This window comes from Lycorma delicatula, chromosome 1 (genome assembly GCF_047948215.1).
Source record: "Lycorma delicatula isolate Av1 chromosome 1, ASM4794821v1, whole genome shotgun sequence".
In the NCBI taxonomy this organism is placed as follows: Eukaryota; Metazoa; Arthropoda; class Insecta; order Hemiptera; family Fulgoridae; genus Lycorma; species Lycorma delicatula.
The window spans coordinates 57,689,450-57,910,232 of record NC_134455.1 but is presented as its reverse complement, the minus strand read 5'-3'; the positions used below and the strand labels follow the sequence as shown (position 1 = coordinate 57,910,232).

Genomic DNA, 220,783 nt, shown 5'->3' with positions numbered 1-220,783 from the left:
ATGGATTGTTCCTTTAGCAAAAACCAAAAGAAGACAATATTAAAGGCTGAATGGAATGAATTTATAGCTGGGAAAGAAATTCAATTTGAAATAAATAAGACTAAAATAAAGATCATCAAGTATGACAGAAAGACAACTAACTAACTGTCACCCCGTATCCACTGAAATCCAGTTGATATTAGACTCTACAAATACTACCACTATGTTCACCGAGGGACTGATTGAAAAGGACCATAAAACTTAACTAAACTGTAAAACTACAAAAACATATTTGGACTACTTTTTTACTAAAGTAAAACAATAGTTTTTATTACAGTGCTTACCTAAAGAAAGAAAACCCTAAAAAAAAGAAAGATTGAATAGATACTATAAATTAATTTGCTCCTTTATAAATTATGTAAAATTTGTATGTTAAAAAATAGATAATGTAAGTAAATAAATAATATATATAAAAATTAAAAAGTAATAATGTAAAGTGATCCAGAAATTTATAGAGGAATGAAAAAAAGGATATTAAAGAATTACATATTAAGACATGGGAATAAAATATACTAGAAATGGGGGAATTCTATTACTTAGGTAAAAAAATCACAAATGATGAGTGAAATAAGGTAAATCAAAAGGAGATTAGATCAAGCAGAGAGTTGCCACAATAGGGACTCTTAACCCTTTGTGCTCGGATGGCCATTCTATGTAATTTTTTTGATTTCACATAAATAATAGTATTCTCTCTGCTTGGTGGCAAAACTTTGTAGGGAAATGTTGAACTTTTTTTTCTTTGTTTAACCTCCAGGACCAGTTAGGTACTGCTTCAAAAGATGAGATGAACGTTTTATAGCATGTGTGAAAATGCAATGCCTGACCAGGATTTGAACCCAGGACCTCCGGATGAAATGCTACCACTCGCACCACGAAGGCCAGCAAGGGAAATGTTGAACTAACTGAAGTTTATGTTTTACAGGTTGGCAATGCTTAGTAATTAACAGTTTGACCCCTAATGACCATTATTCCCCTTGCTATGCTAGGCTAGCTGTCTACTATTGTGTCATTTGTGTGGATGTATGCATCAATATGAGTGGTACATTCAGTTTTCTTGTAAAATCAGATGATATAAGAGATGAACTAGAAAATGTACAAGTTGATTATTCTTGTGATTCAGCTCATGAGAGTGATGTTGACTCTAGTGTAGGTGAATAATTTGAATGTGACGTACAAGTTGAATTTCGTGATGATAATTTATCAATAGACCGACATGATGAAAATATTTAGTTATGATGAGAACAATGATGGAGGAGAAGGTAATGAAGTGGAGGATGAAGAAGACAGCTAGAGGGAATGGACTGAGGATGATGTAAGTTTCAATAAATTTATTTATGTACATAATAGTGACTTTCAACCACCTTGAGGCCCAAGTCACAGTCAGGTTTTGAGTATTTTCAAATGTTTTTTACAGACAATTTAATTAAAGAGATAGAAAATGAAAGCAATAGGTTTGCTAAGAAAAAAAAAAAAAATACTCCATTTCGGAAATCGATCTGGTGGTCATGGCAAGACATAACTCTTGCCAAAATGAAGGCTTTCATTGGAGTGTTAATAAACATGGAAATGATTCCTACACTACTGGAATTAGACGATTACTTCTCAATAGATTATGTTGATTATTATTCTTTTTTTAAAGAAACTTTTTCTTAAGAAAGGTTGGTCACAATGGTCCTGTGGGAGGAACAATGTCACATTCTGGAAAAGTGCAGTGAGTTGTCCTTTATTTGGACAAGAAATGTAGACAGCACTATGTTCCTAAACACAAAGATAGTATTGATGAGAGTACTATGGGGTTTAAGGGCAAACTACTTTTTAAGGTCTATAACAAAGACAAGTGGGAGATTAAAATTTTTGTAAAATCAGAATCAAGCAGTAGATATAATTGTAGCCTAGAGTCTTACTTAGGTAATCAACCACAGACCAAATGGACAGATAAGATTTGGGAGTAACGAGCAGAGTAATGTGCATGGTGCAAAAATTTGAACAAGATTATGGGTCTGTTGAATGGCTTCAGGTAATTTACAGACCGCTGCTATACAAACATGGATTTAGCATCAGCACTTAATAACAAGAAAGTTCACATTACAGGGACTATTGTGCAAAGTAGAAAAGGATTACCCCATCAAGTAAGACCAAGAAGGAAGGGAAAAGCTGCACAAAAAAACAAAAATAGAAGATCAAAAAAAGAAGTCTCAACAATTAAGTTGAAGAAAGGTGAAATTAAGGCTTTTCAAAAAAATGACAAGTTATCCTTAGTACTTTGGAGAGATATAAATGATGCCATTATGCTTACACAACTCTGTATGATGCCACAACTCAGACTGAGACGTCTAAAGAAAATAGAAATTTTAGAGAATGTAGTAAGGCCAAATGTGGTATGCAAATACAATAGAACAATGGTGGACTATATACAGCAGACCATTATATATCATCTTATGCATTCATTAAAAAATCTATAAAATGGTGGAGGAAGGTGTTTTTTGGTTGTTAGCATGTGCAATTGTTAATTCATTTTTACTGTTTAACAAGGAAAAACCAAAAAAATCAAAGATAGACAGAGTTTTACTAAAAAAATTAGTAGAAGTACGAAATGTCAATAAAAGGCGCAGACCGTCTGATGTTGTAGAAGGAGAATGTTTAAATGGCAAACTGCATTATCATGTACCCCCCTTGAAGATAGGAAAACCAAAGACTGTGCTGTGTGTAGTAACTGAAGTAGAACAGGAGCCCCCAAAAAAAGAAGCAATTCTATTGCAAAACCTGTGAATCCAAACCGAGCCTTAGTGCGGGACTATGCTTTGAAAAATACCACACTACAAAAGATTTTAAAAACTATTATTATTATACAATTAAAAAGTAAAAATACACAGTGTGATCCTTCCTTTTTCAAAGTTATAAAAAGTTACAACAGTAACATTTAAATATAATTTTGACTTTTAATTTTTAAAAACAAAGTTCTAATCAAACTTTTAGCTGATAAACAGAAAAACAGAGGCCAAGCTATGGGAAATGAAGAGTGAAAAATGGCAGTCGAGCTGATGGAGAGACAGTCATGGCCAGCAGTGCTGGCCATCCGACCTGAGAATACAATTCTTAAATTACCCTTATGAGCCCCTAAGGGTTAAAATAGTTAAGTCGTTCACCTTTATGAAGGCCAAATGCTTTCAAAAGAATCAGTCATAGTGAAAATAAACACAGTTTATAATTATTGGCCACTGATTAATATAATTAATGGTCACTTATGTGGTCATCTGAAAGTTCATTCAGATCCTCCACTCAGTGTTACTGAAATATTAACAACTATTTTGTTGATAGTTAACCATTTTGTTCTTAATAGAATTGTAGTAAAAGCACAAGTTTTATTTTTCCCAACTCCTTGGGAGTAAAATCCACCTCAATAAAAATAAGGGTATTTGCCACAAGACAATGAATGAAAGTGAACTAAAAAAAATAAAATTACTTTGACAACAAACATTCAACCCGAGATCTTACTTGAAATCTCAGTGTCTATCAAAATGCAAATGTTATATTTAAGTAACCCTTTAGCACATTTCGTCAATGCCTCATTTTTATATTGGATACCTTTCCTGCTAATTTGAAAATTTCCAATATAAAATGTCCATTTAAGAAAGGATAATGTATGTGAAATATTAAGTTGTAGACATCTGTCACTGCTTGCTTCCTGTTTTTCAAAAATTTATAAACTGTATACAATCAGCTGAAAATATCCCTTAAAAGTAGCAATTTAACTGATGAAGAACTAAATGGTTTTCTACAGGAAAATCAATCATAAAAATTTAAATAATAAAAAAAATTTATTCTGCAATTTATATGTTTATTTTTTTATTTTTGATTTTATTCTGCAATAAATTCCATCAAGTCAACTACTGAATCGATTGATAAGGGAAAAAAAAAGATACTAATTTTATAGGTATTAGTAAGAAAATTGAGAGCATTTTTCTTTGAAAGAAAGAAAAAAAAGGCTCTATTTTAACAATAAGAAGCAATTTTTAAGATAGCACTACTACTATTACTATATCAGATAAAATATTAAGTGCAGTTGAGTATGACAACAAATATCTTGGAAATGAACTGTCAAAATATAATAAACAGTCAATATATAACTTATACAAACTTTATGAAAATATTTTCATAAAATACATATACATATTTGGTCTATTAAGGTGAGCCTTTGTTGACCATCTTCAAAACATTTTCATACTTTAATTGTAAGATTATTTAATTAAGTCTGAAAAAGAAACCCACTTTTTAATTCTGAATATCTTATCTTACTTTGGCAAATTATGCACCTCATGAAATTAACAACCAGATTGTTTCAAATTTTGAAGAACTGTTCACCATAGTGTCTTAAAAGGATTTGCTCAATCTCAAATCACTAACTTACACTTCACATGTACTTTCCTGTATTTCTATGCTACAATGTGTTTTCTTCATTATTCATTAGATGATCATTTTATTTTATCATCAATCATTTTGCAAATTTATTTTCAAACTGTAGACAACACAGAAAGGGAATCAATGGTGTCAGATTCCTTTAAGATAAAAAAGTAACTACTGTAATAAAAATAAGATACTTTGCAGAAACAAGAGCTGGCTACTCAAAAAAAAAAATATCGTAAAGTTGAGCTCATTCCTGCCATGTTTACAACATATTTTTTTTAAATTTTCATATTATTACTTTCATTTATTTTATTAATTGAATTTACAGTTTATATCTCTCTTTATGAAGATATCTTGTCTTCATAAAAATGACAATGTTAATGTTAAAGCATCTACAACACTTTCTGTTTATGGTTGAAAAGTAATCAGATTTTGAATTTCTTGAACTAAAATTGGCTGAAGTAAGCCCTCAAAAAAAAGAGCTCTAAAAATATTTTTTCAAGTTTCACTTTTGTAAATGAAAGTATATTGAAAAATAAAGGCAATCAAGAAACATAAACTTTACAATTTAAATATTTATTTACACAGAATGAAAAAATTATAGATAACAGGACTGAAATCTGCTAGTATGCTGATGACAAATTTAAAAATATCTGGGTATATTATACTTTTAAATTAAAAAAAACCGTTATTTTTATCAATCTTGCCAGTTCTTTAACCCTTAACTGCTAACATGGAGTTTGTGCAACTCAGCACCATTTTTTTTTTGTCCTCCCCATTATAGGTGGTTATTTATCCCCCATCTTTTTCATGTTCCTCATGTCCACTATGCTACTGTATGTGAGAATTCTAACTTTTATATCATTCTATTATTTAATTTTTCCCATCACTTCTTATAACATTAGAAAACTCAAATTTCAGTCATTTAAGCAAGTACTGATTTAATGAGGTAAACAGTTATCTAAGTCATGAAGATGAGACTACAGATGAATATTCTGGATTTAAATATGATAAATAAAGTTGATACTGACAACACTAATAATCATAATAGAACATATGTACTGAATATACAGAATAAAAAATAGAGACTAATAGTCAGTCACAGCAACAGTAATTTCAATCAGAACTATAATAATTGAAGAAAAAATAAAATAAAAATATTATTATAGTAAAAACAGATTTCAAGGAGTACAAAAAGACCATATACAAAACATTCATTTCTGTAAATAATATTTTCCACGTACCAGCAGTAAAAAAAATATTGACAGGAAAAATGAACCTTTCAGATAATTAGAAATAAAGTTTTTCCAGTAGAATTAAAAAGCTCACCATTTCAAAGGTAATCAAGCTCAATAATGAGGTTGAAAACATACCTGGTTGTCAGACATTATCAATACAGAATTTCAGGCTTCCTTGATTTATTATTATATATGTCCTCTGTTTTTCTTAAGAAATATTGTTTTCATATTTTGGATCGTGTGTTTTACTAAAAATTCTTTATTCTATTTTGCTGATCTCTTTTTCTGAAATTTGTGTTAACTCTTACCCATACAGATCTTCTAGAATTATGATTGTCTTGTAATGTCTCAATTTTATATTTTTGGAAAGTATTTCTTGTTATATCTATTCTTTGTTAAATGATATGTTATTTACATCTTCTGTACTCGGTCTTCAGCCCTGTTTTTTCTAAGACGTTGTAATTTGGTCAAGATATTTAAATTTTTTGAATCTTTTAACTGTTTTTTCTTTTTAGATTTTGAATTAATTTTTTGCCACTTTATAATAATTTTGTTTTTTTATAAGAAATTTGAAAAAAAAAAAACAGAATTTCTAATACTACACATTAATATAATTAATTAGTTACGCTAGAATTATCACTCAACCAGATCACCTAAGAAATTCTTGAAATTTTATAATTTTACTAACTTCACAGATAATCTATGACTAAAAGTACTAAACAGTGAATTTATTTTTCATCCGTGTTTTGTTTCAAGTAAACAGCTGTCTTTCGCTGTTACAGTTATCATTGTTATTAAACCCATGACTCGAATGAATGCAATACATTAATTATTGTTTCTGTATAGTGTAACACTTCAGTAAAATAAATTTGTTATTTACGGTATGAATATGATATGTTCTCCATTTATGTAAAGTTCTTTTTTTTTTGAGACTAGTAAATATACAATACTTCTATTGAAAAAAAATTATAATTATAAAAATTATTCAGATATTAGTAGAGGGAATAAGAAAATAAATATTTACCGTAATTTTTATTCTTTCTGTACAGTAAGAAGAATATGAACAAACATAGAAAAATTTCTTAGGCATACCACAGATAAACAATAATTACAAAAACATTTTCACACCAGTTTACAACTACCTAGATAAAGCAGTTTTTCAGTGGTTTAAGCAGCAACAAAATTCATACTTTTTGGTTAATGGCCAATTTTAAGAATTAAAATGGAATTCTTCACTAAAAAGCTGCATATAGAAACTTACACACTCCAATAGCTTGCTGTAGAAATTTAAATTATATTTCAACCTCATTTTTGCATCAACCCGCACCAACCACCCAAAATAAAATTTACTGGTAAGATTTATTTATTTTTTATCAAAGAATCTTACTACATTTATGAAGCTGAAAACAGAAGCTGTTTTATTTTTATGATAATTCATGTTTTTTTTTTGTTTTTTTTTGAGTGGACATTTCACATAGGCTCATCAGCCAGTTTTGCACTTCTTTGAGGTTTGCAGAAATTTCAATACCTTCCTCAAAGATATAAAATTCAAACAAAAAACTCATTTATCTGCATAAAACATGCAACATTTTATGTTCAGAGCATATAATGGCCTATACTAAAGGAAATAACCCTAAAAAACTAAATTATAAAAATACAAAATTTCAACTTTGGAATTAAGAATTTTTGGCAAAAAAATAGAAATTTACCTTTAAGTAGGTCTTTTATCTCTTTACACAGAAGGTTTTTTTGGATAGAAAATATGTATGAGACTAGTTAAAAATTGTCTGAGACCTGAGAATCATGTGCTTACTTTTTTAGAATCCTCCAATTACAATATTTAGTCAGTTTTATGCAACGTACAAAGTTTACATAAAACTGACCACATTCAAACTGAATGACTCAAAAGAGACACAACGCAAAATCTCCTTAACATAAGTCACTTGATTACTGAAATTTAGCAAATTTAGCTATATAAGAGCAGTAGAAGCACAAATTATTATGACCTTTTACTTAAAGATAAGTTTCTACTTTTCTTGCCAAACATACTTAATTCCGAAGTTGAAACTTTATATTTTTACAATTTAGTATTTTTCAGCTACTTCCTTTAGTATATGTAAAAATATGCTCTGAACACAAAATGCAGTGTTTTATGCAGATAAATGCATTTTCTGTTTGAAATTTACATCTTTAAAAAGTGAGAAAGGTATTGGAAGTTTCTGCAAACCTCAAAGTATAAATTTTTGTAAAAATGTTATTATTAAACCAAATCAAGTAATTTAAAATCACACAATTAAGATCAACTCGTTGCAGATGTGAAAATGTAGTTCCTGATGTAAAGATGATAATTTTATTTCAGCAATGGTCAAAGGAGCCACAAGAATAAAAGGTAGTTTGCATTATTTATCACCTCTACAATGAACTTGATTGTGAAGCTGAGTGTGGGTACTAGTTAGCATGTATTAAGAAAATTAGTGTCATTCAAATTCACTACTTTTACCACTCACAACTGCAAGATCAGTACCAAATTCTGTACAAAAATAAGTCATTTACTTCAGTCTCTTCTTAAATAGCCAGAAGTAAAGATTAATCATAATGGTTTTAATTTTGAAATAATTCAGTTTATATTAAAAAACATTCAAGGATTTTGAAGCCAGTCCGGCCTTGACTATGCCATAAATGTCACACACTGAATTTCCTTAAATATCCTGGATACCACACCTATGCTCTACGACACAGACTCCATTCATCAGGAATCATAGTCGCTGTGAAGCAGTCACTTAAAGTTTATTTTAGTATAAATAAAGTTATGATGGAAGTGAATAAGGTGGAGGTTGCAGAGTTAGAAATAAGGAAGAATAAAAAGCACTGGCGCCTCTTTTTTGTATATAATCCACCTAGAAACAAGCCCAAACTTGACTGGCTAGAAGCAACTTTTGGATTCAAGTTGTGTTCTTTGTGGCAACCTAAACGCTTTCTCAACATGATGGGGTTATGCCTCCACAGATTCAGTTGGAAGAGTAGTGGAAGAGTTCATTAACTTAAACCCAATTGCCCACATTGAAAATAATGATTCCGCCCCCACTTTTCTAGCTTACTCTGGAAATAGTTCTCATCCCAACATAGTCCTTGCAAATGTCTTTAAAATCCACTTTAAAAAATGAACTTTCATCTGTACCAGGAGGATTTGAACAAAATATCCTGGCGATAGAATTTACTGAAAAGGCTAAAGATAAAAATAAAGGCAACAAATTTAAGTGTAACCTGAAGAAAGCAAACTGGGGCACTACGCCAAATTAACCTATGAATTGCTCTCTCAAGGACTTATCAAGAAAAACCCTGACTCCTCCCTTAACAAGATTATGAAGGTATTCTTCAAGTGTGCAGGTAAAGCATAAATAACGGTGAAGAGGTACGTCCCATTTTGGAATGAAAAACTGGACGTGCTAAAGGCCAAACATGATAGAGCAAAATTAAAGGCACAAAGTGGGGCAGCTCAGGATATTGCAGCGCTAAAGCACAAGACTGCATTATTGAAATGAAATATACTAGAAGCTAAAAGAAGTTCATACAAGTCATTCCTCCAAAATCTAACTACAGAAGAGGTGGGACAGCTATGCATAAACTTTTGTCTAGATTAAATAATGAAAAAAGCACATTCAATAGCCCTATGAAACATGGAAATAAGCTCCTCACTACTGACCAGCAAATACCCCCCAGACCATTTTAATAAACATTACACAGAGATTAGCAATTTTACACCTAATTGTAATAATAAAATCCTAGCCATTCAAATCCCACAAACATGCTTAAATAAAGAAGGATCAGCTCTATTAAACAATGAATATAGTATGGCTGAAATGGAGGCAGCTAAAAGTAATAAAACATGGAATGAGCTCTGGACCAGATAATGTATGCCTGAATTTCTCACCCACCAAGGCAATTCAGTTCCTCAACAAGGTATAGTCCTCTTCTGTGCCATGAGAATAGAGAAAAGCCAACTCATCCCTATTCTGAAGAAAGGGAAACCTGCTAATTGCATGGAAAACTTCTGGACCTATAGCACTTACCAGGGCCTTTAGCAAGTTGCTTGAACGGATGGCGCTGAGGAAATTACAAACTTATCTGGAAAAGCATAGGCCTATCTTACAAACAAGCAGGATTTAGACGATATTGAAGTTCCATAGAACAAATAATACAACTTACACAAGACATTAAAGATGGATATCATCGCAAACAAAGTTCACTTGCTGTTTTTGTGTTCTTCAAAACTGTCTTTGATAGGATTTCAAGGAAGAGACTTCTTGAAAAGCTATTAAAAAAGGGTGGGCAGGGCAAATTGTTTCAATATATTTCGTCTTACTCAGACCAAAGACTTATTCGTGTCAGCTATAGATAAGGAACATCCAATTTCAGGCAGATAAAACTAGGTCTTCCACAAGGTTCGGCCCTCAGCCATACTCTATTCTGTATAATGATAGATGATCTTAAACAGATTCTTGAGTCCATACCAAGAATTAAAGTGCTTCTGCATGCTAACAACCTTGTTATCTAGGCTACAAGCAGTGATATATATGGGCCTTAGAAGCTTATCTGAATAAAGCGCTAGAGAAGCTCCAGCAATGGGCTGAGATGAACGAGATGTGTGTCAATGCCTTGAAAACCAAATTTCAGCTCTTCTCACTCTCAACCAAGTAATATAACTCTGACCTATGCTCAAGAGAAACTAAAACAAACAAATTCAGAAATGTAACTTGGGATGAACCTACACAACAGATTGAGATGGGCAAAGCATACATACTATCTGGTAGAAAAAGGTGAAAAGCATCTTGGCCAGATTAAGAAAATCACTGGTACAAAGTGGGGAGCAAACCAAGGCGTATTGAAGTTATGCGAGACTCATTCTCAAGTTCAGAAGTGAACTACTCATTACAGCACTGGAGTCTGCTATCCAAAAAATTTTAAAAGTACAAAATAAGGTCCTCACAGTTACTACAGGAGCCCAAACTCCAATTATGGCTATGCATTTGCAAATATGTATAGAACACATCAAAACAAGAAATGAGATTGCAGCACCTACAATGAGCAAGAGACTGCAGTGTTTAGATACTGATTACTGGAAGAGCTGTAAACCTGCCACCACAAGACTTAAAACCCAAGTCACATTCATGAATAAAATGGACTCAATTAGAGATGATAAAGGACTTGCCATTGGTATTAGAGAAAATTTTGTTGATTCTACCAAGGATCCCTACAAGATCAGCAGAAGCCAACTTACAAGTCCTACAGCCGATAAACAAACAAAGCTGCTCAAGGACAGAGCTAAAGAATTTTGCGCTCAAAACTATAAGAGAGCAGTACCTTAAACCCGTATGGTTACACATTCTGCAAATAAATAATGGTTTACAGACAGTTCTGCAAATAGTGCAAGAAAGGATGGAGGGGCTGGAGTTTATGCAAAAGCTTTCCAGTTATCGCAGCCTGAGGGGAAGCTAGCCATTAACTTTGATGGCAAGGTCATAGCAGTTTTTCTCATCTTGGAATCCATAAAAATGATCAAACCATAGAAAGGCGTTATCCTCATTGATTCGTAAGCTACCATAATTACTGTTTCTGATACTTCCTGCTCTTCTACAAATCAAAGTTAATATGTGTCAGGAATTGATTTTAGAAGGCATACAAGTCGTTTTATAGCAGATAACAGCACACTGTGGGTTATTGTGCAATGAAAAAACTAATAAATTAGCTAAAGAAGGTGCCAGAAAGGAACACCCCGATAAGCCAATACCTTTTGTTAACAGCAAAAAATTAATCAAATCATCAATCATGGGAGAGTTGGAGCAGAAATGGTGGCTACAGTTAAAAGAGAGCAATGGGTATCGTTACTTGAAGAATGCCAGTAGATCTTCCAAGGGATGAGGCCATTGCACAGTTTCAAATAGGGCATGACTATCTCCACAGTCACCCCCATTGCGGAGTTGCCGAATCAGCAACATGTCCACTGTGTCAACAAGGGTCTACATCAGCCTTGCATCTATTGACTTATCCTGAATTACAGGACGTTAGAACCACAGCAGAGTGAGGATGAAGTATATTGGGCTGCTAGACATTGCATGGCTGAAATGGCCCAAAACAATCAAGGCATAGGGTAGAAAAATTTTTTTTAAATATATATATGCGACTGTTGTTTGTGTGATTTTAACTCAATTGATTTGATTTAATAATCAAATTATGTTTCAATGTAAATATGATTACAACAAATTTCATAAGCTGCTTTTATAAAACCAAGCATCAATGATCAAATTTTAATATCTTTACCTACAGATATAAAGTTGGTTTTGAGAAAATTTTAGATTTTTGTGATGCCTCCTTTTTGAGTTACTTCAGTTTGAATACAGCAGATTTTACAATACTTATATGCTTCTAAAAAAATAAGGATATGACTCCCAGGTCTCAACCTCCCAAAAAAAACTTGAAGGTGGATTTCTATTTTCAATTTTTAGCTTATACTGGAACTAGTGATCCACTTCAAGATGTGTTTGGTGAAATGGGCATAAAGAAGATTTGCATTAGACTTGGTGCACATCTCAATAAATGTGCAACAGACACTAAATAACTTTTTAGAGAGAAATCAGTTGGCTGAATCAAAGAATTTTAGAGGGATATACAATTCAAGGCCAAGTAAATAGCATCTGTAATAATAACCATGGTCAAGGAAACCCTCAACCAGTAAACTCAAATTTCAAATCAGCCTGTCTGTAAATAACCAGTTTAAACTTTGTAAGAAAGAACTGCTTATAAGTTCCTGTGGGAGCCACTTAAATGTCAAATGATTCTGACAGAAGAATTTGGATGTTCTCTGCTTTAAAAATAAACTGTCTTCAACCACTTTTTGACTGATCAATGTTAACTCATCAACATCTCTAAAGACTTTATATCAGCTTGCCTCTAAGGATGAAAACATTTCAACCAGTGCTGGATCTACAATAAAACCCTGAGAGAAAATGATCTTCCATCGAAAAAGTCCAGCCTCATCAAATCGTTAATTTTTACTTTTACTGCACTGTTAGGCAAAAACTGCACAAAGCGAATGTCATACTGTCTTTTCTACCGTTTCATTTCACAATGTAAAACCAGTTTACACCTGGATTGGGCAGCATTCTTTATGTTCATAAAAATGAAAAGCCAAGTAAATAGACATACTTTTGATCTTACTGAGGATTTTTAAATAGTATTCCAGCAGTAGTGTTATCATTCAATACAGTTATGCGAATGTTCAATTATAGCATCAGTCAATTATTTTAGATACAACATATGATCTGTTGAACAAAGCTTCTGAAGATTTAAAATTACATTTAGAAATGGTTTACTAATTACTCGGATAAAATAAATAATTGAACAAAAAAATATTTCTTTTACATCACTATGAAACCCATAACTGAAGTGTTGTACTATTTTAGAGAGGAACATTTTTTTTTAACTCCTTGATAATTTTTTTAATATATCAGATGTATATAATTCCCCTTTTGAAACAACTAAACTTTTCATAAAAATTACATGCATTAAGAGCTTCAATGCTTTTAGATAAAGAGCTACTATCACTAGTGAGCATTTAAAAAAAAAAGTAAATAATTTACAAATATAACCGTATAATAAATAGTTAAATAATAGTAGTTTACAAAGTATTTCATTAACACACAATAACTTGGATTATTAAATAATTAGTCGTACAAAAGATTTTTTTTTTTGGTGAATGAATGATACCTGCATTAGAAAAAACACATTACATACTATGAAGCTAACAATTAAAATAATTATTAAAAATATAATAAAATAAATAAAATTTTAAGCATGCAATATTGCACAAAATTAGACAAATGTAGGCGCAGTCTTTGTGTGTGTATATATATATATGTATTTACATTCATAAAGGTATATAACTGAATAAATTTAACAAATTAAACGGTTTGTTGCTGATCCAAAACAATAAGATGCTAATTTATCTTGAAGACAATGTAGAGTTGCTGGTTCAAGTTGAAGTGTAACTACATCTTGCTTTTCATTTACTAAAGATTTAGGCACTGTTAATTCACCGACAATAACTTCTTTTGACTCTTGCAGTACCTGGAGTAATAGTTATAAAAAGTTACACTCAAATAGTATTATGTGTAATAAAATAACCAAATTTTTCTAAGCTTAAACCAAATGTCAATACTTTATACCCTAAACAGTAAAATACACTAGACAAACTTTTAAAATCCATTAGAAATCTTTTATAACTGTAAAAACACCTGAAAAATTTTATGACTTTCTTTTCTGCAATGTTACAGTATCATGAAAAACAATTTTGTATCTGTAAGACACTTTAATATACTGACTGAGTTACAGACAACTGGTACTTAGTATGTACATGTATTCAAGTCTTTTTAATGTAATTAAAAAAACTTATTGTTTTTTAATCATACATGTATCAAAACAATTTAATAATAAATAAAAAATTACATCAATTTTTGTGTTATTACTATAAAGCAAAAATTCTGATTTATGTTAATCTGTGTACTGTTAATTATAGTAATATTATTGTTATTTTATATACTGTACTATTTACTGTTTTAACCAATATATTTTTAATGAATTTATGTTTTATTCAAATTTATTTATTTATGTTTTATTAGATTTTAAAGTTATGTTTCATTTTTTAATGAAGTGAAATGTATATTACGGGGCACCTTTCTTTATGGACAAATTAAAACAAACAGTTTTAGAACCAGCAGTCTCTTAAAATAAATGATTTTTAATAACATACTCAAAACAACAAGCCCTCTGACAAGTACATTTTTATGTCGGCAGCGGCTAGTACTGGACCCTAAGCCAGGGAGGGATCGACATCTGGCAATGATTGATACAATATCTAAGGTATTCAAACACATGCTGCAACAGAGGTTGTCCAGAGCTATAGAGGATGCAGGAGGGCTTTCAAACAAGCAATTTGAATTTCATAGAGGGAGGTCAGGTTTAGATGCGGTGGCAGAGGTTGTGGGGATGGCAAGAAGAATAATTCGTGAGAGCGTAGCATTGGATGTCCTCTACACTTTTAATTGTGTGATCAACAGTGCCATCAGGACCACGCTGGTGAACAGGAGAGTTCCCCCATACCTTCAAAGGATAATCCTTTCTTGTCTCAATGGCCGCAAACTCATCTGTGTGAGGTGATGGATGGACCGGTTGAACAGCGTATAGATAGGAGAATAACACAAGGGTCGGTCCTTGGACCGATCCTTTGAAATATTGTCTACTATAGTGTACTCTGGGTTCCATTACCACCAGGAGTCATGGTTGTAAGGTATGCAGACGTTTTGATGAATGTGGTTATTGTTAAGTTATTGTTATGGATGTGTAGTGACATGTATAGTGTGTAGTTGCTGTTATGCTGTGTTGCATGTGTGGTGCACTTTTGCCTTATGTGATCTTGTTTGTGTGTGTGTCTTTCTGCATGGTGCTTGATTGTGTATGTGTTTCCCTCTTCCTGATGAAATGCACACCAGCTGTACCAAGAAGGGGGTAGCCAGGGGTGGAGGTTTAGTCGGTAGTGCGCAGGAATACATACACACCTAATATTATCTTGCAAAACCTGTTAGCAAATCTGACACTGCTTCAGAGTCTGTAAATGGGATTCCTCCATCTCTTTAAAAAAAGTACATTTTTATGTACAAATATGTACATAAAAATAATTTGCTTTAATTTTTTTGTAATAGAATACTTTATATTAAACCAAAGGATGAGCACAGAATAGTATAAAATTTCAAAAGATGATGAAGGCAGGAAACCAAATAGATTCTTTACAAATAAAATTAAAAGAACAAGAAAAACAGCACAGGAAAATTGACTGATCAAAAAATATACTGAGTAGAGGAAAAAATGATTTCTCAGAAGGAAGATAGTGTACAGTAAAAAAAAAAAAACTTGGGAGAAATAAAGCCAAAATGTATTATTTATAGAGCTGCAGATAGAGAACCATTATTAAGGAGAAAAAATGGTAATTGGCAACAGGATATAATAGGCAATAGATAGAATGTCTACAGAGAACAATTAAATTAGGAATATAAAACAAAGATAATGAATTTATCAGAGGTTACAGAATTCTGGTAAATAAGGAGTAAAATAATAAAGGTTGGATAAAGCAAGGCAAGTATCAAAATCAGAAACGCACAAGAAAGAAGATCTTTTATACAGAAGTTTGCTGTAATCTAACATAGATCAAAGAATTAAAAAGTTTTTGTAAGATAACTGTCTGGAATAACACATTATATCCACATTAGATAATATTGACAGCACAAAAAGCCAAAAAAAAGAATCAGATTTTTTCTACATAGAAAGGACGTTTTTATTTTAAGGCCACTGCCTCTAAAAATATGTTACAGGAGGACATTACCAATTAAAAATGAAGACCTAAGTTAAGTAGGAAAGGAAAGAAGTTTATACTAGAATCATTAAAGAGGCAAACTAAGTTAAAGACATTCAAGTTTAGTTAATTTTATAATGGAGGGTAACTGTACTAGTACAGGCAATTTGTCATCAAAATAGGCTGTATTTGAAAATCCTTACCTACTGATTGATCTTTTGTCCATGCGTTAGGGGTGATGAGGGAAGCTTAACTCCAGATTTTTAACATCCCCCCTCCCATAGAATTTTGAAAAACTCAAAAAGTTTTTGAAATGCGTTTTTCTCTGAATCTATGCATTTTAGAGAAATGTTTTACAAACAAAAGATGTAAAGGACATTCTCCTCCACAATTAATGTCTTTGAAGTTATGCTGTATAATTTGAAATTGAAATACTAGGTGGCGCTAAAGTTGTAAAAAACATGTTTTTTCGGTTTTTCACCGGAAAAAATTGTTTTTCGTCTGTATTGCATTTGGAAAAGTTGTTAATCTCAAAAAAACAGACAATTTTTATTCAAACAATTTTCTTGTACGACTTAGCATTCCAGAGTTATAAGGGTACAATGGCAACGCAGCGGTCCTATTGTTACTGTAGCCGGGGAGATCAGCATTGTTCAGCGACTAGACCGGTTTCGAACATGTGCCCAATTCACAACATTTTCACAAGCTACAGCTCTAAAACGTTTAAGTTTTATTTTTTATCAGCAATTTAACAAAGTACATCAGAGCTAATAAAGTTGCTTTTTGATTGATTTTTTTGGGTCTTAATATTATCATTAAAATTACTTGAGATACCATTCTGGAACCTACTTTTATCATTTTTCAAACAAGATTGTATGTAGAGCCACTAATTTTGCTCAATATTTGAAACCAGAACCTGCTGAGTTTTAACTACAGCATTATTTGATTTTTAGAGCAAAAATCTTGGTGAAATCTTTCACTGCCATAACCCGAAAACAAAGCATTTCCAGATTTACAACTGTAAGAACATTTTTGAGAGAAATCCACCAATAGAATATGGCAGAGAACACTCAGTGTATATATTCAATAATTATGTTTTAAACAGTTAGTATATAAAATAACTTAAATGAATAAAAATATTTTTTTTTCTAATGATACCAAAACAAAAAAAAACTTTAATTTATTAGGCATTTCTCACCAACTCGATGTAGGATAATACCCTAAAAATGTCAAAACACTTTCCAAACTAAATTTTAGTTTAAATTAAAAGTTTAGTTGTAAATTAGCAGTTTAAATTCTAGACTTCACAAATACTAATGAAAAACTTAACTCATTTACTTAACCTTTCGACACATGGACAGCAATATGCAAATAATAGTATCAATTTATTCAAAAATTCATCCTATCAATAGTGAAATTAATATATCACAAAGTAGCAAAGAAATAAATTAATTTCCTGTTGCTAGGTAGTATTAAAAATATACTTACTCTGGCCATTTCAGGAGTAGGAAATGTTGTAAGATCGGCATCAATTCTGCTTCCTTTATTTCGCCTCAGAACTTCATTATTCACTTCATTCTGTAAAATAAAAAAGGGAGGACCAATGCACAATACATAACATGAAGTTGAAAACATTATATTTTAGAATATTTTAAAGCGTCTACTCTAATTTAAAATTCTTAAATTACCTAAGCAGCACATATCATTACCCTTTAATAAAATATCATAATTACACTTTAGGTACAGCAGTCACCATGCTTGCTTCTATTCAGTTATCATCAGATTTAATTTCCAACAAGAATCCAAGTTTTTTTTTTACCTACAACTTAATTAACTTCATTTTCAACATTACGACAAATGGTCTTAAATGTAAATAACTCCTGGTCATTGTTCCTAATGCTAAAAAAAGGTATAAAACTGATGCTCATATTATCTCCACTTTATCATTAAGGGTACATAAAAGAGGAACAGCTGCTCCAAGTTTCATCAATTCCTTCATTGTCCATACTTCCATCACAATAGTAAAACAAACCGTGGAGAATCAAACAAAAGTAAAATGGTCTATGTTCCTGCTTTAGAATTTTCTCAAATAGTAGGAACCTTATACATACTGGCTGTACAAATAGAATTATCAAACAAATATCTATAAGAGTAATCAATGGGTGTAATGTTTAGGATTGGACTTTTAAGTTTTCTCTAAAATAACAATTTTAACAAAAAGTCGGATCAAACCTCCATGAGGTTTGCCTTGATATATCTGAACAAATAGGAGAATTTGTCTAGTGAACTGAACTTTTTTTTTTACATCAGAAGTGGGAAAATTTGCTTCAACCAAACACCCAGTAGCCCATACATACTGGGTATGTGGGGTTCACCGCATGCACGGTGGGACCCAATGAAAAACCCACTCCCTGCCAATGATGTGGTGATGGAATCACCTAATAAGGTTTTTATCGCAATCACACGTGTCCGTGAGCACACCTCTATTGAAGGGTCCATGGCCTGATAACCATTGGACCGTCCAAAAGTTTGTCTCCCCATGCTTCCTATCACACCATGTTCTAATACATGGGATTAACTTATACGTCCAGCAACCATAATAAGCATCATCTTGATCTTCCAGAATTGCAAATATAATCTAAAATTTTCAATAATCTTAGACAAAGAGGATTAGTAAAGGCCGTTATAACCAGGATTGGCACATTTATTCACAAATATGATCCTTCACAAGGTGGTATTCCCAACTTACAAATTTAAATAAGGAATCTTCTTGAATTGAAAAGCAAATATGACACACCATTCAATCAGAAACTAAATTGCAATATTTTGATGATGTTTTAGCTTAGGATCGTATATAAATCAAAGAAGACTTGTGTATTATAGAGTCCAATTTGCAACATTTAATAAATAATAGTAAAAAATCATCTAATCAAGAATTTAGTTGAAATACAACATTTAAATAAACACAACTACAACCCATTGATATACCTTTATTTAGAGGTAATATGTTACAGTGGCAGCACTATTTTAATATATTTATTGATTTAGTACATAATAGAAACGATTTATCTAATATTTAACAATTACACTATTTACATTCCTCTTTGAAGGATAAAGCCTTAGCCATCATTAAAAATCTGCCAATAACAAAATGAAAATTATATTTATTAAAAACACAATTTGATAGCAAATATATAATTGAATTTCACAATGCTAAGCGCATTTTAAAATCAGATTCTATAAAAAGAGAATCCGTAGATACTTTATCCAAATTTATTAATGAAATTTCCTCATATATGAATTTGCTTGAAACAATGCAACTTCCCTGTAAACACATATGAATTTATTGTTGTCCAATCTCTAACATGAAAACTAAACTACAATACCTCAAGATTATGGAAGGAAAAGTTGTCAAATCAAAGGTTTCCCACCTTTCAAGATTTTGTCAAATTTCATAATTCCAGACAACTTCTAGAAAATATTAATGCATTTATTTCAAACATGCAAATGAAAACAGAAAACGAAACAAAAGGACGGTGTAATAATAAGCAATTTAAAGGAAATAATGTCAGTTTTTATTCAAAATTTAAGTATAAGCAATGTTTATTTTGTAATTCAAACCATCATTTACAACAATGTAAAGAACTTTTAAATTTGTCCATCAATGAATGCAGAAACTTTTTGAGGCATAATAATTATTTTATCTCTTTAAATAAAGGCCATTCTATTAATGAGTGTTACTCAAAAAATGTATGTATGATTTGTACTAAAAAATATAATACACTCGTTCATACAGACAAAATTAATCACTCTAATTTAGATGGCAATAAGCCTGAAGGTAATACCTACTGTTCACTTAATCAGTCAAACAAAAATATACTTTTATCAACAGCCATACGTAATAGCAATGATATAATGGTAATAACTATTCATGCAGAATCTTATTAGATTCTGGTAACCAGGCAAATTTTTGCACATATACTTGTAAATTTGCCCTAAATGGGGAGATCATTAAAAATTATCTTCCATTTCAGGCATTAATAACTCATTATCTCAATCCAAATACAGTGTTACACTTACATTACACTCTCAATATAAGAACTTTTCATTTAAAGTGGAATGTTCTGTTTTATCTGATATATCCTTCCAACAACAACATTTGACATTTCTAATCTTAATCTTCCTTGTAATATATTTCTAGCACATCCCAAGTTCAACATAGCAAATAACATTGACCATAATGATTGGAGTTCAGTTCTGTGAGTTTTATCTTGCCTGGGATATTCATTAGAAATTCCAGATATCGTATTATTCAGGAAACTATATTAGGAAATATACTTAGTGGTTGCCTTTCTAGTAACGTTAAGGGCAACAATACTGTTGCATCTTTTCTTGTTCGTAACTCTCATAAAAATCTCCCTATTACACTCAAGAATTTCTGGAAAACTGAAAAAATTAATACTAATGCTTCAGTTAATAAAATCTCTACATATGAAAAACATTTTCTATCCAACACTACTCTAAATAATCAAGGCAAATTTGTTGTGTCGTTACCATGCAAATATAATAACATTCAACTATGATGTTTCATTAGTTAATTCTAAAAATAGATTCTTATATTTAGAAAGAAAACTAATCCACAATGCCAACCTTAAAAAGGCCTACTCCGATTTCAGTCATGAATATTTAGATTTAGGTCAGATGTCATTACTCAATTCCGATGATTTGTTAATTAACAAATTCAATGTGTACTACTTACCCCATCATCCAGTATTCAAGCCTACTAGTCTAATTACTAAAATTCAAATGGTTTCAGCTAAAACCACTAATGGCCTATCCCTTAATGATACTTTATTAGCTGGACCTGTAGTCCAACAAGATCTATTTTCTATACTGCTTAGATTCAGAATCCATAATTACATCTGACAAAGCTAAAATGTATCATCAGGTATTAGTTAAACCTAGTGATTACAATTTACAATGTATTCTTTGGCATGATTCCCCAGATCAAGAAATAAACCACTTTGCATTATGAACCTTAATGTATGGTACCACTTGTACACCATATTTAGCCACTAGATGTCTAACTCAAATAGCTAATAAAAATGAGAATTATTTTCCACAAGCCTATAAGGCCATTCCAAATGATTTTTATGTGCAGGTTCAGATAACTTAAATGAAGTTATTCAATTGAAAACTGATATTTATAAATTATTACAACAATATGGTTTTCCACTCCGTAAATGGTTTTCCAATAATAGTGCCATTTCTTCTTCTGAACACAATCTTCCATTCCTTCAAATCAAGAACATAATTTACTTACTTTAAGAGTCTTTGGAATAATTCTTCAGACACGCTGCTTTTCCAAATTACTTATTCTAATGATTCTAAAAAAATACTAAAAGAAATATTCTGCCAATTGTAGGAGGTATATTTGATCCATTAGAACTTACTGCTCCTATTGTTTTCTCACATAAACATTTTATGCAATTGTTGTGGTAACTTAAAATTAATTGGGACAAAATGTTACCCAACATGTTACTAACACAATAGCTCAATTTATACAACCAGTAGCATTTGATTGAATCAATTAAAATAAATCATTCTACCAAACCTAATACTGATAACAGAATCAATTCTATTCAAATACATGGATTCTCCAGTGCCTCTACAAAAGGCTATGGCTGTTACATTTACATACGAATTGTATACGCCAACCATACAACTTCTAATTTACTTTGTTCTAAATCAAAATTAGCACCCTTAAAACAAATTACACTGACCAAGACTTCAACTTTGTGGTTGTTTACTATTTAGTCATTTATTATTAAAGGTAGTTACTGCCTTAAACATACATTTTGATGAGATATATTTTTACATAGATTCTGCAATAGTACTACACTGGATTCATGGCAACCATCTAATTAGAAAGTATTTGTCAGCAATAGAATTTCTGAAATTCAGAAAAATACTTCAAATGTTAATTAGCATTATGTCAAATCCTCTGATAGTCCAGCAAACATATTGTCTAGAGGATGTACACCAAGTAAATTACTTGTCATGTTACTTTGGTGGCATGGTCCTCAATAGCTTTCACAATCTTCTTTCCATTGGACAAAAGATAATAATATAACTTTCAATAACTGTAATATGAATTCTGAAAGTTTAATAGAAAAACGCAAAAATATAGTAACATCATTTGCACCTACTGTTATGTTCTATTACACATAACGATTTTCATCACTACATTCTTTAATTCACACATTTAGTTTCTGTTTTGAATTTTTTCATTACACTAAATCAATTATAATGGAAAGAATCATTGGTTTCTTAACTACAAAGGAATTAAATCATACTCTTAACTTTTTTATTTAACAATCATAACACATGTAACACATGCATTTTAGTAAAAAATAAATAATCTTGAAAACAATCAAACTTTTTCTAATCATAGCAAACGTATATCACTGGACGCATTTCTGGATAATTTAGGCTTACTTTGTGTAAGAGGAAATTACAACACTACATTACATTACCATGTTAAACATCCTCTTATTTTACATCCAAATGCAAATATTACAAAACTGATTATTAATGCTGAACATTTACATCTTTTGCATTCGGATGTTCAATTAACACATCATTCTTTATGACAGAAATATTGGATTATAAATGGTAACAGAATTATTTCTTCTATCATTTGTAAATATATGATATGGTATCGATAAAATGGAAAAAGCCCGGTACAACAGCTTAAACAGTTACAATCTTCCAGATTTATTCCTTCCTGACCATTCTGCACATGTACAGTAGACTACGACAATCCAATTATGATTCGTCATGGCAGGCAGAGGTCTAAGACCTTAAGTAACTTACATAACACTTTTCATATGTCTCACTACTAAAGCTATTCATTTAGAATTAGTTTCTAATCTGACTTCACAGTCATTTACTGCAGCATTTAAAAGATTTAAATAATGAGACTAGTTTTTTTTTGCAGCCAAAGAGGCAACACTGTAAAGTTACTAGTAAACATACAGTTATATAAACAACTGATTTATATTAGGTATTAATATTTTTAGTTTATTGTAACCACGTGAGACATAAACAAACTTTTCATGAAACGAGTTTTTGTTGTGCATTACAAAAACGAGTGATACTAATTACGAGCAACAATGTGCAATCAAGTTTTGTGTTAAATTTGATAAGAATAATACTGACACTTTTTCAAAATTGAAAATGACAAATGAAGATGACGCTCTGTTAAGAGCCCAAGTTTTTAGATGATTTAAAGCATTCTCAGATGGCCGGGAATCAGTTGTGGACGATCCAGGCTCTGGAAGACCGTTAATGTCAAAAAAGTGACTACAATGTTGAGCGAATCAGATTTGATATGGTACGACTGGTGATTAACTATCAGAATGATTGTAGAACAATTGAATTTTAACCATACCACAGTCCATCAAATTTTGACAAACGAATTGAACATAACAAAAGTTTGTATAAAATTGGTCCCAAAAAACCTCACTGTTGAACAGAAAAATAACAGGGTGGAAGTGTGCTGCGATCTTCTGGGGCAAATTGAAACTGATCCAGATTTTCTAAAAAATGTTATTACTGATGATGAGTGTTGGACATTTCACAATGTCCAACACTCATCATCAGTAATAACATTTTCTGGCTAGTACTCACTAGCCAGAAGTAAAATGCCAGGAGTGGCAAGCAAGGAGTGGCACACTTCAAACTCATACGTCCCAAAAAAGCAAAAATGAGTAAATCAAAAATCAAAACCAAGCTAATTTGTTTCTTCGATAGTAATGGCATTGTCCATAAGGAGTTTTTGCCTGCAGGACAGATTGTAAATCAATATGTTTACTTAGAAATTCTTGAAAGACTGCGAAAAAGAGTTGCCTGCGTGAGACCAGCCATCAAAGAAAACTGGATGCTGCATTAAGACAATGCACCTTGTCATACTGCACTTTCAATTAATGCATTTTAGGCAATGAAAAACATTCTGTAGTTTCACAATCACCCTATTCAACTGACTTGAGTCACTGCGACTTATTCCTGTTCCCGAGTTTAAAAAACACCTCAAAGGACACCATTTTGGAACAGTAGAAAACATTTAAAAAAATATAACTGATCTCTGAAGGATATTCCGGTTTCTGAGTTCCAACACTGCAATGTAGAGTGGGAAAACTGTTTGAAGCATTGCATGGATTCCCAAGGGAGCTATTTTGAAGGTGTAGAATCCATGCATAACTGGATTGTAAATAAAAAGTTTTACTGAACCAGTCTCATTACTTTATTTACAGACATTGTATATCACATAGGGGTATTCCCACTCAAGTCTTTTCTGATAATGGTTCCAATTTCCGTTGCACGAAAAATATTCTTTATAATTTGTATCAATTTTTAAATTCAGAAAACCTAAAATCAGATATTCAAGCATTCACAACTACACAAGATATAACCTGGTCATTTATTCCTCCCTCTTAACCCCATTTTGGGTGGTTTATGAGAATGTGTAATCAAAACCGTTAAATTTCATATGCATTGTGTAACTGGACAAATGATCCTTACTTTTGAGGAATTATATACAATTATAACACAAATTGAAGCCTGTGTCAGTTCCCATCCTATCTTTGCTATTTCAACAGATCATAGAGATCCAGAACCTCTATCTCCAGGAAACTTTCTTATAAGATGTCCACTCACTTCCTTGCCTGAACTTTAATTACCAAAAAATTAAAATTAATCGCTTAGACCATTGGCAATTACTCCAAAAATTTATACAATCTATTTGGAGGCAATGGTCTAAGGACTACTTACATTATTTACAGCAATGCAATAAATGGTGTTTTCCAGCCCATAATCTTTGTGTTGGAGATTTAGTATTAGTTACCTACAAAAATTCTTCACCCATGCATTGGAGACAAGGAATTATCACCCAGGTTTACCCAGGCTCTGACAACCTAGTAAGGGTTGTTGATTTAGATACAGTTATGGTACACTAAGAAAACCTGTGTATAAATTATGTCTATTACCAATCTCAAATGATTGATTTAAATAATATTTTTAAGTAATATTTTTTATTGATTAATTATTTTCATACTATTGTTCTCGTAATTTCATTTGATTTATATTCTTATAATATGACTATTTACATGCTCATAAATACTGTATTAATATTTATAATCTAATTTTCATATTTTTATTAATTTAATTATGATTTCACAACTATATGATTACGTATTGATTTATACATATATGAAATAAGACAACAGTAATAATTTATTGATCTTGAGGATTAGGGTTCCCTAAATTTATTTATTATTTAAGATTAATGTGAATGTAATTTCAAACTATTACAGGTTAAAATATTCAATTTTATTATTATTTATTTAAGCAATATGCTAATTATTATCATTACTCAAAATACCATTATGAGCTTTTTAATTAATTTATTAAATATTTATATGATACTATTAATATTATATTAAAAATGAATGTAAATAATTAATAATTTATGTTGTAATTTCAACTAAACATAAATATTTAATTATATTATTGTTCTTTAATCATATTTAAGCGTGTTTGTTATTTTGTTGAAATGCAACATTATGGATTGTATCATGTATGTAACTTACTGTAATTGCAAAAATCATGTGATTCATGTTATTGTTTGTAACTTTCATTTACAATGTTAAACTAAAAAAAAAAAAGCATGATTTTTGGCAGGCAATTATGTTGACTCAGGTTTCATTTCCTCCTTTTTTATTTGTAAAAATGAAAATTTTCTCTTATTTTTTTTACAAATTTTCACTCTTTCTTTTACTCTTCAAAAATCCTCACTTTTTTTATTACTCTCATTAAATCAATTTTTCTAATGCTCTATTGTTAGTCAGTCTTGTTCCATCCTTCAAAGACTCAACATGTGTTTATAACGAATGTATAATTAATAATGTTATATATAACAATAATGTTATATATGTGAATTCTAAGTTCAAAGATCATAATAAAATTAATTTATATTATAAACAAAATAAAGACTTTTATTTATTTAAATGAACCAGCGAATAATATAAATTTAGAATAATTAAACCTAACCAAGGTGGCATATTATTGCTAGTCCCACCACAGGTGACCCCTTGACAGTCAACCATGAAAGGTCTTTTAAGGAATACTCCACCAGTTGAACTAAACAATACCAGAGTTCAGAGAAGCCAGCATTCGGATAAGATAGTACCACTAAAGAAGATAACATGCAATCGGAATCATTGGAATCCCCTAACACCACCCACATGAACAAGAACAATACAAAATCCAAAATCAAACCAAATAAATTATCTACATTTACACACACACTATGTAAACTCACTCATGCGGACTGGTAAACTAAAAATAATAACCGACTTATGGGCCAACTCAAAATTCTCAAATGACTGCAGGAAATAAGAAAACACCGACCAGGATGCCATGGAATCTCAAGGATATAGGCCTACAAATATATACACAGGTAAAGAGTGATGAAAAGTGTTCCACAGTTTGGAACAGGCTTTGTTGTCAGCCTCAAAATAATAAACTCTGTACAATAATTCAAGCCACAATCCACGTGAATTTCAACACTTACCCTAAAAGCACCTAATAAATTCTACACTATAATAAATGCCCAAGCCCCCAGTAATAATAAAAACAAATCTCCAAAAGACTATAAAGAAACAGAAAAGTTCTGGAACTTACTCAACCAAACTAAAATACAACCCCAAAAATCATGTTAAACAACTAATTGGAAATTTTAATGCTCAACTAGGAAGAAAAAGAAGATACAGAGACATCATTGGAAATGGCTCACCTAAAAGAGAACCAATAAAAACGAACAGAGACTTGCCAATATCTGCAGAAACCCACCCTAATCTTGAAAACACATATTTCAAGAGGAAACCTCAAAACCTGGAATGACCTTGACTACAATAAAGTAGAATGGCAGCTAAATCATGTATTCATGAACAAACACCAATGGAAAGAATCTACAACATAAAAGTCCTCCGAGGAGTAGACACACTGCTCAGATCATTAACACATTCACTACCAAACACGCCGATCGACGTTTCATTTTTTCTGGGTCACCAACGCCAAACACGTCGTTAGACATTTTAGGACACTGCCTCATATAAACGTTTTTGCTTACTACTGTTGGCAGTCAACATACGTGAAGCTTTGGCTATCGATACATAAAGGTTTAACTTATCGATTGCGATTTTTTTCAATATTAATTTTAATTTTTTCTTGATATTTTAATCGAACTTCTATCTGTTATTTACAAGCTATGAAAATGGCGTCCTTTGCGAAGTATAATCGTAGTAAAGGTTTAGATTCACAGCAAATTCAGCAAGTTTTAGACGAGATATTTGCAGACGACGATTCTGGTGATGAAGATATAATGATGAATGAAAAAAGTGATAATGAATCAGATAATGATGATGATGTAGTAACGGAAAATAACGTGAGTAATTTTGCTCCTTCAGTTCAACAAGATAATTCAGGTAGGTCTTCAAATAATCAAAATATTCCCGAAATTGACTCTGATGAATGGAGCGATACTGATATACCCGGAAATGAACCAATATACAGTAGACAGTCAGGCATAACAAACATTCCAGCAAATCCTAGAGACTGTTTTCAGTATTTTACTATGTTTTTCACGCCAGCCTTCTTGTCATTTCTTGTAACTGAAACCAATCGGTATGCCGAACAATTTTTGTCATCTGTGCCTAGACCTTTCACCCAACACTGCAGGTTTGATGCCTGGAAACCCGTGACAAATGAAGAGGTGAGGAAATTTTCAGGCCTTTGGATGCTTACAGGCATTATAAAGAAACCTACTCTCGAAATGTACTGGAGTTCCTCAGATATTTTTGCCACTCCTATCTACAATAATACAATGTTGTCCCGTAACAGATTTAGCCTAATTCAAAAATTTTTTCATTTCAATAATAATGAAAATAGGGTGTCAATGATAGGGTAAGGCCCATACTGGATTTTTCTCCACCTGTTTCAAGTCAGCTTACGTACCAAGTCAGAGGATTGCTTTAGATAAAGGTATGCTCGCGTGGAGAGGTAGACTCAGTTTTAGAATTTACAATCCAGGCAAAATAATAAAATACAGGATCATGTTGAGAATGGTATGTGACAGTATAACTGGATACATTTGTAATTTAGAAGTGTATTATGGACAGAGTGGACGACTTGTAGATACTGTTATGAACCTGCTGGCACCATTCCCAGGCTTAGGTCATATTGTCTACATGGACAATTTTTATAACGCGTCAAACTAACTCAAATGCTGGAAAGGAGGGGTTTTGGTGTTGTGGGGACCATGAGGAAAAATCGTGGCATCACTAAAAAAATGCTCTCTGTTGCTGGCACTCTAAAGAAAGGTGAAATGAACTTCAAGCGTAAAGATAAAATCCTTCGGCAGTCTTGGCAAGAGAAACGTGTAGTAAATATGGTGTCCAACATTCATTCAGCACAGATGGTAGAAGTTCAAAGCAAAAGAGATCCCAGGAAAAAGATCTTCAAACCAGAATGTGTGGCTGATTATAATAAGTTCATGCATGGAGTAGATACTGCTGATCAGCGCCTTTCGTACTACCCCTTCATGAGAAAAACTGATAAATGGACGAAGAAAGTATTCATGTATTTCCTCTTGGCTGCTGTTTGCAATTCACATGCTCTGTATAAGCTTCAGAACCCCAATTCAAAACTTCTGAATTACATGTAACAAATTATAAAAGGAAATGCTTGAAACTCAAACACCTACAGAAGATAATGCTACAGATCCAAGTTCTCCTGGACCTAGTCATAATCCCAGCTTGCCAGTAAGAGCCCCCAAGATTGATCCTGTACACAGACTAGATGAACACATGAAAAAACATAAACTTATCCATATCCCAGCTACAAAGAAGAAGGAAAGACCCTCTAGACTGCAAGGTCTGCAACTCAACTAAGTTTCTCTGCATTTCTTGCAATATCCCTCTACACCCAGCAGATTGTTTTACCAGATATCACACCCTAAAGCATTATTAACGGTAACTAGAAAATTTCATTCAATTCTGTTCAGTACTTTTAGAGATATTTAGAATTTAAGATATTGTTGTAAAAATACATTAAACTGGCAAAAATGGCTGGCACAGGGAAATGAGATGCCCAACAATGTGCATGGCAGTGAATGTGTTAAGTATTCAAAATTAAAATTAAATTCACTCTCCAAAGGAAGCAACAAAACCAAGCCCCTAAAACTAAATGAAGAATAGACCCTTACCCAATTATTCAAGAATGAAAATACCAAAAAGTCATGGATAATCTCCTAGACGTAGACAACAACCTTAAATAAATCACAGAAGAATTGACCCCAATAAAAGCCAGTAAAAAGAATCAATGGCAGAACAATGTACATGATGTAACAGTGGAAAAGAGAACTAGTATAGCTATTACACCAATCCCAAAAATTAGAAACATCCATCCAAAATCTAGTAAAACAAAAAAAAAACCACCTGAACCCTAATGAAAATAAAACTACACCACCATAAAGACATACTGAAATCAATAGAAAATTTAACAAAATGTAGTCAACAGGCTATCAAAATACCTTTCAATAAACAACTCTAAAAAAATTAACCCCATCCAGCACACCTAATGTAGGAAGAAATCATAATCTAGCCCATAACAATGAAGACAATGTAGAAATCCTAGCTAAAGATTTCAACAAACTCCTAAATTGTGAAGAATGGAGGTAACTCTTAAACCTCAACATCACCCCAACAACACCACCAGAAAACATCAACCCTCCCACAATAAAAAAACTCTACCAAGCACTGGATAAGATGAAGAATCACAAAGTGGGGGTAGAAAACCATTGTAGAGACCTGGAAACATGCAGGAAAACCAGCAAAAGTCACCCTTCATCAGTAGCTTGTCAACATCTCAATCAAAGAACTATCAGAATACTGGACGATAGCCCTCATCCACCCACTAAACAAAAAAGCAGACAAAACAGACCATAACAACTACAGGAGAATCTTAGTCCTACGCACAACTTAGAAAATTCTTTCAAGAATCAACCTCAACAGGATCGGTAAACAACTCAAGAAAGAACTAGTAGAATACCACAGAGGTTTCAACCCTGGAGGAACTGTCCAGACCAGATCATGAGTCTCAAGCTAATAATGGATTATAACAGAAAAAGAAACAGAGACATGGTGATAACATTTGTAGAATTCAAGATACATATGCAAGCATACAATTTACATGTACAGAGAATCACTACTAAAAATTCTAAGATACCTCAAACTACATTCCAAATTAATAAACATGATAAAACTGACCCTTACAAACACTAGGTCAAAAGTAAAATTCAGAGGCAAACTCTGGAAACCATTTGAGATCAAAATAAAACTGCACCAAGGCGAAGGACTCTCACCGCTACTAATCAAGGCACTCTGAAAATGGTAATGAGGGAATGGCTCAGAAAATGCCCCCAAAAATAAAAATAGGCCAAAAACTCAAATTAAACTGTCTTGGTTTCGCAAACAGCTTGCCATTGCTAGCAAACGACACTGACGAAGCTAAAACACAGATATTAGAACTTCAAAATATTGCAAATAAAACTGGCCTCAAAATATCATTCGAAAAGACAGAAATTATGTCCTAAAAACCAACACCATTAAAAGAAGTAAACATAAATGGTAATAAAGTCAAAATAATAACCCAGTTTAAATACCTCGGAGAAATAATATCAAACAGCCTAAACGAACTTCAATCCAAACAAAAACAAACAAACATACTAAAACTCAAAAATTAACCTGGTACACCTACAGTAAAAAAAGTCTATTCATAAATACAAAAATAAGACATTATAAAATATTTATAAAATCGGAAGCCACATATGCAGCAAAAACACTCTTTCACCTGAACGAACAATCAAAGACCGACAGACTCCAGAAAATCAAAAGAAATGGAAGAACCTGTACCAAGAAAAGTACCAGAAATATGGGTGGATTGTATCCAACAGTCATGTACAAAGAATTAGAATCCACCACCGATGCCATGTGTAAGAGAAGACTAGAATTCTCATGAGACTAGACACATCATGAGGATGCAAGAGTCAAGATTTCTGCAACAGCTAGTATAGTACAATCTCAACTCGAAAAATAACAAGACTTGATTTAGATGGATCAGAAACATATGAGAGAATCTGAAGGAAATTGGCCTTACATTGGAAGTCACCACAGATAAGAAGAAATTAAAAACATCAAGTACAAAAACACTCTCTTCACAGTCACAAAACCATTTTCAACACTAGAAAGGGCAAAAAGATTGGAACATATGAAAAAGTACTGGTTGGACGAACAGTCTCTTTGAATAGACTTTGACAATGGATTAACTAAAGTGATCCTATGTGGTCATAAAAGATGAAAAAAAAAAAATAGTTATAATTTCTTTCTATTCAAGCTGTTCCAGAATGATTTTTTTCTACTGATTATACTGGGCACAGGATTTTCTTCTTCTTTTTTAAATTAAGATATTTACATGTAAACAATAAGAAAAGAATACATTATTCACACTGATTGACATGTAACTTAGCATCTTTTTCCATAAGAAAAAAAATCTTAAATTAAAAAAAGATCTTAGGCATTTGTTTCATAATATGATTTCATATGAAAATTATAAAAACAGGATCACAAAAATGCTTCCTCTTCTTCTACAGGAGGTAAAAATATATCCTGGAAATGTCATATTTTTCAGAGTGTGATTTTTTAATAATTATGGGACATACAGCCTGGTTCAGAATATAGAACCAAATATTTATATTAATGTATACATTTTCTTTGGCATTTTAAGTATGAAATGCTGTATAACACCTACAAAAAACAAAAGAAACAAGTTTAAATATTTCCTAACACACTGAGTTAATATTTGGTTTTATCAAAAGTTATTCCAACCTCTGTAAATTATTGTTATAACAAACTTTCATTTTATTTAATTTTTTACTGGTTTAAAGAATTACCAGCATCAAAAAATTAGAAAACATTATAATTATAATCCACAAATATTGTAAGTCAAGTTTAACAAGGACAACAAAATTACCTGTAGATTTTCAATCTTCTCTCTAATCTCATGGACTCTGCAAAGGCTCTGAACAATATGATAATTAGGTGATAATTTTTCAATACATGGTCTAACACCTGGATGCTGTTTAGTTATGTCAATAACTTTTGGCAATGCCATTGAGTCATGCACCTCCTGTAAGATAAATATCACATAATTATACAAAATAGTTTGTACAAAAAGAACTTAAATAAATTATTCTTCAGAAAAACTGGATCAAAACTATATCCAAAATAAAAACTTCCATAATCATCCAATTATGTAATCATAAAAATAGAGTTACTGAAATGAAAATAATTACTCAGAAATAACAGTAATACATAATGAAATTATTACATAAAATTAAAGTACATCAATAAACTAGGAAGTAATTGTGATGATGTAACATTCCATTATTATTCCGCACATCAACATTTAGAATACACTACAAAACAACCACACTTTTTATTAAACACATTATTTTATTATAAGAATTCTAAAAAAAAAAATGTCAGCTATCTCTTTTGTAAATCCTTACCTAAAATGGTAACATTTTATAATCCAGAAATATCAGTTATATTCAATATTCCAAATTTTTAGTACTAAAATTAAAAATTCCAAGTTTCCCTAGAATAGTTCTGAAGGATTATTACTATTTTATGCTCACTATCTACTGTTTGATGCTAACTTTCCACAGAATAAGAGGGTACCATTATGTATAAAATACGTTGTGTAATACAAATATTGCCTATGTTTTACAAAGACACGCACATATATATATATATATATATATATATATATATATATATATTTTTTTTTTTTGTCTTCAGTCATTTGACTGGTTTGATGCAGCTCTCCAAGATTCCATATCTAGTGCTAGTCGTTTCATTTCAGTATACCCCCTACATCCTACATCCCCAACAATTTGTTTTACATATTCCAAACGTGGCCTGCCTACACAATTTTTTCCTTCTACCTGTCCTTCCAATATTAAAGCGACTATTCCAGGATGCCTTAGTATGTGGCCTATAAGTCTGTCTCTTCTTTTAACTATATTTTTCCAAATGCTTCTTTCTTCATCTATTTGCCGCAATACCTCTTCATTTGTCACTTTATCCATCCATCTGATTTTTAACATTCTCCTACAGCACCACATTTCAAAAGCTTTTCTGACTGAAGGCTCGTTTCGCTTGTGCTATTCGGCATTTTATATCGCTCCTGCTTCGTCCATCTTTAGTAATTCTACTTCCCAAATAACAAAATTCTTCTACCTCCATAATCTTTTCTCCTCCTATTTTCACATTCATTGGTCCATCTTTGTTATTTCTAATACATTTCATTACTTTTGTTTTGTATTTGTTTATTTTCATGCGATAGTCCTTGCGTAGGACTTCATCTATGTCATTCATTGTTTCTTCTAAATCGTTTTTGCTCTCGGCTAGAATTACTATATCATCAGCAAATTGTAGCATCTTTATCTTTTCACCTTGTACTGTTACTCTGAATCTAAATTGTTCTTAACATCATTAACTGCTAGTTCCATGTAAAGATTAAAAAGTAACGGGGATAGGGAACATCCTTGTCGGACTCCCTTTCTTATTACGGCTTCTTTCTTATGTTCTTCGATTATTACTGTTGCTGTTTGGTTCCTGTACATGTTAGCAATTGTTCTTCTATCTCTGTATTTGAACCCTAATTTTTTTAAAATGCTGAACATTTTATTCCAGTCTACGTTATCGAATGCCTTTTCTAGGTCTATAAACGGTTTGTTTTTCTTTAATCTTTCTTCTACTATTAATCTGAGGCCTAAAATTGCTTCCCTTGTCCCTATACTTTTCCTGAAACCAAATTGGTCTTATCCTAATACTTCTTCCACTCTCCTCTCAATTCTTCTGTATAGAATTCTAGTTAAGATTTTTGATGCATGACTAGTTAAACTAATTGTTCTGTATTCTTCACATTTATCTGCCCCTGCTTTCTTTGGTATCATGACTATAACACTTTTTTTTAGTCTGACGGAAATTCTACAGGTATTCTGTCTATTCCAGGAGCCTTTCTACCATTTAAATCTTTTAATGCTCTCTTAAATTCAGATCTCAGTATTGTTTCTCCCATTTCATCCTCCTCAACTTCCTCTTCTTCCTCTATAACACCATTTTCTAATTCATTTCCTCCGTATAACTCTTCAATATATTCCACCCATCTATCGACTTTACCTTTCGTATTACATATTGGTGTACCATCTTTGTTTAACACATTATTAGATTTTAATTTATGTACCCCAAAATTTTCCTTAACTTTCCTGTATGCTTCGTCTATTTTTCCAATGTTCATTTCTCTTTCCACTTCTGAACACTTTTCTTTAATCCACTCTTCTTTCGCTAGTTTGCACTTCCTGTTTATAGCATTTCTTAATTGTCGGTAGTTTCTTTTACTTTCTTCTTCACTAGCTTTCTTATATTTTCTACATTCATCCATCAGCTGCAATATATCGTCTGAAACCCAAGGTTTCCTACCAGTTCTCTTTGTTCCGCCTAAGTTCGCTTCTGCTGATTTAATAATTTCCTTTTTAACATTCTCCCATTCTTCTTCTACATTTTCTACCTTATCTTTTTTACTCAGACCTCTTGCGATGTCCTCCTCAAAAATCTTTTTTACCTCCTCTTCCTCAAGCTTCTCTAAATTCCACCGATTCATCTGACACCTTTTCTTCAGGTTTTTAAATCCCAATTTACATTTCATTATCACCAAATTATGGTCGCTATCAATGTCTGCTCCAGGGTAAGTTTTGCAGTCAACGAGTTGATTCCTAAATCTTTGCTTAACCATGATATAATCTATCTGATACCTTGCAGTATCGCCTGGCTTTTTCCAAGTGTATATTCTTCTATTATGATTTTTAAATTGGGTGTTGGCAATTACTAAATTATACTTTGTGCAAAACTCTATAAGTCTGTCCCCTCTTTCATTCCTTTTGCCCACCCCGTATTCACCTACTATATTTCCTTCCTTGCCCTTTCCAATGCTTGCATTCCAATCTCCAACTATTATTAAATTTTCATCTCCTTTTACGTGTTTAATTGCTTCATCAATCTCATCGTATATACACACTATCTCATCATCATCATGGGCGCTTGTAGGCATATAGACGTTAACAATCGTTGTCGGTTTAGGTTTTGATTTTATCCTTATTACAATGATTCTACGGCTATGTGTTTTGAAATATTCTACTCTCTTCCCTATCTTCTTGTTCATTATGAAACCTACTCCTGCCTGCCCATTATTTGAAGCTGAGTTTATTATTCTAAAATCACCTGACCAAAAGTCGCCTTCCTCTTCCCACCGAACCTCACTAATTCCTACTACATCCACATTTATTCTATCCATTTCTCTTTTTAAATTTTCCAGCCTACCAACCATTTTTAAACTTCTACCATTCCACACTCCGACTCGTAGAATGTTATTTTTTAATTTTCTGGTGACCCCCTCCTCAGTAGTCCCCACCCGGAGATCCGAACGGGGGACTAGTTTACCTCTGGAATATTTTACCAAGGAAGGCGCCTCCATCACTGCTATATGAAAATGCAGAGAGCCACATTTTCTTGGAAAAAAAAGCAGCTGTAGTTTTCCATTGCTTTCAGCTGCGCAGTACTCAGAGGACTGAGTGATGTTGATATGGCCGTTTAAGTCGTCCTGACTCACGCCCCTAACAACTACTGAAAGAGCTGCTGCCCTCTTTCAGGAATCATTCCTTAGTCTGGCTCTCAACAGATACCTCTCCGATATATATATATATATATATATATATATATATACACATTATTAATCTGTTGACAAATTCAAAATTCACAAATTATAAAAACAATTTGTTTTAAGGTAATTATAGAATTAAATACCAACTGAAGATGCAGGATCTCGTGAAAATCAATTCTTGGAATTAATATGCTAAGTTTAACTTAACTATTTATAGAGTTTCGATGGTTTAAATTTCATTTAATATTAAATTTTATTAAAATAGTGGTCAGTATATTAATGAATTATTTGAATTTTCAAAAAAAAAAGAAAATATATATATATTATAAGCTAAACTTACCAAATTTATTCCAAGAACTAATTTTACAGGATTCCGCATCTTCAGTTATTAAAATTTATTAATTTCTATATGAAGTGTGGCTAAAAAGAACCGACGGATCAATCTACACACATAAAGGTCAAACAGCACATGGCTGAATCATATGACATCCCCTCTCTCCATTCCTGCTGCCGAATCAACTGCAGACCCCTTAGATAGGCTGTGGCCTTCAATGGTAGATGACCTTGCATTTGCAGCCCATCAGAAAAATATTAAGTGTTTTAAAAGATTAATGCATTAATTGAAATTTCTTGTTGATAAACATTCATCACTCAGAACGTTTTTCATGCACTCAGGTTTCTGAGTGGTTTAAAGAGGGACAAGGAAAGACTGAAGATATCTCATAGACAATCATGATCCAGGACGAACATGCTTTTTAACATCCATGGGATTGTGTTCATAACCTGGGTACCAGAAGATCAAACTGTGAATCAGCAATAATACCTTGAGGTCCTATCTACTCTTCATGAATGAGAAAAAAGAAAGCGACCTGAATTGTGGAAAAACAAGTCATGGATTCTCCATCAGGATAGTGCTCCAGCCCATACTGCATTGTCTGTCAAGATGTTTTTGCCCAAACACAGAATCCCTATGTTGGAACATCCACTCTATTTACCGGACCTTGCACTGGGTGAATTTTCTCTATTCCCCAACGTGAAATCAACAGTTAAAGGAATGAGATTGAGAAAGATGAAGCTGTGAAAGACAAAGAGATGATGAGCATGCTTTCTGAAAATGACTTCCAACACTGCTTTGAGCAATGGAAAATTCACATGGAGCTGTATAAGGATCATGAAGGCAACATTATTCACGAAGGGAATAATGTTAAAATTGTGAAGAATAAAAAAATAAGGGTTTTTATAGCATTAATCCGATATTTTTTAGCCACACCTCATAATTATATTAAAACATATTTATTTATAATTTGCTGAAATCGTTTTCTTTTTTGAAAATTTTGTAATTTATTATGGACAGATACACAAAATTCTGCTGGCCAATACTGGAATGATGTATTATTTATATGTGATGATGAATATATATATATATATATATATATACACACACACACACATATTAACTTACCAAAAACAATTCTTTTGTTATTGTATTTGTCCATATTCCCCTCTGTACTAATATCTCAAAGACAAGTATAAAAACTGTTTATCACAAAGAGTACAAAATTTGATAATGGTTCTTACCTTATGCTTATTATTTTTTTCTAATAGCGCTTTCGAGGTTTTCCCTCATTATCAGTTAAAAATTTTCTTCCAAATCACACATTAAATTCAAACCACAAAAATTTTAACACATAAAAATATGACGTCATAAATATTAAAAATTGTAAAATTAAAAAATTAAAAATTGTTTTATTATGTGGCTACCACACATACAGTACTGTACTCTGAGACAACTGGTACTAGTACTTTGTACTGTCAGTACAAAGTACTGTAGTATTGGCTGGCCATATACATGCAGTATGTTTTTATTTTATTTTACTTTATTTTTTTATAAAAAAAAAAATCTACGACTGAAGATGTGGGTTACCGCGAAAATACTTTTGTAGGAATCATATGAAAAAATAAGGTGAGTGTCATTTTAATTTATTTTCTGTACTTGGGTGGATCACGTTAAATCATACATATCTGAATTATTAGTACAGAGGTGATATGGGTCTTGAAAGAATTTCGAGAAAAGATTTTGGAAAAATTATATATATATATATATATATGTTTAAATTCTGTTAAATAAACCATCTATATTACAGAATAATGAGATAAGTCTTAATTTTTTTGTAAAAGTAATTTCATGGAATCCTGCATCCTCAGTCATGATTGAAATATTGCATAATAAAAATTTAAAAATAAAAATACTAAAATAATGAGAATTGTGTATTAATTTAAACAAGTATATTGCAGTTTTTATAAGATTGTCTCCCTCAAACACTGTCTGATGGTTTATGAAATTGAAATTCTGTTTCTAATATATTTAATTTTTATGTCCTCTTTTTTTTAATTTCTAATAATTCTAAATTTGTGTTAAAATCAGAAACAGAATGTTTATTAGATGGTCTGCCATACTAGATAAACCTAATTTATTATTTTTGTAATTTCTATAACATTCACGAAATCTAGTTTTAAAGGATCTCTTTGTTTTTCCTATTATAAAAACCATCAAATCATTACATTTAATTTTATAAATTTAACAGAGATTGTTTATTTTATTATTATTATTAGTTTTGTTTTTTAAATATATTATTATGTGGTTATAAGGTTTAAACATTTTTTTTATTGTAATTTTTAGTAATGTTTTCAATGATATTAGTGTATAAATAAATAATTTATGTTAATTTTTTCATTCTTTGTATTGGCTATAAGGTTATTACTGGTTGTAAGTTAGTTTGTTTTTGGGTTTTGAGAGCTGTTTTTTTTATAAATATTATTAATTAAAATAATATCAAATCCATTTTCAACCGCTATATGTTTTATGATGTTTATCTCATTACTTAAATTTTCTTTGTTACTATTGTGTATTTGATTGTTCTATTAATCATATTTGTAAATGAGTTAATTTTATGAGAGCAAGGTTGATTCGATTTTTTTATGAATTGTTACATTATTATTAGATGTATGTTCTCTATATACTGATGTTTCGGTTTGTTTGTCCTTGTTTATTACAATACTGATATCTAAATATATTATCTATTTCAAGTGTGAGTTTTAAATTTTCATTATAAAAATTTAATTGGTTTAATATCATTAGATGTTCTTTCTTTATTACCAGGTTATATATACTGAGAATATCGTCAACATTTCATGTTCACGTTCATATAAAAACTCTATGTATATGAGTGATGTCACGTACTAGTTTACTCTCAAAATCCTGCAAATATATTTCTGACATAATTGCTGGTAATGAAAATCCCATTAGTAAGGTATTTTTTGTGTGTAATATTTGTTATTAAATTCCAAATAATTTTGTTGACATACATTTCTTATAATAGTGATGACACCTTTAATAAATTTTGGATCTTTTTGGTTACGTTTTAATCTATTTATTATTATTATCTTTACAGTAGGGTCTATAGTTATGCTACGATACATTTTAGTTATGCCATAACTAACCATTCTAGTTTCTTTATTTACATTTCAGCTATTTAATTTATTTACTGATTATTAACCATTTTTTATATTAACTGTATCAGGCAAATTTATTTTATTCCAAAGAATTTTATCTATTAATTTGGATATAACAGGGAGCAGATTTAGAATTGATTAAAGGTTACTTTGGGATATTTCATTTATGAATTTTTGGTAGTCAAGTTAATTTAGGGCCAATTGGTTCAAAAGGATATAATCTAGAATGGTTTTTAAATTATTATAATTAGAAATTGATCTAAATTTTTTTACCCACAATGGAACAGAAACAGTATATGTGTTTGGGGTAAGAGATTGTGTGTATGTTTGTTAACATTTTCCCCAAAAACTACTGGACCGATTTCAACGAATTTCATTTGTATTAGATAGGTATCACCTCAGGGCAGGTTCTTAGAACAGTTTTACAGTTGTAGCCCACCTGGGAGCACTGCAGTAGTGTGTGTTGGACCGATGCAGTTTTTTGTATTACATAAGTATCACTTCACAGCAGGTTCTTAGATCAGTATTATGGCTGTAGGGGAGCACTGCCGTAAATATGTTTCTTCAAAATGGCTTCTTGGGATTTAAAATTTTTAATTTTATCACTCGTATTAAACTTTTCGTTCATTTTAGAAATTTAACACTTGGGTCATTAATCATCTCAAATATATTATCAACAATGTATTGTTTCATTGAGTTATTATATTTTTTAACTGTCATGATAACTTATATATTTGCTTTATCTGTTTTTATTATTAAAAGGTTATTTGTTTGTATTTAATTATTCTCTTAATTGGTAAATTGTTTGTTTATTTATAAATGATTTATTGGTAAATTTTGTATTTTTAATTTTTTTTTATATTGTAGCTGATAAACATTAAGTAATTGTTACCTATCTGTATATAGTATTCATTCTGATGGAATTTATTTAATAATCTACAACAACGTTTGTAACAATGTTAATTTTATTATCAATTTAGTTAAATTTAAATCCATTAGTGATGACTAATTTTTCATTAACATTAAAATAGATATTAGTTAAGATTAAAAATTTATTACTTATGTTATCCAATTTTCTTGAAAATGAATAAAATTAGGTTTAAATTTATTTGAAATATTAATATTAACATATTGTTTCTGATTAAAAAATTATTCATCATAATTATTTGTAATTTTATTTTTAATTTTGATTAAATTACAAATATTGGTTTCATGAGTCTTTTTTAGGTGACATTTGTTTTTCTACATTAATTTCAATTATATTTCTTATATAATAAAAAATGAGTGTCCTAAGATTTTTGAAATTTTAAATCTGTATTATGTAATTCAATGTTTATATAATTTTTCTTATAGTACCAATGTTTAATCTATTGTTTTTATTTAAAAATAAAAAATACCTAACCTATAGGCTTTCCAGTATCAACAATTATGTCAGAAATATATTTACTGGATTTTGAGAGTAATCTAGTACATGGCATCACTCATATACATAGAGTTTTTAAATGGATGCGATATGTTGACAATATTCTCATTATATATAACTCAATAATAAACACTGAACATCTAATAAAATTAAACAAATTAAATTTTTATAATGAATATTTGAAATAGATAATAGAACGTTAAATTATTTAGATGTCAATTTCAAAATAAACAAGAACATAGAAAATCTACATCTGGTAATGTAACAATTCATAAAAAATCAAATCACCCTTAGTCTCATAAAATTAATGCATATACAAATATGATTAATAAAGCAATCAAATACACACATAACAAAGAAAAGTTAAATAGTGAAACAAATATCATAAAATATATAGCAGTTGAAAATAAAAATAATTACAATTAATAAATTTACAAAAACAAATATCAAAACACAATTACAAAATCACTTACAATCCGTACATAATAAAATACCAAAAAAGTGAAAAATATACATAAAATATTTTTACATTAATAATATTACTGAAAACATTATTAAAACTTCCAATAAAAAAAAATTTAAATAAATATTTAATAAATATACAAAAAATATTTAACAAACAAAAAATAATAACAATAATAAAATAAACAATCGGAGTGGAATTTATAAAATTAAATATAATGATTGTAATTTATTTATATAGGAAAAACAAATAAATCCTCTAAAACTAGATTTCTTAAACATTACAGAAATTACAAAACTAATAAATTATAAATTAGGTTTATCTTATATGGCAGACTATCTAATAAATAATAAACATTCTGCTTCTTATATTAACACAAATTTAGAAATATTAGAAATTAATAAAGATGAAATAAAATTAAAAATATTAGAAACAGAGTTTCAATTTGATAGAAATATTAATTTCAGTAAAATAATTAATTAAATATATAAACAGGTGTTCCATAAAGGAATCGAGAAACTTTCAGGACATGTTTTACTGGTGAAAATAATAAAAAAATTTCATATAAACAATGGTCTGGAAGTGCTTTGTTTTAGAGTTATGGCTAGCAAAGGATTTCAGATTTCAGCTCTTCTAATAAAAAGAAGTCCTACTGTAATTTTTGGGATACAAATTAAAGAGTCAAGTTGATGGTTTCTTATATAATTTTGGCTGGGAAACAGGAGAAAACAAGTTCCAGAACTGTAACTCCAGCAGTTTTTAAGATATCCAACATAAAACATAAAATTTGGTGTTGAAAAAAAAGTTTTTTTAGGTTTGTAATACTAGTAGTAGTTATTTATAAACTAAAAAATTAAACACAACCACTAAATAAAGAATTTCATTCCTAAGAAAATTGATGAAGCTACTCGATCCACCCAAGTACAGAATTAAATTTAATTCTGAACTAATTGAACTAGTAGAGGTGATATGGATCTTGAAAAGATTGATTTCAAAAAAAAAAATTTATATATACATATACATACATACATACATACATACATACATACATACATACATACATACATACAGGGACTAGTTATGGAGTGAAAATTAATAAGTAATACTTGTAACAAATATAAAATTTGGGGCAGAAATATTAAAGCAACTAATTTATGTACCCCTTTCTGCAACAAAACAATGCTTTTAATAAATTTGTTTCTTACTGGCGTAAAATTCAAATCAAAATATGTGTTATATCAACTTACTTTTTGTAATGATTTAATTTTTTGCACTAAAGTGTTAATACGATCCTGGGATGAACCTGTTTTCTTTACTGGTACCTGGAAAATGGGATTGCAAATGAAAAAAATTTAGTTTTTAACAAAAAATATAAAATTACAAGCAATTTCTTAAATTCTTTAAGGCTACAAAAGATATTACAGTAAAATTATTCTTTTATGAGTTATGTTAAAATACATTATTAACAAAATATGATTCTCTATTATTGGAGAACCTTTTTGTGTTTTTTACTACAGCCTCTCCCATTCTGAGTGAAGTTCTTAAAGAAAATAAAATTGACTCAAACTAACTAACTGAATGAACTGGACTACCTAAATGGAAACAATTGGGTTACTTTAAATTATTATGTTAATGAGCATCATGCAGCACAGGAATAGTTTAATTTTTAATTTTAATTACTTATTTGTATTAGGGTTAGACTGTATTATAATGAAACTGCTTCAGAGAAATAATAAAGTTTGTATAATACTATGTTGTCTTATTTTTCTCCTGAAGGTATATGGTCAGCAAAGAATCTTCAGGATTTTATTTGTTTGCATTAGACAACAATAATTAACAATCTGTGTAATAGAAATACTTCTGGTATTACCACAAACAAATTTATTTCAGAATTCTTTTTGTACCTATAATGGTTACTGTTTTATTTCAGACTTCTATCTGCTTTAAATATTATTTTTTACTACATACATATATTTACCGCCATGTGAATATATGTTTCAGTTAATAATTATCAGAAAATTACCAAATGGTCAATTTTATCTATAATTATTTTGCTTCTGATTATTACTTTTGACTTTTTTTTGTATCTGTGTATTTTTTGGAATAAGGACTTTATTTATAATTATAAACATTATCATTACACTGTACAAAACGTTTTCAGTATTAAGTGCACATACTTAACTAATTTTAATCACTGATTGCAATTTACAATTCATTTCACTTTAATTTATACTTTTAACACAAAATACTCACAAAAATAGGCTTTAACTGTGCCAGTTGCTGAGAATACTGGCTATATTGCAACTTAATTCGTTCATTGCGTTCATGTTTCAGAGCTATTTTTAATGAATTAATTTCATTAAGCAGTATTGGTGATTCTATCACTTTAACCCCCTGGCCTCCAGGAGATGTATGCACAGGACTTGCTGTAAATAATGAAACCAAACGTTTATTACCAATATAATACCATACCAACTGTATTATTAAACTTACATAGTGATTCTGTTTCATTTCACTTAATTGAACAAGAATACCCCATAATATCTACAGAAGACATAAAATGCATTACACAAACTATAATTTATTAAAAAAGAATAATAATAATAAGTTTATATCTTATGTACCTTCCTAGTTTTTTCCTACAGGCAGTTGCTTTCATGAAGCACATGTATTGTAAACATTAATCGACGAGGTATAATATTTGTAAATACAAAGAAAGCATACTGTGCATGCAAAGTAGCAGAATAATCTGTTATCTAGTTTATTTTATGTTCAATAAAATTATTACAGTAAAATATGTCAAAAATAAGTCACACAAAGTTCACAAGGGGAGACAATTTTTTTTGTTGTAACAGTATTCTAGTGAATCCCATAATTAAAAATTAAAAAAAAAAAAGTTTTAACTATTCTACTGTGAGTAAATAGTCTTCCTGCAATAAAGTATACTGTAATGTAAAGAATCTCAGGAAGCCTCCTCATAGAATCATGAAACAAAAGTTTAACTTAACAAAAAAAAAAACATATGACTATACTGTATTGTACTAATAATTTTCCTCATTAAAATTGTAATTTTAACTAAATCATTTTCACCCTTCTAAACCAGCCTAGCCCAGCGCTGCACCAAAGATTATATTCTTCACTTGAATAATAATTCTTTTCATCTCACACCACATAACTCAAATAATTACAACTGACACTGAATTTCAAGAAAAATTTAACAAAAACAGCTGCTAAACTTAGAACCAATAAAAATATTACCCACAACAAACTGTCATGCTACATGAAGGTCATTCACTCTGCACATTTCTGATTTGAGTTTGGTCTATCTGACAGCAGTATACTGCTGTCAAGAATGTAGATTTATATACTTACCACAAAAAGATTGGTATAGAATTGAATCATATGGTGTGAATAAAAAACCTGTTTATTTCTTGCCAACATACAGCAAAGATTTTCCACATTTATGCAGATAACACAACTTGCTATGGAATACGAGAGTACAAAGTAAGTCAGAGAAAGAACTAATTGGAATTAGTTCTTTCTCAGATTATTCAAACATATACAGACCTGGCACTATGATTCCACCAGTGGTAACAAAAATAAAGCTGCAAAACTACCACTTGAAGTACAAGTCATCTGTGTAGGAGAAAAATTGAGGAAATCTCACAAAGACATTCCCAAGTTCACTTCTGAGAGACCATTTAGATGTAAGTTAAGTATTACTTAAAACTTACCTGATCAATAACATTTTTATTACTGATATATATTACTATAACTGTTTAATTCAGTTTCATTTAAAGTAAAACATTATTATTTAGCTTGTACCAAAAGATTCACTTTAACAACCTTATTTTTCATACAAAATCATAAAAAATGGCTTTACAAATAACATTAAGCAATCTGAATTATTTTTTTCTGATGAACATTGCTTAGGTCTAATACATTAGAAAATGTTTAATACAGAATTGGTTTTCAGATCATTTTCTATCAGTGCCAATATGATGTCAAGTACAATTCAATTGCCATTCATAGAATAAAAAATAATTTTCTGAAGTTAATGTTACAAAGTCAAACTGTTAAAACAACAATAAATGTTGTCGAATTTAATATTTTTATCTTAACATTCTACACCCAACAACCTAATTTTTATTTTGCCAAATACACTTTAAGCTTGTGCATGGGATATGGAAACTGAATTTTGTACGGTATGAAAAATTCATGCCTGACCGAGGTTTGAACCCTGGACTACAACCATTAATGTTAATAAATACTATAGAAAATCACATCATAAAAAAATATATAATTATAATTTTTTTAAAGAACTAATTTTAAGGAACATATTACTTATTCTTTACTTCTTTTGTAACATTTAATTTTTTTCATAAACATTTCTGCTTCATCAGAATAAATAAAATTTTACTATGATTTTTGTTTTTGAAGGTGTGTTTTTAATCTAACATGTATCTCTTCTGTTGAAACAGGGATTTCTGCAAAAGCACTAAAAGTGAGATGATAAAGAGAAAAGAATGAGCAATAAATATACGAAAATTAGTTTTTATGGGAGATTATTTATTGATAAGTAAATTGTTAAAAATCCAGTACCAGTTATACAAGTGAAATGTATGAAAGAATATTTATACAAGCAAAACAGAGCCAATTAAATACTGGCATTACTTCATTTACTATAAAATTACTTCACTACTTCATTTATGATATAAAATTTAAATTGTATATTAAATCTTAAATGATTATTGAAATTCATGAGACTAGGAAGATGTTCCACAAAAGACAGTGTAACACCCATTCTCACATGGCAGGCAGCTACCAACAACTTACCTTTAACAACATAAATTAAAAACTATCAGTTCTCAGTATGATAAAAAAATGTTCAGGAGGCACAGGATGCCATGTGAAAACATATGAAGTTTTTCCCAAAATGTCAATGCAGTGAAAGAAAATTACACCCCATCCAATAGTAAAGAAAATCTTTTATCTCCTGTTGGTACTCTTACGTCTGTCTAGCAAAAAGACTTTACTGAAATGGAAAGATTCAGAAATCAGCAGTAAGTAAGCACATCCATAAAAATGTCAATGCAGTGAGAGAAAATTACACCCCATCCAATAGTAAAGAAAATCTTTTATCTCCTGTTGGTACTCTTACGTCTGTCTAGCAAAAAGACTTTACTGAAATGGAAAGATTCAGAAATCAGCAGTAAGTAAACACATCCATAAAACTATAGACTTATGTATGATAAATACCACTTACTGTCCAGAAGAATGGCTAATCAGCTACACTGACTGCAAACAACAATTACGCTAATGCTGAGGGGTTTCAGTGAAGTTTTCTGCTTCTATAAATCTCTAAAAAGGTTAAATTTCCATTTTGATGATGCAAATAAATCTAGCTCTAAAACTATAAAGCTCTAAAGCTATATATTAAGTTGCTTGTTTGTGGTGATTTACTATAGCATAAAAGTTTGATATTTTCTGAAAAAATAGATACAATTGAAGTTTGAGCTGTTAGAAAGTGATATTTTAAAAGATTTAACCCCAACAGACAAAAAGAATTAAAGGAGTTTTTCCTTTGTTTTCAAACAGGATACAGTGACTGCTGAATTTAAATATGGTTGTACATCCATTCAAGATGAAGAATGCTAAGGATGTCCAAAAACTGTTAAGAGCAAAGAAATCATCATAAAGATCCACAATAATGTATTAACTGAATCCTATCTGAAAGTACATGAGCTTGCTGACATTGGAAATACCTCAATAGATTGTGTTCACTACATTTTACATGCTGTTTTGAGTATGAAAAAGCTTTTTGCTTGATGGATACTACCAAATATGTATGTAACATTTGACCAAATATGCATTTAACTGAATATTTCTCAAGAATGTTTAGATTTATTTAAACATGATTCCACTGGATTCTAATGGTGTGGTGCTCAGACTAATGGGAAAATGCCAGGATCATCACCAGGGAGTATTGCTTCACACTGGACCAATATTATTTAGGTTAAATGTCCACATCTGGTTGAAAAGAAAATGGTCTTTCACCTCAATAATGTGCCTGTATATATGTCTCAAGTTGTTGCTCCAAAACTCCTATGACCTATGCTTGGAAGTGCTTCCACAAGTACCATATTCACCAATTTGGCTTGGAACAATTACTTCCTCTTCCCAAACTTAAAGAAATGGCTTGTTGGATAAAGATTCAATTCAAATGAATAAGGTCAAAGCTGGGGCAACTGCTTATTTTGCAGAGTTGGACAAATTGCATTTCTCTGACAGTATTAAAAAGATGGAGTCCTTGGTCCAAATCAGCGATTCGCAACCTCTTTGGCTCCACAACCTCCAAAAAGGAAAAAAATATAAAATGAATATATTGTGACCCTCATCTCTGACCCAATGAAACCTAGTTAAAACTATTTAGCTGTGTCGATGGTGATGGGTATGAACATGCAAGTAAGAAGTGTACATACATGAGCAATTTACAGGATCCAACCTGATACATTTGACATGTTGTGCTTTCAATAGTATAAAAGAGGAGTAAGGAATTGCAGAACATCATTTTAGATTCAAATGCAAAATGTGTGTCAGGTTTCTTTAAGTTTTTAAAAGCATAGTTTCATTGAAAACAATAACTGAGGTTTCAGATTTTTATTATGCGGACAAACAGTGTAACTGTTGTTTTTTAATTGGATACTTATGCAAAATGGCCCCCTCTATGAATCATGAGACCTTGCCAAGGGTGATGGAGTTTGAGTGCTAAGTGATACAGAGTAGCTGGACCGAAGGTGCAACCAAATCGAAGTGGTATCTGTTGAAAGCCAGACTAAGGAATGATTGCTGAAAGAGGGCAGCACTTCTTTCAGTAGCTGTTAAGGGCATAGGTTGGAAAAAATTAAACGGCCATGTCAACATCACTCAATCTTTTGAGTACTGCGCAACTGAAAGCAGTGGAAAACTATAGCTCTTTTTTTTCAAGAAAATGTAGCTCTGCATTTTCATGTAGCAAAGATGGAGGCACCTACCTTGGTAAAATATTCTCGAGGTAAACTAGTCCCCTGGTCGGATCTCCAGGTGGGGACTGCTAAGGAAGGGTCAGTGGAATCGTGTTTAAATAAATCTAAGCCAAAAAATAACATTCTACAAGTCAGGGTGTGGAATGTTAGAAGTCTAAAAATGTTGGTAGGCTAAATGTAGATGTTGAAGGAATTTGCGAGGTTTGGTGGGAAAACAGCTTTTGGTCAGGTGATTTTAGAATAATTAACTCAGTGTCACATAAAGGGCAGGCAGGATTAGGTTTCATAATGAACAAGAAGGTAGGGAAGAGAGTAGAGTATTTCAAAAGGCATAGCAATAGAATCAAAACCTAAGCCGACAACGATTGTTCACATCTGTATGCCTACAAGTGCCCAAGATGATAATGAGAAAGATTGTGTATACGAAGAAATTGATGAAGCAATTAAACAGAAAAATGAGGATGAAAATTTAATAATTGGAGAATGGAATGCAAGCATCAGAAAAGGCAAACAAGTAAATATTGTGAATGAATACAGGCTAGGCAAAAGAAATGAAAAAGGGGGCCGACTTACTGAGTTTTGCACGAAGTATAATTTAGTAATTGCCCAACACCCAGTTTAAAAATCATAATAGGAGAATATACACATAGAAAAAGCCAGATGATACTGCAAGCTATCAGATAGATTATATCACGGTTAAGCAAAAATTTAGAAATCAACTTGTCAACTGCAAAACATATCCAGTAGCAAACACTGATAGTGACCATAATTTAGTGATAAAGAAATTTGATTGGGATTCAAAAACCTGAAGAAATGGTGCCAGATGAATCAGTGGAATGTATTGAAGCTTGATGAAGAGAAGGTAAAAAAGATTTTTGAAAAGGACATCACAAGAGGTCTCAGCAAAAAACATGGTAGAAAATATAGAAGAAGAATGGGAGAATGTTAAGGAAATTCTTAAATCATCAGAATCGAACTTAGGTGGAACAAAGAGAACAGGTAGAAAATCTTGGATATCAGAGAATATATTGCAGCTGAGGATGAGCGCAGAAAGTATAAGATGTTAGTGATGAAGACGGTAAAAGGAACTATCAACCAAGAAGTGCAAATTGGTAAAAGAAGAGTGGATTAAAGAAAAGTGTTCAGAAGTGGAAAGAGAAATGATTATTGGTAAAATAGACGAAGCACACAGGAAAGTTAAGGAGAATTTTGTAGTACATAAGTTAAAATCTAATGTGTTAAATAAAGATGATACACCAATTTATAATATGAAAAAAAAGTTGATAGCTGAGCAGAATATATTGAAGAGTTATACGGACAATATGAATTAGAAACTGGTAGCATAGAGGAAAAAGAGGAAGTCAAAGAATATGAAAAGGGAGATACAATACTGAGATTTGAATTTAATGGAACATTAAAAAATTTGAATGGGAGAAAGGCTCCTGGGATACATGGGATACCTGCAGAATTACTGTGCAGTGATGGTAATGAAGCAACAGATAAATTACACAAACTAGTGTGTAATATTTACAAAAAGAAGTCTGATGGAACTTCCATCAGACTTCAAAAAGAGTGTTATTGTATTGTCATGATACCCCAGACGCAGGAGCAGGTAAATGTTAAGAATACAAAATAATTAGCTTAACTACTAATGCATCAAAAATTGTAACTAGAATTCTGTACAGAAGAATTAAGATGAGAGTGGAAGAAATGTTAAGAGAAGAACAATTTGGTTTCAAAAGTATAGGGACAAGGGAAGCAATTTTAGTGCTCAGATTAATAGTAAACGCAAGATTAAAGAAAAACAAACCAACATATATGGAATTTATAGACTTAGAAAAGGCACTTGGTAACATAGACTGGAATAAAATGTTCAGCATTTTAAAAAAATTAGGGTTCAAGTATTGAAACAGAAGAACAATTGCTAACATCTACAGGAATCAAACTGCAACAGTAATAATCAAAGACCATAAGAAAAAAGCAATAATAAAAAAGGGAGTTAGACAAGGATGTTCCTTATCCCTGTTACTTTGTAATCTTTACATAGAATTAGCAGTTAATGATGTTAAAGAACAGTTTAGATCCGGTTAATAGTGCAAGGTGAAAAGATAAAGATGCTATGATTTGCTGATGGCAATAATTCTAGCCAACAGTAAAAAAGATTTAAAAGAAACAATGAATGGCATGGATGAAGTCCTATCAAGAACTACCACATGAAAATAAACAAGAACAAAACGAAAGTAATGAAATGTAGAAATAAAGTAGATGGACCATTTAATATAAAAATAGGACAAGAAAAGACTATGGAGGTAGAAGAATTTTATAATTTGGGAAGTAGAATTACTGAAGATGGACGAAGTAGGAACGATGTAAAATACTGAATAGCACAAGCGAAACAAGCTTTCAGCCAGAAATATAATTTGCTTACATCAAAAATTAATTTAATCATCAGAAAAACATTTTTGAAAGTATATGTTTGGAGCATAGTATGCAAATGAAACTTGGATGATCAGAGTTCCTGAGAAGATATGATTAGAAGCTTTTGAAATGTGGTGCTATAGGCTATAGGTTAAAAATCAGATGGGTGGATAAAGTGACAAACAAAGAGGTGTGGCAAATTTATGAAGAAAGAAGCATTTGGAAAAATATAGCTAAAAGATGAGACACTTATAAGCCACATCATAAGACATCCTGAAATAGTCATTTTGATATTGGAGGGACAGGGAGACTGGAAAAATTGTGCAGATAGAGAACATCTGGAATGTGTAAAACAAATTGTTAGGGATGTAGGATGTAGGGGTATACCGAAATGAAACGACTGGCACTAGATAGGGAATCTTGGAAAGCTGCATCAAACCAGTCAAATGACTGAAGATAAAAAAAATGCAAAATGAATAAGTTTGTGAAAAAACAAAGTGAGCCATCTGCATCCAGTGAACTGATTGGTAAAAAGACAAGCTTGTACTATGACAGTTATTTAAATTATGGTTTTACCTCATTGAATGGAAAGCCACAGTGTGTTTGTTTACTTTAAAGTTCTCTCCGATGAAAGCATAAAGCCATCAAAATTAATTTGACACTTGGAAACTAAACATTTGTATCAAAAAAGCAAGCCTTTTGAATGTTTTGTAAATCAAGCCAAATTGATAAAAATACACTTGAAGCATCTCATCTCATAGCATTAAGAGTAGCTAAGACTCTTAATGATGATATTATTATTTAACTCTGAGATTGTCCCATACAATCACAGAAAACCTCATACTGCCTGCTGCAATTGATAAGGTCAGTGTTTATAGACATGGACGAAACAAAAAAAAAATGAAAAAAATTCTGCTTTCTAATGACACAGTATCAAGGTGAATTGATAACATAGCTGCCAATCAATGTTCACAAACAGATAATTCAGCAAGTGAGTTGAAGAGAATTTTTATAGAATTCAATTTGATGAATCAACATATGTGGCAAACATTTTTCAGTTCTTATGGTGAGATATGAATACGATAGAGACAGATCACTCAAAGAAAATATGTTGTTTTGCAAATCAATCAATACCTGATCAAGCAAGAGGGCAATGTCTTTTGAAGCTACAACATATATTGGAATTTACTGCAACATGTAATGATGGTGCACAGGCAATAACAGGAAAGAACAGTGTATTTCTGAAAAAATTGAAAGATTGTCTTATATCAAGGGCGGAATGGATGCATTGCTTTCTTTACAGACATACATGCTCTTGCCACAAAAAAATTGCCAGAAAATCTCAAACAAATTCTTTGTAAAGCTGTAAAAATGGTTAATTTTATTAAACGCTGACTATTACAAAATAGGCTGTATGCTAAACTATGTGATGAAAGGGGTGAAAAGAAAAAAATCTCTTCTTTTCCATACACAAGTCAAATGGTTATCACAGGGAAAAGTGTTAACCCGATTATTGAAATTGCAAGATAAATTAATATTTTTCCAGGATAAACAAACATCATTCTCAATGTTTTACAAAATAATGATTATATGTTGATTTAGGCTTACTTAGCTGATATATTTTCATATTTAAATGACTTGAATGTGAATTTACAAGGAAGTGATAAAAATATTCTATTAATAACAAAATTCATATTTTCATTAACAAGCTTGATAATCTGGATTTTTCACTTTCAAAGCAAAAATTTTGATGTTTCCACTCATTTCTGACTACATTGAGAAAAATTTGGATGAAGACAGTATTATTCACCAAAGTCTGGATAGCATGAAGATGCATTTGTGCGAGATAAAAATTCAGTTCGCAGAGTATTTCCTGGAAGATAAAAATGATTTCTCGAAGAGTTGGGTACTGAATCCATTCAGTTAAAATATTGTTGTAGTTATTAAGTTGTCTTATAACCAGCTTATCGAAATGTATGTTGTTAAAACATTACAACTATAATTCACACTTGAAGTAGATATTTACTGGCTTGCTTGTAGTAGTAAATGTGGAAATTTAGTCACACAAACATTTAAAATATTAATCCTTTGCGCCACACCTATACTCGCAAAGAACGTTTCCTGGTCTACTATTACACTAAAAACTAAATATAAGAATTGTCTTTTATCACTGGAAAACAATTTGATTTTGTGTGTTACTAATGTAGATCCACATATGGTGAATCGTTTAAATGAAAAACAAACATAATTTCATTAATTTATTTTCTTTACAAGTGTACGTATAAATGTAGGTTTACAGCACCCTAGAAAATCAACCGTCCCACAATAAAAGAAGTCTACCAACCACTGGATAAGATGAAGGATCACAAAGTGGGGAGAGATCAGACCTTTGTACAGATCTGGAAACATGCAGGAAAACCAGCAAAAGTCACCCTTCATCAATAGCTTGTCAACATCTCAATCAAAGAACTATCAGAATACTGGACGATAGCCCTCATCCACCCACTAAACAAAAAGCAGACCATAACAACTACAGGAGAATCTTAGTCCTACGCACAACTTAGAAAATTCTTTCAAGAATCATCCTCAACAGGATCGGTTTACAACTCAAGAAAGAACTAGTAGAATACCACAGAGGTTTCAACCCTGGAGGAACTGTCCAGACCAGATCATGAGTCTCAAGCTAATAATGGATTATAACAGAAAAAGAAACAGAGACATGGTGATAACATTTGTAGAATTCAAGATACATATGCAAGCATACAATTTACATGTACAGAGAATCACTACTAAAAATTCTAAGATACCTCAAACTACATTCCAAATTAATAAACATGATAAAACTGGCCCTTACAAACACTAGGTCAAAAGTAAAATTCAGAGGCAAACTCTGGAAACCATTTGAGATCAAAATAAAACTGCACCAAGGCGAAGGACTCTCACCGCTACTAATCAAGGCACTCTGAAAATGGTAATGAGGGAATGGCTCAGAAAATGCCCCCAAAAATAAAAATAGGCCAAAAAATCAAATTAAACTGTCTTGGTTTCGCAAACAGCTTGCCATTGCTAGCAAACGACACTGACGAAGCTAAAACACAGATATTAGAACTTCAAAATATTGCAAATAAAACTGGCCTCAAAATATCATTCGAAAAGACAGAAATTATGTCCCAAAAACCAACACCATTAAAAGAAGTAAACATAAATGGTAATAAAGTCAAAATAATAACCCAGTTTAAATACCTCGGAGAAATAATATCAAACAGCCTAAACGAACTTCAATCCAAACAAAAACAAACAAACATACTAAAACTCAAAAATTAACCTGGTACACCTACAGTAAAAAAAGTCTATTCATAAACACAAAAATAAGACATTATAAAATATTTATAAAATCGGAAGCCACATATGCAGCAAAAACACTCTTTCACCTGAACGAACAATCAAAATATGGGTGGATTGTATCCAACAGTCATGTACAAAGAATTAGAATCCACCACCGATGCCATGTGTAAGAGAAGACTAGAATTCTCATGAGACTAGACACATCATGAGGATGCAAGAGTCAAGATTTCTGCAACAGCTAGTATAGTACAATCTCAACTCGAAAAATAACAAGACATGATTTAGATGGATCAGAAACATATGAGAGAATCTGAAGGAAATTGGCCTTACACTGGAAGTCACCACAGATAAGAAGAAATTAAAAACATCAAGGACAAAAACATTCTCTTCACAGTCACAAGAAAAAACTCACATGAACATTTTCAACACTAGAAAGGGCACAAAGATTGGAACATATGAAAAAGTTCTGCGAGGACCGCAAGGCCCAATCAGTCCCATCGAAGAGACCTGGATAATGGACTGACTAATGTGATCTTATGCGGTCATAAGAGATAATAATAATAATAAATGTAATATAATAAATGACTTTTTTTTCATAAAATGATTTAATTATTGTGTATATGTAAAGTTGTAGACTGATTTCACAGCCCCTTTCATATCACCATGACCTCTGTGGGGTATCACAACCCCCAAGCTGAGAAATACTAGTCTAAATATATTGAATTGCAAGGTGTCTACACAGAAAAATAGTTTTAAAATTTCTGAAAATACTTGTGTTTCTTTGTTCGGCTTTTGTCAACCTGAAAAAGACGCTTGTATGTATCAAATGTCTGACCATTGAAATGTCTGAGAATAAATAAGTACATATTCATTACTGTTACTAAATGTTAGCAGATCAATTAGTCCAAAATAATTCCACTGAGTCTCGCATGTCTTTAAATAAATGCTTAAACTACAATAATAAAACAACATGAAAATAGTACTTCAGATGCAATCTTGCTCAGACAAATTCACTATGTAAATTGGTAGGTAAATATGATGAATAGGAAACTCCAATATGATCAAAAAACATTCCAAATCAAATTACTTTCATATTTTGTGTTATAAAAGACAAACAAAAAGTAAAGCAATTTAACTCTTTGTTTCTCTTCTTTGTTGTTTAATTCAATAATCTTTATACTTTCAAACTTAAATCTTAATATCTTTATATTTCAAACCTACAGAAATTTCCTGGTTATTAGATTTTTCTTCAGTAACAGAAAAATTTACATTATCACAATACAATTAAAATAAAAATACATTATCACAATTTAATAACTTTTCTCTATTGTAATTTATCATCTAATCTTACTACAATAAAAATAAATGTACTATTACAGCTATTTTTTAAATCTATAGAATTCTTAAAACAAGCGTTGTGAAATTTCAAATGAGAAATTATAAATACACTTAATCATGTATATCACAATATTTTTAAATGATACTATAACAGAAATTGGTAGTAAAGAACAAGTGACACAATTAGCAGTACTAAAATAGTTTAGTCAGAATACTTACCAACTGATGACTTGATTCCTTCATAAAATACTTTCTTTGAAAGTGTCTTTACTTTATCTTTCAACTCTCCTCGTTCATTTTCTAGGGAATCTATGTCAGCCTGAAGATGATCCATAGTTTCTTCAAATTCCTTTTCTTTCCTTTTCAATTGCTGCTGAGATTCCTCCAATTTTCTCTGAATAAAAATACGTTTTATGTAGTAGAACAAAGAAACAAACAAAACAAGTAAGAAAAAATAAAACCCTAATCTAAGCTGTAATTTAAGAACTTAATATTTTAGCTCAAATTTCTGTCTTGAAATCTCCTTCTTTAAAGTCATAAAGTTATATCAAACAATAACACTGATCAATAATGATTTTGTTGAGAACTCAATTTTTTCAGAAGCTTTTGTACTTCAGTGCTGCTTTTGAATATCAAGTCATAATTTCTTTACTGGTCTCAGTTTTTTGTAACTGTCTTTATTTTTCAAGTACAATGCATAAACACCACGTTTAGAATTTAGTGAAGAATCAGTAAATTCATATCATTTACACACTAATTAAAATAACAGAAATCAACTCCTTAATTATTTCCTTTCTTCTGAAAAACTTTCAATAGTGTATAAAGTATTTGGCATCATTGGTATTAATAAAATTGTATAAATTAAATTTTCACTTACCAACAATTTGTAAGATGTTTGCGACTATTATGAGATAAATTTAATATCAAATGAAATGTTACCAACCTATTAATAATTAATTATTATATAATTTGTTTATATCATTATCAATAATGATATCCTTCCTTTATAAACATCTTACAAACATGACATTACTATCTTATTGACATATGAATTGAGTTTATTCTTGAAGACCAACTATTATGCGCATAACAGTTTAATTTAAAAACGATTATTGATTTCAATTTAATTTAAAATCTTTTAGAAAATCCAGGAAGATGGAGTAACAGCTGCGAAAGTATTACGATTTACTCTTTTTAAATTGTTGGTAAGTGGAAATTTGATTTATACAACTTTCAATAATCACTGTTTATCCTTTTATAACTATAAGTAGGTATCTCAGATGAAATAAATTAATTAAATGATAAACAATCATACATCCAAGGTTAGTTTTTAATGCAGTTCTAGAAACAGTGTTCTCATCCAATGTTTTTGACAGGAAAGGGCATAAATACTTTTTGATTACGCTTCTTTTTTATACATGTAATGTATGTTAAGCACCTGACATACAAGTCACACCCCAGTCAACAGTTGTTTACCATAAAAGTAATGATATTACTTGTAGTAATTACAAGTACTTTTAAGAAACAATTGTTGAAGTGTTACTTAAAAGGCTAAATGTCTATTCCAATTTCATAAAATAGAGATGCAGTATAAATTGCAGATGTGCAACAGTATATATTCAACTGAAAACAGTTAAATATATTCTCAGCTCAGTGAAGAAGATAATGTGAAGTCATTACATGTATCCCAATACAAGGTTGCTAAAACATTCATCATCTTCAAAAGTTAACTGCATCTTGTTTGATCAGCTGTGACCATTATATAATAGTACTTAAAAATTAAATAAAGCTTTATACACTAAACAAAGCAAAACATTCAAAAGTTTTGTCTAAATATGTTTAATTTAACCTAAACTTAATTTGAAAAGTACAATAAACTTTAATCCTATTTTCAAGTAAAATATATTAGTATACAATTTGACAGTAATTGTCAATTTTTGTCATCTTCCACTTGCTTCTTAGTTATAACATAGTTAAACATTTTACCGATGTTAATTTTTATTTTGATTATTTAACTTAAATTTTCTTTCATAGTTTTTAACTCTGAAAACTTTTGGACAATCCCAAAAGTTGGTAACATATAATAATAAAAAAACTGATGATCTCCCAGCTACTTATGCAAAAGATTTTACCAAACCACTCTGAGAAGGAATTCTTTAAATTAAAAAAATAAACTAAAGATATTACAGTTGATATGGTTGTCAGGGAAGTAATTAATTTGTCTGCATTAATGAAGTCATTTCTATATAATCACACACTACTCAATCATGAAGGCCATAATATAAAATAACAAGGTATTACAAAGGGAAAGGAAATAAAATTTAGTACAAACCCTGAAAATGTAACACTACTGAATATTGAACTGTAGCATGCACTCCTATACTATCCAATATTGGCTTCCCCTTGTTCATAAAGTAAGAATAAAAAAGAAACAAAGTTCGAAAGGGTAAAAAACTTTACTTTTCCATTAAAAATTCATTTTTATTTTTTAGATACATTACCAGATTTCATTAATAAGAATACAGCACATTCAAAGCAATCAAAATAATATTACCTGTAATTTTTCCATGTGTAGTTCATTATCACGAGTAGCATTAGCTAACCGCTTTTCAATTAGTTCACGTCGCACAGTCATTTCACCCAATTCTTCTTGTTTTGCTCGCAGTGCTAACTTTAATTCACGGATATCGGACTCCCTAGCTTCCAACCTACTGCGTAATGCTTTTGTTTCTTCTAATTCACTTTTTACTTGTTTAGCTCTCATAACTATAGGTGCTACAACTTGCTGTTGCTGAAATTAAAAAAAAAGCCAATGGTATGTGTCTAGTAAAACATTTTATTCATATTCAAATTTATCAGAATTAAATTCTCTACAAGTTTTTACTAAATCTTCCACATTTATTAGTCATTTAACAAAGCTATTGTGCTACAAACCTAAAAAAAAACTTATTTTACGACATAAAATTTTGTGTTTTATGTCAGATATCTTAAAAACTACTGGCATTACAGTTCTGGGACCTGTTTTATCCTTTTCCCAGGCTCATATTACATAAGAAACCAGCAATTTTACTTCTTCATCTGGATCCCAAAACTTACAGTAGGGCTTCTTTTTATTAGAAGAGCTGAAATCTGGGAGAAATCTTTTGCTAGCTGTAACTCAAAAACAAAGCGTTTCCAGATATGAACTTTTTCATTATTTTCATCAGTAGAACATATCCTGAAAGTTTCTCCATTTCTTTGTAGGTCATCCTGTATAACATTAATTGTATATCTGACTTTCCCACAGCCCTTGTCCTCAAATGAGAGGAAGAAATTTTGTTAAATTTTGAAGTTTTTTTTAAATTAGTTGAAGCTTAAACCAAGGTCAAAAGTAGACTATTATAATAATAACTGAGTATGCTGTTTGCACAAGTCAGTGAGAGAAAGAAGAGTGAGTGATAAGACAATTGACCAGGCTAATTGTCCTTCATCCTTAAATCAGGCTATACTTATTTGTAAGAGACTGTATCAGTGATCTCCTACCAATGTCTTAATCTGATAAAAATATTTTTTTACCTGGCTACATTAATTTGGTAGTTTGTTTTGAAAATATTTGCTATGTATCTCTGCAAACTGTAATTTAAAATTACTTAATAAAATAGGTATTAAACTTTCATTTGGAGAATGAAATTAAGAGCTTATAAAAGGGATTTCAAAATTATACACAATGACGATGTAACAATATTATGCATGTGGAAGAGAAATGAAATAAAAAAAATATAATAATAAATGAGCAAAATCATTAAAATAAATCAATATAAAATAAATATCTAATGCCACATGCACGGTGCTAAATGCCCATTACATAACACTGAACATCAAACATGTAACACCAAATGCAAAAATGTGGTTGCTGGTATCTCAATTTTTTCTATTCGTACAGACTTGTTATGCACAAGTCAAAATATTTTCACATAAACGATTATTAAAGTTTTACACACGAATAATTCATGTTCTCCAGTGTAAATGTATGTGTCCAAAGTATAAAATAGTATGCGGTAAAAAAATTTACTCATTCGTACATTTAACTAAAAATGAACTAAGCAATAAAACTTACATAATCTTAATAAAAACATATTACCACATCATATAAAGCAGATACATGAAACAGCAAAAGCATACATTGAAGTAAGAAAATCTTTTTCAGTTTTAATGGCTGGCTATAATGATTACCTTCAAAGGTAATTATAACAATTACCATTGACACAACAGTTTTTGGTTATTAGGAAGATAAGCCACAAATTTCATACTGTTATTGTTTTATACCAAAAAAAAAAAAAAAATAATAATGTAAATATGCTTGTTTTTGCTTATATGAATCAAAATAAAACTTTCAGGAGATAACTAGTTTATTGTTACTATATTTGTTGTCAATGTGTTAAAAAAAAAATTGTTAATATTAATATATAATTAAATCCAAACCTAAATAAATGCCTGTTAGTGTTTGTTTTCTAAATCTGTAAGATGTTTGTCTAAAATACAAGAATCAGTATGCTAATTTGACTGATTCTACCAAACTGTATACTGAAATTCTCTGAATTTATGTAACTGTTAAATTATCAAGAATTCTGTAATAGTTAATGCACAGAAAATCTCAAACTTATGGGATTATTATTTCACAATGTCATTTGTCATATAGCAATTTTTTGAGACACTAAATAAGCCAAGCTCAGTCAGAGATAACAACCTGTTATTGTTATTAAGGCTTTACCATAAAGGCTGAACTTAATTAATTATCCAGTATATTAATTTTTTCCAATGTACTTTACTTCTGATGAAGCAGCTATTAAAGAAAGTTTTTCTGTACCTCTATTTTCAAAATATCATCAAGTGATGAATATTTTTTTTTTTTTACTAAGAAATATTTATACCTACTCTATTATTACTTACTACTAACGTTGTTTTTTTTTTGTTTAATAAGAAATATTTAAACCTACTCTACTACAATTACTACTGACAGCAACTGATATGATTTGGTTTTACATACATGTTATTTGTTGGTTTAAAAAAAAAACAATTTAAACCTCTAAATTAGGTTTATTTAAATTTGTCTGGTAATCTTGATTTTTCCATTAGTGTTTGTTCTGTACAATCCAAAAGCAACAAAAGAATTCATTAAGCATGAATTTATTTAAATTAGATGAAATTAGTTACACAAATGAAATGTTAGCAAAACTTGTAAAATTTTGTAGCAAAACATTAACATTTTTATGTTACTAAAAAGAAAGATATAATAAAATACTGGGCTATAATTTGCGAATGTTTTCACCCATGTGGATAAAAAATGTATTCATATGTCCTCTAACCTTTTGATTTCAGTATTTTGATTTTTAATGTTTTTAAATTGGAAAACACTTTTTCAGGAAACATTTTGATATTAAGTACAATTCAATGGACATTAATCACCAGACTTGAGTTCAAGATAAATAAAATTAGCTCAAAGAATAATAAATCAATAACAAAATAATTCTTATTTGGTCATAAATTATTGCACAAAGCAAGTTTAATTTTCTGCCATTTCATCTAAAAGAGTAATTAGGTTGTTGGTTTTCTTTTCCGATATGTTTTTTAAGTAATGGAACTACTGGTGTTTTAAAACTTAAAACTATTCTTACTGTGATAAAAAAATGCTTTATTATCACATTATTTAAAAAATTAGTAGTTACATATTCTCATTTCTGAATGATTACCTTTCTCTTATCAGACTTTACAGATGAAGGTGGATTAGACTCAGCCTCTTGAAGGGCTTGAGCAATTTGTGCTATGTCAGCTGCTATTAAAGCAGCAGATTGTTTTACAGATGCTATAGGACCAGATGACTCTTCTCCATCATATACACGTTCCCATGAAGATGTCAATGTTTCTACAAGTTTACTGTTATCTATACCGGCTTCAGATTCTACATTGAAATTCATGACACAATTGATAATCAGTGTAGTAGTACAAACAGTAATGTTTACAAATTATAAAACATAAGTTATGAAATAAAACACTGGGTATAAAACCTAATCACAGCAACAATATAAACTGTGTAAAAAAGACTAAAAAGTTACACCAGCCATCATGAAGAAAATTATCAGTTAGCTTTAATAAAATTGTATAAATGAGAGAATATGTAAGCATAATAATAAAAAGTCAAAAGATGAAAGACATAGAAAGTTAGACACAGAAAGTTACAAGATGTATTATATAAACAGTCTGGAAACAGTTGTCAGTAATAAATGATAAAATACTCACACACATCACACAAAAAATAAGAAACTAAAATATTCTGAGACCAATTTTCAAATTTCTTGATTGTACCCTTAATTAATTTTCTTCCAAACAAAGGTAAAATTAATTATAATAAATAAGTTGTAATTACACCCACTTTAAAGCTGATGCACAACAATCCTTCTTAATAAAGAGGAAACCAAGTAAGAAGTAACCTCTCAGTAAGAAGATTTTTGAAACTACGTTAAATTATTTCATTAAGAAATATGTTATCCAATCTGTATAAAAATCAAGTGGCAATGATAAGAGTACAAGATAGAAAAAGCGGAAGCTGAAGTACATAATATAAAGCACATTACATAAATCATGTAATTATAAGATAAGATGAAATAAAATTATAAATAAGATGAAATAAATATAAAAACATAAAAAATTATAAGATAAAAAAATAGATGTGATTCAAGTCCATATTAATCATTTAAAATATAGACATAAGAAATAATTTTAAGGTAAATGCATTAATTTTAAAGATTACTACAAAATAATTCAAAATTCAGAAGCATACTAAAAAAAATATGTTTAGCACATATTTATATATATGTTAAATCTAGATGCAGAAAATTCAGGATTTTTTTAAATTGTTTAATTAATATTATTCAAAAACTTTTCAACAGAGTAACATTGTTTCTGAAAAATAAAATCTTTCAAATGCATTTTAAATAAAATTGGTATGAAGATTTTTTTAAATGGTTTGACAATTTATTAAAAATGATAATGGAAATGTGTAAAAAGGCTGAAATATCGTACTGAGTATATGAAAACAGTTATGTTGTCTCTGGTTTGGTAGAGGTGGATTTATTTATTTATTTTTTTAAATAAGTAATAATTCTTCTAAGCAAAGATTGCACATTCATAAATATTAACACAAGGATATGATATAATAAATTTTCTAAATATAGGTCAACGTAATTCATACTTACAGCAACATACAATGATCTGACAGCCCATTTTTGTATCATAAAAATTCATTCTGACTTTTTCAGCAAGCTCAAAGAGAAGACTATGTAAAGTATAATTACTTTACATAGGAATAATCAATATTTATTAATGATTAAAACTTAGCATTTTATTCATACAGTACAATTTGATTTTATTACAAACAGAATAAACTTAATCATCTCAAGAAAACTTGTCATCTAATAAAACACTCACAAATATTTATCTATGGGCAATAAAATATCATTATCATTAATGGGAATTATATTCACATGATCAGCAATGTTACACCTATCTGAGTTACTGAAGAGTACATCTGAATAAATTGTATGTCCTGTTTGTACACGCATATTGGCACAATGGCTAAATATAGTTATAACTACATATTAAAACATTAAATTATCTATATCTGAATATATGGTATATTCCAAACTAAAATCTTTCAAATTTTGGGTTTTTTATATCACAAACTTGCTGAAAAACATTTTCTTTGATTTTGTTCCTTTCCATACAATGGGCCATAAATCTTTATTTAAACAACTAAAATCAACAGTTATTCATGCAATGAAATTATTGTTACTTATGAGTCACTTAGAGAGCTAGTATTAAAACTACAACAACAAAATAATATTATTACCTCCAGTCACAGAAATCTGAGACAGAGCAGCTTTAGCAAGATCTCGCATAATCTTTGTTATTTTAGTAGCAGCAACACAACATTGAGAAAAATCTATAGTAGGTAAAGGTAAGACTGGAGAAAAATCAACACTTCTACGGCGAATCTGTTTTAAGTGCTGTTGTATCACTTCACAAACTGTTGATAAATGTTGACACAACAATATCAAGTCACTTGGATCTGTACCAGTCTGAAAAAATAAAATCAAAGCACATGGAATTAATTAGTGATCTTAATATAGGTCAAAACACTTGTGGTACTGATAGTATCTGATGTTAAACAACATTGATGGACTTATGTAAAACAACATGTTACAACAAAGCCATGATGACACTCAGATTACCCAGACACCTATGTACCATGAAACTCAATATTGTGTGTAGAATAATTTATTTCAGTAATCACAATCATAATATTCATATTCATTATATAAGACACGTTAATATTTAAATGAATAGCAAATGTTCAAAAATAAAGAATTAGATATAACATTAATTCTTGCTTTCTTATCACTCTCAAGAATCTGTTTCATGTAACTATGGCTGTCATTTGTAAATAAGGAACCCAGACTCTCAAGTCTTCTGATACAGTCATTCCATTCCAAGCAACTATTTTGTACATTATAGAAATCTATGTTTGCTATCACTACACAGTTTATGAACATACACCATTCTTATAATTTTTTTTTTTGTCTTCAGTCATTTGACTGGTTTGATGCAGCGCTCCAAGATTCCCTATCTAGTGCTAGTCGTTTCATTTCAGTATACCCCCTACATCCTACATCCCTAACAATTTGTTTTACATATTCCAAATGTGGCCTGCCTACACAATTTTTCCCTTCTACCTGTCCTTCCAATATTAAAGCGTATTCCAGGATGCCTTAGTATGTGGCCTATAAGTCTGTCTCTTCTTTTAACTATATTTTTCCAAATGCTTCTCTCTTCATCTATTTGCCGCAATACCTCTTCATTTGTCACTTTATCCACCCATCTGATTTTTAACATTCTCCTATAGCACCACATTTCAAAAGCTTCTAATCTTTTCTTCTCAGATACTCCGATTGTCCAAGTTTCACTTCCATATAAAGCGACACTCCAAACATATACTTTCAAAAATCTTTTCCTGACATTTAAATTAATTTTTTAAGACTTTTCTTTAATCCACTCTTCTTTCCCCAGTTTGCACTTCCTGTTTATAGCATTTCTTAATTGCCGATAGTTCCTTTTACTTTCTTTATCACTAGCATTCTTATATTTTCTACGTTCATCCATCAGCTGCAATATATCGTCTGAAACCCAAGGTTTTCTACCAGTTCTCTTTATTCCGCCTAAGTTTGCTCCTGCTGATTTAAGAATTTCCTTTTTAACATTCTCCCATTCTTCTTCTACATTTTCTACCTTATCTTTTTTACTCAAGACCTCTTGCGATGTCCTCCTCAAAAATCTTCTTTACCTCCTCTTCCTCAAGGTTCTCTAAATTCCACCGATTCATCTGACACCTTTTCTTCAGGTTTTTAAACCCCAATCTACATTTCATTATCACCAAATTTTGGTCGCTATCAATGTCTTCTCCAGAGTAAGTTTTGCAGTCAACGAGTTGATTTCTAATTCTTTGCTTAACCATGATATAATCTATTTGATACCTTGCAGTATCGCCTGGCTTTTTCCAAGTGTATATTCTTCTATTATGATTTTTAAATTGGGTGTTGGCAATTACTAAAATTATACTTCGAGCAAAACTCTATAAGTCAGTCCCCTCCTTCATTCCTTTTGCCCAGCCTGTATTCACCAATGCCTTCCTTGCCTTTTCCAATGCTTGCATTCCAGTCTCCAACTATTATTAAATTTTCATCTCCTTTTACGTGTTTAATTGCTTCATCAATCTCTTCGTATACACACTACCTCATCATCATCATGGGCGCTTGTAGACATATAGACGTTAACAATCGTTGTCGGTTTAGGTTTTGATTTTATCCTTATTACAATGATTCTATCGCTATGCGTTTTGAAATATTCTACTCTCTTCCCTATCTTCTTGTTCATTACGAAACCTACTCCTGCCTGCCCATTATTTGAAGCTGAGTTAATTCTTATAATGTGAAATATATTTTATTTAGTAATCAATGCATATTAGTAAATGTTAAGTTTTATGCTTGACAGTACATAAAATATTTATAGAGGCACCATTCTAATTAGAAATTAGCATTTATTATACTTTATCTGATCTATATGTAAAACTGGCAAATAGTCATATTGACTCACATGTAAATATTTCCACTTTTATGAATAAACAATCATAATTGTGATATGTGTTAGGAAGCACATTTTTACAAAATTAAAATATTATTTAAAGTATTTTTTCTTTTTTCTTCACTAGGGGAAGTAATATTCTTATTTCCCCTCCAGAAATAGACAATATTGAAGACATAAAACCCCAGCCAATATATTTTCTTTAATATTACCATCATCAATATTTTATCCCAATTAAAACTTATGTCCAAATTTACTATACATAGTTATACTACCAATACACTGGTTGCCTAATGCCACGAGTGAATCATTTTATTTATGAATCTAACAACTTATAAACATTACCAATCTTGTTAATGGTAAACAAGACATTTTTAGTTTTAGGTCAATTTTATTTTTAATTCTGTTAAATAATTTATTCATAAAACTATTGCCAAATCATCAACAATTTCTATGTTTATCAAATTCTTTAAAAATGTCAATTTTTTGGTTTGATTTAAACACCACTACATTATATATATATATATATACATATATATATATATATATGTGTGTGTGTGTGTGTGTGGCTATCTCTCTCTGTGTATCTCTCTCTCTCTCTCTCTCTGTGTGTGTGTGTGTGTGTGTGTGTGTGTGTGTGTGTGTGTGTGTGTATGTCTATCTCTCTCTCTCTATATATATATATATATCTCTCTCTATCTCTCTCTCTCTCTTTCTCACTCTCTCTCTCTCTCTCTCTCTCTCTCTCTCTCTCTCTCTCTCTCTCTCTATCTCTCTCTCTCTCTTCCTCACTCTCACTCTCTCTCTCTCTCTCTATATATCTCTCTCTATCTCTCTCTCTCTCTCTCTGTGTGTGTGTGTGTGTGTTCAAAAGGTAATGAGAATTTTTATTTTTTGGAAAGATTTTTATTTATTTGTCTACATTAATGTTATCCCCTTCAAAATAGTCCCCATTAGAAATTACACACTTACGCCAGCACTTTTTCCAATCCCTGAAACACTTCTGGAACATCATCTTTGAAATAGTGTTTAGCTCTTTCAGCAATTCACTTTTAATCTCATCTTTACTTTTAAAACGAAAGCCCTTTAAGGTTCTCTTTATTTTTGTAAATAGAAAAAAGTCACATGTGGGCTATGTCTGGCGAATATGGCAGCTAGGGTATCATTACTGTGTTGTTTTTGGTTAAAAATTGACGAACAAGTAATGAAGTGTGAGCAGCTGCATTAATATGGTGTAAATCCGTGCATTTTTTCAGACTGCTTCATGCAAACGGCGTTGAACTTGTAGGTAATACTCCTTATTGATCGTTTGACCTTGTGGCAAGAACTCATGATGCACTATGTCGTTAAAATCGAAGAACACGGTGAGCATAACCTTCACATTCAATCGTACTTGTCGAGCTTTTTTCGGTCTTGGTGATCTGGAATGCCTCCCACTGGGTCATCTGAGCCTTAGTTTTGACATCATTTCCATAAACCCATGTTTCATCACCTGTTATGACAAGCTTCAGTAGTTCTGCATAGTTGTTGACTTCATTTAGCGACTCCTGAGCAATTTCCATTCAGCACTGTTTTGTTCGAAATTCAACACTTTTGGAACAAATTTTGCTGTCACACGTTTCATACCCAAAACATCCGAAAAAATTTCATGGCATGAGCCAAATGATATCCCAACATCATCAGCGGCTTCCCTGATTGTGTTTTTTTAATCATTCATAATCATTTCTTTCACTTTTTCCATGTTTTCATCGGTTGTTGATGTGCTGGGGCATCTGGGGTGCTCATCTTCGTCTTCCCAACCTTCTTAGAAACACTTATTCCACTCATAAACCATACTATACTTTACTCATAGCAGACTCACCAAAAGCAATATTTAACATTTTTAAAACATTGCTATACTTTATTCCATTCTTATAACAAAATTTAATGCAAATTCTCTGATCCATTATTTATACAAATAAAAAATCACCAATTGTACCAAAACACGTGTTATCCTTTTGACAGCTGACAACAGACTAAAAATTCAATATGGATAAATATGTACAGATACTTTTCATACATGTTCACCAATACAATAACGAAAAAATCCTGAAAATCGGACTACAACAACCCGCAAAATTTCAAACTTTGAACACACCTTGTATATATTGCTTTACTGTATATATGCTTTACTGAAATGTAAAGCAAATGATATATATATATATTGTCGCATGTACACGGCTAGATCAGGATATTGAGAGACTGACAACTGAAAATGTTTATATAATTACAATTTATTAGTTATAAATAAAATGAGAAAAATCAATAATAACAATGACAATAAGAATAATAAACAACTGAAAATAATAATCATATCAATAATAATGACAACAGCAAACAATAATAATAGTAATCATCACAACAACAACAATAATAATAATAGTAAAACAGTGATTACATATAAAACAAAATTTAAAGTAATCGTCAGGATTTATTTACAGGTAGTTAAATATTGAAAAGCAGAAGTCAGTCCCATTGACAAAAGATATTAATTGGACATTAATGACCGCTAATCTTAACAATTAATTAACAATTAGTTAAGTCTTGTATTAACAATAATAGTGCAATAGATAAGACACGTATAAGTTCTTCCACTGCAAATACCTTTGCTGTTCACAAATAAAACTACCCAACACCTTATGAATAAAATTTAGTGATTCATCTCTTTCACTTATAGTCTAACAGTAACTCACCAAACTATTTCTTGTTTTTCGTGTATTAGAGTTACTTGTGATATCACCTTAATTGCATCAAACTTAATTATTAGGAATTTGCTCCTTCACTGACCTCCTTGCGGAATGCTCTCTCACAAAATGACATCCCACAGACTCTCATCATACATGCTGACATCATAACATCTCACTTAGACTGATGTCAACCGGTCTTCCCCAAAGTATTTATACTCCTAACCTCTTTACCTGCAGAACCAGACCCCAGTTGAGCATGAGAATGATCAATCGAGTCCTTTCATTACCATGTATTCCTAACCTGGGTTCTGTAACTCTTCTCATAGAACATCTGTTTAGTTGTGTCAGTGGGCAGTATTACAAAGGACAACTTTTAAATGTACCTGTTATCTTTACTAAGAGGGTTTCTTTTAGCCCTCTTCAGGATTCCTCTATTATATTTTCTACTACTTTCCTCTTAATTGACACGAATCTGTTACTCAGGTCCATTATACCAGTCTTGTTACAATATAATTTTCTTTACATTTAGGTCACCACTTGTACATTATATTTTTTAAGCATTACATTCATAGAAAAAATAACTCTTTTTATAACAAAACTATTGAAATAAATTACAAAGCACTACTGATTACACAAGAAGCAAAATCTAAGTTTTTGTTAATAACAATTATAGTTATACCTGTGCAAGAACTTGTACAATGGAACAGTCAGTTCGGATACTATCTGTAGCAGCTGATAATGTTTTACTGATATCTGTAATTAGGTAGCTATGATGAATATAAGTCTCTCCACTGGCCAGCAGGAAAAGAGGATGGGTGGTAGTAAAATATGTCACACAGCGTTCTAGGGCTTCTGAATTAACATTCTCATCTAACTGTAACACAAAGAAAAAAACTATAATTAATTTTTTTCTACAATAAAGTACACATTTAACTTCTAAATATTCAGTTATGTACTTCCATTATATGGTTCACAAACCAGAATTCAGTCAAAGAAAAGAGAGTGGTGAGTTTACTTCTAAATGGGACTATTATATATCCCACACACACAACCTGTACTAAAATGCAGATAAAATAGACAGTTTTCCATAAAAAAAAAAAAAGGTTTGCAAGGTTTTAAAAGTAGAACAAGGTTCCTAGTCCTACTACCCAGTAAGATAAATGTAACTCTGACAATCATAAGAATAGCAATCCCCTTTTTAAAAATATTTTAAGAAAAAAAAATCCATTTTTTTTTTTAGAAAATTTACACAAACTTTTTCATTCTTAAAAACTTATTTTTACTAAATATTCTTCGACTAGATAAATAACAAATAGACATGTACAAATTCAAATTTACTTATGATACTACCTGGACAATATTATATACATAAAGTACAGAGATAAAGAGCCCCAAAAAAAAACCAAAATAATAAATCTTTCTTATTTTCTATTTTTATAAAATTCCTTAATTTTCTGTGAAGACAGAAAATTTATTACTTTAATTTTTTACTTGCATTTATTACTTGTAAGCAAGTTTTACTGAATCTACATATATGTTTTTAGACGTTTTTACTTTCCCATCTATTGCTACAGCAGAGCTATAGCTCTAGACGGGAAGGTATTGTAATCAGTCCAATTTGGGCATATACGGTTTTCATCAGATCTTGACATTTTAACACCTAAGAATAAAAACCAAATAAAACTGAATAAAAACCAAATGGAAATTTTCCAGATGTTTGTATGTACATGTGTGTGTTCAGTGTCACACCTTATACCTCCAGAACTACAGGATCGATTTTGACCAAATTTGATCAGATTACTTTTGTATATGGAGCACTGATGCCATTAAATTTTCAATTTAAAAGATCACGGGGATGAGGCTGTAGAGCAAGATCACCTTCAGTATCTTGAGATTTCACCTAATTAAGCAAATTTCTTAGGCACATTTATTAAAAATTAAAAAATAATATTTGCAAAAAAAAATTTTTTTTTAAATCGTACCCCAACCCAAAAAACGCTCTAAAGTAGCGGCTAAGTGAGTATGCTTTGTCAATAGTAACCCCTGTCACCACAAGGAATGCTAGTGTAGCATTGACGTACAGCTGTACAAAAAATATTAAATTTAACTATAATTATAAATATTTTTAATTAAGTCATGTCTAAGCCAAATATCAGAAAAAGCCATGACAGAAAAGTCCTACAACTATGTTGTCAGCTTTTCTATTTTATATTTAACTTGAATAACTATGAACAATTACATCTTACAATGCCTGGAAATAACATATACACATATTAACATTATATGAAATATAAACCACCAAAACATACTAGATAAGAAAAACTTACCATATAAATTCCAGTAACCGGTTTTCACAGTATCCTTCAGTTGGTATTAATTAAATTCTATATTTATTACATTAAAATATATTCTTTAGTGATGTCATCTTTTTTCTGAAATTATGTTTACTATTGTGAAATTTTGAATGATAAGTATACATGTATGTAATTTTGCTATCCAGTATTGGAATATTAATCTTTAAAAGATAATTTTTTCCTTTACTCTATTATCGTTACTGAAAACTGTTAGATTTGTATTATAATTATGTTTTTAATTAAATCATCATACTCAAACATGATCTGAGGGTTCATCATTTTATATTTTTGTTTACATTTACAAATGCAATATTTCTTGAGAATATTTTTTTTATCATTATCACAATTATTCAAAATCTCTAAATTGTTTATGCAATCTGTAATACTATGTGTGCATTCAAACAGATGATTACCTACACTAGATATACTTCTTTTTTTATTTTTGTATGCTTCGTAATATTCTGTACATTTTTTAATATTCCGATCTATTGGTTTTACCTAAATAAATATTGTTACATTCGTTTCATTTAATTTTGTATATTCCTCTTACTTCTTCTCTATTTTTTAATTATTTCTTAAATATTTTATAATGTAATTATTTGGTTTACATGCTTTTTATATTTACTTTTTTCATATACGTTAATAATTTTTTTTCTATTATTTTATCTATGTAACTCTACTTTAGGTATCAACTATTATTAATCTTTGTGTTATTTTTTTGCTGTGCATTTTGTTATACTTATCTTGGTATTTTTTTACTCTGCTTTTTATAGATTTTTTCTAGAATTTAAAAATAGAAACAGATACCATTAAATACTCTTATTTGTTTTATTTTGAATATTTCTTTTGGAGTTTATTTTTATTGTTTTTTGTGTAATAAACTGCTCTAAATATGTTTTAACCAATGTTTAAACATTGGTTAAAACATGTAATGCTACATATTTTTAATTTTTCAATAAAAAGTTAAAAACGGTAACTGCTTTCCTTAGAATAGTACAATAAATACTGTTTTCTATACAAGTAAACAAACCCTTTTTCAGAATCAAAGAAAACTGACAAAATTCCAAAATCAATTAGAAAATGAAGTTTACATAAAAACTATTCCATTCAAGCAGTACATTAAATCTAAACAGTAGATTAGTGTTAACAAACTCAGCACATAAATATAATTAGGAAAGATGTACCAATTTGGGGTTATGTGCAAAAATTAAAACCAATAATAATTAATTACATTCTTATAATAAATACTTTATACCGATAATTACACTTTATATAACATGAACATTACTCTTTATAGCAATCTAAACAATTGACTAATTTGTGATAACATTTCAAATTATAAATTAAATATTAATATTATTAAAAGTTTGTTAAAAACTACAAAAAGGGACATTCTGAGTTCAGTATACAATAGAAACAATAAAGAACATACCTGATCCCGTTTCAACATTTCAATATAACTGTCAACAGCCTTCTCTTGTTGCAACATGTCAGGTAGTGCAGTACCCACTTTTAACAAAGTTTCTGGACTACAAGTGTTAAGACCATGCAAGAACTGTCTTAAAATACCCTGTTAAAGACACAAAATTACAATAATTCTTATTTATTACATTAAACTCAATCTTCAGTAATTTATAATTGCCTATTTATATATAATAAAAGAATATAGTACAATCATTTTTCAGCTGGTCACGGTTAATGATTTAATTCTTGTTAACTAATTAAATGTTTGTTCCTGGATAAATCATGATGCACAAAACACTGAAAGATGAAACATCAGATATACCCAAAATACTTAATACAAATAGACGAATGTCCATCTGTAAACATTTTTTTATTAAAATGCAGAATATAATTCAATCTTACAAAGATTAACTTTGAAAGCAACAAGATTCAATAAAATCAATACCTGTGTTGTTAAATGCTGAGCAAAAAATATCATTACAAATGGACGGCCAGTTAGCACAGTCATGAAAAGAACATATTGTAAGGACATACACAGAAATTTGTTTTTTGTGCATGAATTTCAACAATAATGTTTCTCAATAATAGTTTTATTCTAACTGCAATACCAATCAGAATTCAACAACTGACAGAGTATGAGGGAGAAAAACATGCCAGGCACTACTGAGTCTTTTCTCACCTCCAAAAGTAATTGGACAAAAGAACACAGTATCTCAATCTTTAATAACTGAAGGGTGGAAAGGAGTTCTGAACTTCTTTTTGAGATCATTAAGATTTTTTTAAATGACCTTTAAGATAAAATATGTTAGAAATAAAGTTTGAATAACATCAAATTTGATTTTTTTTAATGAAGGTTAGTCTATTGAATTGGAAATTAAGCACCAAGTAAGATCAAACTTTCAACAAGTTTTCCTCTCTAGAACATTACTTTTTTAAAAGCATATTTAAATAAATAATTAAATATTAGGATTAATATCTTAACAATTAAATTCATTTAGATTTTAAAGATTAAATCATAACACATAAAATGAGAAATGTTAAATCTGCTTATCACAATTAGAAAGTATATTCCTGACTGTGACCTTTAAAATAATTTTAAAAAAAGAAAAAGAAAAAGACAGTACATTAAAATTGTTTTAATATGTTTTAATATATTTAGTATGTTTTAATATAAGGGAAAAAGACTCAGAAAAAACACATTAAACTAAAACTACAAATAAAAGCAAACCAAAACAAAAAAAAAATTAAAATCATACAAAAGTAACTTTTCTAAGGTAAAATTCTTGAAACAAAACCCAGAAAAAAGTGGAAATGCGTATAACAAATAGATGTTATTATCTATGGTGCTACAAATATAATACTTTAGCAAAATGATTCTAGTAGTAAGTCTTTAATTAAGTTTATATTCATATGTTGTTTTAGAATTAGTCATTTTCTAGAATCTTTCATTAAAAATGCTACTTTTATTTTTTCCTGTGATTTGATTGAAAACTACCTATTTTACACAAAAATATGAAAATATTTTGAGAAATTTTCTTCAATTTTTTTTTTCTTCTGAAATAAATCAATATGAAATGACAGATTGTTTTAAATACTGTGTAAAATTTCTTAAATGTTTTGTAAAAAAAATTACTCAGATTTACAGGTCTAGAATTAATTTAGAATATCTTTATAACTATTATCAAGCAAAATATAGTTGAAACAATTTTTGAAGCATAATTAATTGAACAAGATTTTGTTCGAATTATAAGACCCATTTTATCATAGAGCACTTAGTTTTTAAAGAAAATAAAAAGATCCGTACAGAATTGTACGGATCTTTTTATTGAACGGATCTTACTTAAAATGAACAAAAAATCACTCTCCTTAAAAATAGTCTACCTCCAGGACACTGAATTCATACATGTGGCAATACATTCTTTCTATCTCCACAGTATTCATTGATATTACTGACAAAGATCAGCACTAACATCTAATTCCTCTGTAGACAGTTCTACTTATACACTTTTAAAACCAACCTTTCATTTAAAATCTGCTGATACATATGAATAATGATAATAAACTCTCTAAAAAATAAATATTGTAACAGATTTGATGAGGTCCCTATATTAGTTAATTTGCAAATAATAAATGACCTACAAGTTGTCACTCAGTAAATTTTTCTTTCCCAACTGAAATTGATCACTTCAAGTACGAAAAATAATTCCAATTAAAAGAAAAATACTAGAGAGATTTATATTTATTATTCAATGTTCCTTTTAACTAGTGTAACAAAGATTTCTGTAAAGTACTGTATAAAAGGTTGTATAATTTTTTGAGGGACACAATTGGAAAATGATATTTATGAGGGCAAATCAGTTTTATAAGAGCAGAAATTAGCTTTTCAAATTCAATTACTGACTCAAGAGGAAAAATTTGCATTGTAATCTGTCTGGATCTATACAAAGTGTAGACTATACATTACTTCTACAAAAACTTTGCTACAGTGGAACTTTGCGAAGAAGGTAACATACAACATATGCTCAAGTTAAATTATCCAACAGATGTAAGTTTGTAGAAATAACATACAAAAAAAAAGTAAAAAAATAAGCCTTTGTTTATGAATAAGCTTTACTAATAAAATATCCCTAAAGTTTGGCATGTTTGTGTATGTACTGTAAAGGAAATCTCTCTTAATGACTTCATTAAAATAATATATGAATCATGCTGATAACATTCAGTTCTGATGATTCAGGTCAGTTGTGTTAGTTCTAAAGTTACTGAATGTAATATCAATTATAAAACTATTTAAGCACAAAATAATAAGTACAAGCCCATTTAACCCATTAATATTTTATTTTTCTATTCAGTTTTATTTTTCTATTCAGAGTTGAAAGTTTAGCTAAAGCATATTAAAAGTATGCTTATGTTTTACTGGTGAAAAAACTTAAGAATAGTTGGTAAAGAAAAACAGGAAGAAAATAAGACCTCAACCTCATAAGACCAATTTATATATATATATATATATATATATATAATTGTTTTAAAAAAAAACACTTTGAATCGTACTTATGTAAATGATAGAAAAATCATTCATTCTTTAAAAATAGACTGTCAAATTCACCATAGAAAAACTAAGTATAATAAATTGAATAGTTTTTGAATAAGCTTTTCCAGAGATTCTGGGTTCGAATCCTGGTCAGGCATGGAATTTTTCATATGCTACAAAAATTCCATTTCCATATCCCACACACAAGCTTTAAGCTTATGTAGTAATATCACGCAAAAAAAAAAATCATTAAACTCATTTTTTCATTAATAAAACTAACCTGAAGACTGTAAATATGCATTGATAGGCGTGACCTTGATGCAAACTGCTCAACAGCATGACCTTTTATCAAGGTTTTCCTATCAACTAGTTCAACTGAAGGAAACTTGTCTCTGATTTGAGATAGAAGTACATCGCATTTCCACAATATCCTTGGAATCAAAAGCAGAACCAATACAGCATCATTATCACCTAAAAAGAAAACAAAAAATAAAAATATAAATCACTGCCAATAAACATAATTAATAAAAATTTAATTAACTCTACTTTCAACCATTACTTATCACATAAAACTTATATGTACAGATGATATTTAAAAAATAAAAAAGTAGTCAGATATATATATATATATATATATATATATATAAGATACTATAAAAACTGATGGTCCCAATAATAATAAAAATAACTCTCCAAAAGACTGTAAAGAGACAGAAAGGTTCTGCGGTCTTCTTGACCTGACTATAAATAACATCCCCAAAAACCATGTTAAACAATTAATCGGAGACTTTAACGCTCAACTAGGAATAGAAATAAGATAGTACATCATCAGAAAATCGCCCTCCCAAAAAAAATAAACAAACAAAAACGAACAGACTCGTTGACCTCTGCAGAACCACAATCTAATCTCAAAATCAAAATATCTCAAGAGGAAACCTCAAAAACTAAAAACCTGGAAACACCCTGATTACACTAAAGGAGAATAGCAACTAGACAATGTCTCCATGGACCACCACAAGGAGGTCTACAATGTAAAAGTCCTTCAATAGTAAACATATGTTCAGATCACTATGTAGTCAAAATTAAAATTAAATCTATTCCCCAAAGAAAGCAACAAAACCAAGCCCTAAAACTAAAAGAAAAATGGACCCTACCCAGCTAATCAAGAATGAAAATTACCAAAAAGCAACTGAAAAAATAACAATCGTGGATAAACTCCAAGATCTATTCAACAACTTTAAACAAATCACAGAAGAATTAGCCCCAATAAAATTCTGTAAAAAATATCAATGGTGGAACAATGAACATGACGAAGCAGTGGAGAAAAGACATCAAGCATGACTATTTCACCAATCCTAAAAATCAGAAACATCCTTCCAAAATCTAGTAAAATAAAGAAAAGAAACCACCCAAATCCTAAGGAGAATAAAAAGACAACATAAAAACACACCGAAGTCAACAGGAAAAAAATTCAATAAAAAACAGCCAAGAAACTACTACAAAAATCGGCTACAAGAATATAAACCCCCAAACCAACTAATAAAGAATGAAAACAGTAAACTGTCCCAAAACAATAAAGGCAATGCGGAAATCCTTGCTAAATATTTCAACAAACTCCTAAATTGCAAAGAACCAACAGAACTCCTAACTTCAACACCAACATCTTTAATAACAACACCACCAGAAAACATCAACCCTCCAACAATAAAAGAAGTCTACCAATCACTGGGTGAGATGAAGAATTACAAAACAGTGAGAGAAGATCAGGCTTTTGTAGAGAACTGGAAACAAGCAGGAAGATCAGTAAAAATTGCCTTTCATTAACAGCTTGTCAACATCTGGATCAAAGAAGAACTACCATCCATCCGTAGCGGACGGATGAGGGCGACAGCCTCAATCCATCCACTACGCGAAGAAGGGGACAAAACAGACCCTAACAATTACAGGGGAATCTATCTCACTCCTAGACACAACATAAAAATTTTTTTCAAGAATCATCCAATAGGATCGGTTAACTTCAGAAAGATCTAGGAGAATACCGGGAGGTTTCAAACCCTGGAGGAGTTCTCCAGACCAGATCACAAGTCTCAAGCTAATAATGGATTACAACAGGAAAAGAAAGAGAGGTATTGTGATAACATTCATAGATTTCAAGAAAGCTTATGACTGCATCCGCAGAGAATCCCTACTAAAAATTCAAAAACACTTTTTGAATAAAGGACTTTTTGATAAAAATGACCATCACAAATACTAAGTCGAAGGTAAAATTCAGAGGCGAGCTCTTAGAACCATTTGAGATCAAAATAGGACTGCGCCAAGGTGATGGGCTCTTACTTTCTTTCTTTTCTTTTTCCTGTTTAGCCTCCAATAACTACCGTTTAGATAATTCTTCAGAGGATGAATGAGGATGATATGAATGAGTGTAAATGAAGTGTAGTCTTGTACATTCTCAGTTCGACCATTCCTGAGATGTGTGGTTAATTGAAACCCAACCACCAAAGAACACCGGTATCTACTATCTGCTATTATTCAACTGCACTCTAGAAATGGTAATGAGGGAATGGCTCAAAAAATGTCCAAATGTAAAAATGAGCCAAAAAATCAAAACGAACTGTCTTGGTTTTGCTGACGACTTGGCACTGCCAGCAAACAACATCGACGAAGCTAAATCACAGATAGAACTTCAACTGAAAATAAAACCTGCCTAAAAATATAATTTGAAAAGACAGAAATTAGGCCTCAAAAGCCAAAATAATTAAAAGAAGTAAACATAAATGGTAATAAAATCAAAATAGTAATCTGATTTAAATATATCGGAGAAATAATAACAAACAAATAAACAAAAAAACTTTGATCCAAATAAGAAGAAAAACTAGTTAAAGCTAAAAAATGTATACTTTCAAGAAAAAATGCCTATCAATAAACACAAAAACAAAACACTACAACACAGTTATAAAACCAGAAACAACTTATGCAGCAGAAACACCCTTTTACCTGAACAAACAAGTAAAGACAGACAGACTCCAGAAAATCGAAAGAAGAATTGGAAGCATCAACAAAAAGTACCAGAAAGACAAGACGGGCAATGGTGGATGGTGCCTAACAAAGTCGTGTACAAAGAGTTAGAACCCATCAGTGATGCCATGCATAACAGTATACTAGGATCCTTTAGACATATTATGAGGATGAAAGATTCAAGACTCCTGAAATAGCTAGTACAGTACAATCTCGACTTGAAAAACACCAAGACAGGATGCAGATGGATCAGAGAAATAAGAGTGGATCTGTAGGAAATTGGCCTTACACCAAACGGACACCACAGATACGATATTAAACAAGAAAATAAAAAACGAAAACACTAGCTTCACACTCACAAGAACATTTTCAACACTACAAAGGGCGTATAAAAAAGTACTGGGAGGAATGCAAGGCCCAAACTGTCCCATCGAAGAGATTTGGATAATAGACTGACTAAAGTGATCCTATGCAGTCAAAAAAGATAGTAATATAAAAAACAGAAGGTTGAATGGAGAAAGAAAAAATATACTATTCTTGAAGTCAATAACACTAATATCTTGCACATTACTGCATCTACAATTCATGTCAGATCAACAGGAACACTATTGTTCAGATAACACTATTTATTTCACTGCACAAAATGCTAAAAATAGATAACCACAATGTTAACCACTTTACCAATAAGAAGCTGACTACAGAAAAATTCTTCACATTAAAATGTCAAACAAATTACCAAAAAGATGAACTAAATTGATTTTATCAAGTAACACTAGTATATAATAAACAAAAAAATAATTACCTCCTCTACTCATGAAGGAATCTGGCATATAAGCAGCTAGATATTCCACATGTTGTTGGGATTCCTGAACCTCCATGCGTCTCAACTCCAAGTCGATTGCACGAGCATGAGCTTTAGTTTCAGCAAACATTTTCTAATAACAGAATTTTAGAAACTTACAGAATACAATTTAGTTATATAAGTAAGAATGGCAGACCAGAATTTAGTTAAGATACCAAAACAGTAAAAAAAAAGCTGATTAAAGAATCTGAAGTATCCTTACTGATTTACTATCAACTGGCTAATCAGTTGGTCAAAAGATCAACATACAACTTCTCATTCAACCGTTCCACATTCAAGACCCAGTAAAAATATTTTCTTTTAATTTCATTTCCATGAAAAAAATAAAAATAAAATAAATCCTTGCTATGCAAATGTAACTACTGAATAACCACATTAAAACATACATAAACTTTATCTTTTTTATTAACTATAATCTAATGGTATATAGAAAAACCGAACTATTCACCCATTATTTTATATCTCCAGTTTTGATGACTTCTCCATAATATAAGATATTACTCCATTATATGTATCTATAATATAACATACTATATTTTTCGAAACCATAAACTTTATTTTTATTATTAAGGGTCATTCCATTTAACATCAAATCATTTACAATTAAGTGATAGCAGACACATGTTTAAAACTTTCATATTTTTTAATTATAATTTTTATCATTTTTATATTCATATTTTTGACATTTTTTTAATAGATTAGAAATTTTTTTTAATAAACCACATTCAAATAAAGGTCAAACTGGCAGCCTCTAACGAACAAAAATAGAGTTCTGTAGTCATGTTCAGTTTATTACATTTTCCAAACAATTATAAATATCAGTTTCAGAAAAAAGCCACTAATTTAGTGCACAATTGAGGACAAAAATGACACATTTACTTGTTATTATGGTTTTATTCAATATAAGAATATCTAACTCATTTTTACCAGAAATCAAATTTTTTTACCAATTTTAAAAGCTTTCTTTTGGCCAGAACATTTTCTGATAATGTCACTGTATATTTTTTTTTCTTTCTAGTTGAGCATTGAAGTCAATGTATGTATAAATAATCTATAGTATAGTATGTATGTAGTATGTATAGTATAATCTATGTATAATGTATAAATATGGTTAATTATTAGTTGTTTAACATGATTTTTGGGGTTATTTATGGGCTGGTCGAGTAGGTCCCAGGAACCTTTCTGTTTCTTTACAGTCTTTTGGAGATTTCTTTTTATTATTAGTGGGAGTGTGGACATTTATCATGGTATAGATTTACTCATGAGTGAGTTTACATTGTGTGTGGATGTGTAGGTGATTTACTTTGGTTTGATTTTGTATTGTTTTATTTGTGTATGTGGTGTTAGAGCAATCCAATGCTTCCGATCACATGTTGTTTTCTAAGTGCCAGTCCACCGTATCAGAGTGCTGCCTTTGCTGAACTCTGCTGTTGTTTGGTTCTGCCAGTGGAGAATTCTTTAAAAGACCTTTCATGGTTGACTATCAAGGGGTCACCTGTGGTGGGACTAAGTCCCAAGTTACAACTTTGGATGTGATCTAATGAGGTGATAGTAGGGATATGACTTGATGATCCAGATGAAGTTGTGAAGTTTGTTTACATTCAGTTCACTGGATAAATTTCTCCATTTGTTTCGGATATATCCAAGTGCACCACATGGAGGCTTGATCTGACTTTTATTAAGTTGATATTTTGGAGAAAAGTTAAAGTCTGATCTTGAAAATTACATCCATAATATATACTATATAAATTATAATAATAAAAGAAATTGTAAGTTATAAATAAGAAAAGATTACTTACTATAAAAAAAAAGTATTTGATGTATAAAAATAAAACAAAATTATTTTAAAAAATTCAAATAGTAAGTAAACCTGTTCAGTTTTAAATACATATGCTTTTTATGTTTATATATTATAACCAAAAAAAAAGACAGATTAAATCATAAATTTACTAATACAAAATGCTAAAGTGATAAATTTGTCTCATCTCTTTTTTTATTTGATGAGCCATTCTCTTACTTGATAATCACTATGGAAGAGATCCAGAAAACGATAAAAAAATTTCACTTCACAAATAGCATAAAACTGATACAAACTGAAATCCTTCCAAAAAAAAGAAGTAAAAAAACTGTTTTGAAAATATATATATTCTGATAACATGTTAAAAAAAAGAATCTTTCATAATTTTCAGTCTGAATCTTGTACCTAATAACCTTTACAAATAATCTCAGTTTCTTACTTTTTTTGGTATAATTTATATTAAATCTTTTGTATGATCACAATTAGGACTGTATTTATTGTCATTTCCTTTGCAGTATGAACATTTTCCACATTTTGATATCACTATGTCTACATTTTTTTATGAATTTTAATCACCACCCTTTTGGCTTGTTCACTGTTGGTACCAACGCATGATAATGCTTCCTTTTAAATCTTTTAGCTTGTTTTTCAGTATAAAAACTATAAACAAGGCATGTAGTATACTATAACAAGTATACCATACTTATGGCAACAAGATATCATAACAAGTATACCATACTAATAGTACCAAGTTATCATAAGTACTATAACTAAGGTATCATAACCAAGGTCATAACAACTTTATAAAAATAGTTCTCTTTCTTTCCAAATTAATTTCTGGATGCTCTTCTTTACTCTTAGACAACCAAACAACAAAACCAATGAATAAACCAATATCTAAGAAATTAATAAATATGGCCAACAACCAACAAGAATCAGCTCTTTTGCAACTATCATCTCTCATTAGTGTAACTCGTATGACAACACTAATTTTAGTTTTGTTATAAAAAGTAATTTCTTGTTTATTTTCTGTTTGTTCTGAACTGATTCTGTATACAAGATGCATAAAAGTGTGACTGAAAAAATATAGCACATTTATTGGATTTTGATAATTAGAAATTTAAAAAAGATTACTTATAATAAAGATTTTGAATAAGAATACAGAATATGAAACTTGTAACAAAAAACAATCTTTTCCAGCTTTCTCAAAGGCCTAACTAAAGTAAATAATATCTCGGCAAGCAATTCTCCAGCAACAGCAACATCATCAAAAAAATAATGATCTCCAGTTATATTTCAACAGTAATTGTCAAAAGAAATTTCACAAAGTTTCTTAAGATTTTTTTAAAGAATCCAAACAAAATATTTAAATAAATAAAAAACATTTTAAAAAACTATTGTTTTACCTTAAAATCTTGCATTTCAGGTATTGCAGCTGCTATAGTTGCTTTATTGGAAGATTCACGTTCAAGCTGAGTACGTAAGTCCATACACTGTTCTTGCAACTTATGAACAAGCTCTCGGAACTTCACTATTGTTAATTCTCTATCAGCAAGACTTTCAAGAACAGCTTCTTTCTCTCTCAAGGCCTAAAAAAAAATTAATTAAAATCTCACAAAATTAATACGAGATACACAGCTTTTCATGCAATCCATTTTTGTGAAAATAAAAGGAAATATAAGTTTTACAAATTTAGTCCTAAGCACATTACTATGAATTAACATTTTTTTATAAATCACAGTGACTTTTTTTATTATTGATTACTGTATGTTTTGATACCAGTTTTTTCCAGTTATGCTTTTATTTTTTAAAAAAAAGGAAGTAAATATGATTTCTGAATTTAATCTTGAAATATAAATTTTTCTTAAAAAACCCACAAAATAAGGGACTGAAGAAAAATGAAGGAGAAATCACCATTTTATCAAAGTATCCCTTTTGTTTAAATTTAATATGGAAAATCAAAAAAAAAACTAGGTACAAATTTTTGTTAAACTCTATACAATTACAATATAAGAATTCATATAAACTATGAAAAAAAAAAAAAAAAAACATTTAAACTGTCTATGTAAATAATTAATTCATTTTTTTGGTTTAGAAACCTTTCATTTAAATAATCTGGGGGAAGGGAACTCATAATAATATGATCATTATAGGAATTCTATTAATAAAATAAAAAAGGAATCATTGAAATTGATTTTTTGATAAGAGTTAGGGTTGAACATTCATAAAATAAAAGAAAATGGAAAATAAGGTTGAACTAAGAGAACCAACTCTTTTTTTAAGTTATTTAAAAGTAATCAATATCTTTAAAAAAAACGCACTAAAAAATAATTTTAAAAATACTTGAATAAAAGAAATGCTTCATGTATATGATAAAAGTTTTTCACAAGAAACCTGTAAATATGAGAATGTTGCATGTGAAGAAATGCAGATAAAAGTTATAAACACCAAAAATTAAAGCTCTCTGAATTACATTAAAAGACAATTTTTTACATTCAATTTTCCAACCAATTCTCTCAGGAAAATACTTTCATATATTAAAAAAATCTCAAATTATTAACTAGAAATTTATTTAATTTTTCATTTAAACAATCTTCCATTTAAAATATTGGAAATAAAGGGATCACTCCATGGATTTAATAAACAAAATAAAAAATAATTATAAAAATCTGTTCATTTAACACAAAAAATAAGGATGGGACAATATAAATAAAAAACTAAATACATTGACTTCAAAGAACAAGTGAAGAAACATACATTCCCATTTATGGATGACAGATATGGAGACGACTGTTCTTAAAGATTATTACGCAAAGTGGAGTATGTACAGAGTATATAATGTTATACAATTCTGAATAATATAAATATAATAATTGAAGTGGAAATAAACATATTTCCAATAACAATTTAAAGTATCAGATAACATTAATGACAACACTGATAAAATACATTTTTGTTTCTTAACACATGACACAACCAATCTGTTGTTTTAATGCTGAAAACAAATCTTAAGTCAGAACTTTTTCATTACCCTAGTTTTTGAAAAATTCCAAATTTAAATTTTGAAAAATTGTAGTAGATATATGATGCATGATTATGTACATTTTTTATTTTATACAATTACTTCATATTTAGTGCTCAGTATATATTTTTAACTATATTAATCAGTTGTTAACCATGAAACAATAACTTAATATTTGTGCAAGTCTTAACACAAACATCATATTACATGACATTATACCTCTCTATTAAAGCATACATGAACAAGATTCATCAAGACTGTACAATTCAAAACAACAAGCTTTCGGCTTTGTTAACCTATTGCTTTTAGTAGTACAGGGTGAACAAAAATTATTCAGCACATTTCAAGGGTTAATAAAAGATGAACAAAGTAATGTAGCGTAAATTCAATTTTTCAAACATTAATGTAGGTATTAGAATTACCAATGCCCTTGAATGAACACACTAGCGCAATCTAATGACAGGGGAGATTGTCAATTGAGTAACAGCTACCATGCAGAGAAAGCATTATGTGTTCTATGGTTTCATGAAAACAAATCTGTTCACAAACAGATCCATTCTACGAAGTCCATATGACTGTTCGTAGATGTTTTGATTAAAGTTATAGCCATGATCCTCCTAAATTAAACATTGGTACCAGTAGTTTAAGGATACAGGAAATGTAATACACAAAAAAAGGGCTGGCATACCTCCCATCTATATGGAAGTTGAGGATCAAGTAAGAGAAAAGTTTTAGGAAAGCCCTAGTAAATTGACTCATCATGTGAGTTTAGAACTGAAAATATAGCAATTGACAATTGTTAAGGTTTTACACAAACACCTAAAACTTCATGCATAAAAAATCCAGTTGGTGCACACAACTGAAGATGATAAACCACCCCGTTACAATTTTGTCGTAAACATTCTTGATAAAGTGAACAAAGATAATGCATTTTTAGGAAACATAATCTTTTCTGCCAAAGTTACCGTGTTTCTGGTCGTATTAACCACATCATATTTGTAGGGTTTGGGATAGCAAGAACCCTCATTCCGTTTGACAAACACAAAATGATAGCTCAAAAATTAATGTTGGGTATGCATTGAATTTTTATGAAATGATTGGACCATTCTTCTTCGCTGAGCCAACAGTTACTAGCGCTAGTTATCCAGACATGTTACGAAGTATGCAGTACCACAGATTGAACATCGTCAATCCAACATTTACTTCCAACCAGATGGCGCACCACCACACTGAGGTTTACATGTTAGGGACTACCTACAAGAATAATTTCCTCATTGTTAGACCGGCCATAATGGACCGATTCCTTGGCCACCTCAATCCCGACATTATGTCACTCAATTTCTTTCTTTGGGGTTTGTCAAAGACAGGGTATATGCCACAAAGATTGTAAAAATCAATGAACTAAAAGGAAGAATCGAAGGTTTAATTAATGAAATAACTCCAGATATTCTTCAAAATAAGTGGCGTGAAATTGAATTTGATTTAAACATTTTATGGGCCACAAAAAAGGTGCTCAGATGGAACTTGTTTGAATAAGTATTGTAATCAAAACTTTTTGAAATGCCCTGTTCAACAATAAAACATGCATGCAAGTGCATTTCTTTGTTATTTTTTTTATTAACACCTAAAATGCGCTAAACATTTTATGATCATCCTGTATAATTTCTTCAACATGATAACTATTAAGTGTAATAACAGTGAAGTCTCATAATGTGTTGCAGGTGTGTAAATGATTCAGATAGTTTTGTTACATGTGCAGCAAGTTTACTCTAGAATCGTATAAGAAAAACATTACACCTTTAATTTAAAAAAAATTATAAATTGTACTTTGATTAAAAAGTCAATAATAGTTAGGATAAGATTTGGGCTCTCCACATAATATGTCGTACCTGTGCAGTCAACGTAACAGGATGGTTAAAAGGCAAACAAAAGGCCTTGCCATTCAGTGTCTCTTTGGTTTGGCATGAACCAAAAGATCACTTAACCAACTGTTAATTCTGTTTAATTAATATTTCTGGAATTTCTAAGTCTAAACACACTGTACCCTTCATTACCATCTGCACACAGACCTATACCTCATAATGAATCCATTCGAGTTCCCTAGGTTCCTGAAAACTGATTTCACGAAAACAGTAATGAAGAAGCAGACAATATACCAAGTGTTCGGAAAGTTGCTGTGCATTGGAATTCTGGAGATGTAATGACAAAACTTTCTTAATTATTACTTTTAATTTTATTTCATTATTTTATAAAAACAGATTTACAATAGCTGAAATAGTTTATAAAAGGTGTTGAAAATGACCTCCTCCAATATCAACACAACATTGCACATGTTTCCATCTGTTTTCAAACACTTTAACCAGCTAATGTTCTGAAATATCAAGTATGTATGCCATTATTGTATTTTTAGTTTGTCAATTGTGCATGGTCTGTTGCGACATATTGCTTGTTTCACTGCCACACCATAGAAAATAATCTGGGGGAGTCAGATCAGATGATCATGTAGGCTACAAACCCCTCGAAATGATTCCTTCGCCAGTCATTTTGTAAAAAATGGCTTTCTCTTAGCTGTGTGTACTGTGGCACCAACTTGTTGGAACCAGCCGTATTGATTTCCACTTCTGTTAACATACTAATGAAATTTGTTAAAGGCACAATAACAATCACTAATAACTGTATTTTCAAAAATGATTGGACCCACAATGCCCATTCTACTCACACTGACCCAGATTCCAATTTTTGCTTCTTGTAAACATTGTTTGTATAATTCACGAGGGTTAGTTGTCGAGCAGAGTCATGTATTTTGTGAATTAATATACTCTCCCAGATGAAACGACGCACGCATTATCTGTAAAAAAACATAATGTCTCGGGGATACCTCCAGAATTTTTGCCAACAGCATATTTAAACCATTGACAATAACTTAGTCTTTTGGCATAATCTATAGGTTTCAGTTCTTGAACACACATTATTTTATAGGAGAAAAAATTCATTTTTTCTTACAGATTATGTGCAGCAACAAGTCCAATAACTTGGTGATGTGCTAACTTACACAATGACTTCGATGAATTTTCAGCCATAACATCCAAAATATCAAGCAGATTCTGTTTAATTTAGATGGTCTTCCACTTCGTTAGGTTGAATCAGCATATTCAACAGAGCCTGTTGCCTGAAATTTTTTGATAAAAGTTTGAATTACATTGCAGTGAGAAACAGGAGTATTTGGAAACTTTTCAGAAAACTTGTGCTTCACTACTCAGTCAGTATACCTGTCACCTTTATGAAAAATGGATTCAACATGAAAAATTTGTTTCTCTACTGAAAGAACCATTACATTTCTTGCAACTATTGATTCCAATAAACAAAACAAAACAAAGCATGTTCAATCACAACTTGACAACTGACATCTTGGTTTATTATTGAACAACATCCAATGAATCCATAGGGCAACCAACCTAACGCAGAGAACAGAATTCACCACATAATTCTGAAGCATATTGAACAGTGACTTTCCGAACACACTTTATAAGATAATAAAATATTCAGCTTTTCCATTATATTCCAGTGAGCCACATCTTACACACAAGGCAAGTTAAATGACTTTGTAAGAGAACTTGTAAAGAAAAAATTGTTGAAATTTTAGTCTCAAGATTGCAAGGGTGGAATTTATTTTTAAAAAATACAAATCTCAGACTATCAAAGTCAACAGAAAGATTTTTATCAATAATTTGCTGAAGAAAATTACTTTAGTGTAAATACTGGTGAGCTTATGTTGTAATCAGGATGATTTCAGAACCTGAAGAGTGGCACTTTTTTATTGATTCTTACAATTATAGCTTCAAAGCAGATCTGCTTCACAATAGCAATAAATATCCTTCATACCAATCTGTTATGTTATAATTATGAAAGAAATGTATGATGTTATGAACACTGTTATTGAAAAAGTAAATTACAAAAAGCATACTTGGAACATGTGTGGAGATTTACAAGTAATAGCTTGTTTGTCAGGCATGCAGTTAGGGCATACAAAATAATGTTTTATTTGCGAATGAGACGGCTGAGCTAAAGATTAGCATTATATAATAAAAGAGGAATAAACACAACTTAACTACTGGTGAAAAAAATATTCATGATCCTCTAGTCAGAAGAAATATTTTTACTGCTCCTTCACATTAACTGGGATTAATAAAAAAATGTTTTAAAGGCTATGAAGAAAGACAGTCGAGGATTCTTGTGCATAAGGCAGAAATTCCCAAAAGTGAAGCAAAAATTAAAGAAGGAATTTTTGTTGGCTCATAAATAAGGGAACTGGTCTGAGAAAAAATGTTTAATTCTGCGTTGACTAATGAAGAACTCACAATTTGAAGTGTTTAGACACTTGTGGAAATTATCTGGGTGTCCATAAAGCACAAAATTACCAAGATATTATACATAAATTGATAAATTCTTACAGAGCTATGGGATGTAACATGTCACTTAAAGTATGTTTCCTGCACTCATATCTGAATTTCTTCTCACCAAGCCATGGGGCAATAAGTATTAAATATGGTGAACATTTCCACAAGATATTTTAGTATTGGAAAACCATTACAATGGCAAATGGGGAGTCTTAATATACTAGCTGATTGCTGTTGGACTTTAAGATATACCTGAAGTTGCCTATAAAAAAGAGCATCTGCTAAGAAGTTTTAATAAGTATACGACATACCATAATAACATTAATTGTTATTATTTAATCTGTCATTTCAATTAAACTAAGAGTAATAAAATTCTTTCTTCTTCGTTAGAAAAAGAATTATCTTTCTTTGAAGAAATTATTATTGAAGAAAGAAAGAAAAGAAAGAAAGAAAGATCTTCAGTGAAAGTTGATACCTTATTATTAAGTCACGTTTGTTAAATAAATAAATAATTGTGATAAAAATAAGATAACATTTCAATACGGAATAAATCTAAATCAATAAAATAACAAATAATGATGTATTTTCTGAGTTTATGTGATATAAAATAGCCAGATAAGATGTGATATAGAATTATATTGCAATCGTGAAGAGATATTAAATCAAAGCTACATCTCCAAAGTGACTGAACTTAACGAAAATCTTACTCAAGAATATTATTTTATTTATTAAAGATTAATATAATCAAATATTTAAATAAAAACATAATAAAAATAAATAAATCATAATGAATAAATTGAAACTGTCTAACATACTAGTTGCCATTCCTGGTGTAGAAAATATCACTTGTTTGAAAAGAATTTACATTTTTATAACCTCTTTGGTTTACTTCAAAATATGGATTTACTTGGAATGTGTACCATATAAAAACAGCACACGTTATTATAAAACATATAATTCCTGAAGGTGTAAAATCAGCTGAAATTCACTCACATGTTAAAACAGTAAGGAAAAAGGTATATTAACTGTATAAATTTTTTAAGTGAATCAAATAGTTTAAATCACGCAGAACAAGTGTTACCATAATGGAAGAAAGGCTGCTACGGTGCTTTGTGGAAGTTTTGACAGACACTTTGCAAAATCACTTTAACGATCTTATTTGTGAGAATATTTATGCAGATGCATAAATATTCAGGAAATTGCTAAAATTTGTAAAGCAAGTATCAGCACTGTCAATATCTATGCTACGCTGAATACCTATAAACATGTTCGAGGTATGTTCTGTCAACTCAATATCACAAAGACAACTGAATTCAGATTTGTGCAAAACTTAATTGACAGCTTTTAGCAGAAGGTATGGTTTTTTACATTATATAATAGCTTGTGATAAATGTGATTCATCATTTTAGATGGAATCAAATGTTAAGAGTACAGAATGGAAACATCAAAGTTCACCCACCAAGAAAGAATCAAAACCTATGTGACAGTCATTAAAGAGATGCTTAATGGTACACTCAATTGTAACCATTATAAATTCTGACCTAAATTTAAAATTAAATTAAATTAGGTTATGTAAATTTGTGAATTCATTTGTATTTTATTTTATATGAAACTAATTTGTTATATGGATTTTTTATATGTCGATGGATGATATATTTGTTAAAATGTAAAAGTTAAATTAATAGCAGCATGATTCATTTGTTATTTTGTTACAATAGAATTTTAAGAAACATGACATCATGCTGGAAAAATGAACTAATGTTTTCTATACAAAGAGAGTTACGTTTGTGACTCTCTTTTGAGAGTTACACATACTCACACAGACTTGGAAAATTTGGAGAAACAGTGGTGGGGTTAGACCTGTGACACCATCAGAAAGCATCAGTTATATGCGTGATTTTGTCTTGGCAAGTTGTGTGTAGTGAGTATATATAAAAAAAACTGATCATGAAATTTTACAAACCATGAATTATAAAGAACACAGGTATGAGAATTATAAAGAACACAGGTATGAGAAATTTAAATAAAAGGCCCCTCCATAAGAAATATTCTTGGATCTACTAGAAGATTTCTTACTCGTCGATTAATTTTTTAAAGAAAATAACTTTAAAAATATTATTATTAAAATTGTAACATGTTAAAACGGCAAAACTATGTCTAAAATTATAATTAAAACTTAAATTGGATTGGCCAATTCTTTATTATCATATGTATTAGTAAGATATTTTGTTAATTTTTGATGTGTACAAGTAGTTATGCAATAGCGGTTCTACGAATGAACCTAAGTAGACAAGTTATGGGACTTTTGAGTCAAATGTGTTCATTAACATTTTCTTTATTTTATAAGTAGTATGTATCATTCATCGCTGTTAGTAATATTTTTTTTTGAGGTTTTGTAATTTTTTTTTTAATTTGTGAGAACAACATATGCAGCATAGTCCTAGTACATTATTTCGCAAATCCCAACTATAGTAAGTACATTTTTTGTTTTATAAAAAATTTCATTTTTATAAAATTATAAATTTAAATTTTTGGTATGTTACTAAATTTTATGTTTTTAAAAATTTTACAATTTGGTAATAGATAATAGACCAGAAGCTTACACAATTTAATGTGACTATCTGGAAGAACGTACAATCAATGAATACTATTGAATGCATTAGAAAATAAAGTGAAACCCAAAGTTAGGAGGAAATGTCCCAGTCCTCAATCAAACGGCAAAATTCTTCTCCAAGTACCTGCTCCCATTCTGCTCAAAATACACAGGAAGATATTCAAAAGTGGAGCGAGAGGAATTACCACATCCCCCTTCTTACAGTTTTGATTTTACACGATCAAATTTTTGTTTTGTTTTGTCCTTTCAAAGAGTTTTACATGCCACCGCATTTGAAGGCATGTATGAAGCAGGTACAAGAATGGCTCACACATTAAGAACAATTTTTTACTAGTGGGATAAGAAAGCTTACAGAAAGATTGGACAAGTGTCTAAGTGTAATTGGGGATTATGTTGAAAAGCAGGGCTAGTTTTTCATGATTACTGAATATATAATTTTTTTAAGCATTTCTCTCTTTAATTATTGAATGAACCTTACATAAATTTGTTTTAAACAATTCCCTTTAACTGTATTATATATTCTAATACAATATTCTTATAATTCTCATTATAAAACTAATGTTATTAGTTTTATAATCAGAAATTAAATAATTTAATTTAATTTAAATAATAATTCAATTTAATTATAATTTTCTTATACTCTCTGATTTACTTACTAGAAAACTTTATACAACCATTTTACTCGACTTCTATCATTCTGCATAATGCTATGTAGTGTCCAGTTACTATAGTACTTTTTCACATTATTTTAAGGTAAGGTGTTTGGACACCTAGCATCACTCTGCACTCTCCACTATGTTGTACCAACAAGTAACATTTCACTGTTTTTATTCTACATACAACTGATTTTTTTTTTATTTGTTTATAAAATGTCTAAGATGTCAGGATACATTATTTATGGTGGAAGTTCTGATGCATCTATTAATTTTAAGGCTGTGTTTATTAATTTTTTGTGACGTTTCATGATTTTCATGTTTCTAATCAGAAGTATGCCCACGATTTTATAGAGATCATATTAAGGTTCTAATTTATTAATTTTTTTAAAAGACCTATCAATCACAATTTTTTCTTAGTTTTAATAATATTATTATTATGTCTACTGCAACAGAAAAAGGGCATTTCTACTAAAACTACAGAAATATTCTTACAATATTTTTTCATACTTGTATCTAAGAGCAGAATTAAATTTGTACAAATTTGAACAATTTATAGAAATTTATTTATCATGACCTTCCCTGCTACAGGTCTATTATGGCTGCAACAGTAAAACAACTAAAGTACATGATCGGCCATAATTTTTGTTATCAGTGTCATGCAAATGATGATATTTCAAGACCCCCCCCTTAATCCAAAAAACACAAAAAAGAAAATAAAGAAATATGCAGAAGATGTATATGTGTTGACCTGTATTAATATCTCCAGACAGGTTCAACAAAATTTTTTTTGAAAATGACTTAAAAAATTTCTATAAATGGGACACGATGGCATAATATTTGAACAAAATGAAAAATGGGAGTAGTAGTTTTCACCAATTTTAATCTTTGAATAGTGATTGTAAAAAATTGAGATCTAGTATAAAGAAGTTATCTACTTAAAATACATTAAGTTATCTGTATTAAATAAAATTTATTACGTTAAATGCATTAAGATAATTATTATTAAGCTGCCTATATAAAATCCAAAGATTTAGTCAATCTGATTTAGGGATGGAGGATATTAAACATAATTTCTAAATAGTTTTTTCCTTAATCTCAAAAATAAAAAATGTTGAAATTTGGCACAAATATTTATATATATTGCGATATATATATATATATATATATATATATATATATATATCACCAACTTTGGCCTGATTTTCAAACACACTACTATACAAGGAGGCATTAAAGTACTGGTATATTATTTATTTTTTTTTTTTTTTAGTAAACTAATTTTTGATAGCCTTGTTGAATACACTGCACCAAGTTGGAGCAACGAACAACTTATTGATGTAATTCCTCCAATAAACAAGTGCTAAAACGGGGGAGGGAGATTGGGAGCCATACATAAATATTAATCTTTAATTTTCAAGAATGGATGTAATTTTATCTAGAAATAATAGACACTGCAACTTTATATTAGTGAATCAGCCTGTAACCAAAATTAATTTTTGAAATGTTAATACGACCCTAATTATCAGAAAATACCAAACTAAAAGTTAAGTGTAATTTTCCATAAATAACTCATACCTCTCGGGTTGCAGCATTAGCTAAATCCACTTCTTCTCTCAAATCATTTTCAAGTTCACGACTATCCTCTTGCAACTGATCATTGAGTTCTTGTATTGCTTCTAAATCCATGATGCATTCCTCAAGCTCCTTAACACGATCCTCTAGAACCAATTTTTGCTGACCCAGTTGTACAACCATTTCTTCTGCACCTAAAGCAGCATCCACCTGCCAATCAATTTTCAAGTATATTGATTATAATTTTAACCACTAATAGTACATTTCCAACATTGTAACACATCAAATGATGCACATTACATCAAGTTGCTACACATAAAACAATAAAATTCCTTGTTTTTATTTTTCTAACTCATCAAATTCTCCAACAATGGTTTATAGAAAAATGAAAGCAAAATATATTTAAAAAGTTTTACTGTAAGTTAAATAAATAATACAGTTTTTAAGAAAATATTTATTGATCTAAGCTACCTACTGCATACAGTTTGGTACAGTCACATAACTTTGGCTAGCTAGTCCACATGGATTTCTACTTTGTTTTTATTATTGATTTTAATTTTAACTTTTTCATTTAACTTTATTAAATGACTTCATATATAAATGCAATTTTTTTTAAATTTTAATTTAAATTTTTAAAAAAATTTTGATTTTAATTTGATAGAGGATCTTTTAAAAATGTCGAATCTTATGTATAGTAGCATTTTTAATTTCAATTTTAATATATAATTTGGTACGAGTGATTTGAAGAATTATATAGACTAACTGATGATGCAAGCGACTCACAAAAGCGCTCTTGCTTGAATTATGGAATAAAGTAGGTGTCATCCTATTTTACTTTATTTTATTATTCTGTACTTAGGTTGATCGGATTAATATAATATATATATTATATTAATTGCATATTTCTAATGTTAGAAAAATATATTTAATATGATTAAATTTAATTCTTAGCTAAAAAATTAATTTCAATATAACATTAAGAAATTAGTCTTGAAAGAAGTCATGTTTACTTTCCTATGCAATATTTTTATTTATTCTAAAGAAATGAAATTGGCCCACATAGCACTCATTCAGAAGAAAATATTTCCAGCAGCACAAAACCTTTAAACAAAAAATAATCTGACAGCAATAGTGCAAATACCAGCTAATACTAAAATAAATACAGTAGCTAACATAATACAATTCTTAATAGTTTTAATTTTTTTTTAACAGTGGAACTGACGTCAAAATGTGCTAAAAACTAAAAGATAATTTTGTCCAAATACTTAATACCTTAGACACTTTTCTGAATCGGCACAAAAATACATGATCATACTTATGTGGTACTTGAATGAACCACAAAATTATATAAAGAAAATTCTGGATTTATTGTATACATAACGTTTTCTGGATTGATGGCTTATATAAAAATGTGCACTCACAAACAGAAAAGCAGTCAAAAAATAAATATGAATTCCATTGATGTAATATTGGTACTGGTTTTTATGTAGTGCATATGTATTGCATTACAGAACAAATTTGTATTATATCTAGGAATTTTGTAGAAGCAGACACCAATTCAAATACGTGTCAAAGGAATTAAATATTTGGACGAAATTACTTCTTATTTTAACACATTTTGATGCCAGTTCCTTCTTTTTTTTTTAAATAATTATTTCATAATTTTCCGTGTCTGATTAATAATGATAAGTTATTAGGTGGATTTAATATGATCCTTTTTGGTGATATAATGCAGCTGCTTCCAGTCAAAGGCCAATGGTCTTTTGTTCAACCTCCTTGGTGTGAAGAGAAATAAATTTGTGGCATCAGTTTTCGTTTTGTGAGCTAACAATAAACATGAGACAAAGAAAATGACATAAAGTTCATTGATATATTAAATGACTTGTGTTTTGGCAAAGTTACAACTGCCCAATTGGAGCTGCTTTGCAAAAGGAGGGTACCTTTAACAGATGAATTTGAAGATGGAAATTTCTGTAAGAGTATTCCCAACTAATAAATTTATTGATGAATATTATCCTAGTATGTCTGATATAATATGAAAAACAAATAGCGTTTATATTATTAACACTATAATTGAATCACGAGAACTGCAACATATGAGAAAACTCCTCCGGAATGTTATTCCAGTAATGTCAACTGTGGTGGCCTATTGCATAATATACAATTGGCAGAGGGTTCACAAGTTATGTTAAGGCACAACATATCAATTTCAGATGGTTTAGTTAACGACGCTATGGGAACTGTAAAGAAATTCAAATAGCCTGCCCTATGAAAGGACCAACTGGAAAGGGGTGTGTTACCAAAAGCTGTGTTAATAAAATTTGATGATGAAGCAATAGATACAAAAATGAAAGTTGAAGGTGGTTGTGTACCTTCACCAGTAAGTAAATGTTTCGCCAGGTGGCGAAAAAATTTTTTTGTTAATTTTCAGACTGATTTTCTGTGTCTAAAAAATTCTTCAACATCATGGTACCCAGCTGCATCGACTGCAACAAGATTTATTTGAATCAGATTAATAGGAAAAAAGTTATACGTGAATAAACAAAAGACAGAAGGCAAAAATCTTTTTTCAATTTTCAGACCAATTTTTTAACTAAAACGTTTTTTTCAATATCATGGTATCACCATGGAAAGCAGCTGCAACAATTACAACCATATTTATTTCAATCAGATTAGTAGGAAAGAAGTTATGCATGAACAAACATAAAAAAGATAATGGGTCGAATACATAACCTCTTTTTCTCAAGTCTGCTAAAAGATTGTGAAAAATATTAACTGTAACCAAAGTTTTGAAATTTTAACAAACCTTAAAAATTTTTTAAAGATTTGTTCACATTTAGCAACCTATAACATAAATATGTTAAGTATGGGCGAATATTTAATGAAACAAACAAAAAGATTGGTTTTCAAAGAGTAAACATTATTTTAATTATTTCACTAATAAAATAAACAAGATGATAACAAATTTGTGAAAAAAAAAATAATATTAATATAAAATATATTAATTAAAAATATATTAATTCAGAAAGATATTAATTTAATCAAAATTAATCACACCTGTTCATGAAGATCAGCGACTTGGCTTTCCATTTCTCCAACTCTAGCTTGAAGCTTTTCATTTCCCTTTGTTAACTCAACAATTTCATTGCGTTTTGCTTCTAGATCTCGCTGAAGCTTCTGGGTTTCATGTTTTTCATGAGCAGATAAATCTCTCATTCTAAAAAGACATATTTTTTTTAATTTCTACATATGTTTCAAATTCAACATAATTAAACAAACATAATTGCAATAGCTGATTTAATTACAGTGCAATACTTTGCTCTTACTATCACATTTTGCAATACTTTACTCTTACTTAGATTTTTTGTTTTATAAGACTCTTCCTTATTTTTATAAGAAATCAATAATAATTCAGTCAATTAGTCTGTTAAAATAAATTTACAAATCAATAAGTAATTTATAAGTATCACAAAAAAAGTCAATAACTGCTTACGATTTTTAAAAAGGTGAATTGGCACTACAAAATTAATTTTTGTGTAAGTGCAACACAGATCTTAGTTAATAAGATTTTATTTTTATTTTTACTTATTATTTGTTTATGGCTATAAATAATACAGATGTTTAATGTAGATGTTGTCTGGCCAAGTAATGAATAAGGAACAACAAAAGTTTCACCAAAACTGAAAATAAAAATTATTTTCACCTTGTAAACAGCAAAGAGCAAACAACCTTAACTCACTTATTCCCACTACTGACATTTATCTACATGTCCTAATTTTTATTTTTTTCAAATAAATATATTGTAAAATAGCTGTAGGATGCTTTCTTATCAAAGGCTGGTATGGTACCTCTTTTCATTACATCATTATATCTAAGAACATTTCTTGTACGCGCCAATCTGTATATGTGATCTTTGCTTAAACGACCTCATGCATTTCATGCCGTGGCAAGCAAATCTATATAAGTACATATTTTCGTCTACTTATGCATTTTTAACTGAATTTTCCTTTTATGATACTTTTAAAAATATTATTTATTATTTTTATATAATTATTAGTGAGAAATATATAGGATTTATTTTTTGTTGGCGAGTAAAACCCGAGTGCCTACATTTGTTGAGTGTCAACAAATGTAGGTTTATTGACAAGATGTAAATATTTCAACACTTTTGAGTTATTAATTTGTTTTGGTTGACACTGGAAGAGATTGCGAGAGTACTGGAAGAAGATGATATTTTTGATGCTCCTGTTTACATAGAATATCCAGAAAACTACTTTTGAAGTGATAGACACTGATGATGAAGATTAACCAAGCACAGATATCAATCAACTTTCCAGAAATCAACTGATGCTGAATTAATTTGCAAAACAATTTCAGATAGTAGCTTAACAGATAGAAGAAATTGTGATGAAGACAACTTTGATTTTCAGTCACATATATCTATTAATAATAATGATTCCCCAAAGCCTAATGCATCTTCTTCTTCAGTTCCTTCATGTCCAAAGATCGCAAAGAAAATGGTCCAACCGAATAAAAACAAGAATTTGTTAGTTGTACACACAGAGTTGGTTATGTTTTAATTTTATTATTTTATAAAAGGATATTCCAAAATTGACATATGTAGAGAATGTGAGAAATCTATAATCTTATATCACACTTATCTGCCACCCACTCTGTTTAGTCCTGGTAAAACAGCAGTCAATGAAACAATGGAAACTGCCTCTTGTCCTCTGCCAATTATCGTGTTGCGTTCATGACAGTAATCAATAGTTAATTTAATTCTTATCAGTTCACAATAATACATGATAGATCACGTCAACAATAGATAGGTGCACTATTACGTGGCTAGAAAAAAAATTGTCCCAGCAATCACTTGGACAAATCAAGGGTAACCAAGGCAAAAACTTGACCACAGAAATTACAAATACACATTTTTTGTTTATCTTTTATGAGAACATAGGATCACTTTAGTCAGTCCATTATTGAAGTCTCTTTGAAGGGACTGTTTGGCCCTTGTAATCCTCCCAGTACTTTTTCATACGTTCCAATCTCCGTGACTTTTCTGGTGTTGAAAATGTTCATGTAGCAACTTTCTTTATTGTGAATGTGAAGCGAATGTATTTGTCCTTGATGATTTTTGGGCATAATTTCTGTTTCCGAATGATTTTTAAGACCAATTTTATATGCAGTGTTTTGAAGTTCTAATATCAATGTTTTAGCTTCATCAATGTCGTTTTCTAGCAGTTCCAAGAAGTCATGTGCAAAACCAAGGCAGTTTGCTTTTGAATTTTTGGCTTATTTTTATTTTTTGCGGGAAATTTTTTTGAGCTGTTCCTCATTACCATTTCCAGAGCGCAGTTGATTAGTAGCAGTGAAAGTCCATTGCCTTGGCACAGTCCTGTTTTGATCGCAAATGGTTCTGACAGTTCACCTCTGAATTTCACTTATGACCTAGTGTGTGTGAGGGTCAGTTTATCATGTTTACTAATTTAGGATGTAGTTCAAGGTGTCTTAGAATTTTAGTAGGGATTCTCTGTGGAACCCACCGGGTTGGTCTAGTGGTTAACTTCCAAATCAGCTGATTTGGAAGTCGAGAGTTACAGCGTTCAAGTCCTAGTAAAGCCAGATATTTTTACACGGATTTGAATACTAGATCGTGGATACCGGTGTTCTTTGGTGGTTGGGTTTCAATTAACCACACATCTCAGGAATGGTCGAACTGAGAATGTACAAGACTAACACTTCATTTATACTCATACATATCATCCTCATTCATCCTCTGAAGAATTATCTAAACGGTTGTTACCGGAGGCTAAACAGGAAAAAGAAAGAAAGGGATTCTCTGTGGAGGCAATCATACAATTTCTTGAAGTTACAAATGTTATCACCACAACCTGCTTCTTTTTCTGCTGTAATCCATTATTAGCTTGAAACTCATGATCTAGTCTGGACAGCTTCTCCAGGGTTTGAAATCTCCCTGTATTCTCCTAGTTCTTTCTAGTTGTAAACCGATCCTATTGAGGATGATTCTTAGAAGAATTTTTTATGTTGTGTAACGTTTGGGTCTGTTTTGCCCCCTTTTTTGTGTAGTAGGTGTAGAAGGGCTGCTGGCCACAGTTCTGTTAGTTCTTCTTTCATCCAGATGTTGACAAACTGTTGATGAAGGGTGATTTTTGCTGGTCATCCTGCATAATTCCAGATCTCTACAAAGGTCTGATCTTATCCCGCCACTTTGTAATTCTTCATCACCCAGTGCTTGGTAGACGTCTTTTATTATGGCAAGGTTAATGTTTTCTGATGGAATTATTGGGGTGCTGGTGTTGAGGTTAAGAGTTTTATTGGTTCTTCACAATTTAGGAGTTTCTTGAAATATTTGGCTAGGATTTCTGCATTGTCTTTATTGTGCACTAAATTATGGTTTTCATCTTTCATTACTAGGGTTGGGGTTGTATTTTTGAAGTTGTCTTTTGAAGGTTTTGTGGTAGTTCCTTGACTGTGTTTTAAGGAATTCTACTGATTTCAGTGTATCTTTATGTTGTAGTCTTTATTTTCCTTTGGGTTGTTTCTTTTCTTTGTTTTATTAGATTTTGGAAGATGTTTCTGATTTCTAGAATTGGTGTAATAACCATACTTGATGATGTCTCTTCTCCACTGTTACATCATATTCACTGCTCCACCATTAATGCTTTTTGCGTAGTTTTATTGGGGCAAATTCTTCTGTGATTTGTTTAAGGCTGCTGAATAAGTCTTCAAGTTTATCCATGACTGTTACTTTTGCAATTGGTTTTTGACAATTTTCATTCTTGATTAGTTGGGTAAGATCTATTTTGCTTTTAGTTTTAGGGGCTTGGTTATGTAGCTTCCTTTGGGAAGTGAATTTAAGTTTAATTCTGACTAAGTCATGATCTGAGCTGGTGTCTACTCCTCAGAGGACTTTTACATTGTAGATCTGTTATGGTGGTTTATATCCATGAACAAATGATCTAGATGCCATTCTCCTTCAGTGTAGTCAGAGTATTTCCAGGTTTTGAGTTTTTGAGGTTTCTTCTTGAAATAGATCAGGTTGTGGTTTCTGCAGAGATTGTTTAATCTCTGTTTATTTCCATTTGTTCTCTTTTGGGCGGGCCATTTTCCAATGATGTGAAGGTAATTTCCTTCTCTGCCTAGTTGAGCAATTAAGTCTCTGATTAGTTGTTTGACTTTTGAGGTTGTTATTTATGGTCTAGTCGAATAGGTCCCAGAACCTTTCTGTTTCTTTACTGTCTTTTGTAGAATTCTCTTTATTATTAGTAGTGGATGGATGTTTATTATGGTGTAGATTTTATTAGATGATTTTAGGGTGAGTGTTGAGATTCTTGGGAATTGTGACTCGAATTCTTGTAAGGATTTTATTTATTTTGAGGCTGATCAAAACGCCTGTTCCAAACTGTGAGACACTTTTCATCACTCTCTTCCTAGGTATACTTTTGTAGGTCTATAATCTTTGAAATTCCATGGCATCCTGGTCAGTGTTTCTTATTTCCTGCAGTCCCATGTTGAGAATTTTTTGTGTTGGTCCATTAAATCGGTTATTCATTTTAGCTTAGCAGTCTGCATGAATGAGTTTATACCGTGAGAAAATATAGGTGATCTGCTTCAGTTTGATTTTGGATTTTGTATTGTTCTTGTTTGTATGTGCAGTGTTAGGGCATTTCAATGTTTCCAATCGCATGTTATCTTCTAAGTGGCAGCCCACAGTATCCAAGTGCTGATTTCTCTGAACTCTGGTGTTACTTGATTCAGCCAGTGGAGAGTATGCCTTAAGACCTTTCATGATTGGACAAATTTCTCCTATTTGTTCAGGGTACATCCAGATATGTTTTATAAATGTAAAAAAGAATTATATAAGTTATTAAATGGATATATGTAACACTCAAAAATAATACAAACAACAGTAACACAGATGTGAAGATACTAAATAAATTTTACTAAAGAATAAGAAAAAACAATTCGGCAGGCATTAATTTTTAAGCACATATTACTTGTAGTCATTAAATGAAGATGAAGAAAATTCACTAATTTTTTTAAGATGGAATAATTTTAAAACTCACTAACAGAGCAGTACTAAGTCAACAAAAAGATTGTTTTGATTTTATAAAAATACTTATTACACCTTGCCAAAGGAAGCATAACAAAGCAATAAAACCCTTTCTTGCATACTTAAGTATTGTGTTACATTAAATGAAAACAGTTCTGTTGTCCAACACATAAATATTGTTATCATTTAGGAATAAGTGACTTTTTTATTACTAAATGAAGCACATTTATAAATAAGTACATAGGTGAGAATTTTTAATTTATTAAATATAGTTCTCTAAGATTCATATTCAAATTGACATATTGAAAAAGTCGAAAATGATGAAATTATAAATATATAGCAATGATGCTATTAATAATAATGATACATTTAGTGTTTGTTTTTTTTAAGATACTCAAAGCAAAACAGTACGTTAATTTAAATAACGTTACGGGTAAAAACACTAAGAAACTGATTCACTCATTCAATTACCAACCCTTGTATATATATAGATACTACTAAAAAATCATGGCTAAAGTGCTTTGGAACAAAGCGACTGCAACTCTTCACATAATATAAGTGCCTGAATAGAACCACGTGGAGAATTGACAGAGAGAGATATAAGTTACTTATAAAATAAAATTTCCACAAATGTATTGTAAAAATAGATGGAACTAATCTAATTTAAAGAACTAAAAGAGGAGTTATCTCACTAATAAAAGACATTAGTTATTCCCTATCATTATTCTTACAAGTTTGTTATCTTAGCACCTCACAATAATTTTTTTCTAAACAGGTAATAAATAATAGCACTTTCCCAAACAGGGTTAAATTTTTATAAATACAGTTATACCTACAAAATGTATTGCCAAAGTTTAGCGGTCTAAAAGTTCATTTGTACCTAAGGTGCAGAATTAACGCTTTTCAGAGCTATTGAGCAGTTATCAGAACTTCCAAATATTTTGCATTATTTATTCTCTTCCTTCAATTGAAGAAAAGCCGATTTCAATGACACCTACATTACTTTCAATTTGTATATGAATAATTTATTTATTTTTATGTTCTAGGTTGAATATTAATTTTTTTTTATTTTGTGACTTCCCCATTGTAACTTCTTTCTGGGTGATGATTTTTTTTACATCTATCTTTGTTTGTTTCCCCTCTTTTGGTCAAGTCTCTTCATAACTCCTGAATATTTCTTTTCAGAATTGTTTATGATAATTTACAAAGTTTTTTGTCAGAAATGATTACAAAATAAATTACTATATGAAGTCTGTTCAGAAAATAACTGAAAATTTTTAATTATGTGCCAATGGAGATTGGCAACTTCTCCAATGTGATTGGCATCCAATGGAGAAGGCGTTTGTCGGAAATTTCTTGAACAAGCCGATGACGATGAAACATTCATGCGAAGAATCATAATGGGAGATGAAAGGTGGGTTTACAGCTACGACATTGAGACAAAATTTCAATAATCACAATGGATTGGCAAAGGATCTCCACACCTGAAATACCATTTCACAAAAGAAATGCAAGAAGTCAAGAGAATATTGCTGCAGTAAGTGCAAGTGTTTGTAATATTAAAAATTTATTGATTTCAAATCGTTCAAAGAGTTGGGCCTTTCTTCAACAATATGGAAAACTTTGTATCAAGATCTTGGTCTATACCCTTATAAGATCCAACTAACTCAAGAATTAAAGCCATGGGATCACTTTTTGCATAGACGATTTGCTGAATGGACTCTAGAACCTTGAAGTGGACCCAAATTTTCATCAAAAGAATCATTTTTTTAGATGAGACCCAATTTTGGCTTGATAGCTCTGTAAACAAGCAAAACTGCCATACTTGGGATGATTCCAATCCACAAATGATCAACAACATGATAATTACATCTGAAAAAACATACACTGTTTGGTGTGGATTATGGACTAGTGACATCATTGGACCATTTTTTTTTTTTGAAAATGAGCAAAGAGATGCTGTTACAGTAAATGGTGAACACTATCAAGCTATGATTAATGATTATTTGTTCGTAAATTTCAGAAATTTTGATTTGAATGAGATGAAAATCAGAAATTTTGAATGAGATGTGGTTTCAAAAGGGTGGTGGCAGGCACATGTGCCATACAGCTGCTGAGACAATTCAGTTATTCCATCAAAAGTTTGATGATTTGATAATTTCACAAATTGGTAACATCAATTGACCACCATGTGATTTAACTCCCTTGGACATTTTCTCTGGGATTATGATAAGTCACAAGTCTATAGCAACAAATTACTAACGATTGATGACTTGAAAGCAAATATTTGATGCATTATTGTTTGTTATAAGTGGAATTCAAGATGATTTGTTCAAAAGTCACGCAAAATTTTGTTAATAGACTGGCTATGTCTAGCAAAGCTATGGAGGCCATATGAATGATATTATTTTTCAAACATTATGTAATGTTATAAGCTTCAAAATAAAGAAAATTTTGGTTGATATTATACAAACTTTTTGTTTCATTACAATTTTACTTTTTGTGCTGAAAATAAAAGACCCTTTTCACATATTTATGACTTCCTTTAAGTTAATAAAAGTCACAAGTAACATTATATCTACAATAATTACGGTATTTAAAAAAGAATTAAAAATAAAATTTTTTTAACAACATGAGTATACTAAAGAATTCAGGAAAAACACACATATTTATAAATATAAAAAACCACAAGTGTGAAATATGTCTTCATAACAGTGTTGGACAAAATTATTCTAGACTATGATGAATCATACATATCATCAAATTATAGTACTGCTCAAAAAGTGACTAAGAACAACAACAATTACTTAATAAGTTATGCTCATTGTACCATTACATGTAAATAAATATAGCTGATATTTAACAAAGTTAATAAGTTTAATACAGCTTGAATTAATCACTTTAATCAGAACAGAAATTTAAACAATTTATTTAAAAAATGATTAATTTTAATTCCTAGAAAGATCTAAGTCTGATTTAGGATTACCTGACTAAAGTTTCTCTTAGTCTTGTATTCTGTTGTTCTAATTGTTTCATCTGATATGAAGAGACACAAGCTTCGCCAGATCCTTTGTCAGACAGTTCTTCTTTAAGTAGTTCTAAATCTAAAGTCAGCTCCTCAATTTTTTCTTTTGCACTTTCCAGTTCAAGCTGCAATGTGTCCACCTATTCCAAAGAAAAGTATTAACCATTAATATTAGTTCACTGTTTCGATATCATTTCTTTATTAACCCATTTGTTTTTTGACGAGCTAACCTCGCAGATGATGTTGCAGGCCTAAAGTTACTTTGACTATCTCACCTCGAGAAACCTTTACAGGGCGTAACTTTGAGGCACCCTTCTTGCTGAGCATTCTTTATAGTCTAACATTGATTTACAGTAGTTTATTTTATCCCATAAGATTTCAGCACATGTTAAAGCAGTTTACAAGGAAAAACATGGTAATAATATTGACCGAAAATCCCTATAGTTCTGTGTTTTTGAACATTCTTTTCTCTTATATTTTAAGTTTTTTTGCATATATTTGTTACATAGAAATCAATGTTATTTTCTAGCTTTTTGAATGTTTGATACTGATTATTTTTTATAAAATATAAAAGATAAAAGGGTGTACATACTAAGTTTTTTCATTTTAATAATTTTTTGTTAATGATTTTTTTTTCATTTTATTTGTTATTACTATATCTAAACATGGTTGACATTGTTTATTTTTATTGAAAAATTGGATAAAAATAGTAAGTTTAGTAATTGTGTGAATGTAAAATAGCATAAAATATTTTTAAGTAATAGGTTTAGTAATATATAGAATACAAAATAATTTAAGAAGAATTTTTTTGTTATTTTTCCCTACTTTGTAAAACATTAACAAATCATTTTCTAAAATAAAAAATAGACATTCCGGGTTAATTTCATTCTAATTATATAGGTAACTCGAATGGGTTAATATTATTTCACAATTTCAGAAATATGCTATGCCTACTAACCAACTTACAACAAAAAATACCTGAGCATCAAAAATATTTTCCACACTCTTAAGTATAGAGTTATTAAAAAAGAAATTATCTTCACATTCAATCAGGATTAATGAGCATTACATACTTAAATAACAATTCAGAAGTCTACAATTAACATATCCTATGTCTGTATTATGTTTCTTGTTTAAAAGCATTAATTTCTGCCTGTTATGTATCAAAGATGGCATAGCCAACTTTGAAAAAAAAAAGCACATATTCCATACCAGGCTTATTAGAGAAAATGAGGAGTGAGGTGGCTTCTTACTGCCTTCCTTACTGAACCTAATACACTGTACACAGTCTTCTGAGCGCATCATAAAGTAGGTACTTCTTCTCACTAAGTAAAGTTTAGAGTGAAGTGGTTTCATGCTGCAGTCAACAAGTCAAATATGCTACTGCAAACAAATATGCCCAGTCCGGTCAAGACATAAGGGTCAGTCGGTTTTAAATATACATTTCTACTCTGTTCATTTAATATTCTGGCTAATATGAACTGGTGTAAATCTAAATCTATAGGATTGGTATGACAAAAATAAAATGAAATTAAGCTTCATTTCTGAAATTTCTTTTAAACTCATCCCACAGACAATTCACAGTTCCATAATCATATATTAAACTGAAATAAAATAATTTTATTTACAATAATAATAATTATTATTATTTCAGTAAAATTGACAAATGTTACCATATAGAGAGAATAAAGAATATTGCAAAGCTACAAGCAAGAGAATTATTAGCAATTTCAAAAAATAAATAAAGGTCATGTATTAGGTGTAAAAATGTTTTATAAAACTTTGTTCACAAATTTACTGTGAAATTAAAAAAAAATTTATTATTATTATTATTATTACTTAACATTTGTATTAATAGAAAAAAAAATGGATGCACTACGATCTCCAAAACTGACTGTTCTTTTTTGAAATTAACAGATGTTAATTTTTTTTGGGTTTACATCAAAATATTGGTGATTCAAATTGTTCCTTTTGTTTTAGTTTATTTAATACATATATAAAACTTTTAATGTAGAGTAAAATCCAATTTTTGTAATCCTATATTTTCAAAATCTGTAGTTTATAATACTACTGTGAATATAAATTTTTTTTATTAATGTAATAGTTTTTTTTTAGATAAAAATTAATTGAATAGTTAGTAATTTTTTTTTGTTCGCAAATGCAAACAAAAAAAAAATTAACATCTGTTAATTTCAAAAAAGAACAGTCAGTTTTGGAGATCGTAGTGCATCCATTTTTTTTCTATTAATAAAAATGTTAAGTAATAATAATAATAATAATAAATTTTTTTTTAATTTCACAGTAAATTTGTAAACAAAGTTTTATAAAACATTTTTAAACCCAAAAAAAGTAAATAGATTAGATATATGTATCTTTAATTAATAAGGCATCAGCTGATAAAAACTCCACAAATATTTTGAAAGACAACTAATCTGAAAATAAACAATATAACTTACTTTCTCCTCTGCCATTTCTTTATCTAATGTAGCCATCTCTAATGTATCTGTTAAATCAGAAAGTTCCTCTCTAGACTCAATCAATTCCTGTTTTTCTCGCTTAACTTTCTCTAATTCTTTTTTCAAAGATGCTTGTGTTTCCATAATTTTTACTTTAAATTCATTAGCTTGATCTAACTGAATACGAAGTGAATCAACCTCATGAACTTTTTCTTTATGCTTAACTACAAAAAAAAAGGAAAGATGATTAAGTTTTACAGCCCATATTAATATTTTTGTTTTAATTTTGTTACTATTCAAGTATTTTAAGAAATTCAACTTATAAAAAAGCTTCAATACTACTGAAAGGTAGAAATAACTTTAACTTCATATAATAAACAATAAAGGTACAGTAATACCTAATTAGTCACACAATAGAGTATAATAATAAAAATATAAAATTTTATCAAACTTTATAATAAATAACCAATTGTCCCAATGAAATGAAAAACACTTGAATTTGACATTTAACAAGTGTGTTCTGCACATCTTGTACTGCGTCATCCAAAAGACAATAATCAGCTTTAAACATTTAATGTGGAAGTAAAAGTTACCAATAATAATGATAGAAAACTAGTTAATTTAAAAAAATGAAAATTACATTATTTACAATCTATTAATTATCACAGCCAACATGGTAGACACTTGTCTTTCAAAAAATGGCTAAGTGTAAGATTGTTAACAAATATACAACTTAAACATGAACTGGAAGCAGACTAACAAATACTGCTACAGTTATTAGTATAACCTAGAATGTAATTCTGCTCCATCAACTCCTCAGTACATACGAACGATTAGAAGTTGCTAGACCATGCTAGCATATTATACGTTACAAGTGCTTTCCACACAAGTAATGATGATAACTTTTAAAGCATATTAGGAATGTTTCATCACCTGTAATCATCTTCTTTAAAAATCTTCACCTTTACAAAATGACAGGAGTTCCTGAAAAATCCAAACTCTTTCAGGTTTGATGTCATCAGAAAGATCAGTTCTTCAGCTCAAGCTATATGCTAATCACTTCCAATTGCAAGCCTTCCATTTTGTGGTTACTCAAATCTACTTATCCCCTTCTCCATCCTTGAATTGTCTTACTAGCGTAATACTACACACACATCAACACACTGGTCCCGTAAACCATTAGCATTAATCTGTGAATTTCATTTGGAGGAACTTCATCCATGGTTAAAAATTCATTAACCTCAACCAGTTAAAGCTGAACATCTAAACAATCTGCATTTTAAAGTGTACTGAGCAGAAACTTAAAGCACCTGCGTGTCAAATGATACATATAATGGAAGTATGTCCCTTCCAGTGTAATTACACACAACCAGTTTTATCTAAATATGACTAATGTTCTAAAAATATTACATATTACACTGGAAATACAACTTTTCTGCTCACCCTCATATTTAATGTTTACTGATCCCCCCAATAATACATAGTTTCAAACGTAAAGGCAACTAGAAAAAACTGCTTTTAATTATCTCTGCATCTAATCATATACTGAAAATTGGCAATTTTAAATGTTTAAATCAATGATTGAAAATGTAAAATAAGAGATTTTTAAGTCAACATAAAAATTTGTAAATTCTGTTAATAGTTGAACAACTTAAACTATGGTCACCCTTCAAAAACTATTAAGTAATTCGTTAGTTTATATTTGAATTTAAAATTATAAATATAATATTTTCTAATTATTTTAATCTGTTTTTTACCATTATTGTAATTAGTCTCAAGTGTTTTGAAATTATTTGAAACATTTGTTACTTTGTGGTTGTTAGAAATTAAATTCAGTTACACTACATAATTTTAAATTTCCATTTCTATATACTCAAATGCGTTAAGAGAAATATTTGAATGGTTTGTTTTATTAATGTATATGTCCAATAACCAACAAATGTCGATATTCTATGGTGGTAAATGTCGACACATACCATATATGTCAGTGAAAGATCGAAATATTTGTTTATTCGCACCTTTGCAAGTATATGTCAAAAAACACAGGTAAGTTCTGATGGGGGTCGAAACAATAACTAGAATTTAATTTAAAAAATCATCCCTATACTAATCTTTCTAAAAAAAAAAAGGTTATGTTAAGTCAAACATTCTGGAGGTCCCAGGTTTGAATCCCGGTCAGGCATGGCATTTTCACACACGCCACAAATCATTCATCTCATCCTCAGAAGCAATAACTAACAGTGGTCCAAGAGGTTAAACAAAAAAAATAATAAATAAAAGAAAAGAAAGCCAAACATAAACTTCGCTCGCTAACCTCGTCTAATTAACGTTAAATATACAAATTATACATGTTATTCTGCAACATTGGAGGCAAATAATCAAATTCATCACATTTATAAAAAAATTTAATCAAATTTTCAGCATTTTATAAACTGAAAGGGCCAATCAGGATACACAGAATATGTTAACTGCATGGATGAACAATAATGATACAAATAAATGGTCAAATAGTTTTCCCGTTCACTTTTTTTTTTTTTATAAAAATATTTTTAGTGTTGGAGAATAACATATGTAACTTGTATATTTAACGCTAATTAGACAAGGTTAGCAAGCAAAACAAGCGTAGGTTATGTTTGACTTAAATTTAAACTTCTTTTTTTTACGAGAGTTTCTCGTAATCTATTTATCTTAGAGATGGTATTGGGTGATTTTTTTTTTAAATTTCTAGTTATCATTTCGACTCCCACCAGAGCTTATCTGTGTTTGTCAACACATAAAGGTGAAGGTCCAAATATATAATAATATAACCAAATATTTCTGTCTTTCACCGATGTATTTGGTATGTGTCGACATTCCCCAAAGAATAATGACATTCTCTAATTACACTATTTCATGGTAACACATATTCTACAAGATGGAATGCATATACACCACTAATGTGACAATTAATCATTGTATTTCATTTTGTATATAAAAGAGCATCAAAATAGTTCACTCATAAAAAGAAAAATACAAATATACATGATCTAAATAGAATTTATATTTCATGACAGTGTGACTCCACGAATGCAATTAATATAAATGACCTAAAACATTAAATGATACCCAACCACAAAACACCAAAAACTTAATAAAATAATACACGTAAAATGACAATTTCATTAAGTACAATTTAAAAAAGTACTTACTTTTTATTGTGTCAAGTTTTTCAGTAAGATCTTTCACTTGGGACTTAAGAGAATCCAGCTCCGTAGAATCAACAGCAACAAGAGGAGATTTAGTGTTAGTAGCAGCAGAAGCAGTAGTGTTTGGTGAAGCAGATGAAATTGAGATTGGTGTGGGAGAGGCATTTTGTGAATGAACATCCCACGCTGGCTGTTGAACATTGTGCTCAGAAGTTGCATGCAACCTATGGTGAGCAGCTCCTGGTGAAGACAAAACCTGTCCTGGAGTAAACTGAGGCTTCAAAGTCTCAACAAATCCTGTCTGAAATAGTAATAATTATATAAACCAGCACAAATACAAACACTCTATTAGAAAAGTACAATAAAAATATTAATTTAATTTACAATCAATAATTACAATTATTGATGGTCATTTTCTAAATACTAAATTATTGTAAAATGTTTTCATAAAGGACAGATATATTTAATGTTCCACAGAATTTTAATTTGCTTAAATAAAACATTTTTCATTTTTAATCCATACTACGTAATTATTATGTAAAATTATTATGCAATTATTATGTTAAAAAAATGTCTTTTTGTACTTTACACACTAATGCTATTAACATGAAAACACAAATGAAAAATGTCACAGCTATTAAGATATCATTTTCTGAATATTAAGTATATTTGTATAATATGCTTTAAAATGGTTTCTGCTAGAAAAAATAATCAATGATAATAAATACTAGCAATGACATTATACAATTGGCGTTTGTAAAAATAGTCATTAATTTTATTACAATATAATAGATATTATTACTATTCAATATTATTATTTACTAGAAAATTAATAATACCCAAAATTTCGCATTCCAAAATTAATCCATTACGTTTATTGTTAGCAAGTAATGAATTTTTCTTTCAAAAACAAGATAGAAATGGGAACCAAAGTAAAAGTTTCATTTCCAGGAATAATCTAATTTAAATTTTAAATAATTTCTGCATTTATTTTATACTTTCCAGTAAAAAAAATTACAAAATAAGGTAATGCCACTTTAATTCTAGACATAATGTCACTAATGCAGGTGCATTATATTACAAGTTAACATCATGAATAAATTAAAAATTATTTTATGAAGATCTATTTAACATAATATTAAATATACAGTTACAATGAAGGTAACCAGATTTATTTTTTTTATTTACATAAAAAAAAATACTTTGAGAAGTAAAGAATTCAAACTATATGGAAGTAAGCTGTACATATTAGTAAAAAAAAACATTAAGCAATATTTAGTCTTCAATTATAAATAGTCTACTGTTCACACAAATATGGTTATGTTTCAACTGACATATATTATGTAAGTGGGTTACGAATAAATCAGATTTTATCACTTTTTTTTCATTAGAAGTAGGAAACATCCTTGATCTCAAGACTTGTGTAAATGTTAGATAAGCAATATGTCCAATAATATCACAACATATATAAAATGTCATTTTATGGACAAAAATTCTAAGTAATTATTGTCATAGAATGTGAAATTGCAAAGCTACAACCAAAAAGCTGAGGGCTGAATTAGGTTAACGAAGTATTAGGCAACAGCAAAATAGAATTCAGAATATCACTAAAAAAAACCAATATTATTTCATTTGAAATATATTATTTTCTTTGCATGAGAGTAGATAAAGGAAATTCTGTGGAACGGTCCTATTTTATAAAAAACATATTTCAAAACTACATTTTAGAACTAATAATATTTAAATGCTTAACAGTTATTACAGATAAACAACGCAGCATTTCTGAAAATACAAACTAAATACATTATTAGGAAGTAATAAAATTATTAAAATTAAAACTCCCCAAAATAAATATTATTATTTGTGAAATGTGCAAATTGGGCAGGCAAGTCCCTATATTTGGTGGCATTACAGCAACCACTAAGCCCCAAAGACCAATACCTAAAATTAAATTTTCACATAATGTGCATAAGCAGAAACAGAAATTTAAATAAAATTAAGGCAGAGAAACTAGTAAAATACCATCAAGTATAAAAATATGCAGATTAAAGAGAAATATGCAAAGTAGAAATAGAAAACAGTATGGTTGTGGAAGATTTATCAGAAGCTTTTTCTAAAGTAAATACGTAAAGATAGATGGAAAAACTATGAATAATGAAGTTCCTTAATAAGTAACAAAAGGTGATAGAAGGAATTCTTTTAAGATAATGGAGGAAAACTCAGATATCAACTGAGGGTACTGCAAAAGGAAAGAAACTAAAAGATATAAATATCATAAAGTAAATTTGTGTTTTGTGAAATACAAATCTAAATTCATTAAATAAAATACATCTTCAATACTAGGCAACTACAAGTTAATTATTTACTAAAACCAAAATGTTTAACCAGATATAAATTCTACCACACCACTTAGCAGAAATAAACTTCAAATCTACAAGCTGATAATTAAAACTTGCTGTTCATTCAATGAATAACCAATCAAGTATCTGCTATGTTCAATAAAATAATGGGAAGACACAATTTTATTTTTCCATATACACAGAATAAGTTACAAAATTATGAACAGACTGAAGAAAACTGTCACAAAATTTACGATTTAAAAACATCAATTAAACTATTGGCAAGACATAAATTTAAATGTCTATTAGAGCAACAAACTGTACACAATAATTAAGTTAGAATAGAAAATAACAAAAAAATTATAATTAAAATAATAAGGTACATCACAAAAGACCCTATTCAATTATGATTAAACAAATAATACATTGTAATACATGAAATCACCGGGTAAATAAACAAAAACAAACATCATAAACAGATTATGATTAATCTATTACAAGTACTAAACAGCAATTCATCACTGACAGGTCAAAAAAAACTAAAGCATTAATATTTTATAAATCCATAAGAACAATTTTATAAAATGAATTTATAAAGCTAAAAGATAACAAATACTTGAAAAAAATATTGCCACTCTGAGTTTCAGACATATTTATCAATATGAAAGATGATATGGTTGATGTTTTTCAAAACAAAATAGAAACAAAAACAAAATAAAAAGAAAAAACTTATTGAATATATAGTTTGAAATAATTTGTTAATATCAGTAAAATAAATAACAATACGCTAAGTACAGAAAAATAATTTACTGACTGAAAAAGTTATAACCGTACAGACTTTTAAATCTGCTTTAAAGCTATCCCCAATACTATCTTTCAATATTTATGTTATCTGTAATCCTTGAAATATCTTTTAGATGGAAAAAAATTAATATCTCACATAAAATTTATTTTATGAAAAAAAATCTTTTAAAAGCAAAATAAGTAATGTATTCTTAATTTTTTATAATGACTGACTATACCCAAGATAAATCTTTACAAGTTAATCAATAATGCCATATAATTACCCACATGTAGCCAGAATAATACCAATTTTCAAAAATAAAACAATTTAAAAATGATAAATGCAACATACATCAAATGGAACAAGTTTTTAATAGTTAAACACCATTCAGAAATGTTACATAATGCTATCAGAAAGTGCTCTCAAAGTATGTGAAAACTGCACAATGAAAGAGCAGTTTTTTGCACTGAAATTACAATATATCAATTAAAAGTAAAACTCTTCAGATGCTACACCTTTCAACTGCATAAAAAATAAGTTACCAATAGAAATTTAAAATAAAACTAAATAATATCAAATTATAATTAATAAAAGATTGCTCAGCATTCAACAAACACTACACAAATATATAGTGCTTCTAATAAGAAAAAAACAGTTCATTATATCTTAAGCATAAGACATAATACTTCAAAAAAGCACTCACTTTTCTTTTGAATCTAAATGATAAATACTTTACAAAAAATCTAGTCATTTACTGGTTAATGCAAAACTACTTTAAGCATTCTACAGAAGTAATACTTATTTTAAAAATACTAATAATAGTAGCATGCAAACTTACTCAATAGTTATGGGTGTTTTCGTTTGTGAATTGTTAACAATGATAACACAATTCATGTACAAACCAATTTATTTCTAAACTTTTCTAAATTGTAAAAAAACTAAACAGTTATGAAGACTCAAAATTTAAATGCAAAACTATTAATTAAAAAAAAAAATATTCTCTAAAAAGTGAAACAATAAGACCCTTACAAAATAATGAAAAATGCAGTTGAGTTTTTTCAGAAATATTAAAATAACCAGTTCAGTATTAAAAAAAAGTAATCTTGCTTTAACACTTGATAAATGGTGAGTTCACAATAAATAACTGGAAAATCTGAAGAAAATTTCAATACAAAGATGCTGAACAGTCTAATTTAACAATTGTACCAAGTTTTTCAAACATTTATCCACCTCTTTCAAAACAGAGGTAGAATAACAGCATCATAATCATTCATTCTAGTGCTGTTTTAATCAATATCAACACTTTAACTGTTTTATATATTCAGCTTAAAAATTAACTTTTATATAAGCATCCCAACCCCGTAAGGGGAAGACACTCACCTTGTGATGTTACAAGTCGCCACACCACTCCCTCCATTCCAAGCCCTGAGGGACTTTACCAGAGGTCATCTTTAGTCCCTCTAACTGATTACATCTCACAGTCATCAGCCAGACCTCGGTCGGGATGCAACCAATATAAATGCCTCAGCAGACATTTGCATAAGTAAAATACAAATTAAATTTTGCCTTCACATAGACCTCAATCAAACGAACATCTTTACATCCAACCTAACATGATTTCCTCACTAACTGACCGAAACCGCTGAAGCGCAAACTCCACACTTAGTCCAGATTTGACAGCACCGTTCATGATTGTGAATGCCTCAGAAAACGAATGAAAAACAATACTGGCTGTCCATTAGCAAATGATCAGTAACCAATCTAACATTAATATACAAATATAGGACCTTCTCAAAAACCTTGCTAATTGCAGGCAAGAGCGTTAGTGGACGGTAAGAACTAACAGTAGGATCTTTGTCACTACCTTTGAACAACAAAATCAAGTCTCCACCCTTCCAACATGACAGAAAGTAGCCGGCAAAGATCAATGTATTATATATTAGAATATATAATACATTGACTACTGGAAGCATTCTGACGAGGAGCTCCACTGTGATACAATCATATCTGGGGACCTTGTGCCGTGCCATACTACAGATCACCTGATGCACCTCCGCCTCAGTGATCTCAGAAAATTGTAAGTCAGTCTCGAAAATCACGACTTTCTGCCTGACAAGCAGCCAACCAAAATAAATTTTGTATTTAATTACAAGATTTATACATTTACACTATTATCATCGCTGACTGTCACATAAAAACAAAGCAAATTGTGCATACACTCCACCTGTTTACAAATAAATAAAATATTAACTGGAGGATTGTAATACAACATTTAATCAAAATACCTTCACAGAATATCCATCAAAATTTTTTAAAGAAAATACCTACGAAAACCTACTTATACAATTGTATATCAGAGGCATATAAAGAAAATTTCATTTATGTAAAACACTGACATATTAAAATATCATAAGTTCCTTCCTTTCATCAAGTATGAGAAAATTTTAAAAAATGATACCATAAAAAAATAACCATGAAAATATGGAAAAATAGAAATTCACAGTATTTTGAGTTCAACAACATAAAATTTGTAGTTTCTTGTGCATTGTACATTCATAGACAACTACATGCACAATTCAACATTCAAAATTTCTGGTTCACTTTGTCATTATTGAAAGCCGTCTTCATTTCTCTTGCCTTCACAAATATCTCATCAGATAGAAATCTGTTCAAAAAGTATCAGACTTTAGAACAACAAAACTAATATCACATATTAGTTATAGCTCTTACTTCTTTCAAAAAATGATCCTTGTGACTAACATGCTTAGTCTAGTACCCTACCCACGATTCAATAAATTTCAGTTTTGTTTCTGAACAATATTCAGTTATATTAACATACTTGTCATGACGTCTCAGCTATTAATCATGGCCGTTTGAATGACAATTTCAATTTAGAAAATTATAAAAGATCACAAAAAGCTATATCTGAAAAATTGAGAGGTTTACCAAACCTGGAAAATCACATTTTTAGTTAAAATATCTAAAGTAAGGGTGAAGGATAGGTATCATTGCCAGAACAAGAGTTCCCAATTCCAAGATTTCTACAGGTCTTTTGCAACTAAGAGCATCATGAAAATGACAAAGGTTTTTTGATAATAATATCTATCACTGTTTCACCTATTGGGAGTTTTTTTATGATTGTAAACTTCAAAAATTGTAGAAAAGATTCTAGACGAGTCATGACATTGACAGTGTCATATTCCATACAGAATAAGTGATCATATTATACAAAGTTTTATAATATATTACAGAGAATTAGGTACAATTTATTAAATGAGGAAAAAATGGGAGCAAATTATCACTATCAGATATTACAAAACAAGGAAAAGTAGCAAACAAATTATAATCAGGATGAGTGTAGAAAAACAATCTGCATAAAAATAAGAATAAATTTTTCAACTTTATCATAAGAAATTTAATGTTATAAATTAACAGAAAAGTTTAGAAATAAAACACATACACTGCACACATCATGTATGATGATACACGAGAATGTGTACATCACTAAAAAAATTAAATAAAAACAAACATTAAAATACAAAACCAGATATTGGAATATTAAATAATAAACATTACACAAAAGACACTTATAAGCAACAACAGAAATTCACCCAAATACTTAACAAATAATGCATAACTTTCTACAGATAACACTACAGCATCACTAAGACAAGAATAATTATAAACATTAAGTCTATTAATAGAAACCAAAAACTAAAGAAATTACTTAAAGATACCCAATGAACAACTACTTCAATAGGTAACTGCAATACATTTAAATAGTAAAAGAAAATATAAAATAATTTTTTTTTAAATTAAATATTCTCCGCACATTCAAGATTATTACCATCAACTTCCCGGTATCCTCTAAAATACAAATAATTAAAAGAATATTAATCTACCTACCATTAAAAGTAAGTAATATCTACCATAATTTCCAATTTGAATTTGTATTACATCTGCAACAAAGCAAAATTCTAATACAAAACTAAAGTTTTCGAAAAAGTTAAAATTAACTGATGATAAGTAATGCCATAAATTTTCTGAATTTCTTCTGCTAAAAATGTATATTTCAATTCTGTCTAACATACTAAAATCAGCTTTCTGAACATGAAAGATAAGTTCTTTTTTTTAATTGGTTGTATTGTTTTATAAATCCAAATTAATTAGGATAGTGCCACAGTTCAATAACATAAAAATTATATTTATAAATAAAAAAATTAACAGATTCTTGGCAAGAATTTAATGTATAGACAACGCAGTGATTACTGTAACATTTATATAACTGGTGATTCACTTTTTGTCCCAAAAAGGTGCAAGAATTTTACTTCAAGGTTAAGCTAATTAAGAGAGTTATTACATCAATAAAATAAAGTAGATATTACAATTCAAGAAATTAGTACAAAACTATTTTATAAAAGTGGTTTTTCGGAACATAATGAACCTTCTAAATTCTTTAATTGAAAATAATTTTCCAAATTCAAATTGTCCTTACATTCCAACAAAAAGTAAGAAATTGCCCAATTTCATTCAACAGAAGGTAAGAAATTAAACATCATAATGAGAATTACCTAACTGGTGTGCCAAATTCTGAACAAGTTTTGGTGGAATTTAGACTGCCAACAAGAAATTTTCAAAAGGTTTTCTTTTCTTTTAATTATCGACTTTCTAGCTCTCCTTTTAATATTGTGTAATAACTCCAATATTAACAGAACTGTGAACTAACTATTCATAAAATTTCAAATTTTCAAAAAATGTACAAATTTTTTTGTGATTAAACACATCTCATGATCACATAACTTAGCTTTTGCAAATCATGATAAAAAAAGTGCTATACAACCACTGTACACATTCTACTTTCATTCAAAAAGAATCCAAATGAAAATGCCCTTTTCTCTATCAATGTAATTAAAACTCAGCCCTCACTACTTAAATAATGTTCTAACTCAAAAATATAAATAATGCTGTATAATAAATTGTGTAATTTTCAATATGTTGACAATGATAAGAATAGTACATAACTATCTCTAGTAGAACAAATTCTTCTCAACCACAACACAAGTGATGCAATCCTAACTAAAATTTCTGCAATTAATTTAAAGTTTCAATGTACATGTTTAAAATTTATTTTTGCAACTAATCTTTATTTCAGTCTTTATTAAATTTTGGACATTCTTAATCAGAATAAAAGTTAGGCAAGCTAATAAACAGCATACTTCTTACTTTTTAGATGGTTCTTCCACCAATGAGGTTAAAGTTTCCTTCTGAGCTCAAGGCAAACATCTCATCAAGGTTTCCTTCTGCTCAAAGGCAAACATTTTGTTTACTGAATTAGTCTTATTAATTTTTTTAACATCTTCCAATAGTAACTGACACAGCTGTCACTGCTAATTATTTATATATGTATGAGGGATATCCCTAAAGTAAAGACTGCTGTGAAATTTCTCCCCTTAAGGTTGGCGAACCTGTGTCATTCATGGCCATGCTAGTAATGTACACACTGTATTGTTGTCTGTAAGTTGTCGTGTTATAGTATCTTTGATTACGTGTGAGTTATTATTGCCTTATAAAATAAATAGGAAAATCAATGTTGTCACTGACTGTGAAATACGTGGAGCGTCATATATTTTTTAAACCATCAATACGTTAAGCCAGCTGAAATTCATGGGCAGATGGTTGCTGTGTATGGTGGTAATGTAATGAATGAAAGAAACGTCTGAAAATGATGTGAAAGGTTTAGAAATAACAAAATTAATGCCCATGATGAAGAACGTTCGAGGAGGCTCTCAATAATCACCGAGAACTTGTTGAAACGCGTAGATGATGAAATCAGAAAAGACCATCACTCAACGATTTCCGACCTGGCCATTCTTTTTCCTAATGTTTCAAGAGCTTATATCAGTTGCATTGTTCATGACCATTTAGGCTTTAGAAAGGTTTGTGCACATCTTAACGGAATGTCACAAAAAAATTCGAACGGGATCCAGTTTGGAATTTTTTGTGCTACACAGAAAATTGTGATGATTCCTTAATTCAATCATTACTGGCAATGAAACATGGATTTCGTATTACATAACAGAGAGAAAATAGCAGTCATGTGAACAGCGTCATCCTCAATCACCAACCAAACTGACAATGGTCAAGCCACAGCCATTTGGATGCAAACTGATGACCACAGTCTTTTGGGATCAGCTTGGCATACTGCTGATTGATTTCATGCCATGTGGAACGACTATAAATACAGAAGCCTACTGTGAATCTCTACATAAGTTACGGCATGCCATTCAAAATTGTCCAACTGTGTTGTCCTGCTACAGAATAATGCACATCCACATGTTGAGGGTCTGACACATGATTTACTGAGAACATTTGGATGGGAAATTTACAATCACCCATACAGTCCGGACTTAGCTCCTTCTGATTACAATTTTTTGGGGAAATAGAAAGAATTTTTGGGCGGTAACAATTCGTAGGTGACGATGAACTTAAAAATGCTGTTAATCGGTGGCTAAATGGAATAGTGGTAGAAAAATACAATGAGAGTATATTGAGCCTAGTGTATCACTATGATAAATGTCTCATTTCATGTGGCAATTATATAGAGTAATAATATAATGAATGTAGTTAAAGAGAAATAAAAAATATTTATAGTTTACAGAACAAATTTTTTTTACAATGAAACGGTCTTTACTTTAGAGTTAACCTCTCGTATATAGCTTACACATAAATATTTCACATTCCAATTATGCTAAGTGATTTTCACTAGTTATAAAAAAACAGTAAATATTTTTTTCTTCTTTATCTTTAGTGGATAGATAAAGAAAAGCTCCATATTTTTAAGTAATTTTCTCATAATCATCTATAATCATAACAGTGAATTTAGCTCAATGATTTTCAAAAACAGAGAAACTAAAAAACTATTCTTACACAATTCAGAGCAATTTTTGTCCATCATTCCTTCTAGCTCAAATCACACCCCTCATGAGATAAGCTGAACAATTTTGATTGTTATATACATAAAAGAATTATAATCATAAAACACAATTCTTACTATTTATAAAGCATGATTTCATTCCCGTTTAAAGGAATGAGAAACAATTATCACAATACATTTTTAACAAGATCTTTTACTAATCAAACTGCATTCCATTGGCTCATAGTGAAAAATGAACATCAACACTCATATATCATTCTATTCAATTTATTTCACTTTGCAACTTGCTCAACTATTCCCTTAAAAAATGATAGCCAAAGGAAAACAAAAACAAGCAATCAACAGGTTATTTTACTTAACATAACCAAACTACATTTTCAATTAGAACATGCAAGTAACTGCATACCGCATTGCCATCTCTCAAAATTCAATATCAAAATCTGATGAAAAACACATATTTTCAAATAATAAATACACCAATGAAAGTTATTAGGTAATGCAATAAACCGAACTCAAACAAAAAAAATTTTAAAAATAATAACCAGTATTATTTGAATGAAAAAAATTAAAACTAGGTATGATAAAAGTAGTCACTGTTTAACAAATATATGTTCAAAATTGAATATAAGCTTTCATGTAAAATTTATGAACTGAATTAATGAAGTATATAACTGAGGAAATTCTCATTTCCTCACTTCTTAAAAAAAAATTACCTGTAAAATCCTTATTTTTCAGTAAGGATTTTACAGGTAATCATATATACTGATGAAACAATAAATTACAAAGAGATGGATATTACGTTGTTCATAACCTAGTAACGACATAGCCTAAAAAATAATTTGATGTTATATAACAATGCTACCAAAATTTGTAAGGCAAATCTTAGATAACACTGGAGGGATCAACTACCATCCATTCAGGACACCTAAATGTAACTGTACTCAGATCTTAGCTAAACTCAGCTACTGGATAAAATTTCAGAGAATTAGTAATTAATAAGCATGAACAATTATTTTTTACTAAAGAAAACTGTTTGTTATTAGAAGGAATTTATCTCTACCATTGTAAGGTGATAAGATGATTTGAAAATAACACAAAACATTCATGTAAACTGTTTACTGCAATCATTCAGTAGATTCATGTAAAAATCAATTGACATTGCTGTTAGTTATAACACACAAATAATAATACTGTCTTTTAAATTAGTTGTATTAGATAATCCTTATGTGAAATGGCACATTTTTTACCCTTTAAATCACTTTAAACGAAGCACCGTAGATTGTGATGTACCAAAGCCTATGCAATGATAATTACACTTCGTGGAATTTTTTCTTACTTAAGTTAGCATTAAATTTAAAAAAAAAATAAATTCTTAAATTTGCGACTTAGGTAAACCACCAAAAAATGTATATCTTAACATATTATGTCACACAAAGTAACAACTTTCATATAATTATAACTTCCCACAATTACAGAAATGTTTTGGCATGCTACTTCATTTACCTTAAATAATCATGAATGATAATCTACAGATACCCACAACTAATCTTTTTTTTAACTCATAAATGTACACCATAAACTACATTTCAACAAAAACCACACTGTAGCATTATAGTTTAGAAGGAAAAAATATAATAATGTACTGTCATTTATTAAAACAGTTTAAGATAAATACGATAAATTTATAATTTTAAATCTGTAATTAAATGATACAATTTTAAAATCAGTGTAAAAATTAGAATAATTGTGTAAAAATATGAGCTAAAGTATAAAATGAAAATGCATTTACTGTCTCACATTATATTAATATAATTAGTTCAGGAGAATATAATGATTTATAGAAATTAATAAAGCCACTTACTAGCTCACTTTTCCTTCTTTTTCTCTGTTTTGTCTTTTTACAAGCATCTCACTGCATCTGAATGTACGAGTGGTCATGGAAATTTAAATTAAAAAAAAAAATAATAATAAACATACATAAATTTTATTTCAGAAAGTTGGATGGTTAACATATCTCTCCATATTTAATATTCTTTTTTAGTTAAATTTTTACGAGGGTCATTCAATAATTTAACTGATAAATAGCTGTACAGCAAAAATGGATTAAATATATTATGACTATACATTTTGACTACTATGTCAATAAACTACTACTTTTTCACGTAATCCCCACCAACTTCTCTGCACTTATCCCATCTTTTTACAAGTCTTCTTATCCCCTCAGCAAAGAATTCTTTACTTTGATCTCGAAACCAGTTTTGTACTTTTTTCTTTACCTCTTCATTGTCGCTGAACTTGATGCCATACAAAGCTTATTTCATTGGACCAAACAAATAAAAATTTTGAGGAGCACTCAGTCAGGACTGTAAGGAGGATGAAGTAGGAGCTCCCAACCCACTTTGCTAATAGTTTCCACCATCAGTTGTGCCGTATGAGGTCGAGCATTGTCTTGAAGAAGCACGCCTTTCCTCTGCCATTCCGGACATTTCCTCTTCAACATGAGCTTGACTTTGTTCACAATCATGGCCAAGTAGAATAAGCTGTTGATAGTGAGTTGCTAAACCAAATAATCACAAAAAATCAGACCGTGGGCATTCCAAACAATGGTTAACATGACCTTACCAGCCGATAGTTGCATTTTGAATTTCTTACATACTTTTGAGTTCAGAGTGTTTCCACTGTAAGCTTTGACACTTGAACTCTAGCTCAAAATGATGTAGCTAAGTTTCACCACAAATAAAATCCTGTCCAAAAATGCATCACCTTAGTTGTTGAAATGATTTCCGAGTTTGGTGCAAATGCGAAATCTCTCGGCTTTATCATGAATGGTAAGCTCTGGGAACCCACCTTGCGCAAGTCTTACAGTGGTTCAGTTACTTTTGAATGATGGAATGAGTTGTACCATCACTTAATCAACATTTTTCGGCAATTTGTTCAACAATAAGTTGTCGGTCTTCTTGAATAAGTGACTCAATACAAGAATCTAACATTGAGGTCAATACTGTTACAGGTCACCCATAGCAGTGTTCATTAGTCATGCTTTAGCATCCACTTTTAAACTTTTCCACCCACACATAAAAACCTGCATGGTTCATGCAACTACTGCCTTATTGTTTGTTCACTCAAAAGAATATTTCTGATGGTTGTACACTTTCCAAAAGTAAAAATTGGATCACAGGACACTGTTCTTCTAAAGTACTTTCTTCAAGCGGACATGCCATAACTAACTTCAAACTATAACTTCAGAGGTTATGTTTATGTAAATATTAATCGAACAGTTGACTAACACCCTTTGCAAGTAAATATTGACTAACAATTACAAAAGTTTCAATTGCCTGCATCATTAAGAGCTTACTTCAATAAAAATGTTTGTTTAATTACTGAATGATCCTCATAATCAAAATTTCCACATGAGCATACTTATGAAGCAAATATATCTGCAAAAGTGTTAGAACATAGAGGAAAAAACAAATAAAATGCTAAATGGTTAATTAATTTTTATAAATAACTGCCATATGCAGCCTTGTCATGTCAAGCCACTGGAGCAAATAGTACACAATTTTAACAAAGCTACATTTTTCCACATAGTGTTTACAGATGAGCCTTTTAAGCTTTCATGAGCCAATTTCAATACCAAAAATGTATCTTTCTCAGAAGAAATGTAGCTTTATTTAAATTTCTTTACCACTGATTAATACATCTACATTAATATAAAAAAGGACGATTTAAATTAAAGGCATTCACATAAAAAAAGTAAGTAATTTAAGTAAGCATGACACTGTAATTCCATATCTTGTGACAACATTTACTTAAGAGATAAAGATGACTCAAGAAGTAACAACAAAAATTAGGATTGCGTAATAGAGCAAAATAATATGTATACATAAAAAAAAAATCAAAATAAAATGAAATTTTAAAAAACCATTCTCTTTATTTGCTCTTATATAATAAATTAAATATTATTAGTTTTCAATATAATCTCCTTTCACTTTTATGCACCTACTCTCTATCTTTTAATAGAGGTTTGAATTCCTTCATGGAATAAACTTTTCAGTGTGATGGATAGAAAATTTTCAAAGATCAGAGCAGCTGACAGTATTTTCATTACTCACAGTTTCATCTTTAGGTGTGAAGTGAATAAAAAATCAACCTTCAATTTGAAAGTTGATTTTTTGCGACCTGAATTTTTTGCCATAGGAAAAGAACAATGTTTTCAGACAAAAATTTTTTTATTACTGTCGGGTTCAAAGTGTGGGTACCAAATCTCAATAAAGGTTATCAATCGCTTCTGAAATGAGCCTCATTCATCATACTGTTTCAAAACCTTGTGGGAAATTTTTGAAAGATTCTTTTTATGGATTTCTGTCACATAGCATGGAATCCAGAAAATATAGCTCTAAGTTTAAAAAAATTGTGGACAATTGAAAATGCCAGGTCATGGCTTATATTCAACTTACTTCCAACTTAACTTTAATTCATCTACCAATGTAAATAATTTGTTTTAACTGCTTTGATATTATCATTACTCTTATAAGTGAAAAGACTACCTTTCCACTGTTCAACATAACAGAGAAAATACTACGTTTTTAACATATTTGCTGCAGTACTGGTTGCATACGAGGTGTGTTCAAAAAGTAATGAGAATTTTTGTTTTTTTAGAAAAAATTTTATTTATTCGTCTACATAAATGTTATCCCCTTCAAAATAGTCCCCATTAGATATTACACACTTCTGCAACTCGATCTTTGTAATAGTGTTTAGCGCTTTCAGCTATTCACTATTAATCTCATCTATGCTTGTAAAACAACCTTTTAAGGTTTAAAGCCCTTTAAGGTTCTCTTTATTTTTGGGAATAGAAAAGTCACACAGGCCATGTCTGTAGAATATGCTGGCTGGGGTATAATTATAGTGTTGTTTTTGGTTAAAAATTGACAAACTAGCAATGAAGTGTGAGCGGGCACATTAGTGTGTGCAAAAACCATGAATTTTCTCACTACAAATCCGGGCGTTTTTTTCAGATTGCTTCATGCAAACGGCATTGAACTTGTAGGTAATACTCCTCATTGATCGTTTGACCTTGTGGCAAGAACTCATAATGCACTATGTCATTAAAATCGAAGAACACAGTGAGCATAACCTTCATATTCGACTGTACTTGTTGAGCTTTTTTCAGTCTTTGTGATCGAGAATACCTCCATTGGGACAATTGAACCTTAGTTTTGAAATCATATCTGTAAACCATGTTTCATCACCTGTTATGACATGTTTAAGTAATTCTGCATCATTGTTGACTTCATTTAGCAACTGATGAGCAACTTCCATTCACCACTGTTTTGTTCAAAATTCAACAATTTTGGAACAAATCTTTCTGTCACACATTTCATACCCAAAACATCTGAAAAAATTTCATGGCATGAACCAATTGATATCCCAACATCATCAGCGACTTCTCTGATTGTGATTCGGCAATCATTCATAATTATTTCTTTCACTTTTTCCACATTTTCACTGGTTGTTGATGTGCTGGAGTGTCCAGGGTGCTCGTCATCTTCAAAATCTTCATGACCTTCTTGGAAACTCTTTACCACTCGTAAACCCTAGCTTACTCATAGCAGACTCACCAGAAGCAATATTTAACATTTTTAAAACATTGCTACACTTTATTTCATTCTTATAGCAAAATTTAATACAAATTCTCGAATCCATTATTTACACAAATAAAAAATTGCCAATCGAACCAAAACATGTGTTATCCTTTTGACAACAGACTAAAATCCAATAATAAAAATGTATATTTTTGTTCTTTTCAGATACTTTTCAAACATGTTTATCAATATAACGAAAAAATCCCAAGAATCAGACTAATACAACCCGCAAAATTTCAAAATTCTCATTACTTTTTGAACACACCTCGTATGTCCTGTATGAGCATGTATGGTGAGGCAACCTATTCTTCCCTCAATTTTCTTTCAGTTTATCTTTTTTCCTATCTTCTGCATTTATTTTTACTTCCTTGTACAAAGTAAAGGAAGTATTGTGATTGTGAAAAATTTCAGTTTTCAGATTTCAATGGAAATATCCATTTTGACCATCCCTGAATCCCTTTTGACTAGTTTCAGTGTGACGTATGCATGTACGTATGTATGTATGCATCTCACATAACTCAAAAATGATTAGCTGTAGGATGTTGAAATTTTGGATTTAGCACTGTTGTAACATCTTGTTGTGTACCTCCCTTTTTGATTACAATCGACTGAATCAAAAGTGCACAAAAACGGCTCAAAATCGAAAAAAATTTGGATTTTGGACTTTTTCTTAACTACAGTAATAAGTCCTCATTGAGAGCTTTTCAATGATATATCATAATAAGTGGTACTTATTTTCATTGGTTCGAGTTAGAGCCAAATGAAATTTTAATTAATGCAATATTTAAATCTTAGAAGGGGAAGACACATCGGTTAGAATCAGACTTCATATCCTTTTTTTTTAAGTTTAAATATATTGATTCATTAATAATTATTAACCTCTGATTGTAAAAAAAAAAATTATGTTAAATAATAATTCAATAATAAAAAAAATATGAAAAAATATCGTAGTTATTGATTGAATAAAATTTTATATACTTTTCATTTTAAAAAAAATGTGTATATGTAATTTAATAGGCGCACAAGGAAAATCTGATGTGGGTACATTACTATGTACTCACATCAGATTTTTTTTGCATCATATTGAGTAATTCTAAAAATTAAATTCTGACATTACAAGAATTAAATTCGTACCAGATCTGGATGATCAGTACTGCACCATTTGAATATAAAATTCATAGTGTGCTGCAAAGGGATCCTTATATTCAGTATGTAAATATCAAATTAAACATTACATAGATCACAATAGGAATGACGTTTAGTTTTCCGATCATAATTTTTGAATATATACAGGCAAATGTATATATTAATTGATTTGGCAACAACAAATGTCTTGAAATCATAAAATATATTTTTTTTAACTTTCTAATCTTTCTATTAAAATTATTATATGATCTTTGTAGATTTAATTTTTTTCAATTATTATTTTTTAAATAAATGCTAAAAAAAATTTAGCATTTAGTAATACAAAGGCATGTGTAAATGTAATTTTTATTATTACCATCCATTACCTTACATTTTGAGTAAATGTTGGAGTGGACGCCATCTTCTTGAATACAAGCTTCAATTCTTTTTACAGCGTTTCTTGCAACTTTTTTCAAAGTTTGTGGCTGGATATTTAATATAGCTTATTCAATATTGACTTTCAATTGTTCAAGTTTTAGTGGTTTGTTATTGTAGGCTTTTTCTTTTAAGGTAACCCCATAGAAAAAAATCCGCCGCAGTCAAATCTGGAGATCTTGGTGGCCACAAGCCTTGACCGATAACACGATTACCAAAGAATTCCTCAATGAAATCAGAAGTTGAACCTGCGTAGTGCGATGTCGCACCATCATGTTGTAGCCAGCAGTGTCTGTCTTCCTCTTCCAAGAGTGCAATGAACTGAAATAAAATATCCCGATATCGTTCTGCATTAATGGTGTACTCGAAAAAAACAGGACCGATTATTTTCTTCTGCTATATCAGACACCACACGCCCAACTTCTGCAGGTGTAATTGTTTTTCGTGATAAACATGGGGATTTTCAGCACTCCAAATTCTACTGTTTTGGCTGTTTACGTGTAGCCATCCAAATGAAACTGTGCTTCATCTGTGAAAAATAACGAATCCATAACATTAATTCCCTCACGCAGAAATCGACGGAACCATTGACAATATTGTAGTCGTTTTTCTTTGTTGGGCTCAAGAAGTGAATGAACCGTTTGAATGCGATAAGGTCGTAATTGTAATTGTTTGGTCGCCCGATGAACAGTTGATTGAGACAAATTAATTTCAGCATACAAACGTCTGATCGATTTATTTGGCAAGGCGAGTAATCGGTCTTTGATTTCAGTGACTGTATCTGTATTCAACACTGACGCAGATCTTTTGTGTTCCTTGTTATTAACAGAACCAGCCTCTCTAAATTTTGCAACTAACCTTAATACTGATGTTTTGTTAGGAGCTGATTTATCTGGGTACTTATGGCGAAACAAATCTTGCACTGCAATCACTGATTTCGTACTGAAGTACAACTCAACAATGAAAACACGTTCATCTAGCGAAAACACCATCTTGTCTCTAGCAATACACTGAACGTTATGATTGCATTGTTGTTACTATCGGTAGTGTTCTACTGCGTCGCCGCGATGTTCAGATGTTGGATGAGTCCATTTCAGTAACAAGTAGGGGAGTAAGCTTGACTTTTGAAATTTCATTGATGAGTGATCGATGGGTTGCGTTTTATATGGGACACCCTGTATTTCACAGTACAAAATGCACAGCCGTTTTTTATAAGTTTATTTTCTATACCATTGTATGTTTTGTTATACACTTTACAATAATTCAAGGATTAAACATTTTTTCAATTTTTTATAAAATAAAATTGATGTCAAACAGCATTAGTTTTCTCTTTTCACAGCATTTTCTTTTGTTTTAGTTAATATAGTTTACAAATGTTTTTATTACAATACTGAGAAACTGGGATTTTATTTTTTCCTGTACAATATTAATATAATTATTTAAATGTTATTATGATTAAAATTTTCATTTTAAAATGTCGCATATAAACTTATTTACAATTTTGCTAATCGTAATCTGTAGGTTATTTTGTATTTTGGATATTTTCTTTTTGTTGATTTTTGAACCAAAGAATTTTCTAGAGTGTATGATATTTGTAGAATGAATTCATTTTGTACAATTTTTGATGTAATATTTATATATATTTGTTTACTTTTTTCTTTTATGATATTTGTACAATTTATATATATTTTTGATTAATTTTCATATTGCAAATAATATTTGTATTTTTTTAATTCAAATTTTTTTTTAAATTATTAATTACATTTTTCTATACAAAATTCAAGATTTGTTCATTTCAAATCAATTTTTTATAAAAAATGTTGTCCTTTTATTAGAGAGATTATTTGAAATAGAAGTAATTTATAACTCATATTTTTTAAGTGTGGCACAAGTTGTCGAGTATTGGTGAAAATCACAAAAAAATCCCAAAAACATACTATAGGTAGTTGATAAAAAAAAGGTAAAATTTGACCATCACTTTGGTACAATACAGAACATTTGGATTGGTACAGTTGAAGCCTAAACAAGATTTGTACAGCTCATAACACTATGTAACACAAATAGTTTTATCAATGACTGACAGATAATGTTAAAAGAGCCAAAAGTTTACAAAATAAGGGTGTCCTGTAACATATGTGTAGAAATGCAAATATCAGCAATACTTGTAATAGATGAAAATTACATACATTAAAAAATATACTGTAGTCAATGTGTTAAAGAAATCAATCCTTTCATAGATATTGCTTTTACTCAAATAACTCTCTTCTTGGTAATGATACTGCAGTCTGAGCAGTCATTTTAAATTGACTTACACAATTACAAACAGCTAACAATATTTCAAATGAACAGAAGAAGTGAGTTTATGATGTACAGCAGAACAGTCAATACAGCAAGATACATGATTTGAGAGGGAAGTAAGAATCACTCTTCACGTTTGGAATTTCTATATTTATAAATGCACAAAAATAATTCACAAGAAAAAACTGTTCAACAACTCCAATTATAGCAAACTAAATAATTAATAAATATGTGAAATTTATTATCAAAACTTGTAGAGAATTTAATTCTGAGAGAATTGATGTAAAATAGCCCACTAAAAAGCATATACAATTTCACAAAATTTGATGTTATTTCTATCACTTACTAAGTGAAAATGAGGGATTACAGATACAAAACATTTTGCTTTCCTGCAAAGTGCGATAATACAAAATATAGTGTTGTATTAAAGATAAAAATAAAATTAATAAGATAAAAAACCAGTACTAAAGTAATTCAGACAATAAAGTTTATGTATCTTTCTCAAATTCATTGTCGAAGTATGATTTCATACATTGGTAACTCAGAAATCAACTGACCAACAATGTATTTTATATCATACTTACTTCTTACTTCTTAACACAAGCTTCCACAGCACTCTACAATAGCTCAATGTCTCCTACAAACCTCCTCTGCCAACTTCCAATATCTTCTGTCTGTCAAAATCTATTCAAACTCTGAGTGGCTACTGTCTGTCAAAATCTATTCAAACTCTGCGAGTGAGTCCCAATCATGTAAGTCTTCAACCAATCTCTTGCGGAGTTACTTGATTTACAGTAACCGGATGTGTTCAATGGTTTCATCTTCTTTGTCATAAGCCAAACAGCGAGGAGACTCCACTACGTGAAACCTATTCAGACAGGCCTAGGTGACAATGTGACCAGTTCTCATACAAGCAGCAAACGTTGCAGTTGAACGTGCAACATTTCAGTACAGTGATGCTTCAGAAGGCTTTCTCTGAATCTTAAAAAGGAATGTCCTGATGCACCAACCCTTCCGCCACTATCCAGATGTCCACAAATTTCCTTCTAACTTCCCATATACACTCACCAAGATGTGTTTGTCTCTGCGGAGCAGGTTGAAATTTTGCTACATGGTTGGCCAAGCGATCAGCTCTTTCATTGTCAGGAACACCACAGTGACTAAGTACCCAATGGAAATGATATTTTTTCCAGATAATCTCCCTGCATTTTGTGAATTTTCTTGGTCCGGAAATGGGATCTTGTTGCCATTACAGTGCGGTTTAATTGTTTTGTGTATGTGTTTTTTAATTGGTGTCATACTACAGCAATGCCTTTATTAATTATGACTGAGGAATACACCGACATGGTAAAGAGTGGTGTGTGATGACAATGCAATGCTGCTGTTGCTGCTGCTGCTGCAGAATATCAAAGACTTTTCCTAACCACAGAGTTCCAAATCCTAAAACAGTTAGTGGAGCATTGCATACACTACGAAAAACAAGTACACTTCCCAGCATTAGTACTCACTGTGACCATTATGCTCATCACAATGCCAATATTAATGAAACCACTATCGAGTCTATACAAACAATGCAGTCTACACAATGCTTTTCACAATGGTTCAGAATTTCCCAGTCTATGGTGTGAAAGACATTTTATAACAAGTTGTATCCTTATGGTAATAATAAGTACAAAATCTTCAACCAAAATATCCTTCTCTTCATTTGCAATATTGTAAATGGTTGAAGCCAATTGCGCAGGCAAAAGCCTGGTTGTACAGATTTCACAGGTTCATTTCATTTACTGACATGGCTCAGTTTACTTGGGACAGCATCAACAATCTTCATAACGGACACACTTAGACAAAAGTCAATCCACACATTAGATTAGAATGTAATTTCCAACATTTAGTTAGCATCAATGTATGGTGTGGTCTTTACTTGGATCATTCATTCTCCCAGGACGTCTGAATTCCAACATTTACTTGGCTTTCCTTAAATAAAAATTGCCATATTATTAAAAGATATTCCACTAGCATCAAGATATGATGGCATGTAATTTTAGTAGGATGGTGAACCTTCCCACTTCTCATGTAACGTATCGGCATACTTAAATGAGCAATTTCCAAAACGATGGATTGGCCATGGTGGCCCACACTTCTGGCCACCAAGAACACCTGATCCAACACTGTTATATTTTCAATGTGGGATTGGATGAAAAGTATTGTGTACACGAGAAAAGTTCAAGTGTGTTCATGTAAAGAGTTGGTTGCTCATATTACAGACACCGTTGCACAAATTAAGTAAAGATGTGCAGAATTGTAAAGAGCAATGCTAGCAAACCAAAAGTAAGCAGCAAATGTATTGAAGTAGAAGGGCAAATTTTTGAAAATTTACTGTAAACTTTATTAAATATTTCAATTATATTTTTATTTTATTTTTAACATGGTATCTGTTTTTTTTTAAACTGTAAGTTAACTTTCTGTAATTGATATTTTGAAATTTTCATATGGTAAGTGTTAGTAAAACAATCAAATCTCTTCAACTTGCATTTGTTTTTTAGTCAGCTATTTTACCTCATTTTTTTCAGAATTAAATTCTTCACAAGTTTTAATGATAAATTGTATGCATTTATAAGTCATTTAACAAATTGTTTGTATTACAAACATAAAAAAGGTATGTTTAGACATTTTTTCTGCATTATGAAAACTACAGGAGATATGGTTCTGGAACCTGTTTTATTCAATTTGTCTAGTCAAAAACCATAAGAAATCATCAAGTTTACCCCTTAATTTGTGTTCCTAGAATTTCAATATCGTTTTATTTCACTCTTTGCCCAGTAATAGAGCAAAACCTTTCACTAGCCATAATTTTCTAATGGAGCGTTGCTGGACCTATGTTTATATGAGATTTTTTCAACATTTTCACTAGTAGAATGAGTTTTGAAAGCACCAGTAATGCTACATGAATCACCCTTTCACTTTTCTTCATAATTGCACTTTCTTTATAATTTCATTTTGCACTTTCTTCATAAACCAGAACTGAAAAATTACAGTATTTTTTAGAAAAAAGGTGCCAATTGAAACAAATATGTACTTCACAGAGAGAAGTCACTTTGCAAATTAAAATATAACTCTTACAGAAACTAAAGTGGTGGCCATTTTCAAAAAATTAATCTTGTTTTAGCTAAAAATTTTTATATCAATATTTTCTATGTAAGTGATCAATTTAACTGTATTAAGACTGAATGGTCATGTATAATTTTAAAAAATTGCTTGAATATTTTTTAATCATTTTTCAGATTGGTGACAAATATTAAAAAAATCCATTTTTATCTCTTAAGATAAAGTGGAGTACCATGCAATTTTGCAGCTATAAACACAGAACTATTAAATTAGTCATTCAGCATTAGACAAAACTTTTGCTAATTACAAATGGCTGCCATTTACCAACCAACTGTGAAATTGCAGGCCAAAAAGGCATTTTATGAGCACAAGACCAGCGAGAAAAATGACTTCCTTATTATTTAGTATAGAAAAATGCCAAATAAACTAAGCTTTTTATTATTTGAGGCCAAAAACCAGACATCGCTTTGGACAACTGACAGAAATTTTCAATTTTTATCAATTAACTTGTAAATAATGATGGTAAATACAAAATATTTCACAAGATTTAAAACAACCAAAGAACTTTCTTAAACTTAAGCAACTGGGTACTATCTATAGTTTGGCCTACAAAAATGTTTTTCTTTGAACTTCTGGGCATTAGATATAAAGAAATGAGCTAATACAAATGGTTACTATAATAAAATATAAACAAGATACATAAAGAGCTGTTAACAAAAAATAAAAATGAATCTATAATTAGGTCCACACTTCAATTGCCTAATTATGAATCTTTCTTATTCAAATTATAAACTATTTATAATTAAATCAGCATTTCAACTGTAAAAAATCTATCATCAGTAGATATAAAAGAAATAATGAAACAAATACGAATACAAGTAAAATTGGATGCATAACATAAAAAATATATAATACAAACAAAAATTTAACATAAACACTATAAAAAAAAATTCTTCCTGTATTATTAAACAAAAAAAAATAAAAAATATTACACCTTAATTGCGAATTTATTACAATTCATCACTAACGAACTAATTCTAATCTCATCATAACTCAAACTGATTGTTGAATAATTATTTAAATGACTATTCAAGAAAGGCTAATTTTTTTTTTTTTTAAGTTTTTTTATGTTTTGAATACTTATTCCTTTAATGTTTTTTTATATATTACAGAATGATAGATAGACAAGTTACCATAAGCATCATCTAAATTAAGACAAATGACACGTGTATCAGGGAGGTGCCTAATCAGATTAGTAATTAAAGTAATTAAAATATCTCTACAAAGAACTGGCTGAAAATATTTTTATCTTCAATCAGCGTACACACCACTCTAGAAAGTGTGATTATTTTGGTTTTTTATGATGACGAAGAGAGGTGACAAGAAGAGACATGTTATTAAGAAAGGGTCATTCCATGTCAAATGGACCATGGGTCCCCAGTTAACATTTTACCAAATTATAGCTCTATATCTGCTACTGCTGATTTTCTGTGATCTCTTGAAAAAAAGAGTACTTACTGGTTTGCCCATAATTGCAAAAAATTCTAACTTTGACATAATTTTGAAAGCAGTAATAAAGCTATAGGTTTGAGTTTTACTACATTCAATTAACATTTTATGCTGAATTCAAATATGTTACACACAAGTTTCTTTTAGCACCTGGTTTTGAGATACAGCAGCTGAAATTCAGCTAAAAAGTTGTTGCAATATTTTGTCAAAGTTTGAGCTTATATAATTCCTTATATAGTACTTTAATCAGAACAGGACTGTGTAACCTGAAAAAGGACATAATTGTGTGCCACGTCAGAAAATTTCAAAGCAACTGGAGGCTTACGTCAGGAGATATTCATCATCAAATTTGGTCAAAAATTCTTTAGCTCAATTTTTGACCTACCTTTGAATGCTAATATCTCAAGTATACCTTCTTAGATTTTGTTAGTTTTATAATAGTCAGAAAGAGCAACTTTTATTAAACTACAAAATTCATGCAGTTTGTTTTTTGACCCATAGTTTATAAATGGCAGAAAAATCAGTTGAAAGATAATGCATCTTTCACACAGTTTCCCATAATGTTTATGGATGAAATGAATTACTTTCTAGTAGAAAGTAATCTTTTTTTAAGTAATATCATTTTGCTGCCTGTTAATACAAAGTTTTTAATTACATTAATTGTACCTTGCCTCCTATTGAATGCAGAGAAAACAGTTTCAACTAATCATATCCATACAAAATTTTCCACAGTCACCTGTTGCATCTCCAATGTGTCTCTGTCTGTATGAATCCACTGCTTATATTCTATTAGCTCCTCCAAGTCATAATCTTTAAGCTCATCTAATAAATAGGACGCCAATCCAGTTTTTCCAAGACACTGTTCACAATGCTGTAGCATGCAATCCTTAAGCCACAGACAGCTGCAACTTCAGTAGCTGCTTTTAAGCTGCAGAAAAGTTTACTCAATCAATACCTTGTAATCATCCTTGATGGATATTGCACCTATCATGAGCTTAATATTTTGATTGGTACACAAACTGAATGTGTGCCAGCAGCACCAACTGTAATGCACCACTTTTGCCTAAGATCACCAAATTCTGAAAAGCCAATTTCACCATTGTAATGTGTCCAGTAAGCTATGAACATCTCCTTTAAATTGCACAGATGTAGACGTTTCTGCATGTGGACTTTTGCACCATTGAAGCTAACTGAAACAAAATCTTTCTTTCCTGGACAGATTCAGGAAAATTCAACATCTTCAAAAAATTTGAGGTCATGTTATCAAATATCATACTTCAATTTTTTCTTCCATTTTTTTTCTAGTGTCACCAAAATATCAACTTCAAATTTGAGCTTTCTGGCTTACTTTACCATTCGAATTGAAACCTGGAATTCATCAGCTATTTTTTCAATACTCCTTTTGACATTGGCACCTACTGGGTGCCAATGTCAAAATTTGAATTTGTTTTGGGTGAGCTGAGATCAAAATTTTGGCTTTGAGCTCTTCAATCCGGATATCCAGATCTTTATATCCTTGACACTGCTTACTCTTTAATTTTTGCATTACATTAGTAAAACTCAAACCAGCAACAGCATCCTGTGCTCTTCTTACCTTCTGCTTCCATTCCCTTTTGAATCCCATTTCCTGACATATTTAAGCTTCAAAGGAGAGATTCCAAGTGGTGAGAGTGAAGCATTCATTCTTTCAGAAGTCTCTAGCATTTCCACATCACTAGATTCTGATTTTGATTGATTATCCTTTGGCTGAATCTCTCTTTAAGTCAATTCTTGCTGACATTGTGGGCATAACTTTTGACCGGACTTGAAGTCATAATTTGTTAAAGCTTTTAATCGGTCAACAGAATCAACATCAACAGACCACAATCCTTTTCTGGATTTGTGCGACTCTTTGCCAAATGAATTACAGCAGTCCTTCCATCGGAATTCAAACTTCATTAGCAAAACAACTTTATGATAGGAACATAAGTCAGCATCTTCATTAAAGCTAATTCCGGACTGCCACTGTAAAAATTTATTTGTCCACTGTTGTTAGTTCTTTCACAGGCAACAAAAAAGCTTTTCCATAATTAAACCATAATTAAAGACTTGCAGCATTCAGAGCCATCAGGCTTGCCAATATGGCAGGGACCAAGAAATTCACTCATTTAAAACAATTCAAAACAGTTGGAGATAACAATAAATGTACAACTGATTATAGAAGTTATTCACTAACAACTATGCTAATTCAGTAAAAGTTGATGCTCATATATCATTTCTTCCAAATAAAGAACATTCTAGAATGTTCTAGAAGAAGTGGGATTTTCCAGAATATTCTAGAACTTTCTATAATTTTCTTTGGAAGGAGTTTTATGGAACATTCTAAATTTTAAAAATGGATTTTTTCATTATCAGCCTAGAAAATTCTATAATAGTCCAAAATTTTCTGGAACACTGTAAATTTTTTTCAAGATATATTTCTAGAACATTCTGTCTAATAATATTCTGAAACATTGAATGTTTTACCACCTTCAGCTGTTTTAATTAATAGAAATGCCCACCTTAAAATCTGTTACATGAAAAATTATCTTTATCTTTGAAAAACTTCTTACCTACTATAACACATGGGTTAAAAAACAAAATGCATGGAATTATGTAGTCTAAACGCTGCCCTTTCCACTTATAAAACTAACAAAATCTGGGAAGGTATACCTGAGGTATAAGCCTTCGAAGATTGACCAAAAGTCATGATAAAACATTTTTGACCAAATCTGGTCTAACATAAGATTCCAATTGCTTTGAAACTGTAGGATCCTTACACATAATTATTATTCCCTTTTTCAAATAACAAAGTACCATTCTGATTAAATTATTACATAAGAAAATATATAAGCTCAAACATTGACTTCCAAAATGTTGCGATAAAGTTATGGCTGAATTTCAGCTGCTATATCTTGTAACCAGGTACCAACAGAAACTTGTGACTAACATATTCAGATATAGCATAAAAAGTTAACCAACAGTACCAAAATTCAAATCTGCATCTTTATTATTGCTGTCAAAATTCTTAGTCAAAGATAACAATTTTTACATGTGTCCACACACTATAAGTAGCCCTTTCTCAAGAGGCTACAAAAAATCAGCCACAGCAGATAAAGAGCTGAAATTTGGTAAAATGGCATTTTAGACCATGGGAAACCTCCACCAAAAATTTGATGATATTTCGAGATGGTCAACTGGGGACGATTTTCAAAACTGGACCACTTGACATGGAATGACCTGAAAGATAAATCTGCTCTCTGAAATACAGAGCTGAAGAAAGCAAAAATTAGTTTGGTTTTTAGCTGTGTTTATTTAATTTATTTAAATTAAGAACTGTGCATTACATTCCATTTAAAGAATCAGTAAAGAGTTTTTAAGGCTGGCTCCTGAGTTTTGTCTCAGAAAATTTCATTAATATCAGTAACAAATCAGAAAAACAATACTGAAAGTAGATGATACTCTACCATAACCAGAGATGGCAGATATTTTCAAAAATTACAACTATAAACTACCTGAGGCATATTTAATAATCACCTTTAGTAGTTAATGGTACCTAAGACAAAAAGTAATAAACTTCTAAAGTTGCCTACTGAAATTACTCAACTTTGAAAAACATTTTGTTTACATTAAGCTCAGATTTGTGATCTTCAATTAAAATGCTTCTTACAGAAGAAATGTATATTTTTTCCTACATAGTATGCTTATACATTGGCAGCATAGTAGTACTCATAAATCCAATATCTAACCAAAAATTTCCTAATGCGTTACCAAAACCAAATTTTATAAACAAAAATTTTAACTTTTTTTTATTACAGGGACAAACTTTTTTTAATTTCCAGTTATGCAAAGTTGGATTCATATAACATTATCGCAAGAATTTGTAAAAGTATTAAAAAAAAAACACAGTACACTAATAAGAAGGGCAGAAACCACAGTAATAGTAAGCATGCTTCATTACTGATCACACATACATATTCAAAAAAAAAAAATTAAAAAGAAACTCTGAATTAAAAATGTATCCAGGACTAACAATTTACTAGGACTTTTTTTTAATAAAAATTCAATTTAAAAAAAATAAAAGATTTGGTACATCACTGATATGATTTAAAAAGCTTAAAAAAGTATTGTGCCACACATTATATACAATATATACAACATTAATAACATAATGGGAAAGAACAGAAATCCTTTATTAACATTTTACAATTTAAAATTATAAAAGTTACAAGGAGTTTTCAAATACAAATGAGAATTCAGTTGTAAACCTTACTTTGTGAAAAAAGAATAAACAAGTAAATGAATGGAGCAATGGTTCAATATCAGCCACCAAAAATAGTTTATCATATTATCTTCATCAATTTAACAAGATCTGTCCTAATATTTCTATTTAAATTTTATAAATTTAAACATAAAATTATAACAATGCTCTATCTGTTTAAAAAACTGATAATTATTAAGATCTTATAGTAGCTGATTTAATACACAACATATTTAAAAAGTGTGGTTACTCAATTTCTACTTCAAAAATGTTGTATCTTTAAAATTTAATAGTAAAATAATTACATGATTTCTACATGTAAACTACCTGAAAATCAGTAATTATTACTTCTCAAATCTTATTTAGGAATAAGAATAAAAAAAGAATTCTTATAGAAAGACACAAAAGGAATGAACTTAACTGCTCAAGACCATAGAAAACAATGAACCTAAATTTCACTAATAAAACAAAATTATAATTAACTTAAAAAAAAACAGCTTTCTGTTAACTGTAAAATAATATCTATAAAATGTCAATCCACAACATATAGTGAACAATTAATAATACATAACAAATCAGCCCATCATTTCTACTACTTGCACATTATTTCGGATTCCTTATTCTGATATTTTATGTTTGAATCATACGATTTTTATGCTAGATTTGTCTTTTTTTTTAAATACTGACTACTATTTAAACTTTTCCTAAATAAGCTACGCATAGGAGCTTTAGTTTTTAATAAGAATTTGTCTTTAATATGGGTCATTATATAAATTTCAATTATGGGACTTAAAATGTATACTTCTAAATCGCAATGCTACCAATTCTGCAGGACCGCAGTCTTTTTCTGGAAGACCTGCCCTTATAACAATCCAATATTGAAAATATTATTATAATAATGACTGAATATCAACTTTTGTAATAATTACTAAATAATAAAATATTATACTACAACAAGCAGTATAGAGCAGTAGAGCAAACCTGTGAAAATTTACAACTAACCTGTACTAAATTTAACTAATTCATCTTATTGAAGAAACCAAATTCTCATTTGTATTTAAAGTCCTTCATACACTGAAGTTTCCTTTTAATCAAATTAAAAGATTGTAGTATAAGAGAAAGATATTAGATAATTATTAAAGCTTTACAAAAGGGCTACATTGATACAGCCCATAAAAATAGAATAACCCACAAAAAGTTAAGTGCTGAGCACAACCCAAATTTACAGAATTAAAAGCAAAACAATAACTAAAACACAAAATGGGGGAAAACAAAATTACTTGATCATTTTCTGAGGAATCAGCTTTCTTAGGGATGAATGATATTTTCTTTCCAGTGCTGGCTGAGGATTTGAAAGACGGAATTCTTGACACTGGCGTCTTAAACTGAAACAACACACGCACGCACACACCACATGCTACAACCTTGTGCAAAACTGAAGTAATCAGTCTCTAATTACATACGCATTACTTATTCGTTTCTTTTTGATAAAGCAAAACCAATAGTCTATAAAACACATCATTTGTGCAAACTTGCAATAAAATTTTATAAAAGGACATTAGGAATAAGAAAGACAACAAGAAAATGATTACTTCAGTAAAATACAGGTGGAATACTACAAATTTTACAAAAAAAGAAATTAAAATATAAAATCATAAACAAATGTATATTTTTATATATATTAATCATATGCACATTTGATATATAACAACAAAAAATAATCAGTACTATTAAAAAACAAAAAAAATAGCAGTGCAACAAAAAATTGAAATAAATAAATACAAATTGTCAATGAAATTAATAAAGATTATTGCAAGAATAAATTATTCCTTTTCTAACACATAAACAATAATGAATTTACCAGAATCACAAAATATGGGTCTAATAATTGATATGTCTTTACCCCAGGTTCAGTTTCAGAAATTCCTTATATATTATAAGAATAGTTATAATTTTTAAAATTCATACTACAATTATTTTTTTTATATATAACTATTCAAGAAGGAAAATAATGTGTTTAGATGTTATGCAAGTTTATACACTTATTTGTGCTCATAAATAAGAGCACAAGCATCAATTTTTATTAATTCGATATCAAACAACTTATTTCAATTGTAAAAGTAACACAAGATACATGCCAATTTGAAGAAAACTGGCTGTTATGATAATGTACAGTAATTAACAGGTAACAAAAATTAAGTGATGTCTATCAGTTTCAGCGAATAGGCAGTTTCTGCCTATTAGCGAATAAAAAATAAATGGAAGGTTTCACTCTAAACTGGCTTTCCAAGCCCTACTGACATGAATGTCTCTTTTATCTAGGTCCTAAAATAACAGGCCTATAAAATTAATAAATTGATTTTTAATACCTAGTATTGCATACACTTAATTAGTTTGATATGGAGTTATTAGCATAGAATGTATTCATTCATTCACTGAACTAAATAGTTATTCAGGATATAGTGAGCTTGAGACCCAAGAATGTGTACCTTAATCATCAAGTAAGGAGGCACCAAAAAAATTCTACATGCAGCAGATATAGGTTGTAAATAATTTTTCTACTGTATAATTCATGTTGTCATGGTAACAAATTTTATCACATTGTAAACTTGTTCCTGTAAAAAAAATGCTGGTAAAGATAAGAGGATCAATCTTATTAACAAATAATTCAAATTACCTTCATCCAACATTCTCAGGTAGTGAATGAAATCTTCATCTAGGTTTTTTGGCATCATTTGTCAACAAAATTTTTTCCAAATCTACTGTTCAGTTTCAGTTCTGCACTATCTATAACATATAAGAATGGAACTTCCAATCTTCTGACTGCATTGTTTGGATAATCAATTAATTGAAGATACTAGAAAACTGAATCATAGAAAATCAAGAAAATTGAAGATACTAGAATGCCGAGGGTTTCTTATGAAAGTAGCTCTAACTACATTGATACTGTCTGGAGGATGAGAGGTTGTCCCGCTAACAATAGACAGTAGCTCTTCTTTAGCACTGAATATTTTAGCAAAATCTTAATTAGAAATGACAGCAGAATTCTCTACCTCAAGATTAAACAAAAAGTTATACAACCCATATGAAAGAAATATACATGGAATCAATATATAAAAAAAACTTTATTAAATTTTAAGAAAGAAATAAACATTAAATAACTTAATAACTTACAATAATTTTCTTAAAAACTTAAAAATCTGGCAACCTAGGTGGTCATAGAAAATAGGAAATGACTTTCTCCCTTAAGAAGCCCATGCAGTAGCAACATTATACAATTCGTTATGTGGACTGTTGACCACCTCGCTGCAACCAAAAATTGCATACATCTTCTAGCGGCAATATGAAGTCGCTAAGAAAATGTTACTTGAGATCTACACAGTGCCATGAACAAAATGCATAACCATTTTTTTACATAAACTACCAGTTTGTGTAAAACAAGCAACAATATATTAATTTTTAACATACTGGTTATATGTATGATTGAATGTATATATAGCAAAGTCTGTACTGGCTCTTTAAAAATGATTGAAATTTAAAATAACTTCTAAAAATATATGCACTTTAAGAGTGAGTAAAACGCACAATAAGTCTTTTTATAACACATCTGCCACTGACAAACAAAATAGGGCTGTTGTGTATACATTATTGCTACAAGGTCAAGCATTACCAATCTGTCCATTACTACCAACCTAAAAGAGAATTTTCCATTTCAGTGGATTAATAAAATCAGGGTTGCATAATTCTTTCCTCACCAGTAAATATGGTATCATTACAGTCATATTCTAGTAAAGTGCATTGTGAAAAAATATATTATGTACTATTTCACTGAGATATAACTAGATAGCAAGAATTGGTTACAAGGTGACAGAAATTTTTAATTTCTCTTGAACTACCCACTGTGACGCAAAATGATAACTACACAAAAAATTGTAAGTAAAGTTTATTTGAGTAGTGAATTATCTCAGCGAATAAAAATAAACTGCTCATAAATTACCAATATATTCAAAAATTAAAAAAAAGAAAAAAATTGAAAGGATATGGAAAAAAAGCCTGTTTATTTCATTGCTTTCATTTGGGGATTTTAATAAATGGTCAATTACATTTTTCTAATGTCAATGACTCAGCATTCAAAACACAACAGATGTACATACAAAATGAGAAAATTTCACGGTATCTGAAAAAGATTTTTATCACCAGACTTATGTTCAAAAAGGAATAACTTTAACTGTTTTTACAACCATGTTCTTAAATACATTAAAATATAATTAATACAATATCAAACTCATTTTCAATTTAAATATTTAAAAATTAATATTATTTTTCTTTATTAAGCTTGTTGCATTGCTATTCTTTCAGTCTGTTCAAGCATTTTTACGCTTTTTTATAGAACTTTATAAAGCAAAATAAAAATCTCACAAATATCTTTTAATAAAAAAGCAGAAGCCAAAATTACATAACATATGCATAAAAACATGTTGTAGCCACAAAAACAATGTACACTGAACTACTGCTTCATATAAATAATAAAATTAAAAAACTTTTAGATCTACAGAATAATACACAAACAAGAAATTCTTTTAGTAAAAGAATTTTCAATGATAATCATTAAAAATTAGTATTTAATTTAAAAAAAGTAGAAGAAGATTAAAATAGTAAGGACTAAATGATTTTTTTTATGAAACTCATTTAGCGTGCTGAAAACTAAATACAAAAACTAATATAAAATTATCATATTACTACAACTGATATTCAGTTAGGGTGGCTAAAGTCCACCTACTCATAGAATATTCTATGAATACTACATATTTCAGGAAAAAACTTTCCACAGAATATTTTCTTGAAGTAATTGTTACATATGTTTCTTATACAATAATTCCAAAACTCCATATTCATTTGAACATAATAGTGTGTAGTAAGATGAGGTAAAGATGTCAATAAAAACAGAAGCACACTTAACGTAACAGGTAGATTACTGGTCAGCATCGCCACAAATCAACTGTTATGATCCTGCATCACTAAGGTTACAATTCAAAGACATATTTAATCAGTAATATTCCATATTTATGGCAAATATTGTTATTGGGTTCAATTAAAAGAACTGTCTTGAAGAAAGTTATGACAAATTTATAAATATAAGAATTAGTCGTGTTTTAATCCTGTTTAGAAAAATGCTTTTAAATTTTTTACTGGAATTTTCTTATAAAAAAAAAGTTTTACTTTCATTTTCGTAAAAAGAAAAGTTTCACTTCTGAGTCTTCAATTTTTGATACCATTCTTTAGTCTCAAAGTTTTCAAATAATACTTTCCAAAAATGGGAAAATTGTAATAAAATGGTTGTTACTTTTAATAGTCAAAACATGGAACAAATTTTTAGTTTTTATAATGAAATAAAAAGGAACAATTTCAAATAATCTAAATGAAGAAAGGATGTATACAAAAAAAATTGCCAAAATTTTATTTAATAAAAAGTGGTATGAGTTCATCCCATATCTAATAAAAGTGAACTGTGTAACATTTTCCAACATTTAATGCACCATTTGTTGAACATTGAACTTTATTGATCATGTCTTAATAAAAGATCAAAATTAATCCATTAAAATATACATATGAAAACAGTAAAACAGAAAAGCAAAAATTAAAATAATCTTTATATTTTAATTCTTAACAGCACCAAAAAAAAAAAAAAAAACAATTTTAATTCATCATAAACAATCATAATAAATTGAAAGGAATTTGAAAAGAGGAAGCTGGAAAACTAGATCCCTTTCATTTCTACATATTTTGCACCATTCTAACTTATTAAATACTATTTTTGAGTAAAATAAAATAAAAACCCAACTTATAGAATCCTTAGCACCAGCTAAGGATAATAAACCTACATATTTTATTTTAAAAAAATACACCTGAAAAATATTAGGTTCTTAATCCAAAGAATCCTGCATCAAATATGTGAGGTAAGTGAAAATGTTCAATGTAATGACTGACTATATAACTGCTACATCTTAACTAACGGAAGTAGTTAAAGGTAGATAATCACGAGGCATATGTTATTCATATCAATTCACCTCATGCACTAAGTTGAAAAATTAATGTCTCCATCTCTTTAAAAAAAAAAAAAATACTTACTTATCTGAGGATTTAAACTATATGAAATTTAAAATTACTGATTTATATCAGATGATATTTCTGAAGAGCTGTAACAACAAAATTCTAAAACTACTGATTGATCATTCAGTCACTGGTCCCTGAGAATCTTCAAAAAGCTACTTGCACTAAATACATCATACTGAAGAAAAAAAAAACTAATAAAAATTTTAATATTTGAGAACATCACTATGAAACATCTCTAAACAAACTGTCAACATTTTTGAAAATTAACTGAATAATCTTTACAATAAATTGGACACATTGCATACTAAAAATATCTTAAAACAATCAAATAATTTTATTGTACATTTGTATCTACAAAATACAACTAAATAATCTATCAGTAATAAACAAAAAGTTACGTTTAATGAAAAAGTTTCAAAATTTTTTAATTAAGTGAACAACACTTACCTCCAGAAAGCTAGCTCGTTTAGACGTCTGTTCTGAAGTATGATGAGTAGGTGTCGGAGCGGGAGGATTAACACTAACATCTTCTCTACTTCTAGATTCAGCACGACCACTTTTCACACTTGAAAGTGACTGCCTGGAACTATAGCCAATAAACAAAATTAGCCAACTTAAAATAGTAGTCCATTCAGTCTACCCAGCAAACAGAAATATCATGTGCAAATTTAACAATACTATTTCAACTGTAACCATAGATAACAATACAGACATCTCATCTAACAAAATCCAAGTATATATTAGGTCTTACAAAAAGAAAACTCTCAATAATAGTTGTAAATGCAACTAACTATTCCAACCTTCGCTGACACAAGGATACATCCAATTGGAACAATTAATTTTGATATTTTTAATAAATCAATTTATACCCTCAAAAAGACTTGTTTGATAAGCATCTTTCAGAAGATCTTATTTCAGTTTCCTAATATTTCCACATTTTTAGAATGTGGAAATAAAAAAATGTAATTGAAATTAATTTTTTTTTTAATTAGAATTATTAGGGAAACTATCATAAGTAAAATCCACCACTCGTGACAATATAGAAACTATTCCATAGCCAATCTTTTACATGACCCCAATCTTAAAATTTCAAAAAGAAATAAATAACAACTAGATATCCATTCTAATTATTTTAATTGGTCTCTGTCCTTGTAAGAACTGAAGATAAACTAAACCTGATTAAACAGAATGCATTCGTAAATTAATTTGTAAAAACAACAATTGTAATTTGTGACTCATAGGACAAACTGGAAGAAAACATAAATTAAAATAATGGAACATTTGGCTCATTATAAGTGCAGAAGACCAGATAAATGAACCATGAACCAACATTGCTTCAAAACTGAGTCAAATTAAATTTGATCGAAACTATTATTTAAAAAATTCTAATAAAGAGGAATTAGATGGTTGGAAAACTTTATTATCAATAACAGAGAAAATGTATTGTTGAATAATAATAAGCAAATACACTCGTACACTGCTCTGCAATTTCTTTTAAAATTTTGTGATATCTTTCTATCATAAAACACTACATATTCATCTTGTGTAAATTTTATTTAAGATTAAAGATATTTCTGTGACGTTTGAACTTTATTGTCATCAGTCCCTTGAGAACAAGGTAATTAAATCCTACTTTAATGTGAGAAGTGGAATGAACCATTCTAGCTGGTCAAGATGGTGATAAAAACCAAATAGTAAAAATTTTACACCTAACCACTTAATTTCAACTCAGGCAGTTCACAGAAAAACCATACTTTTTACTTTTCATTTTTTGTTTTATCTTTCTTTTTCATCTTTTATGATCGCACTTTAGTCAGTCTATTACCAAAACCTTTTCAAAGGGACTGTTTAGGCCTTGAGGTGCTCCCAGTACTTTTTCATACATTCCAATCTTTGTGCCCTTTCTGGTGTTGTGAGTTTCTTTCTTGTGAGTGTGAAATGAGTGTTTTTGTTCTTGATTTTTTTTTTAATCTTATAAATAAAGATAAATTTTATTCCAGTATTCTATACATGTAGATTTTTTGTTTTATTTATTCAGTCAGAAAATCATTACCAACAATAAAAATATGCATTTGGAGCATTTTCATTTTTTTTTTTTTTTTTTTAATAAAATATTTGAGAACTTTCTATTTTATTTTAGGGCACAATAGAAAATAATTTTAAAAAAACTAAAATTGCTGCGATGAGTTCTAAAAGATGTAAAACAAATCAATAGCACAGTAATCATCTACTGAATATGATTTATTCAAAATACTTTTTAAATTCAGCAAACATAGAAGTGTTTTTCGTCATTTAAGTAATGCTAAAAAATTTTTAACTTAATTTGAACAAAATAATGACATTTTTTATTCACTAAATCCAAATTAGAGAAGTAATAAATCACTAAAAATTTATTTCCTCATGTTGTCACCTCTGGATCACTTTCCAAATGTAGAAAAATTTGTCATACATAGAGAAACCCAAAAAAAAAAATTTTAGCGTAACAACACAGACATGCCAACATAGTACAGATTATCCTAATTGCTTCAGAATTAGTGTATAAATTATGGAACTAAAGATAGCCCTATATTTATTAGAGAAACTAGAGCAGTTTCATTAATACTGATATTAAACTTCTTCAAGGAAAAATAAAACAAACTTAAGAATTATCAGCCAGCTCTTTATTACACAAATGTTTATCATATTGGGTGGTTAGTTTTGGAATGAATTGAACTTTTGCCCTTTGGGTACTTTTCCTTCACAAAACTGTGAAGGAAAGATGATTTAAACTGACTACCCCCAGCCAAAATTGGAGGTAGTATAGTTCGCTGCTGAATGTGAATTTGTATGTTTTGTTGAGAGAATGAAATGTATGTATTTAACCAATAACCTTGAATGATATCAGTCATTGTTTCTTTCTATTGTGTACACATATAAGTTTTAGTTATAGTGAGATATAGTTTTGCATAGTTGGCAAGTTACATTTAGTGTAAATTGTATTATCAAAAAATTATGTGAAATTAAAGGTATGTCATTTTAAATTACATTTAAAAAAACAATTATTCAGGCCTATAAATTACTACAAAAGTAATAAAGCAGAAAAGAAATGGATAATTTAAAAAAGAAAGCAATTAAGGCAGGAGAGCAGACAATTATAAGTCAGTCAAACGAAACTCTGAAAACAGAAATTAGAGAATCTCAACATATGTTTGAAGTTAAAGGAAAACCACAAAACAAAGAATAGGGTTTTTGAAATCAATTAATATAGAGGAAAGTATAGAATTATTACACTGATAACAATATAAAATGAAGAGATTAAAAAATAAATTGAAACAGAATCTTATTCCAAAATTTTATAAAAAGGTCACACCAAGACTGGTGGGCGAAGTATTAATGCACGTAGAATTTATGAATTTGGTTGAAGAAGGAAGTGAACAGGAAAAACAATAAAGGACAACAACAATCAAAATATGTGAAAGAGATAATGAAGAATTTAGGATTCAGAGCTACACTGATATGAAGAAATTGAGGTACATTCCACAGAAATGAAGAATGACACCAAACCAGTCAAATAACTGATGACCAAAAAAATATGATATAAATAATGACATAAAATATGATGGCATAAATAGTTAAGTTCATTCCTGTCAGACTATAAAAAAGGTTTTCAAAAATTTATTCATTCACATAGTTTGAATTAAATGGTTACTAGTGGTGATTCATAACAGGGAACAGTTCTTTCAGTTTCTCTAATTATTAATTTATTATTTAAATAAATTATTTACCCAACTTTGGTGTTTTATCTAAATGAGATATGTTTACACATGATAGTTGTATCATCACAGTCCCCAAACATAGTTCTATTACAGTCACAAAAAAGAGATTTCTGTCATGAGTGGTTCAATGTAAATACAGTACTTCTTAATATTTAAAAATGCATGCAATGAAACTTCTCCTGAATTACAGAGCCTCTAAGAGAGTAATTAATTTTAAAATAACTAATAATTTAATAATATTAAGATCTGCAATCCTTTTAGGCCAAATGGTAGATGAGAAAGAGACTGGTAGAAAGAAAGTGAAAAACTGGTAAAAAGTGGTGATTAGTGAAAAGTGGAAAATAATCTGCATGCAATTGGCATGCTTCAGGTTTACTGCAGTCTCCTAGTCCATATGTAAGACGCCATTTTAATATGAGAATAAACTTCCATTTTCAAATACTAAAACTCAAGTAAAGAATAACTGATCAAAACAACATAACTAATAGATTTTAAAAATAGAATAAATACACTAACATGAAAACAGAAATAAAACAAATTAGCTAAATAAAAATAACTGATTAATGTAACTAGTACTAATAGAATAACATAACAAAGGTAATAGAATACAGCAATTTCATTATAATTGAACAATCCATAGCTGCATTACTGTTTTTGCTAATTTAATTTATTTTAAATAATTAACAATTATTAACTGTATTAAATTTCAAATTATCATTAATAACTAATATTAAGGGTTAAATTATTATTTAAGTTTAATGGTGAGTGTTCAATTTTTACTAAATTATTGACTGAAAATTTGACATCCATTTTTTTTGCAATAACAGTTCTTTGTCATTAACATTAAAAAAAAAATTTAATTTTGTTTAAATAAAAGGCAATGAAATTATTTTAGATAATTTATTATAAAACCAACATGTGTATGCTTTGTATGCATATATGCGTGTTTGGTTACTTACTTTGTTTGTTTGCTTGTTTGTTATATGGATGATTCAAAAACTTATCAACTTTTTTAATTGGCCAACAATGATTTTATAAAAACCAGGCTGAACTAACATGTCCTTATTCCGACCACAATTCAATCCATCCATAAAAGCTTCCTCATTTTAGTCATATGGTCTGTTTATTTAAGCCAAATAGAAAATATCAATTATTACATACGTTTTTTTTAGTTTTGTATAATTTATTTCAAAAGTTAAAATTTCAAAAATATAACTAATAATTAAAATAAGAAGTAAATTTGAACCACTTTACAGCTTAGTTGTGATGAAGACTACAACAATACATCAGCTTTTTCTAGTTTTATGTCAACTAGTCACTAAGTGGGAAATATTTATCCATTAAGATTATAAAATTCACTCAGGAATAAAAGAAGTTTTAAATATCTAAAAAAATGTGGACACATTTAACTCCTATGACTACATTTAAAAACTCCTATGACTACTAATACTCCAAGATCATTCAACAGTGATCTATATTCTGTATCTTATTTTTAGATAAATGCTACAAATAATGCAAACATCATCTATCATCATTTGAATATTAAATTATGAATCCTGCAACTTACATCAAGAAATATAAATATAATTTTGCAAGAGGCTAATAATGATCCCAAACTAACAAAAGCCAGTGCCATAAATATTACATTACAAAAAATCTCCACCAAATCTCTTCACTTATGCCTTTCTAAATTTAAATCGGTTTAGACAAGAAGTTTATATCATCAGAAGGGTCTACTATTTTTTTTTTTTTTAAGATTGGCCACAACTGTTAAATTTTCACCCAATTTTATAAATACTTTATCTTAAATTTAAATCAATAATATCTGTTATACTCAAAAAAATTTCGCCAATTCACTTTTTTATCACTCCAACTCACTTTATTCATTAGTAACTTAAAAATGTCATTTTAGATTATATTTAAGCAGAATTGAACAGATAAAACTAAGCCAAATACATAAATTACTAATTACGTACTGGTTTAAAGAAAAATACACATTTAAAAAATACTAAGAAAAAATTAAGTTCTCGGGCAAAATATATAAAGTGCAGCACATTCTTTACTTTGTGTACAATAACTCATTCTGAAAGTAACATAAGTAAACAGAACATAATATAGCTGATTAAGTAAAATATAGGAAAATATATTTAAAAAAAAACACTGACTAACTGAAAACACTACAGTTTGTAATGAAAATTAGAAATGAGAAAAAGCAATTTCAAATTTTTTTATCTCTAATATTATTTAGTTTGCATAATACAAGCTATAAATAATAATCTTTAGATATTATGTGTTTAAAATGAATACATTATTTAAATATCACTATCAGTAAATAAAATAATAGTTACACCAATTCATTGCAACAATAAAGAGAAATAATACTGTTAAACGCTTACCATGCATCTGGGATTAGCCCGGACAGTCCTAGTTTTTTAGTGCTGTCCAGGGTAATGTACGGGGTTGCAAGAATGTAAAGGGTTGGAGAATTTTGTGACTGGCAAGGAGTTTTTTTAATTTTAGAACTATATGTTCGACATCTTGTTTTTAAACATTCTCTTACAGCTGTGCATCTCTTAGCCGACCTTGGAGCAAGCCCTGATGTCGATTTTGACGAAGGCATAACTACCGGTCTCACCACAACTTTTTACTGTCATTTGACAATACAACAGGAGCAATGTGTTTATGTTGTTTTCATGTGTAAAGAAACGTGTCTATACGTTTTTGATCATTTTATCTCTATTCGTTTTTTGTCTCATCATTTAGCAATAAGCAAAAAAAAATGTGTGTTTAATGTTAACCAGCAACAGGAATACAGATTTTTGAAATTGTATAATAGCAATAACAATGAACATGTTTATTATTTATGAACCAGAGAATTTTCTGTTGCACACAAAGGAAAGGGTGATATTGAAGACCACGTGAAAACAGCTAAACATAGAAGTGCTACCATGCTACTGCTTCAGCAAACATAAGAGATTTTTTAAAAGCCAAAGATGGGAATAACAATAATAGTGTGCTGTTAAAGAAGCTACATTTTCATACCACACTGCTAGACACAAACTCAGTTTCAAAACATCATAGTGCACATCTAAACTGGTTAAAAAGTTACATGACCCAAAATTTTCATCTGCTAGAATCAAAACCGAGGCAATTATTGTTAACGTTATTTAACCATTTATATTTGATAATGTGTTGTGTTCTTTGGAAAACATTAATTATGTAGCAATAGAGATGGATAGCTCAAACAGAACTAAAGTAAAACTTGTTCTGATTGGTGTAAGATATTTCGGTCTAGAGGAGGGAATTCAAATTACATTTTTTAATTTTGATGAAGTGTCAGGTGGAACTGCTCAAATTTTGACTATGTATCTTATGCAGTGTGAGAAAAAATACAAACTTGAAGAAAAGTTGGTTTGTTATACTGCTGATGACACTAATAGTAATTTTATTGGTGTGAAAAGAAAAAAGAATGAAAATGTTTTAGAAAAGTTCAAAGTGATTTAGATAGACCTATTTTAGGAATTGGTTGTTCAGCCCACATTGCACACAATTCAGTACAAACAGCATGTGATTCTCTAACCCTGGACATATAAGTTATTGTTATAAAAATTTATAAATATTTTCATGTATATACAATAAGAGTAACAAAACTTAAAGAATTCTGTGAATTTGTGGAAAAATATTACTAAAACGTATTATCTCATAGCAGCACAAGGTTCCTTAGTATGTTACCTGCAATTGAAAGAATTCTTTCCATTTTTGATGGCCTAAAATCATACTTCTTATCTTGTGATAAATGCCTAAAATTATTATTTGATTTTTTTGAAAATCTAGAAAGTGAACTGTTTTTGAAATTGTTGTATTCTACAGTTATTTAATAATGTAGTTCTGAAATTGGAAGCTAATTCTATCACAGCAACAGAAGCATTTCAGACATATTCTGATTAATTTGTAAACTTCAGGAAAGAAAAACCCACAAATTTATTCCATCTTCTGCCAAAGAATTGCTATGCACTCTAATAGAAAATAATAATGTTCAGGAACAAAAATTCTTCTCAAGTATAAACAATTTATATAATTCTAGTATCCAATACTTACAGTCGTAAAGAACCAGTTTTTATAAGGTTAGTAAATTTCAGTGGATAAATTTATGAACTGAAATTGCCTGGTCTGATTTAGAAGAGAGTGCACAAGTTGTTAATGAAATTATAAAAGATTCCATAAATATTGATGACCTATTTGATGAATGTACATTGTTGAACCAGGTAAATAACCAGGCAAAACCAAAAGGTAGGTTGTGGTTCAAGTTCTGAAAAAGTACCAGATACTATTGAAAAGAAGTGGAAAGCAATTTTTAAGATGTTTCTAAAGACAGATATTTCACGTTGCATTATTTCTAAAATGGTTGAGTCTGCGATGTTTTTGCCTGGGACATCTGCTTCAGTTGAGAGAATTTTTTCAATTACAGGGAACAATTGGTCTGCAGAAAGGGGTAGACTTTCAGTATTTACTATTAAACATCTGCTATATGTCAAAATTAATGCAAAACTTTCTTGCTGTGAATTTTATGATGTAATTAAAACAAACAAACAAACCATTTCTGAAAAAAGTCATTTCTAGTGAATAGTATAACTGAATAAATAAAGCTTAATGTTTCAGTAAACTGTTACTTTTAAGTAATTTCAAAAATATGTCCTGGGTTGGACCCAAAACAATATGGAAAGCCTATACAGAGAATAAACTTTACAAGGTATGAACAACAACTCAATATAGTATCTAATCATCAATTTCTAGGCAAATACAAGACTTTTTGACAATATTATTAACAGGATCACAATGCACCAAACTTTTATAAAATAACTTTTAGCGACTAAAATTTTCAAAGCAATCTCCATTGAAAAATTACAAAAAAAAATTCAGCATTTTCTACCTCTATATGCATGCATAAATAACCAGTGGAGACTAGAACAAATAATAAAAAATAATCCATGTTCATGGCAATAAACCTTCTCATAGACAATATACTGCATAACAATACAGAAAAAAAAATATCCAAAGGCAAAAAATAATTCCCATTAACAGATATCATGAATTAATCATACATAAAACAGTTAGCATAATTACATAAAACAGTTAGCATAATTACATAAAAACAGTCAGCATAAATGGATTACGGACTGCTTGTGCTTTCATCTGCTCCTCTTAACTAAAATTCTGGTGATAAATTCTTGGATGTTTGTGAAAAAGTTTAGGTTCATCTGTTCCATCTGTTGTTTTTTGTTTTTAAACCAGAAGCTTAACATGTTATGGAACATAAAACAAAAATAACTGAAAATGGCTTACTACATTTTTTTAATAATGTTAATCAAAAAACGTGATGTAAAGTCTGGTACTGTATTGGCTAAAAACTGCATAATAGTATGATCATTTTCAAATAAGTACAAAATGCATGCTAAACCTTTTTTTATTCTGAATTTTGATAACTAAAAGTAAGAGATTATTATAAAATACATGACAAACAAATATATTGATAAATTATATTAAAATAGCTGCACTACTGAGAATTTCTTTTCAATTGATAGCAGTTAATTTTGAAGTGTATCTTAAAAAATATTTCTATAAAACAGTATTAATAATCTTGTAGCAAAGAGAATGCAGCTCATGTTCATTAACATAAGTGTGGTGATCACAAACTTTAAATAACACCGCTGAAGTAGCACAGAATAACAGACCATAGGAAAATGTAATATGACAGTGTGTAAAAACAATATTGAATAATTCTCATAAACCAGTTTTGAAAACATGTATCACATGTTTTTCAAAATAATAATTCCTAGATCTCAAACAAATCTCTTGCACCATCTTAATTCTAATCTACTCCTAGCTAATAATCTGAGTTTTTAAGAGCTCACTTCACTTTTTTCTGGCCTTTTTTCACACTCTCTACTGATCCTTCTAGTACTATTTCTTTTCAAACCACAGAATTACCCAACCAATTATTATTTTGAACTGTACTCATTAAGCGTTCATCATCTATTCTTATTATTTATTCATTTTTTATTCTGTATGTCCATTTAATCTTCTTCAAAATCCTCCACGTCCACATTTCATCAAATACTGCCGGTCTTTCTTTTTCTCTTTTTCCTAGAAACAATATCTAATTTAATTACTTATCTTGCTATCAATATTCATCTTCATATAAGAGTGATTAGGGAAAGTAGATTATTTTGCCATTTCTACTACCAATTTTTTAGTTCTTGCCTCTTCAACTATTTATCCCATGGTATTATTTTTTTCTTTTTACTTTTTTATACATTGCTTCAGATCATCATTTTCTTCTTTTCAAATCTTCTTGTTCTTCCACTATCTCAATCATTTCTGGTAACCCATGACTTCTTTATTCTTCTTTACATAATAAATCCAATTATCTGTTCTACTGATGTTTATAACAAAACACATTCTTTTATATAGATTTTAATAACTCAACTGAAAAAAAGGCACACTCCCCATATTCACATGTTTTCATGAAAAGTACATGATGAATGGGCTAAAGATATTCAAAAGTAATGACCTATATTTAGAAAACCAATCGTCCTCATCTTTTAAATATAGGCTCAATCAACAGGAAATATCTCCAAGATTTGTTCTTTATACTCTCAAGAACAGTGGAACACACATACACAGACAACCAACTCACAATGCAGTTGTAGTACCTTTCATTTTCAATTACTACAGAGAAGTTTTCAGCACCCCAAATTTTACAATTGTATCTTTAACTTTCCCACATGTACGTAATGTTGCCTCAATCCTAAATAACAACATATCAAGATAATTAGGATTATTTTTGACATGGTGCAATACCTCTGCAGCAAACTGATATTGTGGGGGCGATCATTTGGTTTAATGTAATGAAGGAGCTGTATACACTCCTATTTTGCCTTTCATTTATATTAATTCATAATGTACTTTTCTTTCTAAATATTCTATCTGAGCATTGTAACTTGTATGTTTGCAAATGGAGCTGCTTATGAACAATGTTGTAAACAGTGGAACAAGGAATTTGCAGTTTGTAACTAGCCTAATCAACTTGTACATCCCTATAATTCTTACTCATTTTCTGGTTTAAATAAAATTTTTTAACTTATCTTCAATCTTCCCAATCTACCATTCAGCATTTTCATATTTCCATTATTTTTTCCCATTTCATCTATTCAAATTCTTTTTCTTCATTTATTAAACATGCACTTGCTCATTTAACTCTTTCTATACACCTTTCTTCGAAAGTTAGTAACCTAGATCCAATCTGTGTCTCTTCCTTTCCAGAATCCATTTCCTCTTTTGTAACTGTGTACTTCATTTGTACACAGTCTCAGTCTTCTGCTTCGAATTCAAAGAAGATCTTTTGAATGTGAATTATCTTGACACTTTATTGCACCATTCTATGGATATTGAAATCATCTTTTTTTTTTAAAATCTTGTAACAGATCCTATTGTTTTAGATTACATTAACAATTTCATTATCACTCATAACTCTTCTTCATTAAGACAATTAATCACTTCTATTGCATCACAATCTTATTTCACAGCTTTTCCATACCTGTTATTGCTTAACTTTCAATTTTACAAATGCTATTCCTTTTATATTTCATTATCTGATCTTCCACTTCATTCTAATTTACAGAAAGATAATTAGGCTTTGTGCTGGAATTGGAGTCCTCTATACACTCCTTTTAAGTACCTCTCCTGTATATACAATAATGTAGCATCTCTACTAGAAATTCCTTTAGTGTTTGTACTCTTCCCCCATTGTTATTATTTTGCCTTTCATTTATATTAATTCATGATGTCCTTTTCTTTCTAAATATTCTATCTGAGTATTGTAAATTAGACATTTCTCCTTTGGTTTCTGTGTTATTGTATTTAATTCATTACTAAATTCTTTAGAGATTATCTTACCTTCTTCATCCTTAATGTTCTTATACTTTCTTCTGTCTTCCATTTCTTTCATTCAATTCTCTAATAACTCATAACTTCTTTAATCTTCTTCCCTTAATGAAGCCAATAGTTTTTTCTACGGCTATTTTATGGTATCTTTCTTATCTAGCCAACATTAATTTGCGTTTTACTTTAAGGAATGTAAATGGAAAAAATAACAAGAAATATCTGGAAGTCTGAAACAGTAGAATAAAATTTAAAGGTGTCAAATCAACAACATAAAAAACCACATTTTTCCACAGAATGAAAGGCTAAAATGAAGCTTAAATACCTAAGTAATGGATATTGAAGTTTGGTTTATCAATTAATGAGAATAAAAGAGAAAGATTATGATACCAGATTGGGGTAAGTCCATATCAGACCTACAGCATTTATACAAAAAGGTCTTATCATTTGATCTTTTTAAATAGATTCCTCTATTAGAAAAACTCTACTGAGTCAAACTGTCAAAAAATAGTAATAGCAAGAGATACTACAACAAAGCTGATCTTTGTTTGACAAGTCTATAATGATTTAACTTTTAACAACTTTTAACAGAAAACTTTTAAAAAGAAACCACATGGAAGAATGTCAAATAATAGATCAACCAAATGTTGATGGAGGAAGAGAAAAGGAGAAATTGACATAGATCTACTTCACTGAAAAACAGAAGACTAAGATTTATGGAAACTGTAGAATGAGTTCAATACTTATTTTAACATCATTAAGAAGACAAGTAATGATTATGATTTATGGTGTAACTCTTCAGCAATGATAATTTATACAATGCAGTTTCAAATGAAATTTATTTGATTTACTCATAGATCTGTATCACAAGATTAACAATGAAATTATATTTATGAAAAAACATTTAGAAAACGAAATATATACAAAGATGCCAACATTTATCATGACCATCAGTAATGAATACTGATAGACAGATAAGTAATGCATCCTTATTTTTGAACTATTTTTTTTAAATTCCAGAACATAACATGAAAAGAAGACACGCATGTTATGTGCAAATATAAGATTGGTAAATAACATGTCTACATTAATGACACTGGTTTTTTCTGTTACTGGAATACATTGCCATAATAAACTGATTTAGAACTATGTCATCACAACCACAATGCATTTACACACAAGACAGAATACAAATTTGGCAACTTAGCCACTGAAATAAAACTTAGCCATTCTTTAATGTTCTCTGACCTATAACTTCTGACACACACTATGTTTACTTTCTTTAGTCTTATCCATATGACTTGAAATTAAAACACTTTCACTATTGGTTGAAGGTCTATAAAGGAAATGTTTTATCTTTCAAGGAATATTTTAATACATCTGAAAACCAATTTCAATCCAACTATTTACAATAATTGACAAAAAAATAAAAAAGCTTTTACACAAGATATAATACTTTAACTATGCAAAACTGTAACATACTGTAACTATGAAACTTATGCACACATAGTAGAGATGCAATGACTGATGCCATTAAAGGTCATTAGTTCCACTACACACCACCCCATTAATAGAACATACAGATGGAAATATCCATATAATAGTCTGTACACAAAGGCAGATTGTATAGACTCCCATTTTGGCCAGGATCAATATATGATCATCCCTTCATAATCTGGAGCTTTCAACCACCTATGGATGAACAACCAATTTATAGCCAAAGCTGAACACCCAGATGTACTATTTACTATCAATATTAACAAAACTGTAATTCATAATAAATGTAGGACTACTTATTCTTTCTTATACAATTTATATTACAAATTCGTAGCAATTATGGCTAATCTGTAACGGCTGGCATTTCTTTCAACAGATACAATCAGAGTGAAATGTTTTATAAAACATGTCAGAATAAATAGTTCAAAACTGACTACTGTTACCTTCATAGAGAATTTAATTTATCTATGCAACAAAAGAAATGTGACATATAACATAATATGATAATTTAAAATAAAATCATTTTTCATTAAACACATCCAGAATAAAAACATAAACATGATTTACATAAAACATGATTTAATGATTTAATAAAACATGGTTTAATAAAAACATAAACATGATTAAACTGTCCAAAAAAAAAATCACATACATTCCTAGTATTTCATGAGCTTTAAAATAAATTGACTAAACCAATATGATGCAACACAGCAGATTATTTCTGTATATGAAGGATTAGCTTTAAACCAATAAACAATTTAAATCATTTTCTCTGTTAACAATACAATACTGCATTAATAAAACCATGCATAATATATACATGCAAATAAAAGTGTATCATACCAGAAGCTATGTGTTCTTCAAAATAAAATTTAGTCTTCTTACTATAATTAATATCAATAGCAAAGAAAATATTAATTTTTTTTATGTGTAAATAATTAATTAATTAAATAATTAAGAAAATAATATTAAGTTTTTATTAATAATTATACAAACAATGAAAGAAAATACTATATTAAAAATACCAGTCACATATGGAGTCTCACACAAGAATCCAATAAATTAGTGACTTACACATGGTAACATTCATGAAGTGAATTATAATAAAAATTATTTTAACATCACAACCAATCATAGTAAGCACTGATTAAAAATTGTTAAATTCATTACCGCCAATATTTGCATTTTATCAAGATTCTTAAATCATATTATTCTGTTAAATAATGCACTAGTACTATGATTATGAATCATTAAAAAGCAAATGAACACATAATTCTACTGCAGATAACTATGCAATAATATACAAAACATAAATATTTAGAAATCAAGCTGACAAAAGAAATATGTCAGAAAGATGGTACAATGCAAAGTAAAAACACCATGAGTTTGATTCAAAATAATGACACTTACAAAACAAAGATTTATAAATATATAAGTTGAGATAGTCATTCCACAAACAAGTTTTTTGCCAATGCTGAAAATGGCAATAAATCTTTATCACTAAAATGATTGTTTAATGCATTAAAAAAACTATATTCTAAATAGTATTAAACTATAGTATGAACCGACAAAAAAAAAAAAAAGCTGATGAAAAATGCACATGCTTTTTTTTCTAACATAGTCTTTTCATTCACATCAATAATTCAACATAACACTGCAATTCTACTATTAAATACAGAATTCCCCCACCCCCAAAAAAAAATCACAGTTAAATTAAAATAAATAACTTTTTAACAATTAATGGACAAATCTAATGAAGTGCTTTATATCAATACTAACAAAGCAATTAAAATGAACAACAAAGTACCTTGCTCGAGATGGAGGAAGAGATGTAGCAGGTGAAGATTTCCTTCTGGCTCTAAATCCATTAAAAGAAAACATATTTAATTTAAAATTTCTATTAACCTAAAATAAAAAAATGCACGACAACCATTAACCCAGAAAAACAAATAACTGCCAAAGATTGTTTAATATATCTGACCAAATAAAAAACTTAACCAAAGATAGCAATTTAAGATGAAAATAAGAAGTTACTAATACAATTGCTTCTTATTACAATTATTGCTGGGTAATAATATTACTATCACTGCATGTATAAAATGTCAAGATAAATAAACAAAGTTTAAAAATAAAATTACAAAGCCCAAATAACATTTTTTTTATTATTTCTTTTAAAATGGTTTATGACCAAAACCATTACAAATAAATTTCCTTACAGCTTCTGAAAACTAGCAGTAAATTTAATGAAAAAAACCTGTCTAAACCCTAGTAATAACAGAGAAAAGAGTAATGTTCATGGAAAAGAAAACAATGGTTAGTGCTGGAGAGATGGATATATCTTATAAGATAAATAAGACATGAGCGCCAAACCTAAGAACATTCCTGGTAAAGCCAGTAAGTACATCAAAAACTTTCAGCACAAATTGATGCAATTTTATGGGGTTTTAATCAATAAAGAGAAATGGAATGCAGAGACAAACATATCTTCATCATAACTGATAGTCAGCCTTTGGACATTGCTCATATTAGTTTGTATAGGAATGCCCGTTTGTTTGCTTACTTTTTCTGTCTATATGACAAATACACTTTATTCCTATAAAACAAAGTAGAGCTGCATTGAGTGCCTAGTCACCAAGCATAAACAATAATGAACAAGCAGATAAGCTTGTTACCCCACAAGCTTATGAGAGATGCTGTTAAAAAGCATCTCTCACTTTCGCATCTTGAGCCTACATTAACTTAACTGCTACAAGAATCATTAATTAACAAAAAAAACTAACAGGCTTCTGTCAAACTTTCTGATTCAACTAAGCAGAACCTGCTCAAGGAAGGTCCTATATTTCATTACTAACATGGACCATTCCAAAAACAACTGCACACAAAGGATCTATTCTAGGGTGAAATTTTATATAAAATTTGTCAACAGTATTCAGACTGAAAAGCTTGTTATCTATCTAGTCTATCTTTAAGATGGTATGGATGTTTCTATTCTATGTGGGAAGATTATGGTGATCATCAGTAATAAAAGGCAGAAGATGAGGTTACTTTATTTGGGAGTGCAAAATATGCCTTACTGCTTAAGCGACCTGGAAGCTTGTCCTTCTCCATTACATAATAACGAATAAATAAAAGTTTGGTTTAAAAAAATTAAAAAGCTCTTCCCAAAATTAACTTTCCATTGAAAAATGCATTAAATCCTTTTAAGAGCTCTCTTCTATTAGAATAAATGTCTTCTTGGAACAACAAACTACTGATTGTTTGCTCTGTTTGCCCACAGGCAGCACTTCTTTCCAGTCAACTCCTTTTAAGTCAACATAATCTTTATTTTCAACCAATCTTGGTATATTCCTAGAATAGTCACAAAACCTCACAAAAATCTTTATTTTGCCAAGAGTACAATCAAGTTTCAATGATTGTAATATTATAGTATTACACTGAAAAACATGTACTACTTCACAATTCCCTAGCAAAACTATTTAGCGATCACTAAAAAATTTCTGTTAACAACATATAGTGCCACTAAATTAAATACCCAGCTCAAATACATCATGCCTATCATTAGTGAATTCAACATATAAAAGTTGTATATACCACATAAAATCAAAAGCTTTACAAAAAGTATTGATGAACTGCATACAAGAAATCTATCTACATCCCATTACTTGAAAATTGGCACTAGTTCTTAATTAAGTTGATGATTATATTTTTAATTATTTTATTTCAAAGCTTAAATTTATTTCACATTTTTTATGCTTAATTCAGAAATAACTCACAAACAATCTTTTTCCAAATCCACAAGGGCTATAAATATAAGTTAATGTTTTTCAATGTGTCTAAATCCACTTAATCTCAAATAAGTGTTTTTTTTTTTCTAAATTATATGGGACTAAATTCAAAAAACATAATTTAAAACCAGTTTAAGATATCAGCTATTGGTCCATTAGGAATAGTGACCAAATTTTAGACACCAAGGCTATTAGCCCCCAATGATGTGGAGATAACACAGAAGCCTCCTTTGTATCAGCCAGCTGAGGGTGGACGAATGCAAACAGTGGTAACTTATCACTCAGGCCAATCAGCAAAGCTGTTTTCTCAAATCCAAGACAAGCTCAACTACAATCAGGTTGTCTCATGTCTCAACTTGACATGCCTCAAAATAGTGCCTTTGCTGATCATACCTGGGCTACCATAGTATGAAGCAGGTGAACCCGTGCTGGGTCAGGTTTATTTTGGTTGCAAGTCAATCGAACACCTTTATCTATTAGGACAAATCAGCTGGAAGTGATAGCTGAACTCATAAGAAACCTTCACTACAGTATAGTGGGCTTTGCCACAAATCCAAGGTGGACCCTGATCCAAACTACGACAACAGATACCCATTGCTCTTGGCAAAGACCCAGTGAATTTCAGGAAGTTTAATTTACACATCCCTTAGGTGATCAGACTTAAAACTAGAGAAAATGATGGATTAGCCTTCAGCCTATGGTAGTGGCATCAGATGCTGCAGTCAACAGGTTTGGTATTGCCGAGTGCAATATTGCCAAGAGTGAGAGTGCTGAAAATCAGGTCTAGTCAGCAGTACATGAGATACAATCCCTTGAGATAGGTATGGGTCACTTATGCCATACTCTTTGCTACCATACTCTTTGCTATGAATCTCAAAACAGTTCACTCAAGCTTGTCTTTAATCAATTCACCAATTTGGAGCCTAGTTATGAAGGAACCTGAATTTAGGAAGCCTACAGCTTGACTGTATACCAGTAACTAACTGGCAACTAATCTGTATACAAAATCTGACCAGAAAATCCAGAACTACAGGTGATTAATATCTTTGTAGCTTAGAAATAATATACAAAGATGCATTCCATTTATCTTCAGCTGGCAGGGTTCTATAATTTCTTGTTAGATGCAAAGTAGAAATTATAATTTTTTAAACAGGTTTTATAAAAGTAAGCACTACTGTTCCATAAGTGAGAGTGCAATCAAATTGGCTTTAATAAGTAAAAGTGAATATACTTATCACTTATCACAACAATCAACTTGTACTCAAAAACTGAAAATACCCATTATTCATTTATGATGCCATACTCAAAAATTGATTTCCATTTATTCTAAGTTAATTTTAGAGTGCCCTAAAATTAATTCATTATTGTGAGAAAATGTCAAGTCCACTAATATTTAAGAAATTTATATCAAAAAGTGACAATGAATTTATAATAAATTATTATAATTTCTTAAATTAGTTTTAAAATATTATATTTTTAATGTTTCATACTTATGAAAAGAAATCATCATTAATAAAAGAATAACTAAAATAAAAAATAAAAAATTAATAATTTTAAAGGAGAAATGGAGCAAATTAATTCTGCTGATATGGCATTTAAGAAGATTACAACAAAACAAGGAAAAATTTGAAAAGAATATCAGAAAAGTTAGTAGAGTATAATTAGAATATTAGATCAGAACTATGAGATAAAATATTGTTGACAAATTTGGACAAATTCAAATTTACTTGTTGATAAATTTTTTTTTTATTCATAAAATATATTTAAGTAGAAACAATATTTAAAGATTTTTCACTCAAACTATTATGTTAACTATACTGTTTTTACATTCTCAACCCTCACCCTAAAAAAGTTTTATTTTCATTCTATGATCACTTACAGAAATATCAAGTACAGTCGGATACAAATATACATATATTTATATATATATATATATATACACACACACACACACACACACACACACACACATGAGTATATATATTATCGCATGTTCGTAGCTCCATCAGGATATTGACAATTTAAGAATGTTTATATAAATAATTTAATAATACAGAATGTATATAAGACAAATCAATGATAATAAAACTGACAATAGTTATAATAATAATAATAATTAATGACAATAGCAATAACCACAATAATAATAATAATAACAGTGTATAACAACCACAATAATAAAAATAAATTTCAAAAATAATAATACGAGGGCTATTCAGAAAGTAAGGAACGTTTTGGAATTTTAAAAAACCAAGTACAAGAAAAACTTTTTATTATATACATGTGAAAGAGGGACTAAAATACTACTTTTCAACATAATCACCATACAAATTCAGGCACTTATCATAGCGGTGGACAAGCTTTGAAATTCCTGTGTCATAGAATTCTACCGCCTGTGATCTCAACCACTCTGTGACGCACCCATCTTGCAAAAAATTTGTGGTAGCCTAGCTTCTGTGAAACAATTTCAAACAATAAAGTCTGTGAAACTTGTGGGAAACATAGAGAAAACTCAGTTATTGTGAAACGGCGGTTATCACGAATCGTTTCGTCAACTTTGGAGACCAGATCGTCAGTCACAATGCTCGGACGTCCACTCTTCTCTTTATCATGAACGTTTGTTCGGCCATTTTTAAACTGAATGCACCACTTCCTGACAGAACTTTCACTCATTACGTTGTTCCCATACACTTCACACAGTTCCCGATGAATTTCTATTGGTTTTAAGTTTTTTGCCAACAAAAAACGAATCACAGACTGCACCTCACAACTGGCAGGATTTTCGATTGCAGCACACATTTCAAATTTGTATATAAAAAAACAGGCAGTGCAGAGATGTTCTTGTTGTCATGGCTGGACGCTGACTGAGGTGCCGAGCACGAGCACACCAATATATACGTGATTGGCGTGCGCCTGGCGGCATCAGGTGGAAACATTCCTTACTTTCTGAATAGCCCTCTTAATATTCAATAAATGAATTTAGAGTCAGGTCAGGATTTATTTACAGGTAGTTAAATATTAAAAACCAGAATTCAGTCCCATTGACAAAAGATATCACCATGACCGCTAATATTTACACCTCTAGTTTTGTATTACTACAAAAATAAGATTAGTCTAAAATTCATTCAATTGTATTCTCTGTACATACCTTTGCTGTTCACAAATAAAACTGCCTATTGTTTATGAATGTATTTAATAGTTTACTCCTTTCACTAATTATCTACTGTAACTCACCATACAACTTCCTGCCCCCACTGTCCTCACCGAAATTACATTAACAGATTACGCCATCTTGCAATCATGCCGACACATACGCTTATACTTGCTTCATACATTTCTCGCTGAATACTCTTGCTTAAACTCTTCACATAATACTAGGCTTTCCTGGAGTATTTATACTCCTATCCTCTTGACCTGAAGAACCAGACCCAAGTTGAAGCATGAGAATCATTGTTCGAGTCCTTAAATTTTCCCATGAATTCTTACTCTGGTTCGGTAATCTTTCTCATGGAAAAACATTTGTTGTAGGTGTGTCAGCAAGCAATATTACAAAGAACGATTGTTAAACAGACCTGTTAGCCTTAGAAAAAGGATTCCTTTTACTCCCCTTCTGGATTCCTTCCATTATTATATTTTCTACTTCTTATTTGGCTGGAATCCATTAGTCAAGTCTGCTATACCGGTCTTGTTATAATATATATATATATATATATTTACAATATTAAATTGAAATTAAAACTGAATATGAGTGAAGGATTGAAAAACATCTATCAATTGATGAGTTCTGTTCAATCATTACTTTCATTTTAAAGCAGTTAGTGTAAGAAAAATAATTTCCCACAAATAAATAATCTCATTCCACAAGTTTCTCCCAGATACTTCCAGATTCCTTTTATTTAATTTTTAAAAGTTATATTAATGTCATTAAAATGAAAAAGGTCAAAGTAAAAATTAAAGGGGAATTTTTCCCCCTATTGATCAGGCAGCTCCAATTGTTCTATTAAAATTCATAACCTCACTGAAAATACTGTTTCACTGTGAGCAGTTTGGTGTTGAATTTAGAAATCAATTTAAAATGACTGCTGTAACATCCAAATGTAACTGTGAATATTATTTGTCCAGACAGTATTATTTGAGTAGAAGCAAAATCTACAAATGGACTCATCGCTTTACAATGATATAAGCAAATTAAAATTGACCAAGTTGAAAGCAAGTAGAATGTAAATCATAGTTCAGTGTGTTTCAATCATTCTTGATTCCTTAAGTTTTTGAAAAATCAGTAATCATTGGATCCCACATTTATTAACAGACATCCACTAAGAGATTTGACTCACAAAAGCTTTTGAAATGTTAAGAAAATGAAAGAAACTCATGTCAGATAGAAATAATATCTATTTATGAGATATGGAAATAATGCTTAGAAATTGAATAAGCAATAGAGTTTGGTCCAGAATCAACACAATTGGCAAAAAAAAAACTCAACAAAGCTAAAAAAGGAATGACAGGGTATATCAAAAGTGAAAAATGACACAGATGGTGTCAAGCTCATGAGTTCTTATTGCAACCACAAGCTGCAAACTGCTAGTATTATTTGAAATATTAAAATATCTGAGAGGAATGAAAAGAAAAAAATCTGAGTTGTGAGAAACAACTCCTGATTCCTTCATCACCTTCTATCAATCATTGTATCCGCACACATCCTTCTTGCTTCATGACTTTTCAGCAAAAACTAAGAAAACTGAATTCTCAGTCACCCAATTCACCTTTCTTCTTCTGTTTAGTCTCCGGAACCACTGTAAGATATTACTTCAGAGGATGAATGAGAATGATATATATGAATGTAAATGAAGTGTAGTCTTGTACAATTTTAGGTCAACAATTTCTGAAATGTGTGGTTAATTGAAACCCAACCACCAAAGAACACGTATCCACAATCTAGTATTCAAAATTCGTATAAACCCAACACACCTGGCGTTTAGCAGACATTTTTTCTCAAACTGAAATTCTTTTTTAAAATGATGACAATCTGAAAATAGAACATACGAGGGTCATTCAATAATTAAACAGACAAACATTTTTAGTGAAGGAAACGTTATTGAAACTTTTGTAAGTTTTGAAAGGCAATTGAAACTTTTGTAAGTATTAGTTGACAACCTTGCAAAGAGTGTTAGTCAGCTGTTCAATTAACATTTACATAAACATAACCTCTAAAGTCTTAGTTACAATGGCATGTCTGCTCGAAGTGCTTTTGAAGAACAGCGTTCTGTGATATGATTTTTACTTTTGGAAAGTGTACAACCAACAGAAATATTCTCTCGGATGAACAAACAATACGACAGTAGTTGCATGAACCATGCATGTTTTTTTATGTGTAGGTAGAAAAGTTTAAAAGTGGCCACAAAAGCGTGACTGATGAGCACAACTCTGGGTGTCTGGTAACAGTGTCGACCTCGGCGTTAGATTCTAGTATTAATTCATTTATCGAAGAAGACTGATGACTTACAGTTGAACAAATTGCTGAAAAATGTTGAGTAAGTGTTGGCACATCTTGACCCCGTAGGGGTAGATATCCTCAATGTGGCAGTTTTGGTCATCACACCATTCCCTCCATACCTAGCCTGTATGGACCTTACTATTTTGCCACATAATTTGCAAAGTTCTCTATTATGACCCATTCGGCCTGGTTTCACCAATTAACAGGCTGACCCGATAATATCGAGCAGACAAATGGTCTCCATGTGCACCAACTTAGAGCATTCATACAAAACATGATGAACATCGTCCAACTATCCATACTGCAGACACATTCCTGAGTCCACCAGGCCGAACCTCTGCAGCCTGTCTATACAAGTGCTGTATCCAGAAAGAAATTGTGTCATGTACTTGTTTGGGTTTACCTAAAAGGCATTCTGCAAACTAATAACATATGGAAAAAGACCATGTGTATAACGTCCGCCCTCTGCCTCATTTCATCTGGCCAGCCACAAAGCACTGTCACATTGTTCAATTCTCAAATGTTTTCAGAAGCTAACTCACCTAACTTCTTGGGAACATAAAGCTGTTACCTCTCTGATGCAAGCAAATCTATCAGTTTCACACCCAGAATCACCAAGAACGCCTCCCATGAAATCGTGCGGTAGCCACCCACTACAGTTAACAATATCAGGCATTGAGCCCTCAACAGTACATCCCGATAGCTTTTGAACTTTAGCTTACCCGCCCAGACTGGCAACACATATAGCATAATTGCTTTGCAGATGCCCTTACACAAGCTATTCATGGTCTTAAACTTAAGACCCCAATCAGGATTGACCACACGTTGAATAGCAAAGAAGGCACTACAGGCCTTCTCTGTGATGTATTGAAGGTGCTTCTTAAATTGCAGTTTCTCATCTAAAACACCCCAAGGTACTTTTGAACCTGTACATACTTTATATGCTGGCCTGCCATCAAAACACAGATTCGCCTACCTACTGCCAAACAGCCTTTGAGGAGTATCATCGTAGTCTTCTCTGGACTAAACATATGTTGATGACCCCACAGCTCGAGTATCCTGCAAGCCTGAGTAGTTCGGAGTTCCACCTTCCTCTGCAAACATCCTTCAACCAGCAGGAGCGCATCATCAGAATAAGCCACAATGTGACACCCACTGGGCAACCTCAGCTGCAGAAGAGAATCAAACTCCACCACCCACATCAAAGGACCAAACATGCTGCTCTGGGGACAACCCTTGGACAGCATCTTGCCTACCTCATGGCTGCCCTCACAGAGTAGCATATCCCGATCACTGAAATAACTTTGCATGACTTACAATTCACTCACAGTGCATTCTCACAGCGTATGGCACCCTCAGTGCCTTTCCAGAGCAAAACCTGTACTGACTCTCCATCAATAAGCCATACGAGGTTAACCTCCCATTCATACAAAAATACAGAACCTTTTCAAAAATTTTACCAATAACTAGTAGTAACAGCAACGGCCTGCACAACGAACTAACAGTGGAATCCTTGTCACAACCTTTAAACAATAATTTTACAATTCCCTTCTTTTAATAAACCAGGAAGCATCAGCCAAACAGCAATTTATTGCTGAATAATTGTTGCCACAATTCATTCCATCATTTAAAACAAACTTACTACCATAAGTCTTGTGCAAGATGGATTCCAAGAGAGCTAACTGTTTATCACAAAGCGAAGATATTTTGCATTTGCACTGAACTCAAAGATCATTTCAATAATGAACTGATCATTTCAATAATGATGCATTTTTGGACAGGACTTTAACCTGTGATGAAACTTGGAGCTGGAGTCCAAGAACCAAAGCATACACCTTGAATCGCCTGGACGTAAGAAATTCAAAACGCAACCATTAAGGTAAGGTAATGTTAACCATCTTTTGGAGTGCCAATGGTCCCCTTTTAAGATTATTTGGAGAAGCAATGCACTACCAACAGCCTATACTATTCAGCTATGATTGAGACAAAATAAAGCCCGCATTGAAGGGGAATTGTCTGGGATAGCAGAGGAAAGGCGTGCTTCTTCTTCAAGACAATACTCAATCTCATACGGTACAACTGACGCTGGAAACTGTTGGTAAAGTGGGTTGAGAGCTCCTACCTCATCCTCCTTACAGTACTGACCTTGCTCCTTCAGATCTTTATCTGTTTGGTCTAATGAAAGAATCTTTGCATGGCATCAAGTTCAAAAACACTGAAGAGGTAAAAAAAAAGTACAAAACTGGCTTTGAGATCAAGGTAAAGAATTATTCACTGAGGGGATAATATGACTCGTAAAAAGATGGGTTAAGTGAAGAGAAGTTGATGGGAATTACATGGAAAAGTAGGAAAAAAAAATTGTACTTATTTAATAAACCATTTTTGCTGTAAATCTATTTGTCTCTTTAATTATTGAATGACTCTCATATAAAAAGAAAATTCTTAGACAGACCTATGCAAAAGCCCAAAAGAGCTGTTTCAAAAATGGAAATTCTTTCCAGAAGTCCTGGCCACAGGATCAAGAGAAATGCATCACCTCAAAAGGAAAGTACTCTGAAGTAGGTAAGGCTCATAGTGCCATAAGCAGGTAAAAAAATTAACATAAAAATAAAGCAAGTGCAAAAACTAAGCAGTTATAAAACACTGTCATAAGTGGCAGATATTACTAGGGATTATCGTTTTAAATAAAATATGTAACTGGGACACAGTTTTAAATTAAAATACCTTTCTGAACAAATACCAGTTTTGCACAAACAACAAAAAAAGCTTCTTATTATTGTAATTTAATATGATACTTATCTACTATAACAATAATTTTAGTTTTACTTGGCTTCTAAAATTCTGAAGTAAATTAAGAGATTATTAACACATTACAAATAACAAAAACTATAAGAACAAACAGTAGTTTGTACCAAAACAGCAAGGCACCACTTTCAAGATTTGTATTACATAAATTAAAAAAAATAAAGGCACATAAAACCAATAATCACTATCCTTTAAGGTAATCAAACAAAAAAAAGGTCACAAGTTTTCCTTCTATTTTGAAAAGTATTCAAAATATTGGAAAAACAGTGTAATTAGCAATAAATGTTGAATTTAGTGCAAAATTTAATAAATTGTGATAGGTTAAAGAAGTAGATTTAAAAAGTTGTCATTAATGAATAACAAATCACTTACACATTTGCTTAAACATTTCAAATGTTTAGGCACATAAATGGCCATTCATAATAGTTTGTAAATTAAATTAAAATCAGAGACAGATTGACAAATATTTTAAATCTTGTATATATTTCTACTTATGTAATAATAATGGGATCTATCTCCGGTATCTACAATGTTGATCACACATATGATGCAACCATTTACTCCTAAATAAAATATTTTATATATTTTTAATTCAGTTTCTGTTGTAAAATACTTACGTAGTCTCAACTTTTCTCCGAACACTGATCCAACAAATGATAGCAAAATAATAAAGTTGAAAAATACATCAGGAAATGTTAATCAAGTGATTAAAAGTTGTTTAAACAAATAGTAATAGTTTTATCCTTATATCAAACAGCAAACAAGATTAAATATTACAAAATTTAATTTAAACTAAACTAAAATAGATATGCTTCAGTAATGTATTTTTAAAACAACATATGGTAATATACAGTCACAAGATACAAACAAATGCATAAAAACTTACAAGTGAAAAGTACACTAATCTGCAATTTATAAAACACTGACAACAAATTTGTGATACTTTCCTGGCACTGGTTATTTATTCTTATATAATGGAAAAAAGATGATACATGAAAAAAAGGTTTTTTTGGAAAAAGAAGATTTCAAGAAAAAATATTTATTTTATTTTTTTTTTGGGGGGGGGTTCTCTTTGATGAAGTTTTATTGCAAAATTATCATATATGTTTAAATAAACCAAAGAATGTTTAAAAAATTCAAAAAAATCAGTATTTTTTTTGCATCCTCATCTCCAAAATCACCTCCCAAGAAAATTTGTTGATTTTTATATACTTACGATGTTAAAAGACAGAAACTAAAAAAATCCCACTGCAAAATGTATAACCAATAAAAAGTTATCTAAGGTTTCTTTTTAGGTAGTGGGAGGGGTGAATTATGAAATTATATTGTAATATTTATTATTAAAGGTTTATTAGTAATAATTCTTAAATAACATTAATATTAATATTTAGTAATAATAATAATAGTCTAATATTATTAAAAGTTTATATAAACCAACAAAGTTTTTAAAAATTCTTTTTTTGGCTTTATGATATCGCCACATAAGCTTGAAGCTTGGCATTAGATATGGAAATGGAATTTTGTAGGTTATGAAAAATGCCATGCCTGGGATTCAACCGGGGACTGCTGGATCAAAGGCCAAGACACTCTGCCACAGAGATCGGATCCTCTACCCCCAATATAGCCCAAAGTATGAGTATTTTTGGGGGGGAGGGTCATTCTCTACTATTTTGCCTAGAATAACATAAAAAAATCAAGTTAAGAAATATGCAATAAATAGATAACTTTTTTTGATTTTGGGGGAAATTTTTTTTAAATGATAAGGTAAACATGTATGCATGAACTGAGCTTAATATAAAGTGGGGTTATGTTTGCAAAATTTAAAAAAAAATTGAACCCAAAAACTATCTACTCCACTCCCTGGAGATACTGACCCCAAAATGTTACCAATTATCCTTTATACACAAGTCTGTAAAAATTTTCATCACAATCAGTTTATCCAGTCAAAAGTTAATTACCATAAAACAAGCCAACACACGTACAAATGTACATACAAACATTCCCCCCGCCCCATGTTTTTTTTGCTTTTCAGGGTTACTGGGTCACGAAACATCGAACAATGATAAAACCCATACCCTATTCTTTAACTGATTATAATACTTTCCTTCTTGCAGCATAACTCTATAGCTATGATGCCAGGACAGTAAAAAAGAAAAATATGCTTTAACTTATTCACTGACAAGACTGATCACAACAAACAACATAAACAAGTCTATAAAACACAAGGGATCATAACAAACTTGTGATCAGACATATACAAGACTGATCACAACAAAGGTTTCAAATAACTTTCCAAAAGTTTAAACTTGTAATTAATTGAAATATATCTTCCACAATAACACACAACGATGTTAAAAAATATCTGATAATTAATTCCTTACAACCACATTAAATTGTAAAGGGGTAATAAGAAATGAGACCCATCTTGCTTGGTTTATTTAATGAGCAATATATTCAAAATTTAAAAATCTGATAAATAACAAAAGATCTATTTAACTTTTCGATATCATTTAAAAAAGAGCACATACAGAAAAAAAAAACGTAAAATTTTACAGTATGTGAATAAATATAAAATATTGTTTTCAACCACAAAACAATAAAAAAAATAACCTAAATAAAAATATTGATAAAACATTAATTGAAGAACATTAGTTTTTAGTAAAACAAATTTTTTAGACAATCAATTACTCTATGTAAAACATCAGAGGGTGAAAGAATATTTTGCACATCCTTGAAATTATTCTCTAAATTAAATATACACTTCATTTTCATACTTTCAAAATAAAGTGGGCCTTCTAATTAGTAGAAGACATCAATTTACACACTACTCAAAAGTAATAGCATAGAAGTAATAAATTATATTCTGAAAGTCTTATATAGAATCTTGTCTTTTTTATAATATCAAGTATAATCTCTATTCAGCATTAGAGATGTCAAAATACGTAACTAACAAACCATATAAAAAAAAAAGAAATTGTGAAATATCAAGAATACAGATTTGTTGTAGGAAGGATAAAAAGTAAATAAAACTGCATATTATAATCTTCAAAATTGATGAGTATTAATTTAAACTCATACAGTATCAATATTAATAATGCAGGCCTGAAATGTTTTGGGTGGTAAGTAATAGAATGAACTAATACAAATCACCTTGAGTAAAAATTTGAGTGGGATTTGTATATTTTTTTGTAGATGAAGAGGTAAGGGCCTTTTTTTACCATGTCTATGAATAAAAATGATTGAAAACAGTAATAATACTTACATTAACTGTAAATAACTCATATCAGAAAGTAGTGTGGAAGATGAAAACTGTTGTAGTGGGTGAAAGATGGAAAATTTTCAAGATTAGTAAATCACTCAGGGTAAAGTCAAAAATTTAAACATAAGTGGAGGAGATTGTTGTTTCACTCCATGTATAGTGGTAGAAAGCTGAGCGGAAGACAAGTAAATAGCTGGCAGAAAGCTCAATGTTCGCAAAATGTTGAAGAAATTTAAACCACAAAGTGGACAAATGTCCACCAACTTGTATATGCAATGTACATAAATGTATAAGTTCATATGCGAAAAGACGGGGAGAAAGTCTGTAGTTTTCCCTTTAAAAATCTGATTGAAACTTTGGTAAGTTCGGTAATTTGTCATGGACTGAAGATAAAGTAATACCAAATTTTGACGAATTTGTGGCTTAAATATATGGGGTTACTAGCAAAAACCAAAGTGATCCTACAACCATTAATAACATTCTATTTAAATTATTTCTGAAAAAAATATGAAATAAAAAATATTGATGAACTGTTTCATAAGAAGCATTTAAAAAATTTTGATGTAACAACCTTCTTGCTATTCTGAATTAGAATGACAACACATTTTAAGAGCTTGCTATGTTTGTAACATCTGGCAAAGATCACACAAGTGTATTCCATCACAATAATAAAAAACTTATAGTATTAGTGATCAAAAACTTATAGTATTAGTGAAATTATATTTTGTAATAATGAAGATGATACTGATTTGGAGACAAAAATGTCAGGTAGCGATATAAGTATCTATAATGATGATGAGGAAAGTTTGCATGGAAGTGATACCAATGATGTATACCATTGTATTGTATAAAATATGTGAGGTATTTTCATGTAATAGCAATTCAATTATATTTTGTATAAACAAATTTTGTTTGAAAACCACTTTTGTTTCAATGGGATTACAAAAATTGATATTTAAAATAATTTTATAAAAAAGTAAAATAATTTTTTTGAATTAACAGTACTATTTGATTAACCCTGAAAGTAAAAAAAATAGAGGCGTAATGTTGTTTCTTATATTCTAATAGGTATTGTACATTATTCATATTAATTTACTTTTTACACATTTTTTTTATTATTATCTTCCATTTTGGTGTCCACCTTGTGGAAAATGGGCTTAAACATAAACAAAAAAGGTGTGTCTACACTGGCGGACATACCCTAATAATTTTCATTAAGATATTTTCAAGATATCATTGAGGTCATTAGAAAACTTTGCTGCGTTTTGGTCACTTTCAATCAAGATTTTTAAAAGGAAATTTACAAACTTTTTCCCCACCTTTTTGCATATGACCTTATGGTTTAAATATCCTCAAAATTTTGCAAAAATTGAGGCTTTCCGGCAGCTACTTATCTTCCACTCAGCTTTAAACCATTATGCATGGAGTGTAATAACAATATCCTCTTTCTAACTTTTACAGATTTTCCAACTTTCGACTGCTACAACAGTTTCTATCATCCACACTGTTTTCTGCCATGAGTTGTTTACAGTCAATGGAAGTATTACTACCATTTTCAATCATTACATGCTTGTCTTTAACTCATCTTCATTCTACTGTTCACATTTCTACGGTTTCGGTATGTCTTTGGTATATTTCAGTGGGTTTTGGTTTCGATATGTTTCTGAAAATTTTAATATATTAATAATAACTTTTCTTTCATAGATTATATAACAGTAACTTATTTTCAATATAAATAGAATATATAACAGTTATACTAAAAACACTGTAATTATCTAATATGTAAAATTCAAATGTAATTAATTAACTTTTAAAAAATAAAATAAAATTTTAAAAACATAGTTTTAAAAACCAAACACAATGATAATCACAGTGTTATGCCACCATAATGTATTTATGTTTAACAATACCTACACATCTTACATTTATACATTCACAAGACCAGTGTCAATTTTAGAATGCAGTTTTTAGTGCAAAGTAATTAATTAGCTGGGATTTAAGTATATAATAGAAATTCACTGCAACTAAAAAAAAATTGTTTAAATCGTCTAAAAACATGATTTTTTATATCTAAAGATCATACTAAATAATTAAAAAAAATATTTTCAAAAGTAAAGGACTACTGAAAAATTAAGTTTAGCTTATGAAATAATTTAATTCAATTCAAGGGAAAAAATGATCCAAACAATGCATTACCCAGTAAAAATAAACAAAAGATAATTTTGTTTTTAACAAAATAATATGTATAAAGTTGTTTACTTATGCAAGACTGCAATGAAGCATGGGGGCATGCTTTCAAACTCAATATTTACATTTTATTTTTTTGTCTTCAGTCATTTGACTGCTTAGATGCAGCTCTACAAGATTTTCTATTTAGTGCCAGATGTTTCATTTCAGTATACCCCCTTCATCTTACATTCCTAACAATTTGTTTTACATATTCCAAACGTTGCCTGCCTGCACAATTTTTCCCATTTACCTGTCCCTCCAATATCAAAGCAACTATTCCAGGTTGCCTTAATATGTGCCCCATAAGTTTGTCTCTTCTTTTAACTATATTTTTCCAAATGCTTCGTTCTTCATCTATTTGCTGCAACACCTCTTCATTTGTCACTTTATCCACCCATCCGATTTTTAACATTCTCCTATAGCGCCGCATTTCAAAAGCTTCTAATCTTTTCTTCTCAGGTACCCCGATCGTCCAAAAATGTTTTCCTGATGTTTAAATTAATTTCTGATGTAAGTAAATTATATTTCTGACTGAGCTTGTTTCGCTTGTGCTGTTCAAATTTTATATCACTCCTGCTTCAACTATCTTTAGTAATTCTACTTCCCAAATAATAAAATTCTTCTACCTCCATAATCTTTTCTCTTCCTATTTTTAAATTCAGTTACATTATTTCAACTAGATATTATTACTTACATTTTGTTCTTGTTTGTTCTCAAATGCCTTTTCTAAATCTTTAAATACCATGTACGTTGGTTTATTTTTCTTTAATCTTCTTTCTACTATTAATCTGAAAGCTAAAATTGCTTCCCTTGTCCCTATACTTTTTGTTAGGAAAAGTTACAAAAATAAAATTACACATAGCTCGTTTTTGCCAAAAGAAAATTGGACTTTATTTTTAACAGAATGAAAATCAGAATTATATAACCATGTTCATAAAAACAAAACAAAAATGCATAAATACATTATTACATATTATTGTTTTGTTAAGACAAATGCTTTGCACAAAGACTCCTTGTGCGATATTTATATACAACAATCCTTAAGTAAAGTATAGGTAAACTTATTACCTTAAACATTTCTTTTACATAAACACAATATATAATAACAATACAGAGTATAATAATAATATCTTATTATTTAACAGGGGATTACCTTAATATTTAGTAGACGATTACTGTTTTTTGTTAATGAAAACCAATATCTTGATACTCAGTGGCACAGAATGTAATCTGGACTATCATAATAGAAAGTTCAACAGACGATTATTGTAGAATGAAAAACATTAATATCTTGATATTCACTTACGCAGGATGTAATCTGGATTATCATAACAAAGAGTTTAACGGACGATTACTGTAGAATGAAAAACACTGACAACTTGATATTCACTTGCACAAAATATAATCTCACAATCATGGATTTTATATATGTCTACATAAGTTCCTTTAAGTTTAATATTTTATCATACAATTATAGAGAAGAAAAAACACAATAATGATTAAAGGATTTTTAAACAAAAAAAGATTCATTGTTGAAGAATATTTGTAATTTACTTGTTAACTGCATGAAGTGTAAATTTTGACTAAACAATATATTCTAGTAAGATGCATTACATTACTAACGAATCTTCGAATGATGGTCAGAGAGACACTATGATCAGAGAGAGACTGAGAGAGACACTGACTTGACTCTAGTGGGGAGCCGGCTTATATAGTGTAGATGGAGCTGAGTGAACCACCAGGAGCTGTGTGAATCATCAGGAGCCGAGTTCACAGAACATGTTTATGTATTTTTTTTTTATTTTTTTTTTTAAACATTATAAACATGAAATAATACAGAGTTAAATCTTAATAAATAATCAATAAAAAAAGCATAAATAAAAATCAGCTGAGCATATATTTATATGTACATTGAATGTAATGCATAAATTTCAGTGTATGAAAAATTTCTTATTTATAATTGAAATATTCATTACATCGAAATACTGTTAAAATTTGGATGAAAATAAGTCAAATACCAAACCAGTTGAATTAACTTATAACTGCTTTACGCATTGGCGTAAACACTTTTCCTGAAACCAAATTGGTCCTCTTAACACCTCTTCCATTCTCCTCTCAATTCTTCTACACAGAATTCTAGTTAAGATTTTTGATGCATCAGTAGTTAAGCTAATTGTTCTGTATTCTTCACATTATCTACTCCTGCTTTCTTTGGTGTCATGACAATAACACTCTTTTTGAAGTCTGACGGAACTTCCCCTTTTTCGTAAATATTATACACTAGTTTCTATAATCTATCTCTTCCTCACCAGCACTGCACAGTAATTCTGCAGGTATCCCGTCTATCCCAGGAGCCTTTCTGCTCAAATCTTTTAATGCTCTATTAAATTCAGATTTCAGTATTGTATCTCCCTTTTCATCCTCTTCGACTTCCTCTTCTTCCCCTATTACATCAGTTTCTAATTCATTTCCTCCATATAACTCTTCAATATATTCCACCCACCTATTGACCTTTTCTTTCACATTATAAATCAGTGCACTATCTTTATTTAACACATTATTAGATTTTAATTTATGTACCACAAAATTCTCTTTAACTTTCCTGTATGATCAGTCTATTTTACCAATGATCTTTCTCTTACCACTTCTGAACACTTTCCTTTCTTGTTTTGCTAATCTGCACTTCCTGTTTATAATATTTCTTAAATGTTGATAGTTCCTTTTACCTTCTTCATCACTAGCATTCTGATACTTTCTATGTTCATCCATCACCTGCAATATATCCTCTGATATCCAAGGTTTCCTTCCAGTTCCCTTTGTTCCTCCTAAGTTCACTTCTGCTGATTTAACAATTTCCTTTTTAACATTCTCTCATTCTTCTTCTATATTTTCTACCTTATCGTTTTTACTCCAACATATTGCGATGTCCTCCTCAAAAATCGTCTTTACCTTCTCTTCCTCAAGCTTCTCTAAATTTATCTGACAGGCTTTTTCTTCAGGTTTTTAAACCCCAAACTACATTTCATTATCATTAAATTATGGTCGCTATCAACATCTGCTCCTGGATATGTTTTGTAGTCGAAGAGTTCATTTCTAAATCTTTGCTTAACCATAATATAATCTATCTGATTCTTTGCAGTATCACCAAATTTTTCCATGTGTATATTCTTCTATTATGATTTTTAAACTGGGTGTTGACAATTACTAAATTATACTTCGCGCAAAACTCAATAAGTCATCAGTCCCCTCTTTCATTCCTTTTGCCCAGCTCATATTCACCCACTATATTTCCTTCCTTGCCTTTTCCAATGCTTGCATTCCAATCTGCAACTATTATTAAATTTTCATCTCCTTTTACGTGTTTAATTCCTTCATCAATCTCTTCATATACACACTCTACCTCATCATCATCATAGGCACTTGTAGGAATATAGACGTTAACAATCGTCAACTTTCGTTTTGATATTATCCTTATTACAATGATTTTATTGCTAAGTTTTTTTTAAATAATCTACTCTTTTCCCTATCTTCTTGTTAAGAAAGCTACTCCTGTCTGCCCTTTATTTGATGCTGAGTTAATTATTTTAAAATCACCTGACCAAAAGTCATTTTCCTCTTTCCACCGAAAATTTCTACTACATCTACATTTAACCTATTCATTTCCCTCTTTTAATTTTCTAACCTACCAATGTTTTTTTAGACTTCTAACATTCCACGCTCCAACACTCAGAATGTTATTTTTTTATTTTTTGGTAACCCCTTCCTTAGCAGTTCCCACTCAGAGATCTGAGTGGGGAACTAGTTTACCTTCGGAATACTTTACCAAGGAAGGTGCCTCCATCTTTGTTACATCAAAATGCAGAGAGCTACATTTTCTTGAAAAAAAATAGCTATAGTTTTCCATTGCTTTCAGCTGCGCAGTACTCAGAAGATTAAATGATGCTGATGTGGTCATTTAAGTCCTCCTGAACTACGCCCTTAACTAATGAAAGAGCTGCTGCCCTCTTTCCAGAATTATTCCTTAGTCTGGATCAACAGATATACCTCTCCGATATGGTTGCACCTTCGGTCCAGCTACTAAGTATCACTGAACACTCAAGCCCCCTCACCATCAGCAAGGACTCATGATTCATAGAGGGAAAATATAAGATAAATATCTACATAAGTTCTTTAAATATGACAAAGGTTTTGATGGTATAATTATTTTATATGCTAAACTTAATTTTTCAGTAGTCCTTTACTTCTGAAAATGTTATTTTTTACTTTTTAGTACAATGTTTAGATATAGAAAAGCATGTTTTTAATGTTTTTTTCATTTTTATCCACAGCTATAGTAAAAAAATAGAGCCCTTACATCTTCATTTACAAAGAACCATTACACCAATTCCACTCAAATTTTTACACAAGGTGATTTGTATTAGTTCATTCTATTACTTATCACCCAAAACACTTCAGATCTGTAAATACTGATACTGTACGAGTATAAATTAATACTCATCAATTACAGAAGATTATAAATGCAGTTTTACTTGCATTTTATCCTTCCTACAACAGATTTATGTTCTTGATATTTCACAATTTCTTTTTTTTTATGTAGTTTGTTGGTTACATATCTTGGCATCTCTAATGCTGAAGAGAGATTATACTTGGTATTATAAAATAAGGCAAGTTTTTATAAGACCTTCAAAATATAATCTATTAGTTTTATTCTATTACTTTTGAGTAACATGTATATTGATGTGCATTCTACTGATTAGAAGTCCTAATTTATTCTGAAAGTATGAAAATAAAGTGTATATTTAATTTAGAGAATAATTTCAGGAATGTGCTTAATGTTCTTTCACCCTCTTATGTTTTAGATAAGAGGGTAAAAGTTGTACCCTCTTTTTACATAAGTGAATAAAAAATTTCTTATACTATAAACTAATGCTATCGTTCTTCAATTAACCTTTTATCACTATTTTTATTCAGGGTTTTTTTTAATGGTTTTGTGGTTGAAATCAATATTTTACAATTATGGACAATACTGTAAAATTTTATGTTCTTTTTTCTGCATTTGCTTTTTCTTAATTGAAACTGAAAAGTTAAATACATCATTTGTTATTTATCAGATTTTTAAATTTTGAAAATTGTACTCATGAAATAAATTAAGCAAGACAGTTCTAATTTCCAGTGGTGCCTTTACAATGTGATATTGTAGAGAATTAATTATCAGATTTTTTTAACATAGTTTTTTGTTACTATGGAAAATGTATTTCAATCGATTACAAGCTTCAACTTTTGGAAAGTTATTTGAAACCTTTGTTGTGATTAGTCTTGTAGTGAATAGGTTAAGGCATATTTTTCTCTTTAACTTTCCTGGAATCATACATCAAGCTATGTTGCAAGCATAGCTCTATTGCTAAATTGTAATGACTGGTAAGCTCTGAATGAAACTTTTTTCAAATGGAAGCCACAGAGTGTATTGAAGGAAGACAGTACCAAAGATCAACAATGTAGAGAATAAAATTAAAACTTCTGGAGCGCTAAATAAAATTTCACAGCTAGAGACTTTGGTATGTATTAGCCAGTCAGAAATTCATTATCGTCTATTGCACTTGAAAATGGTCATAGAAGTTCAACTAAGTGCAAAGAAGCAAATAAAAATAGTGGTAAAGATTTTACATACATTTTAAATTATTTTTATCTTTAGTAAATTAAACAGTAGTATAAAAATTATTGAAACACTTTATGAAAAGAGTACATATAAATACTGTGTTAATTAAACTAAGTCCTGCACTTTATTAAATTATAAATTGCTTCACGCAAGTGCTACACTATATAAAAAATTTCGGCATGTAGGATATGGCAGTAATAAAACAGTTAACATTTTTTAATGTTACAATTTACTAGTATTAAATTAGCAAGTTTAGAGATGTTTTGAGGTTTCCTTTGTTTTAATAAAAATATAAGATAATACCACACGTATATATTAACTTTCAAAAAGTATGATACCACAAATCCGAATCAGAATATCTAAACAGAATGACCTCTCTAAAACAGAATGGCTTGCCAAATGATGAGAGTTATAGTTTATTACGTTATAGCTTATTAAGATTGATTAAAGGAAGCAGTAAATTTTGAAATTTGTGTTGGTAGTCCTAGGTGAGTGTCAGCACTGAATAATAGAAGGCAAAGTAAATATTTTTATATTTCGAAAGTAAATTTCAAATATTTTCAATCAACAAACTTTTAAAAAGGATAGTAGAAGTTACTGAAAGCTATGATATCTTATTAGTTTAAATAATTACAGAATGTAAGTAGAAATACATAAGTATTTCTACTTATGTATTAACACCTAACTTAGGTGTTATGTAAGATCACATAACACCTAGGTTATGTGATCTGTCAGAGGAAAAATTATAAAAACAAATTATACATCAAAAAGCCTAATTACACAATTTTTAAAAATGCAGGTTTTCAAAATAAGCTAATATGTAGTTTGAACAAAAAATTCTTTATTCAACTTAGAAAAGGCTTTTCATTTAATTAAAATTATACCTAGTATCTGTGACAGCAGTATGGAAAGCCAGTGGGAAAAATGCATTATCTGTATTTATGGTACTTGATGTTTGACATCAGTGCCCACTATGTCCAGATTGTTTTACTTCTCTTTACAAGATAATAAGTTAAGCATTTATCATTCAAGTACACAAGTACTTGATATGATGAATAATGAAAAATATGTATAAATAAAAACTACTTATAATTTTCAGATAACATGATTATCCTAAATGAGAAAAAATGAGCCACAAAGTAATATTTATACATTTTCCAAGCTAAAAGACAGAGTATTACAAGCGTAAGGTATCAATATCAAAAAATAAAATTATGGGCTTCAAAGAAAATAACCATTAAGATCTAAATTATTAGTAGAACAGCCTTTGAATAACTGATTTAATTATCTACACTGACAACTTCATATATTCAAAACTGACTGTTGAATATATTTTTAAAAAAACAAACAAGTTTGTTTGCTTGTTTATTTAACTTTGGTTTCAAGAATTATAGGAACAAATATACAAAAGGACAAATTTTCATACTGTCTTCATACATACGTATGTATCACAATAAATGTCTAAACATAAATAATGTATGGAAGGGAAAATAATCGTCCAGTACACAATCAAAATGCTCATTTTGGCATAATATATAGTTGTCAAAGCATAACTATTCTTAAAAACAGTCGCTCTTTTCATTGTTTAAATAAATTTGAACAGTTCACTTATAGATACATATTATTAATATATATACTTTTTTCTTAAGATGAACAAATTAAATGAAATAGTCACTGCTGGAAATTTCCTTTTCTTACCATTCACAAATATTCAATTTGTGGATAAACATCTTAAAAATAACATTTCAGAACAAATTCTAAAAAATAACTTGTAAATAGGAGCATCCCGACTCCTAACCAAGTCTATTTTTATAACTGGGTAGTAACAGTAAACAATGATAAACTTGAGCAATCAGTTGTGAATATTAATCATAACTAAAAAAAAAATAAAAAATCAATATATTAAAAATAATAACAACTTACATCTCAATTGATATCAAAATCAAGACTAACATGATCTAACAAATAAAATATTAATTTCTGTAAACAACTACATTATTGATATTTTTGCAACAGTTCATTAAAAAAATAAAACTACCAATCAAAAGCGAACAGCAGCCAATTCTAGGGTTAAATATATAAATAATAAAACAGAATTAATATAGATAATAAACAGAATTAACATCTGGAAAGGTGGTTTACAAGAAATTCATTGAAAAAAATTAGGTAAAAGTTATAAAATGAAATATACGATTAACTACTAGAATGTTGGCTACTCTAATTTTTAATGTTGAAGAAAACTTAATCTCCAGAAAGTGCCTTAAAACCATCTACATTATCCCAGGATGAATTCACTTTATGAACACATTTTACAGGACAATTATCATATACATAACTTACAAAATAACTTCATAAATATATCAACTGATGAATATAATACATTAGCTTTAAAAATGTAATAAATAATTACATTATTTAATCATTTGTCATTTTTGAATCCTTCCAATTCATTAGAAGGTTAAATATAATAAACCACACTTATTTAGAATTAAAGAAAATAAGGAATCACATTTTCTTCTTGTCCAAGGTGATATAAATAATATGCTCATATCATTCAACTCACTTAAATAACTGAAAAACACCCAACAAATGAATACCACTAATATCAATCATTCTTAACAGTTTCATTTCAGTAAATTCAAAATGCAATTCAATGATCTTGACCAAACATGTTGAAAGTTGAATTTAATTCAATATTAGAGATTAATGTTTTAGCACAAATTTCCACGAGATAAACAAATTCTACAAAATATTCAATTAATTTATAGAAAGTGCAAAAAGTAAAACATAATTTTCAAACAAACTACAGTAATCAAATAAATACTTATCACACTAAAACACATAGACAAGTTGTAGAATGATTCAAAAAATCAAAAAAGGAACATTCATCAGAAAATTTGGTCCATATGTACAATATAACTCGAATGTAAATTAAGCACAAATCAAATATTTCTCTCAACTGAAGAAAATTTCTTTTTAATAAAATATGTTCTGATATTGTGAAACATACTAAGAACTAGATTAGCAAAAAATACTGCTGCCACAAATGAAACTACTCTATTAATAAATGAAAAATCACAACCTATTTATTTGACAATCAGTGCAAATCAAAAACGTCTCCTCTACCCAAGCAGAGCCCAAACAAATTTCATGTTTAATAGTTAACATGATGACTATGTTCTTCAATACCTGTGACAGCAGATTGAGTTTTTTAACTCATTAACAGAAAATTAAAAATCATTGGGATGTCATTCCAAAATGACATTACATATCACAGCACACCAGTGCATGTAATTAAACATTTTATGATCCTTAGCTGAAAATGAAGAAGAAAAAAAGCACAACTACAGCTAGGAAACATAAGACTGTTTATTTGTTTCATTTGCAAAATCAATTTTTTGTTTAAAAATAAAAATTATACAGATTTGACAAACAAAGGTAAGGAAGTAAAAACCAAATTTCACAAAACTCAGAATTTTATAAAACAACTTGGAAAGATATGTACAAAGTGACAATTAATTAATGACCACATTTACATTGAAAGTTTTGTGGTACTAATCTGTTTTTTCTGTTTCTTTTTAGGTGAAGACAAAGATCAATATTTGCAAAATTTAGTGAATATGGAAAGATGGAATACCCAACAGCAAGCAGCAATAGTGGAATTTTATTTTTCTAGCAATTACTTAGTAATCATTGCTGAAAGAAGGTTTCACGCTACGTTTGGTGGGTATGCAGTCCTCGAAAATCAATTCTGTGATATGTTGAATCCCATAGAAACAGAGACAGTGTAATTGATGCTAAACATACAGGTAGGCATAGATCTGTACACAATGAAGAAACCATTTAAAGGATGAGAGCTGCAGTCACCAACAGCCCAAAGAAATCTGCAAGGAGGTTATCACAAGAAATTGATATCAATAGAGAAACAGTGCACAACATCCTGAGAAAAGATCTGATCTTGTTCAATTTAAATTTTGTAGCTGCAAGTTTAACATGAATTAAATTACACTAAATATAAATGTGGTCATTAATTAATTGTCGAGTAATTTTGACCTTAATTGAAGAAAAAAATAATAACTTTGACCCAATAATTTTCTAAAAGTGAAACAGAAGAATGAATTATTAACAAAGTACTGAATTTAGAAAATATTTAATATTTTATTACATTAAGAATACTTTCTTCAATCCAGAAAAACCATATTTACATAGTTATGAACATGCATATAAAATCATGCATCCAAAACACGTAACTTTCAGATGGCTCTCTTCAATTATAACACACAAATATACGTTGAAGAACTGTATTACATTTGATAATGAAACAACAAACAGCTGGTTAATAAGCAAATTGTAGTTAAAAGAGTTTAACAACTGCATATTACTGCAGCAACAAAATATAAGATTTAAAACAGCATATTTCATTAGTTTGACAACAGGATACATGCACATGCATGTGATATAATTTAAATAGATTACAAAGAATTGATGTTTTTGAACATGAAAAGGGTTAACTTTCTCTTTAATTGAACATCTTTAATTAAATAATGAAACTGTCCTTTTCATTTTTTATGTAAAACAAATTAGAATTTAAATAAACAATTAAAAGAGGCCGTTCTGTATCAGATTAGTTACTGATATATTAATCACATTTCAAAATAACTAAATAATAAAACCAATCCAAAATTAGTAAATTTAAAAAGAGATAAAAGGATCAGTTTACTCTCCATTACTTTGTATGTAAGCATAACAATTATAAATAATTATTTTTGTGGTATATTTAACCTAAAGTACTCAGAAACAAGACAATCACAATTAAAAAGGAAGTAATTAAACTGTCTGAAAAGTTCACACTTTTCACCGATAAAAGAATTTAACAATTTAATTGTACAATATCAAATAAGTTAGGATTTCTTTAGGTGTATTACTTGCACACTATACTAGACAAACTAACAATAATTTTAATATCACATTATTAATTATTAAATAATAATGTGTAATAGATAAAATGGAAAACTGAAACATGAGCTAATATAAATAAGTACTATTTATAACAATTTACCTGCTCAACCGAGACCGTAACGTTGATCGAGGCGTATCATCTGGAGAAGTAGCACTTGATCCTCCAGGAGATGGACTAGCCAAATCAATTCTATTTCCAGCTTCATCCAATAATGTTAAGTGCAATGGTCGTACAAACATACCATAATTTTCTTTACACTGAAAAAAAAAACCAGAATTTTTACTAAGTATCTTTCCTTTAAATAAAAATATTCTAACCTCTTTCATAACACAATTTTATACATAAAACATAGACAATTTTAACTTCTAGTAATTGCTTTTCTAAATATAATTTTTGGAAGTTTTGAGGGGTTGGCAAGATCTCAAGCAAACATTTCATTATATAGAATTAAAAGGCATATCATCCCTCTAATTCATATACGGACCTTCTCTTAAGTGAAATATTCCACTTGTTCTGCATACTTCCTAACCAAAGATTTGTGCGCTCTTCTCCATAGTTAAATCAGCTACAGCCCTCTTCATCAGCTACATTTCCTTCTCCCTGTATTTCATCAACCATCACTCATTCAACAACTTCACCTCCTGTCTCTTTACAATTTTCACATGGCACCCTGCGTCTTTACAGTCAAATCTTCCAGGACAACCTTTCCTGGTAGTAAATAGTAGGACTTGCCAGCCTCCACAGCACAAGTGGTAGCATCTCGGCCTTTAATCCAGAAATCCCGGTTTCGAATCCCAGTCAGGTACGGAATTTTCACACATTACAAAAATTGTCATTCATCTCATCCTCTGAAGCAATACCTAACGTTAGTCCTGGAGGTTAAAAAAAAAGGAAAAATAATAAGACAAAGAATCATGTCCTAAACTCAATAGTACAAATTACTATATTCCAGTTCTTCTTTGGCTGCTCCATAAATTTTGAATAAGGCCTATGTTTAAATCCAATTTATAAACTGAAACTATGGTGGCACCAACACATATTCACTCTCGAGACGTTATTTACTTCAGTCTTCTATATTAAGATGGTAGTATCTGCAACTAACAGCTTGACACGGTTACTAAAAAAAAAACAATCAGTAGTACGTTCTCAGGAATTTATGGACTCCTCTTATTTAATGTGAAGGGTTTCCGACTAAAAGTTAATTTTGTCATGCCTTTCATAACCATACACTTTTGTCTTAAGGTACAGATATATTTAAATTTTGCTATACATCCAGTCCTCCAAAGACAGCCAAAACCACCATTTCTCAGTTTTCGTCTAACTGTGGGCATGAAATTCCATGCTCAATGAAAATATTTTGCTGCCCTTGGCAGCAAAATACTGAACAATGACACAATCTGGGAGCAGACACACTCTGGCACTCATGAAGTCATCTAACACAAAGTTCTAGAATAATAGGTCCAATAAAGAACCCTGTGGGCTTCCCCTAATTGTGACCATCTTCAATAATGTTGGTTACAAGGCGAACTTACGTTTACCAACTTGCTAGATGAACAATTTTAAAACTACATGTTCTATTAGTAAGATAATCCTTGACAACAGTCAAGAACCATCCAATGGGAAAGATTTAAGGAAACTGAATTCCAAATACAAAAAAATATAAAAGAAGGGAAAGAAATATAGCTTTCATTTCAATAAAGATTGCCAAAAATATTGACAGTTGGTGCTTTCCACTTGAAAGGACAAGTCATCAGCACCAACCTCTTTATGATGGATAGATTTATGATAGATTATCATACTGGCCTTGATTAACTCAAGTTAATGGGCTATATATAATGTGGTAATGAAATGTATTATAAATATACAACAAAGTACACAAAGGCTATATATTATGAATATTTGATTTATAAAAAAATGTCTGTATCAATGTGCCCTCTATAATTACTTAATTCATTAATGACAAGCAAGAGGCTCATTGATCAATAACTGCTGACCTCATCGACATCTCTTCCATCTTTAAGATGCATCTGAACTAGAACAGCTTTCCAGAACTCAGGAAAATAGCCTCATTATGGCATATCTGCAACAGCCAGACAAATGGTTCCTGAATGACCAGCCACAGTGTAGGAGTATGTTCAGGGCAATTTCCAGCAGAATCCAGGAAAGTGACCACTCCATTTCACTGAAATTGTTTTACCTCTATAGTAAGATGAAACCTGGTAATATAGCAGAAGATCAGTACCCAATGGATACTAAACAGAAAAGCAACACAATAGAAGAGAGAGTAATAAGAGTGCGTCAGGAAACAAGCCAAAAATACTAGCTATTTTTTTGTCAGTATTCTTGTTTACCTTATCACTTTGAATTACACACAGGACAGAACTCTTTACCTTCAGCTAATAAATATATCTGTGCAACACTAAATGGCTTTCTTCTAAACCTCTGCAGGAAGTCCTGCCAGTATTTTCTCTAGGCATCAGTTAGTCCAACAGTTCCTTCCAGGATGTATCAGCAGCTCAGAAAATATTCCATTCCAGCCTTTTGTCCAAAGTATCCTGTTAGAAGAGATTTTCTTCACTTTCTGGAACTTCCAGGAAGTGAATACTACCACCTGGTGGTGCTTAATTTCAAATGTAATAAAATAAAATCAAAGGAATGCCAGTTTCTTCCACAACTGCTTTAAAAGACAGACTTAGTTATGATGCCTTCAGTTGAAATGACTAACCTAGAAAGATCTAATATGTATTCATGCATTCACTCATCTGTTGTCTGAACTTCATGCTCTTTACTAGCCATTGCATCTGATGTAGTAGCACATTCTGGATTTCAGTAGATCTCTTAACATGTGATGTCCATAAGAGGATAGCATTCAGGCTCACCATGGATGAAGTCAGCAATTTCACAGGTTATAAGCTTATGATTGCTAATAATAACTTAAGTCAGAGATCACAGTATGTGGCCTGTTACCAGAGTAATTCTGTAACTTTCTTCAAGTGCTGAAGAGAAAGTTAGAGGTTGGTCTGTCTCAATGACAAAATAAAGGCTCCCAGTTTTCAGGAAATGTTCAAGACTATCCACCTAAGTCTTTGTGGGTGTAGGTCCTTAAAAAGATTGACAAAAATGTGCATCCAGAGCTATTAGGATCTATTTATCCATTCATTTCAGAGACTGCCCAAATTTTCACCTGGCTTCATCTGTAAGTACCCTGCTTATCAAGTTATTTGAAAGTATCTAACAGTAAGTACATCAAGTGAATAACATAAGACAACTGACAACTGCATAACATAAATTAGTTCATCACACAAACCATATGTCCAGAAGACTGCCAACCTTCCTTTTTTCCTGTTTAGCCTCCAGAAATTACCGTTCAGATATTACTTCAGAGATGAATGAGGATGATATGTATGAGTGTAAATGAAGTGTAGTCTTGTAAAGTCTCAGTTCAACCACTCCTGAGATTTGTGGTTAGTTGAAACCCAACCACCAAAGAACACTGGTATCCACAATCTAGTATTCAAATCCATATAAAAATAACTGACATTACTAGGACTTGAACACTGGAACTCTCAACTTCCAAATCAGCTGATTTGGGAAGACACGTTCACCACTTAGAAGACTGCCAACCAGTCTGACCATACATCATAGCAAACAAAAACTAGGTTCCCAAGAATGTGCCACAGCACACTCACCAGAAAATTCAATCAAACTAGTATCATTAACATAGGGCTCCTTCAGTTGGATTAGAAAAACATGTAAGTCCATGCTGACCCCCATAGGGGAAGACACCCTCTGCCACCGCACCATTCATAGCCCTTCTGGGCTTTACCAAAAGTCATTTTTGAAACCTCAGCTTTTGACATATTCCAGGATGCTGGTGTACTACTATTTAATGAACTCAAAACAAAACACATCTTACAGAGTATTAAGTAAGACTGAAAGGACCTAACTAACAAAGGAACTGAACTAGTTACCCGTTTAAGGAAAAAGTGAGTTCAACACAGAACATGAAACATATTGCATGGAACAACATAGTAATATTGAAACAAAACAATGGTTTTGTTTTTTTCCATTGTTTTAGAACATAATTAATAAAACAAAACATCAACAAAAACAGAATACAAGAGAAATCCAAGCAGAGCTCTAGATCCCCTCAGCAATGCTTTCCTTTGCTAAGTACACTACAAAACTCTCCACTATTGCCCATTCGGCCTGGCTCCTCCAGTTTACACAGAGATCCAACGCTGACCAATAAGATCAAGCCGACAGATGGTCTCCATATGCATTAACTCTTACTTCGAACACTTATAAAGAAAATGGTAAGTGTCGTACAATTATCCACACTGAGGACACATCCCAGAATCTACCAGGCTGAATTTCTGCATTCTGTCCCTAAAAGCACCATGGCCAGAAAGAAATTGCATCACATATTTAATAGGGTGCACCCAAGAGAGGTGCACCCTAATAACTTGTACTGATTCTCCATCAACAATCTTTGCGACGTTAACCTCTCATTTATATGCAGATACAGAACCTTTCCAAAGACTGGCCAATAACCAGAAGTAACGTCAGAGGCCTATACGATGAACTTACAGCAGGATCCTTGTCACCAACTTTAAATAACAATTTCATAATCCCCCTCTTCTAACACACAGGGAAGTATCCTCCAAACAACAATTTATTAAGTATACATCTGACAACTCCCGCACTCACCCCAACTGAGCAAACAAGAAGCTCCACTGTTATTTCATCAAAGCCTGGGGCCTTATCCCTACCTAGACTACAGATAGCTTGACGCACCTCAGCCTCAGTAATCTCCAAGGACCTTCCACTGCACCCACAGATAGTATGCACTCTCTCCAGCTTCACTATTGTCAGGCAGCAAATCGTCTAGTAATTTGTGTAAAATCTCAGAAGTATCTGAAATTGCACCAAACCTGGTCAAGAGAGCAAACAGAAGAACGCCCTTTCATCGTTAGTATACCAAGGCTCTATACATTACATCCCAGGGATACCTGTTCCCCTGCTCATGAACAAAGGAACGCCAGGAGTCCCATTTTGCAGTCTGGACTTTATGAAAGTAATGAGATCTCAGATTTCTGTATTCAGCAACAAGGACTCGTTTAATCTGATCTCAATCTCACTATATTGTTATAATATTCTCACAGGCTTTAACCTTTCATTTTTTCCACAATTCAATTTCATGTTGTCAGAAGAGACTCAACCGGTTTTGTGATGATATGAGAAGCATAATGTATATATTGTAACGTAAGTATAAATAAGTATCTAAAATGTGTTTAAGCAAACTTATAAAATGTTCATATCTTGCCTCAATCTGAACCCAAATATAACTACTGAGCATTTGTTATTTTCAGGATCTCAATCCCTGAAAATATTGAGTGATCTTGTAAAGATGAAATTAATAATAACAAACTTGTTGATTACACAATAAGCATTTATTCCTTATCAACACAGATTAGCAAACCATTAAGGATATTTAAAATTAAACCAAACATTTTTTACAATGTTATTGGTACTACTTTCAATTAAATTTTTATTTTATCACAATGATCATAAAATATGTGGGAAATACAAAAGACATCCTTAATTCAGCTTCATTCATTTAGGAGTGGTTCAAAAATAAAAACAAGATGTGATTATTTGAAGTGTGATAGGGAAGTTTTAAGACAGTTGCCATCCCTGCTCAATAGGAGGGAGTAAGTTGCCCACAGGAGTAAAATGGAAAGCTTGTTTTGTCCTTGAAGTGTCCTGAAAAGATCATCATGATATTTTTGTTCAGTAGAATGGCATCCTGGTGAGTGAAGATGTGTTTTTGGTTCTCAGCAGATTACTGATTTCGCAAAATTGATGAAAATATAGAACAAGTTTGTTTGAAAGCTGGGAAATCAGCTTCAGAGACTTATGAATGCTTAAAAAAATAGCTTTCAGAGATAGATGTCTGAACCAATCAAATGTTTTTATCTTGTTCAACAGATTCAAAGATGGCCGTGAATCAGTCGAAGATGACTCCTTACTTACTTTTTCCTGTTTAGTCTCCGGTAACTACCATTTAGATAATTCTTCAGAGGATGAATGAGGATGATATGTATGAGTGTAAAGGAAGTGTAGTCTTGTACATTCTCAGTTCGACCATTCCTGAGATGTGTGGTTAATTGAAACCCAACCACCAAAGAACACCGGTATCCACGATCTAGTATTCAGAAGATGACTCCTGGTCCAGCTGAACTTCCACTTCAAAAACCAGTGAAAACATTGTGAAAGTTTGTAATTTAGTGCGCTCTGATCAAAAACTTACAATTAGGAAGATAGCTGATGAACTGAATTTAAATTTTTATACAGTTCAGTTCAGTCAATTTTAACAAGATTTGAATATAAGTCAAGTTTCTGCAAAATTAATTTCGAAACTGTTTTCAGATCAGCAGAAATAACACTGATTATCTCAAGAACTGATTAAGAAGGCCGAAACTAACCAGATTCATTAAATAAGGTAATTACAAGGTGAGGAATCATGGGTTAATGGACATGACCCAGAAACAAAGGCACAATCATCACAGTGGAAGGGTCCAAGTTCACCACAACCATGACAAAGTCGTCGTTTGAATGTGAAGAGAATGTTGAGTTTTCTTCGATTCTACTGCTTTCTTGCATCATGAATTTGCCCTTAGGGAGCACACAGTCAACTGGGAAGACTATAAAATTATCCTTCAGCATTTGTGCAAAAATGTATAGACGAAAAGACCTGCACTCTGGCAAGACAAGAACTAGATCCTACACCACCAGCTCATCATGCGTTCTTGGTTGTGAAATATTTTTCCAAATTCCTGTGCTTCTGCAACCTCCTATTTCCTTGATTTAGTCCCTGCCAACTGTCTCCTAAATTGAAGTTTTTGCTGAAAGAGAATCAATTTGACTCAATGGAAGACATCCAGGCAAATACAGAGTGGATTCTTAACATTCTTAAGAAAAAAAATTTCCAGGATAGTTTCCAAAAGTGGAAACACTGTTGCAGTTGGTGTATTCAGTCAGAAGGGGACTACTTTGAAGGAGATCTATCTCAATAGACTACAGTACAGCCATTTTGAAATTACAAGCCCAGTCTTAAAACTTTCCAATCACACCTTGTAGAATGCTAGTTATTATGTGCTGAATTTTATTCTTCTACCTTTAATACATTCAATAGAAAAGTTTGAGATTCTTTATTTAGTGATGAAAAAGGCAGAGCTTATTATTATACAAGGGTATCAGCCAAGCCAACTTTCAAGTTTTCAGCTTAATCAGTCTCTGTAAACCCACTTCAACTTATTGATTTAACCCCAAGGCACTGTTAATTAAACTCAAAAATGCCTACATTTCCTAGAAATCTTTCTTAAATACACATTCCAAATTCCCAAATTTAAGCTCTAATCCAGAAAGAGGAGAATTACATACAAGTATATTCAATGATAATGAATTTCCCCTTTACACAGCAGATTAGTTTGTAACCACCTTTACTCTCTTGGGTGTGGAAAAAATTATTTTCTAGTGATAGATTCTTCCCTAATTTAAATATACCTTTTCAGTTTCAAGTTACTAACCCTTCCAATCCCAACACCCTTTTTTCAATCTTTATTTTAATTTTACTCAAAAGGGTTTAAAGAAATTTTTTCTTTCTTTTTTCTAGATACCCCATAGAAATATGTGTCAAATTTTAGCCTTTAAGCTATCAAGAAAGTAGGAATATCAGTAAAAAAATGAGAAATTTTTCTTAATTCTTTCATCCTTTTCCAGTAAACTTAGGAAGGAGTGAAAAGAATTCCTTCATAATGATAGCTTAATCTCGAGATTAATGTACCATTCTAAATTTAAGCATCCAGCTTTCAGTCGTCACACTGCTTTTAAATTTCTACTTCATTTAAAGCCTTAGGAGTTGTTATTCCTTTGTTACAACCGAAGCAGTGAATATAATTCATTGTGTCACAACAAAGGAGTAGATTAATCTGTTGCTTTTTATTATCCAATCCAATTTTTATGGTTGTGATATAAAACAATCTAAAACTGCTTTCTATGAGATTAACGATGTTCAATAAACATGCAGCCAGTCCATGTAAACAAAGTGACATTTATCACCTGCATTTCAATGGGCTTGACATTCTGATACTCATTCATACATTTTGGCTTAGTGTAAAATATAACAGGAAACCACTTTACTCCTTCCTTTCTCTAGTAAGACTGGCATGAGTGTTTGTTATTCTTCAGAACAGCTGTCACTTTTGACCCAACTAGGCTCACCTACAAACATTATGATCATGGTACTTAATAAGCAAAGAGGAGTTGTTAATCAAAATAATATTTCTGTACTTTTTTTACATTCTCTTGGGAATAAAACTGCCAGATTTAGCTCTCTACCTAACTAGGAAGAGAGAGAATTGGTGACAAGCGAAGTGATGAAGGTTTTACCATTACTGTCTTCATCCACTTTTCATTCCCTTTAGGTGGAGTAAAAAAAATTTCTTCATAGCAGAAACTGTGCATCAATAATAACTAACAATCTTATCACTATGACATATACTGCAGAAAAAAGGCAACACCTTCAACATACTACACAAAACAATTAAACAAAAATTACTACTTTTTAATCTTGTTTACAGGTTTACATTGTTATATATTTGCTATGATAAAAAGTGAAATTGCCAAGTCAAAAATGAGTGCACAGAATTTTAACTTAAATTTAACACAGCTTTATAATTTTCACAATAAAAACATTATCAGATTCCAGAGAAAAATACTTAAGCAATCAAAGTGTATTAAATGACAAAGTACAATAAATTTTATTTTTAGATACTAGTTATATCGTACAATAAAAAGAATTTAACTAAAATTATTGCATTTAATAAAATTAGGTAAAATATTCATAACAAGAAAAGTACCTCAAAATATTGTTTTCCTTGAACAGTTCCATTATTCTTGCCCTTTGGTTCATTTAAGATGATGCCAACCCATTTCCCAGGAGCAAATAATGTAGTTCCAACATACGCAACAACACCCTGTACATCTTTCCCAGTTACCTCAACTTTCTGACCAGCCTGAATAGACATCTGAAATAAAAAGCATAATGAAAATCTGAAAATGATAAATACGTTTTGACTGATTACTTATATGCTGTCAGAAGACCTGTTTAAAGCGGGATATGTGAGAGATATAGCCTGCAGTGTGTGTGCCAAACAAATATAAGTACCACCCTTCTAATATTGGTCCCATCATTGACCTTTCTTTTAGTGTGCAGTAGTGTTTGTATTTTCATATAATTTTTTTTATTGTCATGAATACAGCTTGTGATACTTTATGCATTGTTAAAGTGAACAACAATGTCAGCTGTACAAAAACATGGTTAAACTATTCGTAATGCAGAAAGAAATGTTCTAAATGTAATAAAGTGTTGTGAAGAAAAAGCTAAACAAAAAAGTCTTAATTTTTCTCTTAACAAGAGTGGTTATCAAACATCAAATTACTGTAACACTTTGATATCAACAATCAAACATATACAAAAGAAAGCTTGATGTAATGAAGTGTAATTCTACCAATATCAGGAAAAAACAGAAAACACCCTATGCACAGAAATGCTATGTAACTGATGACTCTGAGTGACATGTAATAAAAAAAATAATAGAAGATTTTTATTTACAAAAAAAAACTGTTTCTACATGCAAAAAGTTGTTACCTATTCAAAATACAAACAGGTTTTAAACAGAAATCTTTACTCTTCCAGAAATGTTGAAAGAAATTGGTTTTAAGTGGGCAATGTGTAAATCTAAAAACAAACTTTTGATTTAAAGTCAAGAAGTTTTTAATGCCAAATTTAGGTGATTACAAAAAATTAAATCAAAAAATAATAAACTATTTATATTTTACATTTACATACTAATATTATATTTATATATTATAATCAGATAAGACATGGGTAATAAAATTTACCCATAAGAAAAGTGATGGCAAAGTGAAGATGTTATGAGAGCTATGAACACTATAAGAGTGCTTCTGAATGACTGATTGTGGCTCATATCCGAAAAGGATTAATTGCATTTATATTTAAACCAAAGTTGGAGATTATCACAGACAAATGAATACAATAATTTTGGAAGGTGGTTAATATAAAAAATAATACCAAATTTATTAACACCATCTGTGACAGTAACAAATAATGCTCATTACCATGACAAATCTGTAAAAAGTGATATGAACAATTATTTTCCAAAGAATTGAATTTCATGTGATGCAAGTATGAGAAAGATTAGAAGAAAGTATTTTCTTCTAATTAGACTGTGGAAAATCACTTACATTTAATAGCACCCAAATATCTGATGATGTTTTGAAATCTGAAGAGTCAATTATCTTATATAATAGTTTACCAATAAGAGACTGGAGCCTCCAAAATTACCTATGTCAGTTAGTCTACACAGTATGCCAATTAGGTTCCTAAACTAAGACAATTAAAAAAACACACATACAAATAGAAAAATATTTTAATAACTTCTTTCATTATATATCCACCTGCTTCTGTGCAATGTTTACACTACTCATAAAACAAATCAAATGCTCAAACTTCCTTCAGAATCCCTTTCAGATTGCCTGTTAACATTCTTCTGGATCAATAAAACATCTTCAAATCTTAGCCCTTTTATCACCATTTTCATTCTAGAAAATCAACAAAGTCTGTGCTAAATATGGTGAGTAAGATGGATGGGATAACATGGGAATTCTTTGATTTTGGCAAAACAAGAGAACAATAATCAAAGCATGCACTGCTGCATTACCATCCAGAAGAAATTAGAACCTATTACCTGCAATTAGGTTTAAATCAATGAATTCAAGCAACTACATCACTGCTTTAAAAACTTACCACTTACAATCTCATTTGTTGGCACAAATTTATGAATTACACAAGCTGTGATCAAAAAATAAAGAAAATTCTTAATTTTTTATCAAAATGAAAATTTTCTTATTCCACTACATTTATATTTCCTTTTGTATTTCTGGGAAATACAAAAAAAATACAACACACATATGCCAGAGTTTCTTCTAATCCTCAAAACATCTATGGAAAGCATTAGTCTGCTTAGCAATTTTTTTTTTATTTCTTCTATCATAACAAACTATCCTTTTAATTCTTCTTGATCAGTAACAAAAAAATGTTGCAGGGCGACATGTCTGAGGAAATGTCAAATTAAGAGTGCATTATAAGCTCGAGGGTTATAGTGGTGAAAAATCCAATTATTGTTTGCCCACATTTATGTTCATTTTCCTCCTCTATGAATCATGAGACCTTGCCGTTGGTGAGGGGGCTTGAGTGCTCAGGGATACAGAATAGCTGGACCGAAGGTGCAACCATATCGAAGAGGTATCTGTTGAGAGCCAGACTAAGGAATGATTCCTGAAAGAGGGCAGCAGCTCTTTCAGTAGTTGTTAGGGGCGTGAGTCAGGACGACTTAAACGGCCGTATCAACATCACTCAGTCCTCTGAGTACTGCGCAGCTGAAAGCAATGGAAAACTACAGCTGTTTTTTTTTCCAAGAAAATGTGGCTCTGCATTTTCAAAAGCAATAATGGAGGCGCCTTCCTTGGTAAAATATTCCGGAGGTAAAATAGTCCCCCGTTCGGATCTCCAGGTGGGGACTACTAAGGAAGGGGTCACCAGAAAAGTTAAAAATAACATTCTACGAGTCGGAGCGTGGAATGTTAGAAGCTTAAAAAAGGTTGGTAGGCTAGAGAATTTAAAAAGGGAAATGGATAGGGTAAACGTGGATATAGTAGGAATTAGTGAGGTTCGGTGGGAAGAGGAAGGCGACTTTTGGTCGGGTGACTTTAGAGTAATTAACTCAGCGTCAAATAATGGGCAGGCAGGAGTAGGTTTCGTGATGAACAAGAAAATAGGGAGGAGAGTGGAGTATTTCAAGACGCATAGCGATAGAGTCATTGTAATAAGGATAAATTCAAAACCTAAACCGACAACGATTGTTAACGTCTATATGCCTACAAGCGCCCATGATGATGATGAGGTAGAATGTGTATACGAAGAGATTGATGAAGCAATTAAACACGTAAAAGGAGATGAAAATTTAATAATAGTTGGAGATTGGAATGCAAGCATTGGAAAAGGCAAGGAAGGAAATATAGTGGGTGAATACGGGCTGGGCAAAAGGAATGAAAGAGGGGACCGACTTATAGAGTTTTGCACGAAGTATAATTTAGTAATTGCCAACACCCAATTTAAAAATCATAATAGAAGAATATACACTTGGAAAAAGCCAGGCGATAGATTACATCATGGTTAAGCAAAGATTTAGAAATCAACTCGTGGACTGCAAAACTTACCCTGGAGCAGACATTGATAGCGACCATAATTTGGTGATAATGAAATGTAGATTGGGGTTTAAAAACCTGAAGAAAAGGTGTCAGATGAATCGGTGGAATTTAGAGAAGCTTGAGGAAGAGGAGGTAAAGAAGATTTTTGAGGAGGACATCGCTAGAGATCTGAGTAAAAAAGATAAGATAGAAAATGTAGAAGAAGAATGGGAGAATGTTAAAAAGGAAATTCTTAAATCAGCAGAAGCGAACTTAGGCGGAATAAAGAGAACTGGTAGAAAACCTTGGGTTTCAGACGATATATTGCAGCTGATGGATGAACGTAGAAAATATAAGAATGCTAGTGATGAAGAAAATAAAAGGAACTATCGGCAATTAAGAAATGCTATAAACAGGAAGTGCAAACTGGCGAAAGAAGAGTGGATTAAAGAAAAGTGTTCAGAAGTGGAAAGAGAAATGAACATTGGTAAAATAGACGGAGCATACAGGAAAGTTAAGGAAAATTTTGGGGTACATAAATTAAAATCTAATAATGTGTTAAACAAAGATGGTACACCTATATATAATACGAAAGGTAAAGTCGATAGATGGGTGGAATATATTGAAGAGTTATACGGAGGAAATGAATTAGAAAATGGTTTTATAGAGGAAGAAGAGGAAGTTGAGGAGGATGAAATGGGAGAAACAATACTGAGATCTGAATTTAAGAGAGGATTAAAAGATTTAAATGGCAGAAAGGCTCCTGGAATAGACGGAATACCTGTAGAATTACTGTGCAGTGCAGGGGAGGAGGCGATTGATAGATTATACAAACTGGTGTGTAATATTTATGAAAAAGGCGAATTTCCGTCAGACTTCAATAAAAGTGTTATAGTAATGATACCAAAGAAATCAGGGGCAGATAAATGTGAAGAATACAGAACAATTAGTTTAACTAGTCATGCATCAAAAATCTTAACTAGAATTCTATACAGAAGAATTGAGAGGAGAGTGGAGGAAGTGTTAGGAGAAGACCAATTTGGTTTCAGGAAAAGTATAGGGACAAGGGAAGCAATTTTAGGCCTCAGATTAATAGTAGAAGGAAGATTAAAGAAAAACAAACCAACATACTTGGCGTTTATAGACCTAGAAAAGGCATTCGATAACGTAGACTGGAATAAAATGTTCAGTATTTTAAAAAAATTAGGGTTCAAATACAGAGATAGAAGAACAATTGCTAACATGTACAGGAACCAAACAGCAACAGTAGCAATTGAAGAACATAAGAAAGAAGCCATAATAAGAAAGGGAGTCCGACAAGGATGTTCTCTATCTCCGTTACTTTTTAATCTTTACATGGAACTAGCAGTTAATGATGTTAAAGAACAATTTAGATTCGGAGTAACAGTACAAGGTGAAAAGATAAAGATGCTACGATTTGCTGATGATATAGTAATTCTAGCCGAGAATAAAAAGGATTTAGAAGAAACAATGAACGGCATAGATGAAGTCCTACGCAAGAACTATCGCATGAAAATAAACAAGAACAAAACAAAAGTAATGAAATGTAGTAGAAATAACAAAGATGGACCACTGAATGTGAAAATAGGAGGAGAAAAGATCATGGAGGTAGAAGAATTTTGTTATTTGGGAAGTAGAATTACTAAAGATGGACGAAGCAGGAGCGATATAAAATGCCGAATAGCACAAGCTAAACGAGCCTTCAGTAAGAAATATAAGTTGTTTACATCAAAAATTAATTTAAATGTCAGGAAAAGATTTTTGAAAGTGTATGTTTGGAGTGTCGCTTTATATGGAAGTGAAACTTGGACAATCGGAGTATCTGAGAAGAAAAGGTTAGAAGCTTTTGAAATGTGGTGCTATAGAAGAATGTTAAAAATCAGATGGGTGGATAAAGTGACAAATGAGGAGGTATTGCGGCAAATAGATGAAGAAAGAAGCATTTGGAAAAATATAGTTAAAAGAAGAGACAGACTTATAGGCCACATACTAAGGCATCCTGGAATAGTCGCTTTAATTTTGGAAGGACAGGTAGAAGGGAAAAATTGTGTAGGCAGGCCACGTTTGGAATATGTAAAACAAATTGTTAGGGATGTAGGATGTAGAGGGTATACTGAAATGAAACGACTAGCACTAGATAGGGAATCTTGGAGAGCTGCATCAAACCAGTCAAATGACTGAAGACAAAAAAAAAAAAAAAAAAAAAAAAGTTCATTTTCTTTGGAGTGCCTCACAAAAACAGAATAAAATGTAATATATTTGTAAACATCACAATCCACTGATAAGAATTCATAATGGATGAAGTCATTGTAATATAAAAAACAGTAAGAAGCTTAATATTCTATCGAACTTGACATAATTTTTTTGGTCTTGGTTCTTCAAGAAAGCTTCCATTGGAATGTTAGGACCTTTGTTTCCATAACATAACCTCACAGCCTTTGTCACTTGTTATGACATCTTTAAGTAATGTTGAGCCATCAGTAATGTCAGTTAACAATTTTTTTGCCATGCTTTTGTTGAAACACAACAGTTTAGTAACAAATTTTTCTGCTTCTCATTTCATACCCAAAATGTCAGTCAAGATGGTTTCATAGGAGCCATAGTAGACTAGATCTCTTCAGCAACTTTTAATGATGATTTAAGATTAATGATTACAACATCCTTTATTTTGTCAATATTTTCATTAGTTGTTGATGTGTTAAAATGTCCAACCATTTTGTCATCTTCTACATTTTCACAGCCTTTTTGAAAATATTTGTATCACTCATAACCTTGGTATCAACATAACATCCTCACCAAAAGCCTTCTCTAACATTTTCACCACTTCACTGCACTTTATTCTACTTTTGACCCAAAATTTAATGCTAATCCTTTATTCCATCATTTTCAAACAAAATAACTCACAACACATAATAAAAATATATCCTAATTACTCATCTGTCAAATTTGAACTACAAATCTAATATGGCTGAAAATACTGTAATACATTATAGACAGTGCTGCATCATGTGGAAAAATGACAAGCTCAGTGAAAAGACATAGTAAGCTAAATTAAAAAATTCTCTTTATTTTTTTATCACACCTTGATATATAGTTCAGTAATTCTGTAATATATCATGAGGATGGTTGCAGCACCATTTTAATTAAAATATTTTTAACATAAATTCTCCTATAGCTAGATAACTCAAAAATGGATTCATTTAATTTTGATCACAAACCATAGCCAAGAAAAAATAAAGTGGTAGCTGCAGTCCAGTAAAAATTGATGGCCTACACCCAAAAAATTTAGTCTACATTAATCTACACTTCATACCAAAAAACTAGATAGATGAAAAGGGTCTGTATAACTTCTGCATTATTTAGGTATCACTTTATTTTTTAAAAAAACTTTTAATTGAGAATACTATGAGTTGCATAAAACACTACATGTCCTATTGTACTAAATTACGATACAATATCTCAAAAATGGGGCACTGATATAGTTTTTTCCAATTTTACAGTTAGAAAACTCAAAAAAGACTGATATATATATATATATATATCAGTGTATATATAAATATATATATATATATATATATATATATATATATATATATATATATAGAGCTTAAGAACTACAACTAATAGAATAAATAAAAACAAGCTCATTCATATACTTTTTCATACAAAAAAAAATTTCTTGAAGGTGCCATTTTAGAAAATTTCCAATATTAGCAGCTAGTATAAAAAACAAAATGAAAAATTCTGCAATTTTCATGTAATAACCTTCTAGTAAATATAAATATGTAGTAAAAATCTGACATTATGTTTTTGGGTTATAACATGTGAAAAAATGCAATATCAATGCCTTTCTTTACAGCAGATTCTTATGCCCTTAATACAGTAAAATAGGTCATGTAACAAATCATTATGTTAAAAAATTCACAAGTTATGTAGAGAGATGTGTATAGATGCATGACCAATTTTTACTTGCCTGCAGCCATTATTTTGAATTTTCTTCACTATGGTTTGTGAGTTTGTTAAGTTACATGAAAACATTCTGGGTTCTTCAGATATTTACATGTACTTGAATACTAGATCGTGGATACCAGTGTTCTTTGGTGGTTGGGTTTCAATAACCACACATCTCAGGAATGGTCAAACTGAGACTGTACAAGACTACACTTCATTTACACTCATACATATATTCCTCAACCATACTCTGAAGTATTATCTGAAAGGTAATTACCGCAGGCTAAACAGAGAAAGAAAAGAGTTCTTCAGATATGGAGGAATTTATGATAAAAAAAGTTTTAATCAATAAACTCCAGATATTTTTAAAAAATGACCCATACATTCATGCAAGCAAAAATTGTTAAAAATGTAATTCAAATACTGAATCACCTATAACTGCAGAGTTACAGGCGAATGTTGAAAATTGGGTGGGTTATTAAAAATTCAAAGTGAATTGGTAAAAATATGAAATGGATAAATGGATATTAAAGAAAGAATGTGGTAAGTGAAATCTTGCAAAAAGCTCTACTGCAGGATAGAGGGTACTACTTTGCTGAAAAGACTGAAATCATTTCAAAGTTAAAATTAGGCTAGGAGTAAGCAACTTATCAAGGACTATAGAACATTTTTCCCCCTTTTCTTTTACTGATAAAAGCATTTACATGAGTATGTTTAAGGAGCAATCACACACAAAAAAGGGAAAGATAGATAATGTACCATTTTATAGCAAAGTTATAACATTAAAAAAAATTTTCCCTTGTCTTTGCAAAAGAGAAAAATAATTTTCTGTGTGCAATGATTTTTTTATAATCAAATAATGACCAAATAATATTAGCATTCATATGATTAGTTCTACTGAACGTAATATACGAACAATTATAAAATGTATAAACATTAAACCATTACCAACAATATTTTCATATCTAATGGATTTATTAGTAAAAAAATAAATAGGAAAACGATAATGAAAAATAAAATAAGGGTGAATACTACAAGTCAGTAGTCGATTTATTTTTCAATTAAAAATCAAAAAGTTCAGGAATAAATCCTTTGGTACTAGATCAAATAATAAACGGCAAGTACAAGCCAACACTTCCAAATGTAATGTGAAAAAGTTTTGACACATTGGAGGTTATGTAGGTATAGGTATTCATCTCTGTACCTGTGGTAGGGTATGGTTTAGATTAAATTAATCTAAAAAATAGACCTTCACCATTCTCTGATTAGAGATAATGCGAAATAACGAAAAGTCTGATACAGTAACAAACAATGAGTTGAATTAATACAATGTAAAAATTGACATTTTTTATAATTACCTTACTCTTTTAATGAAGACCCAGAAGTCACAGCAATTCCGTTCAAGTAATGCGTTCAAAAACAAATATAAATTTGTTTTTTTTTTCAGAAGTTACCTCCCCATCAAAAAAAAAATAAGAAACACAGCCGCCCCTTCACTACTCGGACGCCTATGACCATCAACTGAAGATTGCGCATGTCCTGTACTGCGAAGCATAGTAAAACCTAGTGTCGAAAGGTACTACGACATTATTCATCTGCACAATTTTTTTGGAGATTAATAATTAGAATATTTCACAAAAAGTTAAAAAAGTATAACTTTTCATATAATGAACATTATCTTCGTAACATTTGATTTATATACAGGTTGTTCAAAAGATATAAAATGTGGGTACTTCTCAAGAAGATACCCGCAGCCGATCTGTAGTTAGTCAATTGTAGTAGTTCGTTAGTAAGCATTTAGACTGCGCCACTGAAAGGAGAGAATAAATAAATTAAAATTATAATCTAATTTTATATAATAAATAATTACAAGTATACTTATTATAACTTATACTAACTTAACCAAATACTTATAATAAGTTATACGCTTATAATTACAAAACAATTATATTTATTTTAGTTTTGTTTCTCTTTTGCTTTTCCATGCACAAAAAGTTCAGTTCTGTGGTCCTGCCTCTCGGTACGGTTCTTTTGGGTGTGTCGTGTATTTTGTTACGTAGTCAATTAATGTGCGATATGATATTTTGTAAAAGGTTTTTATTACATTACATTACATTTTAAAGTAATGGTTAAGGCTGAATTTAAGTCGTTCTAAAAAGTAAAACACTTCGAAAACAAGCGCATGAAATTGTAAGCAACATGTATTGTTTCGTGAAGAAAGAATCTTTGGCTGTAGGAAAATTAAAATATGACAAGCTTTTAACGCTATATAGAAGTGTGAAGAGAGAACTGCAGCTGACTGCAGCATTTCCAGTGTCAGACGAGAACGGGCTTTCGACGAGAACTAGTCTTTGCCTTCTCCACGTGTCCGGAAAGACTCCTTCTGCCAGGCATGCTTTGTAAACTTCCATAAATGCATCAGGATCAAACCGTGCTGCCGTCTTAACCACTAGGTTTGATAGTAGGACTGGGCCGGGAGATTTGCCTACTGGCATGTGCGCCGTAGCAACTGCCAACTCTTCTTTGGTGAAAAAGGGTAGAGGCTCCTCGCTGCCTCGCTCACACATCGCATCAGGTTCGCCACGAAGGAAGAGCCCTTCAATGATTCGCTTTATCTCGTATCTATTCTGGTAGCGGGCACCCTGGATCGCAAGGGTCTTTTAACTAAGATCCGGTCGGGTTTACTCCAGGGATATGAGTCAACTTTAGCTAGTAGAAAACGCCAGCAGAATTTCTTGGCGTATGTGTACATCGAATTGTTTCTTGCCCTCCTTAAATTGGGCAATGTATAATGCCCTGAACGAATCAAGGCGTGCGTGTATGGCCAGTCTCCTAAGTCTGTGGCACCTTCCGTTTCTCATTTATGTAATGGATCCAACAGTAAACAGGTGGATGACCCTTACCACAATATCTCCTTGGAAGCATTGCATCACAAGCTTCTTTGATAGTGTTAGTCAGATGAGAGGCTTTCTCCTCTGCCGATTCTACTCCAGCGAGACCCCGAAAGCTGAGAGCTTCAGCCAATACCTTTGCATCCAGAGTCCTAAATCTCCAACTCTTACCGTATTCACACCGAGCTCGCGATTGTCATTATCAACGAGAGTCATAGCTATGGGTTGGTGGTCGCTGGCGGCACTCCCATACTCGCCAGCCACGGATCCGTGCACCCAATTCCGGTGAAGTAAAGGTAATGTCAACTACAGAGCTAGTCGATACTCTCTTGTATGTGTATGGAGTACCGTTGTTCAGGCACACCATATCCAATGCCGCAGTAGTCTCCACCATTATTCTGCCTCACATGGTGTCTCCACCATTATTCTGCATTCGTCCTGATCGACCCCCATGTAGTAGACCAAGCGTTAAAATCGCCGGCTAAGATAGCCGGCCGGTGTGCAAGGAGGTCTCTCGAAACAGATGTCAGGGTCTCAGTGCACCGTTCGATGGATGTATTAGGCGAAATATAGCACGCATAGAAGTACACGCTTCCTATCCGAGCCCTGGCAAATCCTAACCCTGACAAATCCTAACTCTTGCGCATCCATATGGCAGCAGTCTTATTCTCCAACAAGATCCATCCCAGACTAGGACGAGAGAGATACGGCTCTGAGATGAGCATTATATCTGCACTCATCTCCAAGGTGTATCTCGCCAGCATATCATCGGTTAACCTCGCATGGTTTAAATTACCTTGTACAATCTTTAGGTTCATTGTTGTGTGACAGTCCGGCCTGTCCTCCCCCGGTTGGCACCGTCGGTCTTCCTCCCAGCCCCGCTAGGAGATGTGAGGGAGCCGGTACGGTGGCCATCCTTATCGCAGATCATGGATCTTGAAGTTACGCCACAATTAATCGCCCTATGGCACACACCTCCACAATTAAAGCAGGTTCCGGGTCGATCTATTCCGCAGCAGTTCCTGGCAGCATGACCCACTTCAAAACAGCGGTAACATCGTAGGGGCTGCTCTCTAACATCGACAGAAGACGAGACCAATCCTCAGGTGGCTCTTCTCTGCAATGAGGGCAGCAATGGGGGCCGGCAATCGGCAGATGGCAAACCTAGTCTCTCTGTATCCAGTCCTCAAGCTGTACTGTATCTTATCAGGCATTTTGGAACCAACAACCTCGCGTAATCCTGCTGTTATATCCTCTTCCTGTATATCGTTTGCTAGGTCCCTAATGCACAGGGCAGTAGTTCTAGTTTTTGTTGTCACAGTTCTCTCTTGATAATAGCAGTGACTGCCTGCTTAAATTTTTCCGCATTCTTCTAGTTTTCTCGTACTTTTATCTCGATTCGTTCTCCCGCCCTCCGAATGGATAGAATCTCTGCAGCTGGAGGCACCGTAACTCCGGTACGAACTGTCTTCAGCAGCTTTGCGTATGTAGTATTAGATTTCAGAATTATCGTTTCCGTTTTGCGTTTGTGAACAGATGCTTCACTACCCGCAAAGGGGAGTTTTCCTCCAGAGGCAATTATATGAAATCTTTCCTCCGTCTTTCTCCCTTCGCATTTTAATATCTTCCTAGTGATATTGGCGGTCGCGGGGCCATAAATTTCCACCTGTATTGCGCCCAACTTCCCGCCGTTAATCCTCCTGACCTTACCAACGACGTCAATAAGGTCTTATGCGAGATCGTTGCTTCCTCCAGAATCCACATACGCCAGGTGGAATAAGTTCTTAATGGGAAACCTTTCTCCCATGTCTTCTCCAATGAATTTAGTCTCAAGGGAAACCGTCTGAACGTTCCCAGCCTTAATTCCTGGACCTTAAGTAGCCACACAATTTGCGGGTGGCTTGCTGCCAATTTCTCGAAATGCTTATTCTCTGTTATATTCTTTATATCAATTATTGCAATGGTGTCCATTGCGCCATCTCTTTTATCCGGTAGTCCAGAGAAGGTGTAACGGTATGCATTTTTAGGCCATACCTTTTTAATGAACTTCGCCTCTTGTGCGTCAAGAATTCCTTCATCTAGACCGTCTAGGAAGGGCAGCCCGTAGCAGCCAGTGTTTGTGTTGCCACCTCCACTGTACAGTATGTATGTTTTTCCCTCGTATCACTCATCATCTTTCTGAGTTCCTTCACACTTTTGCTCAAGTCCTCGTCAACCTCCTTGACGCTCCATTCGACATTTTTGTCAATATCTTACGGAGATCAGACGCCAATCTTTCTAAGCTCAATACTATGTTCCCAAAGTTCCATAGTGCGATCTCCCTCCGCGAGAATTTGCTTCCGTTTGGGTTTTTTCACCAGTTTTTTAATGTCGATGTCAGCTCTTGGGGACAGTCCAAGCTGTTCAATAGTCATCGTAGGACTAGTGCTGGCCCTTGCAGTTGCGTCTTCTATGCCATCCCGACGCTCAGAACACTTTACTTTCATTTTATCAGATTAGGGGAACTAGTCTAAAAAAAAAGAAGAGATGTCTTGAAAGTGTGGATCTCGTTGGCTGGTACAAGAGTTGCTATGTTGACAGCTCCGAAAATGTACTAGAAATTAAACCAACCGAACGGATGCTAACCTAGTTACCCAAGCACGTGGCTTTTATAGGTTATCAATGTGCTCCCTAAAGTCTTAATTAACAATTTGACTATTCTAATTTTAAAAACTACAGTTTACTAATCCTAATGACAGTATTTTACCACAATTGGTGCTAAAACTATATAAGTAAATCTAAAGTCACCTCGTTTGAGTTCGCCACGTGGTCCATGATTAAAATTAAAACACTAATTACTTAAAAACTAATGAACCGTCATTTGAAATTTATGGCTCAAAATACTAAACACACACAGCACTGGCACATAAACCATATTCGTAACTAAAAAAAAACCAGTAAATACCAATCAAAATTACCAACAACCGACTAGCGCCACTTGATCAGTCACAACACTGGATGCTGAAAATGCCTAATTGCAAGATATAGGGGATCTGGCAATATTCAACAAATTCTGTAAAGAGTTGAAAAATAAAATTAATTCTAACGGCAGTGAAACTAGTTCAAGAAGAATTTTGAAAGAATTAGGTTTTAAGTGACGCAAAACAAAACGAAAAAAAATTTTAGTTGAAAAATATGATATTAGGCAGAAAAACATCTTATATTTGCAGGTAATCAGTGATTTTAGAAAATGTAACCCAGCGATCCTATACTTAGATGAATCCTGTTTTATCATCTCATTCAGCGGTAAAACCACGGCATTACATTTTACAATGTACAGTACAGAATTAGCCAACTCTATTTAATTTCAAAATTGTTGCATTCATTTGTTAAAAATAGAACAATTATTCGGTAAAGGGGATTACAAAGAGCGAGGAACAGGTTTTTACTTGGTTAATAATCGCCGCCACTCCAAACGCGCCGTTACTTGGCGGCGACCGGGCGCATTAGCGAATACCAAAAATTCTTTGGAAATCCGCTAATAATTTTGCATTCATAATGTTTTCAAAATTCTTTTTACTCTTTGCGTTGTGGTGAATTACCATTCACGATGATCAATTGAGAGAAAAAAATTAAAAATTCTGCTTCTTCCAGTTCATGTAATCAGTAACGGAAAACAGTTTAAATGTAAATTCTTAAAAATGACTTTTTTTAATCCAAGATTTTTAAAGGCTTAGCAGAAGTAGATCTCTAAAGCATTGATCATCGGTATCATTTATTGTTTTTGAGATGAGTTTCCAGACCTTGGTTGTAGTGTAATTAGCATATTTTTCGTTTACTTTTAGACGGTGAACAGGCATATATGGTTTTTTTGTTGCATGCTGGTACCCTTTTTTACTTCCTTGTACGAAGTAAAGTTAGTATTGTGATCGCGAAAAATTTCGGTTTTCATATTTCAACGGAAATATCCATTTCGACCCTCCCTGAATCCATTTTGACTAGTTTCGACGTGACGTTTGTACGTACGTATCTCGCATAACTAAAAAACGATTAGCCGTAGGATGTTGAAATTTTGGATTTAGGACACTGCTGTAATATCTTCTTGTGCACTTCCCCTTTTGATTGAAATCCACTGAACCAAAAGTGTCCAAAAAAGCACAAAATCCCCAAAAATGTGGATTTTGGACTGTTTCTTAACTGCAGTAATAAGCCATCATTGTGAGCTTTTCAACGATATGCCATAAGTGGTATTTATTTTCATTGGTTCCAGAGTTATAGCCAAAAAAATTTAATTCGTGAAATACGAGAAGGTACATCGGTTCGAATCAGACTTCATATCTTTTTTTTTACTTTTTTCTTTATTTTTTTAACTTTTTTTCAAATTTAATTGAATATTGATTTATTAATTATTATTCAATAATAATAATAATAATAATCAGAAGTTATTAGTGAAATAAAATTTTAGGGCTTTTAAAAATGTGTATATGTAATAGACTTGGTGAAACATCGATTTTTTAATATTAATTGAAAATTATGATTTAGAATCGTATCATTTTTGGATTTTGTAGTTTAATTGTATCTACGTTAAAGTTAACTACAGACTGACTGAAAAATAGACCCTCAAAAGAACAAAATATACATTGAGGCATACATGCCCGATCTTTATTAAATTGCAAAAAATTCTTATCTTTTAGTTCATTATTCTGATATTGTCGGACAATATTCTCCCTAAATCGAAGTTGATCATCATTTCATTTATTTGTTTTTTGTTGCTAATCATTTAATCACTCTTTGTTTGATATAAATCTTCTGATCTTAATTTGTTGTTTTAATAGCGGAAGTAAAAAGGATGTTAAGATATACCTTCAGAAGGCGGATTGGAAAAATTAACATGGTGACCTCTTGTGACGGCGAAAGTACAAGGAGAGACGGTTCCGGCGATAAAGCTAGTGACCCCGACAGTAAAAGATAGTATTACACTGGTTGTTAAATCATGGGGTAGTAGTAGTACTAAAATAGGGGTACGGCGTCAAAAATGACGTCATTCCAAGATGGTGGCTGTCCGCCATCTTGGATTCAAGATGGCGGTGGTCGGCCATCTTGGATTGTGACGTCATTGACGCCGGAGCCCCGTCAGTGTTGCCAACTTGATTTATTTTGTGTCGACAGCGAGTCAGTGTTGCCAATTTGATTTATTTTGTGATGACATGTTTATATATTGAAGTAATATTTCAAAGGTTGGTATCACTGTTGTGTGGCGGTCGGTTTGAATTAAATAAATAAATAATATTTAAAGTGAAAAAAAATTCGGTCGGCTAGAGGATTCGAACCCGGTCATGACGGGACGCGACCGACTGACGCCTTAAACCAATCGGCCGCGGTGACTCGTGAATAAAAAAAAAATAGACGTACCTCGAGGATGATCCTGGTCGTCCAGGCGATGGCGTCGGGAGGCGTTACCGCGACGGAGAGAGGTTCTCGTCGTGGATCGTGCACCGGGAGGCGGTGGCGGCGGTGTCTGCTGCGCGTGTGTTTGCGTGCGTGCGTCAGCGGAGTGACGCAGACGTGTTTACCGTGCGAGATGCGGCGCTCGACTGAAGAATTGTGGGACCGACGTGGTCTAAAGTTGTCCGATTGACCAATCGCAGCGTTGGAATTCGAATCGGCGCATGCGCACTAGCCGTTAGTGCGTACGTGCGAACTGGAACGTCGTCTCTAATAAGAGCGGATGCGATAAAGAAATTTTTTTTATTATTATCGGGTCACTAATACAAAAGTGACTTGAGTTGTTGTAACCGGTTAAATCCGGTTGTGTCTGGATCTGTAAAATAAAAAAAAGTTATGAAATGAATTTATGTGTTGGAACACTCTCCTCACCATTCGCAAGTGTAATTCGACAACAGATGGTGAATCTGACGTCGGATTACACCGCAGGCCTTAGAACCTTCATCCAGTAATGCCGATCGACTAAACTTTATTTCTAAAAAAATAGTTTTACATTACTGTATGAGGGTTTAGAGTGTTGTTGCATTTCCACACCACCCCAGAGGTAGCAACCGCGGTGCGTTGAGATTTTTTTTAGAGTGATATCTCTCCCCAGTAGGCCTAAAAAACACTCGACTATATATATCTTAAGAAACGTCTTCATGATACTTCTTTACAAGACCGGGATGTTATGAACAACAAATGCAAATAATGAGTAATGATAAACTTATACAAGAAAGCACATCTATGTGAAACAAAAAAAATCCCAAGATAACTCTCTAATTTATGTATGCGAAACCTACCTTCTTGTGTAAGTTTATCATTATTCATCATCTGCATTTGTCGTTTATAACATCACGCTCTTGTAAAGAAGTAAAGAAATAATGTTCCGCATACATAAAGGTAATATGGCAAGCATATGTCTATCGCACGACTTTCTACTATTTTGAAAATACTTAAAAAATGTGTTAAAGACTCTCCTCACCATTTGTAACACAATTGATAGTGGATAAATCCAATATCATATCATGTCACGGGCCTTGGAACCATTGCATACAGTAAACGTAAATAAATATCGTTTTTTAAAAAAAAAAAACAATAGTTAGTTACGATTTATTGTATGGGGGTTTAAAGTGTTTTTTGTTTTGTGTATGTGTGTAATTTTGTGTTGATTGTGTAATGTGTTGTAGTCCTTAAAAGGACTTATTTAAACATCGTAGAAATTAAAATATTCGTTGACGGTTTTCTTTATCCTCTTCTTTGCGTTTCGTATTCTTGTATAAAATAAAATAAAGAGAAGCGATGTGACGTCCTTTCATATATCGATTGGTTTTAACGTAATCGAATTCTGAATTTTCATTTGTGTCGTACGCCACCAACAGCGGTTGGATATCATCGTCACAACCATCGGCAGAACAATCTACCTCATCACGACCTCTGAAGAAAAGTCCTCCGTCCGTCGCTACATTAGCTGTTACTCTTCTTCTTTCGTTTGCAGCATACACGTTTACAGCGAGTACGTTATTTTTTCGATGCGACGTATTGAGATTTTTAAACACGGACGCATTTAAATTCATATGCGACGAACGATTTAATTTGAACGCCTTTACATTACCGTCGTCACCGTAGAATCCAGAAAACAGTACTTATTTGCTGTGAATAAGTGCGATAGCTTGTTCACCGCATTCAAATTCGCAATAATATTTTCGTCCATATCCGAAATCATCATCATTGAAAACCACTCTTATGACCAAGTTATCACCGTTTTTATCAAAATCATGTTCAGATAAATCGACAATATATACGTAACTGTGTTTTAATTTAAAATACATAGTCGTCAGTTGTTGGTCACCGACGCGCACGCGTACATCTTCTTCACTAAACTGAATCATGTTTACAACTCGAACGTTTCTCAACGAATAAACTGCTTCACTCAGTTACACTGTATTTATAAGCTCCTCCCCACCACCACAACTACCACACCCTGCTATCAACGAATCAGAATGTCACAACCTCCCCTCCACAATTCGAAAAAAATTCATCTGATAGGTATGGTGATATCCTGACAAGTGCATTTTGTATGATTTGAAGCTACAATTTTTCTATGATAAATTTCAAAGTGTTATTAATAAACTGTTCTGTTATGTTAATTTCGACTATCACCTTTTCGATACCATTAACATCTGGTTGGCATACGAATTCAGGACTCTGGCAACAACCCGAACCTATATCACAACGATGTAGAACGACATAAACCGGTCTGAAAATAAATCTTTGAGAATTTAAACCTTTCGAAAGACTCATTACCGGTACGGATCGTTGTTGCGGTATTTTACACCGAAAAGCTAACGTTTGCATATACGATTCGTAGAATAACGAATGGTGACACTCTACAGTAGTTATAATGTAACACAAAATCTGTACACACAATAAAATATTCATTTTCCCGATGTTCAACCGTTCACACCAAATGCAGAAGTACGAATAAATTTATTGTCGTTAGCAGACGACTAAGACGCCCCTCGTGAGAAATTTTAAAAACAAAGAACTAAGATCGTTTTTGTTTAAACACTCTCCTCACCATTTGCAACATAATCCGATAGTAGATAAATCTATCACCACATCATGTCGCGGGCCTTGGAACCACCACATTCAATAAATGTAAAAAATATCGTTTTTTTTGTTTAAAAAAACAATAATTAGTTACAAATTTATTGATGGGGTTTAAAGTGTTTTTTGTTTTGTGTATGTATGTGTAATTTTGTGTTGTTTGTTTAATGTGTTGTTGTCCTGAAAAGGACAGTTTGAATAGCTACCTGGTATTACTCGAATACCACATCGAAGGCTTTTCCGATGCGTCCTTTGAAGACGAGTTTCAGCTTCATTTCAGTTATTGTGTCAAATTCGTCCTCTTTCAACGTTTCCGCAAACCTTCTCGGCAAGTAAACATTGAACATGGTTTCCTCACCATCGCGTAAACGACACACGATACTTTTTCCATACCGCGTTGCAATTTTTCTTAACCATACAACCTCGTACGGTTTCCCAATCGTAAGATCACTAACGCTCTTCGTCTCTAGGTTGGTTGCAACAAGACGCTTATTCAAATTGGGAATAAAATTATTTCTTCCGTCAGTCATTATGGTGTTGTTATTTCTTCAAACGTTAGCTCTAGAATGAGACTAGGACGCTTACGAATGGCTTTTTACACCCACAAATCTGCTTATCAACATCCGCATTCGGTATTCCAAGAATCGACGAATAATATTAATTTTAATTTTTTTATCAAAGCGATAAATAATTCCACGAATTGTATTTATTTTAATTTCTTATCTACTAACCACATCCGGTCGAGCCAACTATTTTTTCTTATCGAAGCGATAAATAATTTTTTCTTCTTATCGTCACGATAAATAATTCCACGAATTGTATCTATTTTTAATTTCTTATCTACTACCCACATCCGGTCGAGCCAATTATTTTTTTCCTTATCAACGCGATAATAATTTTTTTCTTTCCAAACCACAAGCCAATTATTTTTTTTTTGTTTCACATAGATGTGCTTTCTTGTATAAGTTTATCATTACTCATTATTTGCATTTGTTGTTCATAACATCCCGGTCTTGTAAAGAAGTATCATGAAGACGTTTGTTAAGATATATATAGTCGAGTGTCTTTTAGGCCTACTGGGGAGAGATATCACTCTAAAAAAAATCTCAACGCACCGCGGTTGCTACCTCTGGGGTGGTGTGGAAATGCAACAACACTCTAAACCCCCATACAGTAATGTAAAACTATTTTTTAGAAATAAGATTTAGTCGATCGGCATTACTGGATGAAGGTTCCAAGGCCTGCGGTGTAATCCGACGTCAGATTCACCATCTGTTGTCGAATTACACTTGCGAATGGTGAGGAGAGTTTTCCAACACATAAATTCATTTCATAACTTCTTTTTATTTTACAGATCCAGACACAACCGGATTTAACCGGTTACAACAACTCAAGTCACTTTTGTATTAGTGACCCGATAAAAATAAAAAAAAATTCCTTTATCGCATCCGCTCTTATTAGAGACGACGTTCGAGTTCGCACGTACGCACTAACGGCTAGTGCGCATGCGCCGATTCGAATTCCAACGCTTCGATTGGTCAATCGGACAACTTTAGACCACATCGGTCCCACAATTCTTCAGTCGAGCGCCGCATCTCGCACGGTAAACACGTCTGCGTCACTCCGCTGACGCACGCACGCAAACACACACGCAGCAGACACCGCCGCCACCGCCTCCCGGTGCACGATCCGCGACGAGAACCTCTCTCCGTCGCGGTAACGCCTCCCGACGCCATCGCCTGGACGACCAGGATCATCCTCGAGGTATGTCTAATTTTTTTTTCACGTGTGTGTGTGTGTACAGACTGATGTGACGTTAAAATTCACAGCTTACGTAGAACATTTTTCACTCATTACATCAGGGAGTCACCGCAGCCGATTGGTTTAAGGCGTCAGTCGGTCGCGTCCCGTCATGACCGGGTTTGAATCCTCTAGCCGACCGATTTTTTTTTTCACTTTAAATATTATTTATTTAATTCAAACCAACCGCCACACAACAGTGATACCAACCTTTGAAATATTACTTCAATATATAAACATGTCAACACAAAATAAATCAGGTTGGCAACACTGACTCGCTGTCGACACAAAATAAATCAAGTTGGCAACACTGACGGGGCTCCGGCGTCAATGACGTCACAATCCAAGATGGCCGACCACCGCCATCTTGAATCCAAGATATACGACCACCGCCATCTTGAATCCAAGATGGCGGACAGCCGCCATCTTGGAATGACGTCATTTTTGACGCCGTACCCCTATTTTAGTACTACTGGTAGTTCATATGCAGATATTCTCCGCATCGTCAAATAGTCAGTAACACGGGAAGAGGCCGGAGAGGTTTTGGCATTACGCAAAGGAGGCAATGATGGACTATGCATCAGCTAAAAGGCCACACGAATGCCGAAGAGCTAAAAGCTGTCCTGAGGAACAGAGCTGCTGAACTGCAAATTAATCTAAAACACGTGGCAGTCGCAGGACGGTGGTATATTTGAAAGACTTAGATAGAGGCACAACGGAGGCAGAGGTCTGAGATACTGTAGCACAATAGTGGGGACCAAGACGAGTTCAAGATATCATTGATCCGTCCTGCTTACGGCGATATGCACAATGCGTCAATTATAACAACTTATCGACCAACGATGAAAATACAGGCGAGAGTCCGTGTTGGGTAGGTCTTATGCAGAGTGCAGATTAGATTGGACACCCACTGTTTCAGGTGCTGGGAGATGGCTCATACCTCCTCCCAGTGTAATAGACCAGATCGCACCGGCAGATGCTGCACTGTGGGAGAGGGTCACAAAAACGGGAATGCTCTGAACTCCCGAAATATCTGAAATGTAACACAGTTGGCCATCGGACAGACATTGGGGCCTGTAAACGACCGACAAAATGCATATAATGCAAATCGTAGTGCTATGGCGCACGATCTGATTTGGAGAATGGCAGTGAACGACGGAGTCGATTTCCTGGCGATTTCTGAGCCAAATATGAGGAGAGTAGCAGCCCATACTTGGGAAGTTGACCGAAAAGCTGATGCAACCATACTTAATGTTTCGGGGTGGTTTTCACAGTCACGAGTTATTAGAGAAAACGGGCTTGTTGTAGTTGAGTTAATAGATCAGGTTTTAATTTCGGCTTATATTTCTCCAAATTCAGGGGTAGCAAGATTTCACCAATTTATTGACGAGCTAGAAGAATTAATAAGAAGCCGGAAGCCGGAAGGAGTTTTAACGGGAGACTTAAACTCTGAATGCCACGAATTGGATGGTAGGATTTTCACAGGTCGTGGATACGCCATGGTGACCATGTTTGCAGCTGTGGGACTCGTTACGTGCAATAGGTGACGCGTCCCCACTTATTTTGGAGGTAGTGGCTTGGTTGTGGACGTGACTACTGTGACCGAAAGAATAGTGCCGAATAAAAGCAACTGGACGGTGAGACAAGAAGAATTAGCCACAGATCACCACACAATCACGTTAATGGTTGGACACGTCCGGCCTAGACTAGTTAGAGTTCCATGTTGGAAACCTACAGAGAGAGTGACAAGAGATATCATAGACGAGGTTTCAGGTATGTTCTGTGGGGATATCCAAATCACCCCAGAAAGATTTTCAGAATACTTAGAAAATGTATGCAGACGTACTGGGTCAAGGAAAGGTTTTATCTAGGATAAGAATAGAGTCTATTGGTGGTCCTCTGTCATAGCCGAAAGGAAAGCTGCAACACTTGCCTCGAGGAGGAGGCTGCAGCGAGATACTAACAGGAACGTAGGGTTGACGAGGGGCTATGAGAAGATTACTGACATGCCAGGAAGGTATTAACAAATGCAATAAATGACGCCAAGGTCAGAGCATGGCACGAACTGCTGAAAGATCTTGAAGTAAACTCCTGGGTAGGTGCTTACAAACTGGTCATGGACTGATTTGGACGACCAGCTCCCCTCTTTCTAGTGAGGTGGCGCTGCGAGTTGTAGAGGAACTCTTTCCTATAGTTGAGTCAGAATGGAGAGACAACAATTGAACACAACGCGAGGTTCACGATCGAGGAGCTCAAGACTGCTGTGGTGACATTACACCCCAACAAGAGTCCAGGACCAGATTTGGTTCCAGGTAAAATAGTTAAGGAAATGGTAGCCAGACATCCTGGATTGTGTTAGACGCCTTTAATCAGGCTCTTAAGGGCTCTTGTTTCTTGGCGTGCTGGAAAGAGGCACGACTGGTTCTGGTATCAAAGAAGAGAGATACAGAGATGGAAAGGGTCACGTATCGACAAATCTGTCTGTTAAACACGATCGGTAAACTGTTTGAAAGACTGATTGTTGATAGTATATTGGCGGAGTTAGAAATGAATGGTAGATTTTCCCCGGACAATACGATTTTGTGAAGGGGAGGTCCACAGTAGATGCGTTACAATAACCAACTTATCTGCAAACCGAGCGGGTGGCACCTGGCGTCGAAGGAGGATTCCGTTAGTGGTCCTCCTAGACGTCAGGAACGCTTTCGGCTGTCTGTCCTGGCCTGTAATCAACAAATCATTACAAGAAAGTAATATTAGTAATTATCTGAGGGGGCATAATAAACTCTTATCTACACCAGAGGAAAATACATGTATGTCCGAAGAGAGCGAAATTCCTGTCGAGATATTCTAGGGAGGGGCCCACAGGGGTCGATCCTTGAGCCATTCCTGTGGAATTTGGCCTTCGACGGAGTATTGAGACTGGAGTTTGAAGGGGACGCTGAACTGATAGCTTATGCCGACGACCTAGCTCTCCTGGTCGCAGGCAAGACGGAACAAGTAGTAGAGAATTGTGCAGCAGCCGCGGTCAATAGTATACAAAGGTGGCTTTAAGGGAGAGGACTGAAATTAGCGCCTAATAAGTCATCGGCGGTTGCCTTAACAGGCAGGAGAAGAATCAGAGAAATACGAGTCAGAGTAGGTGACACGATAATCCCCACGTCTAGAAGTATTAAATATCTAAGCGTTTGGTTGCAAACCAGTCGGCTATATATGGAGCACTTAAACAGTGTAAAACAGCGAGCCGAGACTAAGATTTGTATGCTGAGCAGGCTCATGACCAGACACAGGGGTCCATGTTCGTTGAAAAGGAGACTGATTTTATCAGTTGCAATGATAATTATTTTATACGGGGTCCTGGCGTGAGCTGGAGGTCTTTCATAAGAAGTAGAACCTAAATAAGGTACCTGTCCTGCAGAGGAGAGCTGCAATATGATTGTGTCTGCATATAAGACGGTATCAAAAAACGTAGTAGAAGTCATAGCAGGAATACCCCCTGTCAGGCTGAGGGTTCTGATGCACCATCAAGTTAACTGTGGGATACCTAGAAGTGAAGCTAAAAATCAGATGCTTGAAGAATGGCAGGCACAGTGGGAAACATCAGACACTGGAGACTCAACCAGAAGTGTAATTCCCCAAGTCAGCATATGGATAAACAGGGGGTACGGAGAGGTGGGCTTTGATCTCACACAACTGTTAATTGGACACAGTGAGTTTGGGCCTACTTCCATCATTTTGGTAGACGGATGACCCCAGACTGCCGATACTGTAACAAAATTGACTCGGTAGAGCACTCAGTATATAGATGTAGTAGATGGGATGAGATTAGGCACTCATTTGGAAAACGTCAATAGCATCCGGAAACCACACTGTAATACATGCTAAAAGAAAAACTTGAATGGGATAATGTAGTTTCTATGGTAATCAGAATAATACAAATCAAGGAGAGAGACGCTAGGAAGTGGAATGGGGACTGATACTGGAGGTAGGGAAATACAAGGGCAGCCCCCCTTATAGGGGATGCGTTCGCTGAGGTGGGCCTCTCTCAATGGGTGACCAGGGACCCCTTGAGTTCAGGGGAAAAATGAAAAGACCAGAGAACCAGCTAGATCCCCTCTTTAGAGGGAAACTGGTTTGAGGCATGGCACAAGGAAAAGACAGAGTCCTGGTCTACTGGGTGAGCGACCCCTGCAGGGCACAGCATCGCCAGATCCTGTGGGGTCCTGGGAGGTTAGAGGCCAGGCAACCACTGAGGATGCGCAATGAGTAACTGCTAGACCATACTCAGTGGTCTTGGGGAAAAAAAAAGATCTTAATTTGTGTACACATTCTGTAGTTTTTAAATATTCTCTCTATATCTTTTTATTCTTTCCTTGGTCTAAACATTTTCTTCCTCTTTATATCTATCACCTCCTTAATTTTTATATTGTTCCCTTGTTCTTAACATTTTCTTCCTCTTCATATTCATCTTCTTGTTGTTGTTTTGAGATATACTTCTTCATGTTGTCTTTCTTTTTCTTGTATGATTGTTTCTTTATCATTATTGATTATTCACCAAATAATCCAATAATAAAAACTGAATATTTTACACTGTAAGATCGAAATTAACATTTTTAATCAGTATACAGGAGTTCACTAAACGGAATAGTTTAATTATTATTAACTTTTATTTATACGACACACCAGAAATTGGAAAAGTTTGTTAATCAGCAAGAAGATATGAATAATACTGATCTAGTAATACAAGTAGTAAAGGGACTTTACTCTATCCTAATATTTCATATAAGATTGTTGGATTAATAATTGGATAAATATTTGATATTAATAAAAAGTAATATTTCAACAACTGTTCACTTTATTAAAGAATTGGAGGACCGTATCTCACTTTCAAATAAAATAAATTTAAATGAAGTGCAACAAAAAATGTGTATATGTAATTTAATAGGCATACAAGGTAGTCACATGGTGTCCACAACAAATTTTTCTATTTAGCCTCCATAAGGTATTTAGCCATTGTAAGGTATTACTTCTGAGGATGAATGAGGATGAAATGTATGAATGTAATTGAAATGTAGTCTTATACAGTCTCTGGTTGACCATTCCTGAGATGTGTAGTTAATTGAAACCCAACCACCAAAGAACACCAGTACCACAATCTAGTATTCAAATCTGTGTAAAAGTAGCTGCCTATGCTAGGATTTGAACCTTAGAACGCTCGACTTCGAAACAGCAGATTTGCGATGACGAGTTCACCACTAGACCAACCCAATGGGTTTACATGCTGGTATTGTAGTTGTAATCCTGTCTTGTGTGGCTGGGAAGTCTTGGTGCGGCTTTATGGATAGATTTAGTATGATTTAGTATTACCTGCCTCTATACGATAATTAATTCTTTAGATAACATCCTACATTTTGTATATTCCAGATCTCCTAGGAGTTTCATTGCTATTTTTTAAGTAATCATACCAATTCCTGGTTTACCCCATCAATACACATCTCTGGACCAAGAGTAATCTCTTGGTCATCTCTGGACTCGAAAAAGAGAATGATTCTATTTTACTGATTACCACCCTCAATGCCTGTCCTCTGGTCAGCCGGGAAAGGATCGTCCCAGCTTCTTCATGACGACTTGGCAAGCCCTTCCCCACGAGTCTTCATTGAGTCCCTCAATTAGTTTCTGCCAGGCATCCGCCTTGGCTCTTTTTATTGTGGCACTAAGTTTATTTCTCGTCAAGCGGTAATGAGTGGTAAGTAAATGTATTGAGATTTCTCCGCGTCCCCTTACCCTCTGGAGGCGCCTTCTCTTAACCAGTGCTCCAGATCTCAACTTAGC

At 31.1% G+C, this 220,783-nt stretch overlaps 1 protein-coding gene across 5 annotated transcripts; it reads right to left on the bottom strand.

The window, feature by feature from the left end:
- Positions 1-13,075: 13,075 nt before the first annotated feature.
- DCTN1-p150 (dynactin subunit 1) lies at positions 13,076-203,899 on the bottom strand. Of its 5 annotated transcripts, none has more exons than XM_075355121.1 (26): positions 203,554-203,899; positions 194,807-194,974; positions 185,982-186,139; positions 170,396-170,419; positions 159,502-159,552; positions 144,949-145,087; positions 139,668-139,772; positions 109,938-110,235; positions 106,750-106,973; positions 104,255-104,433; positions 96,249-96,408; positions 93,195-93,401; positions 82,337-82,519; positions 79,073-79,205; positions 75,536-75,726; positions 72,196-72,333; positions 69,089-69,283; positions 63,396-63,624; positions 61,240-61,448; positions 58,065-58,301; positions 55,730-55,904; positions 43,638-43,810; positions 42,632-42,706; positions 32,233-32,388; positions 17,572-17,661; positions 13,076-13,805 (listed from the first exon to the last, which is right to left on the bottom strand). In XM_075355121.1, the coding sequence occupies exons 2-26, from the start codon at positions 194,972-194,974 to the stop codon at positions 13,632-13,634; spliced, it is 4,071 nt and encodes a 1,356-aa protein (XP_075211236.1). In that variant the 5' UTR covers positions 203,554-203,899; the 3' UTR covers positions 13,076-13,631. The 5 variants fall into 5 exon arrangements, with proteins under 5 accessions (XP_075211236.1, XP_075211235.1, XP_075211237.1 ...); XM_075355120.1 differs by having other exon boundaries at positions 203,549-203,898; XM_075355122.1 differs by lacking the exon at positions 170,396-170,419 and having other exon boundaries at positions 203,549-203,897.
- Positions 203,900-220,783: the final 16,884 nt, after the last annotated feature.

Excerpts from the sequence above, each read along its gene's own strand:
- DCTN1-p150 (XM_075355121.1), bottom strand. The coding sequence starts at position 194,974 with ATGTCTATTCAGGCTGGTCAGAAAGTTGAGGTAACTGGGAAAGATGTA. Across the intron at positions 159,553-170,395 it reads CGGAGAAAAGTTGAGACTAC|AGCCAGAAGGAAATCTTCAC; the intron begins GTAAGTATTTTA and ends TAATGGATTTAG. Across the intron at positions 13,806-17,571 it reads CTACTCCTGAAATGGCCAGA|GTACTGCAAGAGTCAAAAGA; the intron begins GTAAGTATATTT and ends CTATTACTCCAG.